This window comes from Carcharodon carcharias, chromosome 11 (genome assembly GCF_017639515.1).
Source record: "Carcharodon carcharias isolate sCarCar2 chromosome 11, sCarCar2.pri, whole genome shotgun sequence".
Classification (NCBI taxonomy): Eukaryota; Metazoa; Chordata; class Chondrichthyes; order Lamniformes; family Lamnidae; genus Carcharodon; species Carcharodon carcharias.
In genome coordinates, this window is record NC_054477.1 from 127,925,567 (window position 1) to 128,211,053 (window position 285,487).

General features: G+C 43.1%; 2 protein-coding genes across 7 annotated transcripts; one reads left to right on the forward strand and one right to left on the reverse strand.

Annotated features, from left to right (window-relative positions):
• Positions 1 to 3,779: 3,779 nt before the first annotated feature.
• On the reverse strand, positions 3,780 to 153,940 carry gpr180 (G protein-coupled receptor 180). Of its 3 annotated transcripts, XM_041199384.1 has the most exons (9): positions 153,553 to 153,937; positions 105,142 to 105,300; positions 81,295 to 81,513; positions 46,925 to 47,105; positions 40,708 to 40,757; positions 33,691 to 33,848; positions 20,782 to 20,973; positions 9,055 to 9,132; positions 3,780 to 5,801 (listed from the first exon to the last, which is right to left on the reverse strand). In XM_041199384.1, exons 1-9 carry the CDS (start codon positions 153,689 to 153,691, stop codon positions 5,640 to 5,642), a joined length of 1,338 nt encoding a protein of 445 aa, XP_041055318.1. In that variant the 5' UTR covers positions 153,692 to 153,937; the 3' UTR covers positions 3,780 to 5,639. The 3 variants fall into 3 exon arrangements, with proteins under 3 accessions (XP_041055318.1, XP_041055319.1, XP_041055320.1); XM_041199385.1 differs by lacking the exon at positions 20,782 to 20,973 and having other exon boundaries at positions 153,553 to 153,935; XM_041199386.1 differs by lacking the exons at positions 40,708 to 40,757; positions 46,925 to 47,105 and having other exon boundaries at positions 153,553 to 153,940.
• Positions 153,941 to 154,174: 234 nt separating this feature from the next.
• On the forward strand, positions 154,175 to 243,502 carry LOC121284301 (dTDP-D-glucose 4,6-dehydratase-like). 4 transcript variants are annotated; one of them, XM_041199677.1, is made up of 13 exons: positions 154,175 to 154,264; positions 169,828 to 169,953; positions 172,766 to 172,832; positions 172,963 to 173,031; positions 174,395 to 174,485; positions 177,846 to 177,988; positions 185,599 to 185,697; positions 188,711 to 188,770; positions 192,318 to 192,361; positions 199,635 to 199,800; positions 220,919 to 220,977; positions 239,688 to 239,785; positions 241,733 to 243,502. In XM_041199677.1, exons 2-13 carry the CDS (start codon positions 169,922 to 169,924, stop codon positions 241,825 to 241,827), a joined length of 1,023 nt encoding a protein of 340 aa, XP_041055611.1. In that variant the 5' UTR covers positions 154,175 to 154,264; positions 169,828 to 169,921; the 3' UTR covers positions 241,828 to 243,502. The 4 variants fall into 4 exon arrangements, with proteins under 4 accessions (XP_041055611.1, XP_041055610.1, XP_041055609.1 ...); XM_041199676.1 differs by lacking the exon at positions 169,828 to 169,953 and adding an exon at positions 169,596 to 169,761 and having other exon boundaries at positions 154,177 to 154,264; XM_041199675.1 differs by lacking the exon at positions 169,828 to 169,953 and having other exon boundaries at positions 154,179 to 154,264.
• Positions 243,503 to 285,487: the final 41,985 nt, after the last annotated feature.

The following is a 285,487-nucleotide window of genomic DNA, read 5'->3' on the forward strand; positions in this document are numbered from 1 at the left end:
CAAGTCGTGAATGGTGGTGGACAATTAAACAACTCACTAGGGAATGAGGCTCTACAAATACCCCCATCCTCAATGATGGAGGAGCCCAGCACAGCAGTGCAAAAGATAAGGCTGAAGCATTTGCTACAATCTTCAGCCAGATACGCTGAGTGCATGATACATCTCAGCCTCCTCCGGAGGTCCCCAGCATCACAGATGCCAGTCTTCAGCCAATTCAATATCAGGAAACGGCTGAAGGCACGGGATACTGCAAAGCTATGGGCCCAGACAATATTCCGGCAATAGTACTCAAGACTCCTGCTCCAGAACTTGCCATGCCCCTAGCCAAGCTGTTCCAATACAGCTGCAACACTGGCACCTATCCAGCTATGTGGAAAATTGCCCAGGTATATCCTGCACACAAAAAGCAGGATAAATCCAACCCGGCCAACTACTGTCCCATCAGTCTCCTCTCCATCAGCAAAGTAATGGAAGGGGCCATCAACAGTGCTATCAAGCGGCACTTGCTTAGCAATAATCTGCTCACTGACTCCCAGTTTGCATTCCGCAGTGGGCCACTCAGCTCCTGACCTCATTATAGCCTTGGTTCAAACATGGACAAAAGAACTGAACTCCCGAGGTGAGGTGAGAGCGACTGCCCTTGAAATCAAGGCAGCATTTGATTGAGTGTGGCATCAAGGAACCCTAGCAAAACTAGAGTCATTGGGAATCAGGAGGAAACTCTCTGCTGGTTGGGGTCATACCTAGCACAAAGGAAGATGGTTGTGATTGTTGGAGGTCAGTCATCTCAGCTCCAGGACATCACTTACAGGAGTTCCTCGGGCTAGTGTTCTAGGCCCAACCATCTTCAACTGTTTCATCAATGACCTTCCTTCCATCATAAGGTCAGAAGTGGAGATGTTCGCTGATGATTGCACAATGTTCAGCACCATTCGCGATTCCTCAGATACTGAAGTAGTCTATGTCCAAATGCAGCAAGACCTGGACAATATCCAATCTTAGGCTGACAAGTGGCAAGTAACATTCACATCACACAAGTGTCAGGCAATGACCATCTCCAACAAGAGAGAATCCGACCATCGCCCCTTGATGTTCAATGGCATTACCATCACTGAATCCCCCGCTATCAACATCCTGGGGGTGGGGGAGGGGGGGGGGGGAGGGGGGGGCGCGGTGGTCATCATTAACCAGAAACTGAACTGGACTAGCTACATAAATACTGTGGCTACAAGAGCAAGTCAGGGGCTGGGAATAGTACGATGAGTAGCCCATCTCCTGACTCCCCAAAGCCTGTCCACCATCTACAAGGCACAAGACAGGAGTGTGATGGAATATTCTCTACTTGCCTGGATAATCCAGCTCTCACAACACAAGCTTGACACCATCCAGGACTAAGCAGCCCCCTTGGTTGGCATATCATCCACAAACATTCACTCCCCCACCACCGATGAACTGTAGCAGCAGTGTGTACCATCTACAAGGTGCACTACAGGAATTCAACAAGACTCCTTCGACAGCACCTTCCAAACACACGACCACTCTATCATCTAGAAGGACAGGGACAGCAGATAGATGGGAAAACCATCACCTTTAAGTTCCCCAAGTCAGTCACCATCCTGACTTGGAAATATATCGCCGTTCCTTCACTGTTGCTGGGTCAAATCCTGGAACTCCCTTCCTAACAGCACTGTTGGTGTACCTACACCACATGGACTGCAGCAGTTCAAAAAGGCAGCTCACCACCACCTTCTCAAGGGCAACTTGAGCTCAACTTGCTTGAGCTTGAGGCAACTCAAGTGAAGCCTGCATCCCATGAATGAATAAAAAAAATGGCTACAGGGCAGTTAGGGTCAGTGAGGATGTGTTCCCCACCGACTTTTCGAATGGCAGGAAGGGAAACCCTACCATCCGAAATATTCAGGCCTAAGTGTAAAACAGAAAAAGCAGCCAGGCCACCACTGTGAGAGGCTGGGTTGAGGGAGGTGTGGTGGGGAAGGTCGAATCCCACTAATTGGTGACCTTTGATCGCAGATGCACCCAGTTAAGCAGGGAGGATGTATATGTCTGTCAGGAGTGCTGGCATCCAGGCTGTAAAACCGTCCCCTGCTGTTTTGGGAAACTGCCTCCTTTGACAGTCCTTAAAAGTTTCTTAATGAGCCTAATTGGTTACCTGCCTTAGGAGGGTGGGTAGCTCTGCTGGCCCCAAAATTGCCTCATTAAAAATAGTTGGTGCTGGAAATGGGGTCAGAAAACCAGCACGTTGGCGCTAGTATTTTCGGGGCCTGTCTGCATCTGTTCCCGACCATGGAGGGGCCCAAAACGTCAGCCCTGCGTAGGGGTCGAGAGAGGTGATAGTGAGGTAGAGATGGATGTCATCAGTATGCACGTGGAACCTGATGTTACATTAATGCTGCCAAAGGCTACGGACAGATTGAGAAAGATGACCCTAATGTCCTATTACAGAATATCATACTTATTATAGCTCTCAACTTTAATTTCGATGACAGAAATCATACAGTGCTACTGCAAAAAGCAGCAGTGCTACACAGGACTTGAGTTGTCAATACCAGCTGACTTGTTACTTTGCAGTAAACCATTCTCTCACCCAAATGAAAACCTGAATTCTATTCTTTCATCACGTTACAGTTTGAGAGGTAGGATATTTATTGGTCCCCTGACTTTTCTCCCCTCCTCTCCTGAAAGCAATGACTTATGCTGGAATGCAGATCCACAGGTATCAGTGCTTTTAACCCTTTTCTGAATCAACTATTCATCTAAATGCAGCCCGAGTACTGAGTGATGGCACATTATTTGACTATGGGTGCAATTTATAACCCTGAATAGATAACTTGGCAGAATTGTTTGATAAGGCATCACAAGCCTTTCTTGTTAACTCATAAAATATACTTCTAGTGTGGATGAAGAAACAAAAGGAATAACCTTTCCAATGCCACATATTAGCCTAGCCTAGAGGACAAAGCTACAACTAACCCAGAATCGCAATAATTAACAGGAGGGACAGCTTAGGATAAAGTAGGAGTTCTTGACAGTATTTTATATTCTCAGAAGCAAATGCTTTTCATGTGAAAGTACTAGTTGATTCTGCCTGAGTTTTTAATACTTCTTTGCATTTTCTGCTGTTGAGTTTTCAGAAATTCTATTTTGTTGTGACTGTGTTTCTTTTAACTTTGCCACTATAAGCAGCATTGGCTGAGCACAGTGTATTTGATGGACAATTATGGAGAGGGTCCAGAGGAGGTTCACGAGAACGATCCCAGGAATGAAAGGCTTAACATATGAGGAAGGTTTGAGGGCTCTGGGTCTATACTCGATGGAGTTTAGAAGGATGAGGGGGGATTTGATTGAAATGTACAGAATACTGAAAGGCCTGGATAGAGTGGACGTGGGGAAGATGTTTCCATTAGTAGGAGAGACTAGGACCCGAGGGCACAGCCTCAGAGTAAAGGGAAGACCTTTTAGAACAGAGCTGAGGAGAAACTTCTTTAGCCAGAGAGTGGTGAATCTATGGAATTCATTGCCACAGAAGGCTGTGGAGGCCAGGTCATTGAGTGTATTTAAAACCGAGATAGATAGGTTCTTGACTGGTAAGGGGATCAAAGGTTGCGGGGAGAAGGCGGGAGAATGGGGTTGAGAAACTTATCAGCCATGATTGAATGGCGGAGCAGACTCGATGGGCCGAATGGCCTAATTTCTGCTCCTTTGTCTTATGGTCTTATTTGCTGCAGGCAAATTATTGGATTAATTAAATAAACAGAATATAGATGCTTACAGTCTTTATTCACCAACTTAAATTTCAACAGTAAACTTGAAACATGTATTTATTTAATTGACAGATTTCTCAAATATGTGAGAGAACTATATTGTTGATCACAAGACCCAGTCCCACAATCTAACAAGAAACCGAGTATTAACCCGAATTGCAGACAGTGCATAAGCAGAAACTAAACATGTCACAAGAGTAACAAACATAAACTTTTTGAAACATAGTTGAAAGACATTTTTCTTGATGCATAATTTTTTTTACATAGCCGTGATTTAGTTCAACACACAGGATATGCTGAACAGGTAACAAGATCAGCATTTTTATTATATGGACTAGGTTTGGGTTTAACCCCTTACCTAACCTCCTTCCAATTGACCATGCTTATTATGTAGGCCTGGAGCAATGCACATCAATAAAGATTGCACTGCAAAAAGAGGATGACTTAAAATTCATATTGGGAGAGAGAAAGGCTGCTGGCTTCATTGAAATATGAAATTTTAATTCCAAAGTAAGTTTTTTTTTAAATGGTCAATGGGAAGATGGACCTTCTCACAGTTGGGGGTCATCATCCATCCTTAGCATAGAGCTAAATTAGAAAGCTCAACTGTGTCTAATCTGCACAATTATTTAAACGTCAAAACAATATCAATGCTTGGTGTACCCAAGGTGAAAATTGAACTTGTGCCCATGTTCACAGTTCAGGTGCCAATGTGCAAATTTACATCTATGAATATGTGCCTTCAACCATATTGTTATCAACTATGCTGATAATCATAAAAAAGGGAAATAAAGATTTTCAGTCTGAAGAACTTGGTATTAAAGACATGCAGAAGCATTTTAGTGTGGAAATAGTATTTTTATTTCCATAAATGATCAAAGTCATTGTCAGAATTATAACTTATGTTTCATCGTTCCAAAATTGAAGCTTTAGTGCATTTTCTCCTCTTACAAAACACCCCGTAACCATCTGGATCTCAAGAACCTACTGACATAATTGACAAATTTAGTCATTTGTCAACTAGATAACAAGAATGAGGACTTCAATATAGAAATTATTTGTTGGAAAGCATACATATGTCCTGGCAATTGACCATGTAGCACCATTGATAGATGTCACCACACCCTTTGGCTGCTAAAGCAGTGCAGTAACTCCTGGGAGAAATCAAGGAGTGAAAAATTATACATTTTCAAAAGACTTAAGAAATAGGTGTCCATGAATTGCAACAGCTAAAAGTATTTTTTCTGAAAAGCAATATTTTACTTTATTACTGTTTTGTTTTATTTTTGCCATGGACTGAGGTGATAACATGCTTATAGCATAATTGTTGTTTTCAGCTTCAATAATACAACCTAACAAACACATTAAAATACATTAGCTATGGTTAAAAAGCACAACTCCAAATTAGTCAAAAATATTCCTGTATTAATTTTAAATAACTTCTGAATGAGACCAAGTTATGTACCAATTTTGATGTAAATGTAAACATGGTTAGTTTTTTTTTTAAAAAGCACATTATTACATTCCATTTGCAACATAAATGGTGCTCTTCCTGCCCATACACTATACTACAGAGATTGTCTCTCATTCTTGGTATGTCAATAAACTTCAACTGATTATCTGTCCATTCCAAAAATGTTTTCTTTTAGGAGAGAGTTCCATGTTCAATTCTTGAATTCATTGATTCAAGTATATTTGACAGCAATGTGTATTGCAAATGACTTAACGTTAACTGTTCTAAACAATCAGGGAATGCAAATCCATTTGCAACAAAATACTGCCAAAGTAATATGTTTACTGATTATAATTCACTACATACAGTTAATGGCAAGTCTTTCTTAAGCCACATAAGTTCCATCACGAGGACGAGTAGCGACTTCTGTATCCAGATGACATAGTAAGTGGTAGTGTAACCGAAGAAAGTGATGAAACTTCCCAGTAAAGACTTCGAGAAATAAAGAGTCTGTACAAGATAACCATGGAGATGGATTGACACAGAGTAACAGCAATGATGATAATCTGGGGATGAATGACATTTTATTTTTACTTCATTTTTGTACTATGATTTGTAATATTTGCACAACTTTCAAGATACAATATCACAGAATCACACAGTGTAGAAGAGGCCCTTCGGCCCATCGAGTCTGTACTGACATGTGAGACACGTATCCTTTATAAATCAACCAAAACAAGCATTAAGAGAAAATGCTGGAAATACTCAGCAGGTCAGACATCATCTGTGGAAAGAGAAACAGAGTTAATGCTGGAATTTTATGAGCAAAGCTGAGCAGTAGCTGCTGGGGCTGGAAGTGGGTGGCACTGGCACTCCTGACCCAATGCCCGATTGCACCATTATCTTGAGCCAGCTGGCCAATTAACTGCTAGGGGGGCAGAGAGACGACCATTCTGGGGATGGAGGTGGGAATTTAGGCAGTGGCCACAAGGTCAGCACATGTTGATGGATGTGCTGGTGCCATTTTTAAATGGCTGTCAAGCACCTTCCATGATTGAAGCCTTCCCTGTTAGAAGCTTTCTCCCCTTAAAGCTCTCCTTGACTGAAGCCAGACTTCCCTGAAGATCCAGCCAGCAATGCAGCCCTGCCAGCGGAAGAAGCTCAAGAGGTCAGCGAAGCAGGCATTGTGAAGGCCCATGGAACAAGGCATCTGTTGGCATGGTAGAAACAATAACTCGGGTAGCCCCAAAGTTCAACAGCTGGTCCGGGATGCCCACATCCCATGAATAAATTAAAAGAAAGCCGGGGTGCCATCTGCTTAGGCAATGTGCCTGTTATTGTAGGACAATTATCATACCTCTTCTTTGTTCCAGCAGGAGAAGAGGGCCCACAATGAGAAAGGGTCCAGACTGGCAGCAGGGGTCCCACTTTGCACTACCCTTTCACCAATGGAAGAGGCAGCTCTGCAACTGGTAGAGCAGCATGGCGACCACCCCATCATGGAGGGTGAAGCTGGAGTGAGGGCACAAGAGCGTGAGTAGCGCACGACTGGGTACAAGCATGAGGGATAGTGTTCCTGTGTCCTCCACTATACATGCATCAAAACGAACAGCAGTTGATTCTGGAAGCTCCTGTTTGGAAGTGTAAAACTCTTTAATCTTTCAGTTCTCTCATGCAGATCATCCACAAAAACAGAGAGCTGCCATCTTTTGGGGACAGTAGTCCATCTCTGAGGAGGAGGATTATGCCTCTGAGGATGCAGTGGCCTCATCATTCTCCTGCACCTTCCACCAGCGCAGATACTCTTATGACAGTGAGTATGCATTTGTGCTTAGATTTGGAGTCAAAACCTGATGAGAACATCTGCCTGACCAGCTGTCAGAAACTGTGACAGCCAGGCCACGACACGCAAAGGAGGCCAGGCCCATGTCGAGCCTCAGGAATTGTCCTAAAGTGGCAGATGTTGGAATTTCACTATGAGGCGCGAGATTCCAGAGAGTATACTTACCCTGGCTCGGACCGTGGAGGAGTCCCTCCAGTCCACGAGTGCTGCTATTTCCCCTTCATCTGCACATGTGCCTCCTCCATTGAGAGATTGGCAATTCTCATGGTGAGCTAGGTGCAGCAGAGCAGTTAGTGGATGCAAGTGATACGCACAGAGCTGCATGCCATTACCTTATCAATGATCTCAGTGTAGCAGTGGCAAGGCAAGAGAGTTTTTTCCCACGATTCCTGTTGACTTCAATTTTGCTTAGGTTCCCTGACGCCACAGTCGGTCAAATTCTGCCTTGAGGGCAGTCACTCTCGCCTCACCTTTTGAGTTAGGCTCTTTTGCCTATGACTGGATGAGTGAGGTCTGGAGACAATTAGTCCTGGGAGAATCCAAACTGAGCATCGATGAGCGAGTTATTGGTAAGTAAGTGCCACTTTATGGCACTGACTGCCTTCCTGTCCCTAGGTCTATTGGCCTAAGTGGCCAATCAAAGGCCTCATCCCAATGTTGCTGGTATTCCACCAGCAATAGAGATCCACATAGAGGCTGATCAAGCATCCTGTGCTACCTGAGGGTCCAGACAGTGGCCTGTGAGATGACCCATCTCTTCACCACAACGGCCGCTGCTTCCTCACTGGTGCTTGCCTGACTCACCTCAGTGAGGCCGCCCCAGTTGGTTCTCCTCCAGGTCCTCCATCATTGTTCCGGGCCTCCTGTAGTATCAGCATTGGCCACCAGTGGTGCGTCTCAATCTTGTTGGCCTGTTGACTGGCTGGCGGCTTTTGAAGGCGGAATCCTGATCTTGAAGGTCTAGGAACCCTGACAGATGACAGTTAAGTGCCTGAACAGAATTTAACCCTATCGAAGCTCCTGGAAATGGCTACTAACTTTCTGGTGTGCAGGGCCACCACCGCAGTCATCAACTTCAGTCCTCCAGCTCTAAGAATACCATGTGACAACTGCATTTCCCAAACCTTTATTGTTTCTCGGTGCAGAACCACTAAATATTGGAAAACCTTGTGCGTTATTCTATATTCACAATGAGATTTGAGCTAAGATCTACACAAACATTTTCACTTTCGGGCCTTTATCAATATTAAAACAGAAAACATATTTCATCTGGCTGGACTAGATTTCAATTCAGGCCCCATTGATGAACAAACAAGTGTTCTAATCCATTGTACTATTTGATTCCTACACATCTGTTCAAAATAAAGGTAATAGGTTGACTGTAGTTTAGTTTCTACCTTAAGTTGGCAAGTGGAAATATAATTTTTATTGCCATTTGTCTCTGATGCTTCTCCAATTATTTCTGTGGTATATGCTTTCACTGGCCCATTGGCCATTCTTCAGCTGCAGCTGCAGCGGCAGCATAGCCAAATCCAATCCTGTTTCTTAACCAAAAATCTACACATACCGTTTCTGGTGGGGAGGGGAGAGGGATATATTTGGAAAATTAGCCAGAAACCCTGACTATTTTTTCCCTTTTTAGCTCATGGAACATTGATTGTAGCGCCATCCTCACTGAGGTCAGTGAACTCGGCACTGACTCGGAATTTAGTTCAGAACCTTCTGGTCTGCGATTCAAATGCACATTACCTAAACAAATTGAACCATCAGGGAATTCAAAATGAATTTTTCTGAATGGAAATTTAATTGCAGTACCCTAGGCATTGCGTAAGTTACTGTTAAAATCTGGCTGTAATGTTTTGAATAAAGCCACAATAATACTTTTGCAACCATGTCATTTTGTTGATTTTTTTTTAAGAAAAGCTATGTTTTGCTAATAATGTGAATTTCAGATCAGCCCTTGTTCAGGTACCTACCTTTTCACGCTGGTATTCAGCAAACATCATTGATGTAGCTACTAGTGCTGGATGACAGAGAAACCAAAGGATACAGCCCTAATACAGAAGAAAGAAAAAGAGGTCCTTGTGTTGGGTGTAAGTTCATTAAAGACATCAAAGGATCAACAATAATATATTTTAAAGCCAAGGGTGAAGAAATAATCTGAATTATTGCTTCATAACTAATGTACATTGAAAAATTACTAGGGCCTGGTTTCAACGTACCTGATAATGTAAATCATTGGAAAGCCATAGAAATTTTCCTGCTGTATGCCTGAAATGTTAACTTTTTAAGGGGAGGTTATTTTACTTTTCTTTCTGTTCCCTATATCAGAAATTATTTTAGTGTGTTTGCAATTAAACAGTTTAACAAATTCATTTAGACTTGATCTGACTAAAACAACAGGCAGTCGGTTTGGAGTTGGGGAAATGTTGGTCTATGATTTTAATCCCTTTTATACTGTACCATACTTTCAGTGGCAATAAAACTCTCGCCAGAGCACTAAAATCCTCTAATAAAACCTCCAACTCAACAATTTAACCACTTCAATAAAGTTCCCACCTCAGCAGTAACCACACCACCTGTACTTAGATATTCTCTGCAGTGCAACATGCCACTCCCTCACTCCCCTGGCTCTCACACTTTGCCACATCCCGAGACCTTCCCCCCTTTCTAGAAACCAGGCCCTGGTCTGCCACAAACCAACCGCCAAACACAATGCTCCCCAGCGCAAAGAGGGCCGTCTGCAGTCCAGCTTCTTGTGCATGCACCCACATTTTTCTCACAGCCAAGTCACAGGACTCTGGTCCCTGACTCTCGTTGCTGCCAGCCCCACTCTCCCTTCCCTACTCCATTAGCTTTTTATTGAGCAGGTTTAATGCCAAGGGGAGGGGAGGGATTGTTGGGTGATCTTGTGCTGTGATGGGATTTTATTGAGGGGGTTTGGTGGCGAGGTGCGAGTCACTGAGGGGTTTAATTTTTGAGGGTGAGATATTATTGAGGGTGCTAGTGCTGAGGTGGGGCTTTATTGAGGGGGTTAGTAATCAGGTTGGGTTGTGCTAGCTATCGCCAGAAGTTGATCACCAGGGAGAGGTCATGGGCTGACCCACCTGGGTAATGAAATTCATCACCGGAATTGCCTCACAAGGCAACTCTCTATTGGTATTGTATTCTTTTTTACTCATATCTACGTCTTCGACGATGCAGACCCTGCTGGATGGCATCTTTAACATTAACGACAATATTGACTATTAAAGACCAAGGGAATAAACCCGACAAATCTGGAGTGGAGTCCCATTAGGTGGTTGGTGTTTCCTTCAAGCAAGCATCTGCGAGCAACTCTTCCAACTGACTAGGCCGCAGATGTAAAGGCTTCCGTCTTTCCTTTGGATATTAGTCTGTGAAGTCAAGAGATGCTAAGCAAGTCTGTTTTCCTAAAACCATTGCCTAGGCTATGCAGCAAGCAAAGAAAGAAGTTTTCCAGCTTGGAAGCTGGAATGTCAGGGCTATGCGCCTTGGCATGAACAATGAATCACATCCCACAGCAAATGTATGCAAAACAGCACTGATTAGCTACATGCTACTCAAATTTGATGTTGACATTGCCGCTCTACAGGAAACCAGATTAGCAAACACAGGCCCAATACATGAGGCGAACTACACCTTCTGTTGTCATGGTAAGAGCACAGAAGACCATGGTGAGCGTGCTGAAGGCTTCACAGTCAGCAATAGATTGACTGAACCATCAGTAGCAACTTCTGAACGTCTCATCTCTCTATGGCTATCATCTGATAGAAGCACTGTCAACATCATCTGTGCTTATCACAGAACATTACAGAATTATCACAGAATTGTTACAGTGCTGAAGGAGGTCTTTTGAACCATCGTGTCTGCACCAGCTCTCCAAATGAGCAATTTTCTTAATGTCATTCTGCCGTCTTCTCCCCATAACCCTGCACAAATGAATACTTTGCGTCTGTTTCCACCAAGGAAGAAGATGCTACCCAAGCCATGGTGAAAGAGGAGGTAATTCAGACAGGAGAAGGATTTAAAATTGATAAGGAGGTGGTATTGGATAGGCTGTCTGTATTTATTTAAAATTGACAAGGCACCAGGACCCGATGAGATGCATCCAAGCATTCTGAGGGAAGTGAGAGTGGAAATTGTGGAGGCACTGGCCATAATTTTTCAATCTTCTCTAGACTCAGGGTTGGTGCCAGAGCACTGGAGAATAGCAAATGTTACGCCTGTGTTCAAAAAGAGTGTAAAGATAAGCCCAGCAATTACAAGTCAGTCAGTTTAACTTCAATGGTGGGAATCTTCTAGAAACAATAATCCAAGACAGAATTAATAGTCACAGAGTTTTACAGCATGGCATATCGTGGACAAATGTGGATTAATTAAGGAAAGCCAGCATGGATTTCATAAGGGAAAATCGTGTTTAACGAACTTGGAGTTTTTTTGATGAGGTAACAGAGTGGATTGATGACGGTAATATGGCGTACAGGGACTTTCAAAAGGCATTTCATACAGCACTACCCAACAGACTTGTGAATAAGAGGAACAGTAGCAACATGGATATTAAATTGGTTGAGTGACAGGAAACAGAGTAGTGGTTAGCTTTTCGGGCTCAAGGAAGGTTGGTAGTGGAGTTCCCCAGGAGTCAGCGATGGGACTCTTGCTTGTCCTGATAATATTAATGACCTAAACCTTAGTGTACAGGGCACAATTTCAAAGTTTATGAAGCTTGGAAATGTTGTGAACTGCAAGGAGAGTAGTATAGATCTTCAATTGGACATAGGCAAGTTAGTGGAATGGGTGTACAGGTAGCAGATGAAGTTCAATGCAGAGAAATGTGAAGTGATTCATTTTTGGTAGGAAGAACATGGAGAGACAATGTAAAATAAAGGGTACAATCCTTAAGGGGGTGCAGGAGCAGATGGACCTGGGTGTTTAGGTGCATAAGTCATTGCAGGTGGCAAGATAGATAAGAGCGTGGTCAATAAAGCATACAGGCTTTATTAATAGGGCCATAGAGTACAGACCAAGGAGAATCGAGAATGAAAGGACACAGAGAGGACACAGATTTAAAATAATTGCCAAAAGAAGCAAAAGCAATATGAGAAAAAAACTTTTTCACGCAGCAAGCTGTTAAAGTTTGAAATGACCTGCCTAAGAATGTGGTGGAGACAGGTTCAATCAAAGCATTCAGAAGGGGATTGGACTGTTACCTGAAAAAGAAGCAGCTATGCCCTCTGTCTCACTACATAAATCGCCTTTTTGGTCCCTAATTGGCCCTACTCCTTTTACATCCTTTTACTATTTATATGCTTAAAGACGACTTTGGGATTCCCTTTTAAGTTGGTTGCCAGTCTCTTTTCATACTCCACCTTTGCTTCCCCTCTGTAATTTCTATATTCATTCTCGTTCTCAATTGTATTTTCCGTCTGTCATAAATTGCATTTTCTACCTGACATCTGTCATAATGCACCAGCCTTGAATGTCAACATTTCAGACAAAGATCAGTTCCATCACTCTCTGCATGATGTCCTTAGGTATATTCCAAATGGTAAAAAGTTATTCATCCTAGGTAATTTTAATGCAAATGTTCGATCATCGATTTATGACCAACGTGCCTTAGTCATCATGGATTGGGCAAGATCAATGGCAATGGACAATGGCTTCTTGAGCTGCATGCCCTGAATGAACTCTGCATCATCAACACTTTCTTTCAGGGCAAACATCACCACAAGGTATCATGGCGTCATCCAAAATCTGGTCATTGACACCAACTTGACCTGATTATTACCAGAAGACCACATCTGCTCAGCGTTCTCCACACCCACACCTACCACATTGCAGGTCGTGACACTGACCACTCCCTTATTAGCAGCAGAGTGAAGATGCAACCCCATAGGTTTCACAGCTCCCAATTCTATGGCCTGCCATGCATCAACATCTCTAGCATATGAAACGATGACAAATACTAGCACTTAGCACTGGCAGCCGAATGATTGCTTCCCACTAAAGGCTTACCAGGAAATGCTGATGTTGATATTGATGAAGCTTGGAAGTCGCTGAGTTCAATCATTTATGACATAGCAGCAGCAGCAAAATTTGGTAAAGATGGAACCCACAACAGACTGGTTTGAGACCTATTCACAGAGATGACATCTGCCATTGAGGCAAAAAGCAAAGCCTCCTTGATGCACAACACAAACCCAACAGCTAGAACACTGCATGAATTGAAAGTAGCCAAGGCCATCATGCAAAAAACAGGGAGATTATTATGCAAATAAACACTTGATCAACTTATGTCAAGAAATCCAAACTACCCATGACAATGGAAATCTATGTACTATATATGATGGGATCAAGAGAGTGCTTGGTCTTGCCATTACCAAAGTCGCACCCGCAGCGCCTCACCCCAAAATCGGCATGTAGTGAAGTACTCGCCAAAAGAAGTAAACAGATTTTCCACAGGGCTGAACACTACTATTTGTATTTCTGTGAACCAAGCTTCTCCCAGTCTCCTCTTGATGCTCTACCACAGCTTCCTGTCATGGTTGAGTTAGACGAAGAATCCTCTTCATTTGAACTCGAAAAGGCCATTGATTGCTTAGCAAGCCGAAAGGCACCCTATAAGGATGGAATTCCAGCCAAACTGCTCAAGCATTCAAAGTCCCATCTACTGCTACACCTTCATGACCTCCTGCTTGCTCTCTTTTGAAAGGTAGGATCCGTCCCATGGACATGCATGATGTAAAAATTATTATAGTGTACAAAAACAAAGGCCACAGAGTGGATTGCAACAACTACAGGGGCATCTCATTCCTCAGCATCACTGAGATACATGCCAGCTACCAGTGTACAGAACAAGATATACCCCTCTAAGGACCTTACAAGATTCTGGGGAAAAACTGGCTATCCACCAAAACTTCTCAGCCTCATCCTCTCCTTTCATGATAATATGCATCTTACTGTACAATTTGACAGCACCACTTCTGACTGTTTCAGTGTGAAGAATGGAGTGAAACAGGGCTGTGTCCTAACCCCACTTTGTTTGATATTTTCTTCGCCATGATCCTGAGATTTCCCTGCCCTGCAGATATGGTCAGATGGCAAGCTCTACAATCCATTCAGACTGAAAGAAAAGACAAAAATACAATACCTCTTCATCAGAGAAGTCCTCTACGCTGATGATGCCACGCTGGTCGCTCACACGGAAACTCAGTTACAAAAATTCGTGGATTTTCTCTCCCATGTCTATAACTTGTTCTCCCTTACTATAAGCATCAAGAAAACCATGCTTATGAAACAGGGTGCCTTGATCGCTCGGTCACTCAAGTAACACCCTGTTATAAGTAATTAGCAAAGTCTGCCACCTTGGGTCCACAGTGACAGACAACCTGTCTCTTGATGCAAAACTCAACATAGTCATTGCAGCTACCAATTTTGGTCAACTTATGAAATGTGCATGGAATAACATAACGGTGACTCTTTGGACCAAAATACTGGTTTATGAGGCCTGTGTTCTCAGTATTTTGTTGTATGGATGTGAAACATAGACGACTGACAGCTATCAAGGAAGGAAGCTCAACAATTTTCATCGTCACTGTTTGCCGTGCATTCTGAGCATCTCACGGAAGGGGAGAAAACCACAAATGTTGTCCTCTCAAAATCAAATCTCTCAAGTATATTGGTACTTATCAAGCAGAGGCGACTTCAATGGATTGGGCACATTTGCAGGATGGAAGAAGGGCATATACCTAAGGATTTTCTGTATGGCGAAGTAGCCAGAGCCAGAAGGCGAGTTGGACACCCAAATCTCCGCTTCAAGAATGCTTGCAAGCATGACATGAAGGCCCTAAACATCAACTTTCACACCTGGAAGGGGATACGTTAGCCAAAGACAGAGGGAAATCTCCTGTAGGCTAGTGTGTGCCACCATGTTGATCAGTGGCTATAAGCTGCTTGGCAAAAGCGCCAACACTGAAAACAACAATCCACAACCAAACCTGATAAGCAATTCATATGCAGCCCTTGCAGCAGAACCTGCCTCTCATGGATTGCTCTCTTCAGCTAACAGCAAAAGTGTATCATATGAAGCTACCCCACTCGAAATGCATTTGATTTGTTGCATGTCCATCATCTTATGTAGATGGAAGGATGCTGACGAAGATAGCTGCCAGTGACATGTTACAATATTAAGGGATGCTGTAACTTGGACTGCATCTTGCTTGACCAACCTTATTGAATTTTTTGAGGAGGTGACAGGCAGAGTAGATGTAATTTATCTGGATTTTCATAAAGCCTTTGAAGCTGCCCCAAAGTAGACTAGTGAATAAGGTCAGAGAATGGAAAGTCAGGGGACAAGTAGAAGAATGGATTGCTAGTTGGCTTCAAGACAGAAAGCAGAGACTGAGAGTAAAGGGTAGGTGCTCAGAGTGGCAGAAGGTAGGAAGTGGCGTACCACAAGGATCAGTGCTGGGACTAGTGCAGTTCACAATTTACATTAACAATTCGCACTTTGGAATCAAAAACACAATTTTAAAATTTGCGGATGACATCAAATTGAGGGAGTATAGTCAGTACAGAGGTGGACTGTAACAAATTACAGGAGGTACAGGAGGACATTAAGAAACTTGCAAAATGGGCAAAACATTGGCAAATGAAGTTCAACACATGAAGGTGAGGCACTACATTTTGATGGGAAGAATAGGGTGGTCACTTATTACTTGGAAGGTACGAGTCTAGGTGGGCTAGAGAAACAAAGGGATCTTGGAGTACAAATATACCAATCGCTAAAAGTTGCATCACAGATTAGCAAGGCCATTAAAAAAAAAACAAAAAGCACCAGAATCTTGGTTAGACTACACCTAGAATACTGTGCTGCCATGTTATGAATAGGATACAGAGGCACAGGAGAGGGTGCAGAGAATATTTACAAAGACAATATCAGAAATGCGTAGATAAACATATCAGGAAAAGGATGAACAAGTTGGGTATCTTTTCTCTTTACAAAAAGGCGGCTGAGGGGGTGACCTAACAGTAGTGTTTAAAATTAGGAAAAGTTTTCCTAGAGTGGATATAGAGAAAGTGTTTCTTCCTGTGTGGGGGTTTGGGGGGCATAATTAGAGACCATCAATATTAGCCACCAAGAAATCCAATGAGGAATTCAGAATTTTTTTTACCCAAAGAGGGGTGAGAATGTGAAACCTGCTACCACAGGGAGTGGTTGAAGCAAATAGTATAAATGCATTTAAGGGCAAGCTAGACATCAAATGAGGGAGAAGGGAAGAGGGTTACAATGACAGATTGAGATGAGGAAAGAGGTGAGGAGGCTCAAGTGGAGCATAAACACCAGCATGCCAGCATGGATTGGTTGGGCTGACTGGACTGTTTTGTGCCTTATGTCCTATGTATGTAATTCTGAGTCTCACTGGTCCTTGGCTCACTGTCTGCTGATGCTTCATCCTGAGCAGTGTTTTTTTGGAAGTTTTTGTCAGCGGTTTGCCATTGTCTTCCACTCTCAGGGGCAAGACGAGGACGCAGATCCCAAGTCTACCTCACCCAGAACTGCAGTTCAACCCACATTCTTGGCACTATTCTGAACCACACACCAGCCATCTAGCAAACTGAGCTAACAGGAACCCCAATCCTATGAATGCTTGCTTTTTTTTTAACCCCTCTTATTGGCTTTGAAACAAGGCCACAGCAGACACAGTAAAAAAGGGACAGCAGGATAAAAAAGGAGAGGAGTGCTTTGTATTGGCAGGACTCTACTTCAGTTTAATGCCTTTGTACTGTTATGCTTTGTTACTGGGAGACCAACATCCATGTGCTGCTCTCTGTGTTTACATTGCTAAATCTGGCTAGTATTCCAAAAACAGAATCACAGCCCCAGTTGTTGCTGGCCTCCTAGATAAATGCCAATGTAAAATCCCAGCAGCAATAGAAAACTGCATTAAAGATATCGATAAAGCATTTTGGAACGCAATTAGTTTATGATCTGAAGGAAAATGGTTGTGAAATTTGAAGCAGGCTAATAAGTAACCTTTTGACAAAGAGGGATGTTAAAGATTATGGGGAGAAAGCAGATGACAAAATCTGCATGGAAAGAAACAGTGGTGCAAACTTGATGTGAACAGTAGCCTATTTCTATGCTATGTTAACAATCATTGATTCCATCATAGTCTAACATGTGTCACTTTTCTGTTTGTGTTTCGGCTCATCATGGACACTGGGGGAAAAATTGGGTGTGAGCGGAAAACAAGAACAAAATTGCACTGTGCGATTAACCTGCATCCGTTCGTTCCAATGCAGGCATCACACAAACTTTGTGCTACTTATACTTGAAACTACAGCTGAGAACTAAATGCGCCGCTTAGTGGCTGCACACCTTTTAAGTTTGTGCCCAAGTTTGTGTGAGGTCAGCACCATTTAAAGCTGTCATATCTAAGGCTAGTTTGCACCTCTTAAAAAGGGAAGTGCATGCTGGCTGCAGCATGTGCATGTGCTGGAACTGGTGGTAGAAGACATTCTGAGCAGGAGTAAGAGTGAAAATAGCACAGCAGGACAGAGACTGTGCTCCATGGTTCTCTGAACCAGCACTGGAGGTCTTGGTGCAGAGAGGCCCCTTACCCACACCCAGGCAGGCGCCGAGAAGGAAGTAAGATTAGCTAGCCACAGGAGCCTGTTCTGTCATTTAATGAGATTATATCCCTAATATCTTTGGCTAACAAAAATCTATCAATCTCAGTTTTAAAACTAACAATTGATTTATTATCAATTAATGTTTGCAGAAGAGAATTCCAAACCTCTACCACCCTTTGCATGAAGTATTTCACTCCTGAAAAGTCTGGCTCCAATCTTTTGACTATGCCCATTAGTCCCATACTTACTGAATAGTGGAAATATTTTCTCCCAATATATCTTATCTATTCCCCATCATCATTGTTAAAGAAAGTTTAGTGCCAAGGACTTGGATGTATTGCAGGAAAAAGTTTAATGACATAATCACCCATGCGAGGTCAGTGAATGTATCTTCAAATGTCTCATCCTTAACAAATTAACCTCTAGCCTCATACAATGCTCTGTTTACCAACCCCTTTTGCTGACCTACCAACATTCTCTAAAGAGCACAACTCATACAACTCAGAAGGGTTAATGGAACCTTTGCTTTTTAAATTGAGGTAGAGAGTACAAAAGCAAGGAAGTTAAGATGAACCTTTATAAAACATTGGTTTGGCCAACTGTGTCCAATTCTAGACAGTGTACTTTAGGAAGAATATGAAGGCATTAAAGAAAATGCAAAAAAGGTTTACGAGAATAGTTTCATGGATGAGGGCTTTCAGTTACATTGATTCAGTTCAGATTGGAAAAGCTGGGGTTGCAGATATAGAGAAGAAAAGGTTGTGAGATTGATAAGAGGTGTTCAAAATTATGAGGCGAAGTAGATAGGGAGAAACTGTTCCCTTTGGGGAAATAGTTGACAAATAGAGGGCAATGATTTAAGTTGAATGACAAAAGGACCAAAGGCCACATAAGGAAAAACTTATTTTTACTCAGTGAGTGGTTAGGATCTACAATGCACTTGGCTGAGGGCGTGATGGAGGCAGATTAAATTGTGGCTTTCAAAAGAGAATTGGATAATTATCATAAGAGAAAAAAATGGCAAGGCTACAGGTAAAAGGCAGAGGTTGGGATCCCGATGGGCTGAATTACCTTCTATCTGTAATCATTGTATGATTCCATGATAACTGCAAATTCAGGGAGTGGTGTATTTTGCAATTTCGGTACATCTTTGCTTTTATATGCAGCACCCGCAAATCCATGTGTGCTGTGCAATGGGAAGTCCACTATTGTGGCAAAGCTACATACATGCTCTGCCTGATTCTTTTTTCCTGCCAGTGTGTGTTAGATACCTCCCTTATGCATTAGCGATGCTGGATGGGAGATGTTCAAAATGCTATCTACTCCAACCTAGAAGGATCCCAAAGCAAAGCAATTCGTGGCCACAGCAACCTTCACAGCATTAGCAGCGCCATCCTTGGCCTACTCTGAGGCTGCATGCAAAAGGTAGCATATATCTGTGAAGACCTCCTTTGTTCCTGGCGTAGGCTGAGGTAAGAGAAATGCTCCCTAGGTGGATAAGGTCTCATGCTGACAACTGAAAAGATATATAGAGAAATCATTCTCTAGATTTATTTTGATGGCAATTTGATTTTAAAACTATTTTAATATTTTCAGTAAATATTTATTTGATTTTTGCCTCTCCCTTATTTTTACAGTTTATTACTTTGGGAACAATTTGAAGATGCTGATCACCTTGGCTACAATGTTTCTTTTTACAATGTTTTTTTAAAAAAGAATAATATAGAAATTTACAAAATAAAATTAGTCCATTTGAGCCCAAAATAACCAACGAGTTACTTTGGTGCTAATTCTTTGTTAGAGCAGTCCAAAACAAATCACACCTTTATATTATATGAATAATGTGGAAAAAATCACATTATTCCAACTTAACAAGTTAAACTGTCTTTCTCTATAACATATCATGCAACACTCAATCTTGCAAGAACTATGCAAGAAACATATTACATAGAATCTACAGCACAGAAAAAGAGCATTTTCCCCAACAGACCTAATTGCATTTGTTCATTGTTTATAACTTGATGCCATAAACTTATTATTTTAACCTTTGGATGCTTGTGTGGGCATCAAATCAAACACTCCCCTTTCCAAATGGGCAGCGATGCCTTTATTGTTACACATTTTTGTCACAAGGTTGGAGCAGGGAAGTTGGTTAAGATTTAATTGAACTTTATTTTCAATTAATTTTTAAGTTATCTTCGAAAGTATAAAAAGCCAAAAACACTTATACTTCTAACACTGCAAAATTTAGCATTTAGACAAATGTTTATAACTGTTTGAACCCATCCAGTGGGTTCAGAAAACCAAGTACTGATGGTTGAACTATTACTGAAGTGTATCCTTCATGTCCTTTATCTTTTTAGCACATTATGGGCAAAGTTTTGCCTGAATTGGTTTTAGGATTGGATATGCAGCCAGTGAAGATGTAGTTTCTCCAGGACTGACTAGCATTTTCCAAATATTCAAACATCATTTCTGCATAAAAGTAGAGTCACCTTATCCCACCTCCTCCCTTTTTCCTTCTTTCTTTCCTTTTATATTGTCTTCTTTCAGCAGACAGGGCATAACATTTTGGCAGCATCCACTACCAGTCTGCAGATTTACGTTGTTGGACACACACACACACAGATTGACTTTGCCTGTCCTGTCTAATTGTAGCACTGTTAATAAATATGGGTAGAATTCTACGTTTTTCAGGATGCCCTAAATTTGAAAGTACTGACACTGCCTCATACATAGCTACCAAGTACTGCCATTATCAGGGAGGCAAAGGTAACATCTCAAGTTCCTCTGGAATAAATGTGCTTAAAAATACACCAGGATAACATTAATGCTGAAATCTGCAATTGAACTGTAATTATTAATGTTAATGTGAGTAAATTAGGAACTACGGCATGTATTGAATTAATGGAAGACCATTGTTAATTCTTTCCTCACAGGCACATGATTTCCTTCCATTGGTCACAGAATCCTCCAACTGACTTTTATTTCAAATGGAATATGAGGTTAACAACTTAGCTCAGATGCTGACCATAAAAGCTCATACTTACCTTCGCAAAACTGATGTAGAAATCCCTCTTAAGTGCACTTCTTTCCATGGTAATGATCTGGTAAAGACTGGAGGCTAAGAGCAGGGCCAGACACACCCGTAAAACAATGAGCAGCAGAGCTGCCACACTCTGGTGTGCATGGTAGCTATGGTGATCAATGTCTTCAAACTGTTCCCAAAGCAATAAAATACCCTGCAAAAATTACAGAGATCTGTACTGAAAATATTAAAATAGTATTAAAGAAAAACAAGTAATATATTTCTTAATCCATTTTAAACTGTTCATAACCATAAATCAGTGGGGCCTACAAATAGTTTCTTGTATGGATCTTCAATGCAAATATCATCTATGTCCTGTTATAAAGACACTTAAATAACTTCAGTAGTTTAGTATGCTTATGGTTATGCAAAGATGTGGCTATCATATCAAACTAATAACTGAATGTTCAGTTGGATGTTGCTTGAACTCAGAGTTTACTGTCCTCCTATCTGCCCTTAATCTCTCCCTCTACATATAAACTCCCCAACTCATATTAATGGCTACCCTATTGGCCTTGCCATCACATGTGCCCTTGCTACTCACACTGTGTCATAGATAAAACACTTCCTTGTATCGCTCTCCACCCACATCCCCCTTTCCCCCTCCCAATTCTACTTTCTTTTGTGACTGCCCTTAGAGATGAATTCTTCCAACTCATTTGCAACTTTACATTCAAAATCTCAACCATCTAGCCTTTGGCTCTCTATTCACAGCAATCTTTCTGCAGCTACCGATCTGCTCAACCACACCCTTACCTCTACCTATGATGCCCTAGTCCCCAATAAAACCATTACTCTTTCTGACCCTGGCTGTTGTCCCTCATCTCCACTCCCTTAAGTCCAAGGAATGCAGACTTGAAAAGATATGAGGCAGAATTTTGCCCTTGGTGGGCGGGTGGGCCCTACTGGCTCGGCGGCGATTGAGCAGCCAACTCCTGCCACCGAAACGGGGCCCGTCGCCATTTTGAGTGGTGGGCCAATTAAGATCCGCCTAGCCGCCTGCCCAATGGGAAGCACTATGTCAATGGTGGCGGGGAGGGAATCTCCAACTGTCAAAGTGTGCGCATTGCTCCCTGAGACTAAGTGCAGTCTCAGGGAGATTAGTGACGGGTTAAAAAACTCTAATAAAGTTTCAGTGCTTCTTATTAACATGTCCCATCTCATGTGAAATTGTCTGCCCGCCTTCCTAAAAATTTAAATGGACCGGGATGATGTCGGGGGTTCTTCCTGAAGTCATCCAGTGTCATTTTTCCGTTGGCGAGTGGGCCCCGCCCCCAAATCGCCAACGGGAAAATTCTGGCCATGGAGGACAACTGGTATAGACATTCACTGTCAGATTTGGCTGGGTTGCACTGTCAGACCCTGCTCTTGTCTGCTAAAAAAAGTTCACTATTCCAGAATCATCCTGGACAGGAAAGATAACTCCCACCTTCTTTTCTCTACGACAAACAATCTTCTTAAACCTGTGCCCTGTTTCCTGTTTCCTCCACCCTCACCTCCAACAACAAGGAACTCATGGGCTTGTTACTAAGATTGAGTCCTTCTGATCATCTGCCTTTGTCACTTCCCTCAGTTTCCCTAGCCCACCAGGCCAAATATGCTCGAAGTTCCACCCTGCGATAGCCCTAAACTTGCCTCTTTCTCTCGTCTCCCCATATGCCAACTGTGATGTTTGTGTTTAACGTTTATGCTTCTTTGTAAAAGGACATTTTAGTTAAAAAGATGTGCTGTAAAAAATAAACCTGCCAGTTGGCTGTGCTAAGTCCCAGATGTATTGCCCTCTGGTAGAAAATGAATAAAGGAACCTTCTAATTTTACATAGAAGCGGGGGCTCAGAAGCAGACAAGTGCTTTTATTCTAAATTGTTAAGAAGTGATGAAACACTTGAAATGGTGACGAGGATGGGATCATCATTGTTTGGGGCTTTAGAGGCTTTTGATCCAGCTACTATGGGCTTTTTAGTTTATGTCAAGCAAATGGAACAATTTATCATTGCGATTGAGATTGAAGAGGAAAAGCAGGTCTCAGTGTTTCTTACAGTCATTGGAATGAAAAATTTCACTTTACTGAGAAATTTAATTGCCCCGACAAGCCACCAGGTAAAAGCTTTAAAGATTTAAAGAGCTTGTGGATGTTTTTAAAAAGCACTTGGATCTCAGACCAGTAATTATTCAGAGAGATTCAAGTTTCATCGAAGAGAACAGCGTGAGGGTGAGTCAGTTTCCCAGTTCCTGGCTGAGTTGAGAAAATTAGGAGAACATTGTGACTTTAAAGGCTACCTGGAAGAAGCTTTGAGTGATTGCTTGGTTTGTGGACTAAGAAATGAAATAATTCAGCATAGATTGTTAGCAGAGCAAGAGTTGACACTGGAGAAAGCATTTGAGATCGCAGAAAGCATAGAAATGGTAGAGGAACAAGCTGGAGATTTGAAAGCGCATTCTAACAATGGCAAAGTTAAAATAGTAAAGTCAGGGAATACTCGCTTCCAAATATGTTACCGCTGTAATGGAACAGGGCATAATGCAGAAGTCTGTAAGTGGAAAACCAGTGATTGTCGCTACTTTGTAAAAAAAAAGAGATATACAGCATGTATGTAGATCACGGTAAAGCAGTGCTGCTAAGAAAAGGGCATCACAAAGAGCACAGACAAGTCACGCCTGAAAATAAACAGGCAGTTTAAAAAGGCAAATTACTTGGAAACAAAATGCAAAGTAATGACAGTCCAGACGAGACAGAAAGTGAAACTAACAGCAACAATGCAGAAGAGTAATTGTATTGCATTCAGTTTAATCTGAAAATAGATGTAAAGTTGGCATTGCCTTCAATGGTAAAATGGTTGAAATGGAGATTGACACTGGAGCATCTGTTTCTATTGCTTCAGAGAAGACATGGGGGAACATTTTCAAGAAATGCCCATTGGAGAAAATCCTCCTCCAGCTTAGCACCTACACTGGTGAGCCTGTGAATGTACTTGGAAAAATATCCATTCAATCTAAATATAGAGATTAAATAGCAAAGCTACCACTTATCATTATGACAGTCAATCGCTAATGGGAAAAAACTGGCTAAAAGAAATTTGGCTGGACTGTAATAAAATAATTAAAGTGCATTGGAACACCATTGCAGTCCTTGCTAGATAAGCATACTGATGTCTTCAAAGAAGGTTTTGGAATTATTAAAGACATTGAAGCCAAACTTGCTGTGAAGGCCGAAGCTTCTCCAAGGTTCTTCAAACCATGTTCAGTTCTCTACTCAATGGGACAGAAAATCGAACAGGAACTAGAACAACTTGAAAACTTTCAGATAATTGACAAAGTTGATTATGCAGAGTGGGCAGCTCCCATAGTCCCAGTAGTGAAGGATGACGGGTCTATCAGAATATGTGGTGACTATAAAATCACTATTAATCCTGTCCTGGAAGTTCATCAGTGCCTACTACCGAAAATTGAGCTCCTGTTCGCTGCTCTTAATGGAGGCAAATTATTCACAAAGCTTGACCTATCAAAGGCATTTTTGAAAATACAGCTGAGTGAAATACAACCATCAGCACACACAGCGGTCTGTATCAAAACAAAAGACTACCATTCGGAATCACGTCATCATCAGCTTTATTCCAGTAGGCCATGGACAAAATACTGCAGGGCCTCCCTGGTGTAATCTGCTTCCAAAGAGTACACATGCTCATCACCGGGAAAAATCTCCCAACTCATTTAGAAAACCTAGGCAGGGTCCTGCGTAGACTGGAAAAATACAGCATCCACTGTAAGAAATCCAAATGCTCATCCCTGAAGCCCTCAGTGGAGTACCTGGGATATGTGATCGATGAAACTGGCCTCTCAAATTACCCAAAAAGCTGGAGGCAGTGGTGAATGCACCAAAGCCCAAAAATGTTAAGGAGCTTCGGTTGTTTTTGGGACTTGTGAATTACTACAGCAAGCTCATTTCCAGTTTGGCTACCAAGGCAGCACCACTGACTAATCTGCTGAAGAAAATGTAAAATGGGATTGGTCACAAGCCTGTCAGGAAAGTTTCAACGAACTCAAGCAAGAGCTCACTTCTGCTAAAGTCCTGAAAAGTTGCCTGTCAGCCTGGCTTGTGATGCAACTGGATATGGTGTTGGAACTGTCATCTTCCACACATTTCCTGATGGCAGTGAAAGGCCCATTGCATACGCCTCATGCACATTGTCCAAGACTGACAAAATGATGCCCAAATTGAGAAGGAAGCTCTTGGACTAATCTATGGAGTCAAGAAGTTCCATCAGAATTTGTATGGGCGTAAATTCACGTTAATTACAGGCCACAAGACTTTGACCTGGTTGCTTAGCCCAAAGTCACAAACCCTGACACTTGCCACTGCACACCAACAAAGATGGGCGCTGACCTTATCTGCTTACCAGTATGAAATTACATTTCGCTCTACTGAGAATCATGGAAATGCAAACGCATTTCCAAACTTCTGTTACACCACAACCCGAAGTGAAATCTATGCTTTCGATGTGAACCAGATAGACATTACCTGTTAAAACAGATCAAATTCGACTTGAAACACAGAAGGATGCTGTGCTCTCCAAAGTTTACCTGTACACATAAAGGTTGGTGTGCACTCCAAGAAGTGGCTACTAAGCTTAGATCTTGCTACATGCGTAGATTTGAGCTGACTGCAAGATGGTTGTTTGTCATGGGGAATCAGAGTTGTTATTCCTCCAAAGTTCCAAACATGAGTGTTAGAAGAACTTCACCTCGGTTACTTGGGGATCGTCAAAATGAAAGAATTGGCTCGTCTAAATGCATGGTGGCCACACCTGGAAGAAGGCATGGTCAGTAATTACCTTCCATGCCAAGAAATGAAGTCTTCTCCTGCACCTGTCCCTTTACATCTGATGTGATTGCACTACAGATAGTGCAGAGGAGATTTACCAGGGCTGGAGAGTTTTAGTTATGAGGAGAGATTGGATAGACTGGGGTTATTTTCCCTGGAGCAGAGGAGATTGAGGGTGACATGACTGAGGTGTATAAAATTATGAGGGGCATCGATAGGGTAGACAGGAAGAAACTTTTCCCCCTGGTAGAGGGATCAATAACCAGTGGCATAGATTTAAGGTAAGGGGCAAGAGGTTTACAGGGGATGTGAAGAAGAATTTTTTTACCCAGAGGGTGGTGGGAATCTGGAACTCACTGCCTGAAAGGGTGGTAGAGGCAAAAACCCTCATAACATTTCATAAGTATTTGGATGTGCACTTGCGATGCCATGGCATGCAAGGCTATGGGCCTAGTGCTGGAAAATGGGATTAGCATAGTTAGATACTTGTTTGACTGGCACAGACTTGATGGGCCGAAGAGCCTTTTTCTGTGCTGTAGACCTCTATGACTTTATGGCTTCGCCTGACCACCCAAGGCAGAGACTTCATGTTGACTTTGCCGGACCACTTCTTAGAAATACGTTCCTGATTGTGGTGGATTCCTGCACAAAGTGTCCTCAAGTTATTCCCATGAAGTCGGCTACTTCAGTAAAGATCACTGATGCTCTCTGGAATGTGTTCACTACTTTTGGATTGTTAAAGCGGATTGTGTCTGACAATGGGACACAGTTCATATCATGTGAATTTCAAGCATTCCTGAAAAACAATGAATCAAGCAGATTCTCATTTCGCTTTACCACCCAATTGGTGAAGCGGAGCGCTTTATCCGGACATTGAAAATGAGCATATCGAACAAAGAACAAAGAAAAGTACAGCACAGGAACAGGCCCTTTGGCCCTCTAAGCCTGTGCCGATCATATTGCCCGTCAAATAAAACATTTTGCACTTCTGGAGTCCGTATCCCTCTATTCCCATTCTATTCATGTATTTGTCAAGCTGCCTCTTAAACACCAATATCGTACTTGCTTCCACCACCTCCTCTGGCAGCAAATTCCACACTTACTACCTCTGCGTAAAAAACTTGCCCCGCACATCTCCTCTATAGTTTTCTCCTCTCACCTTGAATCTATGTCCCCTAGTAATTGACTCTTCCACCCTGGGAAAAAGCTTCTGACTATCTACTCTGTCCATGCCACTCATAATTTTATAAACTTCTATCAAGTCGCCCCTCAATCTCTGTCACTCTAGTGAGAACAATCCGAGTTTCTCCATCCTCTCCTCATAGCTAATAACTCCAGACCAGGCAGCATCCTGGTAAACCTCCTCTGCACCCTCTCCAACACCTCCATATCCTTCTGGTAACGTGGCAACCAGAATTGAACGCAATATTCCAAGTGTGGCCTAACCAAGGTTCTATACAGCTGCAGCATGACATCCCAGCTTATATACTCAATACGCCTGCCAATGAAGGCAAGCATGCCATATGCCTTCCTGACTACCTTATCCACCTGCGTTGCCACTTTCAGTGACCTGTGGACCTGTACACCCAGATCCCTCTGCCCGTCGATGCACTTACTCTTACTGTCATTTACTTTATAATTCTTGCCTGTATTAGACCTTCCAAAATGCATTACCTCACATTTGTCCGGATTAAACTCCATCTGCGATTTCTCCGCCCAAGTCTCCAACCAATCTATATCCCGTTGTATCCTTTGACAATCCTCTTCACTATCTGCAACTCCTCCAACCCTAGTGTCGTCTGCAAACTTACTAATTAGCCCAGTTACATTTTCCTCCAAATCATTTATTTATACTACAAACAGCAAAGGTCCCAGCACTGATCCCTGCGGAACTCCACTAGTCACAGCTCTCCATTCAGAAAAGCACCCTTCCACTGCTACCCGCTGTCTTCTATGACCAAGCCAATTCTGTATCCATCTTGCCAGTTCACCTCTGATCCCGTGCAACTTTACCTTCTGTACCAGCCTGCCATGAGGGACCTTGTCAAAGGCATTACTGAAATCCATGTATATAACATCCACTGCCCTTCCATCGTCGATCAACTTTGTCACTTCCTCAAAAAACTCGATCAAATTAGTGAGACATGATCTCCCCTTCGCAAAACTATGTTGCCTCTCACTAATATGCCCATTTGCTTCCAAATGGTAGTAAATCCTGTCACAAAGAATCTTCTCCAATAATTTCCCTACCACTGACGTAAGGCTCACCGGCATGTAATTTCCTGGATTACCCTGCTAGCCTTCTTAAAATGTCCAGCCATCATTTTCACATGTGCCTCTTATACCTCAGGCAGACATTATTTGACCTCATGAGAATTGCTCATCAAAGTTACTGATTAACCTGTTGCTGTTGCTCTGAAATCTGTAGTTTGTGGATGTAACCAACGTCAGGACCAATGTTAGAATCTTTTCTCCCAAGTGTCCTTTGCAATGGCATTTATCTTATGACTGAGTTTTTGGGAAAAGTAGTATTCATCATCAAGCACCATAGTCTTTTGTGCCTCCCTGCAGTGTGTTTTCGTCTTCATATTTAAGGCTGAAAGTTATTCCTTTCTTAGTTCCCACTCTCCAACGCATGACGCTGAGCGATGGAAGTAAATTCCACTCTGTGACATTGGAAATGTCTGCTAGAGGGGAATGAGTGCATGATGTCAGGAGCATGTGCTCACCCTATTGAAGCTGTCCACTTACCTGTGAGGATCACATTTTTCTCCTGAATGGCTTCCGAGCGATGCTTTATGGAATCCTTCTATAAAGGCACAGCATTCAAATCGATATGGAATTCGCTGTATGACTGTGTACTCATTGACTTAGGGTAAAGAAAGGATTGGCCTTTGTGAGATGGGCAATGTCAAGTTTGTAATGCTATGAAAGGGATGCTTCAGCACATCTCCAGAGTGCTCAGCAGGATCAATGAAGGGGAGGAATTGTCATTAACTGCTGTGTCAATACTGACTGGCCACACCTCTCCCAAATGCCAAGGCAATGCAAGACATAGACTTAGCAGGTTTCTGATGAATGCAGGGTCATGAGTGTTTGTCAATAATCAAACAATCGTCCTGCTGAGCTACTCTCGGAGAGGACAATGCGAATATAACTCGCTGCTTTGGGTGTATTCTGTCGAGTCAGGTCACTGTGTCCTGATATCCAATGGCATCCTGGGGCTCAGTAGCAAGATGAGGCATCTACATTATTCATGCATGAGAGCTGGCATTTGGAGAGATGGTGCTGTTGGATGTATGTCCCTCTTAAAATGGTTAAGCGCTAACCGTTGATGAATGTTTCTATTGTGAGCACCGCCTTGCTATGCTGCTGTCACATTGGCATGAGTGCATCCATGTGTGCAATGGCATTTCAGAGAGTTGAAGGATGCCATGCCCACTGACTTGTTGAAGCCATGTTTGAAACTACACTATGTGTAATTGCAAAAGAAGGTGCACTGGTGGAGTGTTGATCACATTCTACAACGGCCACATGTTCCCTGGACTACTGCGCCTGCCAAGGATGATCCCATAATTTTGGATGAAAGTTACTTATGCTGCTTCCATGATCATTGTGAGATTGATTGCCTTTTGTGATATGTTGACACTGATGATGAAGGCTTTGTTCAAAGCCTGAAGAAAACTTTTATCATGAAAACGTGTCTTCACTTTATTCCTCTTAAAATCTTGTAGATATGAGGTTGTCACGGGCATGTCTGTCATGTCATGCCCGTGCAATGACATCCTCATGTGGTTCATCTGAATCCTCCCTTCTTCAGGTTCATCCCCTTCCAAGTCCTCCTCATCCGAGGAGATGTATAGCTCCTCCATGTCTCCCTCTGGTAACACATTTGCAGCGATAGGTTGTGCAGAACACAGCAAGGGATGATGTGGGACACTATGTGAAGTATTGAAGAGCCCCACCCTGATCAGTCCAAACATCAGAAACATGTCTTTAAGAGGCCAATAATCTGCTCTACTAAGAACATTGTAGCAGAATGTGCAGCACCGTATCTCTCCTCAGATGCATTCCGTGGTTGACAAACGGGCGTCATTAGTCATGTCTTCTGGGGGTACCCCTTACACCAAGGACCCAACCCTCTATGTGCCGAGCTCTCTCAAAGATCTCTGGCACTAGGGAGTAAGTCAAAATGCACAAGCCGTGTGATTTCTCTGGGTACCTAGCACAAATATACTGGATATGTTTTCTGTGATCACAAATTAGCTGAACATTTAGGAGTGAAACCCATTTTTATTAATGAATCTGAGGCTGCTGCCAGGGAGCTCTCAAGGTCACATGTGTGCAACGGATGGCGCACTGCACTTGCGGGAAGCTTGAGATTGCAGCAAATCCCACAGCTCTGGCAGTAACCTTCATAGCAACCAGCACTGTATGCCCTCCAAGTCTGTGTGGCATGAGTTACTCATAAAGAATGTGGCAAATGTGAGCTACCACATCCCTAGACAAGCGAAGGCGCCTGCAGCACTGTCTTTCGTTCATCTCCATGTATGAGTTGCATCTTCTGTAGACCCTTGGTCTCGCCGAATGTCTGTGGATTTGGTCCCTTCTTATCAGCATCTGGGACTTCCCGGGGCCTCGCTGGTTCTTATTCCTCAGGGTGATGGGTCTTCCCTGAGCTGTACTAATCAGCAATGGGCCGTTCTTCTTGTTCCAATTAAAGCTATGAAGAAGGCAGCGTTGCCTGCAGCCTGCACTATCCACTCTTGCTTGTATCTGTGAACGGATACATTTGAGCAATCAATTGTGGTTCCCATTTAATGCTCTCCCTCCAAATACAAGGCAGGAATGCAGTCTCTTGTTCTTAACTTGCCTTCAGTCTGTACATGGCATACCAAGGCCACCCCTTGCAGAGGGATAATATCCTGGAGGATGACAGGTGGCTGAGCTTTCCCCTCAGTCGTGACTGAGCATTCACACGAGGGTCATAATTAGGGTCAAAAGACCCAAGTCCTAGGATCCACAGTCAAATATCTGGTGGTTGTCCTCCAGTGCAGTAGTCTTGACACTAACTATTGATACCCAATCCTTATACTTTTGTCATGACTGCAAGCATGGTGCCTTAAATGCCATGACCAGTTCACTGGGAATATGAAGACTTGTAGGGTTCCTGCTGCCTCTGCGCAGCAGACGTGGCCCTTGATTGTTTGACCCTACATCCATTCCGACATGCCTCTGTAAGGATCAGATGCAAATTAAGACTATACGCACCTCAGCACCTAAACTTAATGGATTCACGCTGAATGTGCACCATTAGCAAAGGTTATTTATTGAGCATTAGGCCCTCGATTTCAGCACTCAGCTGAGCCATGCCCTCCATGGTTTAAGCAGGACATTTATAGGGTGACCCTTCAATCAGCCAAAAATTGCTGTGCTGAACTCCTCCCACACACCCAGAGACTCATCCTCGGTTGATTTTTTTTCTAGTTTATTTTCAAACTGCGTCATTCCTTGGTGAGATCGAAAATGGTGCTGCTGACTTTCATCCGTGACACCAGTTTCTAACACCCCCCCCCAACATCCATCAAGTTCCGCCCATCGTCTCCAATACTCGCCGCCTCCCAATTCCCTTCCTCCTTTCACTGTCTACCTTCCCCATTACCTTTGACTCCATCATGTGGATATTCCTGTTCCCCCTGCTAGGGAAGCTCGCCAGGTGAGCCCCACTTACAGACAGCCAGGAAATAGACTTCTAATTATCTACTGGTGGGCCATTTATGTTGGAGTGGGAACACAGTTCTGACAGGTTGGCCTTTTGATGAGCATTCATGAGATGCAAATGTGGTTCCTGACATAGATCAGTGGGAAACTTGACCCACCTTTAACTCGCCATCAACGTCAGAAGAACAAAAGTTCAAACTAATTTCCCGCCCACGGGAAACTGACTTTTCCCATCATGCCAAATTTAGTGCCCCCGCCCACCACAATTCCCCCTGCTGGCAGGAGTGGAAAATTCCACTCATTGTCTTCAGTCCCTGCCACAAACTCCATTCCCTATTCACTGACTCCATCCTTCACCTGGCAACCTCTGAAGCTGAACTAGAGTGCTAACAATTTGGGGTCATATTTGACCCCGAGATGTTCCTCTGGCCATGTATTCACGCTGTCATTAAGATGCCTATTTCCAACTCCGTAATATGGCCCAACTACACCCCTGAAACAAGGAAAGAAAGAAAACTTTTTAATAACCCAGCGCCTTTCATGACCACAGGACATTCCAAATCACTTTACAGCCAATGAAGCACATCAGCTTATCTACTTCTGAAACTCTTTGATACTTCTGGACTTGACTATTCCATGCATTCCTGGATGGCCTCCCACATTTCCCCCCCTAACAGCACTGTAGTTATCCCTCCCTAACAGCACTGTGGGTGTACCTATACCACATGGACTGCAGTGGTTCAAGAAGGCAGCTCACCACCACCTTCTCAAGTGTAATTAGGGATGGGTAATAAATGCAGGCCTAGCCACAATGCCTACATCCTATAAACGAATAAAAAAAAATTCTATCCTTCATAGACTTGAACTCTTCCAGAACTCTGCTGCCCTGTTCTTAAGCGCAGCAAGTCCTGTTCATCTACAGCGCTGTGTTCGCTGACCTACATTGTTCCCGGATAAGCAAAGATTTGATTTTAAAATTCTCATCCTCATTTTCAAATCGCGTAATGGCTTCGCCCTTCCCTATCTCTGTCACCTCCTTCAGCCCTACAGTTCTCTGAGATTCCTGCACTCCTCCAATTCTGGTCTCTTGAGCACGTCTGATTTTCATTGCTCCACCATTGGCGGTCATGTCTTCAATTGCCTAACCTCAGGAATTTCCTCCCTAAACATTTCTACCTCTCGTTCCTCCTTTACAAGGTTCCTTAAACCTACCTCTTTGATCAACCTTCTGGTCATCTGCCCAAATGAGGGCTTCAGGCCGAGGCAGTGGCAGAGTTGGGTGATCCTACAGAGATGCAAAAAGGCTGGCTTAGTGATGGCATGGATATGTGGCTGAAAGCTCATCTCAGGGTCAAATAGGACACTGATGTTGTGAATAGTTTGTTTCAGCCTCAGAGTTGCTAGGGAGAGGGATGGAGTTGGGGGTGAGGGAGCAGAGTTTGTGGTGAGGTCCAAAGGCAATGGCTTCAGGCTTCCTGTTATTTACTCGGAGGAAATTTCTGCTCATCTAGTACTGATTGTCAGCAAGGAACATGTCAATTTAAAGACAGGGATGGGTTGAGAGAGAGAGAAGTTGTGGTATGGTTAGAGCTGGGTGTCATCAGCGTACATGTTAGACAGCATCTTCCAACCACTAGTGTCTGGAATGACAAGGGCAACAGACAGATGGGAACACCACCACCTGGAAGTTCCTCTCCAAGCCACTCACCATCTTGACTTGGAAATATATTGCCTTTCCTTCACTGTCCCTGGGTCAAAATCCTGGAACTAGCTCCCTAGCAGCACTGTGGGTGTACCTACACCACAATGACTACAACAGTTTAAGATGGCAGCTTATCACCACCTTCTCAAGGGCAATTAGGGATGGGTAACAAATGCTGGCCTAGCCAGCAACATCCACATGCCATGAACACATAATAAAAAGTAGAAACTGATGTGTTTTCAGATGATGTCGCTGAGGAGCAGCTTTAAATTAGTGTTTTTCAAACTTTTCTGTATGGAGGATCCCCTGCAAATATTAACACACCTATGGAGACTTCTATCACCCATAAAAAGAAGCAACACAACCTTAAGTGTTCTTCAAGCCTCTTCCCATCGCAATAGACTTGCTTTATAAATCAACAAAAAAACATTTGCATTGACACTACAAATCAATTTATGAAAAAGCTAAGTCACCAGAAATGTATCAAAAATGTGCAAAACAATATTAAAGATATTTTCAATGTCGCCTACATTTCATTTTTCTTTAAAGCATTATTAAATTTAGGACTGAGGGAATCAAGTGAATATTTGAAATACTCCTTTATGTATTGGCAACAATTCCACTGACCTGAGTAATAACAGCTACAATGGCTATGGCAGTCGATGTTGGGGTTGAGTCCCACTGCAGGAGCCTACTCTGAGTTCTTCCCATTCTACCCAGAGTCCATCCCATGCATAAACTCAGAAGCATATAGAGCATCTGAATCTGGGAGACCATGTCACATACTGTTAAGGAGAAGGAAGCATCAACAGGTTAGTTATTTCATGACTGACATCTTTCCTCTCTCTATTTCTACTTAAATTTAGAGTTTGAGTCCAAAGCAGGATATGTATTATAAAAACCTGTTTAATCAAAATTGAAAAGCAAGGTAAAAAACCAAACACTGCAAAGTGTAAAACAAGCATAGGGGGATAAAGTAATGTATACCATATAATATTATACCATTTATTATATTATGTACATCGTATATTATACTGCACTTTCTGCTGAAAATTTGTTTTTGCAGCACTAAACATGTTTTCCCCTTAAATGTGCACTGAGTTACTGAATATATAACATTATATCACTTTACTGAGCGTAACACCAGACAGAAAAAAATGATACAAGAGCAAATCTAGTGAGAAATGAAAATTAAAAATAGTCATGATAATAACAATTTATTAGCACAAATTGAGACATGGGCCCGGATTTTCGCTGAGTCGGGCTGAGTTCAGAGGCCTTTAAAAATGGCTGGCAGGACCCGAATCTGTAATGCCTACCCCCCCATTCCAGCTTCTGGCAATTTTGGCCAGCAAGGGATAAGGGTGCAGGTGGTCAGCCCACGTGCAGCCCTCCTGCCCTTGCTGGCTCCATTGCGGGCGTAGGCATCTCAAACCCCTTTGCAATTTTGATAGAGTCAGACCTGTTCTATTATAAGACATAGTTCACACCATCTCAAAGGAGTCATGAACCACAGTGGAACCCTACTCCTGAGTCATCAACCGATATTAAAAAAAACTGTTATTCAACATTCCCATTGAAATACATTGGCTCTCTTACCTTCACATAAAGCTGTCAATCACAGCCATTCATGATATCAATGTCAGAAGGATCACAGACAGAATGTATATGTTTTCTTACTGTCCGTGATAAGTCTGTTTTGTATGGAAAGAGATATATATTTTCTTACCCCTTTGAGTGCGTGTTCCAATTAAATAATTTCAGCAGCTTTTGTGAGTTAAAAAAACAAAGAAGGTGATCTATTCTCACACAAGACTATGGGCCAAGTGCTGGTAAATGGGATTAGGTAGGTAGGTCAGGTGTTTCTCACGTGTCGGTGAAGACTTGATAAGCCGAAGGGCCTCTTCTGCACTCTGTGATTCAATGATTAACGAATGTTACCTACTTGATCTCTCTCTCACACAAACACACACATAAAGATTGGGTACAGTGAAGATAATGTACTTTTACAGATTATAGTTATCTCAGTCTCTGATTTACAACTCATGTCTCCCACGTGGCAGGCCAGTCCCTTATGATTTTGATAACCTAAAGTTGAAGCGAGGGTCGTATAAAATGTAGCGTTCACGTCAGGTTGTAATGTTTCATGTAGTCAAATAGCTTGGAGGTTGGTTCTCATGTGAACTTTAAATTGGAACAGGTTGGAGGAGGGGTGTGTCCTTCTCTTTGTTGGGGGACCTCCTGCTTTCAAAGTATTGTATGTTAATTACTCTGGCTGCTTGATGACTTGCAGCTAGCTTTCTGGCCAACTGGCGACCAGTGACTAACTACAAACATGCTTAGTTGATTTTTAAAACCAGACAAAAGACAACATGGCTGCTACTATGTGGCTTTTCATAAATTCAAAGTATTTTTCCAAATAAGGTGGGGTGTTGTTGTTTTTTTTCTTAAACAAAAACAGAATTACCTGGAAAAACTCAGCAGGTCTGGCAGCATCGGCGGAGAAGAAAAGAGTTGACGTTTCGAGTCCTCATGACCCTTCGACAGAACTATTGTTTTTTTTCTTATTCATTCATGGGGTTTGGACTTTGCTGGCTAGACCAGCATTCATTGCCCATCTCTAACTGCCCTTGGGAAAGCGGTGGTGAGCTGCCTTCTTGAACGGCTGTAATCCATGTGTTGTAGGAACAGCCACAGTGCTGTTAGGTAGGGAGTACCAGGATTTTGACCTGTGGGTTTACATCTCTGAGGGTTTGAAACAGTAGGTAGCATAGATTTTTGCTCCCAGGTCATGTGCGCAGAGACAGGAGAATTCCCAGCTCCGCGAACCCAACTGCCCAGATGTCAAATTTTTGGTCTGGGGTCGGTGGGGGGGGCGGCTGGATTAGAAGTTGGGGCGGGTGATCCAAGAAAGACTGAGAAGGATGCCGGGTGCAGAGGTGGGCTGGGCAGAAGAGCTGGCTCTGGGCTCTGGCACTGTGGCCAAACTTTAAAAATAAAGATTAAAAAATGAAACACCTCTCCAGCCCTCACACACTCCCCATGCCCCACTGATGCCAACTCATGCCCCCAGAACTCCTTATATTCTCCTTGCTAACCTGTACCTGTCCCACACACCACCCTTTGCCCTTACACCTCCGTGTCAACTCACCCAGTACCTACATGGGCAGATTTCAGAACCCATACAGAGATGAGATAAAATAAAATTCTAAGCGTCTATTGCAGACTTCACTATATTGAAAAACACTTATATTCATAAAAACATTTATTACATTTACATTCCTTCAACTTAATAAAGCCTTATAACAACAAATATTTCATTCAAGTGCACAGTCCTTTATAATAAGCATTAGAATTCAAAGTCCCACATCAAAAAGTCTATAACCACTTGTAGCTGTCAATCAAATTGTGAAATAGAAAGCACCCTACTGTCAGAATGGACGGTTGTGAAATCAGTCATGCGTCACTACTCCATTGATGGAAACCCTCAGGCGTATGTCAACAGACAAAGTGAAACAACAGCAATAATTTTTTTCAAACGTTCTGGACCTTTTTTATCCGAAGGTTTTCGGGCAGGACTTTTAAATACCTTGAAAACTTGACAGCTCCATTTGATAGCTACTTTCGACAGGTGCTTCTGGCAGTTTGACGTGTCCCTTTGAGAGATGCTTATGATAGTTTTTGATAGTTGATTTTGACAGCTCTGTTGACAGTTCCAATAATCTTGACGGTAATGAATTTATGCACTTTTTCCACATATTTTTGCCTATTTTTAACAATTTCAAAGAGAACCTGGCCCCCACCAAGATGTGTTACACTGTGAGTGGCAAATGTCAATGAGGCAGGATCTGGCCAAGGAGGTGTGCCCTGGCTGCTTGGACTGAGTGCCTTAACTCCAGGGTCATGAATCGGCTGAGCCCTGTGAAGTGTTCCTCAGGTGGGGTTGGCCAGGCTGCAATGGTGCTGTAGGCAGAGGGTGGGTTAATCAATGCACCTCTATCCTTTCAGGAGAAAACATCCCCTAACAATGCTGAGAGGTCGTGGACTGGCAGGGGACCCCCCACACCTCCTAATCCTCAGTCGATACGAGCAGGAGGCCCTGGACTTGGAAAGGCACCATGCCTCATCACCTCAATCGAACAGCCACGGTGAGGTTAGGGTGCCAGAGGGAGGTAAGAGTGCAGTGCACTGAGCTAAGAATGTGGGTTTTTGAAACTATTCCAGTGTAGTCTCTATATTGATGTGAGCCTCGAACCTGGAATCCCGATTGATAATGGAAAGACGAGAGTACCATGAAGCAGATCTCTGTCTTATCAGGGTGCCAGGCATGCACAGTCTAACGAATTAAACTAATCACATATCCTTCTTCTCCCTTTTAAGTTCACCAGCAGCCCTTCGTTCTGAGGAGCTTGAAGGCCCACCCCTGATCCCTGAGGATCAGCATGCTGAGCACGCACTAGCGTCACACCCTCTCTGTCAAGCAGGCACAAGCACCTTGGTGGGATTGCCGTCCAATATCTTGGTGCATATTGGTGAGGGCACTTTACACTCGCTTGAGGTGCAGGTGGAGGCAGAGAGTGCCCAGGGTGCTGGCAGTTGGGAGGACTGCTGGGGACCAGGACAATGCTCAGTCGATGGCTGATGATGGGCCTCTGGAGTCGTCCATGAAGCAGCAGATGCTGGATGTCCAGCAGGGTGTGCGAGAAGATCTGGCAGAGAACGTGTGCCATGGTGTCTGTTGTGGAGGAGTCCCTGCAGAGCATAAACATTGCGTTGACCCTCATAGCTGAGCACAATGCCTCCTCCATGGAGAGAGTGGTGACTCTCATGGAGAGGTTCCTCCAGAGACTCAATCAGGGGTTCCTGGGGATGAGCTCGGACCTGCAAGCCCTCACACTGGCAATGACCTCAGCTGTTCAATGTCAGTGTGGGAGATGGATGGGCACCCAGTATCCCAGCTAGGCAAGCTTGGCTGACGTCAACGCGCTTCATTTCATGTTCAGGTGTGTCGGGCACACACACATACGCCAACGGCAAAATTCTGCTCTATATCTTCTTATGATTCTGTTACTGTTTATAATCTGTTCTCTGATTTTTTCCTATATATCAATGAACTATTTTGCATTTGGGAAGTCTGAATGGCCAACTATCGGGCATCATTTTTATGAAGATGTCACATCTAAATGATAGTGACATCTATTGTACAGATTAATTAATCTCTCACTCCCTGTGAGACAATTAGGTAGTTTAAAAAAATAATGGCATTACAGTGATCAGTTGCTATGGCAACAATTACAAACATTGTTGTGAAGGCTTTTTCAGCAAATATGCATAGACATACACAAATGTTTTTTAACTAATGTATTTGCTGGATTTCTTCCCCATTACTGATGGGTGGGAACTGATTGAGCCAGGCAGACTGATACTTATTTTCTCCTTTAAAAAATGATTAAAATTGTCCTTGGCATATGCTACACTTGTATACTGTCCTTGATAGAACAGAAAGGGTACATTGTGCAAGGAAGCAAACTTTTTGGTGTGCCTCTGATTTTAAATAACTCTTGGGATAGGTTCCAGCAACAATTGGCACAACTGAGGCTGGATTTTACCAGCCCTTTGGGGTTGGGCTGGGAGGTGGGAGGGCCAATAAAATGGTGCAGGAAAGTGATGGGTAGGGTGTCTGTTGGCTTCCTGCCACCATGCCATCTTTCCAATGGCGAGGAAGGTCGTGGGCAGTACTCCCATTGAGAGTCCAATTGAGCCAATTAAAGGCCTCTTCCCAACACTGCTGGCATTTAATTATCAGCATGGTGGCCTCATTCTGGGCCTGCCTGACTCCAAGACCCCAGTTATCTGATTGTGAGAGCTCATGCCCTTTTGCTCCAGGTGCAATCCCAGCAATGCCCACTTTCATGGTGGCGAGATGCTGACCCTCTGATTTGGCTGGCAGCTCTTGGGGTTGGGCAGCCACCCTTAGTAGGGACCACTGCCACTGACAAGATGTGCCCCTGGTCTCGCTGACTGCTTAAACGAATTTTCTCCCACCTTACCCCCCCCTTAACTTTCTAAACAGTCAACCTGCTTCCATGCAATCACCAGCCTTTGACATGAAGATCGATTATATCATAAGTCAATATTTCAAGATTTTCAAACTTTTGCTCTCATTTATATGTAATAAAGTGTCTTCTGTATTTATATATTCAGCATCTTGGATTCGCTAAAGTAAAATGTTCACATGATGGCAATTGGGTTCAGGTTAAAACTCCCCAGTAGTTCTGATGTTGTTCTGGTGAAATACTCTCTGCTGACACCTGCAAACCTCAGATTGGAAGCTGCGACACTCCTCCCCGCAGTTTGAATATTACTATTATACCACAGCCATTGTCATTTTAATTAGGACATTCCCAGATTCTGATGGTTTTTTCGTTGCTTCAGTTGTGTGCATTGACATATTAGGAAATGTTCATTTCTTGCTTCAGAAACATAAATTTCACTAATGCCAGGATATACTTCAAAGGTAATTTGACAAATATATCAATACCAGATCTAGTAGCAAATGGCTTTTGTCATATTGAGACCCCATGTGTTGAAAATTATAGCTGCAGTCAAAGAAAACAGCAATGTACAATTGAATCCATAAAAACACAACTGCTTTGCTCAGAACTACAGGGCAAGATTTCTATTTTGGCACAGACATTGGCATCAAAATGTGTTCTCTGACCCCGCATCATGTCAGGAGCAGCAACTTAACATTTTTGCAGGATTTGCCAATTAGCGGCTAGAGGGCAGAAGCGCCATGCAGTTAAGGATGGCAGGCAGGCTCTTGAAGCTGGAGGGCCAATTGAATGATTTTCTAGCACTGAAGCAACTGCAGCATACAGTTGAAGGTAAAGGAGAGGGAGTGCTCTCCATCTTGAGGCACCCTCTCAGCTCTTTAAAAATATTTGAAATAAAACATGGCCACAGCAGCCAGACCAAAGGAGCCCTTCCACAACCTGGAAGTCCTGGAAAATTCCAGTCAGCCTCTGATCAATGACCTTAATTGCCTTCTTAAGTAACTTTACAAGCTTTACTTGTGACTGGGTAGCTGTTTTGCGCCTGATCCGGCCTCCAGCAAAATGGTTGAGACTGGGGACTGTGGTGGGGAACCGGCCTACTAGTCAGTATCAGGAGATTCCACGCCTTCCCACTTCCGTATCAGCACCAAAATCCTGCCCACAATGTTTGGAACATAATTTCAAAAGTCTTCTTTTAATAAGGGAGAAAAAGTGATCAATTTAGAACATTTTTACCTTGACTTGTTTAATTTTCTCAATCTGCAACAGAATCTATATTTAAACATTTTGCTGTATAAAATACGATCATTTTCAAGAAGCTGTTAGGCGAAAAAAATTTAAAGACATACGCTCGGCAGACAATGTCCACCTTGCTGAGCAAAGAAAATATGAATAATTGGTAATCTTTTTATACATGGCAGCGGATTATATATTTATGTGTAACATTTTGATCAGGAATTCTAGATACTGTGAGTGAATGAAAAAATGTTTGGTGCTTCAAAATTCTATTACTGGATCAAGAAAGCATTTATTAAGAGCCAAATTATAAGCAGAAACTGCATTTTCAGTGAAAGATGTTGCATCTTACATTCAGCCAAACTTCCCAACAAAGGAGTTCCAATTCCATCCACTGAGTACCTGAAAAAAGTTACAGACATTATAGGACTGCTATCAGGGAGTAACAATGTTTAATTCCAATCAGACAGAGAATTTTGTAGAAAGATTTTATTTTAAAAATCCTTCAGCTGGAAATAAAAAAAACAAGCTGTAGACATTAACCTGGAATGCCGTAGTTTTTAATTCTTAACTAATTTCATTATAATCAAAATCAGAAACACTAAATCTTTTTTATAACCATAATGTTACATTAACTCTACTTTTGCTCGATTTCCCCCATCATAAGATCATAAGAAATAGGAACAGGAGTAGGTCATTTGGGCCCTCCAGCTTGCTCCACCATCCACTAAGAACGTGGCTGATCTGATTGTGGCCTTAATTCCACTTTCCTGCCTGCTACCACCAACTGCTGCCCCCCTCCTCCTATCCTCCACCTCATAACCTTTCACTCTTATGTGCATCAAAAAATCTGACCTATCTCAGTCTTGAATATATTCAATAACCCAACCTCCACTGCTCTCTGGGTAGAAATTTCCAAATATTAACAACCCTCTGAGAGAAGAAATAGCTTGATCTTAAATGGGAGACGCTTTATTTTGAGACTGTGGCCGTAGTTCTAGATCCCCCATAAGGACAAACATCTACCCTGTCAAGCTGCCTCAGAATCTAAAAAACTGCGGATGCTGGAAATCCAAAACAAAAACAGAATTACCTGGAAAAACTCAGCAGGTCTGGCAGCATCGGTGGAGAAGAAAAGAGTTGATGTTTCGAGTCCTCATGTTCTGTCGAAGGTCATGAGGACTCGAAACGTCAACTCTTTTCTTCTCCGCTGATGCTGCCAGACCTGCTGAGTTTTTCCAGGTAATTCTGTTTTTGCCTCAGAATCTTATGTTTCAATAAGATCATTTCTCATTCTTCTAAACTCCAATGAATATAGGCTCAACTGTTCCTCAAAAGACAGCTCCATCCAGGACTCAACCAGCGAACCTTCTCTGAACTGCCTCCAATGCAAGAATACCCCTTCTTAAATAAGGAGACCAAAACTGTATGAGGTGTGGTATCATCAATGTTCTGTAGTGGTGGCAAGACTTCCCTACTTTTATATTCCATCCCTGTGCAATAAAGGCCAACATTCCAATTGCCTTCCCAATTACTTGCTGTACTCGCATGCTAACCTTTTATGATACATGTACGAGGCCACCCAGATCCCTGTGTACAACAGCAGTCTGCAGTCTCTCTCCATTAAACTTATATTCTGCTTCACTATCCTTCTCAAAAATGGACAACTTCACATTTTCCCACATTACGCTCCATCTGCCAAATTTTTGTCCACTCACTTAACCTATGCATATCCTTTTGCAGACTCTTTGTATCCTCCTCATAACTTGTTTTCCTACCTATTTTTGCATTGTCAGCAATTTGGGCTACAATGCACTCAGACCCTTCATCCAAGTCATTAATATAGATTGTAAATAGTTGAGGCCCCAGCACTGATCCCTGTGGCATTCCACTAGTTACAGTTTGCCAACTGAAATTGACCCATTTGTCCCAACTGTTTCCTGTTAGTTAGCAAATCCTTTATCCATGCTAATATATTATCCCCAACACCATGAGCTCTATTCTTGTATAGAAACCTTTGACGTGACACCTATTGAATACCTTTTGGAAATCCAAATACATGAGATCTACTGGTTCCGCTTTATCCACCCTGCTTGTTACATCATCAAAGAGCTCTAATAAGTTTGTCAAACATGATTTTCCTTTCATAAAACCATGCTGACTAGGCCTGATTATATTATGATTTTCTAAATGTCCTGCTGCTACTTCCTTAATAATGGATTTCAGCAATTTTACCAATGGCAGACGTTAGGCCAACTGGCCTACATTTCTCTGCAATTTGTTTCTTTCCTTTCGGTGTTTCATTTGTGGTTTTCCAATCCGCTGGAACCTCTCCAGAATCGAGGGACTTTTGGAAGATTACAACCAATGAATCCACTATCTCTGCAGCTACATGTCTTAAGACCCAAGGATGCAGGCCATTAAGTTCAAGGCATTTGTCAGCCTTTAGCTCCTTGGTTTACCTAGTGCTTTTCTCTAGTAATCGTGATTGTTTTAAGCTCCTCCCTCCCTTTTGTCTCTTGACTTTCTACTATTCTTGGGATGATTTTTGTGTCTCCTACCATGAAGACAGATACAAAATACTAGTTCAAAGTCTCTGCCATTTCCTTGCTTCCCATTATTAATTCCCTAGTCTCATCCTCTAAGGAACTAATGTTTACTTTAGCTACTTTCTTCCTTTTCATATACTTGTAGAGGTTCTTGCCATCTGTTTTTACATTTCTTGCTCTCATAGGAGGAGGCAGTGGTATAGAGGTAATGTCAATGGACTAGTAATCCAGTGGCCCAGGCTAATGCTCTGTGGACACAGGTTCAAATCCTACCACGGCAGCTGGTAGAATTTAAATTCAATTGATTAAGAAATATGGAATTAAAAGCTAGTCCAAGTAATGGTGGCTGTGAAACTATCATTGATTTTTGTAAAAACCCATCTGGTTCACTAATGCCCTTTAGGGAAGGAAATCTGCCATCCTCACCTAGTATAGATGTGGCTCCAGAACCACCGCAATGTGGCTGACTCTTAAGTGCCCTCTGAGATGGCCTAGCAAGACATACCAAATGGCTACAAAAAAGTCAAAAAGGAATGAAACCGGTGGGACCAACGGCATCGACCTAGACACCAGACACAACAACGGGACACCGAACCCTGTCAACCCTGCAGAGTCCTCCTTACCAAGATCTTGGAACTTGTGCCAAAGTTGGGAGAGCTGTGCCACAGGCTGGTCAAGCAACAGCCTGACATAGGAATGCTCACCAAATCATACCTTTCAGACAAGGTATCAGATACCACCATCACCATCCCTGGATATGGCCTGTGCCATCGGCAGGAAAGACTCACGGGAGGTAGCAGCATGGTGGTATACAGTCGCCATGGACTGGATGCCATGAAGTCTCATGGCATCAGGTCAAGCATAATCAAGTTACATTTGTACCACAGAAGTGGTGGGCAATGACCATCTCCAACAAGAGAGAATCCAAACACCTCTGTCTGACATTCAATGGCATTACCATCACTGAATCCCCCTTTACCAACATCCTAGGGGTACAAATGACCAGAAACTGAACTGGACTAGCCATATAAATACCGTGGCTATAGGAGCAGGTCAGAGGCTAGAACTCCTGTGGCGAATAACTCACTCTTGACTCCTCAAAGCCCGTCCACAATCTACAAGGCACAAGTCAGGAGTATGATGGAATACTCTTCACTTGCCTGGATGAATGCAACTCTAATAGCACTTCCTCCACCACTGACGAACAGTGGCACCAATGTGTACCATCTACAAGATGCACTGCAGAAACACACCAAGGTTCCTTAGCACCTTCCAAACCTACGACCATGACCATCTATAAGGACAAGGACAGCAGATACATGGGAACACCACCACCTGGAAGTTCCCTCCAAGTCACACACCATCCTGCCGTGGAAATATATCATTGTTCCTTCACTGTCGCTATTCAAAATCCTGGAACTCCCTTCCTAACAGCACTGGGGGTGTACCTACACCACATGGACTGTAGCGGTTCAAGAAGGCAGCTCACCACCAGCTGCTCAAGGGCAATTAGGTATGGGCAATAAATGCTGGCCTAGCCGGCAAAGCCCAAATTGCTTGAATGAATAATTTTTTAAAAACTGCTGGAGTTTAGAAGAGTAAGAGCCGACTTAATTGAAACCTTTAACATTCCGAGGGGTTTTGACAGGATGGATATGGAAAGGAATCTTCCTCTTGTGGGAGATTCTAGAACTAGGGGTCATTGTTTAAAATAAGGGGTCGCCCAGAGACGGGGAGAAATTTTTTCTCTCAGGGGGTCGTGGGTCTTTGAAACTCTTTCTCAAAAGACAATGGAAGCAGAGTCTTTCAATATTTTTAAGGCAGAGCTAGATAGATTCTTGGTAAGCAAGGGGGTGAAAAGTTATCGGGGGTAAGTGGAAATGTGAAGCTGAGGATCCAATCAGATCAGCCATGATCTTATTGAATGGTGGAGCAGACTCGAGTGGCCTAGTGGCCTATTCCTGTTCCTAATTCGGTTGTTCATACGTATCCCATCCACCATCAATCACCTTTATACACCAACAGAGGCAGAAACAGAGGAGGAAAAAGATGAAATTCTACCACAAACTGCAGCACACGCTGGATGATGTATCCAGCTATAATATCAAGCTACTGATAGATGACCTCAATGCCAAGCTCGGTAGCAACCGGTGAGGACTGCACAGTATGATTGGGCCCAATGGGTCAAGAAACATGCTCAATGGAAATAGTGAGTGTGTGCTGGCCTTCTGCAATAGCAATGGGTTCAGCATTGGGAATACTTTCTTCAAACCAGAGGACATCCACAAAAAGACATGGAGGTCTCAAGATGGTGGCACCCTGAACAAGATTGATTATATATGCATCAGCAGCAAAGGGAGGACATCCATACAAAAAGCCTGGATGTGTAGAGGTGCTGATGCAGTACCTCCACCTTCTATTAGGCAAGATCCACCAGAAACTGAAGAAGGGAACAATCATGAAGTCAAAAAGGCCATCTGCAAGGAGAAACTGATGGACAAAGGCAGGTCTGATAGTTTCCAGGTGACCCTCTCCAACAGATTCATAGTACTAATGAAGTCAGGCAACACTGAGGAGCAGTGGGAAATCTTCAAAAGGGGATTAAAGGGAGTGCAGAAGTCACCATTGGGCAGAGAGAAACCAACAAAGAACAATGGATCATTAATCCAATACGGAGTTTGATAAAAAGAAAGAAAGCAATGAGCAAGAGGGACCAGGAAAAAAACATTGAATAAAGATGAGAAGACAATGAGAATTACAGACGACTGGATTATAGCTGTGAAGAGGCGCTGCAGGAGAGACAAATGAGGATGGATAGAACTAAAAGGCAGGGAGGCACCAGCAGGAGCAAATCAGATCAACTCCAAGACGCTGTACAGGATTATCAGGGAACTAACAGGTACAAGAAGCAAAACCACTACCAATGAAGGGCAAGGACAGTAGGATACAATTGACATACAAGGAGCAGGAGAGTGGAACACTTTAGGGAGATCCTCAACCAGCCCAACATAAGCTCCACATTCGGGTGCAACAACAGCACAGCACCTCAGCAGCTGAAAATCAACCTGAGAGAACTCAACAGATCAGAGGTCCAAAGAGCCATCAGGAGCCTGAAGAACAACAAGGTGCCCAGGATCATTGAGAAAGCAGAAGAGCTATTGAAACATGGCAAGAACACTGTCATAACAGCTCACAGACCTGTTCAACAAGATCTGGACTGTGGAGGACGTCCCTGATGTCTGGAGGTGAGGAGTAATCATCAAGTTGCCAAAGAAAGGGAACCTCAGCGACTGCAACAACTGAAGGGGCATAAGACTGTTGTCAATACCTGGCAAAGCAGAAGACTGTACCCTTCTTGAAGAACGGGCAGGTTTCCAGGGTGGCATATCATGCTGCAGGCAGATATTTATGCTCAGGAAGATCATTAAGCAGAGCCTAGAGTATCAGCAGTCACTTGTTATCAACTTCATTGATTTCAGGGCGGCTTTCAATAGCATCCATCAGCACTCTGGTACATCACAAGACAGTACAGCATCCGGGAGTGGTATATTAACATCTTCTGTGACTCCAGCTGCTTTGTCAAGATCAGCACGGGCATCATGGATTCCTTAAGCATCATCGCAGGAATATGACAAGGCTGTATACTCTCCCCATTCCTTATCCTCTCAGTCATCGATTTCAACACGAGGAAGACAATGGTGGATGCAGACTTCGGCATCCCGTGGCAACACCACCGGTTAACGGATCTGGATTTCGCAGATGACATTGCCTTGCTGGCCAAAGAATTGTGTGCTAATAGCTATCACATCATACCCAATTTTAATTTATATTTCCTCTCATACTCTTTGCATACCATTACTCAAGCAATGTGCTAGGCAGGCCCCTAAAAAAGCATTTGACATGGCGCATGCAGAAAGAACTCACTGCCACCACAATATTCAATTTACCTTAAAAAATATGTTGGATACATAAAGCTATCAAATTTTGGTTTTATGCGTAATTAAATTAAGACTACTTTACCTTGACAGATGCATATAGTTAGTGAACGCTGCACCAGCTTGCAGCAACAATCCAATAGACAAAACCTTCAGTACAGTGTGCATAGGTCCACCTTTCTTAATTGATCGCCAGATTGGCTGAGTATATATGCAGGCTACTACGAAGTAAGCCAATACTAGCAGGAAGTAGAAATCATGTAACCCTGTGAAAAGAATAAAGACAATTCACAGTTCACAAGTGAGCAGAATGCTAAAATCAAATAAGGCAGTGCTAATATGAGCATTTCCAACCTTTCAATAATCCTCATGTTACAGCAAAAACACTTACAATGTACATCAGTCTCATAAGATAATTTAGAATGCTTTATATCAATAACTTTGATGACGACCTAGGGTAATGCATCCAAAGTTAGGTGGGAAATAATCAATGAGGAGGATGTAAAAAAGGGCTGCAAAGGGATATGGACAACCTGCAAAGTTTGAATGAGTGAGTGAGTGAGAAGATGGAATGGAATATAATGTTGGGAGGTATGAAAATATCCACTTTTGAAGTAAAAATAGAAAAATAGATTTTATTTTTAAATGGTGAGAGATTAAGAAATGTTGCTATTCCAAGGGGCCTGGATGTCCTTGTATAAGATCTACAGAAAGCTAACATCCAGGTACAGCAAGCAATCAGGAAAGTAAATGGTATGCTAACTTTTATTGTAAAGAGATTGGAGTATAAGAGTAAAGAAGTCTTTTGGCAATTTTATAGGGCCCTGGTGAGATGACACCCAGTACTGTGTACAGTTTTGGTCTCCTCACCTTGAAAGGAGTGCAACAACTGATTCCTGGGATAAGGGGATAATTTGATGAGGAGAGATTGAGTAGATGAGGACTATATGCCCCAGAATTTTGAAGAATTATCTCATTGCAACATATTAAATTTTTAAAAGGCTGGATGCTGGAAGGCTGCTTCTCCCGTCTAGAACTAGGGGAGGTCACAGTCGCAGAATATTGGATAGCCATTTAGGGCGGCGATGAGGAGAAACTTCTCCGCTCAAAGGATTGTAATCTTTGGAATTGTCTATCCTAGAGAGCTGTAAATGCTCAGTTGTTGAGTATATTCATGACAGCGATCGATAGATTTTTGGATACGAAGGGAATTAAGAGATTTGAAGATAATGTTGGAACGTGGAATTAAGGTACAAGATCAGCTATAATTGTATTGAATGACGAAGCAGACTCGAAGGGCCAAATGGCCTACTTCAACTTCTATTTTTTATGTTCTTAATCATGCTGTTAACACAGACCAATCAGATTAACAATACAAGAAAGCAGCCTTGTTTCCATGTTACACCAGCTTCTGTTTAACTATTCATCCAGCCTCTCCCTTGCCTGTTCCAAGCTTGAACATTGCCTCTTTACCAGACTTTTAAGTTTCAGCTTCCAACCACAATGACCAATGCCATTTTTTACTACTCATTCAACTCAACTTTTATGTTTCCACTTAACCTTCCAGTCGGCCTTTTGGCCTTCCCTGATTACCACCCAGCATCATTCCCCTCAACTCTGGCAGCAACCAACCTGTTTTTAAACAACATTTTCATTCTCCATTGCAGCCCAGTCATCACCCTATCAACCCACACCCCAATCTCAGCCTAAGGCTGGGATTTTCCGGCCCCGTCATGGGCGGGACCCGTTGTAGGCGAAGCGGTGCCCCAACCACTGACTTGCGGCAGGACCGGAAGATCCCGGCAGCGGGTGGGTGCAGAAAATCCCGTCCTAAGGCTTTATCTTGGCCTCCCACATGCAATTGTCCACATCATTCTCCCTTTTATCTATAACCAACCCAGCTAGACTGAAGCCAAGCCTGCAGTTTGATCGGTCACCATATCAAATCCAGATACGAAATTCAAGTACATAAATATGTAGTTTTAATTCAATAAATTTATTTGTATACCTACTGAAACTTCATATTCTAATATTTATATATCTACAATAGTGATACATTAAGTTCATAGTATTATATACATTTACATTAAGTTGGTCTGTAATCAGCTATATTATTACCCAATATAATTTATGGCATCTATACAATAACATGACATGTAATTTTATGTTGCTGAATGTCTATATATTACTAAAAATGGTATGTCCTATCATGATTCCATTAAAAAGTTCTATGTTAACCTAGCCTATGGCCGGGCTTTACTAGCCCTATCATGGTGGACCTGCCGCGGAGATTGGGCAGTCCAGCCTAAAGTCCATTGACTTTTGGTGGGATCAGACGATACTGGTGGTAGGCGGGGATGGAAAATCCCACCCTATGTCTTCTTCCAAACTAATTTAGTCCACACCTAGTGGCGCCTGCCTAAACATGTATCCAGCTCCTCAATCATGCTCACATCCTGACAATGCTCCTTACTGCTCAATCAATTCAGGTGGGGCATGGTGCAGAGTGCAGGGGTAGGAATGGGAATGCTGCATGAAGGCTGCTTTCCCACTTGGCATCTCTTCCTACTTCCCCATCCACCCCCAGCCCCGAAGATCAGGGGTTAGGGGAATCTGGTGACATTTTCACAACCCCAACCTGGTGAGAAAATCCGGGGAAGTGAAGGGGAGCTCCAACAACTCCTCTCCTCAACAACAACATCAACATCACCTGAAAACTGCTGAGAAAGTCAAAACTTAAAACAACTCAATTGCCAAATTTACTTGCACTATCTGGGAAGCAAACATCTCCACTTTATGCTCCTTTGATCTTGCATTATGCAATTCAGTTGCTGAACAAAGTCCCTTATAAAAAGGGACTAAAGTTGAAGCTCATGGAATTGAGGGCAAATTATTGCCCTGGTTAGGAGATTGGCTGAGTGGCAGAGTAGCGATAATGGACAGATTTCAAATTGAAAAGATATGACTGCTGATGCCCTACATGGTTCTCTATTGGGAACTCAAGTATTCACCATGGCCCATATATTCCGGTCTCCAGATAGTTGGAAACTCTACATATCCCCCAAGATGTGCTATGGGAGGTCTCGGAAGTCCCAACGCAATGACTTCATGGGAACTGCCTGGGAAGATTGAACTTTCAATGGGCAATTCCCCTGCTTCCCAAGACCCTCCAAGTAGTCTCCAATTCCAAGTTAGAGTTGGAGGCTTTGGCAGATCTGACTTACTTACCTGGATAGTTACCCATGACATGCTAGACAGAAAAATCCTAGTCTAACTCCTGGGTAATTATACGACTGACCCCCTTCCAACCACTGACTACAGCCCTGCTCCCCCCCACCCATCCCCCGACTACTACCTGACCCGACCTGACTAGTGCCCACCACCCAACTCTCCCGACCCGACCTCACCACCCGACTCCCCGATCCCCTGAACATTACCCTGCCGAATCCCCAACTGACCTGAACCAATCTCACCACCCTAACCAACTGCCACCCTACTCCCTCACTCACCCTACCCCCTCACCCACTTAACCTACACCGTACACCCTGGACTTACCCACCCTATCCCCTTACCTCACCCACTGTCCCCCTTTCACAATTAGCTTCTCTCTGTAGCTTTTCAAAGAAGGTTTGGAATATTTAAACTCATTACTGAACAGAATAAGGCAGCTATTGCCATAAAAAGAGGGTGTGGCTTCTGCAATGATTCTCTCCACTGCTCACTCTGAGGTTTCCTGCGCTAAGTCAGTTTGGAAGGATCCTCCATTGGAAGATTGCCCAGAAAAATCAGAGGAAGGCAAGTCGTTTTCTTTTGTCTGAACAGGGTTGGAAATAGGGGGTCTGATCCTGATCGGAAGATTTAGGCCCTTATTGATGGTAGAATAGAAAACCACAAATCCAAATTTGCCAATGACACAAAATAGGCAGCACTGAAAGCAGTGTAGATAGAAGCATCAAATTACAAAGGGATATTAATGGATTGTGTGAATGAAAAAAACTGCTGGCAAATAGATTTCAATGTAGGCAAGTGTGAGATTACCTACTTTGGATTGACCAGAGTACTTCCTAAATGGTGAAAAGCCAGAAGCAGTGTAAGTCCAAAATATATTAGGGGTCCATGTTCATAGGTCACTAAAATGCTATGGACAGTAACAAAAATAATCAAAAAGGTAAATGTCTGGAGGAATAGAATACAAGGGGATGAGAAGTCATATTACACCCATATAAAGCTCCTTTTAGGCAACACCTTTAGTACTGTGTTAATTTCTAGACACCACACCTTAGGAAGAATGCACTGCTTTTGGCGGGAGTGCAGTGTAGATTCACCAGAATGATACCTGGATAAATTATTATTATTCCTGGTTAAATTACCAGAAGAGATTATAGAAACCAGGGTTCTATTCCCTGGAATTTAGAAGTTTAAGTGGTGATTTGATTGAAGTTTTCAAGATATGATGGGACTGATAGTTTATTTCCATCTTCCCTATTTCCAATGCGTGGGGTATCTAGGGCAAGGGGACATAGCCTAAAAATCAGAGCCAGGTCTGTCAGGAGTGAAGTTAGAAAACATAAAAGGTGATAGATGTTTGGAAATCTCTTCCACAAATGGCAGGTGATGCTAGGTCAATTGTTAATTTTAAATATGATATTAACAGATTTCTGTTAACCAGCAGTATTAAGGGATAGGCGCCAATGTGGGTATATAGAGTTAGGTCACAGGTCAGCCATGATCTCACTGGAACAGGCTCAAGGGGCTAATTGATCCACATTTCTATGTTCTTCTGAATACTGCACAACTATCTCAATTCACTCACTGTAAAAGAAGCTGGTGGATACACTCAAAGAACAAAGAAAAGTACAGCACAGGAACAGGCCTTTCAGCCCTCTAAGCCTGCGCCGATCATATTGCCTGTCAAACTAAAACATTTTGCACTTCCGGGGTCCGTATCCCTCTATTCCCATCCTATTCATGTATTTGTCAAGCTGCCTCTTAAACACCACTATCATACCTGCTTCTACCACCTCCTCTGGAAGCAAATTCCAGACACTCACTACCCTTTGCGTAAAAAACTTGCCCCGCACATCTCCTCTATAGTTTTCTCCTCTCATTTAAATCTATGTCCCCTAGTAATTGACTCTTCCACCCTGGGAAAAAGCTTCTGATTATCTACTCTGTCCATGCCACTCATAATTTTGTAAACTTCTATCGTCGCCCCTCAATCTCCGTTGCTCTAGTGAGAACAATCCGAGTTTCTCCAACCTCTCCTCATAGCTAATAGCCTCCAGACCAGGCAGCATCCTGGTAAACCTCCTCTGCACCTTCTCCAACGCCTCCATATCTTTCTGGTATTGTGGCAACCAGAATTGCACGCAATATTCCAAGTGTGGCCTAACCAAGGTTCTGTACAGCTGCAGCATGACTTCCCAGCTTTTATACTCAGCACCCCTGCCAAAGCAAGCATGCCATATGCCTTCCTGACTACCTTATCCACCTGCGTTGCCACTTTCAGTGACCTGTGGACCTGTACACCCAGATCCCTCTGCACTCAACCAGATCACACCCAACTCCCTTCTCATGTGTCCTCTGTCCCTTCACATCTTTGGCATTCACATGCAGTAGCAAAATTGGCGAATGTACATCATGACAAAATCATGTTACCAATTCATTCCGATTTGTTTCTGTCCCCAACAGGGTGTCTCTCTACAAGAAATTCAGTATGGTCACGTCTTCCTAATGCCAATGACTTTTCCATACCAAGTAACTGACATGAAGCAGACAGCAGATGTTCCTCTAAATCGCTATATGATCTCCAATCAGAAAGTCTGTCAACCATGGTTCAACTAGTTACGTCATAGTTGGGTTTTTAAGTGAATGAATGACCAAATAATCAGTTTTTGGTGGCGTACTGAGCGATGATGATGATGAAAAAGATGAAGAAGATGGGGATCTCTCAAAGTACAATCTGGATGCAAGTGAAGATGAAAAGAAACCTCCCAAAAGCAGGAGTCGCTCCAAGTCACGCTCATTTCGATCTTCATCTTCTTCCACTGCTCATTCCAGTTCAAGGTCCAGGTAAACGGGTACAGGTCAAGGGTGACATCGGGCAAAATGTTAGTATCAGTTTAACTTCTTTCTTTTAAAAGTTTATTCATGTGATATGAAGTTTTGAGTCAAATTTGCACCTGAAGTTACATTCCTTACTTTAGGAGATGACTTTTAGATGGCTTCTATTGAATCATCTAAAACATTGCAATATCAAATGTATTCTGTAGTTGTCTTAAGGTCAAAAATTATAATCATAAGATCTTTAATCATTTGGCTTTAACAATTTTTTGTTTTTAGGTACCAAAATGTATATTTGTTTCCAAAGTTCTGAGACTTATTTTATACAGTAAGTCCTCACTCAAAATTATGGTTGCATTCCTGAAAATCACAATTTTGAGGGAAACAATAAGTGAGCCTACAAATTTAATCTCAGGTGAAATTCCTTTACAGTTCTACTGCAAAAAAAGATGTATAATCCAGGAGCATAATACAAACATACCAATGGTCAGTGAAAGAGTTTATTGTTTTCTAAGAAAGGACATATCCACTTGTGAATTAGCAAAAATAGGTGTAAGGTTTTGTTAGCATGTGTTTGGTGCAGAAACTTGACAGCCTTTAGCTATAGTCTTAAATATGTAACCTATTTAATACAGCATTACTTTGTTACGTGAATTAAACTTTAAAGCATATGCCCATGAAAAGGTGGGCCATTATCAGCATGAGCATATGATCCTCACACTTCCCCTGTATAACTGAAAATTATTTGCTTGGCTTTGTTACACTCCCTCAATTCACATAAACTAGCAGAGACCCACAAAACTGTTATGGTCAAATTAGTATATTGTAGCAGTGCAGTGAAATTATGATGAGTCAAACGTGGATGACACAATTCTGGTAATGTCAAAGTCAGCAATCATTCCCACTGGCAGAATAGAAAATCCCATAGAACGAGGCCTGCGATGAGCTGAAATCCCACACTGGTAACTCCGGATTAGCCAAATTTATCTAAGCACTGACAGTCAGAGCAGAGTTTAAGAGGCAGCTTGACAAATACATGAATAGGATGGGAATAGAGGGATACTGACCCCGGAAGTGCAAAATGTTTTAGTTGACGGGCAATATGATTGGCGCAGGCTTGGAGGGCCAAAGGGCCTGTTCCTGTGCTGTACTTTTCTTTGTTCTTTGAAAGAATCTTGACCAGAAAGCCAGGAGAACTGTTCTTCTTTGAGTAGCTCCACAGAATTTTTTACATACAACTACATAAATGCTACAGCACAGAAACAGTCAATTCTGCCTAACTCATCTACATATATAATATAAAAACCGAAATTGCTTCAGAGTCATACATACTTGAAACATTAAATTTGTTTCTCTCTCCACAGATGCTGTCAGACCTGTTGAGATTTTACAGAATTTTCTGTTTTTATTTCAGATTTACAGCATTTGTAATATTTTGCTTTTTCATCTACATATATGTTTGTGTTTCACACAAGCTTCATCGCATTCTAATTACCTCTTCTCCTCTCCTATAACCGTTTATTTCCTTCTCCCTCATGTATGCATCAAGTTTCATCTTCAACGTATCAATGCTATCTGCTTCAACGAATATTACAGTGAGTTTCACATTTATTACAGTGAGTTTCACATTCTTATCACTCTGTGTCAAGAGATTCTTTCCAAATTCTTTATTCGTTAAGCTAGTACTTATCCTATATCATGCCCCCTTGTTCCAGATTCACCCTCAAGTGCAACAGTTTTTGTACCTGATCAAATTCTTCCATAACTTTAAAGTTCTCTTCTTTGTCTTCTCTTTTTCCAAAGAAGAGAGTTCCAGCCTCTGCATGAGCCAGAATTTTGACATCGGCGTGCAGGGGCGGGCCTGGCACCCAAACGCATAAAATGCCATGCGGTGAGTTGGGCGTGAGTCCTGACATCACCGCGCATCATTCAGATCTATTGTTCGGCAGGCGCAGGCCGGAGGCAACTGCGTGCCCACCGAACTGTCAAAAGCCTGTTAAGGCCATTAGGAAACTAATTTCAATAATTAATAGGGCTGCCCGTCCAACCTTAAGGTTGGCAGGCAGCAAAAAGCCCAAGCGGCCTTCCCGTTTTTCAGGAAACCTCATCCATGAGGAAGAGGTTTCCTAAAGGTTTTATTAACTAAAAAAATATTTTTTCCGCAATTAAAAAAAAACTTGTCCCAGCTCATGTGACACTGTCACACGAGGGGGCATGTCTAAATAATTTTAATCTTTCTTTATCTAAAACTTTCACTATGAACCTAACCTCCCTAAGGCAGCTCCATGCCTCAGGGAGATTTGCACAGGCTCCAACTCTCCCTCCTTCCAGCTGGCCGCACAGATAGCACTACGCGCTATCAGCCACGCGTATGCTGGACGGACCTTAATTGTCCCACCCACATAAAATGGCAGCATGCAGCCGATCGCAGGTGGCGATCGGCTCCGCACCTGCCCATATCCGCTCCCGACAGGCAGAAAATTCTGCCCATGCTTTCTTGTTGATTGCACTTATGCACATAGGTAGATCCTTAATTTAACTTCTTATCCAGCTAAGTGATTCAGTCTGTAGTGGAGATGGAGATCGAATTCCAAATTTTTATTTTTAAATTCATTCACGCGATGTGGGTGTTGCTGGCAAGGCCAGCAACTATTGCCAACATCAATTACCCTTCAGAAGTTGATGGTGAACCGCTTTCTTAAACAACTGCAGTTCGTGTGTTGACATTATGGCCACAATGCTGATCAACATGGACTTTCAGGATTTTAGCTCAGTGACAATGAAGCGACAATAATGTATTTCCAAATCAGGTTAGTATTGGCTGGGAGTTGGAGTGGAGCACACTTGCAGGAGACAGTCGGGAGCTGGGGAGGGCCTATAATACAGGCTGGGGATTCAAGTGAGGGGTGAAGCTGAGGAGTGCATTGTTTTACTGTTTCAGCTGCTGAGAGGCAGCCATTTGGGAAAAAGAGGAAAAAAGCAACTGTGACATTACAGGAAGCTGGTAAGTTGATTGACCGGTAAGTGCTCAGTCTAAGGTACAGTGTGTGAGAAGACAGCTTGGGACAGGTGAGTTCAGATAGATCTATAAATAAAAAGAACAAATCTTTAAAATAATAAACCAAAATTTGAAAACTTTAAAATTAAAATAAAACAATCAAAATAAAAAAGCAATAAAGTAATTTAAACAAACATCTAAAAGACATACCTTTGTAGTTAAGAAGCATGTAACCTTTAGTTAAAAGCAAAATACTGTGGATGCTGGCAATCTGAAACAAAAACAAAAATAGCTGGAAAAACTCAGCAGGTCTGACAGCTTCTGTGGAGAGGAATAGTTAACGTTTTGAGTCCGTATGACTCTTCATCAGAGCGAAGGAAATATAGAAATGAGGTGAAATATAAGCTGGTTGAGGGGGTGGGACAGGTAGAGCTGGATAGAGGGCCAGTAATAGCTAAGGAATGTATTAATCGTGACATTAAGCAGGACCAGCAAGTGACAGATAGCGCTAGTGGGGGTGGGGTGGGACAAAGGGATCGAAATCCGATTCCCTTTATTCCAATAATTTATAATTTTTTAAATGTATATTTTTTCCCACCTATTTCCATTATTTTTACATTTATTTCCATCCATTGTTTTATCTCCACCTTTTAGCCGATTTCGATTCCTCCCCCCACCCCACCCCAACTAGGGCTATCTGTCACTTGCTCACCCTGTTTTCTATCCTTAATGTCACCATTAGCACATTCCTTACCTAACATCGCCACCGTCAACATCCCTTTGTCCTTTTGTCTATGACATCTTTGGCAATCGCTTCTTTGCTTCCACCTATCACTAGCCCTCTATCCAGCTCTACCTGTCCCACCCCCCTCAACCAGCTTATATTTCATCTCATTTCTATGGACTTGAAATGTTAACTGTGGCCTGAATTTTCCCATCAGCGATTTGGGGGCAGGGCCCGCTCGCTGAGGGGAAAATAACGCGGGATGACGTCGGGAGGAACCCCCGACGTCATCCTGGTCCATTCAAATCTTTAGGAAGGTGGGCGGACAGCGAAATCAGCTGTCTGCCCGCTGACCTGTCAATGGCCAATTGAGGCCATTGACAGGGTAATTAAGATAATTAAAGACCCTGCCCGTCCAACCTTCAGGCTGGCGGGCAGGCCAGGAGCCCCAGCGGGCTTCTGATAATACATGAAACCTCATCCACTGGCAGGATGAGATTTCATGTCAGTTTTTAAAAACTTTAATAAATTTTATGTGATATTTATTAACATGTCCCATCTCGTGTGACATTGTCACATGAGGAGGACATGTTAATAATTTTTTATATTTTTCTATTTTTTAAACTTTGTAACACTTTCACTGATCTCCCTGAGACAGCATCTAGTCTCAAGGAGCAGTGCGCTCTTTTGCGCACTTGCGCGAAAGAGTGCACTTTGACAGATGGGGAATCTCTCCCCCCACGCACGGGAAGCGCACAATGCTTTCCATCGGGCAGGCCGCTGGGTGGGCCTTAATTGGCCTGCCCACTTAAAATGGTGGCAGGGCCCACTTCGGTGGCGGAGTTCGGCCGCCCACCAGCCAACCGAGGGCAAAATTCTGTCCTGTATTCCTCTCCGCAGATGCTGTCAGACCTGCTGAGTTTTTCCAGCTATTCTTCTTTTTGTAACCTTTAGTTGTCAGTGGTACTGGCATTCAGTAAACACAGTAAATCGTGGCACACATAGGAAGAAAGTACTTAATATAAATTAACTAAATAACATAAGTTAGAATGGCAGGATAGGTGTTATGTTGCTGCTGTGAGATGTGGGAACTTTTGGACGTCAAGGCAATTCAAGACAAACACGTCTGCAGGGAGTGTGTGCAGCTTCAGCAATTTCAGATCGGGATTATTGATCACTGTCTGTGCGCGACTTACGGGAGGGGGAGAAATACCTGGACACTTTGTTCCAGAAGACAGTAACACCTTTTAAAAGAGGGTCATCTACTTTGGTCAGCAGCGAGGGACAGGAAGATGCGACAGTCAGTGAGGCAGGTAAATGGACCGAGCAGGCTGTAGTAGAGGAACCTCAGACTTTGCAATTGTTAAACAGGTTTAAGATGCTCACAACCTGTGAGGATGAAAGTGAAGTCTGTAAGGTGGATGAGCTGACTGGCTATGGCACTGTGGTACAGGAAGCTGTTCAAGCAGGGGGAGCAAAAAGGAATGTAGTGGTAGTAGGGGATAGTATAGTGAGGGGGATTGACGCTGTTCTCTGCAGCAAAGAGCGAGAGTCCAGAAGGCTATGTTGCCTGCTCGGTGCCAGAGTTCAGGACATCTGCTCAGGGCTGGAGAGGAACTTGCAGTGGGAAGGGGAAGATCCAGTTGTCGTGGTCCATGTAGATATCAGTGACATATGTAGAACTAGGAAAGAGATTCTGCAAAGCCAGTAAGAGGAGGTAGGTACCAAATTAAGAAGCAGAACTTCAACCTCTTGATTATCACCTGAGCCACTTGCAAAATGGCATAGGGCAAATAAGATTAGAAAGGTGAATGCGTGGCTCAAAAATTAGTGTGAGAGAGGTGGGTTCTGTTTTGTGGGGCACTGGCATCAGTACTTGGGGAAGTGGGGGCTATAGCATTGCTGCTGTTCACACCTGAGCCATGCTGGGACGAGTGTCCTCACAAATTGCTAAACGGGGGGGGGGTGTTGAGAAATCAAGCTTGGGTAGAGGTAGTAATTCAAGATGTAGAGTCAAGACAGGAGAACAAAATAATAATATGAGAAATGAGGGTCAGAGAATGGCAGTAAGGGACAGAGGCAAAAAAAAACCTAAGAATGCATCAACAGTCAAGACTAGATGTTACAAAGGCAAAGAAAAAGACAAAACTGAAGGCTCTCTATCTGAATGTGCATAGCATTCATAACAAAGTAAATGAATTAATGGCCCACACTGAAGTAAATAAATATGATCTGTTAGCAATTATGGAGGCATGGCTGCAGGAAGACAAAGATTGGGTCCTTAATATTGAGGGGTAAATGACATTCAAGAAGAATAGGAAGCTAGGTAAAGGTGATGGGAGTAGGGGGCCGGAGTAGGACTGGAACAAGGAATGTTCCACATACCCCATAAAGAGACAGGCACAGCTGGGGCCTATGCCACACCTTTTATTTGGAGCAAGTGAGAAGAGTTAAAGGAGAAATTGTTCAGTGTGAGAACAAGTTCAGAGACAGAGGAGAGTAGTGGTGAATGGGGATTGTTCGGGCCTCTGTTCGAGGAAGAAGCTAAGGGCCCTCAGACCATCCTGGTGGGGGATGGAGGTCTAGAGGGATTGGACATCCATGGTGAAGAGGAAGCGTTAGGGCCAGGGAACTGGAAATTGTTGATGTGACATAAGGTGTCAGAGGAATCACGGATGTAGGTGGGAAGGGACTGGACAAGGGGAGAGAGAAGGGAGTCAAGATAACAAGAAATGAGTTCCGTGGGGCAGGAACAGGCTGACACGATCGGTCTACCGGGGCAGTTCTGTTTGTGGATTTTAGGTAGGAGGTAGAATCGGGCCGTCCGAAGTTGGGCGACTATCAGGTTGGAAGCTGTGGGAGGAAGATCCCCAGAGGAGATGAGGTCACTGACAGTCCTGGAAACAATGGCTTGATGTTCAGTGGTGGGGTCATGGTCCAGGGAGAGGTAGGAGGAAGTGTCTGTGAGTTGACGCTCAGCCTCTGCGAGGTAGAGGTCAGTGCGCCAGACAACAACAGCATCACCCTTGTCAGCGGCTTTGATGACGATGTCAGGGTTGGACCTGAGAGAATGGAGTGCAGTAAGTTCAGCGAGAGAGAGATTAGAATGGGTGAGAGGAGCAGAGAAATTGAGACGATTAATGTCGCGCTGACAGTTCTCAATGAAAAGATCAAGAGAAGGTAAGAATCCAGAGGGAGGGGTCCAGGTGGAGGGAGAATATTGGAGGTGGGTGAAAGGATCCGTTGAACGGGGAGAGGACTCCTGCCCAAAGAAGTGAGCCCGGAGACGAAGACGGCAGAAGAAGAGTTCAGCATCGTGCCAAGCCCGAAATTCATTAAGGTGAGGGCGTAGGGGTATGAAACTAAGTCCTTTGCTGAGCACTGAACGTTCAGCATCGGAGAGGGGAAGGTCAGGGGGTATAGTGAATACACGGCTGGGGCTGGAATTGAAAGATGGGGTGGGGACAGAGGGACAGGCAGGGGTGGAGCGTCCTAGATGGGTGTTGGTGTCGATGAGTTGTTGGAGCTTGCGTTCCTTAGCACTTGAGAGAAAGAGAAAAAGTTTCTTGTTGAGGCGTCGGATGAGACGAAGAATAAAATGAAACTGGGGGCACGCGCAGCTTTGAAAAACGGTATGGCGTTGTTGTCTGTCTGGCGCACTGACCTCTACCTCACGGAGGCTGAGCGTCAACTCACAGACACTTCCTCCTACCTCTCCCTGGACCATGACCCCACCACTGAACATCAAGCCATTGTTTCCAGGACTCTCACTGACCTCATCTCCTCTGGGGATCTTCCTCCCACAGCTTCCAACCTGATAGTCGCCCAACCTCGGACGGCCAGCTTCTACCTCCTACCCAAAATCCACAAACAGAACTGTCCCGGTAGACCGATCGTGTCAGCTTGCTCCTGCCCCACAGAACTCATTTCTCGTTATCTTGACTCCCTTCTCTCTCCCCTTGTCCAGTCCCTCCCCACCTACATCCGTGATTCCTCTGACACCTTACGTCACATCAACAATTTCCAGTTCCCTGGCCCCAACCGCTTCCTCTTCACCATGGACGTCCAATCCCTCTACACCTCCATCCCCACCAAGATGGTCTGAGGGCCCTTAGCTTCTTCCTCGAACAGAGGCCCGAACAATCCCCATCCACCACTACTCTCCTCCGTCTGGCTGAACTTGTTCTCACACGGAACAATTTCTCCTTTAACTCCTCTCACTTCCTCCAAATAAAAGGTGTGGCTATGGGTACCCGCATGGGCCCCAGCTATGCCTGTCTCTTTATGGGGTATGTGGAACATTCCTTGTTCCAGTCCTACTCCAGCCCCCTTCCACAACTCTTTCTCCGGTACATCGATGATTACTGCGGTGCTGCTTCATGCTCTCGTCAGGACTTGGAAAAATTTATTAACTTTGCTTCCAATCTCCATCCCTCCATCATTTTCACGTGGTCCATCTCTGACACTTCCCTTCCCTTCCTTGACCTCGCTGTCTCAATCTCTGGTGATAGACTGTCCACCAATATCCATTACAAGGCTACCGACTCCCACAGCTACCTTGACTACAGCTCCTCACACCCCGCTTCCTGTAAGGACTCCATCCCATTCTCTCAGTTCCTTCGCCTCCGTCGCATCTGTTCCGATGATGCTACCTTCAAAAACAGTTCCTCTGACATGTCCTCCTTCTTCCTTAACCGAGGTTTTCCACCCACGGTCGTTGACAGGGCCCTCAACCGTGTCCGGCCCATCTCCCGCGCATCCGCCCTCATTCCTGCTCCTCCCTCCCAGAAACATGATAGGGTCCCCCTTGTCCTCACTTATCACCCCACCAGCCTCCGCATTCAAAGGATCATCCTCCGCCATTTCCGCCAACTCCAGCATGATGCCACTATCAAACACATCTTCCCTTCACCCCCACTGTCGGCATTCCATAGGGATCGTTCCCTCCGGGACACCCTAGTCCACTCCTCCATCACCCCCTACTCCCCAGCCCCCACCCATGGCACCACCCCGTGCCCACGCAGAAGATGTAACACCTGCCCCTTCACTTCCACTCTCCTCACCGTCCAAGGGCCCAAACACTCCTTTCAAGTGAAGCAACATTTCACTTGCATTTCCCCCAACTCAGTCTACTGTATTCGTTGCTCCCAATGTGGTCTCCTCCACATTGGAGAGACCAAACGTAAACTGGGCGACCGCTTTGCAGAACACCTGTGGTCTGTCCGCAAGAATGACCCAAACCTCCCTGTCGCTTGCCATTTCAACACTCCACCCTGCTCTCTTGCCCACATGTCTGTCCTTGGCTTGCTGCATTGTTCCAGTGAAGCCCAACGCAAACTGGAGGAACAACACCTCATCTTCCGACTAGGCACTTTACAGCCTTCCGGACTGAATATTGAATTCAACAACTTTAGGTCTTGACCTCCCCCCTCCATCCCCACCCCCTTTCTGTTTCTTCCCCCTTCCTTTTGTTTTTTCTCCAATAAATTATATAGATTTTTCTTTTTCCCCACCTATTTCCATTATTTTAAAATATTTTTAAATCTTTCATGCTCCCCCCACCCCCACTAGAGCTATACCTTGAGTGCCCTACCATCCATTCTTAATTAGCACATTCGTTTAGATAATATCACCAACTTCGACACCTTTGTGTTCTTTTGTTCTGCTGTCTGTGACATCTTTTGATGATCTGCTTTTGCCTACAACCACACCACCCCCCTCCACTTCTCTCCCCCCACCCAACCCCACCCCCCCACCACCTTAAACCAGCTTATATTTCACCCCTTCCTGGGATTCGCCTAGTTCTGTCGAAAAGTCATGAGGACTTGAAACGTCAACTCTTTCCTTCTCCGCCGATGCTGCCAGACCTGCTGAGTTTTTCCAGGTAATTCTGTTTTTGTTTTGGATTTCCAGCATCCGCAGTTTTGTTTTTTGTTTTTATCAACGAAATCAGCTGTCCACCCGCCAACCTGTCAATGACCAATTGAGGCCATTGACAGGCTATCTAAAGTAATTAAAGACCCGCCCATCTAACCTTAAGGCTGGCGGGCAAGCCAGGAGCCCCAGCGGGCTCCAGATTATTGATGAAACTTCATCCACTGGTGGGATGAAGTTTCATGTCCGTATTGTAAAAAAATAAAGTTTATGTGGTTTTTATTAACATGTTCCATCTCATGTGACAATGTCACATAAGGGGACATGTTAATAATTTTTTAATGTTTTTATTTTTAATGTTTTTGACACTGTCAATATTCTCCCTGAGTCAGGACTTTGCCTCAGGGAGAAGTGCACTCTTTTGCGCACATGCACAAAAGAGCGTACTTTGACAGATGGGGAATCCCTCCCCCCTCCCCGCACAGGAAGCACATAGCACTTCCCGTAGGGGATGCCGCTAGGTGGGCCTTAATTGGCCCACCCCTTAAAATAGTGGTGGGCCCCACTTCAGTGGCAGGGGTTGGCTGCCTGCCCACTGCCAAGGGAAAGATTCTGCCCAATGTTATTGGAAATTATTTTTATATTGGAATTGTAGTAGGGTCTGTGTCTATGTGTATGCCTATATGTGTGGCTTAATTGGATTAAAGCCAGCTAGTTTGGGGGTTTGAGGCATAGTAGTTTGAGATGTTAATTAGATAAACACAAGGAATAAAAGGTAAAATGCAATTTGCATTTATTGAATAGACCATTCAAAAGAATGGGTAAAATCTTGCACCTAGCTGGGAGACACCCAGCAATGTATTTATATTACTAATAAAATTGGCGGAATGAAAGGATTATTGTTCGGAGAGGTAAAATTTAAAAAACTTACTAATACAATGAAAGATTTACATTCAAAGGGCTAGGTATAAGAAGCTAGGTATAAACAGAAAGGAGTTTTATGTGTGCAGGTCAGAGGCATGTAAGATTTAACCAGCCTGTAAGCCTACAACTGTCTGCAAAGGAACCAAATTGCAAGGGAACTCATTTTGAATTCATAAGGTCAAATGTGTTTTGCCTGGTTTCTGTGTGAAGTCTATGGGTTATTACTGCCTTGGTGAACATTTAGCTGGGATTGATTAATTTGGGGATTTGTGTAAAAGTTATTATGGTAGTAATTTGTAGACATGTGTATGTGTTTAAATTTGTTGTTAAATTAATAAATGTTTAATTTAGTTTTATATAAAAAACCTCTTGAGGCTTGGTGGATTTATACCTGAATTCAGAGCTACATCTCAAACATACCAATTGAAAATATAGGTTATGACGGTTGTTCGAGTTTCCCTCTGGGATTTAAACAACTTAGCCTTTAGACTAGCTAGAAATCTTAAAACGGATAGCAAGAGTTTCTACAGATATTTAAAAAGGAAAAGAGTAGGTAAAGTGAGTGTTGGTCCTCTAGAGAATGACAGTGGGGAGTTCATGGTAGATAATAAGAAAATGGCGGAAGAAATGAACAAATATTTTGCTTCTCTATTCACGATAAAGGATAGAAAAAAATTCCAGTAATAGCTGCAAATCAGGAGCTGAAAGGGAGAGAGGAACTTGGTGAAATCAAAATCACTAGGGAAATGGTGCTGAGAAAATTGATGGAGCTGTGGGCTGGCAAGTCTCTGCGGATGGATTACATCCTAGGGTCTTAAAAGAGGTGGCTAATAAGGTAGTCGATGCACTGGTGTTAATTTTCCATAATTTGCTAGATTCTGGAAAGGTTCCATCAAACTGAAAAGTAGCCAATATAACCCCTCTATTCAAGAAGGGAGGGAGGCAGAAAACAGGAAACTATAGGCCAGCTAGCTTGATGTCTGTTGTGGGAAATTTGTTAGAATCAATCATTAAAGAGGTTATTGCTGGGCACTTAAGAAGAACTCGAGGCAATTGAAAGAGTCAGCATGGTTGTGAAAGGAAAATTATGCTTAACCAATTTAATGGAGTTTTTTGAAGGGGTAACATGCGCAGTAGATAAAGGGGAGCCTGTAGGCATCCTGTACATGGATTCCAGAAGGCATTTGATAAGGTACCACATCAAAGGTTATTATGGAAAATGAAAGCAAATGGTGTAGGAGGTAACACATTACCAAGGATAGAAGATTGGTTGGCTGGCAGAAAGCAAAGAGTATGCACAAATGGGTCTTTTTTGGATTGGCGGGATGTGACAAGTGGAGTCCCACTGGTCAGTACTAGGGCCTCAACTTTTTACAATTTACATCAATGACTTAGATGAGGGGAGTGAAGATTTGGTAGCTAAATTTGCTGATGACACAAAGATAGGTGGGAAAGTATGTTGTGAAGAGGACATGAGGAGGTTGCAGATGGATATGGATAATTTGAGTGAGTGGGCAAAAATCTGGCAAATGGAGTTTAATGTAGGGAAATATGAAGTTGTTCACTTTGGTAGGAAGAAAAAAAAGCAGAGTGTTACTTAAATAGAGAATGGCTGCATAATTCTAAGGTGCAGAGGGATCTAGGTGTGCTAGTACATGAGTCACAAAAAGTTAGTATGCAGGTACAGCAAATAATTAAGAAGGCTATTGGAATGTTATCCTTTATTGCAAGAAGGATTGAACATAAAAGTAAGGATGTTATGCTACAGTTATACAGGGCATTGGCGAAACCACACCTTGAATACTATGTGCAGCTTTGGTCCCCTTATTTAAGGATGTAAATGTATTGGCAGCAGTTCAAAAGAGGTTTACTAGATTGATATTATTGAATTCAACAACTTTAGGTCGTGAGCTCCCTCCCCCATCCCCACCCCCTTTCTGTTTCCCCCTTCCTTTTTTTTTTCCAATAAATTATAAAAATTTTCCTTTTCCCACCTATTTCCATTATATAAAAAAAAAACCCCACTAGAGCTATACCTTGAGTGCCCTACCATCCATTCTTAATTAGCACATTCGTTTAGATAATATCACCAACTTTAACTTTAACACCTATGTGTTCTATTGTACTATTGTCGTTGACATCTTTTGATGATCTGCTTCTATCACTGCTTGTTTGTCCCTACAACCACACCCCCACCTCTCTCTCTCTCTCTCTCTCCGCCCCCCACACACACACCCTAAACCAGCTTATATTTCAACTCTTTCTTGGACTCAAACTCAAGTTCTATCGAAGGGTCATGAGGACTCGAAACGTCAACTCTTTTCTTCTCCACCGATGCTGCCAGACCTGCTGAGTTTTTCCAGGTAATTCTGTTTTTGTTACTAGATTGATACCTGGAATGAGTGAGTTGTCTTACGAGGAAAGGTTGGACAGACTGGGCTTGTTTCCACTGGAGTTTAGAAGAGTGAGGGGTGATTGGATTGAAATATACAAAATGATGAACGGCCTTGACAAAGTGGACGTCAAAAGGATGTTTCCTCTTGTGAGCGAATCCAGAACTAGAGGACACTGTTTTAAAATTAGGGTTCACCCTTTTAAGACAGAGATGAAGACAAATTTTATCTGAGGGTTGCGTGACTTTGGAACTCTGCCTCAGAAGGTGGCGGAAGCGGGGTCATTGAATATTTTTAAGGCTGGGGTAGTTAGCTTCTTGTTAAGCAAGGGAATCAAAGGTTTTTGGGGTTAGATAGCAATGTGGAAATCAAAACACAAAATGATCAGCCATGATCTTATTGAATGGCGGAACAGGCTCAAGGGGCCAAATGGTCTACTCTGTTCCTATTTCTTATGGTCTTATATATTTATTTTAATCATTCATGGAATGTGGACATTGCTGGCTAAGCCAGCATTTATTGTCCATCCCTATCTGGCCTTCAAGAGGTGGTGCTAAGCTGCCTTCTTGAACAACTGTAATCTTGTAGATACACCCACAGTGCCGTTAGGGAGGGAGTTCCAGGATTTTGACCCAGCAACAGTGAAGGAATGACAACATGTTTCCAAGTCAGGATGGTGAGTGTCTTGGAGGGGAACTTCCAGGTGGTGTTGTTCCCATCTTTCTGCTGTCCTTGTCCTTTTAGATGCTAGCAGTCATGGGTTTGGAAGGTGCTGTCTGAGGAAGCTTGATGAGTTCCTGCCGTGCATCTTGTAGATAGCACACACTGCTGCCACTGCTTGTCGGTGGTGGAGGGAGTGAATGTTTGTGGATGGGGTGCCAATCAAGCAGGCTGCTTTGTCCTGGATGATGTCTAGCTTCTTGAGTGTTGTAAAAGCTGCACTCATCCAGGAAATGGGGAGCATTCCCTCACACTCCTGACTTGTGCCTTGTAGGTGGATAGGCTTTGGGGAGCCATGAGATGAGTTACTAGCCGCAGGATCTCCAACCTCTAACCTGCTCTTTTAGCCACAGTACTTATATGGCGAGTCCAGTTCAGTTTTTGGTCAATGGTTACCCCCAGAATGTTGATAGTGGGGGATTCAGTGATGGCAATGGCAATGAGTGTAAAGGGTGATGGTTAGATTCCCTCTTGTTGGAGATGGTCATTGCCTTGCACTTGTGTGGCACGAATGTTACTTACTTGTTAGCCCAAGCCTGGATATTGTCCAGGTCTGGCTGAATTTGGACATGGACTGCTTCAGTATTTGAGGAGTCACGAATGCTGCTGAACATTGTGCAATCATCAGCGAACATCCCCACTTCTGACCTTATGATGGAAGGAAGGTCATTGATGAAGCAGCTGAAGATGGCTGAGCCTCAGATACTACTCTGAGGATCTCTTGCAGAGATGTCCTGCAGCTGAGATGACTGACCTTTAACAACCACAACAACCTTCCTTTGTGTTCATTATGACTCCAACCAGTGGAGAGTTTTTCCCCTGATTCCCATTGACTTCAGCTTTGCCAGGGCTCCTTGATGCCACACCCAGTCAAATGTTGCCTTGATGTCAAGGGCAGTCACTCTCACCTCACCTCAGGAGTTCAGCTCATTTTTCCATGTTTGAACCAAGGCTGTAATGAGGTCAGGAGCCAAGTGGCCCTGGCAGAACCCAAACTGAGCATTAGTGAGTAGGTTATTGCTAAGCACTGTTGGTGACTCCTTCCATCACTTTACTGATGATCGAAAATAGACTGATGGGGCAGTAATTGGTTGGGTTGGATTTCCCTGTTTTTTGTGTGCAGGACATACCTGGGCAATTTTCCACATTGCCAGGTAGATGCCAGTGCTGTAGCTGTACTGGAACAACTTGGATAGGGGCACAGCAAGATCTGGAGCACAAGTCTTCAGTTCTATTTCTGGAAAGTTGTCAGGGCCCAAAGCCTTTACAGTATCCAGTGCCTTCAGACATGTGGAGTGAATCGATTTGGCTGAGAACTGGCATCTGTGATGCTGGGTCCTATGGAGGAGGCAGAGATGGATCATCCACTCGGCACTTCTGGCTGAAGATTGTTGCGAATGCTTCAGCCTTATTCTTTGCACTGATGTCCTGGGCTACCCCATCATTGAGCATGGGGATATTTGTTGAGTCTTGTCCTCCAGCAAGTTGTTTAATTGTCCACCACCATTCACGACTGGATGTGGCAGGACTGCAGAATATTTAACTTGAGAGGTTCCCACGCTCCTGTTGCCCTTGTCCTTCTAGTTTGCAAGGGTTACAGAATTTGGAGATGTTGCCGAAGAACTCTTGGTGAGTTGCTGTTATGCAACTTGTAGACAATATTCAGTGTAGTATCATATATAGGTGGTGAAAGGAGTGAAAGTTTAAGGTGGTGGATAGGGTACCAATCAAGGGGGCTGTTTTGTCCAAGATTATGTCAGGCTTCCTGAGCGTTGTTGGAGCTGCACCCATTCATCACACTCCTGACTTTGGTCTAGCAGATGGTAACAAGACTTTAGGGAGTTAGTAGATGAATTAATTGCCACAGGTATCCAACCTTTGACCTGTTCTTGTAGCCACAATATTTATATGGCTGGTCTAGTTGGGTTCCTGGTCGCTAAATATTACATTATATACTGGCTGATCATTTGCAACTACAGTACGTAAATATAATGTGTCAAACATAGGTACAACAATGGAAAATAACAAAGGCTCAATAAAGAATTTGAAGTGGATTCATATATTTTGTTGTGCATTCTAAAGAAGTACATTTGTTTTATCTTCATGCTCAGAATTCAAAAATCATATTGTTCATATTAGCAACGTCAACCTCTGAGCTCGACTATTATTCAAGTTTGGAAGGAGCTTCTGAATAAATAAATAAAGGGAAAAGACAGAAGAATTTGCATTAATATCGATATTTGGTAAAGAACAAAACGCACATATTAGTATTTTGATAACATCAAATCCTGTTATACACCTTTGTTCCTTCAGTCTATTTCTGGTGCGATTTTGCTGTTTCGGGAAAACAGTCCATCAGTGTTTTCCTGTGACGTTTGCAGCACAAGGGTGATGTGATGATTAAGGACATTATGGAGAGATTACCAACTTATTTATCTTTGTTAAAGCCAGATACAGATGCCTCGAGTGTCCTAGCAACTTTAACACCAAAAATGTCAATGCTGAAATTAAAAGAACATGATTAGAAAATATAAGCTGCCGTATCATTGATGGTATCAGTATCCTGCCTGTGTACTTGTGTTAATGGCAGGCTAAGCAGGCAGAACCATTAGTTACTACGAAAACTGGGGGTGTGACAGTGTATTTTGCCCATACTGGTGAAACATGGCTAATTAATTGTACAGTAACGGCAATGCTAATGCATCTTGCTCTAAATGCTCAGAGATCAATCCCAGCTTTGGGTAGAAACTAGGGACAGAATTGCCCCAGATTTGCCCGAAGTGCGGTAGTGGATGTGAAAAACAACATTTTACCTGCTGGCTGCAATGGCAGGTTTTCGCGCCGTATCAATCGCTTCCCGCCTCATTAATTATGCAGCCACAGGAAACACATCATCTTGCTGGCGGGCAGCTTCTGAATCACCCATCACGCCATTACCTCACCGTCTCCTCACTCCAAGTGCTATATCTAAACTGCAGCCGCATACACAGTTCTCAATGCTTGCCTCACAGAACTGCTCTAGTGAAGACATGGCCCTGAAAGCCAGGAAAGTTTAGTGACTCATCACTGGAATGCCTTTTGGAGGCCCACCATGATGTCCTCCACCCTCGCTCTGGCTGCAGGAGGTCCAGCAACCTCACCACTCCGGTTTGGGAGGCAGTGGCAGTGGTGGTCAGTGCCAAAGCTACACAGAAGAGGTTGGCCATCCAGTGCAAAAAGAGGATGAATGATCTCATCCTTGCCGTCAGGGTAAGGCAATCATCTCATCACTCTAAGCTCACACACTCAAGAAGTCATAACACATTCACTGACATCTCACTCACTGTTAGCTCAAGAGACATCACCACTCTTTCTCACACAACCTCACATCTCCATCTGGCCCCATCTCCTCAGGAGACTGCCTCATCAGCTCTCACCATCTTGAGGCCCCTTGCACAGATCAACATGTGTGCCCCCCACACACACACACACACACCCTGGGATACTCCCCCTTCCCCAGTACAGCCCTCACCCGCAGCCACTTCCCTTGCCTGAGGTCACTTGTTCCCCCTTCCCCAAGCAAGCCCTAGCCCTGCAGCTGTTGAAAAGCATCCCTCACCTTATGGCTGACCTGGTAGGTACAAACCTGTCCGTGAGTCCCCCTAAAAGTGATGTGGTGCTGTCTGCGAAGCCTGGCGCTGATGACCGCGAATGCTGAAGCATGGTAGGCAAACAAATCTCAAAATCCTGAGCGAAGTGCAGCTTGCCAGGTGCACGTTGCTCATGTACAGTTCTGTGCCCAGATGATCTAGTGTGGATGATTCCGGCGAGCAGGGCTTATGATGGAATGCTAAATTTTCTTCCAAGCTTCCTAGGGAGCTCCTCACCATGTTCGTCTATCCACGGCCATCTGCTGCATCTCTTGCTGTTTCACCCATCTGAATCCTCACTTCTGCTGATTAAGTTCCTCTCTTTCTAACCGTGGGTACATTTTAACACAAACTTCTAGTTAACTGTTATTTTAAATAGCCTCTGCTTCATGGTTCAAAGCCCATCCCCTGATGTGAGCTTTGCTAAAGACCTGGAAAAGATCCACTGCGGATTTTCTCTCAAAACTGGTTTTAAATTCCTCGGCTTCATCAGGCATCTAGATCATAATTCTGCACTGGATTATATTGGTAAAGAAAAGTTAGGCCCTTCTTATGACCAGAATCTGCTGTAATTTTTTCTCTTCTTTCCTGATCTGCAATCTCTTGAAAAACCTAGACCCACACCATCTTTCAAGCTTGGCTTCTAATTCACGGATTCATCTCAATATCAACTCAACATTTTCTGCTCTGGGCTACACTGGACATACCATAAGACCTAAACTCTATCTCTCTCTTGGTGATCTCCTGTGAAATTTAAAGTGTCTCGGGTCAGTCTACTTCCCTACCCACATCAGATGGAACATTAGGGAGAGTTGGCAGCACTCGGTAAAGGAAAAGAAACAGGAAATGGATGTGAATAAAATCAGGACAGCGAGGTAAGAGAAAGCAACGCAACCCAGTGGCTTCTACATGTCTCAGCCTGTCAGCCTAAGAAGAAAGTATTGAATTTAGGTTCCCGACATGCAGCGGTGGGAAACGCGGCCCACCATTGATGGGTTGAGCGGACGATCACAAACCGGTTTCATGACGGCATAAAACTGATTTTTGGCCGTCTCACCATATTGCCCACTCACACTTGCCATGATGCCTGCTGCCAACAGTGCTGGACAATTCCACCCTAGGGCAGTAAAATTCGATTCCATAGTGCCCGTCTTTTTTCAGTGCTTTGGGTACTGTTTTGGGTGCAAAACGGTGTACACTGTGCACTTCTGGTGAGGGCATTGGTTTGGACATTTAGGAGTGTGTGCCAGAAGTATGCTTATTATACAAATTGTGATAACAGTAATGTTTGTAGCGATGCCATTTTGAACTTCAATGCTCCAGCTAACAACCTCGCTAAACCTCATATTGCTGAACACTTGTTCAGCAACAAGAAGAAACCCCACCAGTGCTATTTAAGGGGATTAGCAAATGCTTTCAGGTTAGTTGCTGATTGATTCTTAATGGCTGCTGCTGAGTTTGTAGAAATATCGTGAGCTTTCTATTGTTACTTAAAGTAGTGAAGTCTACAGTGAGTGGTACACACAGTGAAGGTCTTAATCCTCATTTCAAGGGTTCTGCTTGGGCCTCTTGCTCTCCATCAGGGATGCTGTAGCTACCAACCCTCTTGGCCTTCTGCGTGACAGGGAGATTGAGCAGAAGTTGCTCTAAGAAGGAGGAGGAGAAGGCAATGAAGGGCTCTTCAGGGAGCAATTCACTTAACAGCCTCAATAAGGAACAGCGTATTAAACAACTTCATTTCAAGAAGGAGGTACTGAATGAAATCTGCTACCCGTTGCAAGCAGACCTGCAGCCTCAGAGTAGGGCAACGATGGCATTGTCAACAGCTGTAAAGGTGACCATGGCCATGAACCTTTTTGCATCAGACTTCTTCCAGGCTGCAACAGGCAACATCTCTACCATCTCACTGGTTGCTGTCCACTGCTGCATAAGGGACAGTCTGCACACCTGGAGAGGGGAAGTTGATGATTTTTTTTATTTCCAGAGCAAAGCAGGCAGAACATGCACATTGCTTTAAAAACAAAAAAACTGCGGATGCTGGAAATCCAAAACAAAAACAGAATTACCTGGAAAAACTCAGCAGGTCTGGCAGCATCGGCGGAGAAGAAAAGAGTTGACGTTTCGAGTCCTCATGGCCCTTCGACAGAACTTGCGTTCGAGTCCAAGAAAGAGTTGGAAAGCCCAACGCAAACTGGAGGAACAACACCTCATCTTCCGACTAGGGACTTTACAGCCTTCCGGACTGAATATTGAATTCAACAACTTTAGGTCGTAAGCTCCCTCCTCCATCCCCACCCCCTTTCTGTTTCCCCCTTCCCTTTTTTTCCAATAAATTATAAAGATTTTCCTTTTCCCACCTATTTCCATTATATAAATAAAAAAAACCCCACTAGAGCTATACCTTGAGTGCCCTACCATCCATTCTTAATTAGCACATTCGTTTAGATAATATCACCAACTTTAATTTTAACACCTATGTGTTCTATTGTACTATTGTCGTTGACATCTTTTGATGATCTGCTTCTATCACTGCTTGTTTGTCCCTACAACCACACCCCCGCCCCCCCCCCACCTCTTTGTCTCTCTATCTCTCCGCCCCCCACACACACACCTTAAACCAGCTTATATTTCAACTCTTTCTTGGACTCGAACGCAAGTTCTGTCGAAGGGTCATGAGGACTCGAAACGTCAACTCTTTTCTTCTCCGCCGATGCTGCCAGACCTGCTGAGTTTTTCCAGGTAATTCTGTTTTTGTTATGCACATTGCTTTGTTTGGATAGCGGACTTCTCATTGGTTCAGGGTTTCATTGACTGCATACATGTTGTTTGCCAAATTTAAATGCAGAGAAGTACTACATATGCAAACAGCCCCACTCATTACAAAACAAAAATAGAATTACCTGGAAAAACTCAGCAGGTCTGGCAGCATCGGCGGAGAAGAAAAGAGTTGACATTTCGAGTCCTCATGACCCTTCAACAGAACTGAGTGAATATTAGGAGAGGGGTGAAATATAAGCTGGTTTAAGGTGGAGAGGGGTGTGGGGGTTGAGAGAGAAGTGCGGTGGGGTGGGGGTGGTGTGGTTGTAGGGACAAGCAAGCAGTGATAGGAGCAGATAATCAAAAGATGTCGCAGACAAAGGAACAAAGAGGTGTTGAAGGTGGTGATATTATCTAAAGTAATGTGCTAATTAAGAATGGATGGCAGGGCACTCAAGGTACAGCTCTAGTGGGGGTGGGGTGGAAAGACTAGCAGGGCATACAAGATTTAAAAATAATGGAAATAGGTGGGAAAAGGAAGGGGGAAGAAACGGAAAGGGGGTGGGGATGGAGGAGGAAGTTCAAGATCTAAAGTTGTTGAATTCAATATTCAGTCTGGAAGGCTGAATATTCCTCCATCCCCATCCTCCATCACTCCTCCATCCCCAACCCCTTTCCGTTTCTTCCCCCTTCCTTTTGTTTTTTCCAATAATTTATATAGATTTTTCTTTTCCCACCTATTTCCATTATTTTTAAATCTTGTATGCCCTGCTAGTCTTTCCACCCCACCCCCACTGGAGCTGTACCTTGAGTGCCCTGCCATCCATTCTTAATTAGCACATTCGCTTAGATAATATCACCATCTTCAGCACCTCTTTGTTCCTTTGTCTGGGACATCTTTTGATTATCTGCTCCTATCACTGCTTGCTTGTCCCTACAACCACACCATACCACCCCCCCCACCACTTCTCTACCCCCACCACCACCTTAACCCAGCTTATATTTTACCCCTCTCCTAATATTCACTAAGTTCTGTTGAAGGGTCATGAGGACTCGAAACGTTAACTCTTTTCTTCTCTGCCGATGCTGCCAGACCTGCTGTTTTTCCAGGTAATTCTGTTTTTGTTTTGGATTTCTAACATCCGCAGTTTTTTGTTTTTATCCCACTCATTACATGTGTGATTAGTTAGCAAACAAGTGAGTAGACTAAAATTTTGAGGCTGTGCACTTTGGTAGGAGGAATAGAAAAGCAGATTATTATTTAAATCGAGAAAGAGCACACAATGTTGCACTTAGAGCGATCTGGATGTCCTCATACATAAATCACAAAAAGTTAGCAATGCAGGTACAGGAAGTAATTAGGAAGGCAAATGGAAAGTTGGCCTTTAATATAAGGGGAATGGAATATAAATGGGAAGTTTTATAAAAGGCAAGTCTTACTACAACTGCACAAGATGTTAATGAGACCACACCTAGAGTACTGCATGCAGTTTTGGTCTCCTTATTAAAGGAGGTATATACTTGCATTGCAGGCAGTTCAGAGAAGGTTCACTAGGTTGATTCCTGGGATGAAGAGGTTGTCTTATGAGGAAAGGTTGAACACATTGGGCTTATGTTCATTGCAGTTTAGAAGAATGAAATGTGATCTTATTGAAACATATAAGATTCTGAGGGAGTTTGACAGGGTAAATGCTGAGAGGATATTTCCCTTCATAGAGGAATCTAGGACTAGGGGTATAGTTTCAGAATAAAGGGTCTCCCATTTAAGATGGAGAGGAGGAGAAATTTCTTCTCTAACTCACAGGGCAGCAGATGCTGAGTCATTGAATATATTTAAGGCTGAGTCAGACATAATTTTGATCTGCAAGGGCAACAAGGGTTATAGAGGTAGGCAGGAAAGCAGTGTTGAGGCCACAATGAGATCAGCCATGATCTTATGACATAGCAGGTTTGAAGGGCCAAATGGCCTATTTCTGCTCTTATTTCTTATGTAACCATGCTCAGCATATCATGCAAATGAATGCCTGGTATCCTGGCAGTAGTTGTTCTGCATCAGTCCACTGTAACATCCGTATCTGAGCCCTCATATCAAACTAGATGGTGGCTACTGGATGACAAGGCTATCAGTGACCACCTCGCTCCTGAGTTTAGTGCTTATTCTGTGGCACTCCCTCAGCCTGCTGGATGTAAACATTTACCATATTACATGTGCAGTTCCATCTCCAACCTCCCTCTCCAAAGTCCTAGATTGTATTGTTGTCTCTCAACTTTCCTGAAACTCAATATTTGAAACCTTCCAATGAGGTTTGTACCTGTTACGGTACTGAAACAGCTCTTAATGAAGTCACAAATGTCATCCTATATGACTGCAATAAAGGTAGACTTTCCCTCCATCATCCTTCTCAACTTGTTTGCAGTCTTTGATATGGCTGTTTGCACCATCCTCCTCCAATGCCTCTCCACTATTATCTAGCTGCGTTAGACTGCTCTCACCTGGTTCTATTCTTACCTATCTACTTGTAGCCAGAAAATCACTTGCAATGGCTTCTCTTCCTGTTCCCTCAGTGTTATCTCTGATGCTCCCCAAGGATCTATCTTTGGCCCCTTTCTATTTCTCATCTACATGCTGCCCCTTGGCGATATGATCAGAAGGCACAATGTTCATTTTCACAGGTACACTGACGACACCCATCTCTACCTGACTACACTTCTCTTGCCTTCTCCATTGTTGCTAATTATCAGGCTGCTTATCCAACATCCTATTCTGCATTAGTGGAAATTTCCTCTAACTAAATATTGAGAAGATGAAAGCCATTGTTTTCAGTCCCCACTCCAAACTCCATTCCCTAGTTACTTACTCCAATTCTCTCCTTGGCAAGAGTTTGAGATTAAGCCAGTCTGTTTGCAACCTTGGTGTCACATCTGACCCAGGGGTAAGCTTCTGACCTCATATTTGTGCCATTACTACGAATGCCAATTCCCACCTCAGTAGCATCACCCAACTTCACCCCATCTCAGCTCATCTCCTGCTGAAAGCCTTGTGCATGCCTTTGTTACATATGGACTCGACTATTTCAATGCAGTTCTGGCTGGACTCCCACTTGCACCAAGTCCCGTTCCCCTATCATCCCCATGCTCGCTGACCTCCTTTGGCTTGTTGTCAATGCCTTGATTTTAAAATTCTGGGCCTTGTTTTCAAACCTCTCCATGGTCTCATCCCTCCCTATCTCTGTAATCTCCTCCAGACCCACAACCTTCAAGAGGTATCTGTGCTCCTCTAATTCTGGCCTCTTATGCATCCCTGATTTTAATTGGTCCACCATTGGTGGCTGTGCCTTCAGTTGCCTAGGCCCAAGCTCTGGAATACCTTCCCTACAATTTTCCACCTCTCTACCTTGCCTTCCTTCTTTAAAACACTCCTTAAAACTTAACTCTTTGACCAAGCTTATGGTCATCTGCCCTAAAATCTTAATTATGTAGCTCAGTGTCATACTTTGTTTTATAATGCTCTTGTGAAGTGCCTTGGGTTCTTTTATTATACTAAAGGCACGATAAATATAAGTAGTCGCTTAGTAGTACGGAACTTGAGTATTGTTAAAAAAAAAGAGGCATGCTGTCAAAGCTTTTCATCTAGCACTCATCAGAACAGAATTGCAAGAATACCAAATTTCAAATGGAACAACAATTTATACTGCATGACATAAGGTTGCTGATTGGTTGGCAAGAGGGCTTTGACTGGTATAAACGGTTCCATGGAGAGTACACCAGGGAACAGTTATCCCCCCAAGCTTTTAACTAAATTCAAATCAGACAACTCAACTCTGAGTGGTTGAGGCATTGCCATGGGCAATGTATCAGGTAATAGTTGCCCCAAAACTTTTGTTTAGTTGAAAAAGGTGCAATTCCTGGACATATTACGTTTGCAAAGGACACGGCCCTGACTATGAAACTACGTAGCTTTGAGCATGAAGAAGTGAGCCTCATGGTGAGCCCAACCGATACTCTTAAATTGACTAAGACTCTGAAGAAGAGTCATACGGACTCGAAACGTTAACTCTTTTTTTCCTCTCCACAGATGCTGTTAGACCTGCTGGGCTGAATTTTCCCCCCTGTGGTGCAGGGAGGGGTGGTGGTGGTGGGTGTGTGTGTGTGTGTGTGTGTGTGTGTGTGTGTGTGTGTGTGTGTGTGTGTGTGTGTGTGTGGAAGTTGATGGGCGCGGTGCCATTTAAGGCCTGCCCAGCGTGACGTCTGCAGGGAAGCGCGCATAGCTTCCTGTGTGGGCGGGGATGGATGCCTAAAATCAAGAATGCACTCTTTTGCGCATGCACACGAAAGAGCGCACTCATCTCCCTGAGGCTAAGTGCTGCCTCAGGGAGATTGCCTCTAGTTTCAAAAATATTAAAAATAGAAAAAAAAAATTTCCCTTACATGTCCCCTCATGTGACAATGTCACATGAGTTGCGACATGTTCATAATTTCCAAAAAAACTTTATTAAAATTTTTAAAACCCTACATGAAACCTCATTCCGCCCATGGATGAGGTTTCATGTTTTTTCTACTTACCGCCGGGGCTCTGGCCTGCCCACCAACCTTAAGGTTAGATGGGCAAGTCCATGAATTACTTTAATTGGTCTGTCAATGATGCAGATGATTTTGCTGTGCCCCCGCCTTCCTGAAAATTTAAATGGAGCGTGGTGACATCGGGAGTTCCGCCTGACGCCACTATGCGTCATCTTACGTGTTGGCGAGCGGGCCCCGCTAATCGAGTCATAAAATTCTGTCCACTGAATTTCTCCAGCATTTCTATTTTTGTTTCAGATTTCCAGCATCTGCAGTACTTTGCTTTTCTCTTAAATTAGCTGTTAGTATATTTCCTAGCACAATCGGGATTGTTTAGTAAGTGTGGTTCAATCGCGGAATCAAATCTAATGTTGGGCACTATGTCTGAGTTTTGCAAGTATGGGCTGTTGAGTATAGTCAGCATTCACAGCTGTTGTGAACAACTGAAGGGACATGCTGTTTGACATGATCCGCCAGACGTTTGGATGTACAGCCTACATAGCTGGTGTCACATCAGCACTGAAATTCATACACCACATTACTCATTTACATCAGAGTCCACTTGCCAAGCAATCAGCACTTTTTTCTCACGCAGTATGAATTGTTGTTCCCTTTGAATTTTGGTGTTTTGAATTTTGCAATTCTGTCATGATGCATGCAGGATGAAAAGCTCTGACAGCATGTCTCTTTTTCAGCAATACTAAATAGAAGTTGTTGTTGTAGTCCCCAATCCTGCTGACTGCTGTCCACACTCAGCTATTAAATCAGGGAGTTACACAGAAGTTGAATGCAGCAATAAATTATCCTTTTCACATCATTTTGATTTGTTATGGATATTTTTGAGTTATTGGCATTTTATGTATTTTTATATATTTACGCTGATGGAAATATTCTGTTTGTTTATCGCCTATTCATTTCTTGGTACAGGAAGCAATTGGTTTTCATTATAAACTCGAAGGGATCCATTTTACTTTGATGTGGGTGGAAAACTGGCATTTACAGATTAGTTGCATGGCCAAAACCCAGCTAATTGAAGTTGACAACAAGAAAAATCGCCAGGGTGTGTAACTGGAAGTCAATCTGATCATTTCTTATCACCGTCTATCACCAGAAAGCTACTTCTATTCTCCATGTGCAACATCACTGGTGTTTAAAATTGCTAAAACAAAAAAAGCTAATTAATTTTTTTCTCGACTGATTTTCTTTTAACATTTTCCTTCTTATTGTTTACTGCACTTTTATGATTTCCATCAGACCCTTATGTTTATTTTCAGCTGTTAAAGCTGCTGTAACTGAAGACCAGACATTAATCTGCAGTACATGTTTTTATGCCACTACTCAGTGCTGCACTGCCACCTCATGGCAGAAATCTGTTTGACTTCATAAAAAACTGGCAGCAAAATGGAACCAAAAAAAAAATCAGGTTCAGTACTGCCTATACTGTAAAAATGGCACAGAAAGAATTTTCTGCTGTCATGTTACCATTTTCTTCTGCACCAAATAAAATTGTGCCATTTAATGTCAGTATATTATTTATGAATGCATGCTTTGTAGACAATAATTTCCGGAAATTTGCTAATTTGCACAAACTTTAAGCTCATACCATAACAGAAAGCGATGGACAGGGTCTCTGGCAGGGCTTAACATCAACATCCCAGAATGCAAAATTATATATGTTTGTAAAGTAATAAACTGACATGGCCTGACAGGTCTGAGTCATGGCCTGCAAAGTGTAATCAACACCTGCAATTTAGGGGACTATGGAAGAAGCTTTTGTTTTTTGTTAACTTTTTCTGTTTTGTTATGATTGGTTGCTTTTGAGTCTTAATTTCAGACAGTATGATAAGAGAGTAGCCTGATAAAAATGTGAACAGCCTGCATTCATATTTGCTGAAAGAGACAAGACAGCTACTGGAAAGCTTGGAGTGACAGCAAATGCATTTATTATATGGAGAACAAATGCCTTTCAGTTTTCAGATGCTGATCATCTGTGTGTATTTTCAACATTTTAATTTCAATTTCTGTTTTTGTTTTAACCTTTGCAGGTTATTTCTATTCCTCAAGAACAGGTTGGGGTTTGCTGAATAGTAACCAGTTTGAAACCTAGTTTCTGCAATGTTTGTTTTCATTTCATCCGCATTTAGGTTGCAAGGTTTTTGGATTATCCACTGCTTATTGGAAAAAAGGCCGTTTAGATTTCCAGACATTCAGTTTAAAGAATCACATATAAATCAATAAAAGCAAAATAATGCGGATGCTGTAAATCTGAAATAAAAACATATAAATCAAGTCTTATGTATGTGAATTTAATTCATTCTGCAAAGCATTATATAAAGCTAACAGCCCCTGCACTACTATTAGATTAACTTTTCACTGCAATGACATTTCTGGTAAGTGGAAAAATTGGCTTTGCCAAAACCCTCACTAATTCCCCCTTCCCCCAGCTCAAGGTCATCAAAAGTAGTTTTGTGATCCTCCATGTCTGTTTAACAGTTCATTGATTTAAATTATCAATTAAGATATCAATTACATTTTAATGATGAATTAAATGAATGGGCAAAACTATCAATATCTCTTTGTAATTTTCTGCTTCCATCTACAATGCTTAATCAGCAAATTTGGATAAGTGGCTTTCTATTCCATCATCTACATCATTAATAAATATGGTGAATAGTTGAGGCCCCACCACAGGTCCTTGCAGAACACCATGAGTCACATCCTGCCAATTGGAGTACATGCCCATTATGCCTATTCTGAGTCTTGCTGCTCAACCAATTTCCTAATAATATGCCTTCAATTCCATGAGCTTTAGCTAACAGGTTCTTATGAGACACTTTATCAAATGCCTTCTGAGAGTTCACATAAACAACATGCATAGACATTCCCTCTCCACTATGTTAATCAGCTCTTTGAAAAATTCAATCAGATGTGTCAGGTGTAACCTCTGCTTCACAAATCCAGGCTAACATTCTCTGATCAGCTGGAAATTTTAAAAGGTGTTCAGTCAGCCTATCCTTAATTATAGACTCTAGTAATTTCCCAACAATTGATGTTAGGCTAACTCATCTATTGTTGCCCGGTTCCCCTCTCTCAAATTTCAGTGTGTCCTACATTAGAACAGTGGATACACATCAAAGGTATTTCATTAGCTGTAAAACACTTTGGGACATCTGAAGGTTGTGAATGACATTATAAAAGTGCAAGTATGTAACTTTCTTTCACATCAGTACTGCACTGAAGCGTCACACAAGATTATGAAGTCTTGTGAGTTTGAATCTACAACTTTCTGACACAAATACAACAGCTCTACCATTTAAAGCAAATGTTTGGCACCCAGAAACCCAAAAGTGATCCAGCAGGACAATTCTGATTCAATCTGCCCAAAGCCTGTCCCTGACTGCTCTCAATCCCTGCATGATAAAACAGAGCCTTTGAGGCAAGTGTGAGAATTTAATTAGAGGTCAGCTTGATACAGGTGGCATTTACAGAAGACATCCCTCCACATTTCAAACTGCTGGTAAGAAATATCACTAAAGATCTACTGGTCTCTTTTATTAAAAAGTGCCGTGGTTAGTTGTGCAGTACCATCATAGACTGGTGGAACATAGGCTTGAGTCTTTGATACTCCCAAAACAGATTCCCTGATCTCAAACATCCTTTTGTGCTTTCCCATAGGGCAAAAAATGAAATTTGGGTAAAAGAGTCAACCTGAATGCTCTCATCCATGTTCAATTTCAGAAGTGTTGGCAGAGGCCTGGGATTCTTAGTACAGCAGAGCATATAGTTCAAAAGTAGGTAGGCACAACTACTTACCAGACTCCTCTGCACTGAAGTGATCCAATGGATTGTTAGCTGCATCTGGGTTCAGTAACAAAAGTTGAAACTTGATAGCCTTTGCAACAAGGCCCTCAGTACCTCGTCTGTCTTCCTCATCTTCTAGACAGGTCATCTTGTCTGCATACACAATGCACCAAGCTTGAGGGCGTAGAAACTGGGAAATAGTTTGATTGTTTTCCACCTCATCCAATGAAACTGAATCACAAGAAAAAAAAAATTCAGTATTTTTTCATTTGGAACAATGCCAAACAATTGGAAGTGCTATTGTGGAAATCATTAATAGTTTTCTATCAGCAAAAGTGTACACTATACCAATTAATTATAGCATTTTAAAGCAATTAATAATTCATATTTTCTCCCCTTTCCTCTTGCTCTACATTACTCTAAAATTGGCTGCTAGGAGGTTTCAAGCACAGTTGGGCGGTGACTATCCTCAGATGTTGAACTCCTCCTTGTGCAGTAGGAGTTGGTGCCACTTGACTTCTCTTAATAAACTGTGACTAGGATTTGGCCAATATATAGTGAATTACAATTGTAAGTCCACTTCTAAGTACCTTGCGTTACTCTAATTCTTTGTTATTGTAAAACTGCAATTACTATGGCACAAGGATCTGATTCATGACAGTTCCTTTATTGTGATATATTCAGCTTGCATTTATATAGCACTTTTAACATAGAAAGTGTCCGAAGGGACTTCAGAGAGGTTTAATTAAAAATAAATAGCCATCAAGCAAAAGAAATAAGCCACTGTCTTTGATCACTACAAATTCCACAACCTCGCCACCAGCTCCATCCCTCTCCCTGGAAACTGTCTTGAGACTGAACCAGAGAGTCTGCAATCTTGGTGTCATATTTGACCCTGAGATGAACTTTCAACCATATATCATCAATAAGGCCACGTATTTTCATCTCCAGAACATCACCTGATTCTGCCTCTGCCTCAGCTTATCTGCTGCTGAAAACGCTCAACCATTGATTATCCCAATGGTCGGCACTCTTTGCTGCCCATATCCTAACACAAAGTCTGATCACCCATCACTCCTTGCTCACTCACCAACTGGCTTGCAGTTAAGCAACAGCTTGATTTTAAAATTGTTGTTTTCAAGTTCCTCCATGGTCTCGCCCTCCCCTATCTCTGTAATCTCTGCCAGTCTCACAATCCCTGAGATACCTCTTTAATTCAGTCCTCTTGAGCATCCCTAATTTTAATTGCTCCCCCTTCAGCTACCTTGGGCTGAAGCTCTGGAATTATCTTCCTAAACCTCTCCACCTCTTTTTCCACCTTTATGAAACTTCTTAAAACCCAACTTTTTGACCAAAATTTTGGTCATCTGCTCAATCGTGGCTCAGTGTCATATTTTGTTTTATAAATCTCTTGTGAAGTAGTGAGAGATGCTTTATTATGTTAAAAAATGTATAAATGCAATTTGTTGTTGTTGTACTGAAACACCCTGCTGCAATACACTGGCTTTAGTGAACAATAGTTGAAAATTAACATTAATTTTCTTCATAATTAAGTTTAAAAGGATGTTGCTGTTTATAGCTTGTTAAAGAACACTAGTTTTTAAATCCTCCTGGTCAGCAAGCGATAATACTTCACTGTTAACCATAATTTTGGACATGGTATCTTTAACATTCATTTTCTTTAGGAATAAATTTCAAATTTACGTAAAAATAGTTTTAGAACTGTACGTTATGAGATATACCAATGCTACTATGTATTTATATCTCTAAATTAAATAGCTCACAAATAAGTAGCAATCCAATCCATTACATGTTGTAGATCTTGGATTCTGTTTGTACAATCTTTGGTTTCGTGTAACTCTAAATGGGAAAATGCAAGTGAAACAGCTACAAGGCTATAATGAAAAATCTTCAATTTTTTCATCCTAGTAGTAGCAGTTAAAATGATTTGCTGCATGTTGTAATGTTGAATGTGATATAATTAGAATGACAGAAACCTATAGAACAATTACATTAGTGGATCTCCTTTGCATTGTTCATGATAAGTTGCATGTATACTATTTCATATATAAAAAAAGCAGTGTTGCACCTTGTCATACACATGTACTATTCTGTTGCTGAGATGAATAAGGCCACAAAGTCTAGCTTTTCTGAAGAAAACACTAAATGAGGTAAGAATTTAATTAATGTTCAAGCTGCAGGTCAGAAGCCTGCCTTTTTTTTGAGCTTCTTTCCACCAAAACTATGTACCTTTAATAAAGCACTCTCGCAATGGCTTTTCATACGAAATGTGTTTGGTTATAAATTTGAAAAGTTAATTGCACTACAATTTAATGATATTTCCTTTTACAGAGCAATTTAACCTCCTGGCCAAGCTGGATCGTGACTGGGTATGGTCCATGAGTTAGTATTTGAATATTTTAGATTTTATTCTGTAGATCTATATCACATCCTAAAAGATCCAAGATTGTTTAAAAAATCAAAATCCACTAATTTGTGGTCTTTATGTTAACTCTGTTTCTCTCTCCACAAATGCTGCCAGACTTCCATATTTCCAGCACTACGTTTTTTTTTAGATTTCCAGCAACTGCAGTAAGTTGCTTTAATTTTAGACTTTATAAATGGACATATAGAGTACAAAAGGAAATTATTTTAAATCTTTATAAATCACTGTATAGACTTCAGCTAGGGCACTGTGTCTAACAGAAAGAATGTCAAGATCTTGGAGGGTACAGAGGAGATTTATTAGAATGGTGCTGGAGATTAGGTCTTTCAGTTATCTGAAGAGATTGGAGAAACTGGGATTGCTCTCATTGGAGCAAAGAAGGTTAAGGGGAGATTTAATAGAGGTATTCAAAACTATGTTGGGGTTTGATAGTTTCTCCCTATCTACTCTGTTTCTACAGGCACCATGGTCAGTAGGCAGAGGATACAAATTTAAAATAATTGGCAAAGAAGCCACTTATTCAGGAGAGCTATGATGATCTGCAATACATTGCTTGAAAGGGTGGAGAAAGCAGATTAAATAGTAACTTCAAAAGTTAATTAGATTGCACCTGGCAATTTACAACATTGCTATCCTATTTGATTCTGAATTGTGCTTCCAACCTCAAATCCACACTTTCTCTCATGACATATCTGGGTATTGTATTGCTAGAGCATCTTCATTCATATTCGTAAGAAGGACATTATGTGGTCAGGTATTGCCCCCATTCGTTGGCATATAACCTATCACAATTCTACCTTCTTTCAGTTTGGAAGAAAAGTTCATAATTGACTCGAAACGGTAACTCGGTTTCTCTCTCCACAGATGCTGCCAGACCTGCTGAGTTTTTCCAGTATTTTGGTTTTATTTCAGATTTTCAGCATCCGCAGTATTTTATTTTTATTTTAGACTAAGACGGGAATGGTATTGCCATTAAAATCTGTAAGCAGTTTTATTATTAATTTTCTCCATTAATAAACAACATTATTTAACTTAAAAAGCTTTTGGGCAATTCATTATTTCCCTTGTAATTCGCGGGTCAAAACAAACTGCAAGCCTGAGAATAGGACAGAAAGGATTACACTTCCACCCTTCAAAAACAAAGACAAAACTGACAAAAGGCTAAATCAATTGAAAATTTCAAAATGGAGCTGGATTGGTTTTTGTTGGACAAAGATATTAAGGGTTACAAAACTAAAATGGATAAATGAAGTTTAGGTACAAATGAGCAATTATCTAATTGAATGATGAATCAGATTCAAGGAGCTGATTGGCTTACTCTGGTTTCTAAGTTCCTAAAAGTGAGCCAGACAGGAAGTGTACATTAGATATGTCCATAATATATCATTAGCAGCCATTCAACGGTGTTGGTCACAGTGAGTAAGAGTTATGCCACTTAAAGATGTGGGTAAACATCTAATGTTTAAATTGGATAGATATTCCTAAGGACATTGGGTAAATAATGTATACCTTACCCACTGCAGCTAGGTAGATAAATAGCATGATTACACAAATATTTGAGTACAGTAATAACGGTTACAGATTCTCATTACAAACAAAATAAAGCACAGACACTATGATCTGATTAGCTAAGTTTCCTTCAAAGTTTCTGTTCTTTTAAGCTGTGTGTTAGTGTATCAGAAGGGGTACTTAGTTCCACACTATTACAACCTACTGGCTGGATCAAAAGAGGTATAATTATCCATTTATGTGTGTGTCTCTCTCTCTCACTCTGAAGTAAAATACAAACTTCTTGATAAAGCTTTTACTGTGTAATATCACCTCAAAGAAGTTCTAATATCAACCCTAAAGTAAGACTAGATCAATTAATAAGCATAAAACTAAGCCAATTTGATAGTTTATTGTATAATTACAATCAGTGTTCAATTAATTAACCAACTCTAGGGGTAAAGTTTAAATTAAACAGCAAGGGATAGTAACATTAAATAGTTTTGAACTTTCAGATATATAGATAAAAGAGTTGAGCGAAACATTTAAATTAACTCCCTATGAAATTATGTCAGCAAAAGGGAAGTAGCTGATTTGTGAGTAGCTAGTGGGTGTTTATTTAAGTCTTAAAGTTATTTCTATTAAGTCATTTAAAAATCTAATAAATAGAGGTATGGCAGGGCATCTCAATTCCATGTAATGCACATCCTTTTCCATGTGGGAACTTCAGGACGCTTCTCGTATCCTGGCCAACCACATGTGCAGAAAGTATAGTCAATTGGAGCAGCTTGAGCTCCAGGTTTCACAGCAGCAGGTGGCATCACTGTTGTACATCAGCGAGATTGAAAGTTTGTGGATAGCATGTTTCTGCGTGTAGTCACCCCACAGCTTAAGGATTTGCGGGCAGAGAGCGAATGGGTGACTGAGTGGGGAGGGTGAACAGCCAGCGGTGTTGATCCATATCTGTACCAACATAGGTAGAAAGAGAGATTCTATCCTGGAGGCAGATGTTAGGCTGCTAGGAAAGGAATGAGCAAGCAGCATCTCAAATGCGGCAGTCTCTGGATTACTCATGGTGCAATGTGCTAATGAGAAAAAGGAAGATAAAGCAGATGAATAAAGGGCTGAAGAGATGGTGCAGAATGAATGGCTTTAGATTCTTGGGTCATTGGGATTAGTTGTGGGGAAACAGAACCTGTACAGACTGGGTGGACTGCACCTGAACAGAGCTGGGACCAATGCCCTTACTACTGCTATTTTTTTCTACTGCTATTGGGAAGGGTTTAAACTAACCTGAAAAAGGTGATCAAAGGATTGGCAGAGACAGACAGCAATTGAGTAAGAAAAGGTAGGATCAGAGGAAGGGGGAATGCAATTAGGTTTACAGTGAATCTATCTGAATGCACAGTGTGTGGAAAATAAGGTCGGTGAGTTGCAGGTGCACATATACATGGGAATAGGATGTTGTGGCGATAACAGATCTGGTTCAAAAAAGGGCAGGATTGGGAACCGAATATTCCTGGATATAAGGAACCAGATTTTCACTACTTAGGTGGATAGCTTGACTCTGGAAATCTGCTCACTCGGCAAATCCACCTCAGTAGAAAATTTCCCATGAGACACAATTTTTGTTCCGGTTGGTAGGGGGCGGCAGCGGGTGCAGGATTGAGATGGACTCACCACTACCATAAGCAGATTGAAGGTGTCCACAGGAGTAGCCAAGTGTTGAGGTGGGCCTTTTAACTGGCCCACTCTGTTTTCTGATACTAGTGTTAAATTTTAGGCCCTCTAATCCTCACCCCTCACAACCCGCTCCCCATGCCACCCTCCATAGACCCTCATACCATCCATGGCAACTCAGGCCCCCCACCCACTTGTCTTCTTATGGCACGAATGCCAACTCGCACAGTATTCAGTGTGGGCAGACCTCAGGAGCTGTGTTGAGATGGAAATAAAATAAAAGGTAGCAATATCTATTACAGCCTTCACCGTTTTTGTACCTGCCCTGAGATGGGTGGGTAGGGTCATGTTTTGCATTTGTGAAAGCGAGTGTTCTAATTAGTTGAATCAGAATCAGATGGAAAATAGGAGTATGCCGCACCCCTTTCACTAAGGAGACAGTTTGATGCTCAGACCTCACATAATCCAGCCAAAATTTTTGCCACACTAGCAGCTAATTCACTGGGAACTAGATTATTTTGTTTGTCACAGACTCTACTGCCATTTGATGCAAATATTATTGTACTTTAATCACATTCTCATCACTAAAACCTGTTATATACTGGGAGGAACTTGTAAAGAGATACCAACACCAAGATGGCCAGATCACATAAATAATGACATCATCATCATCATTATCATCATCATGCACTGGACATGCTCGTAACAAAAATACACTGGAAAAAAAATTAAAAGAGGAAGCACTGTAATGAACTATTTACAGGTATACAAACTATACAACTTCAAAAATAAATTCTCTGAATATTCACATTTGGCAAAAAACCAACTGACATTTTTTTCTATTTAATCTCTATAAATCAAGTCTAACAACTGGTTAATATTTTCTGTGTCTAATCTGCTGGGAACTTCAGCATAGTGGTTGAACAGCTTGGAGGGGCTGGTGGGTGGTAGTGGTGGTTTCTTGGTGTGGGGGGGAAGGTAGTGAAGTGGTAGTGGTGATTTCTTGTGGGGGTCTCATCCATATATAAAAAAAAAACCCACTTCCATTCATGAAAATGCATTCAAAACTTTTAGATCTCAAGTGCTTCATCCCTTATAAAAGCAAACATACTTTTATTCATAATCCCACATCAAAGATAGCTAATCTTTTAGTAACGCTTTTGAGCTGTCAATCAAGCCATGAACTTCACAGAATCTTTACAGTGCAGGAGGAGGCCATTTGGCACATCAAGTCTGCACTGGCTCTCTGAAAGAACATTCTACCTAGTCCCACTCCCTTGCTTTATCCCTGTAACCTTGTACATTCTCTTTTTTCAGATAGTAATCCAATTCCTTTTTGAATAGCTCGCTTGAACCTGCCTCGACTGCCCTCTCAGGAAGTTTGTTCCAGAATCTAACCATCCTCTGGGCGAAAAAAATTTCCCTCACCTCATTTTACTCCTTTTGCCAATTATTTTGAACCTGTGCCCTCTAGTTCTTGATGCTCCCTTGAGTGGGAACAGTTTCTCACTATTTACCTTATCCATACCCCTCAGGATCTTGAGTACCTTAATTAAGTCTTCTCTCAGCCTTCTTTTCTCCAAGAAAAAAAGAGTCCCAACCTCTCCAATTTATCATCATAGCTACAGTTCTTCATCCCTGGAATCATTCTTGTGAATCTCCTCTGTACTCTCCCCAATGCCTTCACATCCTTCCTCAAGTAATGCGCCCAGAACTGGATGAGGTACTCCAGATGAGAGCGAAGTAGTGTTTTACATATGTTCAACATGACCTCCTTACCCTTGTACTCAATGCCCCTATTAATAAAGCCCAAGATACTATATGCTTTATTAACTGCTTTCTCAACATACCCTGCCATCTTTAATGGCTTATGTACAAATACACTGAGGTTCCTCAGTTCCTGCACCTCCTTTAGAGTTACTCCCTTTATTTTACACTGTCTCTCCATTTTCTTCCTGCCAAAATGAATCACCTTACACGTAACTGCATTGAATTTCATCTGCCACTTGTCTGCCCAATCCACCAACATATCCATGTCCTTTTGAAGTCTAAGACTATCCTCATCACAGTTGACAACATTCCCAATCTTTGTATCATCTACAAATTTTGAAATCATGCTCTGAACACTAGAGTCTAGGTCATTAATATATATCAGGAAAAGCAATAGTTCCAACAATGACCCCTGGGGAACTCCATTACAGACCTTCCTCCAATCTGAAAAACACCCATTTGTCACTACTCTCTGTTTCATGTAACTTGGCAAATTTCTTATCCAAGTGCCTACTTTCCCTTTTATTCCATGAGCTAGAATTTTTCTCACAAGTCTGTTGTGTGGTACTGTATCAAATGCCTTTTGAAAATCCATATACACCACATCAACAACATTGCCCTTACCAACCTTCTCTGTCACCTCCTCAAAAATCTCCAGCATGTTAGTTAAACATGATTTTCCCTTAATGAATCCATGCTGGCTTTCCTTAATTATCCTGTGCTTGTCTAAGTAATTCTTGATTTTGTCCCGAACTATAGTTTCCAGAAATTTTCCTACCACTGAAGTCAGACTGACTGGTCTGTAGTTACTGGCTTTATCCTTGAATCCCTTTTTGAACAAGGGTGCAATATTCACAATTCTCCAGTTCCCTGACACCACCCGTGTCCAAGGAAGACTGGAAGATTATCACTAGTGCCTCTGCAACTTCCACTCTCATTTCCCTCAGAACCCTTGGATGATCTCATCTGGTCCTGGTACTTTACCTATTTTCAGTAAAGATAGCCTTTCTAACACCTCATCCTTCTCAATTGTAAATTGTTTGGGTGTACCAGTTACCTCCTCTCTCACCTTGGCTTGGGTAGCATCTTCTTCCTTTGCAAAGACAGTTGAGAAGTACTCGTTTAAGACCTCAGCTATTTCTCCTGCTCCACGTGCAAGTTCCCTTTTTATCCCTAATCTTTCTTGTACCACCCTCTTATTATTTATATGCTTATAAAAGACCTTGGGATTTCCTTTTATGTTAGCTGCAACTTAGGATCTTAGAAACCCCCACTGAGATTATTATAACTTGTGGAACGCAGCAATATTCATAATTACATATGATAGTCCTTGGATAAATGTCAATAAACAGCTGCTGCAACTGCTAGAACAGAGTTTTTTCAACTCATCATCACAGACAACTTTTTTTTAAATTTTTAAAGGGTTGGGGATTTAAATAACTTCATGTAATGACAGTTCTTCAGTCCTTATCTACTCTTCAAGAGAATTTACAGCTACTCTAAAAAATTGTGACTCCTATACTGCGGGTTAAGACCCTTGCTACAGTGAAGATAGGGTCTGTTTGAACTCAGCACTGATTTCAAATGGCTCTGCTGAGTTTGAGTTTCCCTCCTGTGTGAATCAATCATCCTGCCTTCTTTCCTCAACCAGTAAAAACAGGACTGTTTGTTGGATAGGGTCCAGTTCGGTTCACCATTTTTAAGGGTCTCCACAACTCTGTGAAGATCCTGGCCAAGATATTCATGAAAGATAGGGAAGGAGGAGGTATGATAGTTTTGATTAAGGAGAATATTACAGTACTGGAGATAGGGGGTGTCTTAGAGGGGGTCAGTCAAGGACAGAATCTATTAGATTATGCTACTGGGCATATTCTACAGGCTACCAACTAGAGGGAAAGATATAGGGAATAAATTTACAAGAAAGTTAGAAATGCAAAAACTAGAGAAGTTAAAATGGGGGACTTTCGATACCCCCGTCTATATTAGGATAATTATAGTGTAAAGCGCAGGTTCACAGGTCACAAAGTGGCAACGCAGGTGGATAAGGTAGTCAGGAAGGCATATGGCATGCTTGCCTTCATTGGCAGGGGTATTGAGTATAGAAGCTGGGAAGTCATGCTGCAGCTGTATAGAACCTTGGTTAGGCCACACTTGGAATATTGCGTGCAATTCTGGTCGCCACATTACCAGAAGGATATGGAGGCGTTGGAGAGGGTGCAGAGGAGGTTTACCAGGATGCTGCCTGGTCTGGAGGTTAGTAGCTATGAGAAGAGGTTGGAGAAACTCGGATTGTTCTCACTAGAGTGACGGAGATTAAGGGGTGACTTGATAGAAGTTTACAAAATTATGAGTGGCGTGGACAGAGTAGATAGTCAGAAGCTTTTTCCCAGGGTGGAAGAGTCAATTACTAGGGGACATAGATTTAAGGTGAGAGGAGAAAACTATAGAGGAGATGTGCGGGGCAAGTTTTTTACGCAAAGGATAGTGAGTGTCTGGTGGTGGAAGCAGGTACGATAGTGGTGTTTAAGAGGCAGCTTGACAAATACATGAATAGGATGGGAATAGAGGGATACGGACCCTGGAAGTGCAAAATGTTTAGTTGACAGGCAATATGATCGGCGCAGGCTTGGAGAACCGAAGGGCCTGTTCCTGTGCTGTACTTTTCTTTGTTCTTGCTCTTGAGAGGGTAGAGAGGGATTGGCTGAACTTGGCTTTAGGGAATGAGGGGGTTAAATGGATCAAATGTCAGCAAGGGAATAGTTAGGGGGCAGTGATCATAGTATCATAAGGTTTGAATTATCTATAGAAAAGGACATGGAACAATAATAGTAAAAATAGTTCACTGGGGGAGGGCTAGTTTCAATGGGGTGAGAATGGATCTGGCACAGGTAAATTGGAAACAAAGATTGAAAGCCAAATCTGTAAAGGAACAACGGGCTGCCTTTAAACAGGAGATAGTTCAGGTACAGTTGAGATACTTTCCCACAAGGGGGAAAAGATAGGGCAAACAATAGGCAGAGTTCTCTGTTTGACAAGAGATAGAGAGAGTAAGATGAAGCAGAAAAAGGTGCATATGACACAAAGTCAGGTTGATGATGCAAGTGAGAACCAGGCTGAATATAGAAAATTCAGAGACAGGGGGAAAAAAGAAATAAGAGCACCAAGGAAAGAAGAGGCTGGCAGCTAAAGAGAATCCAATAGGCTTTTATAGGCATATAAAGGATTGTAAAAGGAGGAGCATGGCCGATTAGAGACCAAAAAGGAGTCTTACGCCTGGAGGCAGAGGGCAAGGCTGAGGAACTAAATGAGTCCTTTGCATCAGTCTTTGCCAAAGTCATAGTGAAAGAGGGCATAGAGGATACGCTACTTAGCAAAATATCAATAAAGTGGACATATTAGGAAGGCTGGCTGTACTGAAAAGTTGGTAAGTCACAGGACTGGATCAGATGCATCCCAGGATACCAAGGGAAATAAGGGTAAAAACTGCAGTGGCACTGGCCAAATCTTCCAATCCCCTTTAGATACAGGGGAAGTGCCAAAAGACTGGACAATTCCAAATGTTACACCTTTTTTGTTCAAAAAAGGATGTAAGAATAAGCTCAGCAACTACAGGCCAGTAGTTTAACCTGAGTGGTGGGAAAGCTTTTCAGACCCAATAATCCGGGACAAAATTAACAAGACACTTGGACAAATGAGGGTTAATTAAGGAAAGCCAGTCGGGATTTGTTAAGGGCAAATTATGTTGAAACTAACTTGCATGAGTCTTTTCTTGTGAGGTAACAGAGAGTTGATGAGAGCAATGCACTTCATGTGGTATACCTGGACTTCCAAAAGGTATCTGATAAAGTGCCACATAAAAGTAAAAGCCCATGGAATAAAAGGGCAAATGGCAGCATGGATACGAAGTTGGTGCAATGATCAGAAACAGAGATTACTGGTGAATGATTTTTTGTCAGACTGGAGGAAGGCATATACATATTGGGGTTCCCCAGTGGTCAAAATGAGGAACAGTTTTTCTTGATCTATATTAATGACCTGGACTTGGGTTGCAGGACACAATTTCAAAATCTGCAGATTGCATAAAACTCGGAGGCATTGTGAACTGTGAGGACGATACTGATCTCTTCAAGAGGACAGCTGGCAGATGAAATTTAATGCAAAGAAGAGTGAAGTGATGCATTTTGGTAGGGAGAATGAGGAGAGGCAATATAAAATAAAGTGTACAATTCTGAAGGAAGTGCAGGAACAGGGGGACTTGGGGGTTCATGCGCACAAATTGTTGAAGGTTTTTTTATTCATTTACGGAATTTGGGCATCACTGGCTGGGTCAACATTTATTTCCCATCCCTAATTGCCCTTGAGGCAGTGATGGTGAGCTGCCTTCTTGAACCGCTGCAGTCCCTGTGGTGTAGGTATACCCTCAGTGCTGTTACAGAGGAAATTCCAGGATTTTGACCCAGCAACAGTGAAGGAACAATGATATATTTCCAAGTCAGAATGGTGGGTGGCTTGGAGGGGAACTTCCAAGTGGTGCATTCCAAAGTATTTGCTGCCTTTGTCCATCTAGGTGGTGGTGGTCGTGGGTTTGGAAGGTGCTGCCTAAGGAGCTTTGGTTATTTCCTAGAATGCATCTTGTAGATGGTACACACTACTGCCAATATTCCTCAGTGGTGGGGGGAGTCAATGTTTGAGGAAGAGGTGCCAATCAAGCAGGCTGCTTTGTCTTGGATGGTGTCAAGCTCCTTGAGTTTTGTTGGAGATGCATTCATCCAGGCAAGCATAAAGCATATGGGATCCTGGGATTTATAAATTCAGCAACAGAATACAAAAGCAAGGAAGCTATGGTGAATCTAAACACAAGTTTGGCCTCAACTGGAAAAGTGTCCCCAAAATTGGACACCACACTTCAGGAAAGTTGGGAAGGAATTAGAGAGAGTGAAGAAAAGATTTATAAGAATAGTTCCAGGGATGAAGAACTTCAGTTGTACGGAAAGATTGGAGAAGCTGGTGCTGGTTTCCTTGGAGAAGGGAAGAAGGTTGAAAGGAGACTTAATAGAGCTGCTCAAAATCATGAGGGTTCTGGACAGAGTAAATCTGAAAAAAACTGTTCTCATTAGTATAAGGAACAAGAACTAGAAGATACTGCTTTAGGATGCATTGCAAAAGAATCAAAAGCAACAAAGTTGGGTACTTGAGATAATACTAGTGACAAAATTAGCTAGACAAAGTTCTGAAAAATAACTTAATTATTGTAGTTCAGTATGGTTTTATCTTAAAAATTGGAATAGAAACCAAAATTACATATCTGCCGCAATGGGACTTAATGTCCACAATTACATCACTGTGGTGCCCATACATACAAAATAGCACTGAGATTAGAAAGCATTAGTTTTAAAGTAGTAAACGGTTAGTGATTTTTTTTTTTTTACACTGCTAAATTGTACAGTTTTGTTTTGTGCAAGCAGCATGTGTATGATAATAACTCAATTCATCAGTTCTATATAATTATCACCTTGATCAATAGCTTTGAAATTCTATTAAATAGGCTTCTCAATTTCTTGACATCAAAGGTTGATTATCTTTTGCTTCCTGAAAAGAAATGTTGGCCTTTCATTTTCTGTTGTAACCTTTTAAACAATGCCATTTCAATCACGGTTGAAAAAAGACCTCTTGACAAGGCCAACTATTATTGTGGCAAAACAAAAGACAACATGGCATGCATATTCTATGTTGGTGTAATTAGCAGTTCATGACAACTCCTGAGTAACACCGTCATTCAGTGTTCAAAAACTAATTTCACAATCAAAGCAGTGCAAAAGAAATTGAACTTAATACACATTGTCTATAAACAATTACACAATGAAATTCTGTCAATGGGAATATCAAATAAAGAAGCAGGAGAGAAACAAAACAATTGCATTTACTTACAGCTTTCTGAAGTAGATCTGTGTGAATTATAAAAAGGACATCAAATATTTATTTATTCAAATACTGGTTTTAATTTTGTTAGGAAATAAGTAAATTTGAAGCATAAACAATTTTAATGATTTTTTTTTTCTTTTTCCCACTCCTTTACAATATTCTCTGGCTTTGAGAATGAGAACTCAGCATCCAACAACATTTTGTGTTGGGCCTATTTTTAAAGAATTTAATAAACTTTATGAATCATTCCTTAGGCTTACAGGCATAGCACCTTATTTTTTGGGACCATCTTCCTGCTTTCCTTTAAAATCCATCCTAATGTTTCAGATTGATGATCTTTCATCACAACTAGTAGATGTTAGCAATAAACAGCTTTTCAACAAGTACAGAGGTAGGGAGAGCATAAGAGGTCTGTGATCAGGTGGAGAGAGCTAATAATTAAATGACAAAAAAAAATCACAATCAGATCAGTCATAATCTTATTGAATGGTTGAGCAGGCCTGAAGGGCTGAATGGCCTACTCCTAATCGCTCTGTTCCTATGGGCTGAATCTTCTGACAATAGCAGGAATCATGGCGGACGGGGGAAGCAAGATTTGGCAGGAGGCCAAAAATCAGTCTCCTCATGGTGTGAAATTAGTTTGGAATCTTGTTTTTCCACCTTGCATGGAAGCTTAAAGGCGGGTCAAGTGTCCCATAGAGCTATGTTTAGAACCCCACTTGGAACTCATGAATGCTCGTTAAAAGTGCAACACACCAGAACATTGTTCCCCTCCAAATTAAATGCCCACCAGTGGGAATATAGAACGTTCAGTTTCATGATGCTACATAAGTGGCGTGCACCTGGCAAGGTAGACTTCTTCCTGGACATTCAGGTCAGTAGACGCTGCTTTCGCTTCTTGGGGACTGCTCATAATCTTCATTCATATCGGGTGCCAGTAGCCAAAGCTGCACCAAGGCTGGAAACGGGGGGGCAAGTGATGGGTGGGGTGGTGTTGAAGGTTAGTCAATGGAGGCAGGTGAAGGCTAGAAGTGGGGGGTGAATGTGTGGAGCAGTGGTTGCAGGTTGGTGATGAAGACAGTGGGATTCTGGGGAGAGAACTCAGAGTACTGGTGGCAGGAGGGAACAGTCACAGTCGGGCGGGGGGGGGTGCAGTGGGATGCAGTAAGGCGGGAGGTTCAGGGTGTGTGTCTGGCAGGTGTAGGTGTTATCGGGTGGGGCACAGAGGGAACAAGGAAGCTGGCACAGATAACGGTGGGGGGGCAAGGGTCAGGGTGGGCACGAGGATGGTAACGGGCGTGGACCGTGAGGGGAGAAAAGGCATGTGGAGGCGGATGGTGACAGGATCTAGAAACTAACACACACCATCTTTTCAGCAAGGCAACGCATTCAACGCGAAACAACAATACCTTGAATTGGGAGGATGGTCTTTTAAGGTGGGCGGAGTTCAAGGTCAGCATAATTGGCTGACTAAAGGGACAACCTAATAATCATGCGGGAACTGTTTGAGAACAATACTCAGTTGTGATCCTTACTCTATGGTGAAGCCCACATGGCAGCACGTTTGTTTCAGAATCATGGGTCTCATAACATTGAGATTCCAGCAAGGTGTGGAGCTGCCATTCATTCTGAGCTTTTTGCCATCAGCTGCACGCAAAGACAAAGATGAAGTGAGGGAGGGAGGGAGGTGGATACCACCCAGGGGCACAGCTTTTGGAGGGCAGCCAATTCGTGACTCCAAACCTCCAACCTCCCAAGTGAAGGGTCATGGTTGACAAGGGATCATGCAGTTGGTCTTCAATGCTGCCAAGACAATGGTTTGTAGAGTTTTGAGAGTACTGGAGGCAAGCAGAAAAGTGTCCGCGTGAGGCTTCTTGCACATGGCTCTCATAGTCAAAGAGTAATGTCTCCATTCATGCATGAATGGGAGGAACACCCATCTCTGGTCCTCAAGGATGACCTTTGCCTGGAAAGGGGTGACAGTTGGAAAAACAGGTTTGAGAAAACCAGGAAGGGAGGGGACTTAGGGTTTGTGGGAGGGTTCAGCACAACAAATTTGGGCAGAGTGAAGTTAATTTCCTGTTCCAAGCATGGAGAGCATGGCTCTGCTGAGTGCTGGACTCATGGGTCCAATGTGCAATGGACCTGCTGTGCTTCTTTACTAATGCTGAGCATTCAGGTGGGAATCCATTAGGTATTGGTGCTGCAGTGCAGTTGGTCTTAATGACCAATGCAGAGGGAAGCCAAAAGGGAAGGTTGATCAAACAATCGAGGGCCAGGGCTGCCTCACAGAAGTGTACTGATCATGGCATACCAGTTTCCAACTACATCATTGATCACCGAGTGCAAAGATGGCATCCCCACCCATCCTTTTCCAGGTAAAGGATATCCTGGAGGACCAGAGATGGGCGTTCCTCCCATTCGTACATGAATACATGCTCACAGTCACGATATAAGTACAAGGACTGGGTCTCAATAGTTAGTGTCTAGGCTACTGGAGAACTGACAATACCGAGGGTTACAACACATGGGCCTATTAGGTCTAATGAATACTCTCGTTGTAAATATGCAGGCAGTCCGAGGGGGATGCCCGGCCACCTGACAATCTCCAGGATGTAATCAACCATTCTGCAAGGGGTGGCTGGGGATGCCACGTACACACGGAGGGCAGGTCTAGGGCTACAGATTGGATTCTTACCTTGGAGATGGAGTGAGACCATTCACATTGAGCTACCATTGATTGCTCCATTGTATCTGTCCACAGGTACAAGGAGGAGTGCAGAATGCAAGCCCTACGCAATGCTGTCTTGTTGGTAGATACGATAAGGAGGAGAAGAAAAGGGCCCATCTCCAATTGGCACAGCTCCAGCAAGAACATCGCCCTGAGGGGGTAGTACCAGCAAGGCCTCAGGAAGCCCCTGAGGAAGGGCATCATCTACAAAGATGCTTGGCGTGACCAAGGGTCTACAGAAGATGTGGCTCATACCTGAAGATGAGTGAAAGACCACTGAAGGTGACCTCGCTTGTCTAGGGATGTGGTAGCACATAGTTGCGATCTTGTCTGTGACGATCTCATGCTGTGAGCACTTGGAGGGCATCCTACACTGGTAGCTCTGAAGGTTATGGCTGAACTAAACTTTTTCGCCACTTCCAGGTCTCCATTGGTGTCTTTTGCAGAATCTCACAATCGGTCACACACAAATGTATAAAGGGAGGTGACCAATGCCATTTACAATAAAGCTCACCACTACATGCAGTTTCCACATGGATGAAGCAAGCCAGGCTGCCAGAGCTGTGGGATTCACTGCAATCTCAGGTTTCCTGCAAGTGCAGGGCACAATCGACCACGCACATGTAGCCTTGAAAGCTGCCTGGCAGCAACCTGCGAGATTCATTAACAGAAAAGGATTTAATTCTCTCAAGGTACAGATTACCTGTGACCATTGGAAGCAGATTCTGCATGTATATGCTAGGTACCCAGGGAGCTCTCATGATTCTTACATCTTGAATCACTCCCAGGTGCCACAAATCTTTGAGGGGCCTCAACACTTAGAGGGTTGGCTCCTTAGTGATAAAGGATATCCCAGAAAGCATGGTTAATGATGCCTGTTTGTCACCCACAGACTGCATCTGAAGAGAGGTATAATGCAGCACATTCCTCCACAAGGTCCATGAATGAGCAAACCGTTGGCCTCCTGAAGATGCGGTTCCGATGTTTAGATCGGTCAAGAGGACCTGCCGCCTTTCCTCGATGGCCTGGAGGAGAATCTCCAGGGAGGCATCGTTGGACTGTGGGCTGAAAGCTGCTGTCTTTTCCTGGATATATTTCTTTTTACGGGATCTAGCGATCCTGGCTTGCAGTGAGTGAATGGCTGTGCTGGTGCTGTTTAAATATGGCGACCAGACATTGGAGCCCAAGTGGTGACTGTGGGGGCGGGCAACTTCCTGCCTGCTCAGACATTTGACATGTTCCTCGTGGATGCATAATTGATGAGTTGAGCAGTGCAAGATTGCACACGTTCAGCTGCTACGCTCTCCACCTGAAGTCACTCCAAATTTCCCACCTGCCACGAGACTTGGACTCCAAAACAGAAGATTCCACCCTATGTTCCTATAAAAATGACAATGGTGCAAGGCAAAGTTTAGTGATAATGAGGCAAGAAACATGGTGGTTCTGGAGGAGGTGCAAATGGTTACAGCAGAATAGATGGGAGGCATTAAAAATCTGGCAAAGAAGAAGTTCTTGCGGCATAGGAGTGTGCCACAAGAAAAGCCTGAAAAACATAGAAACTAGGAGCAGGAGTAGGCCATTCGGCCATTTGAGCCTGCTCCACCATTTATTATGATCATGGTTGATCATCCAACTCAATAGCCTGCTCTCACTTTCTCCCCATACCCTTTGATCTCTTTTGCCCCAAGAGCTATGTCTAACTCCTTCTTGAAAACATAAAATGTTTTGACCTCAACTACTCTCTGTGGTAATGAATTCCACAGGCTCACCACTCTCTGGGTGAAGAAATTTCTCCTCATCTCAGTCCTAAATGGTCTACCTTGTTTCCTCAGACTGACCCCTGGTTCTGGACTCCCCCACCATTGGGAACATCCTTCCTGCATCTACCCTGTCTAGTTCTGTTAAAATTTTATAGGTTTCTATGAGATCCCCCCCTCATTCTTCTGAACTCCAGCGAATATAATCCTAATCGACTCAATCTCTCCTCATATGTAAGTCCCGTCATCCCAGGAATCAGTCTGGTAAACCTTCACTGCACTCCCTCTATAGCAAGTACATGCGTCCTCAGATAAGGAGATCAAAACTGCACACAATATTCCAGGTGTGGTCTCACCAAGGCCCTGTATAATTGCAGCAAGACATCCCTGTTCTTGTACTTGAATCCTCTGGCTATGAAAGCCAACATACCATTTGCCTTCTTTACCACCTACTGCACCTGCATGCTTACCTTCAGCCACTGGTGTACGAGGACACCAAGGTCTCATTGCACGTTCCCCTCTCTCAATTTATGGCCATTCAGATGATAATCTACCTTCCTGTTTTTGCCACCAAAGTGGATAACCTCACATTTATCCACATTATACTGCATCTGCCATGCATTTGCCCACTCACTCAGCTTGTCCAAATCACACTGAAGCATCTCTGCATCCTCCTCTCAGCTCACCCTCCCACCCAGCTTTGTATCATCTGCAAATTTGGAGATATTACATTTAATTCCCTCATCTAAATCATATATATTGTGAATAACTGGTGTCCCAGCACCAATCCCTGCGGTACCCCACTAGTCACTGCCTGCCATTCGGAAAAAGACCCGTTTATTCCTACTCTTTGTTTCCTGTCTGCCAACCAGTTTTCTATCCATCTCAATACACTACCTCCAATCCCATGCGCTTTAATTTTACACACTAACCTCTTATGTGGGACTTTGTCGAAAGCCTTCTGAAAGTTCAAATAAACCACATCCACTGGCTCCCCCTCATCAACTCTACTAGTTACATCCTTGAAAAATTCCAGTGGATTTGTCAAGCATGATTTCTCTTCCGTAAATCCATGCTGACTCTGACTGATTCTGCCACTGTTTTCCAAGTGCTCAGCTATTAAATCTTTTATAATGGACTCTAGAATTTCCCTACTACTGACGTCAGGCTGACTGGTCTATAATTCCCTGTTTTCGCTCTACCTCCCTTTTTAAATAGTGGGGTTACATTAGCTACCCTCCAATCTGTAGGAACTGTCCCAGAGTCTATAGAATCTCAGAAGGTGACCACCAATGCATCCACAAAAGGTACAAACCACCACATCAGCAGTGTGCCAATCAGGGGTCCTTATTGAAAATGCCAGCCCATAGCTCCTCCTCTTCCAATGACATTGGTGCAACCATCCAGAATGTGATGTCTGATAGAAAATAGGCTTAGTGATTAAGATCTAAAGATGTCAAGCTCAATGTTAAGGCCAAAATGTTTTAAAGGGCCTAGTAGAAAGATGAGGTGTTGTTCCTTAAGTTTTCACCTCAACTTAGTGGAACAGAGTCTGAGGTCAAGGACAGTGAGGAGAGAGGGGCAGTGGGATTAAGAATGAAAGTGGCAAGCGAGTGCAAGTCTGGGTCTCGCTTAGAGACTGAAAGGAATTGTTCAATGAAGCGATCATCCAATCTGCGTTTGATGTCCTCAATGTAGAAACCGCTTCTTTAACCCGGACGGAGTGTTTGAATTCTGGATGGTCAAAAAGGAGGTGAAAAGACAGGTGTTGCAGCTCCTATGCTTACAAGAAAAGTTATTGGGAGAAATGGATCACGTGTTGGGGGTGAAAGAGGAGGGGAGGAGAAAATGTGTTTGGTGATGGCATCACACTGGAGAATCATCAATGGAATGCAGAGACTAGTGAGATGAAAGATGTGATAAGGGGGATCCTTTCATGGGTGGGAGGAAGAGAGGAATGAGGGTGAAAATTTGGGAAAAAGTCAAAGGCCCCACCAATCCTAATTTTAGTACTAATTCTAGACTAGGATTATGAATAATAATGACAAAAGTCTCCTCAAACAATAAATGCTGAAGAACTGACGAAAGCAGTTAATACCAAGGAACTAACTTACTTTCAATCAGGCAACATTATTATCTGCATTTTTCTTCTACTCAGATGGCTCAATTTACACACCAAATACCCCTGAAAAAAATGATTCAACTCTTTGTTGGATTCTACATCCCACCAATCTACAACAAATACTGTGTTTATTAAACCCTTTACTACCACAAAAATTTACAATTAGCAGTTTTCTGCTTCTTGGAAGTACTGCTTTTCCTTTCAAAAAAAAAGTTGAGGAATATCAATGCTGGGTACTGGAACATTTTCCCAGTTTTCAAGCAAAAGCACCAGCAGAAAAGGGATAGTTAATATTTCTTCTACTCTGCCCCAGTAATCTGTCATGCTGGAAGCACGTCAATCAACACCTGGCTTTACATCTGCCTTAGTTTGGGTTCTGCCAGGGCTACTTGGCTCCAGGCTTCATTACAGACTTGATTCAAACATGGACAAAAAGGCTGAATTCCAAGGGTGAGGGAAGAGTGACTGCCCTCGACATCAAAGTAACTGAGTGTGGCACCAAGGAAAGTTGACATCAACGAGGGAAAATAAGGGAGAAAACTCTCCACTGGTTGGAGTCATATCTAGCACAAAAGAAGATGGTTGTGCTTGTTGGACATCAACCATCTCAGCCCCAGGACATTACTGCAGAAGTTCCTCAGGGTACTGTCTTTGGTCTATGCTTCATCAAGGACCTTTCCTCCAACACAAGGTCAAATGTGGGGATGTTCGCTGATGATTGCACAATGTTCACTAACATTCGCAACTCCTCTGACACTGAAACAGTCCATGCCTGTATCCAGCAAGGCCTGGAGAACATTTAGGCTTGGGCTGATAAGTGGCAAGTGACATTCATGCCACACAAATGTCAAAATGACTATCTGCAATGAGAATTTTAAATTTTTCCCTTGAAATTCAGTGGCATTACTATCATTGAATCCCTACCATCAACATCCTGAAGGTTACCATTGACCCGAAACTGAACTGGACCAGCCATATAAGTACTGTGGCTACAAGAGCAGATCAGAGACTGAGGATTTCACAGCAAGTAACTAATCTCCTGAGTCTCCAAAGAACTGTCTACCATGTACAAAGCGAAAGTCGGGAATGTGATGGAATATTCTCCACTTGCCTGGATGAGCTCAGCTCCAACTACACTCAAGAAGCTCAACATCATCCAGGACAAAGCAGCCCACTTGATCATCATCTCATCTACCACTTTAAAACATTCACTGCCTCCAGCACCAGGGTACAACTGCAGTATTATTAACATCTATAAGATTTGCTGCAGCAACTCATCAAGGCTCCTTAGACAGCATCTCCCAAACCCTCAATCTGCACCACCTAGAAGAACAAGGGCAGCAGATGCATGGGAACACTACTACTTGCAAGTTCCCCTCCAAATAATTTGGAACCATCTTGCTGCTCCTTCACTGTTGCTGGGTCAGCATCCTGGAATTCCCTTCCAAAAAGCACTGTGGTCTAGATGCACCATGTGGACTGCAGCAGTTTAAGGAGGCAGCTCACCACCACCTTCTCAAAGACAATTTGCAAAAGGCGACAAATGCTGGCCTTGCTAGAGATACTCACATCCCACAAATGAATCAAAACAAAACCTCAAAGAAGCATCGCTGGTCTACTTCTAATTCTCCATACATGCAATTTGGCTGTTTTTTAAAAAAAATAAGCATTTGGATTTCATCTATATAGTACTGATTGACATTACTTGGTTCATTACACACAAGTACAGAGCTCTCTTCTGTACAGTATGATTATTCACAAATCCCCATATCTTGCAGTGTCAATATTCATACACTCAACCTAAAATGTATATTTTAATAAGCAGATGGACAAGAATGCTATTTTATTGAAAATTTTAGAGCTCTTCCTTCCACTACTTTATAGCAACATAGAAATGGTGAATACCTATTAGTGATTTGAAGAATTTCTAAAAATGAAAATGATGAGGGCATATATCAAGCTGTTTCAAACATCTTTTGGGTTTTTCAGTTTTATTTTCGAAAGTGGTCATTTTAAACAATACGAAATGGGACCATTACTTAGATTGTGTCATATAAAGCAACTTAATCCAATGCAGCATTGTGAAGAAGGCAAAAATTCATGCCACTGAACTGATTTATTGTTTATGCCCTAGTGCAGTACTTCATTCCACTGAATAAAATAATCTTTTCAAGATGTTTGACCAACAAATAGTGTTCTCTCAATACTGTGGTGCTTAAGATTTAAAACATTTCTATACTGTCCTCTTGTTATTCAACAACAAGTCTAATGATGACCATGAAACTATTGTCAATTGTTGTAACAACCCATCTGGTTCACTAATGTCCTTTAGGGGAGGAAACCTGCCATCCCTACCTGGTCTGGCCTACATGTGACTCCAGACCCTCAGCAATGTGGTTGACTCTTAAATGCCCTCTGAACAAGGGCAATTAGAGATGGGCAATAAATGCTGGCCTAGTCAGTGATGCCCACATCCTATGAATGAATTTTTTAAAAAAATTGAACGATATTTTGTCAAACATACCTGCTTAATAACTTACTTTTATAAAAACAAAAAAACTGCGGATGCTGGAAATCCAAAACAAAAACAGAATTACCTGGAAAAACTCAGCAGGTCTGGTAGCATCGGCGGAGAAGAAAAGAGTTGACGTTTCGAGTCCTCATGACCCTTCGACAGAACTTGAGTTCGAGTCCAAGAAAGAGTTGAAATATAAGCTGGTTTAAGGTGTGTGTGTGGGGTGCGGAGAGATAGAGAGAGAGAGAGAGGTGGGGGGGTGGGGTGTGTGGTTGTAGGGACAAACAAGCAGTGATAGAAGCAGATCATCAAAAGATGTCAACGACAATAGTACAATAGAACACATAGGTGTTAAAGTTAAAGTTGGTGATATTATCTAAACGAATGTGCTAATTAAGAATGGATGGTAGGGCACTCAAGGTATAGCTCTAGTGGGGGGTTTTTTTATATAATGGAAATAGGTGGGAAAAGGAAAATCTATATAATTTATTGGAAAAAAAAAGGAAGGGGGAAACAGAAAGGGGGTGGGGATGAGGGAGGGAGCTCACGACCTAAAGTTGTTGAATTCAATATTCAGTCCGGAAGGCTGTAAAGTGCCTAGTCGGAAGATGAGGTGTTGTTCCTCCAGTTTGCGTTGGGCTTCACTGGAACAATGCAGCAAGCCAAGGACAGACATGTGGGCAAGAGAGCAGGGTGGAGTGTTAAAATGGCAAGCGACAGGGAGGTTTGGGTCATTCTTGCGGACAGACCGCAGGTGTTCTGCAAAGCAGTCGCCCAGTTTACGTTTGGTCTCTCCAATGTAGAGGTGACCACATTGGGAGCAACGAATGCAGTAGACTAAGTTGGGGGAAATGCAAGTGAAATGCTGCTTCACTTGAAAGGAGTGTTTGGGTCCTTGGACGGTGAGGAGAGAGGAAGTGAAGGGGCAGGTGTTGCATCTTTTGCGTGGGCATGGGGTGGTGCCATAGGAGGGGGTTGAGGAGTAGGGGGTTATAGCTTCTTCCCCTGCTTGTTTGTTTGCTTCTGATCCAGAGAATACTATCTTATACTGGGAAACCGCAGTGACTATTGTTCTGGTGCGAGCCTAGACATTAAGACTGGCAATCTATTTAACCATGCAAGAGGTTACAAATCAAGCCCCCTTACATTTTGACCAAATATCCATTGGTGTTATTTCTAACAGTAGTCACTGGACAGCAATTACTGGAAGATCAGGGACTGAACTTCCAAATAGCTCAATGTCACAACATGCACTTTCCAACTCGTATATCAGAGTAGCCATTATTTACTAATGGCACATTAAAAGCCACACAGATCGTTATTTCAAATCTTTCAATATCCAAGTATTAGGAATAATTTGTTAATAAAGTGGTGTGATTAGCTGGATTGCAAACTATTAATTTTAGCAAGAGTTATGAGGTCACTTACTTGTTAGCCGGGCTTCAGAAAACTTCACTAAACAGTTAACACCTTCAGTTTCCTTTTGTAGCTTCAACCAGTCCTGCTCATGGAAGAGGTAAAGCTTGGCGTCTTTATCCACAGCCACTGTTTTGTTGCCTATTTGACAGCTTAGTAAAGCATTCGTACCTAAGGATTAAACATGTAATCACACTTTAAGGACGCAAAGTTACCAAATGCCCACATAAGCATACAGAAATTGTACATCCTAATTGGGAGCAAAAAACATAATGTAAATTTGAATGGGGGAATTCAATGCCAGATCAGATACAGAAAGTTCAATCTTTCTTCCCCTTTCTATTTCACAAAGGGAGAGAAGAAAAAAAATGTAATCAAGGAAAATTTAAAAATACATAGGGTTTCCTATCCGGATCAGAGGATCTGGGCCTATTTCCAACCTTGATCAGACAAAAAAAAATGCACATGTTCCTTCATCCAAATTTTCTGAGCAATCTTCCGAAGGAGGATCCTTTGCATCCAACCCAGTGCAGCAAACATCATTGGGAGCAGCGCAGAGAATCTGTGCAGAAGCCACGCCCCCTTTCTGCAGCACTAGCTGCCATATTCTGGGTAAGAATTTAAAATGTCCCAAAGCTGCTTCGAAAACAGCAAAATTATCTGTGTAAATGGGTCATTTGGCTGCAGGTATGATTGCCACCCTTCACTCAGGAAGAGGCCTGACAAAGAGAGCTGCTGACAAATCTGATTGACCAGCAGCTCTCTCGTCCCTGCAATGACAGAAGCTACAGCGGCCACTGCACCTTAGGCCGGTGGGGTGGGGGTGGGGCACCCAAAATTAGAAGCAGGCTTATGATGTAGGCACCCCCACCCCATCCGCCAGAGGCCTAAGCCCCATCATGTTTGGGCTGCCCCCAAAACTGGGAAATCCAGCCACCAGCCTAAAAATTGAGGCTGGGTAGGAAACGGCCAACAGCCAATAATTGGCCACTTAAGGACCTCAATTGGAGCAAGGGCGGAATGGCCCATTGCATGCTTCAGCATAAAATCACTGAGAGGTCAGAAGCCCAGCGGGAAACCCATTCATTTTATTTCACGTTCCTCTACCTCCCAACCTAAAAGCTGCCAGCAGGGGGACATGAAATTCAGGCCCACATTACAAGTCCTCACGTGCTCTGCCTTCCACAGTTAAAATGTGAAGTAAAGCCTCCTGAGCCTATAAGTTACTTCCTAGTTTTGCTAAGTTTCATACTTTTATACTTAAAAAATCTCTCCAACTTGTTACAAGTTGACAAGTCTCGCTGTTGATTCCTTTGTCCAGTCGGAGCCAGAATTCCTTATACCTAATCCCATGAGACTTTGTGGGGTTTGAAGACAATGTTGAGCACTCCCGGGGTCACTCTCTCTCGATAGTATACAACTGTGCCTCCTCATCTGGTGAATCTGTCCTGCTGGTGGGACAGGAAGTACCCAGGGATGATGATGGAAGAGGCTGGGACACTATACCTGGACTCCAATTGCGAGGACAGACTACACAAACTAGGTCTGTATTCCCTGGAATGTGGAAGGTTAAGGAATGGTTTGATCAAAATCATGATGTCATGACAGTTAGGGCAAGTAGATGGAGAGAATTTATTTCTGCTGTTTGAGTTGTCTAGGACAAGGGGCATAGTCCAGAAATTAGAGCCAGGCTTTTCAGGAGTAAAATTAGGAAACAGTTCAACACATAAAAGGTTGATAGAAGTTTGAACTCTTGCAGAAAAGGGAATTCATGCAAGAACCATTGTTAATTTAAATTGGAGATTGATAGATTTCTGTTAACCAAAGGTAGTACAGATATGGGGCAAAGGTGGCTATGTGGAGTTAGGTCGCAGATCAACAATGATATCCCTAACAGCGCTGTGGGTCTCCCTACACCACATGGATTACAGCGGTTCAAGAAGGCAGCTCACCACCACCTTCTCAAGGGAAATTAGGGATGGACAATAAATGCTGGCCTAGCCAGTGATGCCTACATCCCGTGAAAGAATAAAAATAAATCTAATTGAACAAGCTCAATGAACTAAAATAGCCCACTCTTGTTCCGTTGTTCCTAGAGGCTACAAACTGGCCAGAAATGGATAGAGGAGAGTTACACTAAGTTAATGGGAGAGTTTGGATGGAGAAAATGAGGAAATTAAAAATTATTAAAGTTACTTCTTTCTACATCCACAAAGCGTCCTCGAATATATCTCTTCAACCAAACTGTCGTCAATTTCTCCGTTTCTATTACTGTTCACAATCTGATTCGAGACATTTCAGTGAGATGAATATTTGTTACATTAAAATACAGTATATAAGTGCACAATGTTATTGTTACCACTTAATGCTCTCACAATGCCAGGTCATGATCTGAATGCAAAAAAAACTTTTTTCATTAGGTAACTATGAGCGGGCACATGGGTCGTGCAAGGTGTTTAGGTGCTGAAGGTTAGATATTTGACGTAAAAAAACTGAATTCTTCCCAGTTCCATTAAGATATCAATTACGTTTTCATCTGACCATACCAGACACAAAACAAACCACAAATAAGTCATAGACAGTTTAGTTTGCCAGGGCCAAGGAGAGAGAGAGAGAGCAGCTAGAGGCCAAAAGTCTCTATGGTTTATCATGCCAGAATGTGGGTGGAAGCTTGTGCTCAGAATGAAAAGAGCAAATTTGTGAGGAGTTAAAATGAGGCTAGAAGACTCGCCTAGTTTATACTAGAGGGAGGATCTCCAGTAATACATTCACCATGAAGGATAATTCTAGGGTAAAAAATTTATCAGGCTGAGGAAGGAAACAAACAGAAGTAAACTCTTGGAGGCTAAGGATCACTTTGGACTGATTTCTAGATAATTGAGTGTCTACTTAAAAGGACAGTGTAACATATATATGTTAAGTGTGTTGTTTCAGTTGTGCTAAAATAATAAGCAGGATATTCTGTTCTGCGGTTTGTAATATAAATTGCCTACAAAGATAGTGCTTCATCAATAGAGCTTTTAGTTTTTTGTTACAGTAAATGTCTTAAATCTTGTTGTGTGATTTTTTCAGCTATTAATTGGAGACTCAAGTCTCCACGGGGATCATCATCCCCCTCCTAATGCCACTGACACTAAACAATCCTGCAAGCAGCCAACCACCGCTTCGACATCCCCAACTGGTCCCATCAATTCATGTTTTCACATCAAACAAGTTAAAAAGTCACATCACCAAGCACACAATAGTGGACATGATAGAAAAGTGGTGAAGAAAAGTAACATTGATGTGAGCTAAATAGAAGAACAAAAACATATCAAAATAACATTTTCTCAGGCACACACATGCATATCCTTGTGCAGCTACAACATCTTACATTTCCTTTCCTGCTATTCCTAGTGGTGCAATCTGTGTTGCTTCAGCAGAGGTAGAAGCAGACGGCTCACATTCCTGCTCTGACCTGCTGAGATGTTCATGGGGGCCCATGAAAGACTGCTGCACCTCTGCCTGTGCAAGAAGAGGCTTGGTCATCGGAACACAAGGCAGCATGGGGGTTTTTGATTGAGATTTGGGCGGTGGGTGAGAAGTCAAAGTGCTTTGAGTGGAGTGCTTACTTCCATGACCCCCTTTGCCATCATCTACCTCATGACTGGGCTTCATCATTGATACTACTCTACAGACAGAGCAGCCTTGTAAGGCCAAGGCTATAAGTTATCTGTCAACCTATTTAAGTTGGCATGCATGAACTCAGTGTCTGGCCAGCCTATCCATGGAAGAAGACACCATCTCAGTTGTCTGTGGCTTCACAACCCTCATGTTTGAGGTTAGCTCCTCGAATCTCTTTGCATTCTTTTTTTAATTATTTCACAGGATTTTTGCATCACTGGCAAGGGCAGCATTTGTTGCCCACCCCTGATTGTCCTTGAGAAGCTACAGGTGAGCTGTCTTCTTGAACCGCTGCAGTCCATCTGATGTAGGTGCACCCACAGAGCTGTTAGGAAGGGACTTCCAGGAATTTGTTCCAGCAACAGTGAAGGAGCTGCGAGATAGCTCCAAATCAGTGTGGTGTGTGGCTTGGAAGGGAACTTGCAGGTGGTGATGTTCCCATGGGTTTGCTACCCTTGTCCTTCAAGGTGATAGAGGTCACAGGTTTGGAGGGTGCTGCTGAAGGTGCCTTGGTGAATTACTTTAGTGCATCTTGTACATGGTACATACTGCTGTCACTGTGCTTTGGTGTTGGAGGCAGTGGATGTTGAAGGTGATGGATGGAGTGCCAAATAAGCGGGCTGCTTTGTCCTGGATGGTGTCGACCTTCTTGAGTGCTGTTGGAGCTGCACACATGCAGGCAAATAGAGAGTATTCCATCAAGTTCCTGACTTGTGCCTTGTATGTGGTGGTTAGACTATGGGGAGGCAGGAGGTGAGTTACTCACCACAGAATTCCTAGCCTCTGATCTGCACATTTAGCCACTAATGGCTGATCAAGTTAAGCTTTTGGTCATTGGTAGCCCCCAAGATGTTGATAGTTGGGGATTCAGCAATGGCAATGTTGCTGAATGTCAAGAGGAGTTGGTCAGATTCTCTCCTATTGGAGATGATCATTGTCTGGCACTTGTGTTGTGCAAATGTTACTGTGGTGATTTCACTTTGAAGTCATGTCAGTGCATCACACATTGTTAGCTGCTACTTAATAAATCCCTCTTCATCAATGTCCAGCTGAGCAGAGCGAGGAGAGGGCCATGTCCTCCTGTGAGGGCACTCAGCTGCTGTTCCTGACTCCAACATCTAATCTTAATTTTTCTAAATATAACCTACATTTTTGTGGTCCTTCCAAAATTGTTAATCTGACACAAATTTTGATAAATAAAACTAGCTGAATATTCCCTCATTGCATCAGTGGCAGGTGGTATCATAGAATCATTGGCTGAAAACATGGTTCCAGCTATACAACCCACAACTGAAAATAAGCTAAATTTTTCAAAAGAGTTGTGCCCCAAATGTGAGTCAAATGAACCATTGTGAATCTTGTGCCGCTGGATGTAAATGCACAGTGGTGTTAAAACAAACTTCAGCTTACAAAAATTACTCATGGTTTAACTGAGGAAATCGGATCTGGGTGGCTACTGACTCATCATTTACATTGAATTTTTATAGGAGCGGAGCCCTTTTGGTTCCCAGCAGGAACACTGTTCTGTCAATATGTGGGCTTGGGATTATCCAGTCACTCCATTAATCAGATAGGGCTGACTGTCATGTGGCAGCTGAAGAATTATCTCCCTCGACCACATGGATTGTAAATTCTGGCTTATCTGGAAAAAATAACTATTCTAAATTGGCTGACTTCAAAGAGAGTTATTAATAAAGGTTCTCATCAGACAGTATGGACAGATTCTTCAATGTCATCATGGCATTCAATGAAACATAAACAAAAGGAGAAGACTGTTCAGCCCATCAAAGCTCATCTCTTTGGTATTATAACTCCCACTGCAGCAACTAGCCTTTCTGAATGCACCTAATTGTTTCTGTTGATATTGCCTGACACAGGAGATTGTTCAAAAACATCCCTCACTGAATAAATAAGTATTTGTTATTATTCTTATGCAACAAGGTTTCACCCTAGTTATTTATTTTTGTATATTGTAGAAAAAATAGGATCAGGAATAGGAAAATTTATACCAGAATTCATAATTTATATCTAGGGCTAAATATGTAATATTGTTTTGCTTAGAAAGTTCTCCTATATAAACTGATCCAAAGAAATTGTCACAAGATGTGATGCATTATAATGCAGTATTACAAAGATTTACTATTAACCTCGATCACATTTGGAGGACTTCAGAAACATGCTACATAATTCAATATACTAGTAAGAACTAATTTATTTAACTATATCTAGAACATTGCAATTATATCAGCAAATTCAGTATTAGTGACTACAGTAAAAGAAAGCAATATTTAGCACGACTGACAGAATCTCGGTCATGCGATATCAGAGCTTTAGTTGGCTTTAACTCAGTCCTAATATTAAAATTCTGTTTTCAATGTTACAATATACATTTGACAAAGTTCAAAATTGCTAAGTAGCACCAGTATGGTTTCAGGTTGAGTCTCTTAACTTTCAATTTCTTTTTTTCATTGCAAAAGATGCAAACTCTAATTATATAACAGATTAATTATATATTGAACAGTTTGAGCAGCTCATACTAATTCAAAAATTGTTGCGTCAGTTTCTGCTTTGTTAACATTTTGATTCCACTGGCAGTGGGCATGATAGGTAGCATGTGCAGGCAATATGGTATGATTGGTTTCACGATGGCAGGAAGGCAGGTTGCGATCATCCACTCAGCCTGCCAACGGAGGGCCGTGTTTCTCGCCAACAGTCGTCGGGGAGCTCATTGTAATACATCAGCATATCATGAAAAGGCCATCCTGCCAGGCTCTTGGGCCCTGACGGATCGGAGTGAACAGCATCGTTTTCCACAGTTCACCAGGGTCGCCTGTTGCTTTGCAGGGTGAAGTGCCACCCTAACTTGGAGGTGACTGTTTTCAGGTGTTGGGGGTGGGTGTGTGTGATTGTGTCTGGAGCAACTGCTGCCCTGCCATGGAGGCGACTGTTGCTGTTGCTGTTGTCTTGGTGGGGGGAGGAGGGGGGAGGGGGCAACTGCTGCCCAGCCTCAGAGGCGACTGTTGCTGTTGTTGGAGAGGGGGAGGCAGCTGCTGTGATACCGCGCACAAGGAATCGAGGTGGGAGAGGCAAGGCAGGTGAGGAATGTGGCCATACAGTAGGGGCACCTCTATAAACTGGCCTTTCCAGGTGCAGCCACAGTGATATGATTGGGGTTCCGGCTCCTAGCCTGCCCGCCCACGCAAGCAATGCGGAGGCACCAAAGTGCCACCAAGTGCTCCAGACCTTACTGCCCCCAGCATGCCCCCTCCCCCCCTACCCACCACCCCCAGCACAGGCTGCGAGTCCGCAACCACTTTACTGGACCATGGAGCAGTTCGACTGCACACGTCTTACAATCTCATCGACAATGCTGGCCATGTAGCAATCACTGCTGGCGAAGCTCACAGCCCCGTGCAATCTTAGCAACCCGGTTAGGAGCTGACTCCCCTATGTCGCAGGCTGACAGGGCAGCCATGCAGCACACTCATCTGTGGCCATCTAGGAGGTGGCCAGCAATCTCCAGAAAGTGTTAAAGGGGCAGTCACACAGGGCCAGGAAAGGTGCTAAGTTCACCCATGCTAACCACGTCTCCGCCCTTTCATGTTGCAGGAGGACCACATCAGGGCCATGGAGCCTGGTGACCTAGCTGTATGCCTGGTGGCCTTCAGACAGCGAAAAAGACAGAGGAGAGAGCGACTGAGCCACCTGGCCGCGCAAAGGCAAGAGCAGCAACTTCAGGAAGAAGGGGCTGCTGGGGCTCCCGCATGCTGCCCAGGAGCGACAGCGAGCTTTAGCTGGTTGGCGCCTAGCAGCACCCAGGATATAGGGACGCCATCTGTCATCCCTGCAGATGACTAAGAACCAGTGTCGCCGATGACCATGCATATCTTGGGACCTGGTCGCTCACATTTGCCACTTGCTGCAGGGCTTGGCGTCAAAGGGACATGGATAGTATCTGCACTCAATTTCTATACCAGTGGCTCCTTTCAGGACTCCATAGATGACCCTGATGATACCCATGCAGCGGCCTCCAACTGCAGCAGAGTGACGGTATAATGAGGCTCATGCTGCAGCTCGCAACTTGGTGCAGCAAACCATCGGGATGCTGAAGATGAGGCTCTGGTGCCTGAACTGGTCTGAAGTCCTACAATACAGCCCGCAGAGGGTGTCTAGCATCATTGTTGTCTGCTGCACCCTTTACAACCTGGTGCTCCAATGGGGAGACAAGCTGGCTGAGAAGGAGCTGCACGTCTCGTCCGATGAGGAGGGTATCGATGGGGATGAGAGTGAGGGAATGCTGAAGGCGATGATGGAGATGAAGCACTCACACTGGCTAGACGAGGCAAACGCACTCGGGAGGCCCTCATAACTGCTAGATTTGTGGAGGATGATGATGCAGTGAGGAGACCCTATGGTTCCTGACATCGCATTTATGAACGTTTGACTCCAGTCTAGCTTATGGCTGTACCAATAACCTCTGTGGGAATGCTCCTGTCATGGAGATGCAGTGGTAGAGGCTCCAGTAGTCGCCCGATTGAAGGAGGATTATGACGACATGCAGTGAGGACACTGCATAAATTTTCACATAGCCTCTAAGAACATCAGACTCCTGTCTGGCCAAGGGCAGCTCACTTGCGCTCCGTGATCAGGGTCATATCATAGAGACGCGACCAAGAAACTTTAGAAGCATCTGATGCTTTGTCCACCTTCAGCACCTGAGCCCTTCAGGAGCTGAAGCACAGCATCAGTGGTCACAGATGTTGGTGTGATGGTGGCCAGACCCTCCTTAAAAGGTGCTGAGAGCACATCGAGAGAATGAGAGAACTCTGTGGCGCCTACCCACTATATCCTGGCAGCAATGACAAGCACCGCCAAGGTGCAGGCATCAGTAATGTTTCCAGGGAGTGTGCGGCCAGACTATCACTTTGGTCTGAAGACTGCACAGAGCACAGTGAAGAGGCCCTGGACTGAGACACCTCCCTTTATCTTGTGTTGAAAGATTTCACATCTGAGTGACGAGAACACTGCTCATCAGAACAAGGAGCTTTTGGCAGCGAGACATTCTTGAGAGTTTATTGACAATAGTGAACAGTATGTACAAGTGATTAACACCCGTGCCCAGGCTGTGCAACTAATTCTCATTAACTTTCCTAACTCTGCCGCTACATCTGTTGCTCCCCAGACAGCGGAGGTGGAGGCAGCCTGCTGACTGCGATGCCTTGTCTGTGATGACTTTGGCAGCCATTCTCTGGAGGGCTGAGACTTTAAGGGCTCCAGACTGCTTTCAGTGTGGCAGTTGACCCTTCCTCAGCCTGTGAAGCTGGAGCTGCTGAGGTCACAGGAAGAGGGGATTCAGATGGGCCGGTCATTCCCAGTCACCTGGGTGGATGGGCCCAGAGTGTGCACCTGCTGATCCTCCTCCCTATGGGTGCCTGCAGGCCCCTGGCTGACTCCTTGAGGGGAAGGGGTAGCTGGAGTGAGACCGAGTTGCCCCACACCCCTCTAGCGTACACACTGTTGTGTACAACAATGGCGTCAGTGATGAGTTGAGCCCACACAGCAATGCAGGGGTGACGTCCTGGACCAAGGTCTCCATGGCAGCTGCCATCCTACCGGTGTTGACCTCATTGTGTTGGCATGCCAGTGCTATCATCTCAGCCTGAAGGCAGACAGACTCTTCCATAATGCTTTGTAACCTGAGGAGTGCAGTGGACATCCCTTCACGGTGTTCCTGAGCTTGCCTTTGCAGCTCCAGCAACTGTGATGTGACCGACTCCAGAGGCTCATTATCTGACTCAGACTCAGCAAATTTCTGACCTCCAGCAGGCCTCCGAATACTGGGGATCAGGGAAGTCCATGCTGCTGCCTGATGTGGATCAGACAGTGTGATGTGCTCACCAGATTGTGATCCAGGGGCTATTCTAGAGCTAGGTCCCACTGAGGTGTTTGTCTCTGCGCTGGTGGAGGGTGTTGGTGAGCGCTACGATAGGACTTCAGATTTCCCTCCCGAGGTGTCTTTGGGACTTGATTGGAGGCCCTGGGTCATGCACTCTGTTGGCTGTTTGGCAGATGTGCCTGCAAGAAGAAATAGTTAGTGCATGGCACTGGCCTGTGAAAGAGGGCACATCACTCACTGCATGGTTGTCTAATGGATGTTGCACTGCTGGGTCGTCACTTGGTAGGGCAGCACCGACCCCACCGTCAGCACAGGGCTGGCCCAGATTCTCACCAGCCAGCTGGATGGCTCTGGTTTCAAAGTCCGTGAGAACCTTGATTTCGGGCATTCTGCCACCGGTCTGCATCCTCTCTCTCTCGTTGTGTGCCAGCTTATCCTGCATGGATAGAGATGGAGAAAATGTAAACACCTGCTGGGCCAGATAATAAATGTGCCTGGCCTGTGCATGTGGTGAATGGACGGGCTGAGGACAATGAAGGCGTGGTTGAGACAGTGAATGATGATGTCATGCTGGCAATGAGTGAGGGCCCTGTGGATGTGTTCTGGGTTTGCAAGTGTGAGGGTGTGATGAAAAGAGTGACTTACCCTGGAGGAACAAAGGAGATCATTCACCCTCTTGCAGCATTGGGTGGCTGTCCTCTTCTGAAGGGCATTGGCACTGACCAACGCTGCCACCACCTCCCAAGCCGGATTGGTCATGTTGCTGCCCATCCTGCGGCCAGAGCAGGGGTTAGGACATCCCGGCAGGCCTCCACGGCATCCAGCAGTCACTCGAGGGACTGGTCACTGAAGCGGGAAGCTGCAGTCTTAGTTCCTTTGCTGGCCATGTCTCCCAAGCAGTGGCGGTGAGCTGGTAGCAATGAGCAGTGTGCTGGCGGCTGCCTTTTAAACATGGCGGCCGGCATGTTGCAACATCGGGATGATTGCGGGAGGACAATTGAGAGCCCATTCACCATGGAAACAGCATGTTTCCTGGAAGACCATAAATAATGAGGTGGGTTTAGGGCCATATGACGTGAAAACCTGCCATTGCCGTCAGCAGGTAGGATCCAATTTTGCCCGCCCGCTACCACTCAAAATCTTCCAAAGGTTTTCATTTACAAACACTTCTCCAAAAATCTTCTAATTTACATGAACAATGTTTGACCTATAAGCTACTCTAATTTTATAAATAAATCCATTCTTGTCTATTTATTTGCGATAGATGATTCTGTGAGAAAAGGTGTATCAGGAAAATTACAAATGCAATTTCAAAAATACTATAGCACCATAATTTCCAGGCACGATTTGCACACTCAGCTCCAATCATGCAAGTGTGCTAGCTATCAAATTAGTAGCTGATAACTCCCAAGGGCAGAAACTTGTTGAGGGATTGAGGGTCTCGGCTGAAGCTGGAGAGACGGCAATAGGCCCACACTGCCTTTTTTCTGGAAGGCCAACCGAACCGCATACCAATCAGGCAGTGGTGGGGCTTCCTCTGGAATAAGGTCCCCGGGGCTGAAGTATCACCTTGCAAGAGCTGTAGAACAGCAATGCCGTGGAGGAGGCCACGATTGATACCAAAAGAATAATTCCCTTCACAGAATCACGGAATCACACAGTGCAGAAGAGGCCCGTCGGCCCATTGAGTCTGCACTGACACGTGAGAAACACCTGACCAACCTGCCTAATCCCATTTGCCAGCACTTGGCCCATAGCCTTGAATGTTATGATGTGCCAAGTGCTCATCCAGGTACTTTTTAAAGGATGTGAGGGAACCCGCCTCCACCACCCTCCCAGGCAGCGTATTCCAACCGTCACCACCCTCTGCGTGAAAAAGTTTTTCTTCACATCCCCTCTAAACCTCCTGCCCCTCACCATGAACTTGTGTCCCCTCATGACTGAATCTTCAACTAAGGGGAACAGCTGCTCCTTATCCACCCTGTACATGCCCCTCATAATCTTGTACACCTTGATCAGGTCGACCCTCAGTCTTCTCTGCTCCAACGAAAACAACCCAAGTCTATCCAACCTCTCATCATAGCTTAAAAGTTTCATCCCAGGCAACATCCTGGTGAATATCCTCTGCACCCCCTCCAGTGCAATTGCATCCTTCCTATAATGTGGTGGCCAGAACTGCACACAGTACTCCAGTTGTGGCCTCACCAAGGTTCTATGCAACTTCAACATGACCTCCCTACTTTTGTAATTTATGCCTCGATTGATCAAGGCAAGTGATCCATATGCCTTTTTCACCACCCCACTAACATGCCCCTCTGCCTTCAGTGATCTATGGACACACACACCAAGGTCCCTTTGTTCCTCAGAACTTCCTAGTGTCATGCCGTTCATTGAATACTTCCTTGTCAAATTACTCCTAACAAAGCGTATCATCTCATACTTTTCAGGGTTAAATTCCATCTGCCACTTATCTGCCCATTTGACCATCCCATCTATATCTTCCTGTTGCCCAAGACGCTCAACCTCACTGTTAACCACCCAGCCAATCTTTGTGTCATCCACAAACTTAATAATCCTACCCCCTACATAGTCATCTATGTCATTTATATAAATGGCGAATAATAGGGGACCCAGCACAGATCCCTGTGGTATGACAATGGCTTCCAGCCAGTAAAGCATCCTTCTGTCATCACCCTCTGCCTCCTACAACTAAGCCAATTTTGAATCTACCTTATCAAATTACCCTGTATCCCATGTGCATTTGCTTTCTTTATAAGTCTCCCATGTGGGACCTTGTACAAAGGCTTTGCTGAAATCCATATAAACTACATCAACTGCACTATCCTCATCTACACACCTGGTCACCTCCTCAAAAAATTCAATCAAATTTGTTAGGCATGATCTCCCTCTGACAGAGCCATGCTGACTATCCATGATCAAACCTTGCCTCTCCAAGTGGAGATAGGTTCTCTCCTTCAGAATTTTCTCCAATAGTTTCCCTACCACTGACAAGAGACTCACTGGTCTGTAATTCCCTGGCTTATCTCTACAACCCTTCTTAAATAGAACCACATTAGCTGCTCTCCAATCCGCTAGCACCTCCTGCGTGGCCAGAGAGGAATTAAAAATTTTGGTCAGAGCCCCTGCGATCTCCTCCCTTACCTCCCTCAGCATTCTGGGACAAATCATCCAGACTTGGAAATTTGTCCACTTTTAGCGTGCCAACACCTCCAATACCTTGCCACTCACTGTATCAATTTGCTCAAGAACCTTGCAGTCTCTCTCCCCGAGTTCCATACCTTCATCCTCTTTCTCTTGGGTGAAGGTGGATGTGAAGCATTCGTTCAACACTCTATTGAGTCCTTTGGCTCCACCCATAGATTGCCCCCTTGGTCCCTAATGGGCCCTACGCTTTCCCTGGTTATCCTCTTTCCATTGATATACTTATTGAGTATCTTGGGATTTTCCCTACTTTTACCAGCCAGAGCTTTCTCATATCCCCTCTTTACTCTCCTAATTGCTTTCTTAAGCTCCACCCTGCACTTTCTGTACTCCACTGATTTGCTCCCCTTGTGCCTGCTAGAAGCCTCTCTTTTCCTTCTCATCGTATCCTGAATATCTCTGGTCCTCCATAGTTCTCTGGGCTTGTTACTCCTTCCTATCACCCTAGAGGGAACATGTTGAGCCTGTACTCTCCCCATTTCCTTTTTGAACGCACCCCCCCCCCACTGCTCTTCTATGGAATTCCCCACAAGTAGCTGTTCCCAGTCTACCTTGGCCAGATCCTGGCTTATTTTGCTAAAATCCGCACTCCTCCAATCCAAAACATTTTTTTGCAACTTGTCTATTTCTTTGTTCATAACAAGCTTAAATTGTACCATGCTGTGGTCGCTATCACTAAAATGCTCCCCCACCACCACCTCAGTCACCTGAACGGCTTCATTCCCCAGAATTAGGTCCAGCACTGTGCCGTACCTTGTTGGACCATCTACATATTGACCTCAAAAGTTTTCCTGTACATATTTCAAGAAATCCATTCCATCCAAGTCCTTAACACTATGTCTATCCCAATTAATGTTGGGAAAGTTGAAATCACCTACTTTTGTTATTGTTTTTACACACCTCTGCGAATTGTGCACATATTTGCTCCTCAATTTCCCACTGACTATCTGGGGGTCTACAATAAATACCTAATGTGGCTGCCCCATTTTTATTCCTAAGCTCTACCCACAAAGCTTCATCCGATGCACCCTCCAAGATATCACCTCTCCTTCCTGCAGTACCCGACTCCTTAATAATGTAATGCCTCCTCCTCTTTTACCCCCTCCCCTGTCTTGCCTGAAGATTCTATATCCCGGAATGTTGAGCTGCCAATCCTGCCCCTCCCTCAACCACGTCTCTGTGATAGTTACTATATCACAATTCCACGTGTCAATCCTCATCCTTAATTCATCCGTTTTACCTGTAATACACCTGGCATTAAAATAGAGGCCATCCAGCCTTGCCTTCCTCCCTTGAAACTTAATGCAGCTGTACACCCTCTGACTTCATTGTTTTAATGTATCATGATGTGTCTCTATTCTGCTAACATTCTAACCCTTCCCTCCACACCCGGAGTCCCAGAATCTGGGAGCAACCCAGGACAAAGATAAATAATGTGGGGGTGGTTTCACAGGGTGTGGGACACTGGGAGGGGGGGGGGGGGGGGGGGGTGCATAGGGATGTTGGAAGCAAAGTGATAGTTCTCAACAAACTCACCTTCCCGACGTCCAGTCACTCGATCAGGCATTGAGTGCCTTTGGCCATCCCCCCCTCTCCCCCAGAGGTGATAAGTGCCTGAAGGGTAACAGCTGTCGTGACAGGCCCTCCGGCAGCTACATTAATCACAGTGGTGGTGGGATGAGACCCTTAGGTGCTCCTTAATTGGCAAATCAATGGTCTCAATTGGTGGGAGGGCAGGAACACCGACCATGGGCCTTCCTGCCTTGGTCTTAATTCGGGTGGAGGTGGGAAGGTTCAGGTAAGCCACCATTTCGCCCAAGAATATGCTCTTCCTGCCTCCAAGCTCACCACCAGAGAGAGCACAAGATTCTGCCCAAGTGTCTGAGGTGCTTGTTTGAATCAAATGGAAGACCTCTTAAATATGTGAATCAGGGTCTAATGACCATTTTAGAACCCCAATGTCAAATAAACCTAAAACTTGGCCCAGCATGCATCTTGTATGCTTCGTCCAGTTTTTCTGGGGACTACAATTGCTCAAGTAGCGGTCCTCAAAAAGAAACCAGCAGAGATTTCTGAAGAACAGGTAAATGTTAATTTTGAAAAAAAATTTTTACGGCAAGGCTTGAAGGAGCAAGAATGTCTGGTGGGTCCATTCTCACCACCATCTGCTGCACAACCTACTTACAAGCTGGCTCAGCGTACAAACCAATTGATGTAGGAGAAGCCACTTACAGCAAGCTGCATTGGGATCCCCAGTTGTCTCATGTAGGAAACCAATTTTCCAGGCAATAGTGTTATCACAGTAAAATCTCAGAATACCTGCAATCTTTCTTTAAATTATTTTCCCCAGTGAAACGCTAACCTTTGATTTTGTTGCTAGTGATATCTATATCCCATGAATGAATTTATAAAAAACAGGGTGAAAGTTGATTAAACTAAAAGACATGTATGGAACTTGCTGAAGTGCCCTTTCAATTTAATAATACTGTGGGATCCATAAAGCAAAACCAGCATTTATTGCCCATCCCTAGTTGCTGTTGAGAAGGTGGTAGTGAGCTGACTTCTTGAACCACTGCAATTCATGTGGTGTAGGTACATCCACAATGCCGTTAGGAAGGGAGTTCCAGGATTTTAACCCAGCGACAGTGAAAGAACTGTGATATATTTCCAAGTCAGGATGGTGAGTGACTTGGAGGGGAACTTACAGGTGGTGGTGTTCCCATCTATCTGCTGCCCTTGTCCTTCTAGGTGGTAGTGGGTTTGGAAGGTACTATCTAAGGAGCCTTGGTGAATTCCTGCAGTGCATCTTGTAGTTGGTACACACTGCTGCTACTGTGCATCGGTGATGGAAGGAGTGAATGCTTGTGGATGTGGTGTCAAACAAGTGGGCTGCTTTGTCCTAGACAGTGTTCAGCTTCTTGAGTGTTGTGGGAGCTACACTCATCCAGGCAAGTGGGGAGTATTCCATTACACTCCTGACTTGTGCCTTGTAAATGGTGGATAGGCTTTGGGGAGTCAGGAGGTGAGTTATTCATCGCACAATTCCTAGCCTCTAACCTGCTCTTGTATCCACAGTATTTATATGGCTAGTCCAGTTCAGTTTCTGGTCAATGGTAACCCCAAGATGTTGATAGTGGGGGATTCAGTGATGGTAATGCCATTGAACATCAAGGTGCAATGGTTGGATTCTCTCTTGTTGCAAATGGTCATAGCTTGGCACTTGTGTGGCGTGAATATTATTTGCCACTTGTCAGCCCAAGCCTGGATATTGTCCAGGTCTTGCTGCATTTGAACACAGACTGCTTCAGTATCTGAGGATCACAAATGGTGAACAATGATGACTGCACAATGAACGTCCTCACTTCTGACCTTATGATGGAAGGAAGGTCACGGATGAAGCAGCTGAAGATGGTTGAGCCAAGGACACTACCCTGAAGAACTCCGGCAGTGATGTCCTGGAGCTGAGATGACTGACCTCCAACAACCACAGCTATCTTCCTTTGTGCTAGGTATGGCTCCAACCAGCGGAGTTTTCCCCGATTCCCATTGACTCCAGTTTTGCTAGGGCTTCTTGATGCCACACTCTTATTGGCAAGTAAAATCAAGGAAACCCAAAGTTATTTTGTAAATACATAAGGAACAAGAAAATAACTAAGGAAACAGAAGGGCCTGCTAGAAGCCAAAAGGTGGGATGAGGCGGAAGACATGGGCATGATCCTTAATGAATATTTTGTATTTGCCTTCACAAAGGAGGGGGATGATGCAGAAATTCTGGTTAATGAGGAGGAATGTGAAATACTGAATGGGATAAATGTTATGGATAAATGGAGGAAAACTCAGTTATTAACTGAAAGAATTAGGCCATAACATTTCATATTCTAAACAAAATCTTTCGATGTACAAGAATTAAACAAAGCAAGAACTATGATTTTCCATGCCTGCTAGCATCTGGTGTGTTTGGTGGAGTGAGTGGACAATAAGGCGAGAAGGTCAAAAATCAGTTTCATGGCGTTGTGAAACCAGTTTGCGTCGTCCGCTCCACCCGCCAATGGTGGGCCATGTTCCCCGCCATCAGATATTGGGAGCCTCTTTGTAATACATCAGCATATCACTACAAGTCCAGTCCACCGGACTGTCCACCCACATCGGTGGGAAAACACGCCACGTGTTTCACAACAGCATACATAAGGCGTGTATTTGATGGGCAGCACTTCACTCGGGACTTCAAGATTTGTTTGCTTACCTTGCTTCGGTTAGCACTCGCAGTCATCAGCTCCAGGCTTCACAGGCAGTACCACATCACTTTCAGTGGGGCCCACAGTTAGGTCTCTACCTACCAGATCAGCCATATGTGAATGGCTTCTCAGTGGCTGCATGGCAAGGTCTTGCTTGGGGAAAGGGCAGAAGTGACCTCAGGCAAGGGAAGAAGCTGCAGAACGAGACCTGTCCTGGGGAAGGAGAGTACCCCAGGGTGTATGTGGAGGCACATGTTGATCAGTGCAAGTGGCCTCAAGATGGTGAGGGCTGAGGAGGCAGTCTCCAGAGGAGATGAGGCCAGATGGATATGTGGTATATGGGTATGTGTGTGAGAATGGGTGGTGATATCCCTGGAACTGGCAATGAGTGAGGTGACAGTGAATGTGTGATGGGCTTGAGTGCGTGAATTTAGAGTGATGAAATGTTGCCTTACCCTAGTTGCACGGATGAGATCATTCATCCTCTATCTGAATTGCGTTGCCAACCTCTTCTATGCAACATTGGCATTGATCACCGCTGCCATCACCTACCAAGTCAGAGTGGTAATGTAGCTGCCCCTCCTGTGGCCAGAGTGAGGGTAGGAGACATCACAGAGGGCCTCCATGGCGTCCAAAAGGCGCTCAAGGGCTACAGTCTTCTTGCCTTTCGGGGCCATGTCTTCTTTGCTGCGGTCCTGGGCTGGAATCACTGAGCACATCTGTACTTTAAATGTGGCGCCTGGTGTGATGAAGCAACAAGGTGATGCGTGGTGGGTGAATGATAGCCCACCCGCCATGGAAACGGCATGTTTCACGGGAATATATAAGTAATGTGGTGGGTTTGGGGTGATAGTGCAAATCTGGGATGATTCCACCCTATATTTCATAAACCCTTATCCCTTCAGCTCAAAATTCCCAACAGGTCACTCCCAGTTCTATTTATCTTTCCATCGAAGAGTTCCCCTATACTTTCCAGGATCTTGAGAGGAATTCCGATTCTCCTGTGACCAAACCAAAGTGTGCTACGGTTCTTATGAATTCATGTTGATACTCCTCAATGTTCTTGCTATTCTCCAAAGTACAAGATTTCTTAGGGTCCCTCCACTAGTATTCAGCCAGGTAGCCTGTGGATACCCAAATTCAAGCATGGGCTTCACTGCTTTCTTGCTCGGTGACTTCAAAAATCAGAAAACACCCTTGTTTCTGACAGCCCTTTGCTATTGGTCTCAGTGGCATCTCACTGCTGGTAGCTTTTTCTCTCTCTCTATGCTTGTGTTTCCAAGAAAAAAAACCCACAGTTAAACCCAACACGAAAAAAAGTACCACCCATGCAGCCTATCCCCATGGCAATGTGACACCCCTGAGATGCCCCAGATAGATTTAAACCAATCATCCACAATTTCTAAGCCTGTCCTTTGATCTGAATAGTATATGGTTACTACTTCCCCTGTTTACCAGTTGCTTTTCAACCTTTCTTTGATCTGGGGAATTACAAGAACAATTTACAATTCTAAGACAGAATAATTCTCCTCAGACTTACTATCTTCAGGTCCCTAGCCATTTTATGGCTCTCACCCTTCTAAGCCTGACCTTGTAAGTACACGAAAGGACCTTAGGCGTAGGTGATCTGGCAACTTCTCAATTCCAGAGTTTTGATTATTTGCAAATTTATTTTCACCCAAGTTAAAAGTTATATTTCTACAACGTATGAATCATGAAAGTAAATATTTTCACAACATAAAAATGGCTATGAGAGAGAAGATATTAAGGGAATTAGCATATTTGAAAGTAGACAAATTGTCAGACGGAGCACATGCCCCCTAACAGTACCCACATGGTAGGATAGAGTATAAAAGGAAGAAATAATGGGAGCTTGCCAAAAAGGTACGGTGATAATCATGGGGAATTTTAATCTACATATAGACTGGAAAAATCAAATGGGCAAAGGTAGCCTAGATGAGGAGTTCATAGAATATTCTCGGGATAGTTTTTAGAACTGCATGTTCTGGAGCCAACCAGGCTATACTAGACTTGATATTTGTGTAATGAGATAGGATTAATGACTCATGGAGAAGGTGCCCTGGGGAGCAGCAATCATAATATGATTGAATTTTACATTCAGTTTCAAGGAGAGAAGAGTGGGTCCAAGACTAGTATTTTAAACTTATTTAAGGGCAATTAAGAGGGCAGAGCTAGCTAAAGTGAACTGGCAAATTAGATTCAGGGATAGGTCAACAGAGATGCAGTAGCAGACATTTAAAGGGATATTTCTTAATACAAAGAAAAGTTACATTGCGAGAAAGAAAAGTTCCAAGGGAGGGCCCACCATCTGTTATAGTTTCAAACTTAAAAAAAAACATACAATTACTCTAAGATGGGTGGCAGGTCAGAAGATTGGACAGAATACAGTTTAAAAAACAAAGAAAGACTAGAAGATTAATAAGGGGGGGAAAATATAAAATACAAGAGGAAGCTAGCTAGAAATATAAAAACAGATAGTAAGAGTTTCTATAGATATTTAAATGAGAAAAAGTTAACAAAGTGAATATTGGTCCTACAGAAAGTGAGTCTGAGGAATTAATAATGGAAAATATGGAGATGGCAGATGAATTGAACAGGTATTTTGCATTGGTCTTCATGCATACAGGTAACATCCCAGAAATAGCTGTAAATCAGGAAATGGAAAGAAGGGAGTTACTCAAGAAAATTACAATCACCAGGAAAGTGGTGCTGAACAAATAGTTGGACCTGCAGGTTGACAAGTCCCTGGGTCCTAATGGACTTCATCCTACAGTCTTAAAAGAAATGACTAGTGAGATAGTTAATGTGTTGGTTTTAATTTTCCAAAGTTCCCTAGATTCTGGGAAGGTTCCATTAGACTGAAAAATAGTGAACGTAACTCCTTTCTTCAAAAAGGAGGGAAAGGGAAAGCACAGTCAGTTAGCTTAACATCTGTCATAGGGAAAATGTTAAAAGCTCTTATTAAAGACATTATAGCAGAGCACTTAGATAAATTCAAGGTAATCAGGCAGAGTAAACATGGTTTTGAGACCAATTTATTGGAGTTCTTTGAAGATGTAACATGTGCTGTGGATAAAAGGAAACCGGTGGATGTACTATACCTTGATTTCCAGAATGCATTTGATCAGGTTCCACATCAAGAGTTATTGTGGAAAATAGAAGTTCATGGTGTAGGGGGTTACATATTGGCATGGATAGAAGCTTGGCTAGCTGACAGGAATTACGTGGGCCATTTTCTGGTTGGAAAGATGTAATGAGTGATGTGCCACAGGGATCAGTGCTGGGGTCTCAACTTTTTACAATTTATATAAAACGACTTGGAAGAAGGGACTGAAGATATGGTTGCTAAATTTGCTGATGATACAAAGATAGGTAGGAAAGTAGCAAAGAGGACATAAGGAGGCTACATAGGGTTTTAGATAGGTTAAGTGAGTGGGCAAAGATCTGGCAGATGGAGTATAATGTGGGAAAATGTGAAATTGTCCATTTTGGAAGGGAGAATAAAAAAAGCAACAAGTTATCTAAATGGTGAGAGATTGCGGAGTTCTGAGATGCAGAGGGATCTGGGTGTCCTAATGCATGAACTTGCAAAAAGCGAGTAAAGAGGTACAGCGAGTAATTAGGAAAGCTAATAGAATGTTATTGTTTATTGCAAGGGGAATTGAATACAAAAATAGAGAGGTCATGCTTCAATTATACAGGACATTGGTGAGACCACATCTGGAGTACTGTGTACAGTATTGGTCTCCTTATTTAAGGAAGGATGTAAATGTGTTGGAAGCAGTTCAGAGAAGGTTTACTAGACTAATACCTGGAACGGGAGGGTTGTCTTATGAGGAAAGGTTGGGCAGGCTAGGCTTGTATCCGCTGGAGTTTAGAAGAGTAAGAGGCGACTTGACTGAAACATAAGATCCTGAAGAGTCTTGATAGGGTGGATGTAGAAAGGATGCTGCCTCTTGTGGGAAAATCTAGAACTAGGGGTCACTGTTTAAAAATAAGGGGTCGCCCATTTAAGATAGAGATGAGGACAAAATTCTCTCGCTGAGGGTTGTGAGTCTTTGGAACTCTCTTCCTCAAAAGGCGGTGGAAGCAGAATCTTTGAATATTTTTGAGGCAGTGCTAGATTGATTCTTGATAAGCAAGGGGGTGAAAGGTTATCAGGGGTAGATGGGAATTTGGAGCTGAGGTTACAATCAGATCTGCCACGATCTTATTGAACTGTGGAGCAGGCTCAAGGGGCCAAGTGCCCTACTCCTGTTCCTAATTCATTTGTACTTGGATTAAATATAACCCAGGTTGTTAAAATAAGCAAAGAAGGAAATTGCATCTATCATTTTCTAATCCGCTCTGGCTGCAGGTCTGCTGCCTGAGGACTGTTAGCCATGTACCATTGTTTAAGGGAGAAAGGGATAGGCCAAGTAGTTACAGGTCAGCCAGCCTGACCTCGGTGGTGGTCAAATTAGTGCAGAAAAAGTTCTGAGGAACAGTATAAATTGTCATCTGGTAAGGCATGGATAGCAAACAATGCAAGGGACTACACAATAAATGGTGCAACACACAGAATTGTATATGAACAGAGGGACCATGCATACCCACAAATCCTTGAAGGTAGCAGGACAGGTGGATAAGGTGGTTAAAGAAGGCATACAGAATACTTTGATAAAAGCAAAATACTTCAGTTGCTGGAAATCTGAAACAAAAGGAAAAATAAAAATAGCTGGAAAAACTCAGCAGGTGTGACAGGATCTGCGGAGAGGAATACAGTTTTGATGAAGAGTCATACGGACTCGAAACGTTAACTGTATTCCTCTCCACAGATGCTGTCAAACCGGCTGAGTTTTTCCAGGTATTTTTATTTTTGATACAGAATACTTTCCTTTACTGGCTGGAAGCGGGAAGGTTTTTCTAGTATGGAATAAAATGCTAGTTAGGCAACACACCACATTACAGGAAGAATGTGATCGCACTAGAGGATGCAGAAGAGATTTACATGGGTATTGCCAGAAATTGAGAAATTTAGCTATGAGGAACAATTGGATATGCTGGGGTTGTTTTCTGGAACAGAGGAGGCCAAGGGGAGATTTAATCGAGGTGGGAAATTATGAAGTTCTTCCTAACAAATTTCCTGAGGTCCCTGTTTTCCTTAGCAGAGAGGTCAATAACCTTGGGGCATAGATATTAAAGTAACTTGAAGAAGGATTAGAGCGCAGTTGAGGATAAGTTTTTTCACCCAGAGGGTGGTGGGCTCTGGAACTCAAAACCTGAAATAACGGTAGAGCTGGAAAATCTCACTGCATTTAAAAAATACTTAGATCTAAGTGTCATAACCTACAGGGTTACAGACCAAGAGTTCCAAATTCCCCCTTTCTGTGCCTTGAATTTTCTGTTTCTATATATGTTACTCGCCACTTATCACCCAAATCTTGCTGCATGAGAACAGGGGCTGCTTCATTATCCGAGGAATTCCAAACAGAACTAAACATTGATGATCGCAGACACTTCTGATCTTAAGTTTAATGGAAGGTAAAGCAGCTGAATTTGGTTGGGCCTAGGGCCCTACCATGAGGAATTCCTGCAGCAATGTCCAAGGACGGTGATGATTAGCCACCATCTTCCCTTGTGCTAGGTCTGAATCTCACCATGGGAGAACTTCCCCACTTAGTCCACACTCCACCCCGCTGGTTCTCATTTACTTCAATTTTACTAGGGCCTCTAGATATCACACTTGGAAATATTATCTTGATATCAAAGGTGATCACTCTCATCTTAGCTCTGGAATTCAGCATGTTTGGACCAAAGCTGAAACGAGGTCTGGAGCCAAGTGGTCCTGGCAAAACCCAAACTGAGCATTGGTGAGCAGGCTATTGGTGAGTAAACACCACTTGACATAATGTTGATGACATCTTTCATCAGTTGCCTGAAAATAGATTGACAATGCAGTAATTGGTTAGATTTGACTTGCTCTGATTCTAGAGAACAGGACATACCTTGGCAATTTTCCACCTTGTCAGGTAGATGCCAGTGTTGTAGTTGTAATGAAACATCTTGGCTAGGGACACAGCTAGTTCTGCAGCTTCAGTCATAGGCTGCTGGAGCACATAGTCTTTGCTGTATCCAGTGTGCTTAGCTGCTTTTTAATATGTTGTGAACTGAATTGATTTGGTTGAAAACTGACTTCTGTGATGGTGGGGACCTCAGGAGGAGGTTGAGATGGATCATCCACTCAGTGAATTGAAGATGATTGCAAACACTTCATCCTTGTCTTTTGCACTGACAAGTTGGGGTCTGCCATCATTGATAATGGAGATGTTCACGCAGCCTCCTCCTTCTGCCCCAGAGTGTCCTTAGTCTGAAGGTAGACCTCTTGTGGAATCGAAGTCCTATGCAATGGACACTCCTAATACCCTTGTGGAGAGCTGCCTCTTCATGTTTGATAAATTTGCTAGAATTCTTTGAGGATGTAACAAGCAGAGTTGATAAAGGGGAACTAGTAGACGTAGTGCATTTGGATTTCCAGAAGGCATTCAGTAAGGTGATACATAAAAGGTTATTGCACAAGATAAGATTATTATATTATGTTATAGTATTGTATTATATTAGAATATTATAGTATAATATTATAGGATTATATTATAGTATTGGGAGGAATGTATTAGTATGGATTGAGGATTGGTTAACACACCGAAGACAGAGTTGGGATTAATGGGTCTTTTTCAGGTAACTAGTGCAGTGCTATAAGGATCAGTTCTAGGACCTCAATTATTTACTATCTATATTAATGACTTGGAGGAGGGGGCAGAGTGTAATGTATCCAAATTTGCTGACGATACAAAAATAGGTGGGAAGGCATGTTGTGTTGAGGGCATAAGGAATATGTAAGGGGATAGAGATAGGTTGAGTGAGTGGACAAAAACTTGGCAGATGGAGTTTGATGTAGGAAAGCATGACGTCATGCACTTTGGTAGGAAGAATCAAAAGGCAGACTATTATTTAAATGGAGAGAGACTCCAAAAAAGTGGAGAGATCTGGATGTTCTTGTTCATGAAACACAAAAAGTTAGCATGCAGGTGCAACAAGTAATTCAGGCGGAAAATGGAATTTTTGCTAGGGCGTTGGAGTTTAAAAATAGGGAAGTCTTGTTACAACTGTACAGGTTGTTGGTAAGGCTGCATCTGGAGTACTGTGTATAGTTTTGGTCCCCGTATTTAAGAAAGGATATACTGGCATTGGATGCAGTTCAAAAGAGATTCACTAGGCTGATTCCTGGGGATGAAGGAATTGACTTATCAAGAACAGCTAAACAAGTTAGGCCTTTATTCATCAGAGTTTAGAAGAATTAGGGGTGACCTTATTGAAACATTCAAGATTCTGAGGGGCTTGACAGGGTAGATGTTGAGAAGATGTTTCCACTAGTGGGAGAATTTCAAACTAGGAGACATAGTTACAGAGTAAAGGGACACACATTTAAAACTGAGATGCGAAGGAATTTCTTTTCTCAGGAGGGTAGTGAATGTCTGGAATTCTCTACCCCAGGAGTTGTGGAGGCTAGATCACTGAAAGTATTTAAAGATGAGGTAGATAGATTTTTGAAATATTGGGGAGTTGAGGGCTACAAGGAGCTGGCACGAAAAAGGAGTTGAGACCTGGGGCAGATCAGCCATGACCTTATTGAATGGCAGGGCAGGCTTGAAGAGCCAAATGGCCTACTCCTTTTCCTACTTATGTTCCTATGTTCTTATAACATGTAGGTTGGTGAGGAAAAGGTCAAGTAGATTTTGGTTTTCTCATTATCTACCACAATCCCAGTCTGACAGCTTTGTCCTTCAGGACTCAGTAAATTCTGTAGTCATGGGGCTACCCTTGCAGATAGATACTGAAGTCCCCTATGCAGAATACATTCTGTGTCCTTGCTACTTTCACTGCTTCTTTCAAACAGTGTTCAATATGGAAGAGCACAGAGTCATCAGCTGAAGGACAGTGGCAGGTGGCAATCTGCAGTATGCTTCCTTCCATGTTTGACCTGATGCCATGAGACTTTATGGGGTCTGGAGCAATTGTTGGACTATAATACCACTTTGGACTATACACTACTGTGCCACTGCTTTTGCTGGATATTCTTGCCAGTGGGACATTACACACCCAGAATTGGTGGTGGGGGTGACTGCAACATTAGCTGAAAGATGAGTATGAGCATCAGATCAATCTTGACCAATCTGTCAGCTCTCTTAATTTTGGCACAAGACCCCAAATGTTTTTAAGGAGGATCAGCTGGGCTGGATGTGCTTTTGCCGCACCTGAGTCTGGTGCATAGGTCAATGTCAGGTGGTCTGTCTAGCTTTCTTCTTATCAAACTGCTATACAGAACTACAATACAACTGAATGGCTTAATCCTCGCTTAGCCATATCACCTCCCAACATTGATCGGCTTTATAAAATTGAGGCAATAGAGTACAAAAGCAAGAAAGATGTGTTAAAAACTTGTATTCTTCAATCTAAACAGGAGTATTGCATCCAGTTCTGGGTGCTACAGTTTAGGAAGGATGTGAAGCCATTAGAGACAGTACAGAAAGGATTCATAAGAATTGTTCCGGGGATGAGGAGTTTAACTTACGTACAAAGCTTGGAGAAGTTGGGATTGTTTTCCTTGCAGAAGAGAAGGTTGAGAGGAGATATGATAGAGGTATTCAAAATCCTGAGGGGTCTGATCAGAGTAGATAAGGACAAAGCTGTTCTAATTGGTGAAAGAAATCAAGATGACAGTACAAGTTTTGAAGGTACTTGGCAAAAGAAGGAAGGGCAACAGGAGGAAAAACTCTCTGATGCAATGAGTGGTTAAGATCTGGAATGCACTGCCCGAGAGCGTGGTGGAGGCAGGTTCAATCGAGGCATTCAAGAGGGAGTTGGATTATCTGAAAACGAAGAATGTCCAGGGCCAAGGGGAGAATGCAAGGGAGTGGCATTAGCTGAAATGCTTCATCGGAGAGCCAGCACAGACACAAAGGGCTCTTTTTGTCCTATCGATCCAGAGCTGTAGCAGTGCCACAAGTGACGAGTCTGAGAATTGTGGGGCCAGCTGGAAAAATACCAGACAACCGTCATTTCCAGATTTCAGAGTTCTGGGTTGGAGAGATAACAGTGTACAGGACAAATGGCGTCCTGGGGAGATTTCCTATGGGATCTGGAACAAGTGTTAAAAATATGGGACAATCCCATAAAATACGGCCATTCTATTTCAGAGGGCAGTCAAAAGTCAGCCATCACGTTGTGAGTCTGGACCAGATAAGGAGGTTGATTTCCTTCCCTGAAGAACATCAGTGAACCAGGTGCATTTTATCCCCAGCATTGCTGACTTTATTTATTTGTTTGTTGCCATTTCTCCCCAGTGCAAGTTGCTTTAAATTTCTCAAATCATCATTTTCATTTACGTAATTTTTCTCTGTCCACTTTTGGTTTCAAAAGGCCCTCTAACTCCTCCTATCCATTTTTCTGCCAGTTTTTTTCCTCCTTTTCCCCTTCCCTCTTTATATCCTTCCCCCCCCCCCATATTGTGATTTATTGTAAAGGTAGGTTAATAGTGGGGCTTGGATTAATTTCTGTGTGTGTGTGTGTGTGTGTGTGTGTGTGTGTGTGTGTGTTGGGGGGGCGGGGTTTAATTGAATTGCAGATAGCTAGTCTGGAGCTTTTGAGTTATCAAAAAAAAAAAGCTAGGTTTGAAATGCTAAATACATAAACATGGCTGAAGTTTTAGGGTGTGAGGTGTGAGGAACATTTGCATTTTTAGATATACCAGAGTAGTTTGAATTTGAAAGACAATGGAATGAGAAAACCTAGTCAAAAGAAGTTATGCCAAACAGTGTGTTTATTTTTCCCAAAGATTACTGATAATATGAGTACTATGAAAGATTAATTTTATGGAACAAGTGGCAAAGACACATTGGGACAATGGAATTTACTTTAAAAAGGGAGAAACCTATATAAAAGAGATGAGATTATGTGCAAGGGGAAGGCATTCTAAAATCTAACAGAAATGTGAAAAGCTTCTGTGCATTAAGTTGCTGTCTACAGGAACTGAAGTCAAGAGAACACACTGTGAATATCACTGTTCAGAGTATTGTCTGCTTTGCCTTGGTCTGCTGAAATGTATTTGATTTACTGTTGTCTTAACAGAGGTGTAACTGGGGGACAGATTAATTAGGAGAGTTAGAAGTTATTATGGTAGTAATTTATAGACCTGTGTGTGCGCTTAAAATCTTTTCAGCTATTAATACATGTTTAATTTAGCTTCGTAAAAAACCTTTAAGACTCGGTGGACTTATTGCTACTGAATTCAAGGCACACATCTTGAAATAAAAATACAAATTGCAAAACAGTTGTGGCAGCTGTTTCAGGTTTCCCTCTGGGATTTGAGCAGCTCAGCATTTACATCCGCTGTGCCATAACATAAGCATGGACACTAATTTTTGACATCTAAAAAACAGGGAAAGAGAAAAACAAACAGGCAGTTTATGATGAAAGGTAACCAGAAACATTAACTCCATTTCTCTTTCCACAGATACTGCCTGATCTGCTGAGTATTTCCAGGATTTCATTTTTTTTATTTCAGAAAGTTTCTTTCCTCATTCTAATTTTTTTGCTTAAATAAGTTGAACTTTTACAGCAAAGATACTTTGAAGGAATCAGGTTAAGGGGGCCTCTAACTATTTGCCCTTGCAGGGAGGGAACGGGAGTAGGGGGAATGAACAGAATAGCAGTGGATGAGATGAGCGATTCTGGAGTAAGGACTAGTGGAGCATACAGGGATCGAGAAGGCAGTTCAATGTGAAGAGAATCCCTGCCATTCAGAATCTTATGAACAACTGCCCTTATCAATGACCAATTGAAACTTGGCTCACAAGTAGCAATATTTTGCCCTGAAGCCTCTCCAACTGGCTACACTTATCCCCACCAGTGCCACCCAAACCACTGTATTGGTGACATGACCCTTAACAATCAAATCACCTTGGTTTCTCCTCTTACTCCTCTGGCACCTCCCCTCCTTCAAGCAACTGACCATATTCCATCCCTCTCACTTCTCCTTTAAAATCATTGTTCTCAACCTTTCCCTTCCCATAGGCTTTCCTACCCTAACACAGCCACCTCCTTGGTTCTGCCCCCTCAAATGGACCTGGGTTTTGACCTCTAAGGCAGCTAGCAGGAGTCAGGAAAATACCTGGCTTCGCGCACACATCTCAGGATAAAATGACCACAAAGATGGGATCTTCATTGCCTGGGGTGAGTTGGGACAACCTACCCTACCAGTTTAAAGGCAGCTACAGGGGCTGCTGGGTGCTGAGGGATTTGATCCCAGTTGTAATAAAAAAAAAATAAGGCCCTCTACCCCTCACTCTCCCTTACCCTACCTCCGCAAACAGCATGCTCCATCCATGCCACCTCATGCCAGGCCATGCCCCCACCCATCCCCCATGGCTCATGCCCCAGGCCAAGCCCATTGACCCATTCTTACTGTGTAGAACAAATGAACCCTATAGTGACAATAGGCTATGTAAAAAATTCCTTAGAAAATAGTAATTCATTCATAACTTTCCACTATGTTAAAAATTATTTTTACTACAGGGCAATACAAGTGTCAATCATTCAGATCTTTTAAAGTACCAACAGCAGAAACTGTAAGCACTTGAAACCTTTTATTTTATGCAAATAAACATTGTGCAATTGACAGCAGGGATCAGAGAGCCAGAGATGTCAATTAAGCAATGTTTTCCCTGGGGCTCAGCAATTCCAATAATCTTATGGTTGGCTGGGCACTCGGGCAGCCTCATCCATGGCTGAGAACGCAGATATTCATTATGCTGTTGAAACATTTGGGGAGGTAGTGGCGTAACCACTAGACTAGTACTCTAGACACCCAGGGTAATCCTCTGGGGACCTGTATTTGAATCCCACAGCAGGTGATGAAGTTTGAATGCAATAAAAATCTGGATTTAAAAGTCTAATGATGACCATGAAACCATGGTGGTGGGGCTAGCATAGGGAGCATGAGTGGCCATGGATGTAGGTGGGAAGCATAAACCTACTGCTGGAATTTATTTTAAATGTGACTATGCAGACCATGGACTGGAAGGAGCCACACAAATTATGTCTGTAACACTGGGGTTGCAATGGTTCCACTGCTATTTGATAGCAGTTTAGTTATGAGAATTCAAACTGCTATATCTCCATCTAGTGGCAGTTGTGGAGCTACTGGTGTGACTGATACGCATGACAGAGAACAGCTGCTTGCTTAATAGGGAATCCTATGGAAGCCCAACCTAGAAGGATGGACTGGTGATTCCACGACTACCACTAGATGGAGAAATAGGAGTTCAAATTCTCATATCTAAACTGCCATCAAATAGCTGTAGAGCTTTTGCAACCCCAGCGTTACAGATAGAATTTGTGTGATCCCTTCCAGTCCATAGTCAGGATGTTTGTGTGTAAGGGACGTGTATTTCCTTACCCTCAGTGATTTATTTCCCCTTAATTTGAAATAAATTCCAGCAGCAGGTTTTTTTTTGGCAATTTTAACAATAAAAGGTGGTTATTTAGTATCAACCACTTGCCCCAGATGGTTGAAATGCAACATCTCAATCACTTGTCTCACTTGCACTATTACACGCGTGAAGATTAAATGAAGCTAAAGTCATAATTATAAAAATTGATTTTATAAACTCAGTCTCTAAGTCAATGCAAGCCTGATGTTTTCTCAGTTAAGTTGATCTTTTAGTTGGTGTAAAGAACTTTTAGAAACAAAGGATTCTCATGAAGCTGTGAAGCCTCTTGTAGATGAATAGCCAGGAGATTGGTTGAGGTGGACTTGGAAGCTGGAACAAGTACAGAACTTGAGTATTGCTGAAAAAAGACATGTTGACAAAGCTTTTTGTCTTGCACTCATCAGGACAATTTGCAAGAATACCAAATGTAAAGGGAATTTAAAGGGATTGGTAGAGGCTTTGCCATGGAGAATGCGCCAGTTAACTGATGTCTGACAGTTAACTACCAAGCTTTGTTTAAATTCAAACCAGGCAGGTTGGCTCTGATTGGTCAAGGTATTGGCCTGAGAAATGGAACCAGAGAATGTCTGCCTATCACACAAACGAGTAACATAGTATAGCAACAGAAAACGCTGGAAAAGCTCAGGTCTGACAGCATCTATGGAGAGAGAAAAACAGAGTTAATGTTTAAGAGTTCGTATGGCTCTTCTTCAGAGCTCTGAAGAAGAGTCATACGCACTTGAAACGTTAGCATCTATGCAAGGAGAGACAGAGTTATCAGACCTGCTGAGTTTTTCTAGTATTTTCTGTTTTTGTTTCAGATTTCCAGCATCGGCAGCATTTTGCTTTTATCTGAGTAATGTGGTATGTGAATCTGAGTGTCGGTGTGATGCTAGATATGTAGACCGTGACCCCCAAAAACAAGTGGATCATATCAAACAGCATATGAACAGCTAAAGGGACAACAGGAAAGTTACTGATCATACTCAGTCAGCCCGTGCTTGGAAAACTGAAAACAGTACATAACATAAGATGTGATTCCACGATTGGTCAACATTTGCTAAACAATCCTAAGTGTGCTAAGAATTACACTGACAACCAATTTAAGATTATCATTTGGGCTCACAGTGTGGCTCACTTACGCATTCTAGAAATTACATATATTGATACATAGGGCCCTGTTCTTTGCAGACAGAAAGAACATGTATGCACACATTGCACCTATTTCAACAAATCAAAATAGGCAACAGCCAATCTCTGGTTCCTTCCCCAGAGCAATGCCTTGACCAGAGTCAATCTGCCTGGTTTGAGTTTAAACAAAGCTTGGCAGTTAACTGTCAATCATCAGTTACCTGGTGCATTCTCCATGGCAATGCCTCTATCAGAGCTCCCACTTGCCAACCACTCAGCACTTGCTTCTCATGCACTGTAAAACGTTGTTCCCTTTACTGTTGGTATTCTTGCGAATTGTCCTGATGACTGCAAGATGAAAAGCTTCCACAATGTGCCTTTTTTCAGCAATACTCAAGTTCTGTAATACCAAATGACTAAGTACAGTACTATGGCTGCATTAGAAGACTTTCAGCTATGATGGTTCATCTGTATCAGATGTCTCTGGTGTTCCTCTCCTAGGCACACGAACGCACAGACGCACCCGCGAACACGCACACACACCCGCGAAAATGCACAGACACACACACACACACATGAACGAACGAACACACACACGAGCACATGCCACACGCATGCAAACGCACATGCGCCTAAAATGGCCTAACAAGCCATTCTGTTGGATCAAACTGTTACAGAAAAGACAAAAAAGGGTATGAAATTGGACAGGCCAACCGACATGGACCTAGGTGCCAGAAACGAAACGGCATACCTAGCCCTGTCAACACTGCAAAGCCCTCCTTACTAACATCTGCAGGCTTGTGCCAAAATTGGGAGAGCAGTTCCACAGACTAGTCAAACAACAGTCTGACATAGTCATACTTACCAAATATACCTTACAGATAATGTCCCATCACCATCCCTTGTTCTGTCCTGTCCCACTGGCTGGACAGGCCACCAGAGGTGGCTGCACAGGGGTATACAGTTGGGATGAGTTGCCTTGGGAGTCCTCAACATTGACACTGAAGTCTCATCAGGTCAAATATGGGCAAGGACACCTCCTGTTGACTGTCACCTTCCACACCTCCCTACAGCTAGGGAATCAGTACTCCATGTTGAACACACTTGGCACAGTTCCAGGACATCATTGCAGGAGTTCCTCAGGGTTGTGTCCTAGGCACAACTATTTTCAGCTGCTTCATCGATGACCTTCCTTCCACCATATTATCAGAAGTGGGGATGTTTGCTGATGATTGCACAATGTTCAGCACCATTCATAACGCCCTAGATAATGAAGCAGTCTATGTCCATATGCAGCAAGACCTGGACAACATTCAAGCTTGGGTTGACAAGTGGCAAGTAACATTCATGCCACACAATTACAAGGCAACGGCCAGGTCCAACATGAGAGAACCATTGCCCCTTGACATTCAATGACATTACCGTCGTTGAATTCCCCACTATCAACATCCTGGGGGCTACCAATGACTGGAAACCGAACTGGAACAGCCATATAAATAGTGGTGGGGAATTCTGCAGTGAGTTACTCACCTCCTGACTCCCCAAAGCCTGTCTACAATCTACAAGGCATAAGTCAGGAGTGTGATGGAATACTCTCCACTTGACTGGAAACAGTTCCAACAACATTCAAGAAGTTTGACACCATCCAAGACAAAGCAACCTGCTTGATTGGCACCCCATCCACAAACATTCATTCCCTCCACCACTGACACAGTGGCAGCAATGTGTACAATCTGCAAGATGCACTACAGCACCTCATCAAGATTCCTTCGATGGCATCTACCAAGCCCGCCATCTCTAGCACCTAGAAGGACAAGGGCAGCAGATGCATGGGAACAGCACCACCTGCAAGTTCCCCTCCAAGCCACACACCATCCTGACTTGGAACTATATCACCATGTACTGTTGCTGGGTTAAAATCCTGAAACTCCCTTCCTCACAGCATTGTGGGGGTGCCTATCCCACATGGACTGCAATGGTTAAAGAAGGTGACTCACCACCACCTTCGCAAGGGCAATTAGGGATGGGCAATAAATTTTGGCCTAGCCAGTGATGCCCAATTCCCCAAAAAGAATATAAAGCAATTTTAAGATATCTTAAAAAAATGTATGTCAAGAAGATATAATAATTCTCACAATATTATTGGAATTTATTGTAAAATAGAGTAATGGTGGGATGTGTGTGTGTGTGCGCACGTGCATGTATAATTTAATTGAATTAGAGGCAGCTAGTCTCGGTGTTTTGATCTAAGAAGAGAGATTAGGTTTGAAATGTTAATTAGATAAACATGGGGAAGTTTAGAAACATAGGTATCAAGGGAACATTTGCATTTTGAAATAAACCAGACTAAACTGTTTTGAAAAGGAGGGGTGAAATGTGTCACCAAGCCACGTGAAGTTTAGAAATGGTGTGTTTATTTTTCCCAAAGATTACTGGTAAAACTTAGTGCTATGAGAGGGTTCTATTATCAGGGAAATAAAGTCCAAAGGCATGGTGAAACAATGGGTATTTGTATTCAAAGAGGAAGATATGTATAAAGAAGGAGCAAAGGCAATTTTAAGATCTTACAAGTATTTGAAAAAACCTTCAGCATCTATGCCTCAAACTGCTGTCTTCAAAGGACTGAAATTAAGAAAACTCACTTGGAAGTCGAGTTGTTCAGGGTATCATGTTTCTTCGCCTGGGTCTTTTACAATCTGTGTGTCTTACTGTTGCCTTAATAAAAGTGTAACTGGGAGTTAGATTGATTAGGGGATTTAGAAGTTATCATAGTAGTAATTTGTAGATCTATGTATGTATTTAAAATCATTTCTTCTATTAATAAATGTTTAATCTAGTTTTGTAAAAACCTATAAGACTTGGTGATCTTATTACTACTGAATTCAGGGCACGCATTTTAAAATTTATACAAATTGAAAAACAAGTTGTGGCAGTTGTTTCAAGATTCTCTTTGGAATTTGAACAACTCAGCATTTACCGTTGGCTGTGCCATAACATGTAAAGTAAATGAACATTTCGCCGAGTTATTTTCATATTTTCCCCCATGTAGATTGTGTTTCCACATTTTACACAATTATTGCAGTTATTTTAATATCAGTAAAATGCTTCACATTATTTCAATTTTCCAGTTATTATTTATTCTGAATCACATTATTTTGTCATTTTACAATTTTACTCATTCTGGGCAGGTTGGTGTTCGAGACTACAACGAAATGTGAAAGTATGCAGGGTAAATAGTATTGTGGTAACAGTTAGTGATGGCTCTACCAGGACATCAGCTATGCATAATGGACAGACTATATCCTAAAATTCAGTACAGGGAACATCATGGGACATTGAATAACAAACACTTCATGAACACATACTTGCCCTGCCTTCGTACTTCAAACACAACATATGAGATAAATGCTTGTGCCAAAACAAAGGCATTCATTTGCAATATACAGAAAAGCTCTCCAGGCACATACAAGACCTTCAGTTCTTCACACAAACACCTCATCTCTAGCCTGAATGTGAATTCATTGAAAGATTAATTGCAAGATGAATTATGTATATGTTCATAATTACATTTTGTAGTTTTAAGGTGACAAACAGTACCACTGCAGTGGATTAGCAAAAGAAACATAGATAGTGCTTAAACAGTTTGAAGCCATATTCAATCATGGATTACCCAAAGGACATTAAATCAGTGGCTTTCCCAGTAAAATCACATTGAAGCCCTTTTTAACCTTCCAGAAGTACAAGAGGGGAACTGAAATGTAGCAGCCATCATGATCCTTCGCCCCCACTCATGACCGTTTCCCACACCCATGTCTCCCCACTCATAGATCCCAGTTCTTGGTACCACCAATCCTTTGGTGCCCCACCTGTTCTGGCATTCCAGTTCCACTCCACCAAATTCTTGTCTTATTGACATGTCACCAGTCATGAAAGAAATCCAAACTGACCTTGTTCTTTTTGCTTTTGTAAAATTGGACTTTCTGCTGAACCCAACAAGATGGCTGCTACAAGTCACATGACCACAGGATTGGCCCTTTGTTCTGGAAGCTCCCAACAGGAGTTACAAAAACAAGAAACCTCCTCTCATCATTGCAGCATCTCACACCCAATTATAAAGACATTATAATCACAAAACCAAGGGACTCGCAGATCGAAACTCATTATTCCTGCAGAGTTGTTAACACACCCATCTCACACCTGGGTCTGTCTAGGCCCATTTCAAAAGGGGGCCATTGAGGAGACAATAGATGTCATTTGCATCTTGATAAACATACCTGTCCAGCAGAGTTAGAGGGTCTGCCTAGACAATGGCTTCCTGACACAAGATACTCAACATGGATGGTAACTCTTTGAGAAGCTAATGGCTGGGACATTATCGGTCCCGAAACCAAAGCCAGTCTCAGACACCAGATAAACATCCCTTTCGAAAGCATTGTGAAGAAAGGTCACATGTCTCAAGTGACCATTTTGAAATCTCTATATTCCTTCAAGAACTGAGAAACCCTCAGTCTGCTGAACTACCAATTAATCAAACAGACTTACAGCAGGTCTCCCAGCTGACTAAGCAGCTGATCACCGTGTCTCAACTTCTTGAAACCAGTTTGATTTAAAACGTCTCTGATCATTGCACAGAATCCCACTGACTATGCAGCAGATTCATTTCAAGGATTTTCATGTAGCTATCTCCAACCAGGAATTAGTTTGAACTGAACTCCACTACCTAGGAAACAGACGCTGGAAATCATGTGAATTAATATTCATTTCTGTTGTTTTTTTACAATTATTATCCATAGTTGTCAAAACTCCCTCTCTTCTAGTGTGTGTGTATGTGTGTGTGTGTGTGCGCGCACGCGAGTGTGCCTCTCTCTGTCTATGCGTGTCTATGGTTGCGAACATTATCCACCCTTCTTTCTCTAGCACCCCCACCCCTTCCACCCACCCCACCACAAATCAGTGAATCTGCTAACATATCAGAATACAGTTCCAAGTCCTGGTGAGGGCAATGGTTCCTCTGGGGTACATTGCAAAAGCCAACGCCACAGGACCCTCCGTGGTTCAGCCAGCAAGAAACATAAAAGCGAAGCTGTAGAATGTGACCTGTCTCCTAGCTCTAAATGGCTGAGGGGTGACAGGAGAGCTGCTCAAGAATGCAATTGTGGTAAGTGATTCAATCATTAGGGGAACAGATATGCATTTTTGAGGCCACAGAAGTGACTCCAGGATGGAGTCTCTCTGGTGCCAGGATCAAGAAGGTCATTGAATCATTGAACATTCTGACATTGGGGGTAAGGGTGGGGAAGGGTAAACAGCAAGAGGTCATGGTCCATATTGGTACCAATGACATTGGTAGAAGGAGGGTTGAAGTCCTGTGGGCATATTTCAGGGAGCTGGGAAAGAAATTAAAACAGAGAACCTCAAAAGGTAATGATCTCTAGATTAAACCCAGGGCCATATGCTAATGAGCACAGAAATAGGGGGATAATGCGACTAATTACGTTGTTGGAGAGATGGCCCAGGAGGAAGGGCTTTAGATTACGAGGGCAGAAGGAACAGTTTTGGGGAAGGCCAGACCTGTACAAGCCAAATGGGTTGCGCCTCAACAGGGCCATGACCAATATTGATATGGGGAGATTTGCTTGTGCTGTTGGGAAGGGTTCAAATTATCTTGACAGTGGGGTGGGAACCCTAGCATAGATTCAGAAGACTGAGCTAAAGCTGGAAATAGAAGGCAAAAAACTAACGGAATTGTGTTAGCACTGAAAGTCCTGTGGTTTTGTACTGCTGGGAAGTACCTGGGATTTAACTACACTGGGCAATGCTGTACTTTTAGGCAGCACAGATTCAAGCTGTACATTGTTTTGAATGTACATTTTTTGCTGAACAGTGATAAACCCCAGCTCCAATCACAGATTGTGGGGTGGCATTAAAAACACAAATACATCATACTCCTATCAGTTGAGACTAGGAGACAGATCACATTCTACAGCTTCTCATCTATGTTTCTCTTTTTGTGGTTCTATAGTGTACTTCCAGCAGTGTGCTTGCCCCATTTTTGTGGCTCAGTTCCACTCAATGTCTCATTTGATGCTCCTTCCAGCATATCATCCCTCCTCACAGCTGTGATTGTTTATTTATCCAAATTTGCAACCCCTTCTTTTAAAAAAAAATCACTTTTCCTATCCTGTCTAAAAAACACTAGCCAGGAATGTTGAGCTGCCATTACTGCCCTTCTTTAAGCCATTTTTCAATATCTATGCTATCATTCTTCTAAAGTATATCTGTGCTCTCAGCTCATTGGCCTTATTCACTAGACTCCTTCCATTGAATTATATACCACAAACAGTTCCCTTATGGTCTATTTTCTCATCTTTTCCCCCAAAATTTGGGGTGCCTACCTCTAGCCTAGAACATTTCACCAATTAGTTTGCTCTGTATCTGGGTTCCAGCAAAGTGGAAGATAATACAGAGCATATCAAGAAAGGAACCTGTGATAATTAAGCCTAATAATTTACAGAAAAAAATGACAACTCCAAAATCCAATTCTCACAACATGCCAGCAATATTTTGGAATAAGAAACAGTTGACATATTCACTGTAAACACATAGTACAATATATTGTTCACGGCATGATATTAACACCAATATAAAATGCTGATCATGAAATCTATTATAAAATATAGCATGCAATTGTCAAACTCAAGACGAATTTGTTGCAAGGGAAGCCAACTTCCTACAGCTTACTGGTTTACCATTCAGATTTGCCATGGAATGCATGTGCTCGCTTACTGTCCGTAATCGGTATGTTTTGTATTGAAAGAGGTGCATCTTTTCTTACCTTTAGTGTGTGCATTCCAATTAAATATTTCAACAGCAAGCTTTCACGAGTTTAAAATAAATAAGATCATTTATTGTCACACACCCCGTATTAACACAACGTCACAGACTCTGTTTCCCCTCGAGTGCACACACAAAGATTGGATTGATACTGATTACAAATTACAAGTTACTTCAGTGTCTGATTTCCAATTTACAGGTCTCCCACATGGCAGGCCTGTGGTTTCTTGAATGGATGCGATGACTTAATAAGGGACTTGTAAAGTGAAGGGTTCACAACAGATTGTAAGGCTTCTTGTTGTTGAATATCGAGGAGGTTGGTTCTCAAATGAAGTTGAAACTGGAATAGGTTAAGTACTTTGACTGCTTGATGATTTCCAGGTAGTTTCAGAGTCTGGTTCTCAGACTGGCTGACGATTGATGGATCTGCTGAGCCCTGGGGTAATAAGGGTACAGTCGCTGAAGCTAGTTTCAATAACATGGCCACTGGGTTAACACTTTTCAGGCCCACTCAGTCTATTTCGCACAGGGGAGGTCATAGTGATACAATAGCATGTTGATAGTGGCCACTGAGTTGAGCTTCCCTTTTATCAATATGAAATATTGAGACAGGCAGTCTGGAACTCCAGTCTTTAGGTATTGGCCCATCTTTAAACAATGAAATGTGAGAATTCCACAATTGGCTGTGAGGTACCCTCACCTATATCCATATTTAATTAGGTAGTTGCCAGAGACCTAATACTGTCTGTAGCCTAAATGTCAAAAGTCACATGACTTGCAGCAGCTATTTTAACAGTCTGTTTTCTTTTATTTATTCGTTCACAGGATATGTGCATTGCTGGCTAGGTCAGCATTTATTGTTCATCCCTAACTGCCCTTGTGAAGGTGGTGGTGAGTCACCTTCTTGAAATGCTGCAGTCATATGGCATAGGTACACCCACGGTGCTGTTAGGAAGGGAGTTCCAGGATTTTGACCCAGTGACAGTGAAGGAACAGGGATATAGCTCCAAGTCAGGATGGTGTATGCCTTGGTGGGGAACTTGCAGGTGGTGGTGTTCCTACCACTTCCAGGTGGTAGAGATCGTGGGTTTGGAACGTGCTATCAAAGAAACCTTGGGTGAGTTGCTGCAATGCATCTTGTAGAAGGTACCCGCTGTTGCCACTGTGCATCTGCGGTGGAGGGAGTGAATGTTGAAGGTAGTGGATGGGGTACCAATCAAGCAGGTTGTTTTGCCCTGGATGGTGTCGAGCTTCTTGAGTTTTGTGGGAGCTGCTCTCATCCAGGCAAGTGGGGAGTATTCCATCACACTCCTGACTTGTGCCTTGTAGATGGTGGACAGGCTTTGAGGAGTCAGGAGGGGAGTTACTCTCCACAGAGTAAAAATTGTGTCCAATTTTTAACAGTATTGACTGAAAGTTCATAATTTGACATGTTATGATGGCTGCTGCAAATCATGTGATTTTGAATGAGCATCACAGATCACTCATTCACCAAATTGCACACCACCCTATTACCCACTGTAACTGCCTCAACAGTACTGACATGCATTAAAACAGTACTCCCTATATACAGTACTTCTTTCCCCTTCAGCCACTCCGTGCCCCTTTATTACTCCAACTCAATTAAAACTATCTACCTCCAAACTTCAGTTTCTCTCCTCAATTATCACTACTATATGACTATCTCCCCACCAAAACTCCTCACTCCCCTCCCATAAACTACTCGAACCCACTTCCATGAACCCTTCTACATGACAAATCGCATCACTTGTCAACAACAAAGCAAGAGCAAGTCAACTTCCTTATAAAATATTAGATGTCCATGAACAACGCCAGTATAATATACAAAAAAAAGGGGACAAAATTTAACTTCAAAATAGGTGTCATGAATCAGCCCCCATTATATACGTTGCTGATTTTCTGTTTTCATTCTGAAAAGCTATATAAAAGATGGCTCATCTGCTACTACCTACCTACCACCCCAAAGTTGAATATTACCTCAAGTATATCAATGAGCATAAACGCTTTGCCATAGATACAAACAAACAATCTTAAAGCAGCAGGAGCTTCTGAGTTGTGATTTTGAAACTGACATTTCAAATTTTTAAAGCTCACCGGCTGAATAGTTAAACCTCAAAAAACATGGGAAGGTGTTCACTTGTGGTAATCAGATTTTCTGGCTTAAGTGACTGGCCAGTATCAGCACAGCTCCATCTCATTTCTGTATTAACATATTGTGTATTACATGGTATAACACTTCTATGATTTTAAAACAGTGCATCAACTAACTTACAGCAACAACATCATTAAAGATCCGCTGCTCGTTAATGATTAGTTGCTTTAACAGGAGGTGTGCCGGAACTGAACTTCAATAATAAAATTACAACAGCATATAAAATATAGGTTTTAATGTGGATAATGTTTGCACCAATTTTTGAGATCAAATAAAATCTGCATGTTTATATCTGGATTAAAGTTCCCTCTTACAGGTTGCAAAGTAAGTCATTCTATCGACTACAAAATTCTGAATCTTCTAGTTTTGCAAAAGACAGTGCAGCAGATATCAATATGCAGAAAAATGCACTAAAAACACATTAAAGATTCTATGATAATAGTTGATAATGATTACACCTGTTTTATTCCAACATAAAAATCTCCCGAATGACTCAATGGGTATATAAACTGTATCATGAGGTACTGAGATATACAGATCAAGATTATTGGTAGTTACAGTTCTGCACTTATTTATCAATCCTTAAATGTGCAGTGCAGATGCTTCAATTGACCTCAGTGTTGGCAGTCGAAGTATAAGGAAGAAATCAGACAAATTACTGAACACTCATTGCTAGTCAACTGTTGGTGTCAATTTTGGATGTCAGGCAAGTGTAGGATTATAAAATTCCGTAGAAAATAGATCATTCAGCCCAGCCAGTACATGTTTGTGTTTATCATCTACACAAGCATTCTATATGCCCTCCCCAAAATAAAAACAGGAAATGTATTACTCAGCAGGTTAGGCAATATCTGTGGAGAGAGAAACAGTTAATATTTCATTAGTCCTTCATTGGTCCTTCCTGAAAGAAGCTAGAGAGATTTTAAAAAAATACAAGGGCAGGGAAAAGAGCAAAAGGAAAGGCCTGTGATAGAGTGGAAAACAGGGGCAACAAATGTAAGAAGGGATAATGGCGCAAGGCAAAAATAGAAGTTTTTTTTATTCATTTACAGGATGTAGGCATTATTGACTAGGCCAGCATTTGTTGCCCATCCCTAATTGCCCTCGAGAAGGTGGTGGTGAGCTTCCTTCTTGAACCACTGCAGTCCCTATGGTGTAGGTACACCCACAATGCTGTTAGGGAGCAAGGTCCAGAATTTTGACCCAGCGACAGTGAAGGAACAGCGATATATTTCCAAGTCAGGATGGTGTGTGACACTTCCAGGTGGCGGTGTTCCCATGTTTCTTCTGCCTTTGTCCTTCTAGATGGTAGTGGTCATAGGTTTGGAAGATGCTGCCTAAGGAGCCTTGGTGAGTTTCTGTAGTGCACCTTGTATATGGTACATACTGCTGCCACTCTTCGTCTGTGGCAGAGGAAGTGAATGTTTGTGAAAGGGGTGCCAATCAAGCAAGCTGCTTTGTCCTAAATGGTGTCAAGCTTGTTGGAGTTGCACTCATCCAGGCAAGTGGAGAGTATTCTATCACACTCCTGACTTGTGCCTTGTAGATGGCAAACAGGCAGGAGGTGAGTTACTCGTTGCAGGATTTCTAGCCTCTGACTTGCTCTTGTAGCCATAGTGTTTATATGGCTAGTCCAGTTCAGTTCTGGTCAATTGTAACCCCAGGACACTGGTAGTGGGGGTGATGGTAATGCCATCGAATGTCAAGGGGCGATGGTTAGATTCTCTCTTATTGGAGATGGTCATTGCCTGGCATTTGTATGTTGCAAATGTTACTTGCCACTTGTCAGCTAAAGCCTGGATATTGTCCAAGTCTTGCTGCATTTGGACATAGTCTGCTTCAGTTTTTGAGGAGTCGCGAATATGCAATGTTCAGCACCAATCAGCAGAGAACATCCCCACTTCTGACCTTATGATGGAAAGAAGAAGCAGCTGAAGACGGTTGGGCCTAGGATACTATCTTGAGGAACTCCTCCTGTAATGTCCTGGAACTGAGATGATTGACCTCCAACAATATCAACCATCTTCCTTTGTGCTAGGTGGAGAGTCTTCCCCCTGATTCCCACTGACTCCAGTTTTGCTAGGTCTCCTTGATGCCACCACACTCAGTTAAATGCTGACTTGATGGTAATGAGAAAAGTAAGGAAATAAAAATGTGTCTAAAGCAAATGTAAATGGGAAATAGCACACTTATTACCAGCAGCCGCTGCCCCAAAAAACTGGGGGCAGGGGTCACGATCTGAAATTGTTGAACTCAATGTTGAGTCCAGAATGCTGTGAAGTGCCAAACTGAAAGGCGAGGTGCTGTTCTTTCCTGGGAATACGATATCGACAAGAGCAGAAACCTGACTTAAAGAAGGGGAGGACCGGGAACTAAATATTTCAGAGAAAAAAATTGGGTGGCAGTATTGATCCAATGAACTATTATAGCATGGAGAAGGTTGATGTGGTTGAGGATCCAAAGACAGAGACCCAGATTTTTGCACCCAGGTCTGGTGCAAGATGGGTCAAATGGCTTCCTTCTGGGCTGTAACTTTTCTATGGTTCTATGGTGCACAGAGATGGGAAAAATTCCAGTTCCACGAATCTGACCTTTAAAAATGGCTACCCTGATGTCATATTTTCAGTCTGGTGGGTATGGGCTAGAATAGGAGTTGGGGTGGGTGACCCAGCAAGAAATGATGAAGCTACTGGGTGAGATGGGTGTAAGGCCTGCCTTGGGTATCCTGCATTGTGTGTTGAAAATGTTTTTAAAAGATTAAAACATAAAACATCTCCCCAGCCTTCACATACCTTTACTCCTCTACAAATTCCCTATTACCCATCCATGCCAACCCATACTACTTCATTAATGTATGCATCCCCAAGGCCTTTTATAGCCCCCATGCCAACTTAGTGCTAACTCATGTCAACCCAACTGTTTATTACAGACTTGACTATATTGAAAAAACTCATTCAAATAAAACATTTACTACATTTATATTCCTTCCACTAAATAAAGCCTTATAACAACAAACATTTTATTCAGGTGCAGATTCCTTATAACAACAAGCATTAGAATTCAAAGTCCCACAAGAATGTCTTGTAGCTGTCAAACTGTGAAATGGAAGGCATCCTACTGTGATAATATAGTTGTGAAGTCAGTCATGCAGCAGTAATGGAAGTCCCCAGGCTTGTCAACAGTGAAATTGTAAGCAATTATTTTTTTAAAAATAAGGTCTGGAGAGTTTTAAAGGGCTGGACTTTTAAATGCCTTGGCAGCTCCCTTTGGCAGGTGCTTCTGTCAGTTTTGACAGTTGATTTTGACAAGTCTGTTGACAATTCTAATGAGCTTGACAGTAATGAGTATATGCACTTTTTACACACATTTATGCCTGATTTTAATACTTCCAAAGGGCACCTGACCTCCGCCAAAGTTGTCCCGGAGCCAGATCCAAAGGGGAACCTTACCTCCACAAAGGGGTACCCTGGCTATCCAAACGTATCCACCAAGTTCAGACCTGTGCTCACCTGGTCTAATCTGTACAAGTCAGTTTCACGCGCCTGGCCTACCGAAATGCCATTTCAGTGGAGGTAGCTGATGATTTATATGACCAGTTGCCTCAGGCACAGGTGCAAAATGCCCCTATTCCTATTCCCATGAAAATGGGAAGTGCCGTGTTCTGAGTCACTTCATCGTAGCGAAAATATGGCCCAGAGTCTATTTGCCTAACAACAGAGTGTACCTACACCACAGGGACTGCAACAGTTCAAAAGGCAGCTCACCACTGCCTTCTCAAGGGCAATTAGGGATGGGCAATAAATGCTGGCCTAACCAGCAACACCCACATCTTGTAAATGAATTTTTAAAAAATTAAAGAGCATTCCAGGAACTGTTGCCACTATTTGGTGGCATACAGGAATAGTGTAAGAAAAAGAGGGAAATTCCAAAAAGATATAAGAGCTACAGAGTAGAGATAATGGGTGACTTTAATTATCCTAACATAGACTGAGATAGAGCAATGTAAAGGGGAAAGAGGGGAGAAATGCCTGAAATGTGTGCAATAGAACTTTCTTGATCATTGCGTTTCCAGTTCAACAAGGAAGAAAGTAGTGCTGGATCTAGTTCTGGGGAACAAAGTGGGGCAAATGGATCATGCTTCAGTGGGAAAGCATTTGGACAGCAGCAGCCCAAAGTATTAACCAGTTTAAAATAGTCATGAAAAGGACAAGGTACAATCAAGTATATAAACACTTCATTGTAGGAGGGCTAACTTCAGTGAACTGAAAAGGAATCTTGCCCAGGTGGATTAAAATCAAATATTTGATGACAAAATAGCAATCAAAGTAGGCGGGGGGGGGCATGAAAGAGGGTGGTTTGGGCATAGAGTAGATGCATTCCAATGAGGTGTTGGGGGGCAAGGTTGTGGGGCCGGGGGGTTGCGGAAGGATGGACATCTAAAGCTGGAACTCCCTGGATGACTAAAGATATGGAGGGTTAAAATGAGACAGAAAAATGATTATATTAATCACAAGGTTATTAATAGTGGTGGATCAAGCTGAACAAAGAAAGCATAGATGAAATCTAAAATAAAAGTAGAGGGGAAAATAGTAGGAGAATAGATTAGCAGCTAACATAACAGGGAACCCAAAGATCTTTCTAAACATACAAATAGTAAAAGGGTAGTGAAGAGAAGGGGGGGACCATTCATTGGGACAAAAAGGGAGCTATTTCTGCAGAGGCTTGGTTGAGGAATTAAATAAGTATGTGGTATCTATCTTCCCTAAAGATGCCAGTAAAAGAGAAGGCAGTAACAATAATGATAGGATAAAAATAGTTAAACAGGATGTACCTAACGCTCAACAGCATTACAATCACTGAATCTTCCATTATCAACATCCTGGGGGTTACCATTGACTAGAAACTGAACTGGACTAGCCATATAAATACTGTGGCTACAAGAGCAGGTCAGAAGCAAGGAATCCTGTGACAAGTAACTCACCTCCTGACTCCCCAAAGCATGTCCACCACCTACAAGGCACAAGTCAGGAGTGTGATGGAATACTCTGCACTTGCGTGGATGAGTGCAGCTCCAACAACACTCAAGAAGCTGGACACCTTCTAGGACAAAGCAGCCCGTTTTACTGGCACCCATACACAAACATTCACTCTTTCCACCACCGACGAAGAGTGGCAACAGTGTGTACCATCTACAAGGTGCAATGCAGGAACTCACTAAGGCTCCTTAGATAGCACCTTCCAATCCCATGACCACTACCATCCAGAAGGGCAAGGGCAGCAGATAGATGGGAACACCACCACCTGGAAATTCCCCTCCAAGTCATTCACCACCCTGATTTGGAAATATATTGCCGTTCCTTCACTGTCACTGGGTCAAAATCCTGGAACTCCCTTCCTACCAGCACTGTGGGTCTACCTACACCACATGGTCTGCAGCAGTTCAAGAAGGCAGCACACCACCACCTTCTCAAGGGCAAATAGGGATGGGCAATAAATGCTGGCCCAGCCTGCGAAGCCCAAATCCTGTGAATGAGTTTTTTAAAAAGCTGGCTATCCTCAAAAGTCTGAAAGTCACCTGGTCCTGAAGAGATACATCCTACTATACTGATACATATATAGAAACTCGGAGGAGTAGGCCATTCAGCCCTTCGAGCCTGCATTCAATATGATGATGGCTGATCCTCTAGCTCAACGCTATATACCCACTTTCACCTCATACCCTTTGATGCCCCTAATATCCAAAAATGTACCAATTTCTTTCTGTATAACTGCAGTAAGACATCCCTACTTCTGAACTCAAATCCTCTTGCAATGAAGGCCAACATACCATTTGCCTTCCTAATTGCTTGCTGCACCTGCCTATTTACTTTCATTGACAAGGACACCCAGATCCCTTTGTACATCTATATTTCCCAATATGTCACCACTAAAATAATACTCTGCCTTTCTGTTTTTCACACCGAAGCATATAACTTCACATTTATCCACGTTATACTGCATCTGCATGTGTTTACCCACATACATTTGTCTAAATTGCCCTGAAGCCTCCTTGCATCCTCCTCACAACCCCGCCCTGTTTGTGTCATCGGTAAACTTGTAAATATTGCATTTGGCTCCCTCATCCAGGTAATTTATATATATATATCGTGAAAAGCTGGAGCCCAAGCACTGATCCCTGAGGTACACCACTAGTCACCGCCTGCCACCCGGAGAAAGACCCATTTATTCCCACTCACTGTTTCCGGTCTGTCAACCAATTCTCAATCCATGCCTGTATATTACCCCCAATCCCATGTGCTTTAATTTTGCCCACTAGCCTCTTATGTGGGACTTTATCAAAAGCCTTCTTGAAATCCAAATACACCACATCCACTTGTTCTCCCTTATCTATTCTACTAGTTACATCCTCAAAAAACTCCAGTAGATTAGTTAAGCATGATTTCCCTTACATTAACCCATGCTGACTTTGTCTAATCCTGTTAATGCTTTCTAAGTGTTCTGTTACCACGTCTTTTTTTTAAAATAGGCTCTACCATTTTCCCCACTACTGATGTTAGGTTAAGTGGTCTATAATTCTGTTTTTTCTCTCCTTCATTTTTAAATAGTGAGGTTACATTTGCCACCTTCCAATCTGTAGGAACTGCTCCAGAGTGTATAGAATTTTGGAAGATGACCAACAATGCATCCAGTATTTCCAGGGCCACTTCCTTTAGTATCTGGGATGTAGATTATCATGCCCTGGGCATTTTTCAGCCTTTAACTCCATTAATTTCTCTAGCACCATTTTTTTTACTATCACTGATTTTCTTCAATTCCTCCCTCTCCCTAACATTTCTCAGAAATTATTTGTATCCTCTTTTGTGAAGAGGGAACAAAAATATGTTCAATTCTTCTGCCATTTCTTTGTTCCCCATTATAATTTCCCTCCTTTCTGACTGTAAGTGACCTACGTTCGTCTTTGCTAAGCTTTTTCTTTTCGCATATTTATAGAAGCTTTTAAAATCAGTTTTTATGTTCCTTGCAAGTTTACTCTCATACTCCATTTTCCTCTTCTTGATCAATCTTTTTGTCCACTTTTGCTGAATTCTAAACTGCTCCCAATCCTCAGGCTTGCTGCATTTACTGGCAATTCTATGGAAGCAAGGGTGGAAATTGCAGAGACTTTGCCCACAATTTACCAAGCCTATGGGGAGGGATGAGGCAAGATTACTGGAGGATTGCAAACGTTACGTCCCTGTTTAAGAAAGGGAAACGGGATAAAACTGGCAACTACTGGCCAGGCAATCAGCGATGAGAAACTTTTAGAGACAATAGCATGGGTCAAAATTAAATTTGCATTTAGAAAAGTAGAAAATAATAAATGAAATTCAATATAGATTTGTTAATATTTGATTAACCTGATTTTGTTATTTGATAAAGTAACCAAGAGGGACAATGAGGGCATTGTGATTTATGTGGACTTTCAAAAGATGTTTGACAAAGTACCACATGACAGACATGTTAGCAAAATTAAACCTGAGATTAAAGGATCAGTGGCAGCCTGGATACAAAATTAAACAAGGGACATAAAGCAAAAAAAGTTTTTCCAGACTAGAAGGAGGTATACAGGTATAGAGGGAGGTTGGTCTTAAGACCACTGCTCTATTTGTTGTATTTTATTGACCAAGAATTGGGTATAGGGAATAATTTTGTAGTTTGTTCACTACATTTTCATGTTTTGTATCATTGAAGAGAACAGTACTAATTTCAGGATGATATAGGCAGACTGATAAAATAGGAATACGCATGGCAGATGAAATGTAATACATAGAGATATGAAATGATTCATTTTGGTAGGAAGAATGAGGAGGCAATATAAAGTACAATTTTAAAAGAGGTACAGTAACAGACCTGGGGTCGTTTGTGCACAAACCTTTGAAGCTGTCAGGACAAGTTGAGAAGGCTGTTAAAGTACATATTGTATCCTTGGCTTTATTAATAGAGGAATACAGTACAAAAGCTGGAGTACTGTAACCAGCAAACACTAATTTAAATATGATATCAGGATACTTTTTTTTATTAATTCATGATCTGGAATGCAATAGGGGCGGAGGAAGCAGATTCAATGGTAACACTCAATTGGATAAATACTTGAAGGGAAAACAAGTAGCGCAGGAGAATGGGATTTATTGAATGACTTTGCCAAAGAACTGGCACAATGGGCTGAATTGCCTCCTGTGTTGCAACCTTCACAACAAAAACAAAAATACCTGGAAAAACTCAGCAGGTCTGGCAGCATCCGCGGAGAGGATCACAGTTAACATTTCGAGTCCGAATGACCCTGCATCCTTCTAGTTGAAAAATATTTTTAAAATTTTAAGTGTTAAAATATTTTACTACTTGTCCATGCATGATAAAATTATATTTTCATTGGATTATTCAGGGTAAAAATTAGTAATAAATGCATTCACATTCAGTCATAATATCGTTAAAGGCAACCTGCCGCTAACCTTTAGCCATATATGCCAACTCATTTTTCACATCTTAACATTTTGCTTTAATTTACGCTGCCGCCGAGCTATTTCCGGACGTGCACCTTGTACACAGGTAACATGAAACTCCTTAAAACGTGAACACTACAAAAATTGGATTATTGTGGCTGCTTCAAAACGTAGTCGTTGCAAAATAAAAAAACGTATCTGAAGGTACTGGATATACAGATCATTGACCAGCACCTACCATGAAACAGAAATTTAGCAACTTGCTGCCCTCCACGCTGTCTCGCGAGATCACTACTGAAAAATCCATTCACTGTTTTCCCCTCGCACATCAGCATCATCACTTCTGCAAAGGTGGTCAGAAGGAATAAAAGCGCCATTGTTTGAGTTGTTGTTAAAAACCCAAACTCTCCACCTCTTGCGGCTCATCTATTGTCGGTTCGGCAGCTGAAGCCCTGCATCCCACTTCAACCTGATACTGCGGATAATTGACACCCAAGATAACCATTCCTAACTCCAGAAAAAACGTGGATGAGCCCCGCGTTGAAATAATAACCAATCGGCATCAAATATGGCCGGGACGCTACGAGTTTGATCATCTTTTTGTGAGCAGCTTTGCCGGTGTTTTTCTACGTGTCAAAAGGAGTCATAAATTGGTTGCAAAACAACTATCGTAAAGACAACTAAATGCATCCAAAAGAGGAAGGACTTAAATAAATTCCATAGCCAATAATTGTTTTAATTTTTGGATCTGTCATTCTTGACAGTAAAAATGACTTTTTATTAGTTCATTGAGTTAGCCCGAGGTATAACATTTTATAAAATTGTAAACGTGTGTACTTTACGACAGCCGTAAAGCGGCGGGTGACGATGTTGAAGAATGGCGGTTGGAATGTGAGGGAGCGAGGAGAATTCAAAAAGCGGCTGCTCGTGACTGGGGGAGCGGGCTTCATGTAGGTACCAGAGAACCCCGTGTAGATCATAGACAGTGTGAGTTACAGATGCACGGGGCTGATCATACATAGGTCAGCACGGTGTAGATCATAGACACTGTGAGTTACCGATACACAGGGTTGATTATAGATAGATCAACACTGTGTAGATCATAGACACTGTGTGGGTTATGGATACGTGGGGCTGATTATAGATAGATCAACACCGTGTATATCATAGACACTGTGGGTTATAGATACACGGGGCTGATTATAGATAGATCAACACCATGTAGATCATTGACACTCTGGGGGTATAGATACATGGAGCTGATTATGATTAGATCAACACTATGTAGATCATTGACACTGTGTGGGTGATAGATACATGGAACTTATTACAGGTATATAAATCCTGTGTAGATCATTGACACTGAGTGAGTAATAGATACATGGAGCTAATTATAGATGTATAAACACGGTGTAGATAATAGATATATAAATTTTGTAGGTTATAAATACTCAGTGCTTCTAGGTAGAAACAAGGTGTAGGTTATAGATACATGGTACTTATTGTATATAGATATGTAAATATATATATATCATAGACACTGGGTTACAGATAGACGGTTTAGATCATAAACGTGATGTGGGTTACAAATGCGTAGTGTAGAGCATAAATATATAAACATGGTGTAGGTCATAGATATATAAACACCGTAGGTTATGAATACATGGTGTAGACCATAGATACAAATACGGTACGGATCATAAATCAAACACGGAACTGACCATAAATCAAACAAGCTGTAAATCATCGATATGTGGTGTCAGTCATAGATATAAACACAGTGTAAATCATAGATACACGGAGCAGATTTTAAATATAAATACTGTAGATCATAGATACATGGAGTAGATTATAAATATAAACACTGTGTACACCATAGAGACACCGAGTACATTATAAATATAAACGATGCTGATCACAGATGCCAGGTTGAGAAGAAATACTGCAGATCATAGGTAGCTGTTGTGCAGAGTAACAGTGCTGAGCATAGATCTGGAGTGTTGAGAAACATCATTGTGAACATGGGTACCTCCTGTAGGAAGAGACATTGTGATAATCATGTGTACCTGGTGTGGTAAGCGACACAATGCTGGTCATGGGTCTGTAATGTGGGCTTTATAGAATCTTACAATGGTTAGGCCCTAAGACCACAAGACGTAGGAGCAGAAGTAGGCCACTCAGCCCATCGTGTCTGCTCTGCCATTCAATGAGATCACTGCTGACCTGATCATCCTCAGTTCCACTTTCCTGCCTTTTCCCTATACCCTTGATTCCCTTACTGATTAAAAATCTGTCTATCTCAACCTTGAATATACTTAACCAAGCCTCTACAGTGTTCTGTGGTAAAGAATTCCACAGATTCACTACCCTCTGAGAGAAGATATTCCTCCTCATCTCTGTCTTAAATGGATGACTTCTTAACCTGAGATTATGCCCTCTGGTCCTTGACTCTCCTACAAGCGGAAACAACCTCTCAGCCTCTACCCAGTCAAACCCCCTAAGAGTCTTTTATGTTTCAATAAGACTCATTCTTCTAAATTCCAGTGAGTACAGGCCCAACCAACTCAACCCCTTCGCATAAGAAAATCCCTTCATACCTGGGATCAACCAAGTGAACCTTTTCTGGACTGCCTCCAATGCCAGTATGTCTTTCCTTAGATTAGGGGATCAAAACTGTTCAAGTATTCTAGCTGGGGTCTAACTAGTGCCTTGAATAGTTTTAGCAAGACTTTCTTATTTTTATACTCCATTCCCTTTAAAATAAAGGCCAACATTCCATTTGCCTTCCCTCTTACCTGCTGAACTTGTATGCTATCCCTTCAGCCAATCGTGTATGTGCCGGGTCTCTGCAAGAGCAATTCACCTGGTGCCATTCTCCCTCCTTTTCCCTGCAGCCCTGCAAAATATTCCTCTTCAGGTAATGATCCAATTTTCTTTTGAAAGCCATGATTGAATCTCTCTACCACCCTCTCAAGCACTGCATTCCAGATCTTAACCACTTACTGCAGAAAAAGGCATTTCCTCATGTTGCTATTATTTCTTTTGGCCACCACCGAGGTTAAATTGGCTGGCAGTAGTTGCTGGGCTTATCCTTTTTAGTACAAGGCTATAACATTTGCAATTCTCCAGGCCTCTGGTATCCAAGGAGGATTGAAAAATTATGGCCAGTGACTCCGCAATTTCCACTCTCACTTCCCTTGCTATCATTGGATGCATCTCATCTGGTCTTGGTGACTTCTCAATTGTAAGTACAGACGGCCTATCTAATACCTCTTCCTTATCAAATTGAAACTCATCAAGTGTCTCAACTACTTCCTCTTTCACCATGACTTGGGCAGCATCTTCTTCCTTAGTAAACATGCAAAATATTTAGTACTTCACCCATGCCCCTTGCCTCCATGCTTAAATTCCTTATAGGTCCATTATCAGCCACAATCTTTCTTTTACCATCCACTATTTATATGCCTTAGAAGAATCATGGATTCTCTTTTATGTTAGCTGCCAGTCTCTTCTCATGCTCTCCCCTTCTCTGATTTTTTTACAATTCCCCTCTGAACCTTCTCTGTTGAGCCTACCTTTCATTTGTGTTATCAATCTGACATCATCATAAGCACCCATTTCTGCTTCATTTTACTCTCTATCTCTTTCATCATCCAGGGAGCTCTGGATTTGGTTGCCTTACTTTTCCATCTCATGGAATGTACCTTAACTAAACTCAAACCATCTCCTCTTTAAAGGCAGCCCATTGTTCAGTTACGGTTTGGCCTGACTCTTTGATCCCAACTTATCTGGGCCAGATCCATTCTCACCCCAAGTTTTCCCTCACCCAATTAATTATTCTTATTCTGGATTGCTTATTGTCCTTTTCCATAGCCAACCTAAAACTTATGGAACAATGGTCACTGTCCCATTACTGTTCTCCTACTGATACTTGATCCACCTCATTCCCTTAAATCAGGTCCAGCAATGCCTTTAATGCCAATCCCACCATTACAAATTAAAGGACAAATTGTTAAAAGCCAAGAGATTTGACATATTAATGATTAATGCTGTTTTTTCAAACATGAGCAAATATAGTTTGACATTTTGACAGTGACCCCATGGTTGACAGGTCACTTGACCATGTCTACTCCATTTCCCATACTTCAGCTCTTTCCTCTTCCTCTCCCTCCCAGAACCATCATAGAGTTTCCCCTTGTCCTTATATATTACCCCACCTCCTCCACATTCAACAGATCACCCTCCATAATTTCCACCACCTCCAGTGTGACATCACCACCAAATGCAACTTCCCCTCCGCTTTCAGCGTTCCAAAGGGTCTGGTCCCTCTGCAAGACCCTGGTCCTTTATCACCTTCAACAGCCCCTAGCCTTCCAACAGGACCTTCCCAGGCAAGCACAGGAGATGTAACACCTGCCCTTGTACCTCCTCCTCATGCTGTCCAGGGTCCTATTCACTCCTTTCAGGTGAAGCAGTGATTTACTTGTACCCCTTTCAATTTATTATGCTGTATTCATTGCTCACAACACAGTCTCATTGGGGGGATCAAATGCAGACAGGGTGACTGCTTTGTAGATAACATCATTCTCAGTCCGCAAGAGTGATTCTGAATTTCCGGTCACCTCTCACTTTAATTCTTTGCCCCAGTTTCACTCTGACTTCTCTATCCTCAGTTTCCTTGGTTGTTGCAATGAAGTTCAATGTAAGCTCAAGGAAGGCCTTCATCTTTCAATTAGGCACTTTACAGAATTTCAAACTCAACATTAAGTCCAGCAATTTCAGATCATAACCTTTACCTCCATTTTTTCAGAAGACAGCTCATGGCATTAATTCTGCCATTTCCCATATACACCTCTGGACCCATCTTCTGTTTCTTGTCCCATTGCCATCTCCTTTTGCCCTGTGCCATCATGCTTTTTTCATTTAATCTATCCTGCCTTCCATCCAGTCACAGACCTTCCCTTTTGTTCTTTCCCTCTCCCTGCATCTGAACCTGCTTAAAATCTGTTACATCTCTTAACTTTTTTCAATTCTAACAGAAGGTCATTAACCTGAAATGTTAACTGTTTTTCTGTCCACAAATTCTGCCTGATGTGCTGAGGATTTCCAGCATTTTCTGCTTTTATTTCAGATTCCAAGCGTCTGTAGTCCTTTGCTTTTGTAGATTGAGAGTTATTTATAAAAATCATTTGTGCCTTATTTATTTCGAACAGATCTTCGTAGAATGTTACATTTGAAAACGCTGTATAAAAAAACATTTAAAAATTTCTACTTTCTGTCAGGTTACAATTGCAGTGATTGGAATATAAACTGCTGGATTGTTGTGCATTTAGCAATTTTCTGTAGCTGTTGCAAAGGTTTCAGTTTATTGTAGGCCAGTAGAAAAAGGTCATGAGCAAGGCTTAATTTTACTGGAATCATGTCTGTCTACCACAATCAATTTGCAAGAGTTGCTATAGCTGCAACACAGTGCAAATCGTAGTTCTGTGGTGTGGGCTTTATGACGGCCCCTGGTGTGGTGAACAACACAACGACATTCAACTTCTCATAAATTTGGTTTGCGTGTCCTGGCAACATGTGGGATTGTCTTTCAAAGCTGGACTGCAGCATAATTGCCTCTGAAGACTGCAGCCACCCCCCCATCTCAGCCAGGCAATCTCTCTCTCCCCCACCGAAAGCCTCTTTTCTTCCCCAGCAGATTCACCGCTCCACCGGTGTTCAAGCCTCAGGCTGAATGAGGCCCCTCACTTTCATACTGTTCGCTGCTCCTCCAATCACAGATTGTTTCCTTTTATTCGTTCATGGGATGTGGGCATCACTCATCCCTATTGCCTGTCCATAATTGCCCTTGTTCAGAGGGCAGTTAAGAGTCAACCACATTGCTGTGGGTCTGGAATCACACGTAGGCCAGATCAGGTAAGGACAGCAGATTTCCTTCCCTAAAGGGGCATTAGTGAACCAGATGGGTTTTTACAACAATCAACAATGGTTTCATGGTCATCCAGATTTAATTACAGATTTTCATTGAATTCAAATTTCATCATCTGCCACAGTGGGATTCGAACTGCGGTCCCCAGAGCATTACCCTGGGTCTCTGCAATACCAGCCCAGTGACAATACCACTATGCCACCGTCTCCAAAATTCTTTTTGACTAGAATGTCAGATTCATCCCTCTCCTTTGTGAAGACAGAGACAAAGTACTCAGTAAAAACCCTGCCCACATCTTCTGCATCCACGCATAAGTTACCTTGTACATTTTTGATAGGCCCTACCCCTTCCTTAGTTATCCTCTTCCTCATAACGTACTGATAAACTATCTTTGGATTTTTCTTGCCAATATTTTTTCATATCCTCTCTTTGCTTTCCTAATTTCCTTTTTTATTTCACCCCTCCACTTTCTATACTCCTCTAAGCTTTCCACAGTATTAAGTTTTTTGTGATGGTCATAAGCTTTCTTTTTCTGCTTTATTTTACCCTGTATGCTTCTGGATAACCAGGGGACTCTAGATCTAGCAGTACCGCCCTTTTTCCTTTTGGGGACATGTCTACACTGTTCCAGTAGAACCTCGATTTTGAATGCTTCCCACTGATGTGTCACTGATTTTCCTTCAAGTAGCTGTATCCAGTCCACTTTCACCAGATCACTTCTCAGCTTTGTAAAATTTGTGTTCCCCTAATTTAGAATTCTAACTCCTGTTCTATCTTTGTCCTTTTCCATTATGATGCTAAATCTAACTGTATTATCTCCAAAATGGTCACCCATTGCTACTTCATTTCCTAAGACTAGGATTGCACTAGTTCTCTTGAATGCAGTTCAAGAATTTTGTGCCCATCAGAGGGCATTTAAGAGTCAACCACGTTGCTGGTGGGTCTGGAGTCACATGTAGGCCAGATTTTATTCTCTAAAGGGCATCAGTGAACCAGATGGATTTTTACAACAATCAGCAATGGTTTTGTGGTCATCATCAGACTTTTAATTCTAGAATTTTTTTTATTCAGTTTTCACCATCTGTTATGGTGGGATTTGAACCTGGGTCCCCAGAGCATTACCCTGTATCTTTGGAATAGTAATCTAGTGACAATACCACTATACCACTGCCTTCCCACCTCTATTGCCCACTCACAATTTGGGGGTCTTAGCAGTGTGGCTGTCCCTTTTTTATTTCTGAGGTCAACCCATAAGGCCTCATTTGATGCTTCATTTAGTATATCATTCCACCTCACAGCTGTAATTGATTCCTTAGCTAATAATGCTACACCCCAACCCTTTTTATCCCCCTCTCTTTCTTGCCTGAAAATTCTATATCCAGGGATGTTGAGCTGCCATTTTTGCCCCTCTTTAAACCAAGTTTCAATCATAGCAGTGACATCATGTTGCCATGTATCTCTGTGTCCCTAGCTCATCAGCTTTATTTACTATACTCCTTGTATTTATATACCTTTGAACACTGCCAAAATCCTATGTTTTAATCTTTGCTTCTTCTGTCTTTCAGAGTCACTCATTAACTTTCTGCCTTCTGTTCCCTGCCCTGAACTTGTCCTACCTGAATCTATCCTCAGGCTCCTATCTCCCTGTCAATCTAGTTTAAACCTTCCCCAACAACACTAGCAAACTTCCCATGAAGATATTCATCCCAGTCCTGTTCAGGTGTAGACTGTCCAGCTTGTACAGGTTTCACCTTCCGCAGAACCAGTCCAAGTGCCTCAGAAACCTGATGCCCTCCCTCCTACACCAGCTTCCCAGCTACATGTTCAATCGTTCAATTCTCGTATCTCACTAGCATGTGGGACTGGGAGTAATCCTGACATTACTGCTTTCGAAGTCCTGCTTTTCAATCTTTTCCCTTATCCCTAAAATCTGCTTTCAGGACCTCACCCCCTTTCCTACCTATGTCATTGGTACCATGTGGACCATGACCTCTGGCTGATCACCCTCCACCTGAAGAATGTCCTGCAGCCGCTCCATGACATCCTTGACCCTGGCACCAGGGAGGCAGTGTACCATCCTGGAGTCACATCTATGGCCACAGAAATGCCTGTCGAACTAATAAATTCCCTATCACTACTGCTTTTACTTTCGTGAATATTGCTGAAAAAAGAAATGGCAAAGCATTCACCAGGACACTTTGCAAGAATACCAATATAAGGGGAAAACAACAAGTATGAACTTATGAACTCAGTGACTTGAGCAATTGAGCTCAGTTTTAATGAAGTCCACCTATTCCCAAATAGATGGTGTTGCCACGGGATCCCCTGTAAGCCCAACTCTTGCAAACGTATTTATTGGTGTTATGACACAGCAGTTGGTCAGGTTGTTATTTAAAATCCCAGAGGGAAACTATATTTTCAAATGTTTTGAGTTGCAGCTATAAATTCAGGAATAAGACTGCCAGTTCTCAAGACGTTTCTATATCAAACTACATGAGACATTTATTAATTTGCACAAGTTAAACATATACAAATGGCTACAGCTTACTACTATCATAGCTTTTTAACAAATTCCCAAAATAAACTCCACTAAAGCAACAACAACCCAAAGACTTTAAGCAGACACCAGGCAAAGCATTTTCACCTTACAAATTCAAGATGCGGTTCCTTTCACTTTGGTTCCTTTACAGACAATTGTAGGCGTACAACTGCTTTGATGTTACATGCCTCTACCCTGCACATACAAAACTGCTTTCTGTTATTATCAGCACTTGTTCCCTTTGAATGCAAATTCTCATTGCATCATCAGGCCCTTGGAACTCCACCTCTTCTAACAATAAAACCCCTTTAATAGTACCAATTTTATTAGTGATATAAACATTAATTGGTGTCTCCTAGCTAGGTGCAAGATTTCACCCCCAGTTTTTGAATGCTCTATTCAACAAAATACAAATGTCCTCTATCTCTGTGTTTACATCTCAAAATTACTATATATCAAAGCACCCAGACTAGCTGGATTTAATCCAATTAAAAAGCACACAAAATTAATTTCTAATAACATTATATACATTCATAGCTTCATGACATCCCCCTTCCTACCAAAAAATGAATTGTCATAATTCTAAAAGACAATTTTAATAACCAATCTCACACTATCTCCTATACTTATTACACTACCTGATGCATGCATTAACATTATATATATATATATAACTCAAGTCCTTGATATAAACAGAAATCACTCCAGTTCAGTGTCCATGTTTCTAAAAATGCCCAATTTTCCTTTAAGCTTCAACTTTTGATGATGAATCTTATTTAAAAAAAATCCAATAACCTTATATACATTATTAGCTTCATGACAGTTAGGTTCCATGATTTCAATGAAATGATACCTAACCTCCTACTCCTCATATATTTCTGATATGTGGATGATATGTTCGCTATATTTAAATCCGCAGCTGCATGTAATAATTTCCTTACATGTCTTAATGGGCTCCATTCTACGCTCAATTTCACATTTAAAATGGAGCAGTCAAATGAACTCCTTTTGCTTTATGTACTAGTTGGGAAATCTACCAAAGGTTTTCTGCCATGGTCTACCACAAACCTATCTTTACTGGCATTGGGATTCTTAGAGTTCTGCACGCTATTATCGGCAACCTTGTGAATCGGGCCCAAGCTACTTGCTTACCATGCAAGCTTGATTCTGAAATAGGGCACATCAAAGGCATCCTGAGGGACAATGGCTACCCTGATCAGATCATTTTGTTCTGTATATTAGCACAAACTCATGAACGAGCCTAAGGCTGACATTTTCAACCCTGAAAAGTGCCCGCCTACCACAGATTACTCTGGAAGGGCAAGGTACCTCAAAAAATTGAGCAACAGGTGAAGCTAACTGTTTCATGCTGCTACTATGTGGTAGCAACAAGAGTGGTATTCACCACTAACAGGATGTTGCAGTCAAGCCAAAAAGACGATGTATCTGTTACACAAATGAGTAATGTGGTATATGTATTTCAATGCCAGTGTGATGCTAGGTATGTAAGTCATACATCCCAAAGACTGGCAGATCATATCAAACAGCATGTCTCAGCTGCTGTTCACAATGGGCAGGGTACAGACCCTACCCAAACAGCTCATGCTTACAAAACTCTAAACACAGTGTCCAACATTGGATGTGATTCCACAATTGGACAACATCTGCTAAATAATCCTCAGTCTGCTAAGAATTACATTGACAGCCAATTTAAGATTGTCAGTCAGGCTCGAGGTGTGGCACATTTGAGTGTACTGGAAGCTACATATATTAATACACAGGGTCCTGTTCTTTGCAGACAGAAAGACCATGTACACACATTGTGCCTGTTTCAGCTAAACAAAATAAGTGACAGCCACTCGCTGACTCATTCCTCAGGGTAATACCTTGACCAATCAGCATTAAGCTGCCTGGTTTAAATTTCAAGCAATGCTTGACAGTTAACTGTCAGTCACCAACACTGGTGTATTCTCCATGGTAATGCCTCTACCAATCAGAGACCACCTGGCAGCCAATCAGCACTCTCTTCTCGTATAAAGTGTTGTTTTTTCCTTATGTTGGTTATCTTGTGAAGTGCCCTGATAATTGCAAGATGAAATGCTTCAACATGTCTCTTTTTTCAGCAATACTCCAGTTCTATACTACCAAACAACAATCCTCCTTACTTCTTCCTCCCCTCCTGTACAGTTGAGCTGCCCACAGTGCCTTGAACTTGACTCTGACTGTACTCCTCTGAGGAACCAACACCCTCACCAGTATCCAAAATGGAAAACCGATTAGCTCTCTGAACGTGCTCTCCACATAGTTCTCAGCCTTGCGGATGCACCACAGTGACCCCAGCCGCCGCTTGAGCTCTGAAACCCGGAGCACAAGTTTCTGCAGTGGTGACACTTCCTGCACATGTGGTCGTCTAGGTCACCGGTAGCATGCATGACCTCCCACATACTACAGGACGTGCATTCAACACGACCAAGCTGCCCTGCTTACATTAACTTTATTTTACTTTGGTTTACTTATATCACTATTTCACTTGGCTTTGACTTAACTTTAATTTCCTCTTACTTGTGTTTCTTACTTAAATCTAAGCAGTTACTTTAAAACTGATACATTTTTCTAATTTTCAGCTATTTAAAGACACTCCCTGACAGCAGTTTCTCACCAGTTGTTGAACTTAATGGTTTTCCTGTGGTATCACTGATTTTTTTCAAAACTCAACCAGCTCCCAAGTAGGTCAGATCCAGTTCTCCCTGTTCCTTGAAGATAAGTGAAGGCCCTGAGCCTCGCCATCTCTTTTATCTGCTCCCAAGTAGAGGCGTCTCCTGCAGTTCCTGTTCTCTCTGCACCCGAAGGGAAGTAATCCCACCAATGGGAACAGTTTCTCCCTTTCTACTCTGTCCAGACCTCCCACTCCATGAAATTACCTCTAGCAAACTTCCCCTCAGCCTTCGCTTCTCCAAGGAAACCCGTCCCAACTTCTCCAGTAAATCTACGTAACAGACCTGATAACCTTCTCGTCAATCTTTTCTGCACTCCTTTTTTATTTATTTGTTCATGGAATGTGGGCATCGCTGGCTAGGCCAGCATTTATTGCACATCCCTAATTTCCCTTGAGAAGCTGCTGGTGAGCTGCCTTCTTGAGCTGCTGCAGTCCATGTGTTGTAGGAACACCCACAGTGCAGTTAGGAAGGGAGTTTCAGGATTTTGGCCACACAAAGTGAAGGAATGGCAATATAGCCCCAAGTCAGGATGGTGTGTGACCTGGAGGGGAACTTGCAGGTGATGGTGTTCACATGCACCTGCTTCCCTTTTCTTCTAGATGGTGGTCACGGTTTTGAAGGTGCTGTCAAAGGAACCTTGATGAGTTGCTGCCGTGTATCTTGTAGATGGTACACACTGCTGCCACTGTGGATCAGGGTGGAGGGAGTGAATGTTGATGGTAGATGGGGTGCCAGTCAAGTGGATTGCTTTGTCCTGGATGGTGTTGAGCTTCTTGAGTGTTGTTGGAGTTGCATTCATCCGGTCAAATGGAAAGTATTCCATCACACTTCTACTTGTACCTTGTAGATGGTGGACAGGCTTTGGGGAGTAAGGAGGTGAGTTACTCTCCGCAGAATTCCCAGCCTCTGATCTGCTGTTGTAGCCATAGTATTTATATGCTGGCCCAGTTCAGTTGCTGACCAGTGGTAATATCTAGGATGTTGATAGCGCAGGTTCAGAGATGGTAGTGTGATTGAATGTCAAGGGGATGGTTAGAATCTCGCTAATGCCTTCACATCCTTCTTAAAGTCTGGTGCCCAGTTGAGGCGAAAGTAGTGTTTTATATAAGTTTAATGTAACGCCCTTGCTTTCGATTTCTATGCCACTATTAATAAAGCTTAGGATGCCATATGCTTTATTAACCACTCTATGAACATGTCCTGCTACCATCAAAGATTTATGCACATATACATCTGGTCCCTCTGTTCTTGTACCCTTTTTACATTTGTATCTTTTATTTTATATTATCCCTCCGTATTCTTTCTACCAAAATTAATCATTTCACACTTCTCTGGATTAAATTTAATCTGCTATTTGTCCACCCATTTCACCAACCTGTCTATGTCCTTTTTAAGTTCTGCAGTACTTTCCTCATAGTTTGCAATACTTCCAAGTTTTGTGTATTCTGCAAATTTTGAAATTGTGCCCTATACATCAAGGTCTAGGTGGGAATCACATAACCCGCCTCCTTTAAGCTGGTGAAACCTGTAATATTGCCTTGTGGAGCAGCAAAAATCAATCTGCCATCTTCCATCTAGCAAGCAGCAGCTCGGAACCAGAGCCCTGTCCAGGTTTAAATGCCTGGCACCCATCTACTCATCTACATTGTTTCTATTGGAACTGTTGAACTTCTGTACCAGGACCTACAAGATAATTCACCTCCACATGCCCATCCCATAGTGGAAGTCATTTCTACTAGAAAAGTGGGTTCTCTAGCCTCAGTCTTCAGCCTGCGGACTTTGTGAAAGAATACACCATTGGACTTTGATTCTGGACTCATGTGAATCAATAATTTTTAATCTATAGTTTTTTGCCCTGTGAACCTCTCTCTCTATTCCCCCATATTTTATTGTATGAGTAAAAAAGGAGGCTATGTCGTGACCCTTGATGTTTGAGTGCATGCGAATAAACTACCTCTCTGAGTTTACCCTATCTCGAGTTTGCTGTGGATCAGACCACACCAAAATTGAAGGCTTGGGAAAATACGCCACCACTTGTAAAGGGGGAAATCAAAACACCTTTCTGTTTACAGACGGGTGGTGAGAGGAGAATTCAGGGCTGTTTAAGCTAAACCCCGTCCTGCCCATATCACCTTTATTCCATGAGCTATAACTCTGCTCACAAATCTATTTTGTGGCACTTTATCAAATGTCTTTTCAGAGTCTATGAACACCTCATCTAACCTCTCTGCTACATCACAAAAAATGTCAAACAAGTTAGTTAAATACAATTTGCCCTTTACAAATTCATGTTAGCTTTCCTTAATTAACCCGCATTTGCCCAAGTGACTATAAATTTTATCCCAAATTATCCTTTCTGAAAGCGTCACCACCATCAGGATTAAATGGACTGGCCTGTAGCTGCTGGAGTTATCTTTACATCTTTTTTTGAACGAGGTGTAGCATTTAAAATTCTCCAATCCTCTGACACCACCTCTGAGTCTAAGGAAGACTGGATCTGGATAATTATAGCCAGTGCCTCTGCAATTTCCACTCTCATTTCCCTCAGTATCCTTGGATGCATCTCATCCAATCCCACTGCTTTATTAACTTTAAGTACAGGCAGCCTGTCCAATACCTCTTTATCATTTTTGAACCCTGAAGTGTCTGAACTACCTCCTCTTTCACCATGACCTTTATGGCATCTTCTTCCTTGGTAAAGACAGATACGAGTATTAATTTAATACCTCAACCATGACCCACGCCTCCACATGTAAATCCCCTTTTTGGTCCCTAATCAGCCCCACTCCTCCTTTTACCACCCTTTTATTATTTATATGCCTATAGAAGACTTTTGGATTCCCTTTTATGTTAGTTGCCAGTCTCTTTTCTTACTCTCTCTTTGGTTCTCTTATTTGTTTTCTCGATTCCCCTCTTAACCTTCTACATTCAGCCTGGCTCTTGGTTACATTATACACCCGACATCTGTCATAAGCACACTTTTTCTTCTTCATCTTAATTTCTATCTCTTTTGTCATCCAGGGAGCTCTGGATTTCGTTGCCCTGCCTTTCCCCTTCATGGGAATAAACTTTGATTGTGCCCAAACTATTTTTTGTCTAAATGATTGTTCAGTTACAGTTTTGCCTGTCAATCTTTGATTCCAATTAATCTGGGTCAAATCCATTCTCACCACATTGAGGTTAGCTTTCGCCCGGTTGATTATTCTTAAACTGGATTATTCCTTGTCCTTTTCCATAGCCAACCTAAAGCTTATGATACAGTGACTACTGTCTCCTGAATGTTCCCCTACTGCCATTTTATCCAGTTGACCCACCTCGTTCTCAAAAACCAGATCTACCATTGCCTTGTTTCTCATTGAACTGGATGGACTGGATACTGCTGTGAACACACTCAAGGAACTCTTGCCCCTCTCTGCCTTTTACACTACTACCATCCCGGTCTATTTTGGATCATTAAAGTCCGCTAATATAACTACTCTGTAATTATTGCATCCCTCTGTAACTTTCTTGCAAATTTGTCTCTGCATCTTTCCGATTAGTTGATGGCCTATAGGGTACAACAAACAATGTAATTGCACCTTTTTGTTCCTTAGCTGTAGCCAAATACATGCTGTCCTTGAACCCATTGGGAAATCCTCCCTCTCCAGCACTGCAGTATTCACCTTCATCAATACCACCACCCCTTCCCCCTTTCCTGTCCTTCCTGAACATCTTGTATCCAGGAATATTTAATACCCAGTCCTGCCCATCTGTTATAGTCACATCATATTTCCACATGGCTATCTGTGCCGGCAACTCATCAATCGTATTAACCACACACTGCGCATTCACATAGCTGCACAGTAACTCTAATTTAGATCTTATTACTTCCCCCCTTACTTTGAACCTACCTAATAACATACTATTCCTTAATCTAGTGCTATCTGTTTCTCCCAGCATTCTGTGCATCTAAGAATTCCTCTCTGGTATTACCTGCTGGTTCTCACACATCTGCCCAGTTTGTTTAAATCTCCACAATAGCACTTTTAAGGAAATTGGTCCTGGCTCTGCTTCGTGCAACCTGTCTGGCCTGTATCTACCTTATCTCTGCCAGAAATGGTCCCACTGATCCAGGAATCTAAAGCCCTCCATCCTACAACCATCACTCTAGCCACACATTCATCTACTTTATCCTCCTATTTCTGTACTCCCAAGCATGCAACCAGGAGTAATCTTGAGATTACTACTTTTGAGGTCCTGCATGCTAATTTCCTACGTAGCTCCCTAAATTCTGACTGTAGGACCACATCCCTCTTTCCACTTATATGGTTGGTATCCATGTGGATCACAACTGCTGTACACCCTTCCTCCTGCTGTGCAGCCATCCTTGACCCTGGCACCAGGGAGGCAACATACTATCCTGGATTTACGTCTGTGGTTACAGAAACACCTGACTGTTCCCCTAACTATCAAATCTCCTATCACTATTACTTTTACAGTCTTCTTCATTTACACTTACACAGATGAGCCAATTGTGGTGCCATGGACCTGGCTGTTGCTGCATTCCCAGACAAACCATCACTTTCATCAGTATTCAAAACTGAATATTGGTTGGAGAGTGAGATGCACTTAGGAGACTCCAGTGCACTACCTACTTGTTTTTTTCTTAACTGCCTGGTGGTCACCCATTCTCTCTCTCTTCTTGCATATTCTTAAGCTGTGGGATGACCACATCTATAAACATGCTAGCCACAAAGCTCTCAACCTCACGGATGCTGTGGTGACGCCAGCTACTTAAACGCTGAACTCCAGAGCTCAACCTGCTGCAACTGACGATACTTCTTGCTCATAGGGTTATCCAGGAAGTGTCCTTGGAATTCCACATAGCACGGGCCGGAGCTGCCCTGCCATTCTTCTCTCTACTAGATAACTACTAATAAACCTTATTTATACTAATAAAACTTACTAATAAAATACTAATAAAACTTACTACTTAAAATAAAAGAGAAAACTCACCAGCTACTTGCTTCTCTTCTGTTGACATCACTTAAATATAGAAAACTGAATGTTTTACTTAATTCTTACTTTCCTTAAATTTTAAACTTTTAATTTCGCAGATACTTAGACTAACTCCCTAACTTTGGAAAAAAAGAGTACACAGCAGCAATATTCACCAGTTGAATCAACTCACAGCCATCCTATGATGTCACAATTTGATTTCTATTTAATTTTTTCAAACTCTGGTATACCCAGGTCCACACCAGCTCCCGAGTCTCTCCTCAGGTAAGTGATAGGCCCCGAGCTTTGGCCCCAATTTATCACTTCCTTGGTGCTCCCGATTCCTTCCAGGTCTGCTCCAGCTCCCAAGCCTCTCCTTAGGTAATAATAAGACCTGAACTTGAGCCTCAATTTTATCTTCTTGCTGGTGCTCCTGATTCCTTCCATGGCTGCTCCTGTTCCCAATTCTCTCCTCAGGTAAGTGGAGATCTCTTCATTGTTTCCCTGCTTTGGAGTATTAGTGATATATAGGAACTCAGAGCTGCAAAGTTCTTGTTTTATTGAATTTAAACAGTTCCCCCCAGTTGTCATTTTCATCATTGGATATATGGGGTTTGGTTTAAACTAAAATTGGCATGGAGTGGGCAACAGCATATAGAAATAAAAAAAAAGGAATAAGGTGCATAAAGGAGTGAGAATGTTCAATAGTTCTAGAGAAGGGAGAACCATAAATAGGAGCAGACTATGAGGAATACAAAGACAGTTTTAGAGCGCATGTATGTAAATGCACAAAGTGTGAATGAGGTTGGTGAGCTATAAGCACAAATAGCCATGTGAGGGAGATAGAGATGAAACAAAAAAAGGGCAGTGTGATACATGTCAGGTGAATTCTTCATGTAAGAACCAGGCCACGTACAGTAAGTTGTGAAGGAAAGCAGAGAGGAAAATACGACTGGTAAAGAGAGAATATAAGAATAGAATGGCAATTGACACAAAAGGAAAGCCAAAAATCCTGTAAATAGTAAATTGCTAGTAAGAGGTGAGGTGGGTCCTAGTAGGGACAAAGGCTGGAATACTTAATGAGTTCTCTGTTGGTATTTACAAAAGAAGAAGTTTGTGACAAAATATTGGTAGAAGCTGAGAGTTTAGAGGCAGAATGTACTGAAAAAACAGGCAATGTTTAGAGTTGATCTGAAGCCTGGTCCAGATGTCTTGCATCCCAGGATGCTAAAGGAATTTCGGGTGAGGATCACAGGAGGGATTGCCATAATCTTGCAATTTTCCTGAGATGTGGGGGAGGACCCAGAAAATTAGAAAGTGGCAGATGTGACCCCTTCAAGAAAGAGTGTAAGGACATTCCTATTAAGTACAGGCTGTTCTCTTTTATTCTTTTGCAGGATGTGAGTGTCACTGGCTAGGCCAGTATTTGTTGTCCATTCCTAATTGCCCTTGAGAGGTTGGTGGTGAGCTGTCTTAAACTGCTGCAGTCCATGTGATCTAGGGACACTCACAGTGCTGTTAGGAAGGGAGTTCCAGGATTTTTACCCAATGACAGTGAGGGAACGGCAATATAGCTCCAAGTCAGGATGGTATGGGTCTTGGAGAGGAACTTGCAGGTGCTGTGTTCCCCTGCATCGACTGCCCTTGTCCTTCTAGGTGATAGAGGTTACAGGTTTAGAAGGTGCTGTCAAAAGAACCTTGGTGAGTTGTTGCAGTGCATCTTGTAGATGGTATACAATGCTGCCACTGTGCATCAATGGTGGAGGGAGTGAATGTTTAAGGTAGTGAATAGGGTGCCAATCAAGCCAGAATGGATTTGATTAATCAAATGGCTTCCTTCACTTCAGTTATGACTCTGTAAGAAAAACTGAAGTTGCAAGTTCTCTCCAAAATGTAATCCCTAAAATGGCTGCTTGGTTTATTTTATAGTCTTTCCACTTGTAAGTCAGGAGGTCGTGGATTCAAACCCCTCTCTGGGACTTGACTGCATAATCTAGATTGACACTGCAGTGCGCCACCACGAGAATGCTAAACTGTATGAGGTGCAATGTCTCAGATGGGACATTAAACTGAGGCCTAGTCTGCTGGTTTTGTAATACAAAAGTTGTCTTAGTATTATTCAAAATGAGATAAAGGCTCTTTTAGTTCTTGTCAACCACTACTTTTCTTAAATAACAAACTGACCATTCATTTTATTTGCATTTTATGGAATCTTACTGTGCACAAATTGACTGTCACATTTGCTCAACTAACATTTGTTATCCCTTAAAAGCAGTGTATTGGGGCATTTTGAGAACCTGGTAAAAAAAACAATATGAATGAAGGATCTGCATGTGAATTTGTGGTACAAATAAAAATGTCAAATCATTTAACTGTATGAAATCATCAAGCCAAATAAGTATTATTGACTAAGTTGTGTAAGGACCTTGCTGTGTTCAGTTCTAGCACTCATGATGAACAATAGGGGCAGGATTTTGAGTTTTCAATCAGGTCCCTGATACCAGAATCAAATAGGGGTACCAACCTTATACTGAGTCTGGAGCAGTCACCTGACAGTGATTCTGCCTGAATTGCCCAATTAGTGGCCAGAGTGTCGACCAATTAAGGATGGTAGGCCAGCTGTTGAAGCTAGAGGGCCTCCATCTTGAGAAGCCCTCTCAGAAACTTTAACAAATTTGAATTTAAAAATAACCACAGCTAATAGGTGAAACCCTCCAAAAGGTGTCTTCGACCGTAGCTGTGGCCAGGTAGAGGAGAGGGCCTCAAAAGCATCTGGTGTAGTGACTCCATGGTCTGGCGCGGGAAGCTGCCTTCAGATAACTGCCTGGCTCACGACGTTTCAGGGTCCTGCAGGCGGACTGGGAAATTGCAATCAGCCTCTGATAATTGGCTTTAACTGGGCTTTAAATTAAAATTATCTTAAGTTACCTGCCGCTTGCAGCTGGGTTGCTGTCAGCCCCTGAAGTGGCTTCACAAAGTGGTTCATGGGTTGGCTGGTGCTGGCAAACCAGTACACTGGCTGGCGATGCAAAATTATATGCTCCCTGCCTCCTTTCTTGCCCTCATACCTGGCTAAAAGATTCTGCCCTAGGTTTCAAAACCAGATATGTGATTTGTGTGTTTTAGATGTATTTGTCTCCTCTAAACATCAGACTTCTGTTACTAAACCTTCAGCCAAACAGTGTGATGATTATATACAGGTCCTGCATAACTTGGATTTTGTGGGACTTTTTGCAAAGGATAAGTAGCTTTTACTAAGCAAGTAATCCTTTGTGCTTTTTCTTTGAAGTGCCTCGCATGTGATTATTTGTCTTCTGGAAAGATATCCAGATTATCTGATCATAAATTTGGACAAGGTGAGTCTGCTAAAGCACTGAAATTGTATTAAGTAAGTTTGATAAACTGAAAGTTATTCTGATATGAATTTAGTAATATCTGAAATATAATATTTGGTGTTTTCTTGATCATTTTTTTCCCTCCCTACAGCTTGATTATTGTGCAAGCTTAAAGAACTTGCAGTCTGTTTCTAACAGGACAAACTACAAATTTATACAGGTATTTGAATAATTTCCAAATCACTAAGATAACTACTGATAACTAACTGCCTTTGTATTGTCAGTTCAAAGGTTTTTGAAGGAGACCAAAAATAAATTCCTGACAATGTTGAATTATGAAATGATTATTTCATTGGGAAAATGCTTCTTTATAGGCCCCAAAGAGTACACTCAATGCCTTTAACCACAGAGAAGTGCACAATGTGAGTGGTATACTGCCATAGCTCACATTGTCTGTGTCAACCAGCCTAGCAATATGCCCCATTTGATACATGTGATGATGTAATTTCCTTTGAAGATTTTAAATATTATGATATTACATTCTAATTATTAGAGCAAATGCTGAGATTGCTCTGGAATGCACTTCGTTCACACCGGAGTACAGATTTCAGAGCACAAGCAGCAGCTGGAAAATGACTGAGCCTCTTCACGGGAGGAGCAGGGTGTTTTTGCAGACCAGAAAAGGTTCTTATATTGCTGTCATACAGATAGGTGGGCTACGCTCTCAACCAATAGTCATGAAAAATGTCAGTCCCTGTTCAGGTGCTGTAATTAGTGGCTTTTTATGTTTACATTGCTGCCATTGTGAGAGGAATAAGTGTTCCATAAGAAAGTGTACTACAGGACATGTAAATGCTGCCATGATATTACAGTGTTGCTACCAAAGTGAAAGCTGTTTCTAGTAGCTACGCTAATATAAATCCAGCATTAGTGACCTGATTGCCTGTATAGTTAGAAAGGAAGAGTAAATTTATAAAGCACTTGTTACAGCCAATGAATAACTTTTGAAATGTAGCCACTGTTGAATTGTAGGCAAAAATAACAGCCGGTTAGTACACAGCAAGTGAGGTAATGACCAGTTAATCTGGGCTGAATGTTGGCCATAAAACTCTGCTTTTCAGAAAGTAGCGTGAAATCTTTTACATCCACCCAAGTGAGCAAACAAAACCAAAATGGGATATGGAAAAGATCAAAGCAAATTTAATTATCTGTTTTTTTTGGTACTTTTAAAAATCAATTTAGTTGTTTTGGTGGCGTCGGAGGATGAAGGATGAATGTTGGTCAGAACACCAGAACTCCTCATCTTTTAATGGTGCCATGGGATCTTTTGTATTCATACAAAAAGTGATGTGGTTTGAAAGAACAGAATTTTATTTATCAGTATACCACTCTACATAGCTGCTTAATGTAAGCTCAGCACTAGGAACAGTTTTAAAAGTATAGGTCCCACACATTGGATGGGCTATTTGAAATGAATATTTGTTTTTATTTAATAATGAATTTAATAAAACATAATTCTGTATCTCTTTGCCTTATTAAGCATGTTAACAATGTATAATTGCAGTGATTTTTTTTATTCATAGGGTGATATTTGTGATGAACAATTTCTGAAACTATTGTTTGAAACTGAAAAAATTCACATAGTTCTACACTTTGCAGCTCAGACTCATGTTGGTAAGGATTTTCAGTAACAAACCTTTCTGTATTTTATTTTCTTGTTATTGTTTTACAGAGAATGTTTATTTGCTTGTGTCCTGTGTAAGAGCAAAAAAGTGCAGAATGATTGTACACTTTAATTGGGGGAAACTTTTCCTAAAGGAACTTAAAGCACAAACTATGGCTTTATCAATAAAACAATCATTTATTAATGGACTATAAAATTGATATTAGAATCAAACAACAATTTAGATTTATTGCTCATTTAGAATTACTTCAACAATAAAACAACATCTTCTGAATTTCCAAAATCCGTAACCTTTTTGGAAGTTCCTTGTCTATCTTCAACTAACCCAAGGATATAATTTATACATCCCTGGTTGGCACAAGCTTGTCAGCAAGATTCCATGGCCCAGCTCTTCCAGCATTATTGGAGACCGGAGATACCCCGAAGGATACATGAGGCCCCGACATTAGCACATCCCTGATACTTACGCGGGATGTTTAAACTACCCTGTCTGTTTTGCTGTGTGATTGGCCAGAACCAAGTAGCTTTGGTCTGTTTGCCCTTAACTAACCCTGGCTTTTACATGGATCTACTTAGGTATAAAACCAGCAAAATTCTTATGTAAATCAGCTGGAGCGTCAAAGCACAATACTCATCCCCCATCCCGCACCTGGGACGTTCCCACCTTGGCCTGCATCAGGGACAGTGCTCACCCACTCCTGTACACCCTCTCCCAACTCACCTTTTGGAATCCCTGGCTGCTGTCTGGCTGATGTCGGAATAGTCAGCATTATCAGGAAGTGTGGGGGAAAAGGTTTGAGCATTTTTGTAGGGTGAGCAGGGATTGAACATTGTGGTGAGGGAGGCAGCAGAACACTGTCGGGGATGAGGGAGGCTGAGCATTTTTGGGGTGTGAAGGGGGCTGAACATTGTCAGGATGAGGGACGGAGGAGAACACTTTGTGTTAAGGGAGGGAGGAGGACACAATTAGGGTGAGGGAGGGGCTTGATATTGTGAGGGAGGATTAGCACATTCAGTTGGTGAATGAAGAAACAAGAGCCAGTCTTTACTTGGAATAGATTTATTCACAGAGCGAAACATTACATGTATAACATATAGACTCCATACTATCCCTGTGTCAGTAAGTGTCTCTTTATATGTGCTCAACTAACCATCCAGTCAATGCCCTCCACCTGTATGTACTTAACCTCAATTAATACAGTCAACAGTGGAGTCCCATTCCTTCAGAATGTGATTGTTGGAGAATTATTTTTCTACTTGTCTGTTTGTCTCTTTTATCTCTTCATCCCATCTGTCTTTCCCTTTCCCTCACATTATTTTGCTTTCTCCGCATGATTTTACAATATATTAAATAGTCAAATTTATAATTCTGGCTTGGCCTTGTATAAGACTATGGACCAGATTTTTGATACCGAGGCGGGTAGCTTGATTTGGGAAAGTTCCCAACTCATCGGACCCACCTCAGTAGAAAGACTCCTAAATGGTCTGATCTTTGCTCCAGGGGTGGTATGGGGTGGAATTGGGCCCACTGCCCTCAGAAACAGAGTGCAGGTAGGGGTGGCTGAGTGCTGAGGCAGGTTGACTCAGGTTCTCTGGGACTTCATCCCAGTTGTATTGTGATATTTTAGGACATGTAGCTCTCACCAAAAGGTAGTCAAAGCATCTTTGTCAGTAGCACCCAGGTGCCTAGAAAATCTTTTAAAAATTACTTAATAGAAAAGATTATTTTGAATAATTGCACACCATTTCCTAACATCTTATTTCTCCAATAGTAAGCAAGCTTATAACACAGCATTCCCCACAGAAGCAACCCCTCACTCTGCCTCCCCCCATGGTACTCCATGCCAACTCACCCAGTACCCACCATGGACAGACCTTACAAGTCATGTTGAGATGAAATAAAATAGAGTTCTAAAAATCTAATGCAGCCTTCACTTTATTAAAAAAACTCCCATTCTTAAAAGCCCATTCAAACCCTTTAAATCTCAATTGGCTAATCTCATAAAATTAAACATAAAATAAAATTTATGCCCCACATCAAAGACAGCTAATCCTTTAATAGCCTATTGTCAATCAAGCTGTCAATAAAACTGAACTCAGAACACCCCAGTTGATTTACTTAGCTTTTGGAAATCAGCCAAGCATTGATAAATATCTTTGGGGTAAATGTCAACAAACAGCCTTTGAAACTGCTAGAACAGGGTTTTGTTTAACTCTCACTGACACCTGTAGTTTATTTTTATTTTAAAAGGGCTGAGGATTTAAATAACTTCACATCATGACAGTTATACAGACCCTATGCACCCTTCAAGGGCGTTTACTCCATAAATATTTGACTCCCATACTGTGGGGTTAAGGCCCTTGCAACTGCCTAAAATAGGGTCTGTTTGAACTCGGCACTGAGTTCAAATGGCCCTGCTGAGTTTGGGTTTGCCTCGTGTGAATTATGCTCTACCCCTTTTCCACCACTGGCAAAAATGTGACCTGTTGGAAATGGGGGTGGAATTTCAACATCCAAGAAATTTGGAAACTCCACAGAGTTTTCACAACTCCATGAAAATCCGGACCAATGTTGTTGCTTGCCATACTTACACTTACCACAGATGCCCTGTAGAGGGCACAGGTGCCTCATGGTAGCAAGTTATCACATAAAAACCGACAAAAGTGAACAGTGAATGCCATTCCTTCGCACGGATCACAAATTCTCTGCCATTGTATATAGCAAATGCTGGACATACACGGGTGCATACAGATGAGAAATGACCTATATTCATATAGGCAAAATATAACTAGGCTTATAGCCTATAATTCCCTATCATGTCATCCAACTTGATTCTAAAGGCTTTGCATCCATGACCCGGCCTGTTCATCCCATATGTTAATCATTCTGTGAAAAGCAGCTTCCCAACAAGGGTCTTTTTACTCATTTAAACTTTTGATCCCATTTGTCACAGATTAGTATTATTCTGGATCTACCTTTTCTCTACTCTTTACCTATCAGTCATCTTTATTGCTCTAGTCTCCCCTCATAACTTAAGTGGCATAATTCTAGGGTTCAATCTCATGACTCTTCTCTAAAATGCTCCCAGTTCTTGAATCTCTTGACAATCAGATGCAGTACTCAAGGATTGGTCTGAGCAGAGTACTATAAAGGTTGAGTGCAACTTCCTCTGATTTGTACTCTAAAATATTTTAACCAAAACTTAAAATATGTGACGAAAATGTTATTATTGGTGTTAAGGTGGACTCGGTCAACAGTGACCATTGTGGTTTCGGCTCTGTTTGCCTGTTTACATGAACCAGAATTCCATGCTGCTAGCCCACAAAAATGTTTTAACTTTTTTTTTCAGATAAGTCCTTCTGTTGTTCTTCAGAATTCACAAATGTGAACGTCTATGGTACAGAAGTCCTAGTGGAAGCTGCTTATCAGGCTAATATTGAGAAATTTATTCATGTTAGTACTGATGAAGTCTATGGAGGAAGTATTAAAGAGGTAACTGACGTTAATCATTTTTCCCCTGATTATTGTTTCTAAAACCTTAACCATCATTGCTGTTAAACTAACTGGTCTGTAGTTACTGGAACTGCCCTTATACCCTTTCTTGAATAAGGGTGTCACATTTGCCACCCCAATCCTCCGGTCCCTCCCTCAACATCCCCATATCAAGAGAAGATTTGAAGATGTGCTATCTCCACCACTACTGCCTTTAACAATTTGTGATGCAAGCCATCTGCCATGCAGACCAGACGACTTATTCACTATCAGCATAGCCAGCTTTTTCAGTACTTCTGCCCCTCCACTGTCATCCACCCATTACCTCCACCATCTCTGCTTCTACTGATATTTTGTCAGCTGTATCTTCCTTATTAAAACTGATGCAAAGTATGCATTAAGTATTCTAGCCTTGCCCTGCATCTCGAAGCACATCTCACTATGTCCCTAATAGGACCCACTCCACCTCTTCCTATTTGCTTCTGTGCTGTAGGAGATTTTTAGGTTCTCTTTTATGTTGACTGCCATTCTATTCTCATATTCTATCTTCGACAGTCTTATTTTCCTCTTCATTTCCCCTTTCAACATATCGTATTTTACCTGGCTCTTGTTTGAAGAATTCATCTGACGTGCATTATACATCCTCTTTTTTGTTTCACCATATTCCCTATCTCCTTCGTCATCCAAGAAACTCTGGCATTGGTTTCCCTATCTGTTGCCCTTGTTGGAATATTAAGGATATACCTGAATCATCTCCTTAAAGATCACCCATTGTTCCATTATAATTTTTCCTCTCAGCCTTTGGTTCCATTTTACCCTGTTCCAATTTAGACATTTTGCTTTAGATTATTCCTTATTCATCTGCATTACTGGTCTAAACCTTATGGTACAATGATCACTCTTACCCCACAGATATTGGTCCACTTGGCCCACCTTATTCCCCAGCACCCGATCTAGCAATGCTTCCTTATTAATTGGACTGAGAATATACTGTTCAAAGAAGTTTTGAATACATTTCATAATTTCCTCCCCCTTTACCCCAAATTTATATTTGAGTAATTAAAGTCCCAGATATTATCAGCTATAGTTCTTGCCCATCTCTGTGATTTCCCTGCAAGTTTATTCCTCTACCTCTCTTTCACTATTTGGAGACCTATAGAATACCTCCAGTAATGTGATCATACTCTTTTTGCTTCTCAACTCTAACCAAATGGATTCTTTCTTGTTCAAGAATATCCTCTCTTTCTAATACTACAATTTCTTCCCTAATCAGTTGCTGCCACCCCATCCCCCTTTTTACCTTCCCTATCTTTTCTGAGCATTTTATATCCTTTAATATTAAGTGCTCTGTCCTAACTATTTTAAACCATTTTCCCTTTATTGGCACAACATCATAGTCACATAAAAATATTTGTGTTTGTAGCTCATCAACCCTATTCACCACACTTTGTGCATTTACCAATCTGCATTGTAAACCAGTCTTTATGCTCCTTGTAGTCCTTCTTAGTCCACTCCTCTCTAATATGATGCTACTCCCTTCTCTAGAACTGCCCAACACTCAGTTTATGTACCTTATTCCTCTTTTCTACTTCAATATGCTGGTGCATTTTTCTCTGCCAATTTAGTGTAAACCCTCGCCAACCACATTAGTGAACCTCCCCATTGCGACACTGGTCCCTGTTCTGTTGAGGTAGCAACCCGTCCTCTTTGAATAGGTGACTCCTGCCCAGAACTGGTCTCATGCCTCGAGTTACGCATTGATCCTCCCTATCTTCCTGTTTCCAATCTCATTATTGCCTGGTGTTGGGAGTAATCCAGAGATTACTACCTTTGAGGTCTGACTCTTTAACTTACTCCCTGCTCCTGAAAATCTGACCATAGGACCTCAATACTTGCCTTCTCTAGGTTGTTGGTACTACATCTAGTTGCTTATTCCTAGCGCCAGAGAGGCAACATATCATGCGGGACACACTATGGCAGTTACAGAAATGCCTGTCTGTTCACGTGACTCATGCTGGGTTAGACAATGGTCAGTTTGTCAGCTTCTGGATGCAGTGTTTGTTACATGTGTTGGATTAGGTGATGGTGAGTTTATCAGTTTCTTGGTGCAGTGTCTGTTTGCAATATTATTTGATTGTGGAATTTCAATGTTAGTGATTAATAGCAGTGATGAATGGCATAAAACATAAGTATAATCACCATTAATTGAAACTTGCAATTCTGTGAGTGTTGCAACTTGAAATAGATTTTTCCTTTCTATTCACAAAGTTATAAACTTCCAGAATCTCTAGAAAAGCAATATTTTGTGCCGTATGCCCTCTTCCCCATCTCTTTGGGCTGCACCATCTATCTCTGTCTGCCATGGCCTCTTCTTCCTCTCCCCACTCCGCTTTTCTCTTTCTGATCTTAGCCTCCTTCCTTTCTTCCTTGTTCTTGCGCACACCGCACCACAACCCCCTTACTTGTCACAGGGTGTTGGTGTTCTGGAGAGTTCAGTCTAGATTGCATGTTGATTCCTTGGGATTTGAGAAGAGAGGAAAAGAGATAGCTTAAACAATATATTATATGCAATAAAACATCCCAAGATGCTTCATGGTGCATTATAAAACAAAAAACGACACTGAGCCACATAAGATAATAGGGCAAATGCGTGAAGAGATTTTAAGAGCAGTGTTTTAAGGGGGAAAGGGAGGTAGGGAGGATTATGGAGGGAACCCAGAGCTTAGGGAAATTGTGTTTTTGATGAGATTTGGGTTCTTCCTGCAGTCAAGGAGTGGTGGGTCATGGGGTGGGGACCCTTACAAATGTTAAACGCAAATCCAGGATGCAGTTTTTTTTCTTTGCCATAACTGGTTGGATGAACATGAAGAAATATAGCCTATTGGGCAAGGGGAGCAGCATGGGGTAGTGCCTGTCAACGAGCACTACAATACTTCTGTCCCAGATTCCATCTTTCTTTCCTAGAACAAGGTAAATCGATGTTTGTTTTTGACAAATGCAATAAAACTTTCACACATAAAGTTCAAAAGGAAACATTTCTATCCTTGACCCTAATTGAGATGTGATAGACGAGTTTTCCTTTTGGGTCATATCACATCATCGGAGAGTATGGCCCATGCAAAATTGGTGGGATATGCTCACTTGGATAAGGAGAAGCTTCAGGAAACGACAGAGCAGAAAATTATGGGCTGGATTTTCATGGAGTTGGGGAGACTCTGTGGTGTGGTGAAAATGGAGCCAGTACCCGATTCTAGGATTCCTGACACCATTCCTGGGTTTCCAATTTTGAGGAGTGTCTTTTAAATGTGCAAGCTAGTTCAGGTCATGAAGGCACATCCTACATGCCTGACCAGGCCAGCTTCATTGCGGGGATAGGCATGTCCTAGTCCTCCACAATTTTCGTGGATTTGGGCCAGGGTTTTCAGAGAGTCATGGCCATAGTCTGCATGAAGGAACCTTTTGAAAGGTAAGTTCAAAAGGTCCTCCTCATGCTCCACATGTTTAGGTACGCCCTCCCACTCACCCCCTATGGCCCCTCAAGCCCCCCATTCCAAGGTATGCCCCCAGTGTCTGCATTCTTGGCTGAGATCCCAGACATCCATTAAAGCACCGAAACACCCGTGCCCCGGAGAAAACATTGCTTGATTCACAGTTCTAGCTCTCTGATCTCTTCTGTCAATTGTACAATGTTTATTTACACAAGATAAAGAGGTTTCAAGTGCTAGCAGTTTCTGCTATTGACACTTTAAAGGGTCTGGATTTTTATTGGCCTGGAATAAAAAAGAGTTTTTTTTTGAGAAAGTGGAAAGTTATCAATGAACAACTGATTTTTTTTTAAAGCTATTGTCACTATAGTGTTCACTGGTTCTATATAGTGTCTAATGGGTGAATGGGCACGAAAAAGTACCATAGTTTGGCATTGGGGCATGAAGGGGCATAGGGGGGCATACAATGGCATGGATGGGGTGTGTGAGGGGTGAGGGCTAGAGGGCCTTTTTTAATTATAGCTGGGATGAAGTCCCACAACACTGATGCAGGGTTTTTAATCAGTCCACTTCGGCACCCGGCAGCCCCTGTGGCTGCCTCTGAATTCTTTCCCAGATTGACTGGCCTGGCCGCAGCCTACACCCGCACCATGCCACAAGTACCATCTTTTCTGGCACTTTCTCCTGAGGCGGGTAGGCAGAGACGGGATTATCCCGATTCCCGATACCCACCTTGAAATCGAAAATCCAACCCTATGTGTTTAAATTATTTACCTTTTAGTCATTCAAAGAATTAGAAAATTTGTTGTTGCAGCCACAAATGCCCAACAAAACTGTGAAGGGCTGTGTATACAAAAGAAAATGATTAATGTGAAGGAAAGACAAGTGCAATGAAAAATCAAGGAAAAAGGTGATTTAAGTGTTAACATTGTATGTGCAGCAGACTGAAATAGTATGTAAAAGGAACAAAATTAATAAAACTAAAACTTATTTTTTTTAAAATTCTGAGGAAGAAGCAAAGTACTGAAACAAAACATGAAGGTAAGAGAAACTGGTAGCCAGAGCCTGAAAATCTTCAGCAAGGGACTGTAAAGATGTGCTGAGCATAAGCCACCCTGTGGTCAAATTGTGCATTTAACAGTATGAAGCGTTTCCATTATAATTGTGCACATAAGAATGTATAATAGAAAAAGATAACACAAAATGTGTGATAAAAATGTGACAGCAGGAAGTCATGGCTCAGAGGAAATAGAATCAGAAGCAAGATATTTCATTATTAAAACAATCTATGTATAATAACACATTGGCCCAAATCTTCAGAGATCTTCAATCCAAAGGTGATTGCCACTCCACTCCTGCTTTTATGCACCAAGCTGGAGACTTCCGATCCTGGCTTCTCCAGAAATGCAGAGTGGCCCTGAAATGGAACTGCATTTTTGTAGCAACTTTTTATGGCACTTGCTGCCGTATTCTGATGAGCAAAGAGTTTATATGTCCCAAAACAACTTTGAAGAGCTACAGAGAGAAGGTGAGTCTGTAATGGGGTAGGGTGGGTGAGGTAAGGGGGTAGGGTGGGAATGTAAGGGGGTGTGGTCGATGAGGTAAGTCGGGTAAGATAAGTGGTAAAAGGGGGTGGGGTTGCAGTTGGATAGGGTGGTGAGGTTAGGTGGTAGGTGGTAGCTGAGGTCATTGGTTAGGTGTGCGAGTCAGGGTTTCGGAGAAGCGTCAGGTGGTGAGATCGGGTCAGGTCAGTTCGGTGGGGGAGTCGGATGGTGGGGGCTAGTCAGGGTGGGGGGCAAGTCAGGTGGTGAGGTTAGTCAGGTTGGGTTGAGGGGGCAGTTGGATTGTCGGGTGTTGGGGGTCAGATCTTGGGGTTGGAGTCGGGGCATCAGGTTGTGGGGCTGGGTTGGTGGGGGATTCAGGGTTTCGAGGAAAAGTCAGGTGGTGACGTCAGGTTGAGTTGAGTTGGGGACATTCGGGATCGGGTGGAGTTGGGACGTGTGGGGGGTAGTTGGAGGAGTTATTTGTATAGTCATCAAGAGTTAGACTCGGATTTTTCTGTCTAAAATTTCCTGGGTAACCATCCAGGTAACTGTATGAAGCTTCTGACTCAAACTCAGAGTTGGAGAATTTTGTGGAGGGTCCTGAGGAGCAGGGCAGTTGCCCATTGGAAGTTGGAACTTCCCAAGCAATTCCCACAGAGTCCTTGCTTTGGGATTTCTGTGGGCTCCCTTGGCACACCTTTGGGGTTATGACCGGCCTCCAACTATCCGGAGACTGGAAGATCCTGGGCATTAAGATTTTTAGCTGCAAAATATATGAAACATCAGTCTTTGGTGATACTCATTAAAAAAAATCAGTCCTTTTTTAGCTACTGTGATTGTTCACCAATCTATCATTCCATTGACCCATTTACTAAGTCTAGCCATCTTGAATGTCATTCCTGGACCTTGTCACTTCCTTCTCATCCATTTGCTGGCCTTAGTTTTCTACAACTTCCATCATGGACCTGTCCTTTATGGAGGGGCTTAATGTTGTGTGCTGCTCCTATACCAGAATTCATTTTGTCCTTTTGAGGCATTCTCTCTTGGCCAGTTGTCAGCCTTCCCAGTCATTATTGTACAACCTTCTATGTACCTGATCTCTCCTGAACCCAGATTAGGACAATGTACTCCCTCTCAGCCTCTGATTTGGCTGCTCTGCTGTCTCCTGGCTTCCTCAATACTATTCAAAAGAATGTTTGGCTTTTTTGAACTGATTAAGCCATGATTTGGACTTGTTTTGCTTGTATTTCAACAAGTGTTAATTTGTTAAGATATGTATAAAACTAAATAAAGCATTGGTACATAATGTTTATCTGAGTTTTTCAGCCTAGAAAGACACCTTCCATAAAAGTCTCTAAAAGCTGTATTATTGGATGTAATTTGCCAGGAGTTACCTGTTTCATATCCAAGTGACCCTCTTCCACTGACATGATATTTTGGACACAAGAACAAGCTTAAAGAGAATTTGGTAAGAAGAAAAGAGAAAATTAGTGGTTTTAATCGGATAAAATAATGCTGTAAATGAGCAAAATAAAACCAGTCAGAAAAATAATTGTTGACATCTGCAGAATGAGTGGTACCCCTGACAGAAGTTGAGTGTTTGAATAACTAGTACCCAGACAGACCTGAGGGATGGAAGAGATGATTGATTGAAACATATGAGACCCTTAGGGATCTTGACAGGGTGGATATGGAAAGGATGTTTCCTTTTGTGGGAGGATCTAGAACTAGGGGTCACTATTTAAAAATAAAGGATTGCCTATTTAAGACATTTGAGGAATTTCTTTTCTCTCAGAAGGTTGTGAAACTTTGGAATTCTCTTCCTCAAAAGGTGGTTGAGGCAGAGTCTTTGAATATTGTTAAGGCAGAAGCAGATAGATTCTTGATAGGCAAGGAGATGAAAGGTTATCGGGGTAGTCTAGAATGTGGAGTTGAGGTTAAAATTAGATCAGCCGTGATCTTATTGAATGGCAGAGCAGGCTCAAGGGGCACAGTGGCCTACTTCTGCTCCTAATTGTAAGTTCCTTTGTATGTTTGTTCATATGATGGTGGTTCAGACAATGCATTTCACCTGCCAAGCATGTTCGCTACCCCAATGGACATACCTTTCCTACAGAAAACAAAAGAAAATTATGAGTTCCCATGATGCTCTATTTTGTAGCAAACCTAGCATGTTCAAGAATTATATCAGGTAAAGTAATATTTGTGAATATATATGTTTTGATGCCACATCAACTAATACTTTTGGATGTATTTTATTTAGCTTTGAAAATGCAGTTCCCCAGGCAGATGGAAATTCATAGTATCATGTGCCTAATACTCAAATGACAAATTGCTGGGTGTTAACAGGATTGACATTTTAAGTTCTTTCCAAAACATATCAATCTGAATGCTATCAATCAGTCCTATGATTGAAGGAATGGGAACGCAAAAGAACTGCTTTTAATTTGATGAATAATTATACCTTAAACAACACTATACAAATGCCACTTTAAAGTTGACTTGTCAGTTGTAACATTGCTTGAATATGCAAGTTTACTGTAGTATGTGTTTTCAGTATCAAACTGCTTCTTTGATTTAGGAATTTAATGAAGCATCACCTAAGCATCCTACCAATCCCTACGCAGCATCAAAAGCCGCATCTGAATGTATAGTAATGTCCTATTGGGAAAGCTTCAGGGTAAGATTATATATTTGTTTTACCAAAATATACTGAAAGGGTTACTGATATTTTTTCAAAGTAATTTTGGCCAGTACTTTGGAATCCGGTGTAAAGTATAAATCTTTCTTGACTGACTTCCTGGGTGAGTTCTGGCTGAAAGGTTCTCATAAAAGGAATATTTTCTGGTAGTACCTATCTATGCATTCAGGGTGTCAGCCTTGGCACAGAGGCAGCATTCTCTCCTGGAACTCAAAAGGTTGTGAATTCAAGTCCTACTCTGAACATTTGAGACATAATCCAGGCTTTCATTTCAGTACAGCAGTGCCAAGGGCACCATCGTTCAGATGTGACAATAAACTAAGGTACTCTGTCAGGTGGATGTAAAAGATCCCATGGCACTATTTCAAAGAAGCAAAATTAATTGTCACTTGGAAGAACATGGGTTAATAAACACCTGCAAACCTGAATTTGTTAAATGCAAATCATGTCTGTCATGCATTGAATTCTTCAGTTAAATAACAGTCAGTTAATGAAGGTTATGTCATTGATATTGTTCACCCTTTCCAGTTATTATTACCCACTCTTCTTGATCACTGCCACTCTCTCCCTCATAATCGTCCCCTTTATGGAGTTACTTGACAGCAGCTGTTAATGTCGTGATCTTTAAGTCCTCCTCTCCGGCTGGATGCCCATTAGATGTCTGCAGCTCATTGGCTCGATGATTGGCACGATAGTAAGTGCACTTGAGAGCCTATCAATTCAGGCACAGAGATCATTCGCTCAAATATCTGGGCCTTAGTGTCTGCTGTAAGGGCCGGATTTTATGGGGCGCCGTGGTACCCTCCCCCCCCTACTCCCTAACTGAAAAGTTGGTTGAAAACCCACCCATGGCTGCTCTGCAGCAATTCAACACTGGGAGCAGATTAACTGCTTTAAAGAGAGACTTCTGCCCCTAGATAAAAGCAAAGAACTGCGGATGCTAGAAATCCAAAACAAAAACAGAAACAGAAATACCTGGAAAAACTCAGCAGGTCTGGCAGCATCAGCGGAGAAGAGCACAGTTGACGTTTTGAGTCTTCATGACCCTTCAACAGAACTAAGTAAAAATAGGAAAGGGGTGAAGTATAAGCTGGTTTAAGGGGGGCGGGGGGTGTTGTTGAGACAAGAAGCCAGTAATAGGTGGAGATAACCAAAAGATGTCACAGACAAAAAGACAAAGAGGTGTTGAAGGTGGTGATATTATCTAAAGGAATGTGCTAATTAAGAGTAGACAGCAGGACAAACAAGATACAGATAGACCTAATGGGGTTGGGGTGGGGGGAAGGAATACTAAAAGAGCTAAAAGGTAGAGATAAACAATGAGTGGAAATACATTTAAAAATAATGTATAACTTCTCCCTCCCAGAAACATGATATGGTCCCCCTTGTCCTCACTTATCACCCCACCAGCCTCCACATTCAAAGGATCACCCTCCGTCATTTCTGCCAACTCCAGCATGATGCCACCACCAAACACATCTTCCCTTCACCCCCCCGGCGGCATTCCGTAGGAATCGCTCCCTCCGTGACACCGTGGTCCACTTCTCCATCACCCCCTACTCCTCAACCCCTTCCCACGGTAACTTCCCATGCAACCGCAGAAGAAGTAACACCTGCCCCTTCACTTCCTCTCTCCTCACCATCCAAGAGCCCAAACACTCCTTTCAAGTGAAGCAGCATTTCACTTGCACTTCCCTCAACTTAGTCTACTGCATTCGTTGCTCCCAATGCGTTTCCTCTACATTGGAGAGACCAAACGCAGACTGGGTGACTGCTTTGCAGAACAACTTCGGTCTGTCCGCAAGCCTTACCCAGACCTCCCTGTCGCTTGCCATTTCAACACTCCATCCTGCTCTCATGCCCACATGTCTGTCCTTGGCTTGCTGCATTGTTCTAGTGAAGCTCAATGCAAACTGGAGGAACAGCACCTCATCTTCCGACTAGGCACTTTACAGTCTTTTGGACTGAATATTGAGTTCAACAATTTTAGATCAAGAACTCTCTCCTCCATCCCCACCCCCTTTCCGTTTCTTCCCCTTCCTTTTTGTTTTTCCAATAATTTATATAGATTTTTCTTTTCCCACCTATTTCCATTATTTTTAAATGTATTTCCACTCATTGTTTATCTCTACCTTTTAGCCCTTTTAGTATTCCTTCCCCCCACCCCGCCCCCACTAGGGCTATCTGTACCTTACTTGTCCTGCTGTCTACTCTTAATTAGCACATTCCTTTAGATAATATCACCACCTTCAACACCTCTTTGTCCTTTTGTCTGTGACATCTTTTGGTTATCTCCTCCTATTACTGGCTTCTTGTTCCAACAAACCCTTAAACCAGCTTATATTTCACCCCTTTCCTATTTTTACTTAGTTCTGTTGAAGGGTCATGAAGACTCGAAACGTTAACTGTGCTCTTCTCCGCTGATGCTGCCAGACCTGCTGAGTTTTTCCAGGTATTTCTGTTTCTGTTTTTGTTTTAGACTTCTGCCCCTATCTTAGGAGAAAAGCACCAGATCTGGGGGGGTGGGTGGAGAAAGGATGTGAGGCGAGGAGTATCTCAGATGGGCCCAGGGGCCCACAAAGCTGGCAGGTTTCCCACACATGGCATGGGTCTCCCTCCACCCCCACTGCAGGTAAAGTACTTGCAGCAGCGGGATGAGGTGCCACTTAAGGGCCTCAACAGGCCCAAGCACTGGTGGGCTACCTGACGTCTCCTCTGCCCCTATAAAATTTCAGACAGTTTGGGAACAGTTGGAAAGGTGGCACCCACTGGATTTTACATGCTCCCCTGCCTTCAAACCCACTGGTGAGGGAAGGTAAGATCTAGCCCTAACTTTTTTTTAATTGTACAATGCTGCTCTTACACATGATGAGGGCTATATAAATATAACATATAAAATGTATAAAATACATGTTCTCTTTGTTTAGTATATGCATGAATTTACATGAACTTCTTTGTTTTAATTTTTCTTTTTAAACTATATTTTCTGTAGTTCCCAGTCATTGTAACAAGAAGTAGTAATGTTTATGGACCTCATCAATATCCAGAAAAAGTAAGCACCTTTGTTGTTCTTCGACCTAACAAGAATCTGATTAAAATATAAGCAAAATAATGTAGATGCGTTCAACCTTATGATGGAGGGAAGGTCATTGAAATCTGAAATAAAAACAGAAAATGCTGGAAAAACTCCAAGTCTGGCAGCACCTGCGGAGAGAGAAACAGAGTTAACGTTTTGAGTGCAATATGACTGTTCTTCAGCACCTGCTGAGATTTTCGAGTACCCTCTGTTTTTTTAAAAATCTAATCAATGCTTCTGCACTTGCTGTTACAAATTCAAAAAAAAATTAGAGAATACTGAAAATACTTTATGTACCTTACTGAGCATTTCTGCCACTAGCAAAATCACAGACACAATTGGCAAAAAATTACATGGTAATATTTATAATATTGAAGTAGTAAATTTGGAGGTGAATTATGAAATTGCTATTTGTTATGGATTTCTCTGAATTTTTAGTTAGTTAACCAAATGTTTTGACTAGTATGCAAGTTTAAATGACAATACACATGATCACTGTAGAACATGTCTCAATAACTTTGTATGAATGGTATTAGTTACAAGTTCTGAGTGCTAACATTATTGGACATGTGAATCAAATTAACAATTAGCTGTAAGCATGAAAATAGAACTAAAATTAAATGGGAACGGCTTACATTTATATTGTTAAAAAGCAGGACAAATCCAACCTGGCTAATTATCACCCCATCAGTCTACTCTAGATCACCAAAAAGTGATGAAATATGTCATCAACAATGCTATCCAGCAGTAGTTACTCAATATTAACCTCCTCACTGACATTCAGTTTTGGTTCTGCCAGGGCCACTTGGCTCCTGACCTCATTAATCCTTGGTCCAAACATGGATGAAAGAGCTGAATGCAAGAGGCAAGATGAGAGTGACTGCTCTTGACATCAAGGGAGCATTTGACCAAGTGTGACATCAAGCAGCCCTAGCAAAACTGGAGTCAGTGGGAATCTGCGGAAAGCTCTCCACTGGATTGGAGCCATACCTAGCACAAAGGAAGTTTGGTTGGAGGTCAATCATCTCAGTCTCAGAACATTGCTGCCAGAGTTCCTCAGAATAGTGTCCTGGGCCCGTTCACCTTCAGCTGCTTCATCAATGACCTTCACTACATCTTAAGGTGGGAAGTGGGGATATTCGCTGATGATTGCACAATGTTCAGAACCATTCGCGACTCCTCAGATGCTGAAGCAGTCTGTGGTCCATATGCAGCAGGATCTGGACAACCTTCAGGTGTGGGCTGATAAGTGGCAAGTAACACTTGCAGCACACAAATGCCAGGCAATGAACATCTCTACCAACAGGAGAAAACCTCTCCATCTCCCCTTGACATTCAATGGCATTACCATTGCTGAATTCCCCACTATTAACATCCAGGGGATTACCATTTACCGGAAAGTGAACTGGACCAGCCATTTAAATACTGTGACTATAAGAACAGCTCAGTGACTGGGAATCCAGTGGTGATTAACTCACCTCCTGTCCACCATCTACAAGGCACATGTCAGAAGTGTGATGGAATACTCTCCGTCTGCCTAGATGAATGCAGCTCCAACAACACTCAAAAAGCTTGACACCATCCAGGGCAAAGCAGTCCACTTGATTGGTACCACATCCACCTTAAACATTCACTCCCTCCACTAACGATATGCAGTGGCAGTAGCATGTACTATATAGAAGACTCATGGCAGCAACTCACCAACTTCTTTGACCTGCGAGATAAGGGCAGTAGATGCATGGGAACAGCACCACCTTCAACCACCACTCTAAGCCACACACCATTCTGACTTGGAACTATATCTATTGCTGTTCCTTCTCTATCGCTGGGTCAAAATCCTGGAACTTCTTTCCTAACAGTTCTGTGGGTGTACCTACACCACATGGACTGCAGCATTTCAGGAAGGCAGCTCACCACCACCTTCTCAAGGGCAATTAGGTTTGGGCAACAAATGTTGGCCTAGCCAGCGATGCTCACATTCTGTGAAAGAATAAAAAAGTGCCTTTTAATGTAACAAAAGACCCAACTAAAGGTTAGAAGGAAGTTAAGGAAGGTGGCAAAGAGATTTAGTACTTTCAGGGAGAGTTGCATAATATGGGGGTGGATAACCAGAAGTTTTATAGTCAACGTTTGAGTGGAAAAGAGTGCTCAATAAAGCAGAGTTGAAACCAAAGTGTACTTACATACTTAAAAACAACAATTATAAGACAGCACTCTACTTTTTGTACACCACATAATTTTGTAGTTTGTTATTCTTTACGTCTCCTTATTCATTATTCTGAAAATAATTGCAACTACACTGTTCCAACATTATCAAAAATGTAGATGATTTTGGGGCAGTTTGGTTTCAACTCTTATGATTTGTATCAGTTGGGATCCCTATTTGCTCAGGGTTAGTTTCTTATTGTGGGGATCAATTGTATTTCATTTTTGCTTTGGCAACACATTTCTCACTTTATTGCTTTTTTTTAAACAATCCAAATGATTTTTATTTATATTGTGCAGAAAGTAAAGACCTATTTGGTTCGTATTGCATTTTTTGTTAAAATCCATTTTAAAACAATTGAAATACAGATGAGGAAAGACACTATTTTATGTAATCTAATTTTTAAAAAATTCATTCATGGGATGTGGCCAGGCCAGCATTTATTGCCCACCCCGAATTGCCCTTGAGAAGGTGGTGGTGAACTGCCTTCTGACCTTATGATGGAAGGAAGGTCATTGATGAAACAGCTGAAGATGGTTGGGCCCATCTAGGACACTACCCTGAGGAGCTCCTGCAGTGATGTCCTGGAGCTGAGATGACTGACCTCCAACAACCACAACCATCTTCCTTTGTGCTAGGTATGACTCCAACCAACAGAGCGTTTTCCCCCTGATTCCCATTGACTTCAGTTTTGCTAGGGCTCCTTGATGCCACACTGTCAAATGCGGCCTTGATGTCAAGGCAGTCACTCTCACCTCACCACGGAAGTTCAGCTCTTTTGTCCATGTTTGAACCAAGGCTGTAATGAGGTCAGGAGCTGAGTGGCCTTGGTGGAACCCAAATTGGGCGTCAGTGAGCAGGTTATTGCTAAGCAAGTGCCGCTTGATAGCATTGTTAATGACTCCTTCCATTACTGATGATGGAGAGTAGACTGATGGGGCGGTAATTGGCTGGGTTGGATTTGTCCTGCTTTTTGTGTACAGGACAATTCACAATGCTGCCTTATGGATTTTGTAATTTTAATGAGCTGCCTTTTGATACTTGCTAAAGTTTGCATTTGTAACATTCTTAAAATGATTATTGGTCAATCTGCAAAATAATTTAGATACAAGTATGGAAAATTTATTAATATAAACTAAAATATGGTAAATTTCCAAGTAGTCTGGCCCAAATTTGCTAAATGTACCAGACTTCATATGTATGCATTTGTATTTATATATAGCTGTTTTTTAAAAAGTAATGTAAGGTGCGTTTGTGATAGATGAACAGTTCTTTTAAATCTTTAAGTGTGATCCTGTTGCTTTAATTTTTCTTTAGGTTATTCCAAAATTCATAGCTTTATTGCAACGTAACCGAAAATGGTAAGTCATTTCATGGAAATTGAGGCTGTGGCAAGGTTTACATTTGTTGCCTATTGGATTGGGCTTAACTTCTTGTTTTATTGTTACATATGGGTTCTTCTGAATTTGCAAAAGAAAATTTGGATTAATTCATGTTTTGAAAAGTGCAACATTTTGGACCTGATGGGTCACGGGCATCATTGTACTTTTGAAACTGAGAGTCGGCATTATAGATTGTTGGATCCCACTTTGGCATAACCTGGGTGTGTGGGTTGGGAGCCGTTCTACAGACTCTTATAACCAACACTCTTTCTGGGATTTTTAGTTGAAAGTGACATTGAATGCATCAGCTCAAATATGAATGACTATATTATAATAAGAGGCAAGTAGTTAGATGACATCTTTCAACATAACTTATGCAATAGGAGTAATGGGTGTTGTGAACAACAGTGTATTTTGGGCTTGAAAGAGTTACAATATTAATGGCTGTAGCATAGTCAATTTACCATTGTTATACTGGGAATTTTATAAACTTCACACGTTTTTAAAATGTCATCTTCATTTGGCACTACCAACTATAGGAACAGGTGTAGGCCTTTCGGCCTCTCGTTTAAAGGTCTTACAGGAGCAGTGTATCTTGGGTACCTAATTGGTTAAAGCTTGGCAGTCAGAAAGCAGTGGTGAACATATTTTTATGACTAGAGAGAAGTTTGCATTGGGATCCCCAAGGCATTGGTATTGGGACCATAGCTTTCCTTCATGTATATGTTCAGAAACTGGTAAAATGCAAAAATACATGACACATGCAATTTAATGGAAAGAAGGGTGAACTGATGCATTTTGGGAGAAACAACATGGATAGGCAGTATTATGTAAATTGTATTAAATAGTGGGTGGTGCAAGAGCAGCAGGACATGGGGATGCACTTTCACAAATTCTTGGAGGTGGTAGGACTAGTTGACAAAATTGAGAAAGTGTACGGGATGTGTACTTTTGTAAGTAATGGTATTGGACACAAAAACATCATGCTAACCCCTTTACAGAACACTGTTTCAGCCTCAGCTGGAGTAGAATCATAGAAATTTGTGACCATTCAGCCCATCATATCTGTGCCAGCCATAAAGAGCTATCTAGCCTAATCCCACTTTACAGTTTTTAGTCCGTTTTTAGTACTTTTTAAATGTGATGGTGGTTTCTACTTCTATCACCATTTCAGGCAGTGAGTTCTAGACCCCTGTGATCCTCTGGGTGAAAAGAATTTCTCCTCAACTCACCAATCCTTCCACTAATTGTTGTTTGTGATGTTCAAACAGGAATACTGGAGCAAAAAATTCAGACAGAAAAGAAAATCAAAAATGGAAGACTGCCCCAGAAAATGAATTAATGTATGGGACAAATTGCAGTGAAGGATGTATAAAAATGCAAAATAACACACAATGGAAAAGCCATTTTAGAAAGACAACTTCAACAGATCTGCTTTGAGCTCTTCCCTTTGTCATTTTATTCTCAAGGTTCAAACTATTGCCAAACTTTCTACTTGGATATGAAAAATTTGCCTTGGGATACTTTTCTGTGTTATTTACATATGCAAACAAATCTGTGCTCTTCTTCTTTTCCTTTTCCTTTTCCTCCCCGCTCCCATTTCACTTGGACTATCCGCAATACTGGTTAATTACCCTTCTGCATCTCCTCCTGTCAGTCAATCCCGTTTTGTTTAAGCCTTTCACCACAGCATCTTTCCATCTGATCTCAGGACCCCTCTTCTCCTTCCTGGCAGTCCCTTCTCCTCACCTCACCACACTCCTCTCTCTCCTCAACAGACAGCCATACCATTTCAATCTCTTCTCTGCTACTTTCTTCAATGCTCTCAAAATCTTCACTGACCCCCTGAGGTATTGGTTCAAGATTTTTCTCCTTTCTCATTACTCCATCTCAGTATATACATCTCATTAATATCCAGTCATTGTTCTTTTCTTTTTGATGTTGCACAAGCTCCACTTAAATTGACCAGGCATGGGGCTCCCTCCTTGGGAGACTATGGGCCACCAGCAAGGAGTTCAAATCAAGGCTGTCAAGCACAGCATGATTTTTAAAGATTCTGTTCTTCATTGTCTTCTGTTACAACAACAACTTGTATTTATTTAACACCTTTAATATGGTTAAAAAGACCCTGGTGCTTCATAGGAACATAATCAAAAAAAATTGACACTGAGCCACATAAAGATATATTAGGGAAGATAACCAAAAAGCTTGGTCAAAGAGTTAGGGCTTATGGAGTATCTTAGAAGAAGAGCTGTAGAGAGGCTTAAGGAGGGAATTCCACAGCTTAGGCTCTTGTCAGGTGAAGGCAGAGTTTTTTTTATTCATTCATGGGATGTGCGCTTTGCTGGTTCACCTAGCATTTATTGCCCATCCCTAGTTGTCCTTGAGAAGGTTGTGGTGAGCTGCCTTCCTGAACCGCTGCAGCCCATGTGGTGTGGGTACACACATAGTGCTGTTAGGGAGGGAGTTCCAGGATTTTGACCGACCAAAAGTGAGTCAGGATGGTGAGTGATTTGGAGGGGAACTTCCAGGTAATGTGTTCCCATGTGTTTGCTGGCCTTTTCCTTCTTGACAGTAGTGGTCGTGGGTTTGGAAGGTGCTGTCTAAGGAGCCTTGGTGAATTCTTGCAGTGTATCTTGTAGATGATACACAGAGCTGCTACTGTGTGTCAGTGGTGGAGTGAGTGAATGTTTGTGGATGTGGTGGCAATCAAGCAGGCTGCTTTGTCCTGGACAGTGTCAAGTTTCTTGAGTGTTGTGGGAGCTGCACTCATCCAGGCAAGTATTCCAGGGGAATATTCCATCACTTGTGCCTTGTAGATGGTGGACAGGCTTTGGGGAGTCAGGAGAGGGGTTACTCATTGCAAGATTCCTAGCCTCTGACCTGCTCTTGTAGCCACAGTATTTATATGGCTAGTCCAGTTCAGTTTCTGATCAATGATAACCCCCAGGATGTCGATAGTGGGGGATTCAGTGATGGTCATGCCATTGAACATCAAGGGACGATGGTTAGATTCTCTCTTGTTGGAGATGGTCACTGCATTTGGACATGGACATTAATGAATGGTGCTGAACATTGTGTAATCTTCAGCAAACATCCCGACTTCATTGATGAAGCAACTGAAGATGGTTGGGCCGATGACTTCCCTGAGGAACTTCTGCAGTGATGTCCTGGAGCTGAAATGACTGACATCCGACAATCACAACCATCTTCCTTTGTGCTGGGTATGACTCCAACCAGTGGAGAGTTTTTTCCCTACTTCCCATTAACTCCAGTTTTGCTAGGGCTCCTTGTTGCCACACTCTTTCAAATGCGGCCTTGATGTCATGGGCAGTCATTCTCACCTCACCTCTGGGGTTCAGCTCTTTTGTCCATCTTTGAACCAATGCTACAATGAGGTCAGGAGTTGAGAGGCCTTGGTGGAACCCTAACTAGGTGTCAGTGAGCAGGTTATTGCTAAGCAAGTGCCACTTGATAGCATTGTTGATGACTCCTTCTGTTACTTTACTGACGATGGACAGTAGACTGATGGGGCGGTAATTGGCCAGGTTGGATTTGTCCTGCTTTTTGTGTACAGGATGTACTGGGCAATTTTCCACATAGCCGGGCAGACACCAATGTTGTAGCTCTACTGGAACAGCTTGGCTAGTGGCATAGCAAGCTCCAAAGCACAAGTCTTCAGTGCTGTTGCAGAAATATTGTCAGGTCCCATAGCCTTTGCGCTATCTACTGCCTTCAGCTGTTTCGTGATATCATGTGGAGTGAATTGAATTGGCTGAAGACTGGCATCGGTGATGCTGGGGACCTCCAGAGTTGCCAGTGGTGGAATAGTTTAAATCAGGATATGCAAGAGGCCAGGATTAGCGCACAGATATCTTGTAGGATTTTTGGGCTGGAGAGGTTACAGAGATAGTGGGGAAGGCTATGGACTGATTTGATTACAAAAGTGAGAATTTTAAAATAGAGGTTTTGCCATACTTAGAGCCAATGTAGGTCAGCAAGCACAGAATCTGTGGGTGATCAGGACTTGTTGCGAGCTAGGATACAAGCAGCAGAACTTTGGATGACCTTAGGTTCATAGAGGGAAGCCATCCAGGAATGCCTTGGAATAGTCAAATCTAGAGATGACAAATCTTGGATTAAAATTTTTTGTTGATAAAGGTGAGAATATGAGATCAGTGAAATAAAATTAGTTCAATGTTTGGCACCCAAGACAAAATTGAAGAATTTACTTTCACAGGGCAGACCTTTGTCTGGTGGAGGTGCATATCAAAATTTTGGATGCAATTGTATGGATAATTGTGGACAGAAAATCAGGGCAGAACACTTAAATTCCTATACTTTCAATAGATGAAGGTGTGTGCTGAAAGTGTAAATTCATTAACGTACCCGTTTACTGTCAGCATTAAATGTTCCCAAACTAGGGAGAAGATGAATTTGGCTACAGCGTAAACTAAACTTAGTCTTAGCATCAGAATCACAACCTTGACTGCATTAATATTTTTTTTCTCTGTCCTGCATACGCTTACATTTTGTTTTGAGTGTGACTGATAATTGGGACTAAATGATATGTCATTTTATGCTGCGGAATTACACTCACTTGAAATTGAATTTAAGGGCACCCAACCAGCAAAAAGAAGACTTTTATGACAACAGGCAGCTCTAGCATCATAGAATTATTACAGCAGAGAAGGAGGCGATTAGGCTGTCAAATCTACACCAGTTCTGCAAGAACAAATAACCTAGTCCTACTCCCCAGACCTTTCCCATAACTCTGAATATTTTTTTCAAGTGCTTATCCAATTCACTTTTGAAAGCCACAATTGAATCTATCTCTCCACAATCTTGGGTAGTGCATTCCAGATCCTAATTAATCAGTGTAAAAAATGTTATATCATGTGTTTTGTTCTTTTGCTAATCAACGTAAACCTGTGTCTTCTGCTTCTCCACCTCTCTGCCAACAGGAACAGTTCTTGCTTATCCACCCTGGATCCCTCATGATTTTGAACACCTCTATTAAATCTCCTCTCAACTATTCTCTTCTCCAAGAAGAACAGCCCCAGATCCTCCAATCTATCCACTTACCTGAAATACCTCATCTCTGGAACCATTCTCTTAAATATTTTCTCCACCCTTTCTAATGCCATCACATCCTTCCTTAAAGTGTGGTGCCCACAGTACTTCATAAGCTCCTAAGAAATAAGCCAGTCAGCCCCACGAGCCTGCTCTGCCATTCAGTAAGATCTGGCTGATCTGGTTCTGGCTTTAATTCCATTTTCCTGCCTGCCTCCCATAACCTCCAACTCCCTTGTTGATCAAAAATCTTTCTAACTCAGCCTTGAACATATTGAATGACCTAGCCTACACTGTTCTTTGAGGAAGAAAATTCCAAGAGCTAGGACCCTCTGAGAGAAGAAATTCCTCCTCACCTCAGTCTTAAATAGGAGACCCCTTATTTGAAAACTGCCCTGGAGAGGGATTGATTACAGTGTGTTTTGTGGGGAGAGGGGCTGATTATAGTGTATGCTGGATGGGAGGGGGAGGGGTGTTGTGTGAGAGGAGGAACTGATTACTGTGCAAGTGCTGGAGTGTAAAGTGACTGATTACAGTGTGCGGTGGGAGAGGAGCTGATTACAGTGTGTGTGTGGAGAGGGGCTATTACTGTGTGTGTAAGAGGGAGAGGGGCTGATTACTCTGTGTGTGTGTGTATTGGGGAGAGGGACTGATTACAGTGTATGGGGGAAGGGGCTGATTACTGTATGTATCTATGTGTGGTGGGGGTGTATACCCCTTTTACATTTCATTAATCTCACTAAGGCATTCAATACAATCAGAAGTACAAGGCTCTACATGATTTTGGAAAAATTGGCTGCCCACTAAAGGTCTTCAATCTCATCCGCTCCTTCTATGCCAAAGTGCACTGCACTGTACAGTTTGCTGGCTCCACTTCCGACAGTTTTGGAGTGAAGAATGGAGTGAAACAGGACTGTGTCCTAGCCCCCACTCTGTATGACTTCTTATTCGCCATGCTCCTGACCTCCACCTTCCTTGCAGATGTGAAAGTAGTCTACTTGCACACTAGGTCAGATGACAAGCTCTACCACCTATAAAGACTGAAAGTGAAGACAAAACTCATTGCATCCTGATCAGGGAACTCCTCTATGCACACAGCAACTCAACTACAGAGATTCATGACTGTCTCTCCCATGCCTGTGTCTTGCTCTCCCTGACAATAAATGTCAAGAAAACCGTGGTAATGGGACAAGGTGTTACATCTCCATCCTGATCACACTAAATAAAAACCCACTGGAAGTGGTTAGCAAATTCTGCTTTCTTGGATCCACAGAGGCAGGCAAGCTGTCCCTTGATGCAGAGCTCAATACACGCATATGGAAAGCAGTTACCACCTTTGACGTTTTGAAAAACACGCATAGGATAACACCAAGCTGACCCTTAGAACCAGGCTAATGCTTCATAAGGTCAATGTTCCCAGCACTTTTTTGTATGGGTGTGAAGCATGGATGATTTAGCTACCAGGAGACAAAGCTCAATAATTTCTGTATTCACTATCAGTGGCACATTATGGCGATATCCTGGCAGGACAAAATCAGAAATGTGACAGTCCCCACTGTTTGCTTTGATCAAACAGAGGTGGCTTTGGTGAATCGGACATGTCCACAGGATGAAAGATGGTTGGAAACCCAAGGACCTTCTGTATGATGAGGTAGCCCAATGCTGCACTTCAAGGATGCTTGCATGCGTGATATGAAGGCCACAAACATTGACTATCGCATCTCAGGGTCACTAGCTAGCAAAAGAGGGAATTGTGACACCTCTTGTGGGCTGGTGTGCACTACCATGACAACCAATAGCTGTACCAGCGTGGCAACAGGTGCCAGTGCCAAAAACAACAACCCGCACCATCTCTTGGCAACTTCATGTACAGCAAGAGTGTAGATGTTCAGTTTTATTCTGGATCTCTGTGCATTAGTGCATCAGCCCATATTTTCAAATAAATGAGTTTCATGTCTTATTTTGGCAGGTTTTGTGAAGTAGATACATATTTATATAAGGTTCAGACGCTTGTGGTTCAGCATTCTAACATTCTATAAACCAAAAAATTCCAAAATCCTGATAAGTCTTAGTCCCAAGCATTCCGGAGTGGATAGTTTACAGTGTTTTTGAAATATCATTATACTTTAGAATTAACTTCATTTTGAAAACCTGTTTTTATTTCTTTTTACCCTGTTAGCTGCATTCATGGAACGGGCGTTCAAGCACGTCATTTTCTCTATGCTACGGATGTTGCTGAGGCTTTCCTCACAATTCTTGAGAAAGGTGAACCTGGTGAGGTCTACAACGTTGGCACAAACTTTGAGATGTCGGTAATTCAACTTGCAAAGGAGTTAGTTCATCTGGTAGGTGAAATTCAGACAGAATAGTTGTGCTGTGTTTCCCAAATGATTTCTTTGCTTTTGTCTCTTCTGGTAACCTATACGTCACGTTGATTGAGATGGGGCAGTATCTTCAATGCCAACCTGATCTAGCCACTGGGAGGTTGCGTGAGTGAAGTAGTGTAGGAAGTTCATTTTTTCAGTGCAAATTCTCATCCTTCCCCCATAGTACAAGTTTGGGGGAAGGATGAGAATTTGCACCAAAAGAATAAACTTGCCTCCTGTGATAGGCACCTTGTCGGTTATTGGCAATGCATGCCTACCTACTTTGCTGGGAAAGAGACTGTATATGTCAGCAGCAATTGAGAGCCTGAGGTGTTGGTACTCAAACATGTCAAGAGAGCTGATTTTCTTTGATTCTCTGTGACCTTGACTTTCGTGGAGACTATGCGGCGTATCCAAAATGGTGCTGGGAACCTAGATCTGGAAGTCCCACCCCCATTTCCTCCAGATCCTATTTTCACTGGTGGAGGAATGGGAGTGAGATGTGACAACACGAGAGAAACTCGAACTCAACAGGACCATTTGAACTCAGTGCTGAATTTAACAGACCCCATTTTCGCTGGAACAAGAGACTTGACCCATTTTGTGTGCTATAAATTTTTAGAGTAGACATAAATGCTCATAAAGGTCGGATAAGGTCTGTGGAACTGTCAAGTTATTTAAATGATGTGCCCTTTAAAATATTGGAAAAAGAAAACAGCCGTCCTGTCTCTGCCAGTTGAAAAATATCTATGCTTGCAGTTTCAATATCTGTTTGTTGACATAACCCTGAGACCTATCATTATAGCATTATTGCTGCTTGTCTGCTTCCACAACCAGCATTAACACTGTGGGGAACTGTAAGTTCACAGTTTGATTGACAGGTCCAAGAGATTACTAAATGATTTAACTGTCTTTGATGTGGGGTTATAAATACCGATGTCTGTTTTTAATAAGGAATGACTTACCTGAGGGGATTTAAATGGATTGAACATAATTATGAACAAGGAACAGCAGTAGGCCATTCAGTCCCTCGAGCCTTGTCCGCCATTTAATAAGATCATGGCTGACCCGATAGTAACCTGAAAACTGCATCCTGCCTACCCCCCCGATAGCCTATCACAACCCCCCTTGCTTACCAAGAAACTACCCACCTCTGCCTTAAAAATGGGCTTTCGTGAATGAGTATTTTTTACATAGTGAAGTCTGGCATAGATGTTTATAACTTTATTTTTTTTCATCTCAGCATGGCTCCTGAGGTCTGCCCACGGTGGATAGTGGGTGAGTTGGCATGGAGTGTGTAAGGGCAAAGGGTGATGGATGGGGGCATGGGTTGGCATGAAGTTGGCAGAGGGACTATAAATGGCCATGGAAGTAGGTGGGGTTCATAAATTGGCACTACATAGGCATTGGGGCCATAAGTGGCCATGGGAGTGGGTGGGGATTTGTAAGTTGGTATGGGTTGGCACTAAGGTGGCATAGTGTTATAAGGGGCCATGGGGATGGATGGGAGCATGAGTATGGGGATTGGATGGTGAGGAGTGAGGCCTAGAGGGCCAAATGCATAAGAAAACAACTGGGATGGAGTCCCAGAGAACTGAGGTGGGCCTTTTAACCAGCCCACTTCAGTACTTGGCAGACCCTCTGACCATCTCTGATTTGCATCCGGGGTAACGGGCTTAACCTTATCCCTCCATCCCCCTATTCCTGGATCAATGATCCCACCCATCCTCACAGGATTACTTCACAGCTGCTACTAGGGGACCTATTCAGAACTCCTATTGCACAGTCTTAAGCCTTTTCCCATTTCTTAATTCTACTTATAAATCAAGGAATTTAGGGGATATCATTCCCAAAGAAATTGTACTGGAGAAATTAATGAGACCGAAAGTCAACAAATCCCCTGAACCTGATGACCTGCATCCTAAGATTTAAAAGAATGTGCCTGCAGAATTAATAGATGTGTTGGTTTTGATCTTCCAGAATAACTTTGATTTGAGAACAGTTCCCAAGAATTGGAATGTAGTACATGGTTTTTCAAGAAAGGAGGGAGAAAGTAAGCAGGAAACTATAGGCCAGTTGGCCTAAAGCAGGACTAGGAAAAATACCAGAACTTATTTTAGGGATGTGGTAACAAAACATAAAGATACTGTGATTAGGCAGAGTCAACACAGATTTATGAAAGGGAAATTGCGCTGAATTTAAATTTTTTAAAAATGGGTGAGTTTTGTCGGATGAAGGTTTAAAGTCACAAAAACCTGTTTCCTGACCCAAACTCACCTCCAACCCACCCATTCCTGGCATTAATTGAGGCTGGAAGTTGGGTAGGTGATCCAAGGATTGTAACTTTAAATAAGAAAATGAGCTGCAAGCTTCATTGTCATGCAGCTTTTCAAATTTAACTGCTGTCAGCTGGGTTTCCTGAGCTTCAGGCAACCTGGAAACAAGAACTTGGATTCAGGAGGTGGTTGTTTTCACATCCGGCATCTTCGACCCCACCGCCACTGCCGTGGACCTATCTGCTGTTGTCGCCTTCACTGTTAATCAAGCTGGCCTTTAAGCGAGCAACTGATCAGTGATATCAGCAAGTTAAAGCTCCACAGCATGTGGGCAATTCAGAATTGTAGGTTCACACGACTTTCTGACCAACCCCTCCTTTGTGGGTCAGATCAGTTAAAATTCTGTTCATCATGTTTGACAAATCTGTTAGAGTTTTTTTGAGATGTAACTAGTAGTGTGGATAAAGTAGAATCAGTGGATGTAATTTGGATTTTCAAAAAGCATTCAATAAAGTGCCACACAAGAGGTTATTGCAGAAAATTAGAGCTCCTGGGATTTTGGGTACTATATTAACATTGGTTGAGGATTGGTAATGGACAGAAAACAGAGAGTAGGAATAAATGAGTCATTTATGGATTAGCAGGTGGGGTATCTTAAGGATTAGTGTTTGGGCTTTAGCTGTTTACAATCTATACCAATAACTTAAATGACAGAACTTAGTGTAATGCATCCAAAATAAAGACGAAGTGCTGGAAATAGTCAGCAGGTCCAGCAGTATCTGTGGAGCATGAAACAGAGTTGCCATTTCGAGTAAATATGACTTATTCTGTTCTGAGGAAGAACCACATTTGACATTTGCAATTGGGGAACAATGTGGCAGGAGCTGAAAAATCAATTTCCTGTCGGCATAAAATTATGGGGAGAACTTGCACTCCCGCCTACCATGGCAGGCCACCATTCCTGCCTGAAACCAATTTGCATCCCTTTAATGGGATGCAGATGAAGGCCAGACAGGAATCACCATCCTCTGTCCGATCATCCACACCGCCAGTGGGAAATCATGCCGGTCCAAAACAGACCTGGGCCAACGTGGCGTGTACCTGAAGAAGACCTGGGCCAGCTCAGGGAGATCCAAAGGGAAGATGGAGGCTTCCAGCAACTGGACCCTGGAACACCAAACGCAGTACTGGGTTACATCCAGTTTCAAAGGGAGAAGAGTGGGTCTAAGACTAGTATTTTAAACTTAAATAAGGGCAACTATATGGGTATGAAAGCTGAGCTTGCTGAAGTGAACTGGGATATTAGGCTAGGGGATAAATCAATAGAGAAGCAGTGGCAGACATTTAAGGGGATATTTCAGAGTACTCAGAATAAGTATATACTGTAAAGAAAAAACCATCTGTGGTTAACTAAGAAGTTAAGGAAAGCATCAGCCTACAGGAAAAAAAGCATATAACTGCACAAAGATGAGTGGCAGATCAGGTGATTGGTCAGAATATGAAGAACGGCAGAGAATGACTAAAAGGTTATTCAGGAGAAAGAAATTAGAGTATGAGAGGAAGCTAGCTAGAAATATTAAAAACAGATAATGAGTTTCTACAGGTATTTAAACAGGAAAAGAGTAAAGTGAGTATTGGTCCTCAAGAGAGTGACAATGGTGAGTTAATGGTGGGTTACATCATAATAAGGAAATGGCAGATGGAATGAACAAATATTTTGCTTCTGTTTTCACAATAAAGAATCCAAAAAACATTCCAGTAATAGCTGTAAATCAGGAGGTAGAAGGGAGAGGGGAACTTGGTGAAATTACAATCACTAGGGAAGCAGTACTGAGCAAATTGATGGAACTGCAGGCTGATAAGCCTCCGGGTCCTGATGGACTTCATCATAAGGTCTTAAAAGAGGTGGCTAATGAAGTAGTAGATGCATTGGTGTTAATTTTCCAAAACTCGCTAGATTCTGGTAAGGTTCCATCGGCCTGGAAAGTATCAAATATAACCCCTCCATTCAAGAAGTATGGGAGGCAGAAAACATGAAACCATTGGTCAGTTAGCTTGATATTTTGTTGTTGGGAAGGTGTTAGAATCGATCTTTAAGGAGGTTAAAGCTAGACTTAGGCGAGAACTTTCTGTTTGGTGGGCAGGCGGAGCAGGTGCTGACACGGGCGGCCACGGACCCGATCACTACCTGCGATCAGGGCCGCACTGCCATTTTGCGTGGGCGGGCCAATTAAGGCCTGCCCAGCACATTTCCGACTCCGGTGGGGAATGGGAATCTGAAGTTTGCAGCTGGCACGTACAGACCACTGGGTCCAATGGCGACCTGACAGTCTGTTTAAAAAAAGGCCTGGCTGCCTGCTTGGCTGCTGTGGCCAGCTGCAGGTCGTACTGCAGGGGGTCTGCACAGCAGATCAATGTTGAGGGAAGGCTGCAGGGTCTGGCCCAGGAGCAGGGCAGACTGTAGGGTAGGCCAATGTGCCCCTCGCTTTTCTGAAGATTGCCTTTCTGCCCTGCTTGAGGTGGCAGCACGGCAGGAGGTGTTGTTTCCCCAGGATGGGAGAATGAGGCCCCCCCACATGACGAAGCATGCCTGGGTGGAGGTGGTGAGCTCCCGCGACATGGTGCAGTGCACCTGGATCCAGTGCTGTAAGCGCTTCAATGATTTGTTGCGTTCTGGAAGGTTAAGTACCATGTTGGTGTTGGTCATTCAACCCAGCAGGTAGCCTTAGCCTTTGAAGGGCCCCCCTTTGACTGTATTGACTCATGCTGGGCTTTGTCGCATACTGGGTGGGCAAGCAGATAGTGACCATGCTTACATCAGCCTCAGTGGTCCATGAGAAGATGGGATCTCCCCGCACCATGTGTTGGTCTTAATCGCACATGACTAATCTGGGGGGAACCTGCAGGAGATGTAGCTAGGTGCATACTCAGAACTCCAACACATGTCCTATTCACGGTGATGAGATTATGGAAGGGGAGCCTCAAGGTTTCATGGCCAAGAGCCATTTGGTGCCCTCAGCGCCGCACCTAGTTGCGCCTCCTTACCACAGGAGCTAAGACAGTGTGCTTCTGAAAGTGATGGACGCAGAATATGTCCAAGGTGGCCGTTGGGTGGGGGGCAGCAATTGTACTATATTTTTGAGACTGATCAGCAGTAGCATGGAGAGGAGGCACTGGAGGCCTGAGATGGGCCACTGTGGTTGGGGTGTGGCGTGCGCGTGCAGAGTACATTTGCGATTAGCCCCATTGAATGGTCTTCTCTGTTTTACAGGAGAAAACAATGCTACAGGAGGAGCACAATGCTTATGAGCGTTTACGCACTGGAGGCGGCCAGGCCCAGTTGGTGATATTGAGCTGTTTTGAGCAGCAGGCCCTGGAGCTTGAAAGGCGCCACGCTGACCAGGCTCCATTACAGATGCCCCCTCTCACACCCGAGGGCCCTGAACTGTCACCTGCGTCACACCATTTCTGTGAGGCAGGCATCAGCGCAGATACTAGCATACCGATGGGAATTCTAACATCGGCTAGTGTCCCAGGACACAGGGGAAAGGGCACTTCACAATCACTGGAGGAGATGGCAGAGACAGAGAGTGCCGATGGCACCAGGAGCCGGAGAACTGCAGGGGACCAGGCACATCACGGGCCGTGATGATGTGCCTCTGGAGTCGTCCGTGATGCAGCAGCTGCAGGAAATGCGGCCAGGTGTGCGGGAGCATCTGGGAGTGTTGCATGAGACTATGCTTCGCTTGGTGTCCGTGGTGGAAGAGTCCACATGGAGCATGAGTGATGCCATGAGCCTCATGTCAGAGCGTCATGCTTCCTCAATGGAGAGGGTGGCAACTCGTGGAGAGGGGCTTCCAGGAGAACAACCAGCTTCTCCTGGGGTACGCTTGGACCTGCAAGCCCTCACAGCGCCAGTGGCTACCGCTGGTCATTGGCAATGCGGGAGATGGTCTGGGCACCAAGTTTCCCATCCATCTACGGTGAGCAGGGAGGTCTGAAGCGACCCCACATCGGCAGCTGCCTGTCGTCTCAGCAGGCTCCTCTCAGGACGCTCCAGATGAGGACAGCAGCTCCTCCGCCCCTCTGCAAGTGACCGTTACATCCGTTGAGGCTGCGATGACTGGGGAGATGCCAGCCATGGAACTGGCCACTCCCTCCCAGGCAGGGCCAGCACAGACTCCACGGGTCAAAGGACGCCCGTCAAGGCCAACAGGACAGCAGAGCCAGCAGGCTGTCTCAGAAGCTGCTCCTAGCAATGGGGCGGCACCAAGACGTAGCACCCATAAACGTAAGCATAAGGCATCTTAGACACACCACAGGTTTCTCACTGGTGCTTTTGTGTTGGCCCTAGATTACAGAATTATTTTTTGCAGTTGTAAAAACATTTTGGATTCATTTAGTTGCACCATATGATGGATCAAAATAAAATCCACATGTGTTACCATGGCTGAGGATGGCTCCTTTGTGCTGCATTTGCAGACATGTTATGAGTGTTTGAGTGGACATTGAGGTTTATGTCCAAAACCCTTAGTTGCAGCTGATGAAGTGGCAGATGTAGCACTTAAGTGCCACGTATGGAAGTGCCAGGCAATGCTGCTCCTCCAGATCCATTTGTGTGGAGCTGGCTGAAGGATCGTTGGATTAAAGTGTCCCGGGTGTCCCTGCCTCCTTGGTGTAGTGCCGGGTCAGCGTTCAGCACCTCATCATTGCCCTGTGCTGCCTCATCCTCCAAATCACTGCTGGACTCATTGTATGCAGCCACATCCACTGCATCAATGTTTTCATCGTCCACTGCGTCCCCCCTTTCCAGCGCAAGATTGTGCAGAGCGCAGTTTGCTGCCACTATCATCGAGACACAATGGGGGGGGGTACTGGAGTGCGCCCCCTGAGTGGTCCAGGCATCAGAAGCGTATCTTGAGAAGACCGATAGCTCTCTCCACCACAGCCCTTGTGGAGGCGTGGTTCCTATTGTAGCGCTGCTCAGCTTCTGTTCTTGGATGGAGGAGAGGTGTCATGAGCCACCTTCTGAGGGGATAGCCCTTGTCACCCAGCAGCCATCCATCAAGCCAAGCTGGAGCACTGAAGAGCCCCAGCACCTGGGAGTGCCTGAGGATGTAGGCGTTGTGGCAGCTGTCTGGGCAACTTGCACAGACTTGTAGAATTAGCATCCTGTGATCACACACTATCTGCACGTTCAAGGAGTGGAAGCCCTTCCTGTTGACGAAGGCACCGGGCTCACCTGCTGGAGCCTTGATGGCCACATGTGTGCAGTCTATAGCACCCTGGACGCAGGGGAAGCCTGCAAAGGCCACAAAGCCTCTGGCTCACTGTGCTTGACTTGCCTGGTCGCAGCGGAAGTGGATGAAGGTCAATGCAAGCCTGAACAGAGCGTCTGTGACCTGCTTGACACAAGTATGCACAACTGATTGGGCGACACTGCAAAGATCACTCACCAAGCCCTGGAAGGAGCCAGAAGCATAGAGGTTGAGGGCAACTGTGACCCTCAGAGCCCACACAGGAAAGATCCCAGGGCCAATCATCTGACAGATATAGTGTACTGTCTCCCTTGACAGTCAGAGCCTTCTTCGGCACTGCACCTCAGTCATATTGAGGTAGCTGCTTCTCCGCCTTTGTACCCTGGCAACAGAATAATCGCGTCTTCTGCAGCCCCTTCCACTTTGGACTACCTTTTGGCCCAGCGCCACTTGTGCCTGCACCTTTACTCCCAAAGGTGGCTCCCCTGGAGGCTGATTATCCACTCCTGGCCTCCTCCTTATTCTCCCTTCCTCCTCAGAATTGCTGCCTCCAGTGAGATGTCAGAACCCATACCCAGGCTAAATGAAGGCCTCCGGAAAGCTGCAGGCCCGATAAAAGATTCCTAACTGAAGAGTGCTAAGCCGAAGGTTCAAAGTACACAGCTGCTAGAAGTCGTTCGAACTGCTACAGATAACACAGGCAAATTTAAAAAACTTTCTGCAATAAATACTTCACAGACAACCCTACTGAGCCCTCTTATCCCGCCCTGGATGAGTTTTGTTAAAATGTCTCTTGCCCGTTGCGTCCATGCGCCAAGTCGAAGATCGCACAGGCGCCTGAAAATCACTGTCGATTGCAAAGTTAAGAGCCTTAACTAGCTCCTTAATTAATGGCGGGCATGCATTGAACTTCATCGCACACCCGACGCTCGCCAAACGTCACTGCATGTCATTTTACACACTGACATGCGGCCAACCCCCACCCCCCCGCACGTCACCCAGAAAATTCTGCCCTTAGAGAAACTCAGGGTAGTTAGGAAGAGTCAGCATGACTCTGTGAAAGGGAAACCATGTTTAACAAATTTATTGGAGCTCTTTGAAGGAGCAACAATGCTTTGTGGATATAGGGGAGCCTGTAGATGTGCTGTACTTGGATTTCCAGAAGGCATTTGATAAGATGCCACATCAAAGGTTATTGCAGAAAATAAAAGCTCATGGTATAGGGGGTAACATTTCAACATGGATAGAAGATGAGCTGGCTGGCAGAGAACAGAGAGTATGCATAAATGGGTATTTTTCTGATTAGCAGGATGTGACGAGTGGAGTCCCGCAGGATCTGTGCTGGGGCCTCGACTTGTTACAATATAATATCAATGACTTAAATGAGGGGAGTAATGGCATGGTAGCTAAATTTACAGAAGACACAAAGATAGGTAGGAATGTATGTTGTGAAGAGGACATAAGGAGGTTGCAGATGGATATAGATAGGTTGAGTGAGTGGGCAAAAATCTGGCAGATGTGGGAAAATGGAAAGTTGTTCGTTTTGGCAAGAAGAATAAAAAAGCAGAGTATTACTTAAACGGTGAATGTAGAATTCCGAGGTCCATATTGATCTAGGTAACCTCGTGCATGAGTCACAATAAGTTCATATCCAGGTATAGCAAATAATTAAGAAGGCTAATGGAATGCTATCCTTTATTACAAGATTCTTTTATATTCAATAAAAGTAAAGATGTTGTGCTTCAGTTATACAGGGCATTGGTGAGACCACATCTCAAATATTGTGTGCAGTTTTGGTCTCCTTATTTAAGGAAGGATGTAAATGCATTGTAGGCGGTTCAGAAAAGGTTTACTAGATTGATACCTGGAATGCGCAGGTTGTCTTATGAGGAAAGGTTAGACTGATTGGGCTTATTTTCACGAGTTTAGAAAAATGAGGGGCAACTTCAATGAAGTATATAAGATCCTGAACAGTATTGACAAGATAGACATGAAAAGGATGTTTCTTGTAGGTGAGCCCAGAACTTTTTTAAAAATTTATTCTAGGGATATGGGCTTCGCTGGCTAGGCCAGCATTTATTGCCCATACCTAATTGCCCTTGAGTAGGTGATGGTGAGCTGCCTCCTTGAACCGCTCCAGTCCATGTGGTGTAGATACACCCACTGTGCTGTTAGGGATGGAGTTCCTGTATTTTGACCCAGCTACACTGAAGGAAAGGCAATATATTTCCAAGTCAGGATAGTGAGTGGCTTGGAGGGGAACTTCCAGGTGGTGGTGTTCCCATGTGTCTGCTGCCTTTGCCCTTCTAGATGGTAATGTCAAGGATTTGGAAGGTGCTGTCTGAGGAGCCTTGGTGAGTTTTTGCAGTGCGCCTTGTAAATCGTACACACTGCTGCTACTATACATCGGTGGTGGAGAGAGTGAATGTTTGTGGATGGGGTGCCATGCAAGCGGCTGCTTTGCCCTTGATGATCTTGTCAAGCTTCTTGAGTGTTGTTGGAGCTGCACTCATCCAGGCAAGTGGAGAGTATTCCATCACACTTTTGACTTGTGCCTTGTAGATGGTGGACAGGCTGGAGTCAGGAGGTGAGTTACTCATTGTAGGATTCCTGGCCTCTGACCTGCTCTTGTAACCACAGTATTTACGTGGCTACTCCAGTTCAGTTCAGTTCAGTTTCTGGTCAATGGTAACCTCCAGGGGCACTGTTTAAAAATTAGAGGTTGCCCTTTTAGGATAGAGATGAGGAGAAATTATTTCTCTGAGGGTTGTGCGACTTTGGAACTCTTTGCCTCCGAAGGCAGTGGAGGTGGGGGCATTGAATATTTTTAAGGTAGAGGTAGATAGATTTTTGTTAGGCAAGGGTATCAAAGGTTATCACGGGTAGGTGGAACTATGGAATTCGAAATATAAACAGATCAGCCATGATCGTATTAATGGCAGAGCAGGCTCAAGGGGCCAAATGGCCTACTTCTGCTCCTATTTCATATGTTTTGTATAAGTCTCACAGAGGCATGTCATTGCTGGTGCCTTCAAAGCATGAGCACCTTCCCTGTAACCCCGCGCCCCTCCCGCCTCCCCCAAGACAGCATCTGAGCTGCCTGTGTGGAAGGGTCAGGGACCCACAGTGGGTTCTCCACCTGCAGACTAGATGGACTGCAATGGGACTACGATGATTCACCTTATCACGTTCCACAGAATCACAGAATCCTAACGGCACAGAAGGCCCATCATATCTGCACCAGCACTCCAAATGAGCATTATGACCTTGTGTCATTGCCCTGCCTTTTCCCCATACCCTTACACATTGTTTGTATTCAAAAAAATCATCTAATGTCCTCTTGAATGCCTGAATTGAACCTGCCTTCACCATACTTCCAGGCAGTGCACTCCAGACCTGAACCACTCATTGTGTGAAAAAATTTTTTTCTTTTGCTTCTTTTGCAAATCACTTTAAATCTGTGCCCTCTCGTTCTTGATCCTTTTACGAATGGGAACAGCTTCTCCCTTTCTACTCTTTCCAACCCCCTCATGATTTTGAATATCTCTATCAAATTTCCTCTCAACCTTCTCTCCGATGAGAACAGTCCCAACCTCTCCAATCTATCCTATATTTGAAGTTTCTCATCCCTGGAAACATTCTTGTAAACCTCCAATGTGTTCACATCTTTCCTATAATATGGTGCCCAGAACTGTACACAATATTCCAGCTGAGGTCTAATGAGTGTCTTATATATACTCAGCATAATCTCCCTGCTCTTGTACTGTATGCTCCTATTAATAAAGCCCAGGATATTGTGTGCTTTATTAATTGCTCTCTCCACTGTCCTGCCACCTTCAATGATCTATGCACATATACACCCAAGTTTTTCTGCTCCTGCACCCCCTTCAAAATTCCACCCCTTATCTTATATTGTCTGTCCATGTTCTTCCTACCAAAATGCATCAACTCACATTTCTCTGCATTGAACTTCATCTGCAACCTACCTGCCCACTCCACCAACTTGTCTACGTCCTCTTGAAGTTCCACACCGTCTCCTCACAGTTCACAACACTCCCGAGCTTCGTATCATCTGCAAACTTTGAAATTGTCCCCTGCACACCAAGATCTAGATCATTAATACATATCTGAAAAGCACGAGTCCCAATACCAACCCCTGAGGAACTCCACTACAAACCTTCCTCCAGCCTGAAAAATATTCATGGATCCTTACACACTGCTTCCTATTTTTCAGCCAATTTTGTATCCACGTTGCTACTGTCCCTTTCATTCCATGAGCAATAACTTTTCTCACAAGTCGGTTGTGTGGCACTGTGTCAAATGCCTTTTCAAAGTCCATGTACACTTCATCAATAGCATTCCACTGAAGACCATGTCCCCTCTACCATTTAGTGAGGTGAGTGTGAGCAGTTGAGGTTTCACTTACCCTGGCAGAGCAGATGAGGTCATTCATGTGTTTCCAGCGTTGCAGGGCAGTCTTCTGGTGGAGGCCCTGAGCACTGACCACCATTGAGACTTACTCCCATGCCAGATTTGTCTGTCGGCTCGGCCTTCTCCCTTCCTCTGGGTAGAGGACACCCCTCCTTGCCTCCATTTAGCAGGATTTCCAGGGAGGCATCACTGAACCTGGGGGGGCCAGAAGATCCTGGGAACGGTCGGCCATCTGCTCCTTGAACAGTGGGTAGTTTGATGTCTGGGCGCCTTTTAATTATGCTCGCTATCCAGCCCACCCAACCGCTGATTGCATAATTAATGCGGCCAGCATTGTGTGATTCAGCACAAATTCCAATAAGCCATGGGTTGTTTGGCCGGCAGCTCTCTAGTCCTTGCAGTGAATAGAAAAGGAACTTCATGAAGACGACAGAGCCTAAGTCCTCATACTGGACGGAAAGGTTAGTTTCGGAGGTCTTGGGTCAGAGAGAGTAGGGAAGGCCTGTCGGAGTGGATAGAGGGCATTGGGGGAGGGAGTTCGTAACGCTGGGGTGCCTGAAGTTAGAAGTTCTGATGGCCTCTTTAGGGTCTCAATTGGCGCAAGGGTGGGCAGCCCATCTGAGGCCTTGCCTGGCCCAGCATAAGATTACTGAGAGGTCGAGGCAGGCGAGAACCCAACGGGAAGCCCATTCGATCTATTTCATGCTCCCCACCGCCCAAAAACCCAACAATGGGAGACTATGAATTTCATCCCTAGGTGTGTTGACAAACCAATTCGTGGAGAGAAGGCACTGGATCAATGTTTTTGTTCCATTCTTGATTCTTAGGCCAGGATTTTCTGTGCCCACTGGCGTCTGGCATGTTCGGTGGCAACAGTGTGAAACCAGTTTGCAATCGTCCACTCAGCCAGCCAATGGTGGGCCACATTCTGTACCATCGGACATCGGGTATCTCGTTGTAATACATCAACATATCATTAGGCCTGCCCGCTGGAACTATTCCCCTGTTGAAGGGTCATGAGGACTCGAAACGTCAACTCTTTTCTTCTCCACCGATGCTGCCAGACCTGCTGAGTTTTTCCAGGTAATTCTGTTTTTGTACTGCAATCTTCTTGCCTTTCGTGGACATCTTCCCTGCAGCAGTCTTGGGCTGGAAGCACTGAGGTATGTGCACAGGGCTGCACTTTAAATATGGTGCCCGGCGTGATGAAGCAACAAGGTGATAGCAGGCGGGTGAATGAGAGTCCACCTGCCATGGAAATGGCGTATTTCCTGGGAATGCATAACTAATGTGGCTGGTTTGGGATGATACGGCTTGAAAACCCACCATCGTGGCTGGTGGGTAAAATGTCGATTTACCCGCCCGGAACTGCACTTAGTGCAAATCTGGGATGATTCCACCCAGAGTCTTTGACTCAGCCAGGGATTGGAGATTCAGATCATAATTTTGTGCATCTCCTCCCTAAATATCAACAAAAACTGAAAACAGTAAAACCTGGTAAGAAAGTGAGTAAAGTTTGGGATAATGTGGCCATTCAAGATCTGCAAATTTGCTTTAATAACACGCACCGGGATATTTTTTATGGAGGATGAGGATATAAATAAGAGCACAACTATTGTAAGTGATTATATCGTCAATCAGGCAGGAAGCATATTTGATGAGCAAATCTTCTTTGACAAAATCTGATCTTGAACAATTTTGACGAAAGTAAGGAATGTCATGAACAATCAGTATTTCTGTTGATGTATTCAGGGAAAAGGCTACAATCCCTGAGCTACAGGACAAATCAGTTCCTGAACTCATTTGTATTCTTCTCTATAAGAACTTTTAACATGAGGTTAATGTATGGATGAGGATATGCAGTCAGGGTGGGACTCACTGACTGATTATTTTAATGCATTGGAATCGTTTTTAATAGCTGTTTTAATTAAAGTTACATCTCTGTAATAGGGTAATTTTCTTTATTTTATTGTTATTATTCATTGATATATAATTTTTTAACATACAAGCAATATATTCAAAATGAATTTTCGTATGGACAGTAAAGTGAAATTGAGGATTTGAATTGATGATGCGCAGGCTTGAAAAACATTTTCCTCAGGAGGCTATTTCAGAGGTCTAGCCACTAATGTCCATGCTACTTGGATATAATTGCCTTTTCTTGCAGAATCTTCTTTTAAGATTTTGAAATGGTAGCATCGGGTGGAATTTAATGTGGTCCTCAGAAGCAGTTTGGAGGTTGCAGGGGATGTGAGCATGCTCATAGAATCAGGAGGAAAGGCAGATGAAGGCTGGAATGCCTGTTGCCTTCTTGACACTGTGCAATTCTCTCAGTGGCGGCGAAGGTTGAGAACGGCCTTCCGGCCTAGAAGCCAAATGAGGCCTTTAAGTGCACAATTTTAAGGGGCACTTAAAGGCCTCTTTCTGCCACTGACATTCTGATAGGGACATGGGGACCCTCCACAGTGTGGGGAGACCAAGCAAAAAAATCTTGCAGGCTCGGGGAGAGGGCTGTCCTGAAGGGGCACTCTTTGGCCCAAAAAGGAGCCCCCGTATCAAAAGGACCACCCTCATACAAACATTCAATCCTACCCCCAAGAGCACAATCCCCTCCTCCACCACACCCCTTCCTCACTGCCAGGGCCTTCTGACATGGTGAGCTGACTCCACTTATCTTGCTTTCAGGATGGCATCCATCATGCTGCTCCAAGCAGGGTGCAGTTCCAGTAATGGCCACCATTCCCAGTGATACTGCTGGGACTAAAGAGCTGCCAGCTCTCCGATTGGCCAGCAGTTCTTGGAGGTGGGATCTCCCCTTTTAAAGGGATGGGAGCTGCCACCACCCTGACAAAATTAAGCCCGTAGTTTTTAATTATTGATCCTAATAATACAAAAATACCTTTTCTTTCTATCCCATTCTATGTTAAATGGTTTTTAAAAAAACATTTTTTTGTCTTAATCATGGCTCTATTGATAGCACTCTTGCTTCTGATTCAGGCTGAGATTGAAATCCCACTCTGAAGACTTAAGTGTCAACCTGGAGTTTTGTGCTCCACTGAGTGTTGCACTGCTAGATAGATGTGTCATCTTTCAGATGAAACGTTAAACTGAGGCTCCATCTGCCCTCTTAGCTAGGCATAAAAGATTTTATAGCCCTATTTCTAAGAAGAGCAAGGGAGTTATCCCTGATGTCCTGGGCAATATTTATCACTGAATTAACTTCACACAAAACAGATTATGCGGTTATTATTGCATTGCTGTTTGTGGGAGTTTGCTGTGCACAAATTGGCTGCTGTGTTTCCTACACTACAACAGTGACTACACTTCACATGTTCTTCACTGGCTGTAGAGTGCTTTGGGATTTATTGAGATTGTGAAAGGTGCTTATATAAATGCAAGTCTTTCTTTTTAATCAGGTATTGAGGAAATTGATTTATTCAAATTCAAACAACTTGGGAATATAAACTTTGAAGCTGGTCAGGTTACCATTCCTGAGATAGAGCTCTTTGTTCACTCAATTTGAAGTCCTTCATGGACACCCTGGGTGTTTAATCTAATGAGTTTTAATACTACAAATTTTTCATCTTCACCACTTAAAAAAAAGAGGCTACTCTTGCCATGATGCAAGTTTTCAAAAGTAATTGTCCTTCGCTATTGAATTACACCAAAGCAGTTTTGAAATTGATGGTTTGAAGATGCATTTACATTGTAACTGTAACATTGTTGCAAAGTGGTTTAATGGCTACTTTGTAATTACAATCTAAATTTAGGTTCAGGATCATGAAGATATTCAGCAGGGGCAACAACAAGATGCCTGGTTGCAGTAAAACTGGAGGCTAAGGGCGAGCCAAGGCTAAGGCTCGTTCCTCCAGAGCTGGTCTCCAGTTCCCCATCAGCCGTAACCACCGGCTGCTTCGCAAGGGTCACTATGCCAAGCATGTCGGGGCTGGAGCCCCCGTCCACCTGGTCACCGTTCTCGAGTACTTGATGGCAACACAGCCCGGGACAGCAAGAAGACCCGCATCATCCCTCGCCACCTGCAGCTTGCCATCCACAATGACGAGGAGCTCAACAAGCCACTGGGAGGGGTCACCATAGCCCACGGTGGGGTCCTGCCCAACATCCAGGCTGTGCTGCTGCCCCAGAAAACCGGGCACCCCAGCAAGGTTTATGCCTGAAGGGGCGAGATCAGAAAAAGATCATACCAGACACTGGTTGAAGAGGACACTGTTTAGACGAGACAGCCTCACTGTTTCATTTCAGAGTAATTTCAGGCCTTTACAGTGATTAACATTGCATGAGTTTAGCATTAATATGCAGTCAAAACTACTTCATATCAACAGTAAATCTGCAATATGCACTGTTGTAATAACTGTCCAATTGGTTTGAACATTTTGTTATCATGCATTAATAAATTGATTTTGATTTGCATGGTAATTTATGAGAATTGAAAGTAGAAATGCATTACCTTTCAGCTGTTTTCTACAACTTATCACTGAAGCCAACACACTATAAATGTAGGCACTGACCGAGCAAGGAGCATCACACAATGGAAGCAGAAGTGAGGAAATAGAAAATGGAGGTTATGGCCTTAATTTTACACTCCCCTGGCGGCGGGTTTTTAGGCGGGGGAGTGTGAAATAGAAGGAATGGGTTACGCTCTTGAGTTCCCGCCCGCCGCAACTTTGCAGCAATTTTACTCTGGGGCGGACAAGGCCTAGCCCATCCTTGCCCCAATTGAGGCCAAAGGGCCATTAACTGCCCAGCCTCAATTTTTAGGCTAGTAGGAGGATTTCACAGGCATGGGGGAAGCCTGAAAATGATCGGGCTTAGGCTTCAAGCAGGAAGTCACGGAGTGGGGAGGGCATCAGAAGCCCTCTTCTAACTGCGGACTCCCTTTAAGGTCTAGTGGCCGCTGGACTTCCCTACCCGCCCCCAGTTCAGTAAAACTGCATTCCAACACTCCAATCACCCACTCACCACCCATCCAGGTCTTCCCTACCCTCCCCGCTCTGGGACCCCGAAAACTTACTTTGCCATCTGGTCCCAGCTCTTAGGCTCAGGCATCTTCCGAAAGTTCTTCTTCTGTCCACTGCAGCTCCTGTTGCTGCAGGGACTAGAGAGCCACTGACCAAATAGATTGACGGTAGCTCTCTAAGGCGGGATTTCCTCCTGAGTGAGGGGTGGAAGTCCTGTCTGCAGCCATTTAATGCTCATTTAAGCATGAAATGGCTGGGGGCAGGGAGAGTTGGCAGGGATGTGTTCCTTGCCAACTGCTCGGAAGACGGGAAGGGAAATCCTGCCATCCAAACTATACAGGCCTATATCTCCAGATTTTATAATGAGTTATTTTAATTACCGGAAAACTGGGAATGCCCAAATTAGGCACCTGAATTTCTGCACCTAATTGTTCAATTTGCACTCCTATTGAGCGAGGTTCCCTACCAGAGACAGGGTCTCACTTAATTTACCACATTTATCTTTCTAAGAAACCATTCTTGCTACATTACCTTAAGCTTTTTTCCATAAGCTTTGAATCTAAAATAATTTTAAACTAGAAGTAGAACAAATAAAATTAAACTGCTTAGCTTCCTGAAGTAAAATTAAAAAGTTCTGGAAACATTTAGGTCAAGCATCTGTGAGCAGAAAGCTATTTCACTTTCTGCAGAATAGAAGAACCGGAGGTCATGTCCTGCACCTGAAGTCGGGTAAGTTCAAAACTAACCTGATGAATGGTACCATGGCTGCTTTTGATCGGGCTTCAGAAAGAAATGACCAACAGCAGGAATGCTGTGGTGCTGAGGAAGCTGTAGGAGGCCATCAGAAAAGGGAGTAACAGAGGGGTCAGGATCACAGGAGGCACTTCCCTCCTGAAGAGGTCTACAGATGGAGGTTCAGCTTTTTTGACCTGATGGAGGAGCAGTAATGTTGAGGGCTAAGATTGTCATGTCCAGTAGTTGCAGAATTCACCTAGAAGAACACTTGCTGGACCTGGCAGTCCTTTCAAGAAGCTACTGGAGACATAGCAAAGAATTCACAGTTGCCTGCACATAAATGCATACTTCTTCTCAGGCAGTGCCTCGGGACCAAAGATGACTTTCTTCCACTCTGGGGTTGTGGGTCCTGAGGTAGCTAAAAAGTCCAAAGCTGGATCAGCACCCTCTGCCACAGGTGGGGCAAATAGTGTTTGATGAAGCGGGTGGATGGAAAGCTCGAGTTTTGGTACGCTTCTTCCGTTATTTGCGTTTAGCCTCCGCCTGGGTCTACTGAAGAAGCTCGAAATGGTTGGCACCTGTGCAGATGTTTCTCCAGTTAGTGAAGAAAGTCATCCTCGGTCCCGAGGCACTGCCTGAGAAGAAGTATGCGTTTATGTGCAGATGATGTTTGCCAGGGCTGGAAGGTATAGAAACTTTATTATTGTGACAGAAGTAGCCAGAATAAGCAAGCACTTGGATTTCTGCACCTGGCTGATTTCTCACAGGTGTAGTGTGGCATCAAATGTACACATATGGCAATTCGCGCGCCACCTAATCAGTCAAAAGTATTCTTCAACTGTAAGTAATTTCATTCCATTCAACCACAAGAAAAATGTATGTTTCTGCCAGATTCTCTGGGATCTGTGACTGCTAAGTGATAAGTAGCATACTTACCCAATTATCGTAAAAATCTATCTGGTGTTATGGCACAGTGGATGGTTAATGCAAGCTGCTCAAACCCAGAGGGAAACTTGAAACAGCTACCACAACTGTTTTGCAATTTGTATTTTATTTCGAGAAGCATGCCTTGAATTCAATAGTAATAAGCCCACTGAGCCTTAGAGGTTTTTTTTACAAATCTAAATTAAACATTTATTAATAAAAGATTTTAAGCGCACACAAATTACTGCTATAATAACTCCTAAATCCCCTAATTAATCTGACTCCCAGTTACACCTCCATTAAGACAACAGTAAAAACATAAATTTCAGACCCAGGCAAAGCACACAATACCCTGGACAGGAATATTCTCAGTGAGTTTTCTTAGCTTCAATTCCTTTAGACAGCAACTTGATGCTTAGAGGCTGGAAACTTTTCACACTTTTTAGATCTTAAAATGCCTTCCCTCTTGCACATAACCTCATCTCCTTTATACGCATTCTCTTTCTTTAATGTAAATTCCGTTGTTGCAATATATTTTTGCAACTTTACTTTTCTCATAATATAAATCTTTCATAGTACTCATATTATCAGTACCCTTTGGTAAAAATAAACACACTGTTTGGCTTAGTTCTTATGACTAGGTGTAACACCTTACCATCTCTTTGAAATTCAAACTAACCTAATTTATCTAAAAATGCAAATGTCCCTCAAACCTCACATTCTAAAATTTCAGCCATGTTTACGTATTTAGCATTTCAAACCTAGCTTCCCTTTTGATAACTCAAAAGCTCCAGTCCAGCACCTCCAATTCAATTAAATCCACCCACCTGCAACACACATCCACAGAGAAACTAATCCAAATCCCACTGTTAACCTACCTTTACAATTAATCACAATAATATGAAAATTATATTTTCATGACACTGGTTACTAACATCTGTTAGAGAAGGAAATCTGCTGTCCTTACCCAATCTGGCCTATCTGTGACTGCAAACCCAAAGCAATGTGTTTGGCTTTTTGCTGCCCTCTGAAAATGGCTTAGCAAGCCACTCAATTGTATTCAAGAAGGTAATTCACCATCTTCTCAAGGGCAATTAGGCTTGGGCAATCAATGCTATCCTTAGCAGCAATGCCCATGTACCATGAATAATTTTTTTAAAACCTTCAAACCTGGCTGATGATAACTCTGCAGAACCCTACTGATTAACACCTGGAGCTCTAAAACAGTGCCATATGACAATGTAATATATCATCAAGGAAGCTATCAGCATCCTCAAGTTTCACTCCAGGTACCTGGCCACGTCAGAAGGAACCCTTCAGTACTCGCCAGCAGAGATCTCCAGAATAATCATGGTGCGCTGTGTTCTGTACAATAGTGAGGACTAAAATTGCAGAAAAATGAAATTAATGCTGCGTGAAACTTAAGTAGATGTGAAAATTATGTGAATGGAGTATGCTTGTAAGACAAAGTAACGGGTACACTACCGAATAAATCTGCAGCTTTGCTAATTTTTCTTAAGCTTGTTAGGTTATTAAAACATCTGCTCCGAATCCGTATCCTTATAAACATGTTGCTGGTACGTTCTTGGTCCACCTCCAGCCACACCACCCTTGTGATGGGTAGTAAGAGCTCTTTTCTTCCCCATACTTTACCCAGTATCCAGGAACACCTCATTAAATATGGATGCAGCCTTTTCCCTCCTTTCTTCTATACCTGTGCAAGTATTCCTCACAAACCAATGTAATGAACTCCAAACCTCCTCATTCATTGTTATGCAGGTCCACACCATCCCACTCATGCACAGTGGATACGTAAAACCCAGGACGAAAATGATAATGAAATTGGACATTCTGATGTGTCTCACTATATTGCAGTTTGTCACCCACTATTGACTCATCTCCATGTTAATATTAGGCCAATATTTCAGTCAGTGAGTGGGTAGTTAACTTGTGGAACAGGCTCCCTTGGGGGAGGGTGAAAGCAGTTGATAGTGATTCATTCAAATGCAAATTAAATAGTTTTCTTTCAAAAAATAGCATTTTGGGATACAGTACATGAGTAATGTGTGATATGGCATGGCAAATGTAGGATGCTTTAGAGGAACTTTAGACCTATGGCTATGGACCACTAGGGTTTCCCTATCATATCTGGGTCTGTTGTAAATTAATTGGTAGAGATTAATTGCTATGATTAGACAACAACTCCTTTATTGTTGCATTATTCTACCAAGATGGTAGAAACTGAACTAGATGAACTGGCCTTTTGCATCTAGTAATTCCAATGTTCTTAACAGATGAATTAATGTTTTGATTGTGGATTCTTCTTCAAAACTCACACTTGTTAATTTGCCTGTTCACTTCACAGATGCTGCTTAAACTGCTGAATGTTTCCAGCAATTTCTGCTCTTGCTTCAGATTTGCCACAAATGTTGTTTTTGCTTTCTGTTTATAATACTTTTCTGAGCCTGCTTTGAACATGAGTTTAAATTTACAGATTAAAGAGACAGCTTCAGAGTCTGAGCTAGAACTTTGGATTGAACACGTCAGTGACAGGTCAGTGTTAATGTTTGAAAACCATAAGCTATTACAATGCTTTAGCATTTGATTTTTCTTTTAGCTTCTTATTTGCATTGGCAAATGCATGTGGAAAATATTGGTTGCTGAAAACTCTAGTTGCATTGCAAATAGAATTACTTGGAAATAACAGCATCGAAACTTGCTGATCTCCCAATGTGTTGGTCCTCCACTCAAGCAATAGTGGAGGATGACATGCATTAAGTAAAACATGGGAGGAGCAGGTGACATTAGTTAGACCGATAGTTCCCAAAGCTCTCCAACATTGAGGATTCCCTGAGGTAATGTCTGAGTCTGTTGTGGACTAATTAATAGATTGATTGCTATAAGCAGTCAAAAACTTCATTATCATTGTATCATGCAACTACCAGAATGGTAGAGTGCAAAATAGATGAAACATAGGCCGAAGAGGTATGTAAATGGAATGGAATTCCTACAATGTGTACTGGACTCCTTTCTAACCTAGTATTTTTTTTTATTCTTTCATGAGATCTGGGCAATGCTGGAAAGGCCAGCAATTGTTGTCATCCCTAATTGCCCTTGAGAAGGTGGTAGTGAGCTGCCTTCTTGAACCACTGCAGTCCATCTATTACATGTACATCCACAGTGCTGTTAGGGAGGGAGTTACAGGATTTTGACCAGCGCTGGTGAAGGAGCGGTGATTATATCTCCAAGTCAGGATGGTGTTTAGCTTGGAGGGGAATTTGCAGGTAGTTGGTGTTCCCCTGTGTCTGCTGCCCTTGTTCTTCCAGGTGGTAGAGGTCGTGGGTTTAGAAGGTGCTGTCTATGGAGCTTTGGTGAGTTGCTGCAGTGCATCTTGTAGATGGTACACACTGCAGCCACTGTGTGTCAGTGGTGGAGACAGTGAATGTTTAAGGTGGTGATGCCAGTCAAGAGTGCTACTTTGTCCTGGATGGTTTTGAGCTTCTTGAGTGTTGCACTCATCCAGGCACATGGAGAGTATTCCATCACACCCCTGACTTGTGCCTTGTAGATGGTGGACAGGCTTTTGGGAGTCAGGAGATGAGTTACCCTCTGCAGAATTCCCATGTATAGCTCAGGAGAGCATGACAAAGGAGAGTACAAAGTGAGAAGTAAAAAGAACACAATTAGGCAAAGAACTACAAAATAAATTATCAAGAAACATGAAACAAAATTGTAAAATATTTTTAGGTACATGGATTAAAAAGGAAAGTCAAGGTGGGAATAGGGCCACCAATTGATGGCTAGGATAAAATCACAGGTAGCGATAGTGAAATGACAGAAGTATTAATTACTTTGCTTCAGTATTTCTAGGGAAGCAGATCAGGTAGACATGACATTAAAAGATGAAATTAGAAATGATATAGCCACATTTAAAATAAAAAGGAGAAATATTAAATAAACTGATAAAACACTAACAGGATAAAACCCATAGTCTTCACATTTAAAAAGAATACAGAGAAGAGATAGCAGAGGCACTATTACAAATACTTAATAATTCATTACAAAAATATGTATTGTTGGAGGACTGGTGGATAGCTAACACAACACCTAATTTAAGAAGGGAGATAATATATGTTTAGGGAACTATAGACCAGCCAGTTTAATGTCAGTGATAGGAAAAATAGTGGAATGCTTACTAAAGGAGAAACTAGAAAAACAGCTAGAAACTGGAATGATAATAATGAATAATCAGCATGGATTTCAAAAGGGAAAGTTTCATTTGACCAACCTCATTGAATTCTTTGCAGACTAAAACAAAGGTAATGTAGTAGATACAATTTATCTAGATTTCCAAAAGACCTTCAATAAGGTGTCACATGATAGATTAATGAATAAAGTTAGAGCTTGAGGGGTGTGGGGACAAGTAGCAGAATGGATAGCTAGCTGGCTTCAGGACCAAAAGCAGAGAATACAGGTAAAGGGTAGCTGTGTAGTGCTGCAGAAGGTTGAAAGTGCTGTCCCATAAGAATCAGTGCAGGGACTACTGTTCTTCACAACATATATTAACAATTTTGACTTGGGAAGCAAGAACAAAATTTCTAAATTTGTGGATGACACCAAATTGTGGGATATAGCAAATATGAAGAGGAATACAACAAATTACAATAAGACATTAATAAAATAGTATTATATTCAATATTAAATGCAGTATTAAATGCAAATTGCTGCAGAGCTGCACTTATGTAAATTGGATAATTCATAATAAAATAGTGGAAGGAAAAATCATTTTTAGCAGTTAACAAATGTGTAAATTCCAAAAGATATTCATTATGTCTTTAATATTCATTATTATCTGCTGAATGAGCATTTAGGAGGCAAATGAATTTCGACACAGGTGTAAAGTATTACATTTTTAGAAGAAAAATGAGGGCATTACACATCACTTGGAAACTAACGACCTTAGTAGTACAGAGGAACAAATGCACAAATACAAATATACAAATCATTAAAAGTAGTGAGCAGGTTTGTAAGGCCACAAAAAAGCAAACCAAGCACTAGGGTTTAATTCTAGAGAGATAGAATTGAAAAGTAGAGAAGTTATACTAAACTTGTACCGAACCTTGGTTAGACTATGCTTGGAGTACTATATATATATATATATATATATCATTATAGGCAAAGCTTTTATGAAGCAGTGCCATCTGTAGATCAAGGTCAAATGGACAAAATCCTCTTCATTCATAGGAACATGGAGGAGGCGGTGGACCAGTAATCCAGAGACCCAGGGTAATGCTCTGGGGACCCGGGTTCGAATCCCACCACGGCAGATGGGGGAGCTTGAATTCAATAAAAATATGGAATTAAAACCCTGGTGATGACCATGAAACCATTGTCAATTGTCATATAGCAACCATCTTCCCTTCTGGGAAGGAAATCTACCCTCCCTACCTTGTCTGGCCTACACGTGACTCTAGACCCACTGCAATATGGTTGAGTCTAAAAGGCCTAGCAAGCCGCTAATAAAAAAGAATAAAACCGGATGGACAACTGCAGACTTAGCCCTGTCAACCCTGCAAAGTCCTTATTACTAACATTTGTGCCAAAATTGGGAGAGCTGTCTCACAGAATAGTCAAGCAACAGCCTGACATAGTCATTCTCACGGAATCATACAGACACCACCATCACTATACCTGGGAAAATCCTGTCACACCGGCATTACTACCCCATGACAACGTTCTTTCTTCATATTGAGGATACGCTCTGTGGTGTGTAGCACTACCACTGTGTCAACAGATCTAGCAACTCAAAACTGGGCAACCATGAGGCGCAGTGAGCCAACAGCAGCAGAAGAACTGTACTCAACCATAATCTGTAACCTCATGGCCCAGCATATCCCCCACTCTACCATTCCCACCAAGCCAGGGGATCAACCCTGGTTCAATAAAGAGTGCAGGCATGCATGCCAGGAGCAGGGCCAGGCATATCTAAGATTGAGGTGTCAATCTGGTGAAGCTACAACACAGACTACCTGCTTGCCAAACAGCATAAGCAGCAAATGATACAGCTAAGCGAATCCACAACTAACGGAACAGATCTAAGCTCTGCGGTCCTGTCACATTCAGCCATGAATGGTGGGGGATAATTAACAACTCACTGGAGGAGGAGGCTCTACAAATATCCCTATCCCCAGCACATCATGCAAAAGATAAGGCTGAAGCATTTGCAGAAATCTTCAGCCAGAACTGCCGAGAGGATGATCCATCCCGGCCTCCTCCAGAGGTCACCAGTGTCACAGATGCCAGTCTTCAGCCAATTCAATTCACTCCACGTGATATCAAACAGCGGAAGGCACTAGATACTGCAGAGGCTCTGGACCCTGAAAATATTCCGGCAATTGTACTGAAGACTTGTGCTCAAGAACTCGCCACGCCCCTCGCCAAGCTGTTCTAGTACAGCTACAATATTGTCATCTACCCGGCAGTGTGGAAGATTGCCCAGGTATGTCCCATACACAAAAAGCAGGACAAATCCATCCTGGCCAATTACCACCCCATCAATCTCTCGATCATCAGCAAAGTGATGGAAGGGGTCATCAACAGTGTTATCAAGCAGCACTTGCTTAGCAGCACCTGCTTACTGACGCTCAGTTTGGGTTCCACCAGGGTCACTCAACTCTCAACCTCATTACAGCCTTGGTCCAAGCATGGACAAAAGAGCTGAACTCCGAGCTAAGGTGAGAGTGACTGCCCTTGATATCAGGGCAGCATTTCACTGAGTCTGGCATCAAGGCGCCCTAGCAAAACTAGAGTCACTGGGAATCAGGGGGGAAACCCTCTGCTGGTTGGAGTCATACCTAGCACAAAGGAAGGTAGTTGTGGTTGTTGGAGATCAATCATCTCATTTCCAGAGGACTGCAGAAGTTCCAGTGGGTAATGTCCTAGGCCCAACCATCTTCAGCCACTTCATCTGTGACCTTCCTTGCATCATAAGGTCAGAAGTGGGGATGTTCGCTGAAGATTGCAGAATGTTCAGCACCATCTGCAATTCCTCAGATACTGAAGCAGTCCTTGTCCATATGTAGAAAGAACTGGACAATATCCAGGCTTGGGCTGACAAGTGGCAGGTAACATTCACACCACACAAGTGCCAGACAATGACCATGTCCAACAAGAGAGAATCTAACCATTGCCCCTTGACATTCAATGGCATGACCATCACTGAATTCCCCACTATCAACATCCTGGGGGTTACCATTGACCAGAAACGGAACTGGACTAGTCATATAAATACTGTGGCTACAAATGCTGGTCAGAGGCTGTGACTCCTGTGGCAAGTAACTCACCTCCTGACTCCCAAAGCCTGTCGCCATCTATAAGGCACAAGGCAGGAGTGCAATGGAATACTCCACTTGCCTAGATTAGTGCAGCTCCAACAAAATTCAGGAAACTCAATATCATCCAGGACAAAGCAGTCCACTTGATTAACACCCCTTCCACAAAGATTCACTCACTCCACCACCAACGAAAGGTGGCAACAGTATATAGCATCTACACAATGCACTGCAGAAACTCACGAAGGCTCCTTAGGTAGCACCTTCCAAATCGACTACCGCTACCATCTAGAAGGAAAAGGGCAGCAGCCACATGGGAACGGCACCACCTGGAAGTTCCCCTCCAAACCATTCACCATCCTGATATGGAACTACATGGCCATTCCTTCACTCGCTGGATCAAAATCCTGGAACTCCCTCCTTAACAGCAATGTAGGTGTACCTACGCAAAGGGACTGTAACAGTTCAAGAAGGCAGCTCACCACCACCTTCTTAAGGGCAATTATGGCAATAAATGCTGGCCTAGCCAGCAATGCCCATGTCATGTAAATGAAAAATACTTCTTAAAGATAACAATACCATCCATCAATGCTGGAAAGAAGATTTTGAACAACAACTCAACTGTGAATCTACAGTGCCAGTTGATGTCCCACAGTGCCCTGTGGTAGAATCCATGGGTCTACCACCCAATGGGAGAGAAGCAGCAAGCAATCAGACAAATGAAAAACAATGAAGCCTGCGTTCCCAATGTTATTCCAGCTGAGGTCTTGCAGCTGGTGGACTTTTCAGGATTCCATGCACTCATCCAATGGATTTAGGAGAAAGAAGAATTCTATTCACTCCACGTGATACCAAGAAACAGCTCAAGGTACTGGAGACTGTAAAAGCTACAGGCCCTGACAACATTCCAGCATAGGTACTGCAGACTTGTGCTCCAGAACTAACTGCGCCCTAAGCCAAGCTGTTCCAGTATAGCTGCAACATTGGCATCTACCTGGCAATGTGGAAAACTGCACAGGTATGTTGTGTCCACAAAAAGCAGGACAAATCCAACCCAATCAATTACTGCCCCATCAGTCTACTCTCGATCATCAGTAAAATGATGGAAGGTGTTAGCGACAATGCTATCAAGCAGAAACAAACTGCTCACTGCTCAGTTTGGGTTTCTCCAGTGTCACTCAGCTCCTGACCTCATTATAACCTTAGTCCATACATGGACAAAACAGCTGAACTCAAGAGGTGAGGTGAGAGTGACTGCCCTTGACATCAAGGCAGCATTTGACTGAGTCTGGTATCAAGGAGCCCTAGCAAAACTGGAGTCAATGGGAATCAGGGGGAGAATTCTCCACTGGTTGCAGTCATACATAGCACAAAGGAAGGTGTTGTAGTTGTTGAAGGTCAATCATCTCAGACCCAATACATCACTGCAGGAGTCCCTCAGGGTAGTGCCCCCAGCCCAACCATCTTTAGCTGCTGCATTAATGTCCTTCCCTCCATCTTGAGGTCAGAAGCCTCAGAAGATGATTGCACAATGTTTGGAACCATTCGCAGCTCCTCAGATACAAAAGCAGTCCACCTCCAAATGCAGCAAGACCTGGACAATAATCGGCTTGGGTTAATATGTGGCAAGTAATATTTGCACCACACAAGTGCCAGGCAATGACCATCTCCAACAAGAAAGAATACAGCCATCTCCCCTTGACATTCAAAGGCATTACCTTCACTGGATCCCACACTATCAACATCCTGGGGGTTACCATTGACTAGTAACTGAACTGGAACAGTCATATAAATACTGTATCCTATAATACTGCATACTATAGTACTGGAAAACTATAAAGTCTCTGGAATATGTTGAGCACTTGCCATACCTTGGCACTCAAAGGCCACATTTGGTGAGGAGATCCAACACCAGATCAGCTGCACCACTTCAGCCTTCTATAAATTACAGCAGTGAATTTTTGACAACAAAAAATTCTGCAAGTTACAGTAGTATTAGATTACAGAACAGCTTTCATCATCACGCTCCTGTACTGCAGTAAGACCTGGACTGTATCAATGCCACAAAAGAATGCTAGAGAAATTCATTAGCATGCACCTGCTGCATCCCCTGGATTCAATGGGAGAACTGTTAACCAAATGCTGGTGTCCTTGAAGCCATGTTTACAAGCATTCAGGCTATATTCCTGCAAAATCGACTTCGATGGACTATTCACTGTCCGCATGGCTAAAAATCATTCCCCCACCAGGTCTTGTTCTCTCAACTCCAAAATGGCCTAGGTTCTGGGGAGGACTAAGAAATCACTTCAGAGACACTCAGAAGCTCTCCTAGACAACAGCATTGTTCTTAATGGGAGGAGCTTGCTACCACTCAATCAGAATGACTACAACTTGCCCATCTCACTTCAACTCCCAACATGATAATGATGAGGCAGAGCGACAGCACCAAAGGCAAGAAAAGAAAACAAATCCTGAACTGCAGATCCCACTACCTTATGGAACATCCTGTCCTGTGTGTCCAAAGATCTGTGGGTCAAAAAATCGACCTGTTCAATCACATGAAAACCCTTGACAGAAACTCATGAACCTGAGTATATGCCATCCTCGAATCGAGGGATAGCTGACAACAACGACGTTTTAGGTCACCATATTATAAAAAGATTTACAAGCATGGTGCTAGAAATATAAGTTATATTTTTATTTAAGAAGGCTGAATGGTGACCTAATAGAGATCTTTAAATTATGAAAGGGCTGATAAGTAGACATGGAGAGAGTGTTTCCCCTTGTGAGGAAGAGCAAAACTAGAGGACATCAATATAAGATAACCACCAAAAAATTAAATAAGGAACTCCAAATAAACCTCTTTACCCAGGGAGTGGTTGAGGTGAATAGAGCAAATGAATTTAAGGGAGGCTAGATAAGCACATGAGGGAGAAAGGAATGAAGGGTTTGCTGATACATCTAGGTAAGGAAAGAAGAGAGGAAGGTCAAGTGGAATACAAATACTGACAGAGACTGGTTGGAGGCGAATAGTGCTGTATATTCTGGGTGGAATTTTCTGTGCCTGCTGATGCCGAGCATGTTCAGCAGCGTGAGCGGACAATATGGTGAGAAAGCCAAAAATCGGTTTCACGACGTCGTGAAACCAGTATGCAGTTGTCCGCTCTGCCCATCAGGCCGCATTTCCCGCTGTCAGACATTGGGAACCCCATTATAATACATCTGCATATCGTTGTAAGGCCAGCCCCCCCAGAACCATCCCCCCCACGTTGGACCATCTGCCCACGTCGGCGGGAAAACACGCCAGTGCAGAACACATCTTGATAAGTGTGCAGAAGTCGGGATTTACCGCCAAGGCCTTGCTCACATCACGGACATCCAAGGAGCAGGAGATGCTGGAGCATGACAACAACGGGACCTTGGAGGATTGTCCATGGTATGCTGGGTGGATTCTCATGGACAAGGCTTCGCCGCGAAGCAACTCACGGAAGGTGGAATGTCACCTTTGAGGGTCCACTCACAACAGATGGTCATTGAGGGGGTAGTGAGGAAGGTCCATCAGTGTTTGGGAGAGGCAGGTATACCTGGGTGGGGTGGGAGAGGAAGGTCTAGAATCGACTGGGAGAGGAAGAGGTGTCGGCGGTGAGGTTGGGAAAGGGGAACGAAGGTGTCAGGGAGTGAGGTTGGGAACGGCAAACGAAGAAGAAGGGAGGGGTGAGGTTAGGAGGGGCAAACCAAAGGTCCTGGGGGGCGGGGGGTAAGATTGAGAGGGGGGAGGGACTGGGGGAAGGAGCGTGTAATGGGGAGAAGACAGCAACCGGGTGGTATGTGTAAGGGGGAAGGAAGGTGTAGGGGAAGGAGTTCGGTGGGGGGAAGAGGTACGGGGGAGGAAGGAGTAAGGTTGTCCGAAGAGAAGGACTAAGAGGAGATGGAGTTCCAAGGTGGGAAGGAGTCCGGAAGGGGAGATATCCAAGTGAACATGCAAGGGAGGGCTCTAATGAGTCCAAGACTGCCTCCTGGGGAGTGAACTGAGGGTGGGTGTGGTACGAAGGAATGGTGAGAATGACAGGGCAGAGTGAGGCAATAGGGTGAGAAGGTGGGGGTGCGCCGGTATCTGTAGAAGGTTCGGCGAAGGTGGTTGGTGTGGACTTGAAGGTAGACACGGACCCTGGGGGTGGGAAGGAGGAGATCGGGGAGCTTAACGTGGACGGGGGTGGGATTTTTGGGAAGGAGGGGAGCATGCACGTTCACCTGGACATCTCCAAAAGAAAAGGGTTGTGGCTGGTAGGTCACAAAGTGTAGGTGAAAGGTGATGCCGGTGGGGGGCTGTTGACAGTGATAGGGGGAAGAAAATGGGTGACTGGGGGAGGGGAAAGGACAGGGGAGCACAGGAAAAAATGTAGCAGGACCATGCTTGCTAAATCAAAGTGAAACGAGACATGATCAAGATCAGGTGCTGCATGGGAGTGTGATCGGTGGGTGGGTGGAGATGCAGGTCAGCTCAGATTGTCAACTGAAAGCGAACCCCAGCAGGCAGCATTCAAATTGTCCAGAACATAGAGATGACTGTGCTGCAGGAAGTATCTGTGTGCATGGGAGAGTGGTCACAGGCAAAGAGGACTCGGAGTGAGCTGACAGCCTCTGAGATTCCTGAGTGATGATATAGGGGTGTCCAGCTGCCACTCATCCTCCCTTCAGGTGACCGAGTGCCCTAGCCTGACTCCTTGAGGGGAAGGAGCAACTGTGGGGATGCCAAGGTGACCCGATTCTCTCTCCTGTCGCCACTGCGGAGACTCACCCATGGCAACTGCGATGGAGTGCAGGTCTGTGTTTCTCCACGTTCCGCTGGACCAGGGTCTCCATGGCATCCGCCATCCTCCCCATGGAGTCCTCCAAATGCGCACATGTGGGCACCTCTTCATCAGAGAGCAGGCGGGCACACTCCTCTGACTCACATGCCACTTCCAATAGCTCTGCATGATGTTGCCCCGCCTTCTGCTGACTCCAGGTTGAGTTGGAAGGCCAAACCCTGAGGCTCGTCATCTGACTCAGACCTCACAGATGCCTCAGCAGTTCTCCGAGTTGCGGGGAGCTCAGCTGAACCTGCCTCCTCCTGCTGCGGACATGTGTCCGTGTGGTGACCACCAGCTGTGACTCTCTATGCTGGTGGAGGGTGTGAGTAAGCACTGTGACATGTCTCCCAAGCTGCTTATTTCCAGCTCTTCAATGGAGGAGTCCTCTTTGCTGGAGGTGAGGATCTGGATGGATCTGAGGGACTGGTTGGCTGATGGTGTCGGTCGCTTGGCAGAGCTCCCTGTGAACCAAAGGAGAGATATTTAGTGCATGGCACCACACTCAAAAGCAGGAGAGAGAGCACTCACGTTTGCGTTGAGAGAGGCATGATGTGGTGCATGATCCCATGGGGGTGTTTGCCACCAATCTCACCATCGCAGCAGGCACGGTCCACATTTTTGCCAGTCAGTGCGATGACATGCTTCTCAAAGTGAGCGAGGGGCCTAATGTGGGTCACTCCATCCCCAGTGACGGACCTCTCCCTGCTGTTGTGAGCCAGCTTCTCCTGCAGGAAAACAGATGGAGAGAGTGTGACCAGGACACATGGCACTGCACGGAATGTTTGTGTGGTGAGCGGAGACATGGACGGGATAAGGACGCGAGCTGCAGAGGATATGAGTCTGATAGAGATGTGAAGGTATGTGAGAGTTAGTGGTGTTGTCCCTTTGAGGTGTAAGATCCCTGTGGATGTGTGATGGGTTTGTGAGTGCGTGAGTTGAGAATGATGAGAAGAGTAAATTAACCTGGCAGAATGAATGAGACCTTTCATCCTCTTCCTGCACTGGACAACTGTCCTCTTTTGCAGGGTGTTGGCACTGACCACCACTGCTACCACCTCCCATGCTGGATTAGTGATGTTGCTGCAACTCCTGCGGCTAGAACAGTGGTAGAGGACATTACGGTGGATCTCCATGGAGTCCAAAAGGCACTCGAGTGATCGAAATGGCATGTTTCCCAGGAATGCTTGATTAACGAGCCGGGATTAGGACGAGACAGCGCAAAAACCTGCCTTTGCAGCCAGTGGGAAAAACATTCTTTTGCCCGTCTGCTGCTGGACTTAGTGCAAATCTGGGACAATTCTGCCCTCTATGTAATTCTCTGTATACTTTAGAGGGGCGTAGATTTAGGGGTGATTTGATCGGGATTTATAAAATAATGATAGTGTTAGATTGTGTTTATGTAGATCAATATATTAACTGAATAGGTTAAAGTATCCTGTACCTGTGTACAAGTTGATGGTTCATGCAGTGAGCATCTATTCATTGCGTTCCTTCAAGAGTTGCGCCTATTTCTAGCTGGACAGAGACCACCTTGTACAAGGTATGAAAACAGAGTTGGCTAAAGTGGACTGAGAAAATAGGTTAAAAGGTAATATGGTAGAAAAGCAATGGCAGACATTTAAGAAGATATTTCATACAACAAAGATATATTCCATGGAGAAAGAAAAACTCTATGAGAAGGATGCACTATCCAAGGCTAACTAAGGAAATCAAATTGAAAGAAAAGATGTACAATTCTGCCAAGATTAGTGGTAGGCCAAAAGATTGGAAAAACTTCAGAAATCCACAAAGGATGACAAAAAAATGAGTGAGAAATTGGAGTATGAGAAAACTCGCCAGAAACATAAAAACAGACAGTAAAAGCTTCTCCAAGTATATAAAAAGGAAAAGGGTAACAACAGTGAGTGTTGGTCCCTTAGATGGTGTAACTGGGGAATTAATAATGGGAAATGAGGAAATGGCAGAAAATTTGAACAGGTATTTTGTATCTGTCTTCATAGACAGAGAAAACATCCAAGATTAGTAGAAAAGCAAGAGGCAAAAGGGAGGAAGGAAATTAAAACATCATAATCATTCAAGAAAAAGTACTAGGAAAACTAATAGGATGAAAGGCTGACAAGTCCTCTGGACATGATGGCCTGCATCCTAGGGTCTTAAAGGAAGTGGCTGCAGAGATAATGGGTGCATTAGTTGTAATCTTCCAAAATTCCCAGGACTCTGAGAATGTCCCAGCGGATTGGAAAGCCGCAAATGTAACACCACTATTCAAGAAAGGAGGAAAGCTGAAAGTAGGAAACTATAGGCCAGTTAGTCTAACATCTGTCATTGGGAAAATCTGAGAATCCATTATTAAGGAGGTAGTAGCAGGATAAATTGCTGCTACTTTTCAGGGCTATACCTGGAATACTGTTTTCGTTTCCTTACTTAAGGAAGGATATACTTGCATTGAAAGCAATTCACAGAAGGTTCACTTGGCTGATTCCTGGCATGAAAATTGTTGGGCTTGTATTCATTGGAGTTTGGAAGAATGTGAGATGATCTTTTTGAAACATAAGATGCTGAAGTGGCTTCACAGGATAGATGCTGACAGAATGTTTTCTCTCGAGCGGAAATCTAGAACTAGGGGGCATAATTTAAAAACAAGGTGTCTCCCACTTAAAAAGGACATGAAAAGGGATTTCTTCCCTGAGGATCATTTAATCTTTGGAATTCTCTACCTCAGAGAGCAGTGGAGGCTGGGCCATTGAATCTGTTCAAGGCTGAGTTAGACAGATGATAGATTGATAAGGAAGTCAAGGGTCACAGCAAACAAGCAAGAAAGTAGAGTTAAGGCCACAATCAGATCAGCCATGATCTTATTGAATGGCAGAGCAGGCTTGAAGGACCGATTAGCCTATCCTGCTATTTCTTATGATCTTACAAGAGTTAGGTATCTATGATGTTAATCAGCCCAGGTGGTCTCAGGGTCTAGTTTAGATCACTTAAGGGCATCTTTTTCCCCTCTAATTGGCTTGTTTTATTTATTTCCTCTTTTTGCTTCAATCAGATCACAAAGCTCTGGTAGATTAGGAGTATATATATTGTGACACAGAATCTTAATGGCCCAGAAGGAGGCCATTCAGCCCCTCAAGTCTGCACCAGCTCTCCAAATGAGCATTATGACCTAGTGCCATTACCCTGCCTTTTCCCCGTACCCCTGAACCTTGTTTCTGTTCAAATAATCATCTAATGCCCTCTTGAATGCCTGGATTGAACCTTCTTCCACCACACTTCCAGGCAGTGCTTTCCAGACCCGAACCACTCATTGTGTGAAAAAGTTTTTTCTCATGTCACATTTGCTTCTTTTGCAAGTCACTTTAAATCTGTGCCCTCTCGTTCTTGAACCTTTTTCGAGTGGGAGCAGCTTCTCCATATCTACTCTGTCCAGCCCCCTCATGATTTTGAAAACTTGTATCAAGTCTCCTCTCAGCCTTCTCCTCTCAAAGGAAAATAATCCCAACTTCTTCAATCTATCCTCATATCTGAAGTTTCTCATCCCTGGGACCATTCTTGTAAACCTCTCTGCACCCTTTCCAATGTGTTCGCGTCCTTCCTATAATATGGTGCCCGGAACTGTACACAATATTCCACCTGAGGTCTAACGAGCGTCCCATATAAATTCAGCATAACCTCCCTGCTCTTGTACTCTAAGCCTCTATAAATAAAGCCCAGGATACTATATGCTTTATTAACTGCTCTCTCCACCTGTCCTGCCACCTTCAATGATCTATGCACATAGACACCCAAGCCTTTCTGCTCCTGCACCCCCTTCAAAATTCCACCCCTTATTTAATATCAGCTGTCCATGTTCTTCTTACCAAAATGCATCACCTCACACTTCTCCGCACTGAACTATCTGCCCACTCCACCAACTTGTCTATGTGCTCTTGAAGTTCCACACCGTCCTCCTCGCAGTTCACAACACTCCCAAGCTTCATATTATCCACAAACTGAAATTGTCCCCTGAACAGCAAGATCTAGATGATAATATATATCAAGAAAAGCAAGGATCCCAATACCGACTCCTGGGGAACTCCACTACAAACCTTCCTCCAGCCCAAAAAATATCCATTGAACTTTACTCTCTGCTTCCTATTTTTCAACCAATTTTGTATCCACTTTGCTACTGTCCCTTTTATTTCATGAGCAATAACTTCTCTCACAAGTCAGTTGTGTGGCACTGTCAAATGCCTTTTCAAAGCCCATGTACACTACATCAACAATATTACCCTCATCGACCTTTTCTGTTACATCTTCAAAAATCTCCAGCAGGTTAGTTAAACACAATTTCCCCTTTAGAAATCCAGACTCTTCTTTATTGACCCATATTTTTCCATGTGACTACTAATTCTATCTCGAATAATTGTTTCTAGAATCTTGCCCACCATTGAAGTTAAACTGACTGGTCTGTAATTGCTGGGCTTATCCTTATAACATTTTTTGAACATGTTTGCAATTATCCAGTCCTCTGGCACCACCCCTGAGTCTAGGGAAGACTGAAAGATTATGGCCAGTGCCATTGCAATTTCTACTCTCACTTCCTTCAGTATTCTTGGATGCATCTCATCAGGTCCCGGTGCCTTGTCAACTTTAAGTACCGACAGTCTATTCAACATTTCCTCCTTATCAATGTTGAATCCTTCTAGTGATCCTTGTCTATCACTTTGGCCTGGGTAACATCTACTTCCTTGGCAAAGACGAATGCAAAGTATTCACTTAATTCCTCAGCCTTGGCCCCATCGTCCGTGTGTAAGTTCCCCTTTAGGTCCCTAGTCGGCCCTACTCCCCCTTTTACCACCCTTTTGCTATTTATATGCCTATAGAAGACTTTGGGATTCTACTTTATGTTGGCTGCCAGTCTTTTCTCATAACCCCTCTTTGCTTCTGTAAAATGCTTTTTCACCTCTCCTTTGAACCTTCTGTATTCCTCTTGGTTCTCAATTGTATTTTCTACCTGACACCTGTCATAAGTGCACTTTTTCTTCTTTATCTTAATTTCAATCTCCTTTTTCATCCAGGGAGCTCTGGATTTGTTTGCCTTGCCTTTCCCTTTTGATGGAATATACCTTGACTATGCCTGAACCAATTCATTTTTAAAGGTAACCCATTGTTAAGCTACAGTTTTTCCTGCCAAACTTTCATTCTGCTCTATCAGGCCCAGCTCCGTTCTTGCCCCATCAAAGTCATCTCTTGTCCAATTAAATATTTTTACTCTAGATTGCCTATTGTCCTTTTCTATCATCATCCTAAAATGTACAATATGATGATCACTGTCTCCTAAATGCCCCCCCACTGACAATTGATCTACTTGGCCCACCTCATTTCCAAGAATCAGGTACAATAGTGCGTCCTTTCTTGTTGGATTATACACATACTGCTGTAGAAAATTCTCCTGAACACAATCTAGGAACTTTTTCCCCTCTCCACCCTTTACACTACCACTGTCCCAGTCTATATTTGGGTAATTAAAGTCCCCCATTATAACTGCTGTATAATGGCTGCATCTCTCAGTAATTTCTCTGCAGATTTGTTCTTCTATGTCCTTTCGTTATTTGGCAGTCTATAGACTACACTGAGCAATGTAATTGCACTCTTTTAGTTCCTTAGCTCCAGCCAAATTGATTCTGTCCTTGAACCCTCTGGGACTTCCTCTTTCTCCAGCACTGTCCTTAACCAATACTGCCACCCCTCCTTTTCTTCCTTCCCTATCTCTTCTGAACACCTTGTACCTGGAAATATTTAACACCCAGTTCTGCTCTTCCTTCAGCCAGGTCTCTGTTATCACCACAACATCATATTTCCACATTGCAATCTGCGCCTGTAACTCCCCAATCTTATTTATTACACTCCGTACATTCACATTCATGCATGATTTAGATTTTGTTACTTTCTCCCTTATTCCAACTGTACCTATTAACTCACTATTCTCTCTACTAGTGCTATCTGTCCCCCCAAGTATGTTGTGCACCCTGGTATTCCTGTCTAATATTTTTTCTTGGTTCCCACACCTCTACTAAGTTAGTTTAAAGCCCTCCCAACGGCACTAGCAAAATGTCCTGCAAGGAACTCAGTCCCAGCTCTGTTCAGGTGCAACCCGTCCAGCTTGTACGGGTTCCATCTCCCCCAGAGCCAGTCCCAGTGTCCCAGGAATCTACAGCCCTCCCTTCTGCACCATCTTTCCCGTCACACATTCATCTGCCTTATCCTCCTATCTCTGTACTCACTGGCACATGGCACTGGGAGCAATCCAGAAATTACTACATTAGAGGTCCTGCTTGCTAATTTTCTACCTAGCTCCCTAAATTCTGATTGCAGGACCACATCCCCCTTCCTACCTAAGTTATTGGTTCCAATGTGGACTACGACCTCTGGCTGATCACCCTCCCCCAGAAGAATATCCTGCAGCCACTCTATGACATCCTTGACCCTGGCACCAGGGAGGCAACATACCATCCTGGAGTCACATCTACAGCCACAGAATCGCCTGTCTGTTCCCCTAACCAATGAATCCCTTATCAATATTCCTTTCTTCTTCTCCCGCTCCTGTGCACCCGAGCCATTCATGGTGCCATAAACTTGGCTCTGACTGCACTTCTCTTAGGAACAGTGCCCTCACCAGCTTCCAAAATGGAAAACTAATTTGTGAGCAGGACCCCAGGGGACTCCTGCACTACATCTCTTGGACTGCCTGGTGGTCACCCATTCCCTCTCTATCTCCAGGCCCTTAAGCTGTGGTGTGACCACCTCTCTGAATGTGCAATCCACGTAGCTCTCAGTCTCGTGGATGCGCCACAGTGACTCCAGCTGCCGCTCGAGCCCTGAAACCTGGAGTTCAAGTTTCTGCAGCTGACAGCATTTCCTACACATGTGGGCATCTAGGACACCGGTAGCGTCCAGGAAGTGGTGATGGCGTAGTGGTATTATCACTGGACTAGTAATCCAGAGACCCAGGGAATGCTCTGGGGACCTTGAATCCTGCCACGGCAGATGGTGGAATTTGAATTCCATTAAAAACTGGAATTAAAAGCCTAATGGTGACCATCAAACCATTGTTGGTAGTTGTAAAAATCCATCTGGTTCACCAATCTCCTTTAGGGAAGGAAATCTGTCATCTTTACCAAGTCTGCCCTACATGGTTGCCAACGTGCCAACGTCAACGTGCACTCTCGCGATAGGTTGGTGGGCATGTGCTGGAGCCGGCGGCATATCTGCCAACAATTCTAAGTCCTATTAAAACCATTAAGTTAACAATATGCTGAATTTTTCACTGCCTGTTCAACTTAACGGTTAACAGACAGGCGAAAAAGTGGGATGAGGTTTCCTGAAGTAAATAAAAACAAAATAAAAATTTTACACTTGAATTTAAAAAAAGCCCTTGCTCATGTGACAGTCACATGACGGGACATGTTTTATGACATTTTTAATTTGTTCATTAGCTTTTTTAGACAGCGCTTCATCTCCCTGAGGCAGCTCCATGCCTCAGGGAGATTGAAGCACTCTTTCGCGCGCATGCACAAATTTCATGCCAGGCCTGCTCGCCCTCCTCCCCCCCGCTCACCCAGGCAGTGCCATGTGCTGCCGATCGTGTTCCACGCTGGGCAGGCCTTAATTGGCCCGCCCGCATAAAATCATGGTGTGTGCCAATTGTGGGTAGCGGCGGCTTCCCAACCGCCCCCCCACCACCTGGCTGAGCACCCCCGCCAAGGGCAAAATTCTGCCCTAGGTGTACATCACTGCCTGTGAAGCACTGTGGGATATCCCGAGTTCATGAGTGGTGTTTTTGCCCTTCTATTTTCTCAAACTTAGAAAAAAATTCCCCTAGGTGTCCTCCATTTATTATCTTTACTCTTTTCTCCATCTCCCCTTCCATTATTCCCTTTATTCTCTCATTTGTTGATCCTTTCCAACTTTGTTTCCTTCCCCAAGGCTTCTTAAAAGCACTGTTACCTCCCAGCACTGTTTCTGTCCCTCCATGATATAATCTTGACTCTTGAATCCAACTTTACGAAAATGTTCACCTCTGCAGAATGTCTGTCACTGCCCTAACCTTACCTGCTGAGACATGCCATTGTCCAGATTTGACTGCTCTGAACCTTTCTTGGTGATCTCCCATCCTCCAACTTCCATGAAGTTTACAAATCCAAATATTTACTGACCTTATCCTACTCCGCACCTAGTCCTACTCACCCATCAGTTCTGCCTTTCCTCCCTGAACTGCATTTTCTCCCAGACTCTGCATCTTAATTTTCTCATCAATGTCTTTCACTGCCCCCATGATCTCCCTCCATCCTACCTTATTCAGCAATACATTCCTCACTGAACACACCACCCCCTTATATCTGGCCTTTGGTGCACCTGATCACTTTATACTACCATTGGTGGCAAAGGCTTCAATTGAAATTCAGTCCCTAAACTGTCCTATCTCTCCAATTCTCAGTCATTAAAAAAAATTTCAAAACTTATCAGCCATCCTACTTTTTCTTGGCTCCAGCTCCATTTTCTTTTTTGTGTGAACTACCTTGAGCTTTTTTTAATATTATAAGCATTCTACAAATGCAGGTCATAGTAGTAATAGTTTCTGACAATGGTTCAGTTCTAACTGTATTAATTGTGCGTGCAATTAATGCAGGTCAGCTGTATGCAAACACAAAAACATTAAAAATTAGCCTGCTAGAATGTTTCTTAGATGAACAATGGTCGTGCTGGAAAATATTTTGCATCTCTAAGAGTGTAGCTGCAATTCTACATGTGCAAAGTGGTTCATTGAACAATTTTTCTAAGCCACACACAATAAGTTGTGGAACTAGATGCCACGCACTGGCTGTAATTGTAGAATATGTCTTGTATCGATCAAGTTTGTAGGCGTAAAGAATCTTGGGTAAACCTTTTTTACCTTTGTTCAACAGAATAGCAACAAGGAACACAGCTTATATGATTTAACAAAATAATCTGATTGAATTCAGGAATGTGACTAAATATAGGATGTTGTACTTCAGTTATAGACCTTGATGCTATTTTAAAACTTATTTTTGTTTCCTAGGCCTTCCAATGATTTGAATTATCCAATGAATTCAAAAAAACTGCACAGACTTGGTTGGAAACCCAAAGTAGCTTGGGAAGAAGGAATTAGAAAAACAAGTATGGTTATTCTTTGAAATATTTTTTAACTACTACACATTAAAACATCCCGCAATTTTGCTAAGCCAAATAACAACCGGGATAATTAAGTTGGTTATTAAATGACTCCAATTATCTTTTTATTTTAGCTTCTTGTATGTACTGATGCATTTATCTAGCATGCTTCTATTATTACATGGTGGATATTTTCAGTGATACAAACAGAGAAATTGAACATCATTTTTTTCTTCGTTCATGGAATGGAATGCTAGCAAGACCAGCGTTCATTGCCCATTTCTAATTGACCTTGAGAAGATGGTGAAGTACTTTCTTAAACCGCTGCAGTCACGTGATGCAGGTACACTCTGTTGTTAGGGAGGAAGTTCCAAGTTTTTGAACCAGCAATAGTGAAGGAGTTGAGATATAGTTCCAAGTTAGGATGGTGTGTGACTTGGAGGGGAACTTGCAGGTGGTGGTGTTCCTATGCATTTGCTGCCCTGGAATTATTCCATCGACAGGCTTTGAAATACAAAAAAAAACATTTGTTCTTTCAGCTATGCTGTATTGTAAGTTAGAGGTGTTTTCACTGCAGTGATTAATTATAGGACTTTCTCCTACAACGGTAAGTTAACCATTACATTGAGCACTATTGCGTAAGTGTTGACATGCATTACAGTACTTTTCCCAATGGAAAAAAGTGCCATAATGCAGTCAAAATGGTAGAAAAATGTGCTGGGAAACTATCCTGTCATGTTTTGGACTGACATTTAAATGTATAATGATTTTAGTTATGAATAAAACGGCCCTGCTATTGAACCATAAAAAAAATTCAAGCAGCTTCTACAATCCATTGATTGACAGTTAATCTGCTTTGAAATGGAAATGAGACAGTAGCTTCATCTTAAAGAAATCATCATTTGGCATTTCAGTTTCAATGGACTCCCTTGTTGACATTTCCCATGCTTTTTTTAGATAGCTGGGGTTATTATGAAGGTTTGACTGAGTATCAAAAGCTCCAGAACTACTTATCTCAGTGGGGGTAGTATTCACATTTTGATAGTTTTAAGGTTATTAAAGGATTGTCTGTCAATGATGCTGTAAGTGGTTGTGTCTTTTTTTGACTGATTTCCCATTTGTGGGGATTTACATTTTTTGAATGGGTTTTATGAATGAGAGTTTTTTTCAGTATGAAATGTCTTTCAATATGACAGTTCTATTGGATTGTTAGAATTTCTTTTAATGTCCATTTCAAAGATATCCTGGGTTCTGTTCATAGTGGACACTGGATAAGTAGCTATGGAGGATACATGGCGGGATCGACATGGAGGATATGGGTAGTACTGGGGCATGAGGGCCATGGAGTGGCATGTGGGGGTTTGAGTGCCTGACATTGATCATTGAAACTGGCCCAATGCCTTGTAAATGGCAGCTGGACATTCCAGCCTGTCAGCCTGGCCACCTGCCTGCCTCAGGCCTGTCTCCAGAGGCAGTGGGTCTGATTCATCCTACCCTACCTTTCCAGGATGAAAATATGTCAGGCAGGGGCCCTTTTAAAGGAGACGGGTCTATTGGGTCTGGAAGTTTCCTGACTCAACCTTCCCGCCTCCTCCACGAAAATCCGTATCCTCAGGTTAGTTTTTAACCAGTTAGAGATTATTTTTATTTCAGTGCTAGCTTAAAATGTACAGTGGAACCCAAGAAATAGAGAAACAAGTAACAAGAATGCTTTAGGCTTTATAAAAGTGGAGGTGGTGAAAGTGAAAGAATTTTGATTCCATATATAATTCTGGATATGCATTCAAGAGCAAAATTATAGGAAAAAATTTTCAGGTCTCAAAGAACAATCTATTATGGTGGCTTAAATTCATTTTCGCCCTTTTCTTTCTTGGATAGATGCTAACATTCTGGCAGCTGCACGTACAGACTTTTTTTTACTGTTTTCAATAAATTTGTTCTTTTTCCCATTAGTTGAATGGTATGAAGAAAACTTCTACAACTGGCCAAATGCAGAAAAAGCACTGGGTCCTTTTCCATCATTAGCACTTTATAAAAGATGCCAGTGATTGTACCTTGGTTAAGGTCACAGCAAATCTACCTCATCTGAAGCTTCAAGTGGACCTTGTTGTTTGTCATGGAAGGGCAAAGAAATAATTAACATGGAAGTACCCTATTTTGTAAATTATTAAATAAGTTAATACTTGAAAGCAATTTATTATGGCTTCATGTGTAAGAAGGACTTGTCCTAGCCAAATGATATACAATTTAAGTCTTTTAAAATATAAGCTATTTTTATGAGTAATTTTCTCCGGTACCAACTAGCTTTGGTGGGCCCTTATATGCAAAATCTTTTTTACTAATGTGATCTGTAAGCTTCGTTAAGGGGGCAGTAGCCTAATGATTATGGTACCATGCTAGCACTCCAGAGAATTCAAATTCTACTGCTGAAAGTGGGAAATCACATTCATTAAAAACCTGGCGATTTGTGGGCTGGCATCAGATAAAATTATCATGAAGTTGTTAGATTGTCATAAAAAGTAACTGGCTAAATAATGTTCTTTAGGGAAGGAAATCTGCCATCCCTAGTGTGTGACTGTCTGTTACACACTGCATGGTTAGCTCTTTAATGCCATTAGAAGCACCAGGGTAGGTCAGTAGATGCAGCACTGCCAGTGTTGCCCACTTGGGCAATAAATGCCGGCCTTGTCAGTGGTGCTCATCCTGAGAATGGAAACAAAATGTAATATTGTATTTTATAGTTTACCAAATTAAATCTAATTATATAATTGTTTTAGTTGCAATGTTTTTGGATGGGAATAACATGTATTTTAATATTTAGTCCTTTATATATTGTAGAATGTTTTGTTTATTTTCTATTATATTTTAAATCAATGTACTATTTTGAGCTTGTTAAACCAGTAATTATCAAAATAATTTCAAGGAAGTAGTGTTTTCTTTAAAGAACTAAGAATTTAGCTTTACATGGCCCCAGTAGAAATAACATAGGCAGCAGCTTGCTTACAGCAGGCCAGGTGTGCCACCATGGGCAGAATCAGGAAATGAACTTTGTAAAATGAATGCTTTGTAGTGTTATGCATCTTTTGAGTGTTTGATACTCATCGAGACAAATGCAAGAATGCCAAATTTAATACAGTCACAACAATTTATACTACAGGAGAAAAGGGTGCAGATTGGTTGGCAAGTCGACCCTGATTGGCTGAGGTATTGCCATGGAGAAAGCAATCAAAGTTGACTTGCCAACAAATCAGCACCCTTTTCTCCTAGAGTATAAATTGTTGTGATCATTTAAAGCATTTGTCCGGTGAGGACAAGACAAAAAGCTTCGGCCACATGTCTCTCTTTTCAACAATACTCAGGTTCTGTAGTTCCAAGTGAGTGTTTATGATATTTTCCATAATCCCATGTGTATGTCCCAATCTTTATTTTGCCCTCTGTAAAATGATTAAGAAGGGTAATCAATGCAAAATTTACTTCCTGTTTTTTGAGCTGTGAGAATTCTTCAATGTGATTGGCCTGATTGATTATATCACTGTTGCTGGATGTTGAGAGTCCCTTATAGTTGGCACCAGAATCAAATTAATGTTGGAAAAGGTATAATCCATGCCACAGGTGGGAAGCTTTCTTCAAGGTCACCAGCAAATGCCATCACTTTACTACTGACCACAAAATCCAGCCCACGGTCTTTTCTCCATTATTGTTCAATTAAAACTATTTCTATTTGTCATTTTTTCTGTCTCTTTCTCTCACTCTCCCTTTCTAATTCACACCTTGATACTATGTCCTTGCTGTTCAACATCTTGAAAATATAGCACAGGAACCAACATTCAGGATATTAAACCTCATTCTTCCACTTCACAACTCACCACCCCCCACCCCCCAAAGGGCTGGATGAGGTCCTGCAAGCAGAATTTAGGGAGCTCAGAAGCTGATTAAAAAACAGAACTTCAGTAATAATCTCTGGATTACTTCTAGTGCCACATGCTAATGAGGATAGAAATAGGAGGTTAGTCCACCTGAATGCATGGCTGGAGAGACAGTGCAGGAGGGAGGGCTTTAGATTTCTGGAACATTGGGACTGTTTCTGGGGGTGGTGGGACCTGTACAAGGTGGATGGGTTGCACCTGAACCGGAATGGACCAACATCCTTGTAGGGAGGTTTGCTAGTGCTTTTGGGGAGGATTTAAACTAACGGTGAGATCCTGAGAGGAGATTCAGCAGGGGGAGATGCACAGCCAAGATTAGAAGAGAGAGCAAGTGAATCTGGAAGACATAGAAATTATAGGCCAGTTAAGGCACAAGGGTATTTGGCAAGGTTGGATGGTATTTATTTTAATGCAAGGAGTCTGACGAATAAGGCAGATGAGTTGGCACAAATTAACACATGGAAGTATGATGTCATTGCTGTCACAGAGACATGGTTGAGAGAGGGACAGAATTGGCAGCTCAGTATTCCAGGATATAGGTTTTCAGGCGAGACAGGGAAGGAGGTACAAGAGGAGGGGTATCGCAATATTGATCAAGGAATCAATTACAGCAATAAGGAGGGATGAGATCTTAGAAGGCTCCTCAAATGAAGCCATATGGGTAGAACTTAAAAACAAAAAAGGAGCAATCACATTGCTAGAAGTGTACTATAGGCCCCCAAACAGTCAGAGAGAAATAGAAGAGCAGCTATGTAGGCAAATTTCAGCGAAGTGTAAAAATAATGAGGTAGTAATAGTGGGGGATTTCAACTTCCCCAACATTAACTGGGTTAGTTATAGTGTGATAGGTTTAGAGGGAGCGGAATTGTTAAAATGCATCCAGGAGAGCTTTTTAAGCCAATACATAGAAGGTCCTACAAGAGAGCTCCTGGACTTAATTTTAGGGAATGAAGCTGGGCAAGCAGTAGAGGTGTCAGTGGGGGAGCATTTTGCAGGTAGTGATCATAACTCCGTTAGATTCAAGGTTGTTATGGAAAAGGACAAGGATGGGCCAAAACTCAGAGCTCTAAATTGGGGGAAGGCCGATTTTAATAAGATCAGATATGATTTGGCCAGAATGGACTGGGAGCAGCCATGTTTCGGTAAATCTGCATCAGAGCAGTGGGACGCATTCAAGAAGGAAATGGGGAGAGTACAGGGCCAACATATTCCAGTAAAGACAAAGGGATGGGACCAAGAAAACCAGGGAACCCTGGATGTCGAAGGATATACACGATTGGATAAAGAGAAAAAGGGAGGCTAATGGCAGTACCGAGGGCTCAAAACACTGGAAGCCCTAGAAGGGTATAAAATGTGTAGAGGGGAACTTAGAAAGGAAATTAGGAGAGCAAAAAGGGGGCATGAAGAAACATTGGCAGATAAAGGAAAATCCAAAGTTATTTTGCAAGTACGTTAAGAGTAAGAGGATAACTAGGGAAAGAGTAGGGCCCAATAAGGACCATAGTGGTAATTTGTGTGAGGAGCTGGAAGATGTACGTAGGGTTCTAAATGAATACTTTGTGTGATGTTCACAAGTGAGAGGGATGATGTGGTTGTGAAGATCAGGCAGAAGGACTGTGATATAATTAAAGAAATTAGCATAGAAAGGGAGGAGGTTCTAAGTGGTCTGCCAGGCTTAAAAGTAGATAAATCTCCAGGCCTGGACGAAATGTATCCTAGGCTGTTGAATGAGACAAGGGAGGAGATAGCAGGGGCGATGGCAATAATTTTCAATACTTCTCCGGCCACAGGAGAGGTGCCAGAGGACGGGAGGACAGCCAATGTGGTACCGTTATTCAAGAAGGGATAAACCAGGGAACTACAGGCCAGTCAGTCTAACTTCACTGGTGGGGAGACTATTGGAAGCAATTCTAAGGAACAGAATTATTCTAACTTGGAGAAGGAGGGATTAATCAAAAACAGTCAGCATGGTTTTGTTAAGGGGAGGTCATGTCTGACCAATTTGATTGAATTTTTCGAAGTGGTGACCAGGTGAGTAGATGAGGGCAAAGCATTTGACGTAGTCTACTTGGACCTCAGCAAGGCTTTTGATAAGGTCAGACTGGTAACAAAGAGACTGATAACAAAGGTAAGAGCCCATGGGATCCATGGCAATTTGGCAAATTGGATCCAGAATTGGCTAAGTGGCAGGAAGCAGAGGGTGATGGTTGAGGGGCGTTTTTGTGACTGGATGCCTGTGTCCAGTGGGGTTCCACAGGGATTGGTGTTGGGTCCCTTGTTGTTTGTGATATAAATAAAGGGTTTAGACTTGAATGTAGGAGGGTTGATCAGTAGGTTCGCAGATGACACGAAAATTGGTGGGGTGGTAAATAGTGAGGAGGATAGCCTTAGTTTACAGGAGGATATAGACAGTCTGGTCAGATCAGCTGATTAGTGGCAAATGGAATTCAATCTGTATAAGTGTGAGGTGATGCACTTGGGCAGAACAAACAAGGCATGGGAATACACGATGAATGGTAGGACCCTGGGAAGTACCGACGATCAGAGAGACCTTGATGTGCATGTCCACTGGTCCCTTAAGGTAGCGGGACAGGTAGATAAGGTGGATAAGAAGGCATATAGGATATATGCCTTTATTAGCCGAGGCATGGAATATAAGAGCAGGGAGGTTATGCTGGAACTGTATAAAATGCTGGTTAGGCCACAAGTAGAATATTGTGTGCTGTTCTGCAATCCACATTAAAGGAAGGATGTGATTGCACTAGAGAGAGTGCAGAGCAATTCACCAGGATGTTGCCTGGGCTGGAGAGTTTTAGTTATGAGGAGATTGGATAGACTGGGGCTATTTTCCCTGAAGCAGTGGAGATTGAGGGGGGATATGGTTGAGGTGTATAAAATTATAAAGGGCATAGATAGGATAGACGAAGGAACTTTTCCCCTTGGTGGAGGGATCAATAACCAGGGAGCATAGATTTAAGCAAGGGGCAGGAGGTTTAGAGGGGATGTGAGGAAGAATTTTTTCACCTGGTGGCTGGTGGGAATCTGGAACTCTCTGCCTGAAAGGGCGGTAGAGGCAGAACCCTTCATAACATTTAAGAATTATTTGGATGTGCACTTGTGATGCCATTGCATACTAGGCTATGGGCCTAGTGCTGGAAAATGGGATTAGAATAGTTAGATACTTGTTTGACCGGCACAGACTTTCTGTGCTGTAGACCTCTATGACTCTAATTCCGTTTATTTAATTTCCGAAGAGCAGGTTGTGTAAATATTTTTTAATTCCTAAAATAACAACTTACTTATCATCTGGACTACTACCACTGTCACATTTCATAGCTCTACTAAATCCGAAAAGGATGTTCCAGTGCCCTCAGTGGTTGGTGGATTTATTTTAAAAAATCTACATTTTTCCCTCTCAATACTCAGCAGCACTTGTTCTGGGCTGCATGTAGCTCTAGTGCAGTACTGAGGAAGTGCTATAATGGTGAAAATGCTGTCCTTTGGCTGCAACACTAAACGGAGGCTTTGTTGGCTTATTTCAGTAGTTAGATTTTTAAAGGACACTGTTTAAAGAAGTTCATGTGGTGGTGCAGCCAGTTTTTCTCCATCAGTCAACATCACCAAAAGTCAATTAATTAGTTATTTGCTTTATTTGTATGCCTTTGTTTTCATAAAAGTCATTGTATTTGAAAGTAATTCATTGTATATCAAACACTTTAAGACATTTCTGAAGGATGTGATCAGCTTTATAAATATCACTTTTTAACCTTTATGCCCTTTACATTGAATCCTCAATTAAAATAAGATTCATCCTTGATTTGTCCCCTGCTGATGTAATTGCCCTCCCCTAATAGCAATAATCACATACTACCCAGGGCAGGGATCCAATGGTATGAGAGCCACAGGACTTCATATTGCTGCAGTTTTTTTGTTCTTTGATACTGGGATTCTTCAAGTGCACACCTGTTGATTTTGGTTTGCTTGGAGGATCATTGGCTTCCCTAGTGTAGGCCGCGTACTGATGGGTGGCATGACAGGAACACTGATCCATTGCCAGTTAAGTGTACTGCAATTCATTTCCTGCATAATGCCAAACCCTGTCCAACTTTCCACACAATCAGCGCAAGTCATCTCTGCTTTATATTGGGCTTCAACTACCAATCGTCACCAGCTCCAAGAAGCAGTGTAACCTGCGAAAAGCCAGTTGGGAGTAATACAGCAAGATATTGCAACAAAGTGCTATAACGTTACCATCCCAAGATATCCCCATGGAGCTGGTATACAGTCACTTCTGCAGAGCCATCTATAAAGCAGCCATTCCAAGGAGCACTGCCATGTGTATATACCTTGTCTGGAAGGAGTCTGCTTCCCTACTCCAGTAATATGAGTGCTCCAGTGACCCAGACATGGCAGACCATCTGATTGAATCCATGGATTGTGCATGCCAGGCCAAATGGGAAGAAACAACAAAGAACCTGGACTTCACTCGCTCAAGTCAGACATTTTGGAAACTCCTACGCCACCTCGGAACAGCCCAGCAACCACTAATGCCAAGCCACCCATCTGTAAATGCCAATCAATTAGCGACTCATCCCATTCTACAGGGCAAAGGCACCACTGGAAAAAGAATGAAGGAGCAAATCCAGAGCAAGTGAAGATCCTTCCATTGGCAGCACAATTCCAGATCTGAACCTTTTGCCACCCTGGAGTTGGACAAAGTACTACAAACCATCAAGCTGGGCACTGCTCCTCCCTGACAACATCGTCCCTAAGTTCCTCAAACATCTTGGCCCACAGGCCCGCACCTCATTGGCCCAAGGGTCACATGCGAGGGAAGACTGCCAAAATCTTGGCGCATGTCTAAAATCATCAGCCTCCCAAAACCAGGCAAAGACACAAAATTGCCATTAAACTACTGGCCAATATCCATGCTTCAAGGTGGCAGCATGCCTAATCCTCAAGTGGATCAAGCCACAAGTGGAGAACATCCTGAGTGTGGACCAAACAGACTTTCAACAAGGAGGAATAACGTGATCAGAACCTCACATTAACCACTTTCACTGAAAATGGCTTTCAAAGGAATCTCAAAACAGGAGCAATTTTCCTTGACCTCACGGCAGTCTGGCAGATTGGCCCACTCATCAAAATATCGAGTTCTCCCTCCCTAGGTTACTGACATTGAACTGCTACTCCAGGACAGATAGTTCAGGTTGCATATGGTTGACAAAACTAATGCCTGGAGGAATGGGCTACCCCAGGGGCCTGACTTAGCCCCAACCCTGTTAAACCAATGACCCACCCCAAACCGGCCCTGGAAGTTTATGCAGACTACATCTGCTGTGGCTTTCAGGCTCAGACTTTTCCAGAGCTGGAAGACACATTAAACAATGATTTTGCAAAGCTGGCCAACTACTGCAAGATATGGTGCCTACAACCAAGCACCAGTAAAACTCTAGCACATTCCAGCTTCACAATGCCAACACTAAGAGGAAACTAAATATCACCCTGGATGGCTAGAGATTGCAGCACAATTTCCCACCCTGTTTACCTAGGCATTACTCTTGACGGGATCTTCACGTACAGATAGTAGTTCATCAAGACTGTAGAAAAAAAATTAAAACCTGCAACAACCTCCTCAATAAACCGACCAATACCTCATGGGGATCACAGGCCAAGACCCTAAGGACCTCTGCTCTTGCCATCATGTACTCAACTGCAGAATACTGCATCCCAGTATGGTACCAATCTGTTCACACAAAACTTATCGATATGCAACTCAAACTCAACAGTGCACATCATCACAGGTACTCTTCAACCAACCCCAGTCCTGAGCAACATTGCACTCCAACACCCCCCCCCCCCCCCCACCAAGCACAGGTACATGCATCAGGATGGTAATTGTAACAGGCAAGCTACTACCCTTATTCAATGACATCCTCAACCCACCTCCAGTACACCCTCCCTCACATCACCCAGCTCACCATACCGAGGTGTAACAGCTGAAGACCTACTCTTCAGGATTGGCAGGGGAAAACATCCACCAGAGACCACTAAAGGACCTCAGGGTGATTAGATTTACGCATTTTAAACTGTTTTGTCTGTATAACGAACTCAGGTAACCAGAATGACAATAATTGGTTTGGACTACAGTTGCTAAAGTATGATTTGCAAACCTGATCTAACTATTATCAAAAAGCTATGTGGACTTTGCTTGAAATGTAACCTTTTGAAACCCAGTACTGCTGACACAGGAGGACAGCTTAAATTAATCAGGGGATCATGTAAAAAAAGCGTATGGGATCATAAATGGTATGCGAGTGTCAGTCACATGGACAGAGTTAAGCCGACTTGGACCAATCACAGAACTATTAAGCACCTTCAGACTCAATCAGCAAGTGGAAATGAATCAGGCTCAAAGGAACCCTTTTATCCAAAGGAAGATAAAAGACCACAGCCAAGAACTGGTCTTTATGACAGAGAGGAACACCACAGCGTACAGCTTCACACCGTAAAGATGTCATAGCAAGACAAAAAGAAGCAATGAGGTTCAAGTCGAGTAGCTCCGTGTCCAAGGTTAACATGGGAAGTAAAGTCTGTAGTGAGCTGTAAACAACTGCCTGGTTTAAGTTATATACCTTCCTATACTTAATAAATTCTCCCGAATCGCCACAAGTTGATCTGTCAATATTCTTTGCCGAGTCCAAGAACCCTTGTAATTGGTGACTACAGCTGGACTTGACTAAAACAGGTTGGTTCATTTTTCGTAGCAAGTAGGGATCTTGACATCATCATTGCCTGGCCAACATGCGATCTGGGAAGAGAAACCCTAAGACAGTGTGGAGACTCAGTGTGAAACATGTTGGTAGTTCAAGATGCTTTATTAAACTCGAGAACAGTACTATGGCATCCAAAGGCACAGCGACAGTCTCTAGGGCGGAGTTAGATAAATTACCTGATAGCAAGGTACAGGAGTTATTAGCGGGATGTTAAATCAAGGGTGAACGCACGCCCTTCGATGAAGTAGTTGTGTTTATCCAAGAACAGCTAGACAACAGGAGGGTAATGGTCGAAAAGATGAAGAACCTTCCTGTCTACGGAGGATATTACTGTACTCGGAAGGACGATGAGTTATTTAAGCAAAAGGAACAAGAAACTGAAAGTTTTAAGCACTAGAAGGATCAGGAGATAGACAAGCTAACTCGGCAAATTCATATCGTAGGGAGGGGAGTTGAGCAGTCAGCCACCCTATTACAGCAACAGAGTATTTCCAATCTGAGGACGGAAGCTGTTCCGTTGGAAGTATGACAAGTAAAATATGAGCTAACATTGTGTTAGAGGGAGAATGAAAAACTTACATAGGAGCTTGCAGATTCTGGGGTCTTTGAGGGAGGCATTTAAATGGCCTCATTCTCTGAGTAACATTAAGATATTGGAATTGAAGAGAAAACTGGGGAAGCAACAGACAGTGGTGTTAGCCGTAACGACAGGGATAACCATGGACATCGATCCCGGAGAGCCAATAGATCGGAACCATTTAGGGCCAGAAGTAGGCCGGTACAGTCATTAAGATAATTGGCTGGAGGAATCGGATAACCCTAACCCACCTTCCGTGCCTCTGTTAAGGAATGAGGGTCATGACGCCCGCGTAGGTCTACCAACTACAACGGCTCTCCCTTCTTCAAAAGGGGCTGAAATTGGTAAGTAAAATGACTGGCCAGGATGGAACGTGGCAGGGAAGTGCGGAGGCCTTCCAGTGGAGTGATATCGAGGCACTGCACGTTTAATGCAGCAGGCTAATAACAGGAGAGGGAAAATCGCTCAGGCTGCCCTTACAGATGGAGGCAGAGACATGTCAATATGAGTTAAGGGCTATCATGAAGAATGATTAGAGGTCAATAGGAGATGTGCCGACTTTAGGCGACGCCCCCCAGAGTTGGAGGACGCGAACCTCAAATGATTTGTCCTCAAGGCATGTTCCAATACATACATCTAGGGCATGGGAGATGGTGTGAGACGGTTTGAGGGTGAAGGTGCCATAAGCACCTAGGAAACCAGTGGTGATTGTTGAGGGACAAGGCATAAACCCCACCACCCCCCAGAGGACTTTCAGGCCTCTGTTATAACTGCGCTAAGACCCACCATGTAGTAAAGGAATGGCACAGATCTAAGCAGGTACTCAGAAGAGAACCGCTATCCAAGTACACCTTGAGAGAAGACCTCAGGGATAAAGCAACAACTGGCCCAGCTTATTGTCCTCATGAAAACTCAAATAACCATAGCAGGGCAGGACAACCAACAGGTATGTGTGCTAGCAGGTGGTAGAACACCTCCCACAATTGGACCCCCAGAAGTGTGCCAATGAAGGGGTCTGGTCCCCTCCATCTAGTTGGAAGTGGGGTTCTGATGTGATGTGACAGGCGACTGATAGTTCCTGTTGTTTTACAAGAGGGTCGGCAACAGATCATACTGATCGATACCAGCTCCACTATTACCATCATTCATGCCGCACAACCTGAACACTATGAGGCAGTGAGCAAAGGATGCTTAATATTTAAAAGGATTTCATGGAAATACTGGTGCTGTGCATATAGAGAAGACCTCCAATCTCCAGCTGGGAGGCTTCATCGTTATAGTATTGTCACCTATGTTAATGATTTGCCCAGGATGGCAGAGGAATATTGGATCCTGATGTTTTGAAACACTATGGAGCCATTACTGATTATAATCGGGACTGCATATGGATGGGATCAAGGAGTTAGTAGAGATTTCTTATGCTCATTTGACCTTTGCCAACTTGCATCAGTCACAAAATTATTACGGGCCTTCAGAACTAATCATCAGGTAGAAATGTATTGTGTACAAGGGAGCCCTCACTTCCAAAGCAGGATAAAAGACCACGGCCAAAAAATTGATTTTTACGATGGAGAAGAGGAACACCACAGCAGATAGCTTCATGACCATGTAAAGACTATGCAAGACAAAGAGAAGGAGAAGTAACAAGGCCCGAGCCGAATATCATGCTCTCATCCAAGGTTAACACAGGAGTAAAGCCTGTAGGGACCTGTAAATTTCTGCCAGGTTTGTTAATATATTTTTATTCTTAATAAATTCTCCTGAATTGCCATGAATTGATCTGTCCCTCTGTTGACTTTCTTTGTCAAGTCCAAGAATCTTAGACAATTTTGTATCCATTCTACCAATTCTATAAGAGACAGATAGTAAAAAGTAATGGTGAACAGTTGTTTTTCAGACTAGAAGGAGGTATACAGTAGTTTCCACCCAGGGGTCAATATTGGGACCTCTGCTTTTTTGTTACATGTTAATTGCCTGGATTAAGGTATACGGGGCCAAATTTCAAAGTTTGCAGGTGTCACGATAAATATAATAAACAGTGAAAAACATAGTAACAGACTTCAAGAGGAAATTGACCCGAAACATGATAGATGAAATTTAATACAAAGCAGTATGAATTGATGCATTTTGGTAGTGTGGAATCATGGTTTGCAGGACCGGGGGGTGGAGCGTGCGTGACTTGTCGAATGTTCTGTTGGGTACTCTGACCCTGGTTTCAAAGTTTGTATGTTTTCGGTCAGACCCTAATTGAAAAGGGAAACTGAACTTCTGGTTTCTGGGTAACTAAAACTAAAATTGAAACTAAAACTGAAGCTGGTTGAAATGAGATAAAAGACGCAGAGCTCTCTTGAGTTCAGATGACCCAGTGCTGCAGTGCAGGCAGGCTGAAGAAAACAAAAGCTGGATCCAGCAGCTGACAATAGAGAAATACAGGATTGCTGCAGTTGTTTCTGTTACTTAAAAAAGTTGACTGCCCAAACTTGACCAGAACATCAATACAGAAAGTGAACAGACATTCCATCAAAGAATGTATTGGCATAGTGGTACCATCAGAAGCCTTTGCCACCACCCAGATTATATGCCCACAGATGCAGCGACAGCATAAATTATACACAAAACTAGATGCTGGTGCAGGTGCAAACATCCTTCCACCTCGCACACTAAAATATATGCAACCATGGAATTGGCAAGTGATGGTTCAGCTAACTACTGCCAAAATTACTGTGTTTAATGGCTCAGAGATCCCATCCCTGGGATCCATTATTACACTGAAGTGTCGCTAGAACTCATCCTGCTCACCCCAGATATTCTATATCGTGGATACCACATATCTCATGATTGCAGGCCTATTGGCATGCAGGGACCTGTCTTTCATCACCATTCATAGTATCATCAAGACAATGACAAAGACCATAGGTCACAGTTCACAAAGTAAAGTAAGCTGCAATGGTGGTTAATGATTACGAATTGACTCACGAGCATTTTAGTAACAGGGCCCAGTTTGGAGACTTCCACAGAAATTGAAGAGATAGGAAGTTTGATAATGAAAATAATCCTTTCTCTTTTGAGAAAGATGGCAGACTAAAGACTCGGACACTCCTCAGGTTAGTAAAAGAGAAGGGTGAATGTTGCTAAAGGAGAAACATGTTACCGAAACTTTCCATATTGTACTCATCAGGTCAAACAAAAGAATACCAAATTTCAAATGATTACAACAATTTATAGTACAGGAGAAAAGGGTGCTGATTGGTTGGCAAGTCAACACCAATTGGCTGAGGCATTGCTGTGGAGAAAGCAATGGGCTCCCCAAGCTCCCAGGTAATTCATAAAAGGCACGAGGCCTTATGTTTGCAGAGAACAGGTCCCTGCATATGAATGTATGTCACTTCTGGCAAGCGTAAATGAGCCATATTACAAGCTCGACTGATTATCTTAAATTGGTTGTTGGTGTAGCTATTAGCACACTCAGGATTTTTCAGCAAGTGCTGCCCAATCACAGAATCACATCTAATAGTAGATGTTTTGTTTCAGGTTTTGCAAGCGCGACCTGATTGAGTACGACCTGTACTCTGCCTATTATGAACAACTGAAGGAAGATGCTGTTTGATTCGATTAGCCAATTATTGGGAAATATAGCCTATGTGCCTGGCTTTGCACCAGCATTGAAATTCATGTACAACATTGTTCAAAGGTGACTTTGACAGAATAAAGACTGCTGTTCTTAATGCCTATGAGTTGGTAGCAGAGGTCTACAAAAATTCAGGAATTTGAAAAAGAAACAAGGTCAGACCTTTGTGGAATTTTCTAGAGTGAAGGAAATGATGTTCAATAGGTGATATAGATGAAGGTTTCACTCAAAAAAGAAAGCCTGGAGGATGAGATTGGGTTGAGGGCGCCGACATGCCACTTCTATCATAAAAAAAGACTTGTAAAAGCTGACTGTTAGAAATGGTGTCACATCCCCCCCAAGGAAATAATGTCCAAGTGGGTAAAGTTCATGACAAGCAGGTAGTTTCTCCCATGTTCACTGAGAGAGTGAATCAGGGTGCAGAAAAATATAAAAGTTTTCTGTTTGAGAGTCAAGTGTCCCCACATTTGTCTCGTAAGGCAGGCAAGTCAGTTGTCACCCCTTGAGGTAAAGGGACAACACATTGTTCTGTTGGGTGCATTCGCCCTGGTTTAACAAAGCTTGCACTTTTTGGATCAGACCTTATCTGAAAGGAAAACTGGACATTCAGGTTTCTGGGGAAAGCAAATAAAATCGAAACTGAAATTGAAGCTGGTGACCCGGTGGCCTGTTCAATAACAGCGCAGGCAGCCATGCTAAGGCTGCTATTGACTTTGCTGATCAGCAACGCAGGACGTTGTCAGAGAACAGAGCAGGCGGGAGGGCAGGTCGGCGGGGCAGTCGGCCCCGAGGTTTTCCAATGAGTGCCTTGCTGCCCTCCTGGAGGAGGTGGCAGCACGGGGGGATATTCTTGTCCCAAGGGATGGGAGGAGGAGGCCCCCCCACCTAACCAAACATGCTTGGGAGGAGGTGGCATCATGGGTTAGCTCCCATGGTGTGGTGAGACGCACATGGGTGCAGTGTCGCAAGAAGTTTAATAACCTCTTGTAATTGGGAAGGGTGAGTACCATGTTGGCATGGGTCACTTAGCACAGCAGTTAGGTGCCCTTCCCACCCTCATGGACCTCAGAGTTCTTAGAGTGTGAGTGGCAAATGTCATGGAGGCAGCATCTGGGCAAAGGGATGAGCACTGGCTGCTTGAAATGAGTGTTATGTGGCTCCAGGGTCTCAAATCAGCTGAGCCCTACAAGGTTTTCCTCAGGTTGGGGTGGCAAGACTGCAATGGCAATGCAGTTACAGGGTAGACTAATCAATGCTCTTCGCTCCTTTCAGGAGAAGACAGCCCACAATAAGGTAGAGAGATTGCAGACTGGTGGAGGGCAGCCCCACCTTTTAATCCTTACCAGATTCGAGCAGGAGGCATTGAGCTGGATAGGCACCATGCGCCTAGATCAACTGGCCGTGGTGAGGTTGCAATACCACAGGGAGGTATGGGTGCAGTGCACTGAGGTCAGAATGCTTGTCATTGCATCCATTCCATTGTTATCTGTATTTTGATTTCAGCCTCCAACATGAAATCCCCATTGATAATGGAAAAACGAGGGCACTCTGATCCGGGTGCCAGGCATGCACATTAACAGTGTAACTACTTCAACTAATCACATGTCCTTGTTCTTCCTGTCAGGGTCACCAGAACACTCTCGGTCCCAGGAGCCTGAAGGACCGCCGCTCACCCCTGAGGACACGGATGATATGAACCCACCGGCGTCACACCCTCTCAGCCAGGCAGGCATCAGTATAGATACCAGCATCTCAGTGGGAATAAAATCGTCGGCTAGTATCTCGGTGCACAACGGTGAGACCACTTCACACTCGCTTGCAGTACAGACGGAGGCAGAAAGTGTGCAGGACACCGGCACTAGGAGGATTTCTGGGAACCAGGAACATGCTCAGTCAATGACTGATGATGTGCCTCTGGAGTTGTCCCTGAGGCACCAGATGCTGGAAGTCCAGGGTGTGCGGGAGGATCTGGCGGAGATACATGAGAGAATGCGTGCCATGGTCTCTGTGATGGAGGAGTGAGCAATGCAATGACGCTCATGGTCGAACTCACTGCTTCCTCCATGGAAAGAATGGCAACTCTCACGGAGAGGCTCTTCCAGGAGATTAATCAGGGCTTCCTGGTGATACGCTCAGATCTGCAAACCCTCACAGCGACAATGATCTCAGGTAGTCAGGATCAGTGTAGGAGATGGATTGGGCATCCAGTTTCCCAGCTAGGTGACCATCCATCAATGGTGAGCAGGCAGGTCCAAAGCGACCTGACGTTGGCGCATGAGCTGCTTGTCATCTCTGCGGGCTCCTCTCAGGGTGCTCCAGATGATGGCAGCAGCTCCTCCCCTCTTCTGCCAGTGACCATGGCATCTGATGAGACTGCTGCAACTGGGGAGACGTCAGCCATGCCTCCCTCCCTGTCGGGGCCAGCACAGGCTTCCCGGACCAGAGGATGCCCACCAAGGCCTTCAAGGCCAATAAGACAGCAAAGTGAGCAGGCTGTCTCCAATGCCAGTGCCAGTGATGGGGGAGCACCTAGACGTAGCCTCTGCAAACATAAATGTAAATCACCTTAGGCAAAGCACGGGCTTATCACTGGTGTTATTCTTTTGCCCCACGTTTAAGTTCTTTTTAAGTTGATATGATGTTGAACACCTTTTCATGTACTTTGATTTACGTATGCCAGGCTCCAAGGCAATAAATATGTTTGCCTCATCAAGCTATGAGTGACTTGTTTGTCATTGAGCTTTTTTGAAATGGCACATAGTGCATGTTGTTGACCAAGCAAATGTTGCTGTCAGGTATCAAGTATGGAGCCTGCAGCCCTGGCATGAGGTAGTGGTTCACCTTTGGTAGGCTAGTTGAAGGAGCGTTGGATCAAAGCCTCCCAGGTGTCCCTGCCTCCCTGGAGGTTGCCCAGGTCAGTGTCTATCCCCTCAATATTCTCCTGAGCATGCTAATCCTTGAACTCACTATTGGACTCATCGTCTGCTGCCAGAGCAGCTGTGTCAATATCTTCTTCATCCACAGCGTCCCTCCTTTCCAGTGCCAGATCCTGGAGAGCGCAGCATGCAACCACTATCAGCGACACAGGTATTGCAGTCCGCCCCCTGAACGGTCCAGGCAGCAGAAGCGCATCTTGAAAAGACCGATGGTTCTCTCCACCACCGCCCTTGTGGAGGCGTGGCTCCTATTATACCGCTGCTCAGCTTCTGTTCTTGGATGGAGGAGAGGCGTCATGAGCCACCTTTTGAGGGGAAAACCCTTGACACCCAGCAGCCATCCATCCAGCTGGGCTGGAGCCCTGGAGAGCCACGACACCTGGGAGTGTCTCAGGATGTAAGCGTCATGGGAGCTGCCTGGCTACCTTGCACAGACTTGCAGAATCTGCATTCTATGGCCACACACTATCTGCATGTTCATGGAGTGGAATCCCTTCCTGTTGGTGAAGACTCCCGGCTTACCCACAGCACCTTGATGGCCACATGTGTGCTGGACGCAGGGGAAATCAGCAATCGTGGAAGAGCCTCTGGCTGGCTCTGCCTGGCTGGCCTCATCCGTACGGTAGTATATGAAAGTCAATGCACGCCTGAACAGAGTGTCTGTCACCAGCTTGACACAACTGTGGACAGCTGATTGGGTGACTCCACAAAGATCACCCACCGACCCCTGGAAAGAGTTGGAGGCATAGAAGTTGAGGGCCACCGTGACCTTCAGTGCCACTGATGTGGGGTGTCCACCCATTCGGTTGGAGCTGATCTTAGGCCCAATCATCTGACAGATGGAGATCACTGTTTCCCTTGAGAGGTGGGGCCTCCTTCGGCACCGCACTTCAGACACATTGAGGTAGCTGTATCGCCGCCTCTAAACCCTGGCAGCAGGATAGTGGCATCTTCTGCGGCCCCTTCCACCTTGGACTTCCTTGTGGCCCTGAGCTCCTTGTCCCTGGACCTGTCCTCCCACAGGTGGCTCCCCTGGAGGCTGAATAGGGACACCTGGCCTCCTCCCCGTTCTGGCATTCTCTTCCTCCTCAGAGGAGGTGCCTCCATCGGAGACCACAATCCCCATTCCCAGGGTAAGGGAAGGCTGCCTAATATCTGCAAGGCCCCAAATGTCATGACTCCTCCAGAGTCCTGAACTGAAGCCTATGATTTCTGTCAAAGCAGCTCTGAAGTGAAATGAAGCTGTCCTGTTCACACAAGCAAGTAGCAGTAAGTAATAATCTAAAGTTATAACTACTTGCATTAGCGAGCCCACTCACCCCTCTTATCCCGCCCATGGATGGGGTTTTTGAAAGTGCGGCCCACCCGTTGAGCCCGTGCGACGCCCTGAAAATCGCAAGGGCTGCGCAAAATGGAAATCAATTGCTGCCTCAAGGGCCTTAACTGGAATATTAATTAATGGCAGGTGCACCTCCGAACTCATAGCGCCCGCCTTCCAAAATATCGTGATGGCACTCGTCATTTTATGCACATGCATGTCGGGCCCACCCCCGCACGCAACTGTAAAATCCTGGCCTTGATTCTTGTATTGTTCTGTATATTGATAATGCTGAATTAACCCCTGTAATTCTTCTGGGACCTCAGATTGGTGTTAGTGCTGCCTCCTGTACTGCTAGTTCCGTCAGTATGATGTGTGCACAGATGGCAACAGCTGTTGATGGCAGTGGCACTCAAAGATCATTAGGAGTTATGTATCAATAACAAAATCTGCCAAATTGTCACTTTAAGTCCCTGGTCTGCTTCCACATAGACAATACAGTGTCAAAGTTGTTCCTTTTGTAAAAGCATTTAGAATTGTTGATAATACTAGCATTCATTGCTATTGTGGTCTGGTGGCAATTAATAAAGGTGCATTGAATTATGTAGGAATTACAACATGGAAACAGACTGTTCAACCCAACCAATCCATGTTGGAGTTTATTCTCCTCACAAGCAGTGCTCCAAATCCCATGTGCCTGCCCTATTCCATATCTCTTTATTCCCTTTCTTCAACCATCTACCTATTTTTAATTGTTGATAATGGCCGCTACTTCAATCACTAACTCAGATAGAACATTTCATAGCCTCAAAGTCTACAGATTCTCCTATTCTCTGTCATCAAGCTCTCATATTAAATTTTCTTCTTTAGGACCACTCAACCACTAGAAAGAAACTGTTTCTGTCCATTCTGTTCCATTCTTTCATAATCTTAAATACCTCTGTCAAATCACCCCATAAGCTCCTTCTCTATTCTTATGAAATGGGTTCCCTGTTTTTCTTGTAACACTATCGTGTTGTTTATCATAGGTATGTCGACTGGATTCCTATTTGTTTCCCAGAATGAAGCATGGATTCCCCGGGTGCCGGAGCTAGCAGCCCAAGACATTGTTGTGCTTTAAACTTCCCATCGAACAGCCAATCTCCATGAAGTCATCAACTCAGTGATATCATCCCCACTACAGAGAGTTGGGATAGGCAGATGTGTTGGGTGCACTCAGGAGCCATGGGGGTGTCAGGAGTTGGTGGGGTAAGAGAGGGGGAATGGAGATGAGGACTTGGATGATAGAGCGAGACAGGAGAATGGGTGTCGGGGCTCTGGAGACTGGGCAGTGGGGGTCTGGGGCTTGGGAGACTGGGGAATGTTTGAGTTTTTTTGATGACAACATATCGGGTTGATGAGAGTAATGCAGTTGAAGTGATGTACACGGACATCCAAAAGGCTTTTGATAAAATGCCACAAAATAGGCTTGCCAGCAAAGTTGAAGCCCATGGAATAAAAGGGACAGTAGCAACATGGCTATGAAGTTGGCTGAATGACAGAAAAAAAAGAGTAATGGTGAACAATTGCTTTTCCGACTGGAGGAGCTTATACAGTGGCGTTCCCCAGAAGTCAGAACTAATCCCAATGCTTTTCTTGATATATGTTGTTGATCTAGACTTCGGTGTACGGGGCATCATTTCAAAATTTTTGCAGATGACACAAAACTTGGAAGTAGTTTGAACTATGAATAGGATAGAAATAGACTTCAAGAAGACATAAGCAGGCTGGTAAAATGGGTGGACATGTGGCAAATGAAATTTACTGCATAGAAATGTGATGTGATGCATTTTGGTGGGATGATGAGGAGAGGCAAAATAAAATAAAGATTACAATTTTAAAGTGTATGCAGAAACAAAGATAGTTTCATTGAAATTGTTGAAGGTATAAACACAGATTGAAAAAGTGGTTGAAAAGGTATATGGGATCCTGAGCTTTATGAATAGAGGCATAGAGTACAAAAGCAAGGAAGTTATGGTAAACTTCTTTCAAACATTGGTTTCACGTCAGCTGGAGTTTGTGTCCAATTCAGGGCAGTGCACTTCAGTAAGGATGTGAAGACATTAGAGAGAGAGCAGAAAAGATTTACAAGAATGGCTCTGGGGATGGGGAACTTGGAAAAGTTGGGGCTGTTCTCCTTAGAGAAGAAGGTTGTGAGAACATTTGATAAAGGTGTTCAAAATCATGTGTCATCTCTGAAATTTGTTTGTTCAGCTTTTGCATAGCTTGGTTCACTGAAGACTTCAGTTTATCATGCGTTTTCAATGGTATATACTCAGCTTGAATCTTGCACTTCCAGTTCAGCTCTGATGTGTACATTTTCCTGTAGAACTGCTTCATTTCCTTCGGCTCGTGCATTTCATTGCACTGACTTGGTCAGCAACCATCTTGTGGTTTACTTGAATATTGTCTCCCTCTCTCTGGGATCTTCTGTTTCCCAATCTCTGGGGTTTTCTGTCACCCTCTTTCTGGGGCCTTTTGTTACCCTTTTTCTGTTGGTATGTTCAGGGTTACCAGTCCAAATTTTAGATTTGCTTCTGCTAAAATGAGTGGCTGTCGCATCCCATCTATGATCTGGAACTCCCGATCTTCCTTCTTGCCGTTCGTTGGGCTCTTGGACTAATTTGTCCTCTCGGTATGAGTATCGCGTAATCACATGGCCTCAATCTAACTTTCAAGGCTTCATTTTTGGGTCATGAGGACTTGAAATGTCAACTCTTTTCTTCTTCGCTGATGCTGCCAGACCTGCTGAGTTTTTCCAGGTAATTCTGTTTTCATTTTTGGATTGCCATGTTGAGCTACTTTGCACAGGTCTGTGAAGATCATGGTGTTACATGATGCACCAGTATCTATCTGACACTCCTTGGTCATTTGATACGTTGCTTCTGCAGTCATCATTGTAATAGTCACAAATCATTTATCACCTATAGACTTCACAGAACCAACCTTTTGTATCATATATTGTTCCTCATCAGACTGTTATGATATCTCTCCAGCTGCCAAATGTATAAGCTTGTTTTGCTTCTTTCCAGCCAAACACTTGTGTGCAAAATGATTCTGCTTCTTCCAGTTAAAACACTGTTTTTCCCACGCTAGGCAATCCTTCTTTTCCTTTGTATAATCTCCTCCGCAGTATTTGCATCCTGACCTTTGTCAGCAATAGCTCTACTCTTTCAGCCTGGGATGTCTCTCAGCATAATGTATCTCCTGGTCTGCTCTGCCATATAAATACTCTAGCTGACGTTTTACAACTTCTGCATTTTTACACATGTCTATCGCTTTCTTGAGCGTAAGTTTCTCATCTTTCAGTAGACTTGCACTTGGCGAGGGTCTCGTAGGCCTAAAACTATTCAATCTTTAATTGGATCAGCTTTTAGCTGCCCAAATTCACATGATGCTGCAAGTTGTGTTACTGCAATCATATACTGATCTATGGTTTCCGTTTCACTTTCACTAGTATAGAATACATAGTGTTCATACATGACATTCGCTTGGGGTTCAAAGTGTTCATTCAAGGCTTTCAAAATCTCTGCTGTCTTTTTTCTTTGTCAGTTAGCTTTAGAGTGGCATACACTTTGTAGCAGTCCTTCGCTAGCTGTGTTAGAAGCGTGGCTACTCTTATCAGTCCTGGCCTTATAATTAAATCTGTTGCTAGCTCATAGTGTTGCCATTGCAAGTGGAAGAAGTATTAATTCTTCCACATGTCGCCTTTCATTTCGATAATAGCTGAGTGGGGAATGTTTACAGCAGCAATATTATCGCATTCAGTATCTTGCAGACTTCAGTTTGTTTGCATTTCCGCGTCCTTTTTCTCCTGCTTTCTGCAGGTTTTAACATTTCTACATGCCGGGGTTCTCTGTGTCTTCTCTAGCTCTTTCAGGACGTTAAATCTCTATTTAGTCCACTTCCTAACACCACGTTTCATGTTTACAGACAGCGGTGCTTCCTAAGTGCTTTCTCATTGTAAGTCTTTATTGAACTGATCTCAAGATGTCAGTCTCCGGAGAGATTGCCTCATGGCATAGTTACATGACCACAGCAAGCCAGATAGGATATGTAGAACTGATTGCCTTTCAAACCAAAAGGGGGAGGGGCTTTCAACTTTGCCAAAAGTTTACCCAAACTTTGCTGAGAGTGCCAGTTGCTGCTGTGAGCTGAGATTTCGGGCTCAGTACTGCCCAATACCAAGTGCCAGGTCTGCCTCACACCCCGGCTGAGGGAAGATGCTTTAGGAGAGTACTCCACTGGCTGCACCCACCAAGCTTGCTGCAGATCGATATTCGCGTGTTAGTTTCACCCTGTTGATGCAACGGAAACCTTCAGATAGTTATTGTGAGTTTGGATGCGATCACATGATCCATCCAGTGGAAGGAGTAGGATGTCGTCGGCTATGAAAGGCATATTTACAGAATAACTGTGAAGATCATGAAATTTCAGAGATTGCAAGGTTGTGAGTGAGGCTTACTCTTGCTTAGAAATCGCATATCACATAACAAATTCACAAGATAAAAAATATATTTAAAAATTCAACCCAGCAATACATCACACAGATGCAAAACAGTGGTAAAAATTAGAAATCCAGACTTTGATCTGGTATCTGAACTTTAAGCAACTTCCAACCTTCCTCAGCAATTTAAGTAGTTGTGACTATCTGCAGTTGCTGCTTAGAATAGTTACCTTAAAGCACAGATCAGTTTAATAGCCAATATAATAGCTAGAATACAAATCCATTAAGCACTATTATCCACAAATATATATCAAAGAGGTCAAACATCCCCACCAACTCATGGGAGCCCTTAGCTTGTGACCGATCAAAATGGAAAAGATTTATTTGAGAAGGTACTGCAAACATTGAGAGACTTTGTCAGGAGCGCGCAGAGATGAACTTGAGGCATCGGAGAAAGCACACAAACCTCCAAACAACTCTTCTACCTGACCTTTCAAGCATCACTTGCCCCACATGTGGCAAGGTCTGCTGACCATGTATTGGTCTTATCAGCCATTTTAGAACCCATCGAACTGGATTGGGATCAAGTCATCCTAGATCCTGAGGAACTACCTAAGAGGGAACTACCTAAGAGATCACATTGCTACTGAAGATGATTGGAACAATGAAAGTGCTGATGCAGTATTTCAATTGTACTTCAGTAAATGTTGCCTTTAAATTTGCCATTTACATTTCTGTATTGGGATTCCTGTGAATCAAGCCTTTCCAGTAACAAATGGCTTTCTTTTGTCAGAGCCATCAGAATTACAACAACATGTAACATTGAGTGATCTTTGGACCTCTGCACTTGAAATTAGTGTGATTACTGAAATGACTAAACCAAGCAGCAAAAAGATCCAGTCTTTTATAGGCTGTGGATATCAGGTAGACCATAGCCTTCAATGATGCAATAAAATAACATTTGTAGACATTATATGATGTGTTGCATCTTAAATGGTTTCACTAAGAAAGACTTTATTTGATAGATCATTTATTTTACTTTAATAAGTAAACAAAGTCTGCAACATCCCCCTGTTCCCATTGCACCATGTCCTTTTGGTAGACATAACATCACAAGTATTGGCACGCTTGGGTTGAAGTTTGTATGGAGGCCGCCAGGTTCTGGTGGTAACATTAGAAGCAGGTATCATTTCGCTCAAGTGTAATGCTGTTGCCCAAACACAATCATGCAGTGACTAACCAATTAACTCACGGGACTAATGGGATTAACGAACTTCACTGCCTAAATTGATGGTTGAGGCTGAAATGCTCAATTCATTTAAAAGGTACCTGGATCTGCATCAGAAGTGCTGTAACCTGCAAGGCTACGGACCAGGTGCTGGAAAGTGGGATTAAAATGAGCGGCTAGTTTCTTTTTTCTCTTTTTGTCTGGCGCGAAAACAATTGGCCGAATGGTCTCTTTTTGCATTGTAACTTTTCTATGGTTCTTTTGGAGGCACAGGACCAATTAATTAAAGAGCAGAAGTGGAAAATGAGGTGCTGACGGCAGCTCCAGCTAACTCAACTGGCAGGTACTTGCACCATATTTACAGAGCTGCCTGCCCTGCACTTACTGCTGCCTTGTTTTAAATGTTTGTTTAACCTACTGTTCAGAAGATTCCTCCTCCTGTCTAACAGTACAGAAGACATAAAAACAGCTGAATGTGAGCCTGCAGCAACCATGGCAGAGGGGAGGCAGCAGGTAGCCCCATAGTTTAGCGATGTCTCCCTGCTGGTCCTCCTCCAGGCTGCAAGGCTAAGGCAGGATGTCCCCATCCCAAAGGATGGGGAGAAGAAACAGTCCTCCCTAGTCAAGCAAGCCTAGATGGAGATTTCAGAAGAGGTCAGCAGGCATAGAATCACCCGCTGAACATTGGTGCAGTGCCACAAAGAGATCAATGACCTACTTTGTTCCGTCAAGATGCGTACTCCATAATGCTCCCCTCTTTGGGGCTTGTATGTAGCAATGTAAGGTGGTGTGCTAGGTGGGGAGGGAGTGAACATCCATCCTGTAGCATGAGGTCAGCCAGCAGTATATTCTGTGAGAAGCATGGTTCTGACCCCAATCCACTCCCTTGAGAGCAGACATATGGAGGAGCCATTCATCAGCCACCATCATGGGCAAAAGGGCTGATATCAGCATAATGTTGTGCCAGTCTTCATGAGGAGATTACCAGTATTTTTCCTTCTTCGGTTGCAGGAGAAATGGACACTTAATATTAAAGAGACGTCCAAGACGAGTGGAGGCTTCCCAGTTCTGTGTATTCTGACCCTGGCAATGGGGAAGGCCTGATTGGTTTTAGGGCAGCCGGTTGATCGCTAATGATGAGACAGGGGCGTCAACCCAAGAGAGTAAGTGCTTGGGTACAGGGGCACAAAGGTGCATCTGGGCCACATATGAGGCATAGTGCTCAAGTGTCCATCACAGGACATTTGGAGCTCCACATCAGGCATATTTTGGATGAAGCGATGGGAAGATTTTGACCCCTAAATGTTCGTGTTCTCTAATGGAGGTCTCAGTAATCCTAAAGTATGCAGAGCTGGAGAGAGTGGGGACCATCCATTCACCAGGGAGGAGAAGGTATCTTCAGCAGGTGCACCCTCCACCAGGGTAGATACTCTCATGTTAGTGGGTATGTGCTTGCATGTAGATTCAAGGTCATAAGCTGGTGTGCACATTACACACAGGCCCAATTAACTTCGAGTGTCACCTCCATACAAACCTCAACAGTTTAGGCAACTGACAATCAGAGGAGTATGGGAGGCCAGGCACATGCTGAGTCCCAGGCTTGTGATGTGCCTCTGGAGTCAGCAGCAACATAGCACCTGCTGGAGGTGCAACAAAAAGTAAGAGAATATATGATGGAGTTGCCAGAGGTTATGCACTAACGATGGAGGAGTCCATCCAGACAATGAGCGCTGCCGTGTTTCAGACACGTGTGCACATGACTTCCTTCTTCGAGAGATTGGTGACCCTCATGGAGAGGCAAATCCAGCAGACCACTCAATGGATGCCAGAGATGCACACAGATTTGCATACCATCTCTTTGTCCATAAATTCTATGTAACAGCAGCAAGGCAAAAGGGGAACAAGGCACCTGGAGTATCCATCAAGTGCTCATCCCTCTCAGATGAGCAGGGAGGTGCAATTGTGCCTTACAAGAGAAGAGAGATGGCTGCCTTCCACATTTGGGGGCTCCTCCAAGTGTGGACAAGGTCTCTGCCAGTGACCCCAGTGCCTCCAGTGGCCACAACGTCAGAAGAGTGCCCTGTACCTGTGCAGGACCCCCTCAACATGCTGTGGCTTTCCCCTCCAAGCCTTAGGCAGCCAGATGAAAGCTGCCAAGGTTTTCTCAAGCCAAGGAGCAGCCCGATCAGCAGGCTACTTTCACATCAGCTGCAAGCACAGGCGTGGTGCCTCATAAGAGCACAAGTAATCAAGTTAAGAAATGCACATAATTGCACTGAGGTTCACGGGTGTTTCAATTTTGTACAGGTAAAGGTTTATTATATTGTACCTCTCAACAAATGTTAGACTCACCATAAGAACTAAAGAACTCAAATCCCAAGGACCTGATGATCTGCATCCTCAGGTCTTAAAATAAGTGGTTGCAGAGGCTGTGGATGTATTGATTGTAGTCTTCCAAAATTGCCCATATTCTGGGAAGGTCCCAGCAGATTGGAAAACTACAAATGTAACACTTCTATTCAAGAAAGTAGGGAGACAGAAAGTAGGAAACTATAAGCCAGTAAGCCTAACATCTGTCATAGGGAAATGCTAGAATCCATTATTAAGGCAGTCATAGCAGGACATTTAGAAAATCATAATATAATCAGGCTGAGTCAACAGAGTTTTGTGAAAGGGAAATCATATTTGATAAATCTATTAAAGTTCTTTTAGGATGTAACAAGCAGGATGGTTAAAGGAGAAAGAATAGATGTAGTGTATTTGAACTTCCAAAAGGCACACAATTGATAAGATGCCACACAAAAGGGTACACAAGATAAGAGCTCATGAAGCTGGGGGCGATATATGATTATGGATAGAAGATTGTCTAACTAACAGGAAACTGAGTCAGAATAAATGAATCATCGAGTGGACTGTCACATGGATCAGTGAAGGAACCTCAACAATTATGGTCTATATTAATGACTTGGACGAAGAGACTGTATTGTAGCCAAATTTTCTGATGATATGAAGATAGATAAGCGAAATCTGGATGTCCTTGAACATGAGTCACAAACAGTCAGCATGCAGGTACAGCAAGTAATTAGGAAAACAAATGGAATATTGGCCTTTATTGCAAGGGAGATGGAGTATGAACATAAGTAAGTCCTGCTGCAACTGTACAGGGCATTGGTGAGATCACATCTAAAGTATTGTGTACAGTTTTGCTCTTTTGCATTGGAAGCAGTTCAGAGAAAGTCCATTAGAATGATTCCCGGAAAGAAAGGGTTGTCGTAGGAAGAAAGGTTGAGCAGTTTGTGCCCAAACCAATTGGAGTTTAGAAAAATGAGAGGCGATCTTATTGAAACGTAAAAGATTTTGAGAAGGCTTGACAAGTTAGACACAGAGAGGATGTTTCCTCTTGTGGGTGAATCTAGCACAAGAGGAAACAGTTTAAAAATAAGGGATCTCCATTTAAGACAAATAAGGAGGAATTTCTTCTCTCAGAGAGTTGTTAGTCTTTGAACTTCTCTTCCCCAGAGAGCAGTGGAGGCTGGGTCATTGAATATATTCAAAGTTGAGTTAGATTTTTGATCTACCAGGGACTCAAGGGTTATGGGGTTGGGGGGGTGGGGGGATGGGGGGGGTGGTGTGGGGTGCGGGGGTGCAAGCAGGAAAGTGGAGGTAAGGCCACAATCAGATCCTATCAAATGATGGAGCAGGCTCAATGGGCTGAATGCCCAACTCCTGCTCCCATTTCATATGATCTTATGATTCAATGTCATCTAAAGTCTTGCTCCCTCAATGGACAATGAGTGTTGGCATAGGCCGCATATGGTCTGCTTCTCAGTTTTGCTAGTATGCACTGTGAACCTGAGCCGCTAGGTGATGGAGTGTGAAATGAAGGAGATGACAGCAGGTCCACATAATGGTGGGTTTTTATTGCACAGATTGTGAAAGGGCAAGAGGATCATAAGAAAGAGTTTGAAATCGCCTGAACCTCCCTTGCGCATCTCTCATTTCCCCTTGCCTCTGGTGCAAGGGGTTCCTCATCCTGTGCCATCTGCTCCTCATCCTCCTCATTGCTTGAGGGTGGTGATCGATGATGTCCTTGTTATTCAATGCCTCCACCCTCTGCAGTACTAGTTTGTGAAGAGCAGTGCTGACCACTGTCCTGGTCTCTTACAGTCTGCTGCCACCATATATGTTGATGGTCTCAATATAGACCTCAAGAGATCTGTCTCTATGCGATCTATGCTAAGCAAGATATTGAGACTGACAAGGGTCCTGGTCAAACACAATTACATGAAGTGTATTACTGTCAACAACTATATGTGGTTCTGCACAAGCCTTGATCTAGCCTGGGTCCTAACATTTATGTAGGTTGATTACTTGACTATATGCCTGAATCATAAGGTATACATACAATCTTACTGATACAGAATCACAGACAGTGGTGAACATCTTCAGCAGAGATCATTGGCAATAGTGAACATTTAACATGGAGGCTGCACCTTTTATCCTCCAGCCTTACACATAGTAATGTCACCTATGCAGCTTTTTAAAGGTACATGTCATTGGTTGCATTGGCATCCATACAGTATCACAACAACTACCATGATATCCAGAAACCTTCACTGGGGCATACTGAAGAATCCATTGGATCAATCCAGGCAAATGAATCTCATCCTCAGCAACCCACGGCCTGCTCAACAGTTGTTCAGGTGGACTGGAAGGTATTGTACCTCTCCTCTTCTGCAGTGTGAAGGTTCTTCACAGGCATGAGTAGCCATGTTGTCAATGTTCTGCCCATGTCTCCATGGTGCTGTACATGATTTCTCGGTTTATCATTCTTCTATTTGTTGAGCATTGGTGTGCTGTTCATCATCAGTGAAGTGTTGATCTTCCTAAGTGTCACGACTCACTAGGGATAGTTCGCTGTAATATCAAGCCCTACTGTTCCCCGAGCCATGACAAGTGTGAAAAAGTTTGATCAAACCACCAGATTGCCCCAATTCTACCTAACTGTTTAATTTAGGCTAACAGAATACGAGCACCAGGTTTGTATACTTAATCAGTAAATAACTGTTTATTGAACAAATTGTTTTCAACTAGTGGCATAAGAAAGAAATATGCACTGCTAACTTCTAACACTATAACTTAAACTCTACCCCCTTCTTAAATTCCTATACACACACACACAAGACACATAAAACACACAAAACGTGGATTTTAAGGGTGGGAAAAAACAGCTCAATAGCACCAATTCCGGAGCACAGGATTCGATGGGTTGATTTTGATCGATGTCTTCCAAATTCCTTTCAGTTCTTGTTGATGACGCAAGGCTGTCTTCCAGCACTTTCAGTATTTAGTTCACTGGTTGAGAACTTGCTTTTTAATGTCTTCAACAGTGATTTTCCCCTTTGCCTCTTGACAGCCGTTTTCAGAGAAACAGAGAGCAGGTTATAGAGATATGAGAAAGAGATTTTTATATGCTTTCTCATTGCAGGCCAGAAGCCTTCTGCTGCACTGTTACCACACAAAACCCTGGTCACCTGGTCAGGAGTTAATTAAAATGCTGTTGTTAGGCAGCCCCCTTGGCCCAGGACCATTCATGGCACACTCTGTTCCAGGACTGCAACATTGACCTGAATTTTTCAGGTGGCGAGCGGGCTTGCCGGGAGCAGGCAGAGGCGTTCGTGGAGCTGATTGAAGCCCACAATCAGCTCCCTGTCGGCATTTTATGCAGGCGGGCCAATTAAGGCCCGGCAAACATAAGACATGACTGGTGGTGCTAATCGCTATCTGTGCGAGTGTGAGGAGGAGGGAGAGTCAGGGCAGCGCTCTTTCACGCATGCACGCGAAAGACCACTTCAATCTCCCTGAGGCACAGAGCTGCCTCAGAGAGATTGAAGGGCTCGTGAAATTATGAAATGAAAGGCTTAAAAATTTATTTAAACATGTCGCCTCACGTGGCTGTGTCACATCAGGCGTGCGTCCAACGTCATCACACATCATTTTATGCATCAGTGTGTCGGGCCCGCTCCTGCACGCTGACTGAAAAGTCCTTTCCATTGTACATATCTGTCCCAAAGGACATGTTTTTCAACATGCATCCATTGTAATTCTACCACAGTCGAACAGAAAATAAAAAGATAAGTTCTTTACAACAGTCTAACAGAAATAAAAAGGTATATTCCTCACACAAGGTCCTCTGTTCATTTCTGCATGCCTTATGGTCCTGTACTTTCCTCTTCAGTTGCTCCCAAGAGCCTCCCATTTTTAATTTCAATGAGCAATATAACTAGAGAAAACAACATTTGAGATGGTTTCCCATTGCCCTCCTCATGTGTGCTTAAAGGAAACACAGGTCCTCTTCTCAAAGGATCCCCTTTCTGTAAGCAACTGTTGTCCCTCAAGGTTCTAGCTCTTCTGCCCATCACCAACAAAAATTCACTGGTTCCGCTATTGGCCATGGCTCATAACCCTGAGCATGGGATCCTTGGCTGGGCCTGGAGCGACTCACCAAAGGACAGGGACAACCACCCCCTGGGCTCTCAAATGACCCTGTTACCCAGTACCATCAGTAAGTATATGCTGTAAGATACTTAAATATGCGAGGCTAATTTGTACATTAGCATGACAGCTGAAAGAATTATTTTCCAGATGCTTTCTTTTTGATAATATTTTTAAGAAAATGTTTGTGATGATAGGGTATCACACCATGGGAAGTAATACTCTTCACTGCCTCATTGAAGAATTAAGCAGCTGCAAGCCCTGGAGGAAGTTTAGAAGAAGTTTCATAGATTTCAAGCATTCTCTCAAAGAGAAGCTGAGATGAATAAGATAGAAATTAGCAAAGTATGCTAACAACTGCTGCTCCTGCTGATCTGAACTATGGAATAATTCTCACAAGGATAAATAGAGAAAGAGCAACTGTGTCATTTGGTTGTTCAGGAATTAGGACAAGGTCCACGTAGTACTCTTCTGTTCCAAGATGTTCCTATTCTATTTAGTGTAGTGGTATGGCCTCTATGCCCATTAAAGAAATGAAGAAAACTTCCACATCGTCACTGCAGCATCAAGTTAAAAATTATTGCCTTTCTATTGGTATTCCACTGCACACCGAACAATTTCAAGCACCTATAGGACGCTGTCTTGTTTGGATGGAGAATAGTATCTATGAGGTATTTTGACAATCATCTGCCTGAATGAAAAAAATCATTCTGTTGCTTCCCACAATCCATTTTTGATTTTTTTTTCATTCTATCCACTTCCAAAAAATATTACAATTCAATATCAATACGTTTTCTGTGAAATTGCAAATTGCTTCAAACATCCATTGAACCAAGGTCATAGCCATTTAATTTGAAGATTTTCACACCTGATACCCAATGGATTATGTCTGATTTATAATATCAGAAATGGTTAAAAATGCACACTGATCCTACATTAGAATAAATGCAGCATATGCACTAATAGCATATGTGAAAATCTCTAAATAATAGTTTGTTGCTTGCTACAGCAAATTATACTATTTATCAATGGCCTATTGTGTCAGCAAAAGTGGAATTCCCATACCTAGCTTCTTCAATCTGCTTCTTGGAGAGGAAAATTTAGCACATTACCTCAAAAACGTATAGGGAAGGGCAGGTTCATTACTAGCTTGTCTGTGCTGATTATCAGTGAAATGAAGATCTGTGATTGTAAACGCTATATATAGATGCACTAGATAACACATTCAATTTTCACTTAGCTTGTATTGCTGTCACGTCTTCTGATGGTCTAGCTGATTATCTAGACGCCTTTTTGGTTCAACTATACAGTGCCATCAAAGATAATGATATGACTTTCAATTAGATTATGACAAATAATGCAAGCTTCCAGCCAAGAGTGATACTGTATACCTGGTTACAACTAAATTTCAGTGATAATGGGAATTTTACATTTGTTCAAGTGTTACATTCAAACTAAACAGCAATTATTATTCTAAGCCACGTGTTCATCTCAGGCTTTCCAAAAAGTTCATTTTTGTTTAATCTTAACTTTGGAAATTTTTTGTTCTTGCTTAGGAAGTATTATAACTTTTATTTTGCACTTTCCAACTTTGCTTCTTTTCTCTTCACCTGTTAACCTACTTGCTGGCGACCACCTGCAACTATTTCAGCACAATAGCAGGGTCAAATTTGTTAGACCATCGCCTAAAGTACAATTATCTCGGGAATACAAAACCCAAGAAATTTCAGTGTTGAGTGGCAGCCCTGGAATTTTGCCCCACCCCTGAGTAATCAATTTTTCTGCCTGTTTTTGCTGTACTTGCCATTAAAAATGCAAGAAATAGGCAAGCAATTGAAATGAGATGGAAATGTCACTCCTGCTTATAACAAGCTTTGTTGCACCTCTGCTGGTTACAAGTCAGGTCTTGGTCCATCCATAAGAATAGGATACAAGATTTCTAACTGTAACACTTCTGCAGAATTTTTGGAAAGAAAGTACAGAGGCTCATTTTTTGGAATGTCCTTCCATGGGATTTTGCTCACTGCTGGTAGAAGTTTACTTTTGGCTGTAAGGTGGCCTAAAAAATTTGAATCAACCTCTTAGAAAAAGCTTGCAGATGCTGTCCACAATATTGGTTCCTTTTGGAATTCCCTTCTAATTAGTTTATTTCAAGTGGAAGGATGAGCAAGAAGCACATTTGATTACCAGAAGCCTTAGGCATCTACAGGGTAGCATGGAGTCCAGTTCAATGGAGTACTTGCTCTACAGAGTACCAAACTCGGGGTATTTGGTGAATGATGGAATTCAGTGCGTTGAGGGGAGAGTTACAGTTCTAATATTTAAAAAAAAACAAGGAGAGATCCCAGGAAGGGTTTGGGAGAAAATGAGACCTGAGAGCTGAGGTCTAGAGGCATTAATTAAAATCAATAATTTTTAAAAAATACTAACTAGATTATAAAAGAGAGAATTGATAGTTTTTTTTTAGATTATGGATAGGCAGCTCAGATCTATTGCTTGTAAGTTGGATCTTGTAGGATCTTGTATCTTGAGGGGGGTGAGGCAAGTAGGAAGTGTCTCGAGATACTTGAGCTTGAGCTCAGTGTACCCAGCTTGAGGGAGAATTGGAATCAAAAGGAACATCAGGGATTCTGAGAGCTTCCTGGATCATATGGTCCAGGAAGTGGTCACCCCATAGGCAGAGTGAGTTCAGGATAGTAGATGGTTGGCCATCCTTAAAAGTAGAAAGAGGTAGGAAATACAGGAGTATGCAGGGTATACTCAAACTGATACTCAACATTGGAGACTGCTGGGAGTAATGACACCATGAAGGAGTGCAGTCCAGACCACAGCACCAATTGGCAAGAGACTGAACAGAGGGGAGCAACAAGGAGTAGAAAAGTGGTCGTTATATGTGATTCCATAGTTAGCAGGAAAGACAAACATTTCTGTAACTGTCATTGTGAAACCTCCCTGATGTCAGGTTAAAGGTATTATTGAGAGGGTGCAAGATATTCTTCAGAAAGTGAGCCAGAAATTGTGGTACATTTTGGTACCAATGACATAAAGAGTGCAGATATTGAGGTCCCACGGTTTGATTTTCAGGAGAAAGGGAGGAAGTTAAAAAGTAGAACCCCAAAGATAACAATCACTGGATTGCACCAAGCGAGAATAGAAATAGAAAAATAGGGAGGATCAATGTATGGCTTGAGGCATGGTACAGGAGGGAGGGCTTTAGATTCTTGGGACATTGGAATGAGCTTTGGAGCAGGAGGCAGCTATTCAAAAGGGACAGGTTGCACTTTAACAGGACTTGGACCAATGTCTTTGCAGGTTGATTCCCTAATGTGGTTGTGGAGGGTTTAAACATAATTGAAAAGAGGAATAAAGCGCATAAAGGAGTGAGAGTGTTGGATTGTACTAGAGAAGGAAGTATTATCATATTAGATAGGAGCAGACTAAGCAGGACCACAAGGAATACAAAGACGGGTTTAGAGTGCGTGCACCATTATCTCTGGTGTCCCCAAGGATCTAATCTTGGCCCCTTCCTATTCCTCATCTTCATGTTGCTCCTCAGCAACATCATCCGAAGTCATAGTGGTAGTTTTTGCATGTAGGCTGATGGCATCCAGCTCAATCTCATCCTTGTTTTCAAATCCCTCCATGCTCTTACTCCTCTCTATCTCAGCCCCACCATCTTCAGAGATATCAATGCTCCTCTAATTCTGGCCTCCTGTGATAATTGCTTCACCATTGGTGGCTCTTTCTTCAGTTGCCTAGGCCCCAAGCACTCGTATTCCCTCCCTATACCCCTCTGCCTCACTTTCCCCCTCTACGACTCACCTTCAAACCTATTTCTTTGACCAAGCATTTAGTCACCTGGACTAAGAACTTCTTAGGCTTCTTGTTGTCATACTTTCTTTTATAATGCTCTTATGTAGAGCCTTGGGACATTTCAGTACATTAGAGGTGCTATATAAATGTAAGCTGCTGTTGTATGTAAACACACAAGGCATGGTAAATAAGGTTGGTGAGCTGCAAGCACAAATAGACTTGTGGAAATATGGTGTAGTGGCAATAACGGAATATGGCTTAAAAGTAGTGAGGACTGGCTGCTTAAAATTCACAGATACAAAGTATTCAGAAAAGGTGAAAAAAGGAAGGGAAGTGCTGATTAGCATTGATTAGGGAAGACATTGTAGAGTTGAAAAGTGAGGATGCCCATGAGAGGGTGAGGACAGAATCTATTTTAGAGTTGAGAAGCAAAAAGGATATGATCACACTACTGGGAGTATTCTCTAGGCCTCCAAATAGTGAGAGAGAGGTAGAGGAGCAAATCTACAGGGAAATCACAGAGATGTACAAGAACTATAGGGTGGTGCTTTTGGGATAATGTTAGACTAAAGGGTAAAGAGAGGGATGAATTTATGAAATTTGTTCAGTAGACCTTCCTTGACCCTTATGTTCTTAGTCTAACTAGGAATGAGGCATTGCTAGATCTTGTGCCGGGGAATGAGGTTGGCCAAATGGACCAAGGGTGGGATCGTCCCAGATTTGCACTAATTGTGGTAGTGGGTGGAAATAATGATGTTTTACCCGTTGGCTGCAATGATGGCTTTTCACGCCATATCATCCCAAACCCACCGCATTAATTATGCATTCCTAGGATACACGACGTTTTGATGGCGGGTGGGCTCCAATTCACCTGCCATGCCATCACCTCGCCACTTCATCACACCAGGCACCAAATTTAAAGTACAGCTGCGCTCAGTGCTTCCAGCCCAGGACTGTAGCAAAGAAGACATGGTCCCAAAAGGCAAGAAGACTGCAGCTCTTGAGCACCTTTTAGACTCCATGGAGACCCACTGTGATGTCCTTTACCCCTGCTCTGGCTGCAGGAGGGGCAGCAACATTACCACTCCTGCTTGGTGGTGATGGCAGTGATGATCAGTGCCAAAGTTGCACAGAAGAGGTTGGCCATCTATTGCAGATAGAGTATGAATGATCTCAATCGTGCAGCCAGCGTAAGGCAACAATCTCATCACTGTAAACTCACACACTCCAGCCCATCACACATTCACTGACGTCTCACTCACTGCCAGCTCAAGGGACATCACCACCCATTCTCACACACATATCCTCACATATCCATCTGGCACCATCTTCTCTGGAGACTGCCTCCTCAGCCCTCACCATCTTGAGGCCACTGCACAGATCAACATGTGCTCCCACACACGCCCTGGAATACCCTCCTTCCCCAGTACAGCCCTTGTCCTGCAGTCTCTTCCCTTGCCTGAGGCCACTTCTCCCCCTTCCCCAAGCATGCCCTGGCCCTGCAGCTGTTGAAAAGCCTGGTTCTTGATTGAAGAATTCACCTGACATGCATCGTACAACTTTTTTAGTATTGTTATATTTTCTATCTCCCTTGTCATCCAAGGATTCCTTTCTTTGATTCTCCAGCCTTTCCCTTATGATGGAATAAATAGCTAGCCTGAAACATCTTTTCCTTAAGGATCACCCACAAATGGCTGATCTGGTAGGTAGAGACCTGCTGTGAGCCCCCCTAAAAGTGATGTGGTGCTATCTGTGAAGTCTGGCACTGATGACTGAGTGCTGACTGAAGCAAGGTAGGCAAACAAACCTCGAAGTCCCAAGTGAAATGCAGTCCACCAAGTGCATGCCTTATATATGCTGTTGTGAAACACATCGGTGTGTTTTCTTGCTGACGTGGGCAGACAATCCAGCAATGAGGGGGATGAGTCCGGTGGGCTGGCCTTATATATGCAGATGTATTTCAATGAGGCTGCCAATGTCTGATGGCGGGAAACACGGCCCACCATCAACGGACTGAGTGGACAATTGCAAACTGGTTTCGTAACGTCGTGAAGCCTATTTTTAGCCTTCTTGTCATATTGCCTGCACGTGCCACCAAACACGCCCGATGTCAGTGGGCACAGAAAATCTCAGCCCAAGTGTCTGTGGGGGAACTCTTGGGTAAGAATCATCATCATCATATAACAAGGTTTAGATTAGTAATAGAGAGGAGCAAGATCCAATTTAAAATAGAACTTCTAAATTAGAAGAGGGCTAACTTCAATGGGGAAGGGGGTTGAATATGTGTAAAACAAAATTTGACAGGAAGAACTGTATTGGAACAATGGGTGATCCTTAAGGAAAAGATGTTTCAGGCTAGCTACATTCTATCATAAGGGAAAGGCAGGAGAATCAAAGATTGGATGACAAGGGAGATCGAAAATATAACAATACAAAAAAAGTTGTATGATGCATGTCAGGTGAATTCTTCAATCAAGAACCAGACCAAATACAATAAGTTGAGAGGAGAAGAGGAAAATTAGACTGGCAAAGAGAGAAAATGAGAACCTAATGGCAGTTAACTTAAAAAGGGAACCAAAAAATCATCTACTGGCACGTAAATAGTGAGTGGGAGGTAAGAGGTGGAGTGGGGCCTTTTAGGGACAAAGAATGTGATATTTGTTGAGTGGTGCAAGGCTAGGCTAATATACTTAATGAGTACTTTGTATTGGTATGTACTAAGGAAGTGGATGCTGACAAAATATTAGTAGAAGTGTAGATGGGAGAAGCAGAGCTAATGGATGGGGTGAAAATTGATAGGCAGGATTTACTGGAAAGGCTAAGTTTAGCGTGGATACATCATCTGGTTCAAATGGCTTACATCCAAGGTTGTGAAGGGAAGTGAATCACCAAATCACAGAATTGTTGCAGTGCAGAAGGAGGCCATTCGGCCCATTGTGCTTGCACGAGCTCTCCAAATGAGCATTATGACTTAGTGCCATTCTTCTGCCTTTTTCCCATACCTTTGCACATTGGTTCTATTCAAATAATTGTCTAATGCCCTCTTGGATGCCTCAATTGAACCTTCTTCCACCACACTTCCAGGCAGTACATTCCAGACTCAAACCACTCGCTGTGTGAAAAAGTTTTTTCTCACATCACATTTACTTCTTTTGCAAATCACGTTAAATCTCTGCCCCCGGGACTGTTTTCCATAGGTAAGCTGGCAGTATGAATAAAAAACGTGTTGATGATAAGAAATGTAACCGTGCTCTCCTGAATGCCCAGATCTCTTGACTATAGAAACTATTGTTAAACTCACTACTGATGAGGTTGCAAGTGATCCCTATCTCCACCGAAATGGTGAGCACCAACTAGCCTGCAATTTTCTGAGCTCAACCTCCTAAATCCAAGTCAATATGAATGCACTTTCCTTCAGGGACTCCTGCAATATTTTTGCAGCTCTCTTCTTAAGTATCTCCATTTAACAGAGAAATATATATTCAACTTTAGCCTCATTGGTCAATAATGTAGGGAGAATCATTATGCTCCACCGTGCACAATTAACTCCCTTCAACTGTGATGATTTATTGGTCCTTATTCAGTCATCTTTCTTCTTCTATGGTTAACAATATGCTTCTTGATACTGGAGTATACACAACACAATTTATTGATATCCAGCATAGGTAAGCACTCTATACTGTGCACAGCTAGGCCTGGGTCAGGGGCTGTTAAAGATTAAAGGAAGGCCCAGATTGTTTTGCTGGGAAGAAGGTGTAAGGTGTTCACACTGGGAGACAATGGCAGCAACGTTTGTGTTTACAGTGGTTAGACTGCTAGGGCTGAATTTTCATCTGTCAGGCAGGTAGAGGAGTTGGGAAAATTCCCTGATCGGCTCGGTCACCTTGGAAGAAAGTGCCAAGAAAGAGGAATTATTGCTGTGCGGGGTGGGTGGGGGGAAGGTTGGTGGTGGGGGGGTGGCTAGTGGATGGTGACAGCAGGCTGCATTTGGGCCAGCGGACCCGGTAAAGGGTTTTTAGGCAGCCACAGGGTCTGTCGGGTGCCAAGGTGGGCTAATTAAAAGGCCCACCTCAGTGCTGAGGGACTTCATTCCAGTTATAATAAAAAAAGCTAAGGCCATCTAGTCCTCACCACTCACACTCTCTCACCCATCCACACACTATGGCCCCTCATGCCCCTCATGACAAGGTATGACCACCTTTACAAATCCTATGGCCCCTCATGACCTCCATGCCAAGCTATGGCACTTCTATGCCTATTCACCTACTATACACTGTGCAGAACCAATGAACCTGATAGAAACAGTAGGATGTGGAAAATAAACTTTAACAAAGTCGTTCATTGATAACTTGCAACTTCCTTAAAAAAAACTAGTTTTTACTACAGCCCAATAACAGTGTCAATCTCTTTAGTATCAGATTCTTTAAAGTATCAATAGCTGAAACTGAAAACACTTGACTTATATAAATAAACATTGCACAATTAACAGAAGAGATTAGAGGGCCAGACCTGTCAATTGAACAATGTTTTCCCTGGAGATCAGGTATTTCAATGCTCTAATGGGTGTCTGGGCTCTCAGCCAAGAATGCATAATGCACAACATCTTATTGTCACTCTTGGATTCATTGGTTCCATCTAGTGTATAATGGGTGAATGGGCATGGAAGTATCATAGCTTGACATGGGGGCATGAGGGGTCATAGGGGTGGGGGCATACCTTGACATCATGGGGCCTGAGGGGCCATAGGGGATGGGTGGGGGCATACCTTAGCATGGAGAACATGAGGAGTCTTGAGGATGGGTAGAGGGGCATAGCCCCGCATGGGGGCAAGAGGGGTCATAGGGATGTGTGAGGGGCGAGGGGGCACAGTTTGTCATGGGAGCATGAAGAAAAACTTTTGTACTTATCTTTCAAAAGTTTCCCACATATGGACTATGGTTCACGACACCCCCGAAGTACCATAAACTAGGACTCTCTGTAAAGCTAACCCAACTCCATTAAAATTATAGAGGATTAGGGTGTGCCTGTCCCTGCAAAGCAGCTGGCCTGGTTAGGAGTGTAGGGTGTTAGCTTTTGACCCAAACCAGCCCATACCCTTACAAGGCATTCCTGAGAATCGGAAACCCCGGAAATGGGGTCAGGAATCCAAAATTGGAACCTGCCTACCATTTTTAAAGGGCTCCCAAGTCATGTGACTTGGCAAAAATCCAGCCCCTAGTCTTCAAAGCCCCTGGAGGTTGTTGATAATGTCAGGTTGTAAACAGACATACTTTAAATTGTCCATTTAATTCTAAGAAAAAATAGAATTGGGGTCTAAAGAATAGCTAATTAGCAGCTCTACCTGGTTACAAGGCCCATGTGATTCACTTTGCCTTGGAGATAGGCTTCGAGAGAGAACAGGTTTCTAAGATATCCCGAAAACTCACAGACACAGGCTGTCAGCCAAGATCCAGGGGGTGAAAGAGCAGCTAGAGGCTGAAAGTTTCTATGGCAGAATTTTGTGCTTGACATGAGGGGGGCGGGCCCCACACACCAGCATGTAAAATGACGCGCAGTGACATCGGGCGACCCTGACGTCACCATGCGCCATCGCGATATTTCACTGGGTGGGCGCACAATGAAGTTCGACGCGCACCCGCCATTAATTAGTGGGCTAGTCAAGGCCCTTAAACTGGCAATCAATGCTGATTTTCAGGCGCCAGTGCAATCTTCGGCTTGGCGCACAGGCGCCTGGGCAGGCAGGTAAGCGACTTTTTAATGAAACTCCTCCATGGGTGGGATAAGAGGGCTCAGTGGGGTTGTCAATCTGGCCTGTGAGTATTTATTGCAGAAAGTTTTTTAAACTTGCCTGTGTGATCTGTAGTATTTCAGCAGCTTTCTCTGTACTTTGAACCTTGAGGTCAGCACTCTTCAGTCAGGAATCTTTATTGGGCCTGCAGCTTTCCGGAGGCCTCCCTTTAGCCTGGGTATGGGTTCTGATATGTCCACTGGTGGCAGCTCCTGTGAGGAGGAATGGAGGACTAGAATAAGGAGGAGGCCAGGAGTGCACAATCAGCCTCCAGGGGAGCCACATTTGGGAGTACAGGCGCAGGCACAAGAGGTGCTGGGCCAAGAGGTAGTCCAAAGTGGAAGGGGCCACTGAATACACCATGATCCTGCTGCCAGGGTATACAGGTGGCGAAGCAGCTACCTCGATATGACTGAGGTACAGTGCCAAAGGAGGCTCCGACTGTCAAGGGAGACAGTCAACTACATCTGTCAGATGATTGACCCTGAAATCTCTCCTAACTGTGGGCGGACACCCCATGCCAACAGCTCTGAAGGCACAGTTGCCCTCAACTTCTATGCCTCTGGCTCCTTCCAGGGCTCGGTGGGTGATCTTTACAGTGCCTCCCAATCAGCTTGTGTCAAGCAGGTCACAGACGCTCTGTTCTGGCATGCATTGACCTTCATCCAATTCCACTGTGACCAGGCAAGCCAGACACAGTGAGCCAGAAGCTTCACGGCCATTGCTGGCTTCCCCTGCATCCAGGGTGCAATAGACTGCATACATGTGGTCACCAAGGCACTGGTGAGCCCGGTACCTTCATCAACAGGAAGGGCTTCCACTCCATGAACATGCAGATAGTGTGTGATCACAGGATGTTGATTCTACAAGTTTGTGCAAAGTACCCAGGCAGTTCCCACGACGCCTACATCCTCAGACACTTCCAGGTACCGGGCTCTTTGGTGCTTTGGCTTGGCTGGATGGATGGCTGCTAGGTGACAAGGGCTATCCCCTCAGAAGGTGGCTCATGATGCTTCTCCATCATCCAAGAACAGAAGCTGAGCAGCGGTACAATAGGAGCTAGGGCACCACAAGGGCTGTGGTGGAGAGAACCATCGGTCTTCTCGAGATGCGCTTCCGATGCCTGGACTGATCAGGGAGCGCACTCCAGTACCCTCCAGATCGTTTCTCGGTGGTGGTGGTTGCATGTTGTGCTCTCCACAATCTTGCGCTGGAAAGGGGGTATGCAGTGGACGATGAAGACGTTGACACAGTGGATGCGGCTGCACACGATGAGTCCAGCACTGATTCTGAGGATGAGGAGGCACAGGGGAATAATGAGGGGCTAAACGCTGACCCAAGACTACACCAATGAGCCAGGGACATCCGGGAGACTTTAATCCAATGCACCTTCAGCTAGCCCAACACAAGTGGATCTGGAGGAGCAGCATTGCCTGGCTCTTCCATTCTCAGCACTTAAGTGCTACATCTTCCACTTCATTAGCTGCAACTAAGGGCTTCTGTTGAAGGGTCATTCAGACTTGAAACGTTAACTGTGCTCCTCTCCGCAGATACTGTCAGACCCGCTGAGTTTTTCCAGGTATTTTTGTTTTTGTTTTGGATTTCCAGCATCTGCAGTTTTTTGCTTTCATCTTAGTGGTTAAATCCAATTCTATTGCTGCTTATGGCTCACAGAACAGAACAGCTGCTAGATCTATTGTAAATTCATTCCATTTGACATGGTAGTCATGCCATGCAACATGATGGAATAAGTCCTCAGCATGTCTGCATCTGCGCAGAGTATGCAGTAGCCAATGTGATGCCAGTAGCAATTATTGCTGTAACTATGTGATTCTGAAAATACAGAACAAAACCTTTGTTGTTCTGCTGTTAGCTGCATGCAATATAGTAGACTGCAGAGACACCTTGTGGAAACAGAGTGCACTTCATTCTGTAAACAATTTAACTTTGAAATGACGCTGATCATTTTATTTGATGTGACCTGAAAGTGAAAATTATATTTTAATTGCCGTCAAAAAGAAGAATGACATTAAAATATATGAGACTTTACAAGATGTATTTTCTGAAGATCTACTTCAGCATATCTGAACTGAACATTTTCTTTGTTAGAAACTTATGGTTTACAACAGAAACTTAATAAAGCTTGTCCTCAGAAAAAATCTTGGAATATGCCTTCTTCATACACCGTTATATTAAATGCACGTGATTATCATCAAGGGGTTATTATCTTCTGTACATTTCCTTTCTTGCAGCGCAAATCTCGAGTATAACTGTGCAACAGAAGCTGAAAGCTGCACAGAGGAGAATGAGGTTTTTTTGAAGTTCAACTCTGAGTAAAGAAGGAGTCCCCATTTTAATTTATATTTATCCTATTCTACTTAGGTTAGGTAAATTACATTGGCCAAGAGGGCAGTGTGGTGACACCCTCTTGAATCTAAAACTGGCCTTTATGTGTTGATAATGGGAAGAATTTTCTGGTCGGCAAGTGGGGGCGGGGCCCACTCACCAACGTGTAAAATGACGTGTGGTGATGTTGGGAGGGTGTTCCGACATCACTGCACATCATTTAGATTTTCAGTTCAGCGGGCACGCAACCGACTCAGCTGCGCCCCCACCAAACTGTCAAAGGCCTATTAAGGCCTGTTAAAAACTAATTAAAATAGTTAAATGAGCTGCCCGTCCAGCCTTAAGGTTGGCGGGCAGGCGAAGAGCCCAGGCGGTCTTCACATTTTTCATGAAACCTCATTCACGGGCAGGATGAGGTTTCATGAAGTTTTTATAAACTAAATTAAGTTTTTTATTAATGTTCCTTGACATGTCCCAGCTCGTGTGACACTGTCACATGAGGGGGTATGTCTTATAATATTTTCTTTTCTGTATTTAGCTTTTAAAAACTTTAACTAATCTCCCTGAGGCACCTCTGTGCCTCAGGGAGATTTCTGCGCTCTTTCATGCACATGCGCAAAACAGCACGGATCCCGACTCAGGGTAACACCCCTGCCTGCACAGGGAGCACACAGCGCTTCCAGGTGTGCATCACACTGGGCTGGCCTGATCGGATTCGCCGCCGTTCCTGCCCGCCCCCGCACAACCCCCCCCCCCACCCCCCCACAACCACCCCCCCCCTCCCCGCCCCCCCCACCCCCGCCCCCGACATGGGGGAGCATTCTGCCCTATGAGATGCACAAATATTCAAGCTCCCTTGGGGTAATTTTTTAACTTTGCAATTCCTGAGCCTCAGTGCTTGATATTCTGACCACAGTTGACATATGCTGCTGGTGAATGAGGTTCCTCAAAATCCGAGAATTACTCCTACTGAATACAGTTTTGAAAATACAGCCACAAACAAGAAATGTGCACGGAAAGGTGAGTATAATCTCCATGTGCTGCAGTTCTAAACAATCTACTTTGTAGCTCACATGCCAGCATCCTGTCAACAGCTCCCAGATTTTGAAAGGGACTGGCCAAAAGGTGAAACTATTCAGAGAAACCTTAAACAACTTGGTTTTCCTCCAGTTTTCTTCCATTATCACTTGAAGACACTGATTCATGCAGGGGTCCAGTTCTATGACTTCTGACAGTCCTTCAATACCTCATCCAAGAGGCAATACTTTGTGTTAGCTCAGTGTGGATTACATCACAGCTGAGTCCAATTCCACCCTCACTTTATCCCCGTATAATTATACTTTGGAGCAGAGGTAATTGAATCTCAATCCCAAGGAAAACCCTGTCTCATTTTACCTCCCTAAGCCAGGAGTGGTGAGTTGTAGTAATTAATCATGCTCCCACTGCTATTGTGCTGACACAAAAGGAACACCAACTGTTGATCCCTCATTCTGCCTGGTGCTCCTCCTGGCATACTTTCATGCACCCTTCATTTAACCAGGGTTAGTCCCCTGGCTTGATAGTAATGATAGAGTGAGGAATATGCTGAGTTATGTTCAAATCTGGAGCTTTCCACATTTTGTTTGGTTCAGTCCTACATTAGAGAACACTTATAATCACCATCATCATGTGTGCTTTACCCGAAGGTAGGTTTCTCTGCTTATAATAGCCTTTGCATGTCTCTCTACCTTGTGCCATTCTTTTCACTTGCCAATAACTTCCTTCAATTTTCAAGCCATTGAGCAATAATATTCTCTTCCTTTGTCTCTTCTTTTTCCTTAAAATCTTCTCTCCATAACGTTGTTTGCTGCTCCGTTTCTTCTTAAGATGTGATCTACCCAGTCTCTGCCTTTTCCTAATTGCGTTCTGCAAATTCCTTTGTTTGTTCATTCTCCTCAGCACTCCCATCACTTGTTACTTTTTCTGTCCAGCAGATCCTTTCCATTCTCCTCTTAACTCATATTTCAAACCTAATAAGCAAGTTCACCTTCTCTTTCCATAAGGTCCAACTCCCACATCCATACCAAACAACACTCCAAATCAAACACTTTACGAGTCGCTTCTTGAATTGTTCATTCAGCTCTCTAATTAGCAACTGCTTCTTCTTACCAAATACAGCCTTTTCCACTGCTATACTTGCTCTAATTTCTTGGTTGCATCTTCCATCCGCAGATATCTACAGATATTGTGCTTCCTAAATACTCGCATTCTTGTACCTGTGTTAGTTCTCTTCCTTCTGTGAACCTTTGAATATTGCTTGGTGATTTTGAGATCTGAATCATTTTGGTTTTGCCGATGTTCACTTTCATTCTAAAATTCATGCCTGCAGTTACTAGTCTATCTACTAGTGTT

What these genes read in the sequence shown, in the direction of transcription:
- gpr180 (XM_041199384.1), bottom strand. Translation starts at nt 153,691, where the DNA reads ATGGCGCTTTTATTCCTTCTGACCACCTTTGCAGAAGTGATGATGCTG. An exon ending in AACTATATGCATCTGTCAAG is followed by an intron (nt 40,758 to 46,924) that starts GTAAAGTAGTCT and finishes AACTTTTTTCAG; the next exon opens with GTACTCAGTGGATGGAATTG. An exon ending in GTTGGGAAGTTTGGCTGAAT is followed by an intron (nt 33,849 to 40,707) that starts GTAAGATGCAAC and finishes TCTCCTTAACAG; the next exon opens with TATGTGACATGGTCTCCCAG.
- LOC121284301 (XM_041199676.1), top strand. Translation starts at nt 169,679, where the DNA reads ATGATGTCACAATTTGATTTCTATTTAATTTTTTCAAACTCTGGTATA. An exon ending in TGATCATAAATTTGGACAAG is followed by an intron (nt 172,833 to 172,962) that starts GTGAGTCTGCTA and finishes CCCTCCCTACAG; the next exon opens with CTTGATTATTGTGCAAGCTT. An exon ending in TGCAGCTCAGACTCATGTTG is followed by an intron (nt 174,486 to 177,845) that starts GTAAGGATTTTC and finishes TTTTTTTTTCAG; the next exon opens with ATAAGTCCTTCTGTTGTTCT.